This window comes from Aquarana catesbeiana, linkage group LG10 (genome assembly GCF_042186555.1).
Source record: "Aquarana catesbeiana isolate 2022-GZ linkage group LG10, ASM4218655v1, whole genome shotgun sequence".
In the NCBI taxonomy this organism is placed as follows: Eukaryota; Metazoa; Chordata; class Amphibia; order Anura; family Ranidae; genus Aquarana; species Aquarana catesbeiana.
In genome coordinates, this window is record NC_133333.1 from 144,549,151 (window position 1) to 144,828,770 (window position 279,620).

Genomic DNA, 279,620 nt, shown 5'->3' on the forward strand with positions numbered 1-279,620 from the left:
GGCTAAATATGTTTGGCACCTGCTTGAAATAATTAGGGTGTCTGATTAGACTCTTTTATTAAAGAGAAGTATTCACATTGAATTTGCTATTCATGAGAAGCAAACTGTGTGTCATTGATGAACCCCAAAAAATATACTCAAACTATTGTCCTTTTTTAATACACAGGATGAGTCCATCCAGGAGGAATGTGGGGAAAGTGGCAGGCAGGAGGAGACCGGGCCCATGGACAGCCTGGAGGAGGCCGGATTCACCATCATCCTGGAGGAGGCTGGGCCCAGTGTCAGGCAGGAGGTGGCTGCTCCCAGTGAGGTGGCTGCTCCCAGTGAGGTGGCTGGGCCAAGTGAGGTGGCTGGGCCAAGTGAGGTGGCTGGGCCCAGTAGGAGCCTGACCGAATCCCAAGTGCCTCCCCTCCACCTTCCCAAAAAAAGGGCCAGGAAGGGGATGGTCACACAGGACGCATCCCTGCGCCTCATGCAAGAGGCCACCCGTTTTTTAAGGAGCCCCCCCGAAGCGGAAGAATCCTATGGCTGCTACTTAGCCAGCAGGCTTCTTCAGATGAATAGGGAGCAGCGCCTCATTTGTGAGCGCCTATTTGGGGAAACAATCCATAAGGGGCTGCAGGGCACGCTAACACAAAACACCCAACTACATGAGGCAGCCCCCCCTCCTCCTCCTCCTCCTCCTCCTCCTCCTCCTGCCACAACTGAAACACCAGAGCCACAGCCTCAAAAGAAGGCTACAGGGAAGGCTGCAGGGCAGCGTGGAGGAAAGGCTGCAGGGAAGAGAAGAAAATGATGACCTGGGTTCAGTCTGGTCTGACAGAAGACGCAGGCTGTTGTAGGACCACAGTCTGGGGACATCTAGATCATCTGCTGGTGCTGTTGATCTCTGGGATTCTTGGACCAGATTGTGCTCCCTCTTATATGGACTCCTCAAGATCCCAATTTTCTGGTACACCGACTTTTTCCAGCGTTGACTTCCTCTTTATTTTATTTTGACCATGAATAAATGGATATTTTTTGAGTTTAGCAAAAGACTTTATGTGTTTTCTTTGAAATCATTGATTTTACACACAATGTTAAATTAACAAGGGACAACAATCTCATTGAGTTTGAAAAAAAACACACCAAAAATACATTACTAATGTTAATAATGTTCAAGTGGTAAGTCTTGAAAATCCAAAAAATTACGTAACCAAAAACGGTGCTTTGGGTTAACTTTATCTAAAAACTAAAAAATAAACACTATAAAAAAAAAAAATAATAATGGGTTCTTTGTGTTAACTTTACAAACCTAAAAAAAAAAAAAAAAAAAAAAAAAAAAGGGGGAAAAAGTATTATTAGTATGGAAACATTGTTTTAAAAAGGCATACTATATCATTCATGAGATCAAAGAGAAAAAGAATCCAGAAATCAGTTTGGGAGAACTCTGATTATGAACAGCAAAACACCTTCGTTCTTTAGAGCCTTCGTAAAGAAGAAATAAAATGCGCTGCATTGAACGATCACAGATTTTGCAGCGTGATGAATGTGCTACCTACAATACGAACACTAGTTTTACTAGACCGAGTGCTTCCGTTTAGTTTTTGCTTATGAGCATGCGTCGTTTTTTTGTCCGTCGGACTAGCATACAGACGAGCGGACTTCGGGGTCCGTCGTACTTACGACGTAAAGATTTGAAGCATGCTTCAAATCTAAAGTCCGTCGGATTTTAGGCTAAAAAAGTCCGTTGAAAGTCCGGAGAAGCCCACACACGATCGGATTACCAGCCAGCTTTAGTCCGTCAGCGTCCGTTGGACTTTTGTAGACGAAAAGTCCGACCGTGTGTACGCGGCATAAGTGTTAAGGTGGTGGGGTCCACTGCTCTAGACCACTCAGACCTTGATGTATTTGGAAAATATAAATCCTCAGATTGACTTCCTTTCATGTATTTTTTATGTAGACTTTGTGACATTGTACTGTTCTTTTTTATCTTTATTCCTTAAAAAAAAAAAACTCTGCGGGGGAAGTCAAAGATCATCAAGAAGATAAATGTCCACAGTCAACATGGCCTTTGGCATAGTTTATGTTCTCTTTCATTCTAGTAACTGGTTAATCAGTAACACTTCTAATTTATATAGAGGGAACAGATTTGTGAGATATGATCTAGTACAGCTTGACATTTGGATGTTCACAGTTCCAAAAATGGTTTGGAAATTATATTCCACAGTGGCAGTCTTGCTGATCCTTAATGTGTCTGCTGTCTTCAGTGATCAAGGTACAGTATGGTCCAGAGATGTAACTAAAGGTGTGCAGTAGGTGTGGGCAAAAGACAGAGGGCTCATAAAAGAAAAATTATGCTTATTGATGTGGCTGACAGGCGACTCTTGTCGTTATTATATTTCATCCAGACTGACCCTTCTTTGGATAAAATAACATGCTATAGGAGCACAGTATAACAGTATATTAAAATGTAGTATAACTTTTCAGATTTCTTTATTAATTAACACAAATTTTTGTATCTTTTTCTGATATAGCTGTTTTGATAACTATAACTTTTCTGTCTCCCGTCTTTATCGATGTATACTCAGACAGTCTAAAAAAAAAAAACAAATCCATTGGCCGCATTACAACATTACTAAGTGTAAAGGTACAAAAATGCAGTAATCATAAGCCCCCTGAGAGACGTTATTTTATAATCAGTGTGCTCGTCCAGTGGACAATGCTGAGCAGGCCAGCTGTTATAAGACTATTCACAACAAATTTGAGACTGCATAGAATGGTATAAACATTCAAGTTTGGATTACCCTAGTGGGCATGTCTGTTACATCAGATGAAAAGTTTTCCCACCCCATATTCCTGGTAGACAGTAAAACAACCCCAATGGAATTCTACCTCTTATATTAAAAAAAAAAGAAAGGTCTCCAAACAATTTTGCAATTAAATAGGAAAGACACATGTCAGGGGCAGTTTGCCTCTGTTTAGTACAGTCCATATTCTGATGTATGGGAACACCTATATCAGAGATACAGTGCCTTGAAAATGATTTTCACAATTTTTTACAAATAAATATGTGAAAAGTGTGCTATGTATTTGTATTCAGCCCCCCTGAGTAAATACTTTGTAGAGCAACCTTTTACTGCAATTACAGCTGCAAGTCTTTTTGGGGATATCTCTACCAGCTTTGCACATCTATTAGAGTGAAATGTTTGCCCATTCTTCTTTGTAAAATAATCCAAGCTCTATCAGATTGGATGGAGAGCGTCGGTGAACAGCAAAATTTCAAGATTTGCCACAGATTCTCAATTGGATTTAGGTCTGGACTTTGACAGGGCCATTCTAATGCATGAATATGCTTTGATCTAAACCATTCCATTGTAGCTCTGACTGTATGTTTAGGGTTGTTGTCCTGCTGTAAGGTGAACCTCCGCCTCAGTCTCAAGTCTTTTGCAGACTCTAACAGGTTTTCTTTTAAGATTGCCCTGTATTTGGCTCCATCCATCTTCCCATCAACTCTGACCATCTTTCCTGTCCCTGCTGAAGAAAAGCATCCCCACAACATGATGCTGCCACCACCATGTTTCACAGTGGGGGTGGTGTGTTCAGGGTGATGTGCAGTGTTAGATTTCCACCACAGATAGCGATTTTCTTGTAGGCCAAAAAGTTCAATTTTGGTCTCATCTGACCAGCGCACCTTCTTCCACATGTTTGCTGTGTCCCCCACATGGCTTCTCGCAAACTGCAAATAGGACTTCCTATGGCTTTCTTTTAACAATGGCTTTCTTCTTGCCACTCTTCCATAAAGGCCAGATTTGTGGAGTGCACAACTAATAGTTGTCCTGTGGACAGATTCTCCCACCTGAGCTGTGGATCTCTGAAACTCCCCCAGAGTTACCATGGGCCTCTTGGCTGCTTCTCTGATTAATGTTCTCCTTGCCCAGCCTGTCAGTTTAGGTGGACGGCCATGTCTTGGTAAGTTTGCAGTTGTGCCGTACTCTTTCAATTTTCAGATGATGGATTTGGACAGTGCTCTGTGAGATGTTCAAAGCTTGGGATATTTTTTTATGACCTAACCCTGCTTAAAGCTTCTCCACAACTTTATCCCTGACCTGTCTGGTGTGTTCCTTGGCCTTCGTGATGCTGTTTGTTCACTAAAGTTCTCTAACAAACCTCTGAGGGCTTCACAGAACAGCTGTATTTATACTGAGATTAAATTACACACAGGTGGACTCTATTTACTATATAGGTGACTTCTGAAGGCAATTGGTTCCACTAGATTTTAGTTAGGGGTATCAGAGTAAAGGGGGCTGAATACAAATGCATGACACACTTTTCATATATTTATTTGTAAAAAATGTTGAAAACCATTTATCATTTTCCTTCCACTTCACAATTGTGTCACTTTGTGTTTGTGTCTATCACATAAAATCCCAATAAAACACATTTATGTTTTTGGTTGTAACATGACAAAATGTGGAAAATTTCAAGGGGTATGAATATTTTTTCAAGGCACTGTACATATAGCACTTAGTTTATTGACAGAAAGCTTCCATTAAATTTACTACTTGTGGCTAGGCTATGGATATTCATGTTTTTACAAATCCTTAAAGCGTATTTCTTTAAATTTAAATCTCCTCTTGTGCACTGAACCACATCAGCCCCGGCACTGCAAAACTTTAACTGACAATTGCGCGGTCGTACGACAATGTACCCATACAAAATTGATGTCCTTTTTTTCCCCACAAATAGAGCTTTCTTTTGGTGGTATTTGATCACCTCTGCAAAAAAAAAAAAAAAAAAAAAAAAAACATTTTTTTTTTTTTAACTTTCTATAATACAAATCCAAAAATAAATATATATATAAATATATATATATATATATATATATATATATATATATATATACATATATACACACACATACATACATACATACACACACTCATTTTTTTTCACCAGTTTAGGCCAATATATATTCTTCTACATATTTTTGGTAAAAAAAATTGCAATAGGCGTATATTGATTGGTTTGTGCAAAAGTTATCGCGTCTAAAAACTACGGGATCGATTTAGGGACTTTTATATTTTTTATTGTTTTTATTGGTAATGCCGGCGATCTGCGATTTTTCGTGGGACTGCGACATTGCAGCGGACAAAGCTGACCCCAAATTACACTTTTTGGGGACCAGTGACATTATTACATTGATCAGTGCTATAAAAATGTACTGATCAATGTAAAAATGACACTGGCAGGGAAGAGGTTAACACTAGGGGGCGATCAAGGGGTTAAATGTGTTTCCTCAGCGTGTTCTAACTGTAGGGGGATGGGCTTACTGAAACATGACAGAGATCACTGCTCCCGATCACTGGGAGCAGTAGATCCCTGTCATGTCACTAGGCAGAACAGGGAAATGCCTGTTTTACATAGGCAGTTCCCCGTTCTGTCTCTCCTCAACGTGATTGAGGGCCGCCGGTGGACATCGAGTACGAGGGACCCGCAGGCACGCTCCCACAGCACGCAGCGGGCACATTCGCACCCGATATCCTGCGTTTACGGACTGACGCACAAGTATGTCAGTTTGCGCAGGAGAACCATTCTGCCGACGTCGGCGTGAGTCAGATATCGGCGTGAGCCAGTCGGCAAGTGGTTAAACTATTTGTTAGTGTTAAATACCTTAACTAAATCTCCTGACCTACCAATCCTAGGAAAACTCTGAAAGCATTAATATATGCAGCGCCAAAACAACTAAAGTGCATCATTTACCACATACCAAAATTTTAATATCATTTAATATCTACTCTAACAGATCCTTTAAGTCGCAGGTCACTAAGAGAGGAGCCGACATTGTGGAGACCACCAGTACCTTGGCCCTCTGTGGCTGAGAGCCATTTTTCTGTCCCAACCTCTGGTCATCTCTGCATGGCCCAGAGTGGCTTGGAGCTCTCCTGCCAGCAAACCCAAAGCAATGTCCACTATACCTATGTTCCCGCTCCCACGGGATCCTGGGATCTGTGATGACAGCCGGGAATAACCCTACTGGATTTCCCCTCTGTGCCTGCCTGGTCAGGGGTACCCACCCAACTCTGTCTGGCCCCGGGGCACAGAGACTTCGGGATAGTAAACTTTTACATAGCACTCCCTTTGATCGGGGGTTACTAGGGTGCTCTATTGTTATGATGCATTTATTTTTATTTTTCATACACTTTTTCCTGTGCTTTGTTTAGTTTTACCTGATGGTTGATGTACATTTCTCATTTGTTTATACAACATACCTACAACCCGCACTGTGCATCTCAGAAAGCCCAGTGTCAGCCCCTCTCCCAACTAGGCAGCAAAGATTTCCCTGTACTTTCTTTTAGGATGCTGGGAAATCCTGCACCAGTCCCAATTAGGCCGACCGATTGCTAGTTCCCTCCTCCCCATCTTTCTTCTTTTCCTTCCCTCTATTGCTCGGCCCTTTCCTACACTGCTCTCCACCTACCCTCGGCCCCTCTAAATTTACCCTTACTTCTCTCCTCTTCCCCCCATCAACTCCCCCTGAATACTCCTGAAAAAAGGAGGATCTTACTGTCAGGCATTAAAAGGTCCGAAGCCCACATCAACTATATTCAAGAGACGCACATTTGGAAACATAAAACCCCATCCCTCTGCAATCGCTACTTCCCACCAGCATACCACTGTTGTAATCCAACAGCGAAATCTAAGGGGGTCTTTATCCTAATCTTTAAATCTGTCCCCTGGACACTACTAGATGCCCAAGAGGGTGGGGAAAGCAAGCACATTTTCTGAAAGGCCTCATCAAGAACACTAAGGTTACCCTAGCCTCAGTCTAGTCCTAATTTCTCCCAAGACTGCTTTGTTAAAAACGATTTTAGAACAACTGACCTCCTTCATTCAAGACATACTCATCATGGGTGGAGACAAGAACTTCCCTTTTGACCCGATCTTGGACATCTCCTCCAGTACTTCTTCTGTCCCCCATTATTACTGTAAACTTATCTCGGGATTGCTTCATGAAGCCCAACTGATCAATATTTGGCAGACCCAATACCCGGGGCTACACATTTTACTCTCCACCACATACCCAATCCTGGTTCAAGCAGCCCACAAACCCTATATTAGGGGTGTTCTCAAAACCTTGTACTCCTCCCTTTATAATTTACACTCTACTCTGTCCTCTGACATGACTCCTTCTCACTTATCCAAACTTGAGGAGTACATATCTATCAACTAAAATCACTGCGCCAAAGATGTATCTATATTATCAGTGATACCCCTGCTGCAAAACCATAAATATACCTGTGTTTTAAACTTAAGTGTTAAAACAAAATGTAAAAGTGTATGGGCGCTAGGTTTCAATAATTGGTTTCAATAATTATCACCTTTGCAAATTTGTCATAACATTTTTTAATCACCAATATATAAATACCTAAAAAAGAAGCATGTATTCTACACCAAAATGTAAACACTAATATGTCCATATAAAAGTCCAACAATTGTGCCAAATGACAACAGTGTTAATGGTGAAATATCCAGAAACTTCAAACTGTGCTCCATTTTTATTCATGCAAAAGGTAGTGCTATGCAAAGCCATGCTCTCCTGTGCTTCCACACCTTCCACCTTGGCACACTGACACCCCCCAGCTGCTTTGGCCCTATGGGGGTCAGTCTGCGGTTTTGTTATAAGCAATACCCTGCTTCGTGTCTTCATGTGACCACTCTTATATGGAGGGTCGCATTATTTGGTAAGCCGTGCGTATGATCAATGACACCTAAGAGACTTTACAAGTGTTTGATGGTGACAGCCTGAGGAGCTTATCCTATTTTCTCATCATGGTTTGTGGGACTCTTTTATTCTGTCCTAGTGTATTTTCTGCTGTATATGCCTCCATATGAATTCCTGGATTTAAGCACTTTGATTTATGATTTTGTAAATTACCACAATATCATGGTTTATGTAAAGCATTTTGATTACACATATTGCTGGTAACAATAGACATTGGGAAAAAGGCCTATAGCCACACCACCCTGACTGTGCCCAATCTTGTCTGATTGTGGAAGCTAAGCAGAGTTGGTTAATATATGGATGGGAGAAATCTTGGTGATTCATAGGATTATTTTTCAATACTATTCATTTTTATCATTTTAATTTTGGGTTTGTGTGAGCTGCACTTGTTATATACCGATACCTTCCTATTGTTTAGCAAATGTGATGGGTGGTTAGTACAGGCACAGGGAGCAGTAAGGGGTTTGGTATACATGGTCACCATGCAGTCTCTTTTTGCAATTAAATTTTTTAGGGCACTTCAGAAATTCAGGCTTCATTTCATTTCTGTAGAAATACTGTTTATGAGTGGAGGCATCTGACAGTGCCTGCTATCTAGCACAAGAGCTAACTTAAAGTGGTAGTAAAGGCAGTATTTTTATTTTTTATAATAAAGCTTACCTGTAGGTTAAATGAATAACTCCTAAATGTGCACCGTTTAGGAGATATTCTTGGGAGCAGCAGCTGGTGATGTCACCTGTGCATGAGCTTTGAAAGGATCGGCCATTCCTTCAGAGCCCTGTTCCGCTGCCATGACTCCTGTGTGCATGCGCAAGCGTGACGTAATTGCGGCTGGGCCATTCAAGCGGCCGCAGCCTGCAAACCGGGAAGGAAGACCGGGTGAAGATGGAAGTCTCTGCAGCGGTGATAGGGTTTCATTTCAAGGTAAGTCTTTCATAATGTGCTAGTAGGCAATGCCTACTAGCACATTATGCCTTTACTGTACCTTGCAGGGTTTTTGCTTTTGTTTGTTTTTTTTAAAGCCTTTACTACTGCTTTAACTCAATGGGACCAACTCAAATGATGCTTTAAAAAATAATTCAAATGATACCTAGTTACATTTTACTCCTCTACCAGGTTTCCTTGCTAGTTGGGAAGTAAGCAGGATCCCTGGAGAACAGCTGTCAAAAAATACAGGGAACACTGGAAAGGGAACTTTCCAGGTCATCGGCTTATGCCACTGAGCACATTGCCAAAACTGGGTATAATGGCTAATATGACAAAGTGAAGTGAGGTATCATCTGGCACCATTGCTTCTGTTTTGCAAATTTATGATTTTCTTGGTAGGGAAATGTTAGTACTTGTAAAAAGATTTATTATGCAAAGTACAAAAAAAAAACAAAAAAAACAACCACACATTTGGCAAGCACTGTTATATATATAGCTGGCCTAAGAGAAGCATGTATAATGGAGCTCAAACAGCATTAGAAAATGTTGATGTGTCACAAAAAATCATGCATTCACACAGAATTTCTGTGTACCTTTCATCCACTGCATGTCAGCCGCATAATACAGAAATGTTGTGGTGGGTGTGATTTTCATGCATACCAAGATACATTACATTCACATTAAGTAAAGTAAAAAGGTACAGCTGAGCTGATTAATATGGACTATTGTCATTCTTCCAAATGTAGTAGCTTGAGAAAATGAAAACTGCTGCATCTCTAATTGTCTTCTCCAATAAAGATCAGCTTTGGCAAATAAATCTTAATTTCATAAATAAATGCCAGATCAATATTTATCACTCAGTTGACTATCAGTTTGCAATAATAGGTAGCATAATCCAATCAAAATTGTTCTGCGGGCCAAGTGTAGAATGCATACAAGCTGCAGTTAATCTTACTGTTAAAAGCAGGGCTAATGACGGAAGGGTGATGCCCCCAAAGAATAATGGCAGGAAGATGTATGCCACTGGGGCACTAAACTTGCTATGATAGTCATGTTATGGTGAAAGCATATGGGTTGACGGGAGTGTTGTTGGACACTATTCTCTTTCTTACACTTTTCTTTTTTTCTAACTTTTCCTTTTTCCTTCCCCCCTCCTTTTTTTCTAACTTTTCACTTTTACTTTTATTTCATCTTCCATAATACTTGGAAGTGCAGTCTCTGTAGATCTGAGGAGGACATGCAAGTAAAATAAAAAAACAGCATTTTTAGCTGGCACATGATTGGATGATAAAATCAGCAGAGCTTCCCCTCATTTCAGATCTTCCCCTCAGATCTACAGAGAGTGCACTTGTAGAGCAGAGTTAATTTGCCTTTAGTAAAGAAACCCCAAATGTTTCTCATTTTTTTTATGATGCCATCTAGATATACCTCCACAATTTTGTGTCGTTTTTCAGGTTTGTATGCTGAAACATTTCAATACAGATTATGGAAACAAAATTGGGTATAGTTTGTCTATTTCCTACAAGATAAATGAACAGTCTCTCCTCATTTAATAAATCAGCCCTACTGTCTCCACCCTTATGCCGTGTACACACGATCAGTTTTCTTGTCGGAAAAAGATATGATGGCTTTTCTGATGGGATTCCGCTCAAGTCTGCCTTACATACACACGGTCACGCAAAAGTTCGCTGAAATTACGACCGTCAAGAACGCGGTGACGTGCAACACTACGACGAGCCGAGAAAATGAAGTTCAATGCTGCCGAGCATGCATCAAATTGTTTCCGAGCATGCGTAGGGATTTTCAGATAGGAACTTTTCCCGACCGAAAAATTGAGAGCATGCTCTCAATCTTTTGCTGGCTGGAATTCCGCCAGCAAAAGACTGATGGAGCATACACACAGTCGCATTTTCCGACTAAAAAATCTCATCAGTCTTTTGCGGGATGAAATTCTGACCATGTGTACGCGGCATTAGGGGTTGGTTTACTAAAGGCAAATCCACTTTGCAACACAAGTGCACTGTGGAAGTGCAGTCACTTTAGATCTGAGGGGACGATATGAAATGAGGTGAAGCTCTGCTGATGTTATCATCCAATCATGTGCAAGCAAAAATCCTGTTTATTTTCCTTGCATGTCCCCCTCAGATCTACAGCGACTGCACTTGTAGTGCAAAGTGGATTTGCCTTTAGTAAATAACCCCCCCCCCCCATGTTTTAATTTTATTATCCCCTCGCTGAGGTGTATGTGCCAAAAAACGACCATGTTTTTCAGGAGCAGTGATTTTAATAATGCTTAAAGTGAAACAATAAAAATGAAATATTCCTTTAAATGTTGTGCCTGGGGGTCCACTTACTCTGCCTGTAAAGTAGCGCATCTTTCCGATGTTTATTACAGTACCACAGCAAAATTACATTTCTAAAGGAAAAAATGTCATTCAAAATTGCTTGCGGCTGTAATGTATTGTCGACTCCCGGCAAAATAGATAAAAAACCGATGGAAAAACCGCCAGTGCACTGTATTATGGAGCGTTCCCTGGCCCTCGAATTCCCTGGTCACGAATGCCCCATAATATTCGCTGTTCGGCGAACAGACAAACACCCGATGTTCAACTTGAACTTACGTTCGAGTCGAACATCGAGCTCATCCCTAGTCTTGGGCTCCAACAGGTTAAATGGGTTCCTCATGCATGTTGTTTATTGAGAGATAACCAGGAAAGATCCATAGTGTAATTCCATTTTATTTAAAAATATATTTTAAAAGCAAATTGAACACTTATAAACACCTCTTGAGTACAAGCATGTAAGGCTTCATGTACACGGGACGTTTCTCAACCTCTCCCCATGAACGCTGGAATATCACAGCTTGTAATCCACGTTTAAAAACGTGTGTTTAGCAGCGTTTGTTAGCCACGTTTGCGTTCAAAAGCATTTACTAAAGATAACCTCAGGAGACCCTCCCAAATGATTAGAAAGCAAATATTTATTAACAATTTTAAAACATGTATTTATTAACTATTTCAGCCATTCTGTGAGAGAACAGTGTGAGTAGCAGCTGAGAAAGCAGTTTGCTTGTAGCTAGCTGTTATTTTTTGGTTGGTTTGTTAATATAGATCCCATGATGAGCATGTGTGAAGAAATGCTCCTGATGTTGCTTTTGCTGAGGCTCCAAAGACATAGAAAATTGCATGAGAGGACCAGAGTTCATCGCTATTGGACACATCCATTGATGGCTCAACGCACATTTCTAATATGTATGTTCAGCTGCATAATTACCCAGAGAAATCTTTTAATTTTACACGCATGTCAATTGCCACCTTTGACGTTCTCTTGGAGAAGGTTAGACCCCGTCTAGTTTGCATGGACCCCAACATGAGGAAAAGCGTGCCACAAGAGGAACATCTGTTGGTGACTCAACTTCAGCGTGAAGTAATGCAAGTCATGTATTGTACAGCATAATTGGCTGATGAGGGGAATATCACATGGTATATCATGCTTGCAGGCAGTGATAATTGAGTTTTTGGTGTGTTTTTTGCATTTTCCAGGCTCAAAAGTAATAAATAAAATGTGCCCAAACGCAGGTAGCCGGAATAAGCCGCGCTTAGCCCTTGAAAAGCCTCTAAACACAGCTTCTGAACGCATTTTTTGAGGTTCCAAAAAGCCTCTAAATTCAACTGCCTAGAAACGACTATAAACGAACCTGTGTACATGTACAGATAACCTAGAGGAGAGTTCAGGAGCAGTTGAAAAAAATGGCCAACTGCTCCTAAACGTCCGTTTACCAGCAGCAGTGTACATGAGGCCTAAGGCACCGCTTTGGAACTCATGATCCGTGGTTTTGCACTCCAAATACCGGACGTGATATGACCGGAAGTTCCCGCCTGCCTTATGCATTTCGGTACGCCCAGTAAGAAGCTAGCTAAGTGAGGCACTTACTCCAAATCCATTCCTCCAAACCAGCAGTGCTTTGTGCACAGTATGCAGTTTTTACATTTCTTTGCATCATTTACAATGTGGCATGCACAGGTAAATTATCTTTCCTATGGCACATAATGTGTGTTTTTTAAATCTTCACAATTTTCTTGAGAAGTTAAAAAAAAAAAAACACACAAAATTGATCAAACTCATGAGAAAATATACACAATTCAAATCACAATTAGGTTGTAATTGCTAAAAGCACAAAACATCCTGGAAATTACATGAAATCATGCTGTGAGACTTTTTTGTAAAGCTCCCCAATGCATGTTTTCCAATCCAATTCACAGAATGAAACATGGGACATGATACAAGTGGTTAGCACTTGCCCTGCCCACTTGCAGTGTTACTCCCTCTGTGCCAAAACTAGTAAGTGTCAGGTTCCTGTGGAAGTGAGCCCTTGTAAAAGGTCAATTTGGGGTTCCACATGGCGTGGAGTTTAGGCCCCAGCCTGCTTATTCACCAGGGCCCCTGATGGTGAGGATGGACTTGAGGCAGACTGGAACCAGGTCACATCCCCAAGGTAGGCCCAGCTGAAGATGTGAACATTCGTGTGTGCAGAGTACAGATGGCAGGAGACTGAAGGGGAACCAGAAAACTAGCCGAGGTCAGGGCATGCAGCAGACAAGTAAAAAAGGTAGATGAGGCCGGGGTCCATACATGGGAAGTCATACACAGAATAGAAGTATAATGTGCAAAAGCCAGAGCACAGAGAAACTAGACAGCTGCTCAGGCAACACAAGCTGCATTGAGCATGTCTATATATAGAGGGCAGGATAGGAGGAGTACCAGGAAGTGATAGAAGAGAAAAGGATCCACAGTAGAGCAGGTGACGTCCATAGGTGAACACAGAAGCCAGCAGCACATGTGATTAGAACTGCAAGTCCAGTAGAACCACTGTAGCCAGTAGATAAGAATTTCACAAGCAGGAAACTGCAGGCTAAACCATGACAGTAAGGTATAGCTACAGCTCTGCTGGCTTTATTGAGATCTTGTGCCAGCAATGGAGCAGCTTCTCTTTGGGGAAAGTGGCAGTTGAATACTAGTGAGTCTAGTGAGGCAAAGTGTTGACAGTAGTGGAATCAACGGTGTGATGTTGTCCTTAGGGTGTTATTGACATGTACTGTATGTGGTTTCACCTTGAAATCTGGTTAAGGCCTCTTTCACATGAACGATCCGTTCAGGTCCGCCTGTCAGTTTTTTAGGCGGACCTGAACGGACCCTCCATGGACCTCTATGGAGCGTCGGATGTCAGTGGTGACATGTCCGCTGACATCCGACCCGCTCCGATCCGAAAAAGTGTAACGAAGGAAAAACCTACTTTTCCATCCGTTATCGGATCGGGTGACGACGGACTCTATGGTCCGTCATCATGCGATCCCCCATAGGGGAGAGCGGCGCTCTGACAGGTTCGTCACTGCACAGTGTGCAGCAACGGACCTGTCATCTGCCTGCTCAGAGGGGATCGACGGAGCGATCCCCCGCTGAACAGAGCGGGCTCCGTACACGGACACGTCCATGTGAAAGAGCCCTAACATGTTCTAGCAATTGCTTCCAAGGACCAGAGCTGAATAATAGCACCTTGAAGAAATATCTGAGAAGGAACTAAGCAGGACTGTAGTTATCATAAAGGTAGCTGTGGGTCTAGGTCCAAAGAGTTTGAGGGGAGCAGGGCCAACCCTAAAAGTCTATACATTTTTCCTTTTCTTGTTACTTCTGTCCACATTTGGAACATTATTGCTAAATTCAGAAAGAACAGTACCAACACCAGGGAGAGTGGTGCAGGTGATGTTGTGAAGAGTCAGAAGATTCTCGATAGTTCTAAAAACATGAAACCACACCTCCTTACTCATTCGAAACATACCTTGTACTGTATATAGAGAAGACAACATGCTTCCTCCAATACTCTATTCTGAGAGTTGTTTTCAGACATGTGCAGTTGGTTTAGTTCTGAATTGAAATTCTGACAAATTTTCGTTTTGCAATAGTACAGAATTTAAATGAATTCGGAATAACGAAAAAAAAATTTGAACAAAATTTGAATAGTTTTCGAATCAATTTTGAATAGTTTTCAAATTTGAAAAGTTTTAGTTTTCCAATTTCCAAACCGAATAAAATAGAATAGAAAATAAAGGAATAGAAAAGATAAAATAGAATAGAATAGAATTTAACAGAAAATAAAATATAATAGTAAAACAGAACAAAATAGAAAATAAAAGAACAGAATAGAATATAAACAAATATGATGGAATAGAATAAAATAAAAAAAAATAGAATAAAATATAAAGAACATAACCATCTTCTGAAATTCGAATTTCAAATAGAATACATTTGAATACAAATTCAAAAAGAAAAAAGTAGAATAGAAAAAAGAATAGACTATATTAGAATAGAAAAGGATAGAATTTAAAAAACAATAGAATAGAATAGAAAAAAATATAACCCAAAATTCAAATATAATCAATTTGAGTTTGAATAGAATAGAAAATAATAGATTAGAATAGAATAGAAAATAACAGAATAGTATAGTAAAAATAGGATAGAATAGAAAGAATATAACCATCTTCCGAAATTCAAATTTAGAATAGAAAACATTTGAATTTGAATAGCATAGAATAGAATAGGATAGGATAGAAAAGAATAGAAAATATAAGAATAGAATATAAAAGAATAGAATAGAAAAAGAATAGAAGTAAAAAAAATTGAATAGAATAGAAATTATATAACCCTTTCCCAAAATTCAAATAGCATCAATTCAAATTTGAATAGAAGAGAAAATATATTAGCATAGGAAGATTATTATATTCATTTTATTCTATTATACTCTATTCTGTTATTTTTTCAATACTATTCTGTTATTTTCTATTCAATTTTTTTCTGTTCAAATTTGAATTGATTCTGTTTGAATTTTGGGAAATGGTTATATTATTTCTATTCTATTCTATTGTTTTTTTAAATATATTCTTTTCTATTCTATTATTTTCTATTCAAATTTCAGAAGATGGTTATATTCTAGTTTATTCTATTCTTTTTTGTTCTATTCTATTCTATACTTATATTTTCTATTCTATTCTTTATTTTCTGTTATATTCTTTTCTATTCTATTCTATTTTTTTCTATTCTTTTCCTTTATTTTCTATTCTATTTTATTCTCTTTGGGAATTCGAAAACAGTTCAAACTCAAAAACTATTCAAATTTGAAAACTATGCGAATTTGAATTTGAAAACCATTCAAATTCAAAAACTATTTGAATTTTCAAAGTTGAATTTGAATACAAAGAAATAAGAAAACAAATTCCAAAAATGGATTACACTAATTTAACTAAACTAATTTATGTAAATAACGAATCAAAACTAAGCTAAACATAACAATTTTTTTTGTTGTGCACATGTCTAGTGTTTTTCTGTTAAAATAATCTCATGACACAAGGGATGGACACAAGGACTTGCTTAAAAGGGTGTCATCTTTCAGCTGTGCTTTGGACAGTATGATGAATAAATACAGTACTAGAACAAAGTAATGGTGCATACTTTTAGAAAGATATTTACTGGTGACATAGATGTGATACAATATTTCAGCTCATATTTATTCACAAAATAAAACAACAACTGAGGACAAGTATAGGTTGTCAACATTTTTATGAGGTGGCACACTGCCTCTTGCCTGTGTAATTCATTTGTGTATGGTGACATGCCCCAAAGCTTTCCAGTCAAAAATAGGCATTTATTTATTACAGTTGTAAGCATCTGCTGCCCACAACTGTCTGTATTTGTAATTAGTTTTTTCTGATTAATTATCACAGAGTTAATTAGTTACAGACAGGTAGTTCCTGTGCCTGCTAACTGGATCAGAAACCCAGATTAGAGGACTGTGAAGTTATATAAATGGGAGTTTCAAGGAAGTGTACACAGAGAACTAAGCCACGTGACTGTACCCACACAGGAGCTGCTGTTGTTACTGTATTTCACTCAGACCAGAAATAAAGACTATTGGGTAAGTATACCTATGTTCTAATAGTTTAACTGCAGCTGTACAGTCCCAGATAGCTATGTCTCTACTACTGTATGTGCACAGTGTTCACCTTCCAATATATAAGGTGAATCTGTTTATTGTATTAGAGTTTATATGCAGCTGCTGTTATTTTAGTTAGTGTTACTAAGCCCAGGACCCTGCATTCACTATATCTGGTCTCCCTAGTCCCGCCCATACCAGACATCACACTCTCGATTTGACAGGTGAAGTCTCTCATCGGGGCTGCACAGTGCACATCCAGCTGACTTTCTAGCCAATCCCTGGATGTGCTGGATGTGCATACTGCTGCAGGTCCTACTGAGACAGAACTTAGCTTGTAATCAATAGCATTATGCAGGACAAATCCTATGGCAGGACAGCGGGACAAAGGTGTCAATGTATGACTGTTGGGAGGTATGTTACAGCCCTCTCAGACCACCGTCCAGAGCACTGTGCATTACAGGCCTCCTCAGAGTAGCTAAATCTATATCTGTGAGTTTGTTCAAACCTTAATACCATAAATAATAACATATTAAAATTTTATACTCCAGCAGTATACAATACATTTGGAAATTGTAGAGCAATGCTTAAATAATGCATTACAATTCAACTAAATCCATTAGATTTTAGTCGACTAAAATTATTTTAGTCAACTAAAATGTACTGCAGATTTAGCCGACTAAATACAACAAAAACTAAAACAATTGCAGGCGACTAAAGTGGAACTAAAATTAACATGGCAATTTAGTCAAAAGACTAAGACTAAAATCAATATTTGCTGCCAAAATAACAATGGTAAAACCTATATTCCAAAAGGCTGTAGCTGCTTATAAACTGTTAGCTGGAATTCAGCTTCAGTTTGTTTGTGTTTTTAAATCTTCTAGTAACACTCCCCTCAGATTAGCAATGCTGCTGTCCAAAGGTGCCCCCTGTATTCATTGATCCAGAGTGGGGGCACTCTAATACAGGAGGTGTGATACTGGCCAGATCAGGTGAAAACAAAGGAAAAAAAGCCTAAAAAAGATAACTGCAAATCAGGGATAAGAAACAGAGATCATTAGTAAAAATCAGCACACACTAATCACATTACACATTGTTAGGCACACATTTAACCCCTTGATCGCCCTATATGTTGAGCCCTTCCCAGCCAGTGTTATTAGTACAGTGACAGTGTATAGTGTTAGTATTGTTAGCACTGATCACTGTATTAGTGTCATGTGATGATGTCAGTGGCAGTTAGTTAGTTCCCACTCAATGTCAGTTAGTGTCAGATTGTCCGCCGCACTAACACAGTCCCATTATAATTTGCTGACCACCGCCATTAGTAGTATACAAAAACAAAATAATAAAAATTCCAGTGTATATATACACCAGTTTGTTGACGCTATAACTTTCACGCAAACCATCTGTCTTTGCAGATGACATCAAGGTATGCAGTGGAATAACGTCCTTACAGGATGTCTCCAATTTACAAGCCAAGCTCAATGCACTGTCTAATTGGGAAACTAAGTGGCAAATGAGGTTTAATGTTGATAAATGTAAATTTATGCACTTGGGGGCTAAGAATTTGCATGCATCATACATACTAGGGGTAGTACAACTGGGGGAATTCGTAGTGGAGAAGGATCTGGGGGTTTTGATAGATAATAAGCTTAATAATAGCATGCAATGCCAAGCTGCGGTTTCCAAAGCGAACAAAGTGCTTTCTTGTATTAAGAGAGGTATGGACTCCAGAGAGAGAGATATCATTTTGCCCCTGTACAAATCATTAGTAAGACCTCATCTGGATAATGCACTTCAGTTTTGGGCACCAGTTCTCAAAAAGGATATCGGGGGAACTGGAGAAAGTGCAGAGAAGGGCAACCAAACTGATATGAGGCACGGAGGAGCTCAGCTATGAGGAAAGATTAGAGGAACTGAATCTATTCCTTCTTGAGAAGAGGAGATTAAGGGGGGATATGAGCAACATGTACAGATAAAGAAAGCTCTCTTGATATACATTTTGTTTGGGTACAGCACTGCATGACTGTGCAATTAACAGTTAAAATAGCACAGTGCTAAATAGCAAAAAATTGCCTGGTCATAAACGGTGTAAAACCTTCCAGAGCTGAGGTGGTTAAAGCGGCTACAGTATATTGTATCAGACATTGAAGCAAAGGATAGCTGATCAGACAAAAAAAAAAAAAAAAAAGGATTTTGACAGGTACACAGCGGTTAGTATAGGTGTTATGAATTATTTTCTTCTTTTTTAACTCCAGTGACTATTTGAAGGAATTCTGATCTTACTTTAAACTTGTGGTAACCCAGTGAAACATTTCCTAGCAAAAATGTTTTTCTTTTTTTGTAGTGTTTGCAGACTCTCTCTTTATTTATTTTTTTCTCTATAATGTTCGGCACATTTATGCCCTGTACACACGACCGGTTTTGCCGTCAGAATAAACTCTAAAGGTTTTTCCGACGGAATTCCGCTCAAGCTGTCTTGCATACACACGGTCACACCAAATTCCGACCGTCAAGGACGCGGTGACGTACAACACGTACGACAGGCCAACACGTATAACGTCTCGTACTTGCTTCAGAGCATGCAACATTTTTGGTACGTAGGAACAGCATACAGACGAGCGGTTTTCCCGATAGGAATTTGTTCCGTCGTAAAAATACAGAACATGTTCTCTAAGTCCGCCTGAATTTTCGACGTAAAAAGTCAGATGGGGCATACACACGGTTGGAATATATGATGAACAGCTCCCATCAGACTTTCTGTCAGAAATTCCGCTCGTGTGTATGCGGCATTACTGACTGCTGCATTCACAGACGTGTAGTCTTTAATAAACACCTCTGTTTAGATGCCAGAATTTTTCTGTGATGCTCTTGAAATGACATATTTCAAAGATAACAAAATAGAACGAGATAATCTGTCTACAAAATCAACCTCCAGAGGGATTCTCAAACATGAAAACAATCTAATTACACTAAACACTATCAACCTGGGAGCCCTGTGTATTTTGTTGATAACAGCTCAAGGAACAGACCTGTTCCAGCCAATATCCAGACAAGTCCCTGAAGACTACTTTGTAGTTAGGTCCGCCATTTACAACTGCCCAAAGCTTTACATTGCCATAGATATTTTATGGCAATACAAAATGTATGGAAACAATACAAAACAATTTTACACATACAGATTTTGCTTAAGTAAAAGTAAGTGGATATGGTGTTATTTTAGAATTATTTACCTTAAAAAGACACAGTAATTATGGCAACTCAAATCAAAGTAACCTACGGTATACCCACATATCCACACTGCCCATACAGTATACCTGCTCTGTTTCCGCCATGGGTATGGGGGAACATGTGACTGCCTACTTGTGAAAGGGCTCAGACCTGTACCAGAACACTGCCATGTAGTGGGGAGTTACATTATCTTACACCAGAGCTTACCCAGGGTGAGCTTCTGCAGTAGGGAAGCAGAGTAGGGAGGTGGAAAAGAAGTGTGCATAGATAAATACACTATATTACCAAAAGTATTGGGACGCTAGTCTTTACACGCACATGAACTTTAATGGCATCCCAGTCTTAGTCCGTAGGGTTCAATATTGAGTTGGCCCACCCTTTGCAGCTATAACAGCTTCAACTTTTCTGGGATGGCTGTCCCCAAGGTTTAGGAGTGTGTCTATGGGAATGTTTGACCATTCTTCCAAAAACGCATTTGTGAGGTTAGGCACTGATGTGAACGAGAAAGTCTGGGTCACAGTCTCTGCTCGAATTCATCCCAAAGGTGTTCTATCAGGTTGATATCAAGACTCTGTGCAGGAAAGCCAAAGTTCCTCCACCCCAAACTTGCTCATCCATGTTTTTATGGAACTTGCTTTGTGCACCGGTCCAAATGGAGGGGGGGTATGGTGTGGGGTTGTTTTTCAGGGGTTGGGCCTGGCCCTTTAGTTCCAGTTAAGGGAACTCTTAAGACATCAGCATACCAAGACATTTTGGACAATTTCATGCTCCCAACTTTGTTGGAACAGTTTGGGGATGGCCCCTTCCTGTTCCAACATAACCAGTTAAATCTTTATTTTTATGCTTTTTGCTGTTCAGTATAGCCAAAAAAATGCCAGCACCCTCAGTCGGTCGGGTCACCTGTATAACCCCCCGTGGGTCGGTCGGCCTCGTACTTACCCCATCTATGGCACGGGCAGCACTTGCCTCCAGGCGATGGGCTGCGACTTCTCCTCTGTCTCCTTACGGCGGCCGTGCATCTCCTCCCTCTTCCGCCTTCCTCCTAGGCCAATAGGATCGCTTCTCCTTTTGCCAATCAGGAAACGGGCCTCAAGACCTGCTTCCTGATTGGCAGGGAGGAGAATCAGTGTGACAATAGCAAATGTTAATTCGCTATTGTCATACAACTGAGTGGGCCCAGGGTGCAGTGCTCTGCGCCCCGAGCCCACCCTTTTTTGAAGTCTATTAGAGCCTCAGGCTCTAATCACATGCTTCAAAAAAACCAAAAAACATTGAAATCTATGCGTCCGGTGCCCCGCATGTAGATTAGGGTCCAAGCGCATGGATAGGGGGGCCGCACCCGTGCACCCTGCATTATGGGCCGCCACTGGCCAGCATACAAGCCCTGATGAAAAAAGGAGTGGTGAGCCCTCCAAACATGTTGGATATATCCTTAGACCTGTTATGATAAATAACTTTTTGCTGGACTTGATACAACACTGACAGTTTCATGCTTTTATACAATATTTAGAAATAAACTCCTCAACAACCTTAATGATCATTGCAAGATGGAATGGCTCTTTGCCAAGGCACACCTGATCAGCCATAAATACAAGACCCCAGATGCATCCCACTTCCTAACTGAAACCATTCACTTTCTATGTGTTAATCTCATTCAGACATGAGCTCCTACCCACTCTGCACTCCTATACACACTTCCCTCATCACCAGTAAGTCTACACTTTGCTTAGAAACTTCTATATTCCTATATGGTGCTATATCACCCCTTTGATCTACTACACGTTCTTACTGTAAAATCTTACTGGTTTGCCAAAATAGACTGATTGGTACTTCCTGTTTTTGCTGTTCTTATATGAGCATTCAATTTGCTACTGGTATACACAGTTTTCTATATCTGTACCATGCAAAATCCTTCAACAAAAATTGTAATAAAAAATAAATAAACTGACAAACTTTTAGCTCTCCTAGTATACGCAAAACGAAAAATTAGGAAATTTTTGTTAGGCTTTAAGATCTTTCACACTAAAAATTCCAATATTATTATTATTATTATTATACAGGATTTATATAGCGCCAACAGTTTGCGCAGCGTTTTACAACTTGAGGACAGACAGTACACTTACAATACAAATCAATACGGGGGGGATCAGAGGGCCCTGCTTGTTAGAGCTTACAATCTATAAGGAATATAAACATATCTTACTTTTCCCATCAGTGGTTGAGCAATGCTGCTATTTATTGGAATTGGGACATGCTGCTTAATCTGATTTACTGTAGCTGCAGGAGAAATGTGATATTACAACCTGATCATATATGATCATCTGCCATAAAGGCCAGAATTTAGTTCATTGGTCAGAAGAAAGTAACAAAGAAACTATTTGTTGTGATCTTACTCGTATTTACCAACATTGGGACATTTCTGTGTTCAGTGCTGTAACACGGAGAGGTCAGAATCAGTGAACACATTAATGTAGCATGGAAAACTGCTTTAATGCTTATTGGATTAGAATGAGAAAAGTGCATTGAAACATTATCTATGCTGCTGCTAGGGTAATGAGGCTGTTCATACTGTCACAGTGGGAGTGAGAGTTTTCCAGGATACTTCCGGTCTCTCTGGTTACCCGTGGGTTTGTTAATGACTGTACTTGTGTCCTTAACGATGAACATTAATGTAATCCCTGTTTGATAAGACTGTACAACATAATAATCAGCAGTTTCTTTTCAAGTTTCCATTGACATCTAGTGAACATAATTAGTATTACATGAATAATAAAAGCAAGAAATAATGATTGGAAAGCATTCTAGTTCAGAATTTGCATTCAGCTCTCAGCTTTTCTTAGACCCCATTGTATTTCAGTATGTGCCTTTGCTAGCTTGGGAAACTGTTTGGCTCAGGTGCAAGCTTTTATGTAATAACACAGATCGAAGAGTAATCACATTTCATATCAAATATATGTATAGATATATCTATATCTCTCTCTATCTCTCTCTCTCTATCTCTCTCTCTCTCTCTCTCTCTCTCTCTACATCTCTCCCTATCTCTCTCTCTCTATTTCTCTCTCTCTCTCTCTCTCTCTCTCTCTCTCTCTCTCTCTATCTCTCTCTCTCTATATCTCTCTATATCTCTCTCTCTATATCTCTCTATATCCCTCTATATCTCTCTATATAGATATATTTCCTGCCATAATAAAAGCTGATTTGCTGATTTCTCTGGTTGCTCAATGAGGTCTCAATGATAAGCAAAATGTAGTACCCTATACCAATCAGTTACATCTCTTTCAATTATCTGACTTCAGTAGCCCTAAATCTGACTTTACTTTGCTCTAAAGCCTCGTACACACGATCGGATTTTCTGACAGGAATTGTAGGATGACAGGCTGTTGGCGGAAAATCCGACCGTTTGTACGCTCCATCAGACAATTGTTGACCAACTTTCCTGCGGACAAATGGATGGCAGGTTTATAAATTTTCCGCAGACAAATGTCTGTTGTCGGATTTTCCGAGCGTTCGTCGGACAAATGTCCAAAGTACAAACATGCATGCTCAGAAGCAAGGACGAGCCAGAAGTGGTCGGTCTTGTAAACTAGCATTCGTAATAGGGAATTAACATACATGACATGGAAAATGATGAAATCTCGAAATGCAGCGCACATTCTCTTTCTTTAATGGGATAATAATGAAGCTGCTTTTCTGGTGATACTGAAGGAGTTCTGCCAAACGTATTTTAATAGGCTTTTATTTTCTAGTGATATCAAGAATAATATTATGCTTGTTTTTATTCCGTATTTTTTTTTTTTAATTGTTTATTTAACAGGTTTTACATATAATACAAAATAACATGTAATTATCACATCAATTACAAGTGATGTAAATATACACTGTCATTGAAATATATATAGAGTTGGGGTGAAATGTAATTACATAGATAGTGAGAAAGCCATCTAGGTAAAAATGTGATTTTCATGTGTACGGTTTGGTTTTAATGGTTTTATACTCTCGATACCTATATGGGGTACAGAAGCAGTACAGAGGCACGAAAAGGAAAGGTGCCATAGTCAACATTTAGTGAAGGCAGTAAAAACCTAAAGATAAATTGTCTGTACAAGTCTGCTATCTCTCAATTAGAACTGTATGTGTCAGAGCTATATTCAGATTTGTCCCATGTCTGCCATATTTGTGAAAATTGTGGGATTGAATCATCAACTACGGCGGATAGGTGTTCCATTCTCCGTATATCCGTTAAGATGGAGAGGGTTTGCAAGAGAGTAGGAGAAGAGGTAGAGAGCCAGAGCTTAGGAATAGTTTTTAGCTGCTAATAATATGAAGGACATCAGTTTTCTTTTAGATTTGTGGATACCTGAGACGGGTAGACCCAGTATGTAGTGCATAGGGTTTAGGGGGATGGGGACCCCCAATAGCTTCTCCAGAACCATTTGAATTTGAGCACAGAATTGGGGGACTAAAGGACATTCCCAGAAAATATGATAGTGTGAGCCCACAGCTTTATTACATCTCCAACACATTTTTGAGGTTGTCGGGTTGTATGCGTGTAGGTGTTCTGGAGTACCAGAAAAGTATAATTTTATACGCAGATTCTTTATGCGCAACACAGCGGGAAATTCTGGAGGTGGATTCCCAGATTCTCTCCTAATCTAATCCTAATCTAATTCTCTCCTAATCTAATCCTAATCTAATCATGTTGGAGTAACTGAGACCATTTCTTCATGTAGTGGTGACTATCTACCTTCAAGGGATTGGCTTTGTGTAGAATTCTATATATGGTGGAAATAAATTGGTGCTCATAGGGACCTTTGGCACATAACATTTCGAAGTCTGATGGCTTGAGGGTGGGAGATTTGGTGGCGAAGAAATGTCTAAATTGTAAATAGGAATAGAAAAGTGTTTTAGGAATCTGGTATTGCTTTTGTAGGTCAGCGAAGGATAATAGGTGACTCGTAGCTGGATTAACAAGATGCCTCAGCTGAAAAATCCCGGCTCCAGTCCAATGTAGCATACGATCATAGGACATGCTATCAGGGATGACTGGGTTGAAGAGAACATTTATAAGAGGTGAGCATGGAGAAGATAATGAATATTGATCAGAGCATCTTTTCCAAATTGCTAGGGTGAAAAGCATTGGAGCCAGGCATAAACCTCTCAGCTGGGGCATGTGCTTGTCACTAGACGGCCAGATCATGTAACATGGATGGACCGGTGAGGTAACGCTCATTTCAATCTCGGCCCATTTGTTTGGAGCTTTCCTGTGAGTCCAGGAAGTGAGGACCCTTAAGTGAGAGGCGTAATAATATTTAATAAAATCAGGGGCTCCTAAGCCTCCTCTATTTTTACGTGCCATGACCACTGATCCCGCCACACGATGGGAAGCATTGTTCCATATAAAACAGAGACTTCTCCTTTGGAGAGCTTTCAGTTGTGACATAGGTATTGCCATGGGAGCGTCTGGAATAGATACAACAGTTTAGGGAGTATCGTCATTTTGAGAATGTTTACACATCCCAAAAGGGAGAGGGGAAGAGCGGTCCATTGTGTCAAAAGACGATTGATCTCTTTGAATGGGGGGTGGGGGGATTATCCCTATATAATGTAGAATATGATGCTGTAATCTGTACTCCTAAATATTTCAGTGAGGAAGCGCACCAATGGTAATTATAATTTTGTTGAAGTATAGTTAATTGAGGGGGAGTGATATTAATGGGGAGGGCTTCGGTCTTGGTAGCATTGATTTTGTAACCTGAGATAGCACTAAAGGCCGTTAGATGTGTGTGGATGTGTGAGCTTCAGGAGGACGTCATCTGCAAAGAGGGATAGTTTGTATTCTCTTTGTCGCAAATATACTCCAGTAACGTTAGGGCTGTCGTGTATGGCAGCAGCCAGGGGTTCTAGGCTGAGAACAAACAGTAAGGGTGATAGGGGGCAAGTAAGGAGTACTTGTAGTAAGGAGGGGTTTGGGTTCTTGTAGTAAGGAGGGGTTTGGGTTCTTGGAGGACTGGGCCGACTTCTCAGTCGGTAACCGGTACTATAGAAGGGACGGACTGCACCTAAATGAGGAGGGTGCAGATCTGCTGGGAATGAAGATGGCCAAAAAGTTAGAGGGGTTTTTAAACTAGGCAATGGGGGGGAGGCTCCAGAGGCAGAGATAGCCAGCGCGGAAGATATTCCAGAGGGTAGTATTGGGGGCATTATTGGTAGGTTAACCAAAGCACAAAAACACAAGGTGAGTATAGTAGCAAGTCCTAGTTGCAATCTCGAAACACCCAATACGAGGACAATATGCAAACGGACTAAACTATGTGGCATGTTCACCAATGCCAGGAGCATGGCGGACAAGATGGGTGAACTAGAGATACTGTTGTACGAGGAGGATTTGGATTTTGTGGGAATTTCAGAGACCTGGTTCAACAGCTCTCATGATTGGCTGGCAAACATTGAAGGGTATACCCTATACCGCAAGGATAGAGAGGGTAAAAAAGGGGGAGGGGTATGCCTATATATCAAGAATAATGCACAAGTGAATGTGAGAGATGACATCACTGAGGGAGCTAGAGAGGAGATGAAATCCTTATGGGTAGAGCTCCAAAGGGATGAAGCTAAGGGGAAAATAATACTGGGAGTATGCTATAGGCCCCTTAACCTGAGGGAGGAACTGGAGACAGATCTCCTATCAGAATTTGGATTAGCAGCAAGGATGGGAAGTGTTATCATAATGGGGGATTTTAATTATCCAGACAGACTGGGCGGAGGGAACTGCGCATTCATTTAAGGCTCGCCAGTTCCTTAATGTCTTGCAGGACAATTTTATGGGTCAGATTGTAGACGCACCAACTGGAAATAAAACATTACTGGATCTACTGATTACCAACAATACAGACCTGATCACGGATGTGGAAATACGGGGCAATTTAGGTAACAGCGATCACAAGTCAATTAGTTTAAGTATACATCACACAAATAGGAAACATAAGGGGAATACAAAGACACTGAGTTTCAAAAGAGCCAACTTCCCTAAACTACAAACCTTGCTAAAAGGCATAAATTGGGATAAAATTTTAGGAACAAAGAATACGGAGGAGAGATGGGTTTGCTTTAAGAGCATATTAAATAAGGGCATTAGCCAATGTATCCCATTGGGTAATAAATTTAAAAGAGCGAACAAAAGTCCTGGATGGCTTAACTCCAATGTAAAAATGCATATAAAAGCAAAGGAGAAGGCCTTCAAAAAATACAAGGTTGAGGGATCATCCTCAGCATTCAGACTTTATAAAGAATGCAACAAGAAATGTAAGGGTGCAATTAGGACAGCTAAGATAGAACATGAAAGACACATAGCGGAGGAGAGCAAAAAAAAATTACAAGAAATTCTTTAAGTATGTAAACAGTAAAAAAGGGAGGACAGACCACATTGGCCCCATAAAGAAAGAGGAAGAACATCTGGTTACAAAGGATGGGGAGATGGCGAAGGTATTGAATTTATTCTTCTCCTCAGTCTTCACGAGTGAATCGGGGGGCTTCAGTAACCAAAACTGCAGCGTTTATCCTCATGACACAACACAGGAAGCACCTCCATGGTTAACAGAGGACAGAAATAAAATTAGACTTGAGAAACATTAATAAATCACCGGGACCAGATGGCTTGCATCCGAGAGTACTTAGGGAACTCAGTCAAGTGATTGCCAGACCGTTGTTCCTAATTTTTACAGATAGTCTACTGACTGGAATGGTACCAGCTGATTGGAGAAAAGCCAATGTAGCACCAATATTTAAAAAGGGCCCAAAATACATCCCTGGGAATTACAGACCAGTTAGCCTAACATCAATAGTATGTAAACTCTTGGAGGGGATGATAAGGGACTATATACAAGATTTTAGTAATAAGAACAGTATCATTAGCAGTAATCAGCATGGATTCATGAAGAATCGTTCTTGCCAAACCAATCTATTAACCTTCTATGAGGAGGTGAGTTGCCATCTAGATAAAGGAAGGCCCGTAGACGTGGTGAATCTGGATTTTTCAAAAGCATTTGACACAGTTCCCCATAAATATTTACTGTACAAAATAAGGTCCGTTGGCATGGACCATAGGGTGAGTGCATGGATTGAAAACTGGCTACAAGGGCGAGTTCAGAGGGTGGTGATAAATGGGGAGTACTCAGAATGGTCAGGGGTGGGTAGTGGGGTTCCCCAGGGTTCTGTGCTGGGACCAATCGATCTGGAGGATGGGATAAACAATTCAATCTCTGTATTTGCAGACGATACTAAGCTAAGCAGGGCAATAACTTCTCCGCAGGATGTGGAAACCTTGCAAAAAGACCTGAACAAATTAATGGGGTGGGAGACTACATGGCAAATGAGGTTCAATGTAGAAAAATGTAAAATAATGCATTTGGGTGGCAAAAATATGAATGCAATCTATACACTGGGGGGAGAACCTCTGGGGGAATCTAGGATGGAAAAGAACCTGAGGGTCCTAGTAGATGATAGGCTCAGCAATGGCATGCAATGCCAAGCTGCTGCTAACAAAGCAAACAGAATATTGGCATGCATTAAAAAGGGGATCAACTCCAGAGATAAAACGATAATTCTCCCACTCTACAAGGCTCTGGTCCGGCCGCACCTGGAGTATGCTGTCCAGTTCTGGGCACCAGTCCTCAGGAAGGATGTACTGGAAATGGAGCGAGTACAAAGAAGGGCAACAAAGCTAATAAAGGGTCTGGAGGATCTTAGTTATGAGGAAAGGTTGTGAGCACTGAACTTATTCTCTCTGGAGAAGAGGCGCTTGAGAGGGGATATGATTTCAATATACAAATACTGTATTGGTGACCCCAAAATAGGGAAAAAAACTTTTTTGCAGAAGAGAGTTTAACAAGACTCGTGGCCACTCATTAAAATTAGAAGAAAAGAGGTTTAACCTTAAACTACGTAGAGGGTTCTTTACTGTAAGAGCGGCAAGGATGTGGAATTCCCTTCCACAGGCGGTGGTCTCAGCGGGGAGCATTGATAGCTTTAAGAAACTATTAGATAAGCACCTGAATGACCGCAACATACAGGGATATATAATGTAATACTGACACACACACACATAGGTTGGACTTGATGGACTTGTGTCTTTTTTCAAACTCACCTACTATGTAACTATGTAAGGGGGCACTCCTGTCTGGTACCATTACTGAGGGTGAATGAAGGGGATAAATGAGATGATAGTTGTACCTGGGAGGTGGTATGGGAATAAAGGGCTCGGAGAGCTTGTATAAAAGGTCCAGAGAAGCCGTATTTCACCAGAATAGCGAACATATAGGGCCAACTGAGGCGATCAAATGCTTTCTGAGCATCTAGACTTAATATCAGGGCCTGGATATTTGTTCTAGTTAGTAGATCAATAAGGTCTATTGTGCGCCTAGTGTTATCTCCTGCATGTCTTGTGGGGACGAAACCTACCTGATCTTTATGTATTAGTGATGGTAATATTTTCGAGAGTCTGTTTGCTAATGTTTTTGTAAAGATTTTATAATCCGAATTTAATAGGGCAATGGGGCGATAATTATCAGGAATAGACGGGTCTTTGCCTGGTTTGGGAATAACTATGATATGTGCATGCAAAAACTGGGAATGGGGCAAAGTACCTTTGAGTAGGGAGGAAAATAAATTTAACATGTGTAGAGCTAAAGTTGGGAAAAAGGTTTTGTAGTACGAATAGGGAAGTCCATCAGGGCTTGGGGCTTTGTGTGAGGGGAGTAGTCTAATCACATCTGCTAATTCCTCAGCAGTAATTGGTGAATTGAGTGAAGATTGCTGCTCTGGATATATTTGTGGAAGTTGTAATGATGATACAAAGGTGTCAAGCTTCTCTTGTGTAAACTGGGTCAATGGGTCTGAGCATAGACAGTTATAAAGTTTGTTATAGAAGTCTCCAAAGACCTTTGACATGGTCTGGGGGGGAGTAAGTAGGTGTGCCGTCGGGTTGTACTATATGGTCAGGGATAGATAGGGATGGGCGTGGGTTTAACTTGTTAACTAGCATTCTATGTGGCTTATCTGCATATTCATAAAACTTCTGTCTTGACCATAAGTGGAGCTATCGTGGGAGATGAAGTAAATGCATCTCCGCTGAACGTAGTTGGATCAGAAGTTCCGATCTTTGTTGGGTTGATTCCCGCTTCTTGCGTGAAGCAGCAGAAATGCATTCGCCTCTAAAGAAGGCCTTGTGGGCCTCCTATAGGGTAGAAGAGCTCAAGACAGAACCTTCATTTAGCTGAAAATATTCTATAAGTTTCGATTGGAGTTGGTTTTTAGTAGCAATCTTTTGCAGAAGGGACTCGTTAAGTCTCCAGTGGCATGTCTTAGGTAGTACAGAGTGTATAGCTAAATCTAGTGTTATGGGGGCATGGTCAGACCATGTAATGGGGCCTATTTCAGAAGCAACTAAATGGGGTAATAGAGGTGCGGTAAGCAGAAAAAAAGATCTAAGCGAGAGTACATTTTGTGTGGAGGGGAGTAGAAGGTATATTGCCTATGTGTGGGATGTTTCACTCTCCATACATCAAATAAGTTATACGAGCATGTTAATTTACAAAATGAGATGGACAGTTTGTGGGCTTGAAGTGGTGGGGTGTTTTGGAAGAGTGCGTGTCTGTCTTTGCTGGGGGACATGCAGAAGTTAAAATCACCTCCAACTATTGTAAAAGGTTGTGGGGAGGTATGTAATCTCTCGAAAACCTTTGTGAGGAATCCGATCTGCCTCGAATTAGGGGCATAGACACTGACTTATGTGAGGGGTATATGTGAAAAGAACACAAAGCGCTGTGATGGTTATTTAAGATAAAAACCAAACCTCCAAAAATAAAATAAAATAAAATAAAATAAGTGAGGCTGCTATCAATAAAGAGTGCTCAAAATCTCTACAAATAAATAAATATAAAAAAGATTGAAGCGCTTCACTGCGTGACTAGTGGATTTAAAATAAAATAAATATGTGTGTATCCCACACAAAAATACCCAGCTAGTGTGCGATGAAAATGCAGCTATAATATGTAACCACACGTGTTAAAACTAATAAATACCTATGTCAAAATAGAGTTGTGTTATAAATATATATAAATACAGTGAAATATAAAACCAAGATAATTAGCCATCAAACCATAAATAAATAAATATTAATTGTTTCCAAGTGATTAAAATGAAATAGACACACTAATAATGTAGTATAAATATGGAGAGAGACAAGACAGCCCATTCAAATGGAGGATAAATGTAGTCCCAGTATTAGAGGTTCTTAAATTGCTTAATTGGAGTGCTTGCTTGTTAATCCTGGACGATAGTATCATTCAACTCCAGCCTCATAAGATGTGGTTTTCAGCATCGAATATCATATGTAAAGCAAATAAAAGAAAAAAAACTTCATTGCACAATGCTCTGAAAAAATAGTACACCAGCAAACATGCTATGAGATCCACTCACGTGCGCTCAGTATTAGGAAAGACATATGCAGATATGATTAGCAGTCAGCCGCCGAGGACGAGAGCCAGGTGTTTTTTGGTGAACACAGTTCAAGAGGATATCCTGACCGTGGGGGTCCAATATTGAGGCAATAATTTTTAATGGACAAGAGCGTTTGATGAAAATGGCTACTTCTGCCTTCCCTGAGGGGTCGGAGGCCATAAAAGCAATAGGGAACATTTTGGAGGCAAACTTGTAGGAACCCCCCGGACGGAAATGCGTCTCCTGAACCATGACCACGTCAGCCCCTGAGGCCTTGAATTCCTTCAAAGCCAGCCAACGCTTGTGAATGGAATTCAAGCCCTTTACATTACATGAAAAGATTTTTAAGGCCATGTGGTAGTCCTGAATTGAACAGCAAGCATTATCTTAACATGGCATAAGAGTATAACCAACCATATTGTAAATGATGATGTGTAAGCATTTCTCATACATTAAGAAGACAGTGACTGTATATTTGTTAACATGGTAATGGAACCACAGCAATAACAAATACAAAAACAGGTCAAAAAAAGACCTGATAAAAAAAAGAAAAAAAAAAAGAAAAAGAAGCAGAAAAAATTAAAACAAACGCTTTGAAAGCCTAAAGGAAAAAAGTCCTTCAGGGAACCAAGGTGGAAAACCTTGGACATGTAGAGGGACATGACGGTCATCTAGGTCATCCTTTAGGAAATGACTGGCCTCGGACAGTTAACAATGTTTAAAACCTAACACCACTGACTGGAACTACAATGGGAACTGAAAGGAGAACAGAAGCCTTCCAAAATGGAAAAACATGTGTGAAAAAATAGACAAAAATTAGAAAAAAAAAATTAGAAACTGGGCTTACTGAGCACATCAGAAGAGGGAAGGGGTAAAGGGAGGAACACTCCCCACAGATACCTGAAGAAATCAGCCAAGATCCTGGGTATCTGGAAGCCAAAAACAAAGGTGCAAATCAGGAAGACCCTGAGGCCTCAGGTGGGAGGTCTGGGCAGATTGGAGCGTTGCGGTTTAGAGAAAGCCTTCTGTTGTCTCTGAAGTACTGGGGTCCAGATTGCTGCGGGGGCCTGAAGGGGCTTGGAGGCCAGAGCAGGCGGAGGGAGTTGGAGCTCTTCATCTGGAACAGGTGGCAGACCCAAATTTCGAGTAAAGGCCTCGCATTCATGAAGATCTCTGATGGAGTATTGTGTGCCATCTTTGGATGCCGAGAGCCGAAATGGAAAACCCCATCTGTAGGGGATATGATGCAGTTGGAGATGAGCCGTGACTGGGTGAAGATTGCATCTTTTTGCCAGGGTGATGGGGGAGAGATCACTGAAGATCTGGATTTTGGAGCCCTTGAAGCCAATGCGATTTTTGTTGCGTGTAGCTGCCGTTAAAGCTTCCTTACTGTCATAATAGTGAAAACGAACTATTATGTCCCTCGGATTGGATCCAGGAGGAGGTTTGGGAGTCAAGGATCTATGGGTCCTATCTAGGAGCCAATCAACATCGGGTATGTGCGGGGCCAGCGTGACAAAAAGATTAAGTAGATATGCCCGTAGCTCTTTTTCATTGACTGTTTCATGGACTCCACGGATCTGCACATTCGAACGACGTTCTCTATTCTCCAAATCTTCTTGTTGAAGTTGTATTTGGGAAACTGTGTGTTTAAGAAATGCATTTTCTTCCTCCAGTGCATGCATATATTGTACAGTCTCGTCAAATTTAGTTTCCAAGGTGGCAGTGCACTCTCTAAGCTGATCAATCTCCCCCTGAGCTCCTGAGCAATCCTCCCAACCTCTTTAGCTATATTGCTTGTCAAATCCTGTAGAAGTGTCTGCAGTTTCAGGTCCAAGACTGCTACTGTGACTGCTTTGGTGGGATTCGTCTGCTGGGAGGTATTTCCCATGTGAAAGATACCCAGAGCGGAGGCTAATAGATCAGCCGCACATCAGTCGGTTCTGTGGGTGTATTTGAGGCTGGGGATTGCAGCCTATATAGGAATCGCTCCATGTTTTGTGAAGACCTGGATGTCGTTGGTGGTATAAATCCTTGATATATGTTCTTCTGAAATCCTACTTTGCCCATGTAGTGCCTGGAGGTGTCCGGAGGCAGTTAATAATGATCCCTTGGTTATAAAAGTTTTTGAAGCGGTGCAGGATCCCTTAGAGAAGGAGCGGGGACCGGAGAGAGTCTATAACATGTCCTCCATTGGTGCTAGTCGCACCTGTGCCCCCCTATTTTTCGCTTTAGGGGCTCAGTTTGGTTAACTAAAGTCTTGGGGGGTGCCCCTTTAAGAGCCTGCTGAAGGTACATAAAGAGGTAAGCTGCAAGGATAGCAGGCAGACAACTGGGTGAGGAGGATGAGACTGACTCCAGAGGTCTCAGGACGGCTGTGGGTCATTGGTGTAGCAGGCTGGATGTCAGGGGACCTCAGGCAGGCCTTCGTTTGTGTTGATTCCCTCTGCCTCTTCAGGAAAACTGCCACAGCTGGAGGAGGATGGTCGGCTATTCAACCCGCGGATCGCGGAAATTTAGGCCAGGGAATGCTGGAGGATCCACAGAATTATAGGCCGCAAGATGGCAGCGGGCCTCAGGCCTGTATAATCGGCCAGCAGGGACACTCAGGCAGGCCTCCGTGGGTTTATAGTCCGATGGCTACCTCTGTGGATGCAGGCCCAGGGGTGTCTGGATGCTCCGCCGCTAATCCCGCCGCCCGCGGTACTCCAGACTGGGGATGATGTAGGCCTTGCGGGCCGCAAGATGGCGGTGACTCCCTGTGTTGTTGAAACCGGCCGCGGGTCGGACGGGAGGACAGACTGCTGGCTGGCCGCTTCACCTCAGGCTGTGGTCAGGAAAGGGAATGTCTGTGAGTCTGTGAGACAGCGGAGGAGGCTTCGTAGGCCTCAAGATGGCGGCGAGCCCGGGCCATGAGGAGTGGGCCAGGGGAAGGCGCGATCAGCCGGCCGGGTCTCTCAATACTGGCTGGAGATGAAAACAGGAGCCGCCCGGGGGTCCCTAGGGCAAAGTTGGTAGGTCACCCGGGACGTTTGCAGCTAGGATGGCAGTGGATTTCGGGTTTGTGGAGCTCTGTGTCCACACGTCCTCCCCGGTTCGTTGCTAGACACGCCCCCCCATTCCATATTTTTTAAGATCAAAGATACAACTATGTTGGTGTCCCTTGTTAATTTTACATTGTATTATTTTTTAAATGTAACTGCCTATTCCCAAGCTGTCATTTGAAGTAAAACACATAGCCAAGTATTATTCTCCACAATTTTTTTATTGTGCATTAAAAAAAGAAAACAAATAAAATTAGACATGCTATCTGCCAATAGAACTTAACCAAAAAGTGCATTCTATGCATCCAAAAATATAGAATATACCAAATCAAATTGTTATTCAACAAAAAAATAAAATAAAAGCCTCATTCATGTGTCCTGCTTCTTAATATAGAAGGTCAACAATGCCAAAGAAGGGATCCGTCATCCGGAGATTATTCCGAAAATCATCCGGATTATTCTCCTGGAGTTCCCGCAGCAAAGGCATTATGACATAATTGGTCACGATTAATAAAGCAACCAATTTTTGGTCAAAGAAATCCCCCTCCTCCTGTTCCTGGACTGGACGGGGGTCAAAGCAATAACTCTGAGGCCAATAATAAATAACACGTTATCTCCTCCGATTCCGCAACATGGCTGGTTAAAGAACGGTCGTTCAGAAACGAACTGAAAGGCACGAAATGAAAACGCGGAATGAAAAGCGCAAAATGAAAAGCGCAAAATGAAAATCGCAATCAACACTCACCAAACTTCTACTAACACGAAATTAGCAGAAGTAGTCCAAAGGGTGGCGTGTGACAATTGAACTTCCTCTTTATCGGCTTGTCTAGTACGTCACTATGTCTGGGTTTGTTTGCAGACAATTGTGTGCCGTTTGTATGCAAGACAAGTTTTTGGTCAATGCCCTTTGGACAAAAGTCCGAGGCTTTGTCTGCGTAAAATTTGATTGTGTGTACGAGGCTTTAAAGTGGAACTACACTGCATCTGACTATCAGAAACCAAATAGATATTTACTTAATCTTTAATATTCAAAGAAAACTCATCCATCTATCCATGTCTCCATGCTTTATTTTGCTGAGAAATCACATTGAAAAACACCTGACTGTCCATCTTAAATAAGGGCAGATGATTCATGTAGCATTTACTTCCTGAAATCCATCTGCCCTTAGCTCAGGCGTGCAGACAGGAAGGTGTGTTTAGCTAAGAAAATCCCTCCTCCCCTCATGAAGACTCATGGAATGATTGACATAATTTACCCAGGCTTGGAAACCAGGAGATAATTGAAGAGATATAAAAAAAGGTTTAAAAAAGTAAATATGATATACTTTCCTATCTATTTGCTAATGCTAGCAGCATAGGGATCAAAATAGTCAATGTCGATTGAGAGAGTGAAGTTCTGCTTTAACCACTTCAATACAGTGCACTTTCACCCCCTTCCTGCCCAGGCCAATTTTCAGCTTTTCAAAATGTAACATTTTGAATGACAATTGTGCGGTCATGCATCGCTGTACCCATATTACATTTTGATCATTTTTTTCCACACAAATAGAGCTTTCTTTTGGTGGTATTTGATCACCTCTGCAGTTTTTATTTTTTGTGCTGTAAACAAAAAAAAAAGAGCGACAGCTTTGAAAAAAAAACACAATGGGGGTCATTTACTAAGACGAATGCACCTTAACCACTTGAGCCCCGGACCATTATGCTGCCTAAGGACCAGAGGTCTTTTTCCAATTTGGCACTGCGTCGCTTTAACTGCTAATTGCGCGGTCATGCAATGCTGTACCCAAACGAAATTTGCGTCCTTTTCTTCCCACAAATAGAGCTTTCTTTTGATGGTATTTGATCACCTCTGCAGTTTTTATTTTTTGCGCTATAAACGGAAAAAGACCGAAAATTTTAAAAAAAAATTATATTTTCTACTTTTTGTTATAAAAAAAATCCAATAAACTCAATTTTAGTCATACATTTAGGCCAAAATGTATTCGGCCACATGTCTTTGGTAAAAAAAATGTCAATAAGCGTATATTTATTGGTTTGCGCAAAAGTTATAGCGTCTACAAACTAGGGTACATTTTCTGGAATTTACACAGCTTTTAGTTTATGACTGCCTATGTCATTTCTTGAGGTGCTAAAATGGCAGGGCAGTACAAAACCCTCCCAAATGACCCCATTTTGGAAAGTAGACACCCCAAGGAAATTGCTGATAGGCATGTTGAACCCATTGAATATTTATTTTTTTTGTCCCAAGTGATTGAATAATGACAAAAAAAAAAAAATATTTACAAAAAGTTGTCACTAAATGATATATTGCTCACACAGGCCATGGGCCTATGTGGAATTGCACCCCAAAATATATTCAGCTACTTCTCCTGAGTACGGGGATACCACATGTGTGGGACTTTTTGGGAGCCTAGCCGCGTATGGGACCCCGAAAACCAATCACCGACTTCAGGATTTCTAAGGGTGTAACTTTTTGATTTCACTCTTCACTGCCTATCACAGTTTCGGAGGCCATGGAATGCCCAGGTGGCACAACCCCCCCCCAAATGACCCCATTTTGGAAAGTAGACACCCCAAGCTATTTGCTGAGAGGCATATTGAGTCCATGGAATATTTTATATTTTGACACAAGTTGCGGGAAAGTGACACTTTTTTTTTTTTTTTTTTTTTTTTTTGCACAAAGTTGTCACTAAATGATATATTGCTCACACAGGCCATGGGCCTATGTGGAATTGCACCCCAAAATACATTTAGCTGCTTCTCCTGAGTATAGGGATACCACATGTGTGGGACTTTTTGGGAGCCTAGCCGCGTACGGGGCCCCGAAAACCAATCACCGCCTTCAGCGTTTTTAAGGGCGTGAATTTTTGATTTTACTCTTCACTGCCTAACACCGTTTCGGAGGCCATGGAATGCCCAGGTGGCACAAAACCCCCCCAAATGACCCCACTTTGGAAAGTAGACACCCCAAGCTATTTGCTGAGAGGCATGGTGAGTATTTTGCAGCTCTCATTTGTTTTTGAAAATGAAGAAAGACAAGAAAAAACTTTTTTTTTTTTTCTTTTTTCAAATTTCAAAACTTTGTGACAAAAAGTGAGGTCTGCAAAATACTCACTATACCTCTCAGCAAATAGCTTGGGGTGTCTACTTTCCAAAATGGGGTCATTTGGGGGGGTTTTGTGCCACCTGGGCATTCCATGGCCTCCGAAACTGTGATAGGCAGTGAAGAGTGAAATCAAAAATTCACGCCCTTAGAAAGCCTGAAGGCGGTGCTTGGTTTTCGGGGTCCCGTACACGGCTAGGCTCCCAAAAAGTCTCACACATGTGGTATCCCCGTACTCAGGAGAAGCAGCAGAATGTATTTTGGGGTGTAATTTCACATATTCCCATGGCATGTTTGAGCAATATATCATTTAGTGACAACTTTGTGCAAAAAAAAAAAAAAAAAAAAAAAAATTTGTCTCTTTCCCGCAACTTGTGTCGCAATATAAAATATTCCATGGACTCGACATGCCTCTCAGCAAATAGCTTGGGGTGTCTACTTTCCAAAATGGGGTCATTTGGGGGGGGTTTGAACTGTCCTGGCATTTTATGCACAACATTTAGAAGCTTATGTCACACATCACCCACTCTTCTAACCACTTGAAGACAAAGCCCTTTCTGACACTTATTTTTTACATGAAAAAGTTTTTTTTTTTTGCAAGAAAATTACTTTGAACCCCCAAACATTATATATTTTTTTAAAGCAAATGCCCTACAGATTAAAATGGTGGGTGTTTCATTTTTTTTTTTCACACAGTAATTGCGCAGCGATTTTTCAAACGCATTTTTTGGGGAAAAAACACACTTTTTTAAATTTTAATGCACTAAAACACACTATATTGCCCAAATGTTTGATGAAATAAAAAAGATGATCTTAGACCGAGTACATGGATACCAAACATGACATGCTTTACAATTGCGCACAAACGTGCAGTGGCAACAAAATAAATACATTTTTAAAAGCCTTTAAAAGCCTTTACAGGTTACCACTTTAGATTTGCAGAGGAGGTCTACTGCAAAAATTACTGCCCTCGATCTGACCTTCGCGGCGATACCTCACATGCATGGTGCAATTGCTGTTTACGTTTGACGACAGACCGCCGCTTGCGTTCGCCTTAGCGCAAGAGCAGGGGGCGACAGGGGTGCTTTTTTTTTTTTTTTTTCTTTATTATTTTTTTGCTTTTTTATCTTATTTTTAAACTGTTCCTTTCATTTTTTTTTTTTTTAAATCATTTTTATTGTTATCTCGGGGAATGTAAATATCCCCTATGATAGCAATAGGTAGTGACAGGTACTCTTTTTTGAAAAAATTGGGGTCTATTAGACCCTAGATCTCTCCTCTGCCTTCAAAGCATCTGACCACACCAAGATCGGTGTGATAAAATGCTTCCCCAATTTCCCAATGGCGCTATTTACATCCGGCGAAATCTAAGTCATAAAATGCTCGTAGCTTCCGGTTTCTTAGGCCATAGAGATGTTTGGAGCCACTCTTGTCTCTGATCAGCTCTATGGTCAGCTGGCTGAATCACCGGCTGCATTCTCAGGTTCCCTGTTGAGACAGGAGAGCCAGAGAAAAACACAGAAGACGGTGGGGGGGGGGCATTCCCTCCCACGGCTTGTAAAGGCAGTCTAGAGGCTAATTAGCCGCTAGGATTGCTTTTACATGAAAGCCGACCGCTGGCTGAAAAGAATGATACCAAGATGATACCTAAACCTGCAGGCATCATTCTGGTATAACCACTCAAAGTTGTGAATGGCGTACCTGAAGACAAAAAAATGGTTAACAATAAAGCACAGTAAACAGTAAAGTATAAATAATTACATACCTGAAAAACAAACATGATAAAACATAATAACAATAACAATAAAACACTGCAGAATAGAATACAGTAAAAAAAGAGCAGAACAATAGAGAGAGAGAATAGAGAGAGAGAACAATAAAACGACAACTATTTTTTTTTATTTTATATATATATATTTTTTTTTTTTACACTTTTTTTGTAACTAACTTTTATAACGGTAACCGGTTCCAGGTTCGGGTCTCTCAAAATTCGATGGCATCTTGGGAGACCCTGTGAAAGTGTGCCTAGTCTGTGCAATGCTGTACCCTACGCTAATACTCAACTAGTGTATGGAAGCGTTCAAAACATTCACCAATGCAAAGACCAGGATTGTCAGGACAGGAGGGACAATAATAGCGGGTGTCACGCCTATATCCGCGTTTGCTGCAGACACAACATCTTTTTGGGGGGGTTCGTTGGGTAGGGGTACTCGGGAGCACATAAAAATGCCTCTCATGCAGCCGACTGCATTTGGTTGGGGATGTGAATGGGGGAAGTACGGGTGCTGCAGAAGCGGTGGGTTCCCAATTAGGATTGGCGAATGCAGCAGGAAGGGCACTATGGGCACGACGGGCCTGTGTTTGTCTTCTTGGTGGCAGCAGGACACTACTTGTGCTTGCCACCTCACCAGCTTGAACTGCACTTATGGGACTCGCCACGTCACCAAGTGTTACTGCAGCGCTGGTTTGACTACGACCGGGGTATACTAGGCCGCTGGTGCTTGCCAGTTCAATAAAAAGCTTCCAAAAAAACTGTTAGCGATCGCAGGGATCAGGTCTGACTCTGCGAACGCTGCAGTTATGCGTTTAGTGTTTTGTAAGTGTCAGTGATCGATCGATACTGCACTTGGGTGGGCTGGACTGGGCCGGGCGGAGGGGCAAAACGCAGGTGCTAGCAGGTATCTGGGCTGATCCCGCTAACACTGCGTTTTTGGGAACCCTAAACTGCTGGGGACGCTAGTATAGATCTGATCGGATCAGATATTGATCCGTTCAGATACTATACCACTAAAGGAGGCGTATGCTGCGTGCGTGGGTGTTAGTGGTACTGGCGCTAACCTGACGCTGCCTGGGGCCGGTGCTTGCTAGTTCACCAAAATGCTACCAAAAAAACTGTTAGCGATCGCAGGGATCAGGCCTGACTCTGCGAACGCTGCAGTTATGCGTTTAGTGCCTTGTAAGTGACAGTGATCGATCGATACTGCACTTGGGTGGGCTGGGCTGGGCCGGGCGGAGGGGCACAACGCAGGTGCTAGCAGGTATCTGGGCTGATCCCGCTAACACTGCGTTTTTGGGAACCCTAAACTGCTGGGAACGCTAGTTTAGATCTGATCGGATCAGATATTGATCCGATCAGATACTACACCACTAAGGGAGGTGTACGGTGCGTGCGTGGGTGTTAGCGCTACTGGCGCTAACCTGACGCTGCCTGGTGCTTGCTTGCCAGTTCACCAAAATGCTACCAAAAAAACTGTTAGCGATCGTAGGGATCAGGCCTGACTCTGCGAACGCTGCAGTTATGCGTTTAGTGTTTTGTAAGTGACAGTGATCGATCGATACTGCACTTGGGTGGGCTGGGCGGAGGGGCAAAACGCAGGTGCTAGCGGGTATCTGGGCTGATCCCGCTAACACTGTGTTTTTGGGAACCCTAAACTGCTGGGGACGCCAGTATAGATCTGATCGGATCAGATATTGATCCGATCAGATACTATACCACTAAGGGAGGCGCATGCTGCGTGCGTGGGTGTTAGCGGTACTGGCGCTAATCTGACGCTGCCTGGGGCGACGCATATCACCGCCGGGCGATCAGGGGGCTAAACCTTTATTCGGTAATAAACGGCGGGTGCCCTGACACTATAAAAAATAAACGAACTAACCTGCGTCACCCGTAACGGTTATACGGTGATCAGTGGTGAAAGGGTTAACTAGGGGGCAATCAAGGGGTTAAAACATTTATTAGGTAGTATATGGGGGTCCCTGTCACTATAAAACGCTGACGGCGAACCTAAATATTTACCTCACTAACTAGCGTCACCAGTGACACTAATACAGCGATCAGAAAAATGATCGCTTAGCGACACTGGCGATGGGGGGTGATCAAGGGGTTAAAACTTTATTAGGGGGGGTTAGGGGGGTATCCTAGACCTAAAGGGGGGTAATACTCACTGTCCCAACACTGTAACTGTCACAAACTGACACTATGCAGTAATCAGAAAAAAAAAAAACCTGCTGGTGTCAGTTTGTGACAGGGGGGGGGGGGGTGATTGGGGGGGGATCGGGGGGCGATCGGGGGGGGGATCAGGGTGTTTTGTATGCCTGGCATGTTCTACTGTGTGTGTGTGTGTTGTGCACTCACATTGATGTCTTCTCCCCTCGGCGCTGGAACGGAAACTACCGAGCCGAGGGGAGATGACATCATTTCCTTTGCTGCTGTTTAGCATACAGCAGCAAAGGAGTGTTCCCATTGGCCGGCGGCGATCGCGAGGGGGGGGCCACGAACGGATGGCCTCCCCCTCATCTCGGATCGCCGGGGAACAGAACGGGACCGCTTCGGGCACCGGGGGGGGGTCCGATCGGACCCCCCACCCGCGAGAGGCAAATCACGTACATGTACGTGATTTTGCCTGCCCGTGCCGCCTTGCCGACGTAAATCGGCGTTAGGCGGTCCTTAAGTGGTTAATTGGTACGCTGGATAGATCCTTAATCCAGAGTGTGAAGCAGGGCACACACAGGAGTACCTGCACGCGAGAATGTTTCCAGCGCGATAGGATCGCGCTGTTTCTCTGCGAGGTACATCTCGCACTCGCTGCAATAGGAAAAATACATCTTCCTATTAAAGCAGCGCGAGGGAAACCGGCATGGGTTCCCCCTTTGGGTGCATGCCAGGCCCTTCGGTCTGGTATGGATATTAAGGGGAACCCCCTACGCCGAAAAAACAGCGCGGGGAGTCCCCCCAAATCCATACCAGACCCTTATCCGAGCACGCAGCCCGGCCGGTCAGAAAAAGGGGGTGGGGATGAGCGAACGCCCCCCTCCTGAACCGTGCCAGGCCGCATGCCCTCAACATGGGGGATGGGTGCTTTGGGGAAGGGGGGTCGCGCTGCGGCCCCCCCCACTCAAAAGCACCTTGTCCCCATGTTGATGAGGACAAGGGCCTCTTCCTGACAACCCTGGCCGTTGGTTGTCGGAGTCTGCGGGCGGGGGGCTTATCAGAATCCGGGAGCCCCCTTTAATAAGGGGGCCCCCAGATCCCAGGCCCTCCACCCTATGTGAATGAGTATGGGGTACATGGTACCACTACCCATTCACCTAGGGAAAAAGTGTCAATAAAAAAAAAACACTGCACAGGTTTTTAAAGTAATTTATTAGACAGCTCCGGGGGGGTCGTCTTCCGACTTCGGGGTCTTCTTCCGACTTCGGGGGTCTCTCCGGTTCTTCTCCACTGTCTCCGGCCTTTTCTCCCGTTGTTCAACCTGTTCTCCGCGCTCTCCGGGTCTTCTGCTGGGCTCCTCAGCCCTTCTGCTGGGCTTCTGCCTTCTTCCCTCTTTTCTTCCGATGTTGACACAACGCTCTCTCCGGCTGGAATGCTCTCTGAGCGCTCCGCTCTGACTTATATAGGCAGGGACCCAGCCCCCTTGTGCCGTCACAGTCCCTGGGCATGCTGGGACTGTGACGTTTTAGGGAGTGTGGTCAACATCACCCGGTGACCACACGCCCTAAAACATCACAGTCCCAGCATGCCCATGGACTGTGACGGCATAAGGGGGCAGGGTCTCAGCCTATATAAGTCAGAGCGGAGAGCTCAGAGAGCATTCCAGCTGGAGAGACCGTTGTGTCAACATCGGAAAAAAAGAAGAGGGAAAAAAGTAGGGTAGTGTTAAAAAATACAGTAGACAGTTTTTGATGAGTCTTTTATTATGCAGCTCCGGGGGTCTCCTCCGAATTCTCCACTCTCTTCTTCGCGCTCTCCGATTCTTCTACCGTTGTCCTGTGCCTTCTGCCGGGTTCTTCTGCTCTTTTGCTAGCTCTTGCCCGTCGTCTTCTCCCCTCTTCTCTTCTTCCGATGTTGACTCGTCGCTGTCTCCTGCTGTAATGCCATGTGCGCCGTGCCCAAAGACTTATATAGGCATGGGGCGGGGTCACTGAGTGATGTCATCCAGTGACACTGCCCCCTTATAACATTACAGCCCGGGGCATAATAGGTCTGTGACGTCACAAGGGGGTGTGGCATTCTGATGACGTAATACGGTTGCTACGCCCCCATCGATATTTAAGAAATGCAGGACATCAGCGCCGACAGATCAGCGGGACGCAGCATCGGAGGAAGGTCGTCGGCGGGAGCGGAGAAAGAAGAACACCGGACAAGCAGGAAGAAGCAGGGAGAGAAGGAGAAGAGTGGAGGATGAAGATGCGGGAGAAGATGGAGGAAGAAGCGGAGAAGAAGATTTGTAATAAAAGACTCGTCAAAAACTGTCTACTGTATTTTTTAACACTACACTACTTTTTTTTTTTACAGGTGAATGGGTAGGGGTACAATGTACCCCATACTCATTCACATAGGGGGGGGCCAGGATCTGGGGGCCCCCTTGTTAAAGGGGGCTTCCAGATTCCGATAAGCCCCCCGCCCGCAGACCCTGACAACCACCAGGCAAGGGTTGTCGGGAAGAGGCCCTTGTCCCCATCAACATGGGGGCAAGGTGCTTTGGGGTGGGGGGCGCAGAGCCACCACTGCCCCAAAGCATCCATTCCCCCATGTTGAGGGCATGCGGCCTGGTATGGTTCAGGAGGCGGGGTGCTCGCTCGTCCCCTCCCTTTCCTGACCTGCTGGGCCGAGTGCTCCGGTAAGGGTCTGGTATGGATTTTGGGGGGAACCCCATGCCATTTTTTTTTTTTAATTTTGGCATGGGGGTCCCCTCCGAATCCATACTAGACCCTAGGGCCTGGTATGGACCTGGGGGGGGACCCCACGCTGTTTTTTTCATGATTTTTTTTTTTACATTGAGCGGGAAGTCAGCTGATGACTCATAGGTTGTAAAGGACGCAGCGGCCAGTTTCCCGGCCCCTTTCTTAGCAACCAGTTATATACAGCATAAAAAAAAAGAAATAAAAAAAAATGCAAATCACTGTAAAAACGCGGTACTTGCGTTTTGGATGCAGGTCCATTGAAATTTATTACAAACAAAACGCTGCATTTTGCGGGAAAAAAAGTCCCCGACCCTTTCCAAAAACATAGAGGCACAAAAATGCATTGATGTGAACATGTTCCATAGAAACCCATGTTAAAAAATTCCCATGCATTTCTGCAAAATGCATAAAAAAACGCATTAGTGTGAATAGAGCCTAAGGCCCTTTTCACACGGGGGGGGGGGTCTGCGGTAAAGCGTCGCTATTTTTAGCGCCACTTTACTGTCATTTTATCGGCGTTCTTCGGCTGCTAGCGGGGCGGTTTTAACCCCCCACGGGGCAGTTTTAACCCCTCTGCTAGTGGCCGAAAAGGGGTTAAATCCGCACGCAAACATTTTGCCGGCGGTAGCGCAGCTCTGCCCCATTGATTTTAATGGGGAGGAGCAGTGAGTTCACCGCTCCAAAGAAGCTGCTGGCAGGACTTTTTGTGGTGCCCTGCTAGCACACCTCTCCAGTGTGAAAGCTTGCACTGGAGTGAATGGAGCCACTTCTTTAGGGCGTTTTTCAGGTGCTATTTTTAGTGCCGTAGCGCCTAAAAATGCCCCATTGTGAAAGGGGCCTAAAAAAAGTCCCGCTAGCAGCATCTTTTGAGCGGTGTATAAACCGCTCCTGCCCATTGAAATCAATGGGACAGCGCGGCTATAACGCCGGCAAAACGCCGCTGCGGTGGCTTTTTGCGGGCGGATTTAACCCCTTTTCGGCTGCTAGCGGGGGTTAAAACCGCTAGCGGCTGAATACCTCCGGTAAAGCAGTGCAAAAAATAGCGCAGTTTTAAAGCTGCCACCCGCACCACCTCAGTGTGAAAGGGACCTAAGGCTCCCCTCACACGGACGGACCTTTCAGGTCTGCCTCGGGCCTGAACGGACACTCCATAGACTTCTATGGAGGGTCGGATGTCAGTGGTGACATGTCCGCTGACATCCGACCCACTCCAATCCTAAAAAGTGTTACAATGAGTACCGTTCATATGTGGGCGACTTCAAGTCGCAGCAACTTCAAAGTAGTCCCTGCACTACTTTGGTCCCACTTTGATGCGACTTGAGGTCCATAGACCTCAAAAATACACAGGCATTGCTTCAAGTTTTGGCAAAAAGTTGCGGGAAACTCATGGCAAAAAACACGCAACTTTGGGCTTTCAATAGTGGAAACCGAGCCTTAATGCCGTGTCATGCGACTAATTCAAAACATCTGAGAAAAAGTCGCACTGAAGTTGGAACAAAGTAGTGCAAGAACTTTTTTTGGAGTTGCACCAATTAGAACGGGGGAACATTGAAATACATGTGTTTTGACTTGTCTTGCGACTTCACATGTGTCAAGTCGCACAACATCTCACAGTAGTGGAAAGAGAGCCTAAGGCCACTTGGGACTGAAAAGTTGCATCACAAGTTGTACCCCATGATTTACGAGTACTGTTCATAAGTTGTGCGACTTGCTTACGCACATGCCGTATACACAGCGGGCACACATATTTATTACAGAAATCCATATTTGGCATGGAAATTAACCACTTGCTTACTGGGCACTTAAACCCCCCTGCTGTCCTGACCAATTTTCAGCGCTGATCCATTTTGAATGACAATTGCGCGGTCATACTTAGCCAAATGTTTCTTGTTTTTTTTAAGTTCCCACAAATAGAGCATTCTTTTGGTGGTATTTGATCACCTGTGTGTTTTTTTTCTTTTGTTCAAACAAAAGAAAAGACAGATTTTTAAATTAATTTTGTATATTTTTGGATATTTTGATAATAAATTTTGCAAACAGGTAATTTTTCTCCTTCATTGATGTACGCTGATGAAGCGGCACTGCTTGGGACCACTGGTGGAAATTGATAGGTGGCACTGGAAGGTGGTACTGGTGGGCACAGATGAGGCAGAATTGCCTCTTCGGGACCAATGTCCCTTGCACCTAAGCCTGTGATCAGCTTTTACTTTTATTCTCATGCTGTCAGCGTGAGTAGAAAAAATAAACAGATCGGCCCTAACTTCGATCTGTGATCACCCGAGTCTCAGTGACTCAGTGCGAGCGCAGCAGGGAGCATATGGGGAGCCCATCCTATGACGGCCTCCCAGAAATTCAGCTCCACGCTGTGGTCATTGTTTGGCTATAGCACAGACACCAAGTGGTTAATAGAAAAACAGATGCAGATTTCTAGGACTGGCCAAAAATAATGTTTAGAGCAGGGGTCTTCAAACTGCAGCCCTCCAGGTGTTCAGGAACTACAAATCCCGTCATGTCTGTGAATGTCAGAGTTTTACAATGCCTCATGGGATGTGTAGTTCTGCAACAGCTGGAGGGCCGTAGTTTGAGGATCCCTGGTTTAGAGTCAAAGGCAACTGATGACTTTCTATTAAAGGTCTAAATGGGCCATTAACATGCATCACAATTGAACTTAGGAATGTGTCTTTGCAAAGTTAAACTCATTAAAATCCTTTCTTATTTTTGCTTGGGGATAGACTGCAGAGGGATTATAAGTTTTGGGGGGATGTCTACACCCCTGAGAGGGTGAAGACACCTCCCAAGTTTTGCCAATTTCGCATTCAAAATTATTCACTTCCGTCACATAGCCAAACAGGAAGTGAGGGTAAAACCCTACCAATGTATGTCCTCGGGGACACACAGGTCAATCTAAATAGTTTCCCCATTCGGGAAATTGCACTCTAGCATTTTGCCATGTACATCCCAAATTATTATGTATCTTGGGGTTTATTTACTAAGAGGTAAATCCACTTTGCACTATAAGAGCAGTTGCTGGAGATCCAAGGGGGACATGCAAGGAAAAGAAAAAAAACAGCATCTTTACCTCTACATGATTGGATGATAAAATCACCAATGCTACCCCTCTGATTTTCATCAACTACACTTGTATTGCAGAAAGGATTTGCCTTTAATAAACCCCAAAATACCTAATAATTTGGGGTGTACACAACAAAGTGCTAGAGTGCAATTTGCATAATGGGAGCACTAGTTAGATTGACCTGTGTGTCCCCAAGGAAAATTATTAGGGTTTTACTCTCACTTCCTGTTTGGCTATGTGACAGGAAGTGAAGCCAATTTTAAGAAAAGGGACACAAAGCCCAACCTTAAAAAAAAAAAAAAAAAATCTTGATTTCCCCCAAATGTCCACAATTAGAATAGGATTGTCTTCAGCTTGATTTTAGTTCAGTGCTCTAAATCAGTGCTTCTCAACCCTGTCCTCACGTATCCCCCAACAGGCCATTTTTGCAGGTTTTCCTTCATCTTGCACAGGTGCTTTAAATCAAAGTCAATGGCTTTGTATTTTGGACAGCTATTTTAGATAAGAAAATTTACTAAACATGTTCGGGGGGGGGGGTCTTGAGGACTGAGGCTGAAAACCACTGCTCAAAAAGAAAATTGAATACTTACCACTCTGAAATTTTACTTTCCTGGTCACTATCCATGGCAGCATACACACAATCCATGCACGTGCTACCATGAAGGCACCAGGAAAGTAACTTAAAACAAAAAAAAGGATTTTTGCAAGACATGCCAATCAGCCTAGTTAAGCTGCAGCTGGGAAATCCGTTGCATGAAAAGAACACACATAAAACATACAGAATTTGAAACTATTTTATTGGTCCAAAATAAAAAAAAAAATAAAAAAAACACAGGACTTGGAAAAGAAGCAAGGAAAGCAAAATACACACATGTATGTTAATTTGAGACACTAACAGAATAGGTTTGAGGTTTGACCCTTTTGCAGTGTAAATTAACAGGAGTAAAAAGGAGTGCACCCACAAATGGACATCTATTAAGGATTAAAACAACATTAGGCACAACATCTTGGGAAAGAATTTTAAAAATAATGCAGCACAGACAGTTAAATCAAAGTGAACAATGTAAAAACAACAAAAATTGCCAACATAAAGACTTCATGGTAAAATAACCACCACCCAGAAAAAAAAAAAGCAAACCAAAGTAACAAATAAATTGCATAAAAACACATCTGTTTTGCAACAACATAACACACAAAATACAAATAGAAAATACATGTGTTAGAAACTCAATAAGGACACCCAAATGTACGCTTTTTTTTTTTTTCAATTCCACTTTAGAAAACTCTCGAGAGACTATTCAGCTTGACGCTCATTCACTGTCTCCAACAAGGTCTTACATCATCATGGAAGAGACTTAATTTTTAATCAACATTCTCCATTTTTTAAATTTCCAGATGCCTTCGGCATCCACACCCTTCTTTTTATCCAACATGAAAAAAAAGTATAGCTTGCTTAGCCATAATCCTATACATTGTTTACTGTCTAAGGAAACATTTTTATATACATACAAGTTGCGTGCATCCCAGAACACTTCTTTTAATGCACATAGCACTAACCACAATACTCTGTTTATCTTTTTCCAGTTTCCCCAAGCCATACATCATAATTTTCCACTCACTCACCTTCACTCCTGTTATTTCTTTCACCAGATCTTGACTCTTATTGATCACATCTTTCGCTACACCACACCCCCCAGAACACATGCTTACTGTCTTCTACACCCCCACAATTAATTCTCGGACAAATATCAGACACACATGAATCCCTCCTTTTCATAAATAGCCTCGTAGCTAGACAGTCATGCAAACTCATCCATACTATCTGTCTCTGCACATTTGTCACCCCATATATACTCATTTTCTTCCATACTTCCCCAGCCACTGACGCATTAACTCCCCTAAGGTTACACACATACTCCTTCTCTATCAACCACTTTCTCACCTTCACTCATCCCTCTCCCCTTCTCCTAAATTTGCCAACTTAAACTCTACCCTAAACTTTTCCAATACCCAGTAGTCGTGTGCCACCACGTAAGCCACCGGTATCCTTGAATCCCTTCCCAACCACCCCCATCTCCTAAACAACCACCCACCTGAAAAAGCTATCATCCTAGCACACACTCCACCATTCCTCAAAACTTTCAGCACACAGAACCAATAATGCATTAACAAAAACACTCTCACATTCGGAAAGCTCAACCCACCATTACATTCACGTCTACACACATATTCTCTTAACTCTTTCCATTTTCGACCCCCATAAAAAGGTAAACAATAACTTATTAATTTTCCTCAATCTTATCTCCCCAGGGGGGAAGATATTACTTGCATACAAAATTAAAGGTAAGATTACTGCCTTGACTACTAAAACTTTCCCATAAATCGACAATTTTCTTAGACACCAAAACCTCAACTTCTTGGCTATCTTTTCTCCCACTTCATTCCAGCACACTTCCCCTTTCATTCCATAGTCAAACACAATACTCAAAATCCTCACTCCACCCTCAACCTTCCCAATCTGATCATCCACACATTTCACTTGTCTTCCATACACACCCAAACTACACTTATTCCAATTCACACTCACTCCCACACATACAAAAAATTGACAAAAGTAACTTCACCCTTCTTACGCCCACCACCGACTGACACACTGCCACCACGTCATCCATATAACCTAAACATTTCACAATTTTCCCCCCACTCCCAGGCACCAAAAAGCCCCTCACCACCTTATCCCTCTGTATCATCCTTAACAGTGGATCAATAAAACAAATAAAGAGAATAGGGGACAGGGGGCACCCCTGTCTCACCCCAGATTTAACCAAAAAAGCCCGCCCCAAACTCCCATTAACCAGAACCCGACTACTGATCCCCCAATACAACCCTTTTATTACATTAATGAGCAGCTGTTGTATACCCATCCTCTTCAAAACCTCCCACAAAAACCCATGATTTGCTTTATCGTATGCCTTCTCAAGGTCAAATGATGTCAGGATAATCGAACTATTCCCATCTTTACAAAAATTAATGATATCCCTAACTAAAATTAAATTCTCCAAGATCATTCGACCCGGCACTGCACAGGCCTGCATCTCGCTAACCATCCTACTAATGACCTTAGATAATCTCCTCGCCACCAACTTTGCAAAGACCTTGTAGTCTGAATTTAGTAAGGAGATAGGTCTCCAATTTCGAATATCCATCTTATCCCCCTTCTTATAAATTAATACCACTGCCCCCTCTCTCATAGATTCTGATATAATGCCTTCCCTCATCATGTAACTAAATATCTCAACCACATCCTGCTTAATAATATCCTAAAACCATTTAAAAAACTCACTTGGTAAGCCATCCCCTCCCGGAGTTTTATTCGCCCCCATGCTAGCCACAGCTTCCCACACCTCCTCCTCATTCACTGCTTTCTGCAAAAAAAACTTATCCTCATCTAAATTATCCTCTACCATATCAAACATTCTAGTATCTGACTCATCAACACACACTCCCTCATACAATCGTTCATAAAATTTTGTCACGCATTCCAGCACATTCTCTCCCTTACATTCCCTACCTTCTTCATCATACACACCCTCAAACACTCCTTTTTCCTTACAAACCTTCTTGAAAAAAAATCTAGAACATTTTTCGTCCTGCTCCAGGTGTTTAACTCTTGCTTGAAAAATAATTTGTTTTCCGCTTTCAGTTAATACCTCTTTAATCCTCTTCCTAACATGGTCTATTTCATCGGCCATGTCATAGCCCATATTTCTAAATGAATATAATGTAGCCAACCTGACTTGTAACCGAGAATATCTCCTTTTGTCACTGCTACTTTTATCCCTACTCTTTTTTTGAAAAAAGAATTTAATTTTCCTTTTGACCCTATCCCACCACCCCAAAATATTACTAAAATCTTTTTTTCCTATTAACCCATCTACTATATACCTTACTAAAATGGGCTTTGACATGCTCATCCTGCAACAATAAACTATTTAACCTCCATACCCCTAAACCAAACTTAATACTATCTCCCATACTCAAATCAACATACACTGCCACATGGTCTGAAAAAATTACTGGCCTCTGTTTAACATTAGCACATTTGAACGCATCAGAAAACAAACATAAATCAATTCTGGATTTGGTGCGCCCACACTCCGAAAAAAAAGTGAAATATGGATCCACCAAACCCAGAACAATATGAGCATCATTGAGATGCAAGTCCTGAATTACCCCATTCAGCATAGTGCTACCTACATCTAACTTAGTCTCCGCTACTCATATCCGATCTTTTCACAAATCGGATCGTATTAAAATCACCCATGATCACACTAGGTCTCCTTCCCACTGCATGTAACTTCAAAACTTCAAAAAATTCAAGACGTTTCTGGCTATTCACAGGAGCATATAAATTAAAAAGCCTAAACTTCTGGTTAAACAAAATTAAATCTCCCATAATTAATCTTCCTGGCACTAACACAACATGAGACATAATGCGAATATTCCTATTTGTAATGATAATGCCTACCCCAGCATTCCTATTTTCCCCAACTGCCGACCATATGTAATCCACCACCCACTCCGGAGGCTTGGGCGGTCGATTAAAAAAAACACTCCTGTAGACAGATGATGTCTCCTCCATTGACCTTCAAGTCCTCAAAAACAGCACACTGTCTAGCAGGAGACCCAAAACCCCTCACATTGAGGGACACCAGCTTGATGCTCATTCACATGAAGATGTGCATCATTCACCCCTAGACCTATCACTTAAGCCAGAAAACTGACATACATTCCTCAGGGCCATAACGCTTTTATCATCCAGAAACTCCTGACTAGGCGACAATGTGGCTGGCTGAAAAATTTCTGGAGTCCCTGGACTTAGTGCTGGTGATTCTACCTCCACTCCAACATCCCCTAGGACCTCAAAGGGGTTAGGTGTTTCAATCCCAGCTGTCTCTACTTTCAATTTCTTAGCCCTTCTCTTCTTAGGGCTCCCCAAAGCGTCCACCTTGGTCTTGGCACCCAGTGTCCATCTTTTCCACCTCCTCTTCTTGGGCTTCCTGAACTTCCGGCTCCCACTGTAAGGCTGCTGCCAACTCCTCCATAGCCTCCTCCACTGCCCTCTCCACCTCTGCTCCACTCCCTGCTGTTAATGGCTCCACACTAGTGGGTGGCACTTCTACTCTTTCCTCCACTCTCTCCTCCACACCCAGGTGCCCACTTTCTTCCTCTTCCACCACCTCCTCCTCCTGTCTTTCAGGAGAGTCAGACAGCACCTGTGTGGACACTGGTCGTCCACTCTCAGCGGTGCGCCTGACAGCTTCAGCATAAGAGACATAGGCCCTTCTTACTTTTGGACAATTCTTCACTGTATGATCACGCTGTCCACATATATCACAGGCCCGCTTAATCAAGCAAGCCCCAGCCTCATGTCCCTCCTCCCCACAGTTCCGGCAGTGCATCTCCGCATTACAGTCATCTCTGGTATGCCCAAACTTATGACATCTTCTGCAGTATGTCGGTTGATCAGGGTAGTAGAGAAACCCTCTATTTCCTGCGATTGAAAAATTAGCTGGTAGATGCCGCACTCCACCAATCCCTTCAGAATCCACCTTCAGCTTGACAAAAAACTTTAATTTGCCATTAAAGATCCCCAGACGATTAGTCAGCCTGAAGCCTCCCTTCACTGCAGAGCAGTATCTCTTCAAAAAGGCCACTACCAAGGCAATGTCCGTGAAGGGGTTAAACAGGTGAACAACCAATGGTTTCTCCTCCATAGCATACAAGGGTTCCACTATGAAAGGCCTTATAGACTCATGGTTAGCTTTCTCCAATTCCTTACACTTCTCAATAACTCCCATGCAAAAATTGCTATGCACAAAAGAAACATCATAGTATCTTGGTGCTGCATGGTCCTGGATACAATAGATGTGACGTGGTTCCACTGCAACTGTTTTCTCCAGCAAATCCTGAACAAGGAACTCCAAACTCACTTTATGCAGATGACCAGGCATAACCTGAAACCGCAGGGTGTTCTGAATCCCCTTTCTCTCCATTGAGCTCAGCAAAGAAAAATTCAGACCATCACACAATCTTGGCTCTTTTCAGGGCAAAGCAAAGATTACTATCTGCAAGCTTTATATAACATAGGTTTGTGTGCTAATGAGGTAATTGCAAACACATGGACAGTCCATTAAACACACAAAATGCAAGTTCACCCAATGTAGAGAGAACTTCAAAGTGGGTACACCTGTTAAGGATGTCCTTAAATTACTAACCCAAAAAACACACTCTGAGCATGCCCAGAAACATCCAAGTGCTGTTCGCACACAAAAAGCACCACCAAAAAAAAAAACAAAGTCCCTGAGCATGCCCAGAACAACCCAAATGCAGCTAGCACAAAATAAGCCACCCCACTGTCCAAAATTAAGCACATCATCCAGCATGCACCAAAATTACAGATGGGACAAAACACCCCCCAGTCCAGGGGGGCAACTAAAGAGCCTAACATGTGCAAAAGTTATACAACAAATACCATTGCAGTCTAAGGGAACTGACTTGGCAATTTTACTAGTCCCCACTTGGCTGGCTTATCTTCTAGTTATTGACCTTAAAAAGAGTATGGGGCCCAGGTCCCACCCTAAGGGACATATATCAATGTCACCAATTGGACAACCCCAAAAATAAAACAAGGAGAAATGCCTTTAAATATGCCAAATTGCTTGAGGGCCAGTTCACACCAATGCAGTCCAGTGCACATTTTATGCATCAAAAATGCATGGAAATTTGGTTATATGGTGCGCAATGGCATAGTTCACACCAGTGCTTGCCGTTCCAGTGTGTTCCAGTTCCAGAAAAAAAGTAGAACATGCTGCATTTTTTCTGCACTGGACTGTACTGGAAAGCTGTAAAACGCATCAAAAACGCACTGGAACGCACTTGTCCTTATTTAAGGTTAAGAAAAAAGAGAGGGGAAAAAAGCACTGGACTGCATCAAAAACGCACCAAAAACGCACAAAAAACGCACTGGAACGCATCAAAAACGTGCATGCAGAAAAGCACCTGGAACGCGTCCGGACTGCGTTTCTATGGTGTGAACTGGCCCTAAGGGCCCTAAAGGCAAGATCACACCATAGAAAAGCAGTCCGGATGCGTTCCAGGTGCTTTTCTGCATGCACGTTTTTTATGCGTTCCTGTGCGTTTTTGGTGCATTTTTGATGCAGTCCAGTGCTTTCCTCCCCCCTCTTTTTTCTTAACCTTAAATAAGGACAAGTGTGTTGCAGTGCATTTTTGGTGCATTTTACAGCGTTCCAGTACAGTCCAGTGCATAAAAAATGCAGAATGTTCTACTTTTTTTTGGGAACTGGAAACGCACTGGAACTGCAAGCCCTGGTGTGAACTATGCCATTGAAAACCATATAACCTACTTTCCGTGCGTTTTTGATGCAGAAAAAAAATGCACTGGACTGCATGTGGTGTGAACTGGCCCTTAAGGAATAAAAGTTATTTAAAACTACTCGCGGCTATAATGAAATGTCGGTCCGGCAATTAGGGATGAGCCGAACACCCCCCCTGTTCGTTTCGCACCAGAACTTACGAACAGGCAAAAAATTTGTCCGAACACGCAAACACTGTTAAAGTCTATGGGACACGAACATGAATAATCAAAAGTGCTAATTTTAAAGGCTTATATGCAAGTTATTGTCATAAAAAGTGTTTGGGGACCCGGGTCCTCCCCCAGGGGACATGGATCAATGCAAAAAAAAGTTTTAAAAACGGACGTTTTTTCGGGAGCAGTGATTTTAATAATGCTTAAAGTGAAACAATAAAAGTGTAATATTCCTTTAAATTTCATACCTGGGGGGTGTCTATAGTATTCCTGTAAAGGGGCACATGTTTCCCATGTTTAGAACAGTCTGACAGCAAAATGACATTTCAAAGGAAAAAAAGTCATTTAAAACTACTCGTGGCTATTAATGAATTGCCGGTCCGACAATACACATAAAAGTTCATTGATAGAAACAGCATGGGATTTCCCCACAGGGGGACCCCGAACCAAAATTTAAAAAAAAATGTGTGGGGGTCCCACTAAATTCCATACCAGGCCCTTCAGGTCTGGTATGGATATTAAGGGGAACCCCGGCCAAAATAAAAAAAAATGGTGTGGGGTCCCCCTTAAAAGCTATACCAGACCCTTCAGGTCTGGTGTGGATTTTAAGGGGAAACCCGCGTGCCAAATTAAAAAAAAATGGCGTGGGGTCCCCCCAAAAATCCATACCAGACCCTTATCCGAGCACACAACCTGGCAGGCCGCAGGAAAAGAGGGGGGATGAGAGAGTACCCCCCCTCCTGAACCGTACCAGGCGCCACATGCCCTCAACATTGGGAGGGTGCTTTGGGGTAGCCCCCCAAAACACCTTGTCCCCATGTTGATGAGGACAAGGGCCTCATCCCCACTACCCTTGGCTGGTGGTTGTGGGGGTCTGCGGACAGGGGGCTTATCGGAATCTGGAAGCCCCCTTTAACAAGGGGACCCCCAGATCCCGGCCTTCCCCCCTGTGTGAAATGGTAAGGGGGTACAAAAGTACCCCTACCATTTCACAAAAAAACTGTCAAAAATGTTAAAAATGACAAGAGACAGTTTTTGACAATTCCTTTATTTAAATGCTTCTTCTTTCTTCTATCTTCTTTCTTCTATCTTCTATCTTCCTTTGGTTTCTTCCTCCATCTTCTTCTTCTTCTTCTGGTTCTTCTGGTTCTTCCTCCGGTGTTCTCGTCCGGTATCTTCCTGCGCGACGTGGGTGTCTTCTTTCCTTCTTCTCCGGGCCGCTCCGCATCCATGATGACATGGAGGGAGGCTCCTGCTGTGTGACGCTTCTCCTCTTCTGACGGTTCCTAAATAACGGGGGCGGAGCCACCCGGGGACCCCGCCCCCCTCTGATGCACGGGGACTTGACGGGGACTTCCCTGTGGCATTCCCCGTGATGTCAGAAGGGGCGGAGTTAAGTAACTGGTGACCCCGCCCCCTCTGACGTCACAGGGAATGCCACAGGGAAGTCCCGTCAAGTTCCCCGGCCCCACCAACTGGTATTTAAGAACCGTCAGAAGAGGAGAAGCGTCACACAGCGGGAGCCTCCCTCCATGCCATCATGGATGTAGAGCGGCCCGAGGAGAAGAAGGGAAAAAGAAACCGACGCCGCGGAGGAAGATGCCGGATGAGAACACCGGAGGAAGAACCAGAAGAACCATAAGAAGAAGATGAGGAAGAAACCGAAGGAAGATAGAAGAAAGAAGAAGCATTTAAATAAAGGAATTGTCAAAAACTGTCTCTTGTCAAGGGTTGTGGGGATGAGGCCCTTGTCCTCATCAACATGGGGACAAGGTGTTTTGGGGGGCTACCCCAAAGCACCCTCCCAATGTTGAGGGCATGTGGCCTGGTACGGTTCAGGAAGGGGGGGCGCTCTCTTGTCCCCTCTTTTCCTGCTGCCTGCCAGGTTGCGTGCTCGGATAAGGGTCTGGTATAGATTTTAAGGGGGACCCCACGCCATTTTTTTTTATTTTGGCCGGGGTTCCCATTAATATCCATACCAGACCTGAAGGGTCTGGTATGGAATTTAGGGGGACCCCCGACGTCTTTTATGTGTATTGTCGGACTGGCAATTCATTAATAGCCATGAGTAGTTTTAACCACCTCAATACAGGGCACTTAAACCCCCTTCCTGCCCAGACCAATTTTCAGCTTTCGGTGCTCTCACACTTTGAATGACCATTACTCAGTCATGCAACACTGTACCCAAATGAAATTTGTGTACTTTTTTTCACACAAATAGAGCTTTCTTTTGGTGGTATTTAATCACTAATGGTTTTTTTATTTTTTGTGCTATAAATAAAAAAAGACCGTAAATTGGTGAAAAATTGCCTTTTTCTTTGTTTTTGTCATAAAATTTAGCAAATTAGTAATTTTTCTTCATAAATTTTGGCCAAAATTTATACTGCTATATATCTTTGGTAAAAAATAACCCAAATTAATGTATATTATTTGGTCTTTGTGAAAGTTATAGACAGGGCCGGATTTGTCACAAGGCCACCGAGGCCAGGCCTCGGGGCGGCAGTGGTGCAGGGGCGGCACCGCTTCTGCGGCGACTTCGCGGCCGCCCCCCTTTCGGGCAGCCCATTAAAGCCTATTAGGGGCACTGGCACCAATGCTCGTAGAAAAGATGGCCGCGAGCCGACCACGCAACTGCGCATGCGCCGTTCCGAAGCCGGCCGGGCTCGGGAAAGCTCGTACGCGCTCGGCCGTGCGGCGCATGCGCAGTAGTGTGATTGCGCAGCCCGGCGCCATTTTTGAAAAAATCGTAGGTAGTAATGTCAGCGGTGCGGCGGCGGGGGAGAGAGATGACATCTCTCATTGCCCGCACCGCTGTTCCTCCATCTGATGGCAGGCAGCATGGCAAATGACATCCCCAGCTGGTGGCAGGCAGCGTGGCAAGTGACATCCCCATCTGGTGGCAGGCAGCGTGGCAAGTGACATCCCCATCTGGTGGCAGGCAAAGTGGCAAGTGACATCCCCGTCTGGTGGCAGGCAGAGTGGCAAGTGACATCCCCATCTGGTGGCAGGCAGCGTGGCAAGTGACACCCCCATCTGGTGGCAGGCAGCGTGGCAAGTGACCTCCCCATCTGGTGGCAGGCAGCGTGGCAAGTGACTTCCCCATCTGGTGGCAGGCAACGTGGCAAGTGACTTCCCCATCTGGTGGCAGGCAGCGTGGCAAGTGACATCCCCATCTGGTGGCAGGCATAGTCGCAAGTGACATCTCCATCTGGGGGCAGGCATAGTGGCAAGTGACATCCCCATCTGGTGGCAGGCATAGTGGCAAGTGACATCCCCATCTGGTGGCAGGCAGCGTGGCAAGTGACATCCCCATCTGGTGGCAGGCAGCATGGCAAGTGACATCCCCATCTGGTGGCAGGCATAGTGGCAAGTGACCTCCCCTATCTGGTGGCAGGCAGCGTGGCAAGTGACATCCACAGCTGGTGGCAGGCAGCATGGCAAGTGACATCCCCATCTGGTGGCAGGCATAGTGGCAAGTGACCTCCCCTATCTGGTGGCAGGCAGCGTGGCAAGTGACATCCCCAACTGGTGGCAGGCAGCGTGGAAAGTGACATCCCCATCTGGTGGCAGGCATAGTGGCAAGTGACATCCCCATCTGGTGGCAGGCATAGTAGCAAGTGACATCCCCATCTGGTGGCAGGCAGCGTGGCAAGTGACATCTCCATCTGGTGGCAGGCAGCGTGGCAAGTGACAAGAGATGGTGGCAAGTGACACGCTCAGGGCCCCCAATGATTCTGCATTATGGTGAGTTGAACTATTTTATTTTATATTACAATGTAATGATAGAAATAATGTTTTTCAATCATCCTGACACCATACCAACCATGGTGCCAAGGATGATTGAAGCACTAACACCAGCCATTGCCCTGAAAAATTGCCCACGAAAAATCCTTACCCCTTGCGCGCTTACCCTGAAGTATTTTCAGTCTGTACAATTAAAGCCAGTTATTTTCAGTGTTCTCATGTGTGGAGATATGTTTTTAATTGATCTATTGTAGCAGTCATTGATAAAGGACGTGAATGGTGGAGTGTGTGTGTGTGTGTGTGTGTGTGTGTGTGTGGGGGGCGGCATTGAAGGACTCGGCCTTGGGGCGGCAAAGGGAGTAAATCCGGGCCTGGTTATAGAGTCTACAAACTATGGTGCCAATCACTGAAAATTGAAAACATCTGATCAGGCCTTCAGTACATCAGGTGAATCTCATTTCTTGAGGTACTAACAAGTCAGAAAAGTACAAATACCCCCCAAATGACCCCTTTTTAGAAAGTAGACATTCCAAGGTATTAAGTAAGTAGCATGGTGAGTTTTTTTAAGTTGTAATTTTTTTCCCAAAATTCTTTGCAAAAGGAAGATTTTTTTTTTTTCAAAATGTTCATTAACTGGTTATTTCTCTCACAGAGCATATGCATACAACAAATTACACCCCAAAATACATTCTGCTACTCTTACCGAGTATGGGGATACCACATGTGTGGAACTTTTACACAGCCTGGCCACATACAAAGGCCCAACATTGAAGTCGCACCATCAGGCGATCTACGAGCATAAATTGCACATCTCATTTCTCAACCACCTATTACACTTTTGAAGGCCCTGGAGCACCAGGACAAAGGAATTGCCCACAAAATGACCCCATTTTGGAAAGCAAACACCCCAATATATAATCTATGAGGCATAATGAGTCTTTTGAACGGTTATTTTTTTTCCAGATGTTTTTGGAAAATGTGGAAAAAAAATGAAAACGCATTTTTTTTACACAAAGTTGTCCATTTATAAGATATTTCCAACACATAGCAAATACATAGCAAAAATGACACCCCAAAATACATTCTGCTACTCCTCCTGAGTATGGCGATACCACATGTGTGGGACTTTTACACAGCCTGGCCACATACAAAGGCCCAACATTGAAGTCGCACCATCAGGCGATCTACGAGCATAAATTGCACATCTCATTTCTCAACCACCTATTACACTTTTGAAGGCCCTGGAGCACCAGGACAAAAGAAATTGCCCACAAAATGACCCCATTTTGGAAAGCAAACACCCCAATGTATAATCTATGAGGCATAATGAGTCTTTTGAACGGTTATTTTTTTTCCAGATGTTTTTGGAAAATGTGGAAAAAAAAATGAAAACGCATTTTTTTTACACAAAGTTGTCCATTTATAAGATATTTCCAACACATAGCAAATACATAGCAAAAATGACACCCCAAAATACATTCTGGTATTCCTCCTGAGTATGGCGATACCACATGTGTGGGACTTTTACACAGCCTGGCCACATACAAAGGCCCAACATTGAAGTAGCACCATCAGGTGATCTACGAGCATAAATTGCACATCTCATTTCTCAACCACCTATTACACGTTTGAAGGCCCTGGAGCACCAGGACAAAGGAATTGCCCACAAAATGACCCCATTTTGGAAAGCAAACACCCCATCGTATAATCTATCAGGCATAGTGAGTCTTTTGAACAGTTATTTTTTTTCCAGATGTTTTTGGAAAATGTGGAAAAAAAATGAAAACGCATTTTTTTTACACAAAGTTGTCCATTTATAAGATATTTCCAACACATAGCAAATACATAGCAAAAATAACACCCCAAAATACATTCTGCTACTCCTCCTGAGTATGGCGATACCACATGTGTGGGACTTTTACACAGCCTGGCCACATACAAAGGCCCAAAATTGAAGTAGCACCATCAGGCGATCTACGAGCATAAATTGCACATCTCATTTCTCAACCACCTATTACACTTTTGAAGGCCCTGGAGCACCAGGACAATGGAATTGTCCACAAAATGACCCCATTTTGGAAAGCAAACACCCCAACGTATAATCTATGAGGCATAATGAGTCTTTTGAACGGTTATTTTTTTTCCAGAAGTTTTTGGAAAATGTGGAAAAAAAATAAAAACGCTTTTTTTTTTAGACAAAGTTGTCCATTTATAAGATATTTCCAACACATAGCAAAAATGACACCCCAAAATACATTCTGCTACTCCCCCTGAGTATGGGGATACCACATGTGTGAGACTTTTACACAGCTTGGCCACATACAGAGGCCCAACATCCAAGTAGCACCATCAGGCATTCTAGGAGCATACATTACATAGATAATTTCCTGGCAACCTATCATTTTTGAAGGCCCTTCATATTTCTAACACATAGCATGTACATACCAAGAATTACAATCCAAAATAAATTCTATTGTGGAAAGGATAAAAAAAAAAGTATTACCTGTGCTTTTAGTAGTGTCCACAGAAGAGAGCACTGGTCCAGGCAGCAGTCAGGGATGTGCTTAGCGACAGCAATAATAACTATCCAGGCAGCAGGCAGGAATATTGTCTATAGTCGGCACAGCACAGTCCTTAGGAATTGTCCAGGCAGAGACAGCCAGCACAGCCATAATATTGGTCCTGGTACACTGTTACCTGCAGACACTCATTATTGTACCGCTCTCCAGCCCTTCATAAACATACTGCCTCTTGCTACAGCGAATTATTTGCATAGTCCAGGTAGCAGGCAGAGGTGTGGTCCGTTCATGCGGCAGGCAAAGGCATGATGGCAGTAAGTCAGCAGAAGGCTGAGGGCTGCAATCGGGTAAGACCTGTGCACAGGGGCACAGGGACAGAGGCTTCGACCCACCCAAATCTCTATGAAGCCTCCAGACTCCAGACCCTAATCCGGAAATTACAAAACCGGGAGAAAACAAAAAAAATTGTTATCTCCATCCGGAAAAACTATTCTGGAGCCCCTCACATATGTGAGACCCCTGTGTACTATAGTAGCAGGGCAACAGATCAGACCAAGCGGTAGGCAAAAGCATAGTCCATAAAACAGGCCAGGGTCAGTTAAAGTGCAAGCAGTCCAAGCAGTAGGCAGAAGCGTAGTCACAAAACAGGCCAGGGTCAGTTCACGAGCAAGCAGCCCAAACGGTGGGCAGAGGCATAGTCAAAACAGGCCAGGGTCAGTTCATGTGGAAGCAGTCCAAACGGTAGGCAGAGGCATAGTCAAAAAGCAGGCCAGGGTCAGTTCACATTGAAGGCAGTGGCATGGTTATTTGGGGAAGCATGGAAAATGATCAGCGAAAATGGGGAAAATATGGGCTAATAACTTAGGGATGTATGATACAGTTCGAAGCATTCACCAATGCAAAGGCCAGGTTGGGAGGGACACTGGGGACAATGGAAGCTGGTATCTTTTCAAAAACCTCTTCTGCTGCACACATGACATCTTTTTTGCCGTCTTCGGCCTGCTTCCGATGGTGGAATGTTGTACGGGAAGTGGCGTTCATGAAGTCGGCTAACAGCATCAGAACGAAGTACTTCTGGGAGGGGTCTTTGTTGATAGATGAGGGACGTGACTACTACTTCTATGAATTTTAGGAAGGGGGCGGGGCTTTCTGTGGATTTTGTGTAGATTATGTAGGAATTGTAAATGGCCAAATGGATTAGATATATTGCTACCTTCTTGTACCAGAATCGGGACCTCCTTATTGACAAATAGGGCTGAATCATTTGGTCATTGAAATCCACCCCCCCATGTAGAGATTATAGTCTTGGACACATGTTGGTTTTTCAATGGGACCTCGTCTTTGCTGAACTACAACTGTAGTGTCATCATGAATGGTGGACATCATGTGCACGTTCCTGTTATCCTTCCACCTCAAGGCCAGCACTTCATTACATCTCAGTGTTGCTCTTTCCCCCCTTTTCAGCCTTTTGTTCACTACGGATTGTGGGAAGCCCTTCCTATTTTTTCTTGAAGTTCCGCAGGCCAGGGTTTTTTCAATATATAGGTGTCTGAAAAGGGGCAGGCTGGTATAAAAGTTGTCCAGGTATATATGATAGCCTTTTTTCAGAAGTGGGTAAGCCAGGTCCCATACGATTTTTCCAGTTGTGCCCATGTAGGCCGGGCACTCAGGGGGCTGGAGCTGGGAATCTCTTCCCTCATATATGCGGAACGCATATAGATATCCCGTGGCTCTCTCACACAGCTTGTAAAATTTGACTCCATATTTGGCCTTTTTGCTAGGAATATATTGTTTTATTCCTAGCCGGGCTGAAAATGGTACCAGGGACTCATCCACACATATATTCTTCTCGGGGACATAAAGTTCTGCAAATCGTTGGGAAAATAAATTTATTAGTGGGCGAATCTTGTATAGCTTATCGGAATTTGGATGATTGCGGGGAGGGCACTGGGTGTTGTCGTTAAAATGAAAGAATCTCATAATCATCTCATATCGGGACCTGGACATAGCGGCAGAATACATGGGCATATGGTGGATGGGGTGGGTGGACCAATAGGTATGTCCTTCATTTTTTTTTGTAAGCCCCATATTTAGGGTGAGGCCCAAAAACAATTTGAACTCTTCCAAATTCAAATCTCTCCACTCAAACGGACGGGCATAAGATGATTGGGGGTTGCTGGCAATATACTGCTGGGCATACAAATTTGTCTGGTCCACAATGAACTGCAGCAAAGTGTCGGGCAAAAACAGGTGAAAAAAATTGATCTCTGTAAAATTTTGAGTGTTGGCCTGCACACCTGGCTGTGCTGTGAAAGGGGGAATATTTGGTGATCCCGAGTTGGAAGGCAGCCATGTTGGTTTGGCAAGACCATCTGGCATATAGGTAGCGGCCCTGGCTCTTGGGGGATGTGACACTCCAGTAGTTGGGGGAATTGAATTTCCTGTGCTGGAACTCAGGTGTGATGTGGCAGCACAGGTACTGGGCATTTGTGCGCGGGGCCTATCTCTGGTGGCAGCATTGGTACTGGGCCTTTGTTCCTGGGGCCTATTGCTGGCGGCAGCACTGGTACTGGGCCTTTCTTCCTGGGGCCTATTTATGGTGGCAGAGCTGGTACTGGGCCTGGGAATATATTCCTGGTTGCTGGCGGCTTCCTGGTTTCCAGAGTGTCGTGCCCTTTTAGAAGGGACCCATTCTTCATCCGAATCATTGCTACTCTCGATCGGTTCAAATGCTGAATTTGATTCGGAATCAGAATTGGACTCTGATGAGAACTCCCCGGTGCTCTCATCAGTCATAGAGAGGATCTGGAATGCCTCCTCACTAGTATATCCTCTTTTGGACATGGCTGTGTGGCGGGTAGCTGTGCGACGGGTGACAGATGGGTGGCAGGTGACGGTCACTGATGGGCTGTGCGATGGGTGGCAGGTGACGTTCACTGAGAGGTGATGGGCGACGGTCACTGATGGGTGACAGGTGCACCGCTGATGGTCACTGATGGGTGACAGGGCACAGTCACTGATGGGTGACGGGTGAGAGGGCACGGTCACTGATGAGTGACAGGCCATGGACGGTGACAGGTGATAGTCACAGATTGTTGACAGGCGACGGTCACTGACAGGCGATAGTCACTGACAGGCGACGGTCACTGATGGGTGACGGGTGCACCGCTGATGGTCACTGATGGGTGACAGGGCACGGTCACTGATGGGTGACGGTGGCACCGCTGATGGTCACTGATGGGTGACAGGGCAGGTCACTGGTGGGTGACGGGTGACAGGGCAGGTCACTGATGGGTGACGGGTGACAGGGCAGGTCACTGATGGGTGACGGTGACAGAGCACGGTCACTGGTGGGTGACGGGTGACAGGGCAGGTCACTGATGGGTGACGGTGGCACCGCTGATGGTCACTAATGGGTGACAGGGCAGGTCACTGATGGATGACGGTGGCACCGCTGATGGTCACTGATGGGTGACAGGGCAGGTCACTGGTGGGTGACGGGTGACAGGGCAGGTCACTGATGGGTGACGGGTGACAGGGCAGGTCACTGATGGGCGACGATTGCACCGCTGATGGTCACTGATGGCAGTCTCTATGTGACAGGTGCACTTTTTATGGGGTGACTGTTGGGTGACAGATGACAATTGGGGGGGGCGATGGGACAGAAGTGGTGTTGGTGCAGACACTACAATACAAAGATCTGTAACTCACTGCTCCTGGCTCTTCTCTCCTCACACTGGAAACGGTGTGTGAGGAGAGAAGGGCTAGTAACAGCTATTGACAGCTCTTTGTTTACAGTTAGTGATCGGCTGTGAATTGATCACAGCCGATCACATGGTACACAGCCCTGGCCAATGGCTGTAAACTATGGTCGGTGACGAGCAGTGTTCCCGGGGAACACGCTGCCACCGACGTGATCGCGGGGACTTCATCACGGCCGATCACGTGGTAAACAGCCATGCCCATCATCTATTCGGTCGTTCGCTGAATTGCGAACGATATGGGCCGTTCGCGCCAAATTCGAGTGGTGTGTCACGGCCCATAATTCACTGCGGCATCCCAGTGCATTGCTGGCTGATGATTGGCCAAGCATGCACTATGACTTGCATGCTTGGCCAATCACAGCACCATCTGTACAGAGAGCTGTAATTGGCCAAAGCCAGGGTGGCTTTGGCCAATTATGGCTCAGGGGGTTTAGTACACGCCCCACACTATATAAGGCCGCCTGCATGTCGGCCCTGTGTAGTGTGTTCCGGCGTTGAGAGACAGAGACAGAGAGACAGTGTCATTTGATTTAAGTTAGATAGACTAGGCAGGACAGTCAGTCAGTTAGCTGCACTAACATGTGTGAGAGAATAGTCCTCCATGCCGGGCCACAGAGAGTTATCTGCCAAACTTATCCGCATCTCTCTGTTAGCGATCGCCGAGGGCCCAGTCACACCTGTTTGCACTGGACGTATCCTCACCGTTCCTATAGGAGCTCGTTTTGGGATCTCGTTTCATCTGTCTATCCCAGTTTGGGTTCTGGTAAGCAGAATCTCCTGAAGGTTTGCTGCTGCTTTGCATCCGGTGTTTTTTCCATGTATGGTGGACAGTCTTTGGCTAGATTTATTCCGCTCACATTGTTCTCTTATCTGGTAAGCAGTTTGCACATGTGATTTGTTACACCTAGAGGGATTTTTGTCATTTTCCTGGGTGACTATTACAGGCCTAATTTTTCCTCTATATCTGGTAAGCAGTTCTGGATGTCATTCACGTTTTTTATTTTTATTCACTCCGGTACCTATATTTTGCATGTTTTCCTGACACTCATATAATCACCCCCAGTTGTTGTCACCTGCACTGGATTTTTTATGATCACGTATGATTCTTTATGATCATGTATGATTTTTTGAGCTATGATTGAGTGTTGCACATTTTTGCTTTGAAGTGTTGTACGTATCAGTATTACGCTATGTTTGCTTCATATATTTTTGGCTAAACCTCTGTGGACTGTACACACGGGACGAGTGTGTTTATCCTGCCTCACCGGGACTGATCATCTCAAGGCCCAGGCTGGGTTTAAGCCACTTGCCCCAATTTGGCTTACTTCTGGTAAGCACACTACCTCACTAAAGCGTTCCCGTTTTATGCCTGATTCACCACATATCTCTTCTGGATGAAATCCACGTCACTTATTTATGACAAGACTTAATTTTGTTTTATACAAGGGACTATTTAATGCACGTGGGACTTCTTAATATTGATGTCTATTATGTTGTTCGTTTATAGCGCGGTTTCTCTGTTATAAATTTTGTTTTGGTGTGCCTTACTTGTAACCGCAGCTTGCCACATATACATTTTTCCAAGCGCAGTTTTTTTATCTCTTAAATCTATTGTGTATATATATGCATCCCAGGTGTTGTGTGTATATATGTGTATATATATATATATATATATATATATATATATATATATACTGTATTCAGTTTAGCTAGATCTGTTCTTGTTATTCTCTTCCTACTGACAGGCAGGCAGGTGTTGTTACAGTATTTACAGCTACCTGAAGATAATTGCTGGTGTTCTTCTGATCCTATTAGTACCACAGTCAGGCAGCTACAGTATTTACAGTTAGTGTAGTGCGTCCTCTGCACAGTGTTCAGCTAAAGCTACCTGTAGAAGATTGATGGTGTTTTTCTGATCCTATCACTACCGCAGGCAGCTACATTATTTACAAGTTAGTGTAGTGCGACCTCTGCACAGTGTTCAGCTAAAGCTACAAGTTAGTGTAGTGCGACCTCTGCACAGTGTTCAGCTAAAGCTACCTGTAGAAGATTGGTGGTGTTTTCTGATCCTATCACTACCGCAGGCAGCTACATTATTTACAAGTTAGTGTAGTGCGACCTCTGCACAGTCTTCAGCTAAAGCTACAAGTTAGTGTAGTGCGACCTCTGCACAGTGTTCAGCTAAAGCTACCTGTAGAAGATTGGTGGTGTTTTTCTGATCCTATCACTACCACAGGCAGCTATATTATTTACACGTTAGTGTAGTGCGACCTATGCACAGTGTTTAGCTAAACCTACCTGTAGAAGGTTGGTGGTGTTTTCCTGATCCTATCACTACCGCAGGCAGCTGCATTATTTACAAGTTAGTGTGGTGTGTCCTCTGCACAGTGTTCAGCTAAAGCTACCTGTAGAAGGTTGGTGGTGTTTTCCTGATCCTATCACTACCGCAGGCAGCTACATTATTTAAACGTTAGTGTAGTGCATCCTCTGCACAGTGTTCAACTAACGCTACGAGTTAGTGTAGTGCGACCTCTGCACAGTGTTCAGCTAAAGCTACAAGTTAGTGTAGTGCGACTCTGCGCAGTGTTCAGCTAAAGCTACAAGTTAGTGTAGTGCAACCTCTGCACAGTGTTCAGCTAAAGCTACAAGTTAGAGTAATGCGACCTCTGCACAGTGTTCAGCTAAAGCTACCTGTAGAAGATTGGTGGTGTTTTTCTGATCCTATCACTACCGCAGGCAGTTACATTATTTACAAGTTAGTGTAGTGTGTCCTCTGCACAGTGTTCAGCTAAAGCTACAAATTAGTGTAGTGCGACCTCTGCACAGTGTTCAGCTACAGCTACAAGTTAGTGTAGTGCGACCTCTGCACAGTGTTCAGCTAAAGCTACAAGTTAGTGTAGTGCGACCTCTGCATAGTGTTCAGCTAAAGCTACAAGTTAGTGTAGTGCAACCTCTGCACAGTGTTCAGCTAAAGCTACCCGTAGAAGGTTGGTGGGGTTTTTCTGATCCTATCACTACCGCAGGCAGCTACATTATTTAAATGTTAGCGTAATGCGTCCTCTGCACAGTGTTCAGCTAAAGCTACCTGTAGAAGGTTGGTGGGGTTTTGCTGATCCTATCACTACCACAGGCAGCTACATTATTTAAACGTTAGTGTAGTGCGTCCTCTGCACAGTGTTCCGCTAAAGCTAAATGTAGAAGGCTGGTGGTGTTTTCCTGATCCTATCACTACCGCAGGCAGCTACATTATTTAAACGTTAGTGTAGTGCGTCCTCTGCACAGTGTTCAGCTAAAGCTACGAGTTAGTGTAGTGTGACCTCTGCACAGTGTTCAGCTAAAGCTACATGTTAGTGTAGTGCGACCTCTGCACAGTGTTCAGCTAAAGCTACCTGTAGAAGATTGGTGGTGTTCTCATACTAATAATACTACAGGCAGGCAGTTGATTTTGCTAGCTGCAGTATCAGTGTATATATATATATATATATATATATATATATATATATATATATATATATACATATATACATATATATATTATATATATATATATATACATATATGTATATATATATATACATATATATATACATATATATATATATATATATGTGTATATATATATATATATATATATATATATATGTATATATATATGTATATGTACAACAAGGAGAGGCAGGCAGTCACAAGCCAAAAAAAGAGGGCAAGCAGGCTCTGTGTCTAGAGGCAACAGTGCTGGTCGTGGACACGGCGCATCCTTATCAGCACGTGGCCGTGGGACACACTTGCCCTTTTTTTCGGCAGCTGGCCGTGTTGAGCCGCAACATGCGGAAGACTTGGTCGAGTGGATGACCAAGCCGTCCTCCTCATCCTCTCTCACCCATGCTCAGGGTACTTTGTCTGGCAAAGCAGCTGCCAACCCGGCCTCTTCCCTCGGCTCAATGGAATCAGTCACTCCTTCCCTAGCCCCACCATGTTCTTCTGAGGAGTCCCCCAAACTGTTTGACTACAGTGTTGTGTACATGCTCCAGGAGAATTCCCAGGGTTTTGAAGGCTCCGATGATGGTACTCAGCTAGAGGAAGGCAGTAACGTGAGCCCAGACAGAGGGGGTGCCCAAGAAGGACAGCAATCTGGCAGTCATGTCGCCCCTGCTGCAGCATACTGCCAGGTTTGCTCCAGTGATGAGGAGGGAGGGGATGATGAGGTCACTGACTCCACGTGGGTGCCTGATAGGAGAGAGGAGGAGGAGGAGGCACATCACCAACGAGGCAGGATGCCCTCCAGGGGCCAGCTTAAGGGCAGCACACTGACTGCATCACACCGCAAAGCTCCGCATGTGCAGGGCACTGCTGTCTCTGTGCAGTATTCCAAAAGTTCTTTAGTGTGGGCCTTTTTTGAGATGAGTGCATCAGATCGCACCGCTGCTATTTGCAACACATGTCCCAAGCGTATCTCACGTGGCCAAAACATCTCCCGAATGGGCACCACATGCTTGACCAGACATATGTTGACCTGCCATGCAGTTCATTGGCAAGCGTACCTAAAAGACCCACACCAAAGAACAAAGAGGACCTCTCCTTGCTCCTCATCAGCTGAGATCTCCAACCCCACTATACCTACAGTCCTTTCTGAGACCTGCACTGAGAGAAATGAAGGTATAGAATTAGGTGTGTCACAGCCAAGTACTTGGGGGCAATCTGCTATCGGTACACCAGCGTCAGATTGTACCAGGCAAATTTCCCTACCCCAGCTGCTGCACCGCAGAAAGAAGTTCGCTCCCAGCCATCCACATGCCCAGCGGTTGAATGCTAGCTTGGCAAAATTGCTAGCACTTCAACTGCTACCTTTTCAGTTGGTAGACTCTGCCCCCTTCCGTGAGTTTGTGGAATGTGCGGTTCCTCAGTGGCAGGTACCCAAACGCCACTTTTTCTCACGGAAGGCGATTCTGGCTCTCTACCGGCATGTGGAAGGCAATGTCCATGCCTCGCTGGACAGGGCGGTCAGCGGTAAGGTGCATATTACCGCTGACTCATGGTCCAGCAGGCACGGACAGGGACATTACCTAAGTTTCACGGCGCATTGGGGGACTCTGCTGGCAGCTGGGAAGGATGCAGGACAAGGTGCAGTAGTGTTGAAGGTTGTTCTGCCACCACGCCTCCAAAATGCTACTACTAGTGATTCTGACATACCTCTCTCCTCCACCCCCTCCTCTTCTTCTTCCTCCATGGCCTCTTCCTGTGTTTTTCCTCGGAACCAGCGGTGCTCCGTAGGCGTTCAAGGGGCTACGCCGCTATTACTAGTAAAAAAAATAAATAAATAATTTTTTTTTTTTAAATGCCATAAATCTATCCCGTATTTTGTAGACACTATAACTTTTGCGCAAACCAATCAATATACGCTTATTGCGATTTTTTTTACCAAAAAATATGTAGAAGAATACGTATCGGCTGAAACTGAGGAAAAAATTAGTTTTTTAAAAAAAAATTGGGATATTTATTATAGCAAAAAGTAAAAAATATTGTGTTTTTTTCAAAATTGTCACTCTTCTTTTGTTTATAGCGCAAAAAATAAAAACCGCAGAGGTGATCAAATACCACCAAAAGAAAGCTCTATTTGTGGGGAAAAAAAGGACGTACATTTTTTTTGGGTACAACGTCGCACGACCTCGCAATTGTCATTTAAAGTGCGACAGCGCTGAAAACTAAAAATTGGCCTGGGAAGGAAGGGGGTGAAAATGCCCTGTATTGAACCGGTTAAGGGATCATTTACAGTCCCAAGAAACCCATGAACTTGTACGTGGCTGGGAGGAGGTGGCTGTGGATCATGTCGTCCTTAGTGACCCAGAGGACTCCGGACCAAATTCCTCAGCAAGCCTATGCTGCATGGCCTCCCTGATCCTGCAAAGCCTGCAGAAGGATCCTCGTATTTGTGGTATCAAGGAGAGGGATCAATACTAGCTGGCAATCCTCCTTGATTCACGTTACAAGGGTAAGGTTGCGGATCTTATCTTGCCATCGCAGAGAGAGCAGAGGATGAAACATCTTCGGGAGGCCTTGCAGAAAGGTCTGTGCAACGCGTTCCCAGAGACTGGGAGGTTACAAACTCTTATTCCTGGACAACGTGTTGCTGAGGCTTCGGTCAGTCAAAGAAGGAGCGGTGGAGGTGGAGAAGGTGGCCATCTGACCGATGCGTTCAGACAATTTTTTAGTCCGCAGCCCCAAGGTATGATCGGTTCCAGCAACCATCGCCAGCGTCTGTTTTACATGGTGCAGGAATACCTGGGGCAAGATCTGACTTGGACACATTTCCCACCGAAAATCCTCGGGGTTACTGGGTCTTGAGGATGGATCACTGGCCACAGATTGCACAGTATGCAATTGAGCTACTGGCCTGTCCTGCATCCAGCATTCTTTCGGAACGCACATTCAGTGCTGCTGGAAGTTTTGTAACCGATCACAGGGTGCGCCTGTCCACCAACTCGGTCGATTGACTGACCTTCATAAAAATGAATCAGTCTTGGATCACCACCAGCTACCAAGCACCTGATGCTGATGTAACCGAATAATTTTTTTTGAAATGTCAGATCCCTTCAAGCTGAGTGACTATCCTGTTATGCTGAGTGACTATCCTCTTCCTCTTCAATGATCATGCTGATAGCTAAGAATATTTTTGGCTCTGTGCTAAGGCCCAATTTTTCTGCCCCTGTTTAACAGGGGCATGTAATTACAATTTTTGATGCAATATTTTGCAAGGAGGGTTCATTGCTACACTCCAACTAGAGTATCTGTGAAGGGTTGCAGTGTTGTGGCACCAGCACCAGTGTCTAAGGCCCAATTTTTCAGACCCTGTTTAGCAGGGGCATGTAATTACAATGTTTGATGCAATATTTTACAGGAGGGCTCATTCCTGCACTCCAACTAGAGTATCTGTGAGGGGTTGCAGTGTTGTGGCACCAGTGTCTAAGGCCCAATTTTTCTGACCCTGTTCAATAGGGACATGTAATTACAATTCTTGATCTAATATTTCACAGCAGGGCCCGTTTCTGCGCCCACCAAGAGTAACTCTGAGGACTTACGGTGTTGTGGCAACACCACCACCACCAAAGGCCCAATTTTTCTGCCCCTGTTCAACAGGTGCATGTAATTAAAATTCTTGATCTAATGTTTCACATTGTTTCGCAGTTTCTGCGTCCACCAAGAGTAACTGTGAGGGCTTTCAATGTTGTGGCAACACCAACACCTAAGGCCCCAATTTCTGCAGAGTATATAGGGCAGGCCCCTACTTTCAAACATCCAACTTACAAACGACTCCTACTTGCAAACGGAAGGAGACAACAGGAAGTGAGATGAAATCTACCCCTAGGAAGGGAAATTCTCTCCTGTAAGAGTTAATATGGGAAAAAGTGTCTCCTTTCCACTGATGCTTTATCACCAATCCTTGTTTCACTAAAAACCCCAAATTGTCAAAAAACATTTGTCATTGGGACAGAAAGTGAGGTAAAGTCTTCTGAAGAGGTGCACAGACAGCAAAACAAATGTCACAGGGGTGATAACCCTTCCCCATGTTTTCCAAAAAGCTTAAAAATAGATTTTTTTGGCTGGAGCTACACTTTAAAAATGTACCAGTTCAAAATTACAAACAGATTCTACTTAACAACAAATCTACAGTCCCTGTCTTGTTTGCACCGCCTGTATACTGCTGTTCAGAGGGCCTGGGGCCCCATGTCTTTTCTTTTTTTAATTTGGGTGCGGGGTTCCCCTTAATATCCATACAAGACCCAAAGGGTCTGGTAATGGACTGGGGAGGGGGGGGGGTACCCATGCCATTTGTCTCACGATTTTCATCCATATTACCGGGACTGGACATTACATTAAAGCCATAAGCAGTTTTAAATTAATTTTATTCCTTTAAAAATGTCATTTTGTGCAGGGACTGTTCTAAGCACGGGAAACACGTGCCACTTTACACTTTACAGGCATACTATAGACACCCCCCAGGTATGATATTTAAATGAATAGTTCACTTTGTTTTCACTTTAAGCATCATTAAAATCACTGCTCCCGAAAAAATGTCCGTTTTTAAAACTTTTTTTGAATTGATACATGTCCCCTGGGGCAGCACCCGGGTCCCCAAACCCTTTTTAGGACAATACCATGCAAATTAGCCTTTCAAATTAGCACTTTTGATTTTGAACGTTCGAGTCCCATAGACTTCAATGGGGTTCTAAAGTTTGCGCAAATTTTCGGTCCGTTCGCAGGTTCTGGTGAGAACCGAACCGGGGGGTGTTCGGCTCATCCCTAATGTTTGCTAACAAAAATCACAATAAGCGTATATTGATTGGTTTGCGCAAAAGTCAGTGTCTACAAAATAGGTTATTGATTTATGGCATTTTTATTATTTTTTTTTTTTTTTAATTACTGTGTAAATGTCACTGGCAGGGAAGGGGTTAACACTAGGGGGCAATCAAGGGGTTAAATGTGTTCTCTGATTGTGTGTTCTAACTGTGGGGGGATGGGACTGACTAGGGTAGGAGACCGATCGGTGCTTCTATATACTAGGAACACACAATCTGTCTCCTCTCCCCTGACAGGACGTGGATCTGTGCGCCGAGCACACGCATCAGCTCCTTGGTGATGTGGGACGCACGCACCCCTATGCCAGCGGGAAGCCAAGGACGTCATATGACGCCCGCTCAGAGGGACAGAGTGTTCCTGCGGATGTCATATGACAATGGCCTGGTATGGAAGTGGTTAAGCTTTGCATTTCGTGGTGTCTCATTGACAAAGCCTATATGCAGGTTGCACACCAGATGTATGTGTCTGTCTGAATCCTCTAGAGCAGGGGTCTCCAGACTATGGCCCTCAAGGTGTTCAGAAACTACAATTCCCATCATGCCTGATCACGTCTGTGAGTGTCAGAGTTTTACAATGCCTCATTGGACCTGTAGTTTCGCAACAGCTGGAGGGCCGCAGTTTGAAGATCCCTGCTGTAGAGGATTGTTATACAAGATGTGTAAAAGTGGAATTTTTATTTATTTCAGGTACTTATATAGAGCTGTCAATTGACATAGCACTTTATATATATATATATATATATATATATATATATATATATATATATATATATTGTACAATAATATCAGTCCCTGCTGTCAAGGAGCTTACAATCTATGGTACCTAACTCACATTTATACATACACAATAGGCAGAAGCGTCCGGTCTATAAGGGGCGCAGGGGTGCCGCCCCCCTAGTTTGCATGCGGGGATGCATGCGGGGCACCGGACTCATAGGTTTCTATGTGTTTTTTTAGAGGTCGAAGCTCTAATTGGCTTGAAAATGGTTGGGCTCGGGCACACCCACTTGTGGCACTAGCAAATCAATATTCGCTATTGTCTTCCGGCTTCTCCTCCCAGCCAATGAGGTCAAGAGGCAGATCGGGTTGGCCGGAAGGAGAAGCCAAGGAAACCCATGCAGACACCCAGAGAACATGCAAACTTCTGGCAGGTAGTCAGGGCCGCTGATAGGGCAGTACAACCAGCCCTGTTGTACGGGGCCCGGTCCTATCCGCTGCATAGAGGGGCTCGGCCAGCATTACAGCTCATTGCTGCATTAAATAAAAAATAAAAATAATCGAGCTTGGTAAACTTCTCCCCCGCTCCTACTTGTTTTATGGAGCGGAGTTATACTATTTTCCTGGGCCCCATCAGGTCAACAGAGGGGCCCAGGTGCGCACAGAGGAGGGACTATTTCTTCATTTTCGGGAGTGGATGTATACCCAGCCCGACCGCTACTCAATTAGTCCTGGTCGGCGGAGTGATACTATGATTCTCCGTCCTCAGGTGCTGAGGTGCGAGGAGGCTGTCAAGGAACAGGAAGGAGAGCGTGGCTGCAATGGACACAGTGAGTGAAGAATAAAGCATAGAATTCTCACTGTGTCCTTAGAATAGAACTCACAACACAGCAGGTTATCATTAGCATTACAATAGTCTTCATAGGCAGCACAGTAAGTAGGGGCTCTATCATGGCTCTGTTTCTCAAGGCTGCTGACTTTGTTATGGCTTTGCTGTGTTACAGTCTGTTATATACAGTACAGCCATAAGTTAACAAAGTCAGCAAACAGCCATGATAGAGCCCTTGCTTACTGTGCTGCCTGTGATGATGATTGTAATGCTACTTTACACTTCAGTTGGGGGAGCAGTAAACGTGCAGTGGAGCTGCATTTTACCCCCCCCCTCCCCCCAAAAAAAAAAAAAAAAAAAAAAAACACTTTCTGTCCAGCGACCTACTAGCACGTTGCTGGATTGGAAGGGTGATATCACTGCAGTAATGATCAGATATAATTTTTTAGCCCCAGTGATTCTGGACAAAGTAAAAGTAATCCTAGTGCCTAAGCCCCTGGATTATTTTTACTGGCAGTGGAAGGGGGTCCCCGCGCTACCTTCAAGATGCAACCAGTAGCATTCAGTTCCCGGGACACAGTGAGGGATGGATGTCATCCCTCCCACTGTGTGACGCCAGTGGGAGGAAACAAGCAATTGAAAAAGCATATGATCAAATCAATATTAGTTTGATCACATGCTTTTGGAGGACAGATATATGGTCTAAAAGACCCCAGATCTCTCCATAAAGAGGACCTGTCATGGCCCTGCTATCACGAGGGATGTTATTCATCCCTTGTGAAAGCAAGAAAAAAATGAAAGATACAATGTAATTTTTTTAACAAAATAAAATTAAAAAGAAATGTAAACTGTTCCAGCTTCTTTGTGCTTATGTGCAATTGCGAACGCACATATTGGCCTTGCACGCATGTATAAACAGCAACAAACCTGCCTTTTGTTTTGAGCCGGGGTTAGGGGTGGGGACAGGGGTGGGGTCAGGGTGTGGTCAAAGGGGGGCCCGTCAGGTAGGCTGTACGGGGCCCCATAATTTCTAACAGCAGCCCTGCAGGTAAAGCCATGGTTGGAAATCAAAGTGATGACCCTAGTGCTGCTAGGCGGAAGTGCTAACCACTGTGGAATACTAAAAAAACAGACAGTGCATCACACAAATCCTCAAATTTTTATTAAAATCTTTATCATGTGCTCACAGTGGAACTTGGTATAAGTGTCTGTATCATAAAATCTTTTCAGGTGGAAGCTTGCTTAAAGCAATAGGCACAGATATCCATGACCACTTATTTATAATTGAATATATTAGAAATGAACATTAAATACAGGCTCTTCTGTGATACATGTCTAGTGGTACCCCCTAGGGGCTTCTAAGTGATGTAGCCCACTTGTCACCCTGCCCTCCCTGGCGTTCACTCCTCAGTCACTCTCAGGCGGAAAACAGTTCATGTGCTTGTTTTTGTTATTTTTATTAGGGAATTTAACTTGGATGGGGTAAGGGAAATATGGGATGCCCAGTGAAGCTTATATCAGTCAATTGGTAGATTGTATATCAATCAATTGGCGGATTGTATATCAATAAATTGGCGGATTGTCTATCAATCAATTGGCAGATTGTATACCAGTCAGTTGGCAGATTGTATATCAATTAATTGGAACAACTATATACACTTCTCTGTACAAGTTACCACTTCGTTTTCCTCCAGCACTTTCCTTGCTTGCAGACTATTCCTCTTCCTACCTCCTGCACATCTCTTCACTCCCAGGAGCAGATAGCACATGTTAAAGTTAGGCCTAACACTGGCTCAGCCAGGCCTTAGAAATTGCCTTTTGCAGGCAGGGACTGCTGGCCCCTATGGTGTAGCAAGAAATGAAAAATCTATAGTGCTAGCTGTCCTACTGGTGGACTACTGCTCCCAGTCAGCCCTCTCCAGGCCCTGCCAGCCCTCCTTGCTGCAGCTGCCCGACTCCACTGCCCATGCCATTGCAGTCCTTACTACTGGCTTTGCACCCATCTCTGACTGCATGCTCTCAGTCCTCTCAGGCGTCCCCCCCAGTCCTCCTGACTGCACGTCATTTATCAGCCCTTCTGGCTGCAACCAGCGGTTCCCTCCTGAAGACTTGCCCGGCAACACTAGCTCCTGCTGTCCTCCCTTGCTCCTCCTGTGCCTCCTATTCAGAGCCTCCACAATTTCACGGAGGGCTCCATCTAGCACCCAAGCCCAGGCCCAAGGTCAAACCCCCACCCCACCCGACTGGGGAGCTCCCTTAAAGGCCCCCGATAGCCTAGTACTCCATCTCCAGTTCTTCCATCCCAGCTGGGCTGACTCTAGGTATTTAAGGAGGCCTGCCCCCTACCAATCCAGGTTGGGGATTGGTCTGGGCTTCTTAGAACACCCCAGGCAGCTCCACCTCCTAGGAGATCCTTCTAGAATCCTCCCAAAGAAAGAGGGAGGTCTCAGTGACACTGCCTGTGAGTCACCATCTGCTAAACTCTGAGCCACTCCCAGCCCACATTAACCAAAACGAACAGGCCTAAATTTACCTACTCTCACAAAAAGAATCCTAATCTAGCACCTACCTATGTAGAGTGTGCTACACATGCATACTAGGGTTTCTAATGAGAAAAGCACTACCTTTTAGGCTGGCCATACATTATACAATTTTCTTGTATGCTGGCTGTAAGGGTACATATGAAATTGTATTTAATATTTCAATTTTACCCATCTAATTGATAACTTTTTTATTTATTTTTCCCATAAATACAGAAAATATATATAAAAACTCAATATAGTCCCTTTAATGATGTCATCTGCTCCAGGATCCAGAAATACGCAGGTCAGATTTAAAGGGGTTGTAAACCCTCGTGAAAAAATACCTGGCAGTGACCGGCCCCCTATCCCCCCATTTTACTTACCTGAGCCCCGTATTTCCCTTGGCGAGGACGCACTGTCCCTCTCTCCATGGGGTCCCAGCTCTTGATTGGATAGATTGATAAAATAAACAAAGAAATCACCGCACTATCATAAGAAACCCCAAAAAATGCAGCAGTTCAACCGTGAAATATTCACAACAAACAATAAAAAGCAAAAAAACTGCGCTATATGATAAATTGTGGAAAGAACAATATATGTAATAAACACATATATATTAAATCAATAATCTCAGATCAGTGATGCAAAGACAACAAAGTTCATTGGTGTAAGGAAAAACAAGAAGAGTCCCCTAGCAGTTCTCCATGAGATTCCAGTGAGAAATGGAGAGCAAAAACACCCTACGCAGTGAACCTCCACCACCAAACATATGCGCTTACCAGATGGAAAGCACAAATACGCACATCTCAGGACAACATCCGGATAGGGCTGCTAAGCCGTGGAAACAATCGTCTGGATACCACTATAGATGGTGAGCCTGTATGCTGGAACCCGGTGTACTGTCTGCGATCTCCCTCCGTGTGGCGTGGCTCCAACCAACCAACAACCCGAGTTAGAAACATAAGGATGGAAGAAGGGCAGCCATAGTGTAAATCCAATAAGGAGATTTATTTGAAAATAGTAAAACACTTACAAAATATCAGTGGTAAAAGGAGAAATCGCTGGCAAGCGAGCGCCCGTTCGTAATGAGTTGCGATGACGTCAGAGCGTCACCCTCCCGACGTACGTTTCGTCTGTCACTGACGTCGTCTGGGGAACGGGTGACGCTCTGACACATCGCACTATAAAACAAAGGAAGAACACGCCCCATTGTGACATCTCGGAGGCGTCAGGCGTAAACAGCCAATCTGCTGAAGAGATAGGACCCGGAAGTAAACAGACCATGGGAAATTCTCCCACGGCCAATTGCTCACTACACAGGTATAAACAACGATATGTAAATTAACTGAAGCTGCAAAACCCATGCCGTTAAACCCTGAGGAGTTAAAAGGGAATTAAAAGAACGAATAGATTGCACAGATATTACATACGTAGGTAGAAACTCCCAACAGTATGCGCTCTTGCCAATCTAATTACCATAAAAACGAATTAAATCCATCTAATAAAAGAGGTAACTATAGAACACATTAAGTTATGGCATAGCACCATCTTGTGGGGGGAAAAAGATACCACCCTCAAAAGTGTATCCCTGGGCAGTGTTTTGAATCAAAATTATAATAGGACATATTAGAGTAAAAATCAAAAAGAAAAACCAAAAAGAAAAATTACACAAAAAAACATATATAGATAGATTAGATTACGGCTTGACGCCATTTAATAGAGAAATTTTTTTTTTTTTTTAATTTTTAAAAATGTTTTTTTTTTAATTTATTAAATTTAAAAATCTCTTTAATCTAATAAGAAGGATTGTATCCATCACAAATAAGGTTTTATGGAAATAGGTAAAGTCTGAAGTTGGCTATATCTACATTTAATATATGGGCCTAAAACGTCCGATGACATACTTCCAACATACAGAAGACAGCCATATACCACTAATTAAATGGGTGAGGGGCTACTCTCCATCACAGTAATACAGTGAAATTACTTAAAAAGATAGATGCATAATATGTATATTGACAATCAGTAATGATAACATACACTTCCCACAAAACTTACGGGGGGTATACATATGCAATATTATGTTACACATATACATCGTCTCAACCATAAAGCCGAAGGGGGAGTAGCTAACTGTGAAAAGATAGGTACACAATATGTATCTTGGTAATAGGTAATAACGATATATGCTTCCTGTAAACTTTAAATATGAAGCATACATACATCATCGTGAACCCAAAAAAACAACAAAAAGGGAACATATAAACTAGAAGGGATGCATGCACATAAGATTATTATAAATAAACATGCGCATAGATCCAGGCCCATCATGTCCCCGAGAAGTCACAACAGTTTCACAGAGGCATACAAATTGGTAACGACCTACAAAATGTACTCATAATATAAAAAAAAAAAAAAAAGGAAAAAACTGCTTCGTGAAATACAACTCCGAGATCATCCGCCAAGTATATTTGAACATATAAAGTAATAACCACCAGTAAAGAAAAAGGAAAAGGGGAAAAAACATGTATTGTAAAGGCCAGCATTTCTAAGCGTTATCAATAAATGCATTTAAATCCACCTCTACGTTCAGCCCAAATGGTGTATAACTCTTAATTTTATAAATCCAAGCCATTTCAAGGCGTGAAATACCTCGAACCAGAGAGCCTCCCCTCCACGGGCAGGTGAACTTGTCTATCCCCAGGAATACAGTTTTATCTGGATTTTTGTTATGCACTTCTAGGTAGTGCCTAGACACCGGATGCTTCAGGAAGCTGTTAATGATGTTTGTCACATGCTCATTAAGTCTAACCGAAAGGGGTCGTTTAGTCCTGCCCACATACTGTAGCCTGCAAGGGCACTGGAGCAGGTACACGACCCCCTTGGTAGAGCATGTGATAAAGGGCTTGATCTCGAACTCGACCTGAGTACTCTTGGATCTAAAAAGGTGGGTTCTCCTATGAGTACAACCATTCAGTGAGCAAATTCGACATTTTCTACACTGATAAAAACCAGTAAGGCTGTCAAAAAACCCTTTCTTAAAAATGGGGGGATCTATGATATTATTGGCAATAGTATTCCTAAGAGAGGGAACCCCCCTAAAAACAACCTGGGGTTTGGCCGGAAGAATATTATTGAGAGTAGGGTCACTAGTAAGAATATGCCAATGTTTTTTGATCAATTGGTTAATCCTCCTATGCTGGATGGAATATGTTGTAATGGAAAAGAGTGGAAGGCGCCCTGTTGGTGTTGGGTGCCTTCTCCTTAAGCAATTCACCTTAAGCAATTCTCCTTAAGGAATTCCTATCAATACGTGATACCTCTTCAAGGGTATTTCTTAGGAGTGTATCCGAGTAGCCCTTCTCCAGAAAACGCTTGGTCAAGAAGTCCGCCTGTAGGAGAAACTCACCTCTATCTGAATAGTTACGTCTCAAGCGGATATATTGACTTTTTGGTACCGACCTAATCCAGGCCTCATGATGGCAGCTGTTGGTAGGGATATAAGAATTACGGTCGGTACTCTTAAAATAAGTGGCAGTGGAAAATTGACCCTCTCTGATCCGAATGGTCAGATCCAAAAAGTGAATCTCATGTTGACTGGCTTCATAATTCAAAAAAATGCCCCTGTTATTGGTATTAAGTCCTCCAAGAAAAGAGTCCAGGTCGGACTTATCTCCATCCCAAAGGAGGAGGATGTCGTCTATATATCTAGCCCACAGAACTACCTGAGGCTTCTGTTGGGCATAGACGACATCCTCGTCCCAAAAGGCCATAAAGAGGTTCGCCAAACTGGGGGCATATTTGGCCCCCATGGTGACTCCTCTATCTTGTTTATAGAATTGGCCTCCAAACCAAAAATAGTTTTGGGATGCGGCAAATTGAAGCAATTCCATTATTATTATTATTATTGTCTCCACGGCTTAGCAGCCCTATCCGGATGTTGTCCCAAGATGTGCGTATTTGTGCTTTCCATCTGGTAAGCGCATATGATTAGTGGTGGAGGTTCACTGCGTAGGGTGTTTTTTCTCTCCATTTCTCACTGGAATCTCACGGAGAACTGCCAGGGGACTCTTCTTGTTTTTCCTTACACCAATGAACTTTGTTGTCTTTGCATCACTTATCTGAGATTATTGATTTAATATATGTGTGCATAGACAAGTGTAGCGCTATAGATTTTAAGAAGCTTAATGATGTAACCTATATAAATTTATGAAAATGAAAAAAACGTCTATGTCGATCAACAATGAGTTCAAAGTGTGACAAATTAACAAGTAAAGTCTCTGATGTTCCTCGAGTGTTTCTTAGACTGCAAAAGACTGATGTTAGTCCAAAAGGTATATAATTCCTTATTCACCACCTGGATAACGCATGCAAAGATGTATGTGTGATGGACCCTCCACATAGAGAAAAGTGAAGGCTTACCAGAAGGATTGAACTCATAGGAACGTACGTTCAATGAGTCAATCTAGCTTGTATCCCCAACAGGCAATCAAAAAGAAGGACCTCTCAACTGGATGGCGACAAAACTCCAAACATATCCAGACTCCTGACGGAACTATCTTTAAAATGGATGGCAAACCTTCCCGTAGATCATCTCAGAGGGATAGCCCATATGAAAATAAAGGAAGGGGGGCCACATAGCATAATACCGTTTTGTAAAGCAAATTTATTAAAATAAGTAAACAACTTACATTTCAGTAGTAAAAAAAGCGCTTCAAGTAAAATTATGGCAGGCAGTGATACAAGCTAGATTGACTCATTGAACGTACGTTCCTATGAGTTCAATCCTTCTGGTAAGCCTTCACTTTTCTCTATGTGGAGGGTCCATCACACATACATCTTTGCATGCGTTATCCACGTGGTGAATAAGGAATTATATACCTTTTGGACTAACATCAGTCTTTTGCAGTCTAAGAAACACCCGAGGAACATCAGAGACTTTACTTGTTAATTTGTCACACTTTGAATTTATTGTTGATCGACATAGACGTTTTTTTCATTTTCATAAATTTATATAAGTTACATCATTAAGCTTCTTAAAATCTATAGCGCTACACTTGTCTATGCACTTAAATTTTGACAAAATCCTTGTTTGTTGTGTGAGCTCCTGTCCTGTTGGGTAAGCGCAGGGTTAAACTTTTCTCTTCTTTATTTAATATATGTGTGTTTATTACATATATTGTTCTTTCCACAATTTATCATATAGCGCAGTTTTTTTTGCTTTTTATGGATAGATTGATAGCAGCGCAGCCATTGGCTCCCACTGCTGTCAATCAAATCCAATGAGGCGGGGGCCAGGGGGCATGGCCGAGTCTGGCATTCGTGTCTATGGATGAAAATGCTGGTCTCTGGAGCGCGCCCGCAAGTTAAACCCACCCGGGAGAGCGCTTCTCCTAAGGGGTTATCTGATGCGGGGAGGAGCTGCAAGAGCCGCTGGGGGACCCCAGAAAAGGATGATCGGGGCCACACTGTGCAAAACGAGCTGCACAGTGGAGGTAAGTATGATATGTTTGTTATTTTAAAAAAAAATTAAAAACGAGCCTTTACAATCACTTTAACTTTACTCTAATGCAGTTCATTTATGCAGGCCATACACGGTTGAATTTCAAACTAATTTTCTTTTCAAAATCAGAATGTTCGTTTTTTTTGTGATCCGATGATGCCATCATTGATTTTCGAAATTCAGCCGACCAAGCCTTCAATTTCACTGCATGTTGCTACAGAAAAGAATTTTCGTGGCCGGGAATCTTCTTTTCTCTCCATAAATTTTCTTTTCTTATTACATTTCTCGCACGATTCTCCCATCATTGATTAGAAAATCATTAGTTTTTCTAAAAATTTCCAACACGTCCGATTCCTAAAATTTGATTGCCGCACGAAAATTGGCCGTTGTTGCAGCCCACTAATGGTGCGAAATTCATACGAAAATTCTTTCATACGATTTTCTAAAGAAAATTCTTACGAAATTTGAACCGTGTATGGCTCGTTGTTATCAGTTGTTTCTGCACTATTCATGTTTCTATTGCTCTCTGCACTGCCCAGCAAATAGACCTGAATGAACTGCATACAAGACATTCAAGTAAATGTAGGAATTGTTCTATGTGTTGTACTTGCAAAGAAATATAGTATAACACCTTTGTTTGTCTTTATATAATTTTTTTTAGATGTTTCAGATGTCTGTCCCACAAGAAAGAACAATCTTATTGGTCAAACCTGCCAGAAAGCTTGTATACAAGATCAAGAGTGTACTAAGAAAAGACCGAAATGTTTGTGTGATGGAGACTGCGGAATGAGCTGTATCAAGAGTAAGTCCATATTAAATATTTTGGGAGTCTTTTACAAATGAAATGCTTTATTTTTAATAATAAAAATTAGATCATCAGGATGAAGAAGATGAAGCTGAGCAATTATGTATGTATGCTGGCAATTATATTATTTTCAATGATACAGACAGGGATTAGTCTAAGACCCCATACATGCTATTAGATTTTCTGCAGATTGTTGTCTTCAGATTTACCAGAACCATATAATATGAGGTCAAACCTTTAGCCTCGGTTCACACCAGAGGCGGCATGACTTGCAGGTCGCCTCACCGAGGCAACCTGCACACGACTGCCCGGGCGACTTGCAAAACGACTTCTGTATAGAAGTCTATGCAAGTCGCCCCAAGTCGCCCCCAAAGTCATACAGGAACCTTTTTCTAAGTCGGAGCGACTTGCGTCGCTCCAATTAGAACGGTTCCATTGTACTGAACGGGACGCTACTTGTCAGGCGACCTAGGTCGCCTGACAAGTCGTCCCAGTGTGAACTGAGGCTAAGAGTTTCAATTTGTGTGCAATCAGGCAGGCCCTTGCACTACATGGTTTTGGTAAATCTGAAGACAAAAATCTGCAGAAAATCTAATAGTGTGTATGGGGCTTTAGGCTGGCCAAAGATAGAGCAAATTTCTTTCCTGCAACCACGGGGAATCCCTCCTGCAGAGCCATTGTGTATAACAGCCGATAGCAATTATCCTATGTAAAATCTGACAGGCTGGTTGTACCCAAGTTGATTGATCTATCAACTTGGGTACAACTAGCCTGACCATACATGGTTCAAATCTCGCCCAGTTCCTGCTGAAACGGCCAAATTTCAAACCTTCTATGGCCGGCTTAAATTACATATTCTATTTTATTGGGTTTGGATAGACTCTTAACACTTTTCAAGGATGCACTACCTTCCAGGTCACCTAGGGAAGATTTTTCAATACCACTGATACAAGATTAGCTGAATAATTTGGCCTAAGCTCTTCAGATGGCCATGTGTATGGCCTAGGCTAAGTGTTTTGACTAAGCTTGTTTCAGGACTATGGAGAAATCTGCAGCAATTTAACTCTTTCAATAGACCAGGAACCAAACTTATGATCGAAAATTGTTTGCATCAAACCAAGCAAGCTACCACTTGCAATTTTGATTGACCACCTTAATTAACGCCATTAAAAAATAGATCAAAACCGCACCTTGTTGCATTTGTACTTTTTTGATTAAAATCAATAAAAATATTGAATAAGAAAAAAGTAGATCAAAGCCGCAGGGAATTTACAATTTAGTTGAAGGTTATTGGATTTTTACACTGGGTTTGAGCTAGGCAGGTTTGATCCCATTTCCTTGCTGTAGATGAAAACCATCATTTCCATTTTTGTCAAAATTTTGATTTCAGCTTGATTGAAAATGACAAAAATTTGCCACTTGTATGGACAACCCACAGTCCGTTTACATGTAAGAACCCCAGCTGGGGTTGCTGCAATTAGCTGAGAGAGGCAGCCTCATTGAAGCTAATGGGAAGCTGACGATTTCTTCAGCTAATCTCACCTACTTCTCATGTAATCGCTCATGCAGGGATCACATGCAACTGAACAGCCCTGGACACAGGCCGTCTGCATCCAGGCTTCCAGGGCTGATCACTTGAATGCAATCACTGCAAAATAAATGACATGGAAATTGGCTAAATTAGCTGCGGGAGTCTACAGCCTCCCATTGCTTTCAATGGGGCTACCTCTCTCAGTTATTCGAGGTAATCCCCCGCTGGGGTTTTTGCATTTAATCGGACTGTGGATGAATTCTTAAGTGTGAATGCACCCTTAACCAAGATTTACTGTAGCAGCAAGCTAAGGTTCTGTCATATGAATAGGTAGCAGCAGCTAGTCATGGTATTGGTGGGTCCATTACAGTTACTTTGACTTTATTTGGTAAAGAGGGCACGGTCATAAGGGACTAACAATGGCATAAACTGTTTGCAAAGTATCAGCAAAAATATATGCAAATCTGCAAAGGAATCAGCACAGAGCAGATCTATTTGAACCTAATGCAAAGTATTTTACCCAGTTTGATTAGGAAGTATGGTCAATCCCTGACCATAAATAATGTAAATTTTAAAATGAAGTACAAATGAGGTTTTCAAAATATTAACCCACGCTTTTAAGAAGCTTTACTAATATTTACTTTAACCTAAACATTGGGGTTGATTTACCAAAGGCAAATAGACTGTGTACTTTGCAAAGTGCAGTTGTACTCTGCAAGAGTAGTTACTCCAGAGCTTAGTAAATGAGCAGAAGCTCTGCTGACTTCCATTATACAGTCATATGCAAGCAAAAAAGCTGTTTCTTTTTATTTTACTTTCCTTGCACGTGATTGGGTATTCTTTGCAAAGTGAAGATTTACCTCAGTTACTAATCTCTGGAGCTACTGCCCTTGTAGAGTGCAACTGCACTTTGCAAAGTGCACAGTCTATTTGCCTTTAGTAAATCAAACCCATTGCGTCTAATAACCCTCAAACTGAGTATAAATTTTCTTTTGACACTTTTTTTCTAGAAAAATCTCTTGGATAATCTTTTCAGATCACATCACAATAACAAACGTATTGACCCTTGACTGCATTCTACACTATTTCAACTTGGCAAAATGACATTCCATAATACTTCCATTTACATCTTTATAATTTTGCCTCACATCAGACAGTGGCTGGGTCACTAAAGCTAGCTGATTACTGAGAACTGTTCACCCTACTGTCTAATGTCCATACATCATAATTATACTAATACAGCCAAGCTGCAGAATATGAAATATCATATCACATCATCTAGAAACACATAAATAAAATATCAAGTGACTGAAAAAAAGCATTTAATGCGCCATGGGAAATGTGCTGTAAAATTACAGTTCAGTGGTATGTTTATCACAGAGAAACATTGGTTTGACTCCGTGGCACACATGTTACAGAGAAGGGCATTGTGGTAATCCAGATGCTCTGTCTGCTAGATGACTTTTATCACCAAAGGGAAGGTGACCAGATGGTGCTGCCTCCTCTCATATCATCATTCACATCTGACTTATTAAAGGTGCACAGTGTGCTCAAATGATTTTATACTGCACAGAATTCACAGAAAACATTAAACGTATTTGCATTTTACCTCCATCCTTCCGTTACAGTGGACATTGCTGGCCCTATTTTATAAGAAGGTGCAAAGCACGCTAAGAAGCAGCTTTATTGCGTGTATCTACAAGCTTTTAGTTGAATCACACACCCTTCGTCAAGTGTTAGATGAACTGTGCAACTGAAAGCTTATGGTTATATGAAATAAACCTAAGAGCAAGAAAAGAAGCTGAGTGCAGTAGCTTTGGATAGACTATACATTTTTTTAGTTCATGGGGACACTGCTAACAGTGAGGCGAACTTAGGTTATTAAAGGTACAAATTTTCAGGATAACTTAAAGCTGTATTAAACCCAAAACCAAAACTGTAATACAGTCCCTTGAAAAAGTATTTATACCCCTTAAAGTGTTCCACATTATTTCATGTTACAACCAAAAACATAAATGTATTTAATTGGGATTTTATGTGATAGACCAACACAGTGGCACATAATTGTAAAGTGCAAGGAACATGATAAATGGTTTTCAACATTAAATATCTGAAAAGTGTGGCGTGCATTTGTATTCAGCCCCCCTGAGTCAATACTTTGTAGGACTACCTTTTGCTGCAATTACAGCTGCAAGTCTTTTAGGTCTGCAGTTGTGCCATACACCTTCCATTTTCAGATGATGGATTGAACAGTGCTCCGTGAAATGTGAAAAGCTTGGGATATTTTTTTATAACCTAACCCTGCTTTAAACTTCTCCACAACTTTATCCCATACCTGGCTGGTGTGTTCCTTGGCATTTATGATGCTGTTTGTTCACTAAGGTTCTCTAACAAATCTTTGAGGGCTTCACAGAACAGCTGTATTTATACTGAGATTAAATTACACACAAGTGGACTCTATTTACTAACTAGGTGACTTCTGAAGGCAATTGGTTCCACAAGATTTTAGTTAGGGGTATCAGAGTAAAGGGGCAGAATACAAATGCACGCCACACTTTTCAGATATTTATTTGTAAAAAAAATTAAAACCATTTATCATTTTCCTTCCACTTCACAATTATGTGCCACTTTGTGCATGTGCCACTTTGTGTCTATGTAACATGACAAAAATGTGGAAAATTTCAAGGGGTATACTTTTTTAAGGCACTGTATATTGCAGTTTACCAATCATTGCTTCCCCTCTGATTTCACCTGGTGATCTGGCCAGTAACACGGTATTAGTGAGACACAACTCAGAAGGAATTAAAATAGTAGGCACAGCAGACAGAAGCATTGTCAGACTGAGGGGGAGGGTTGTGTTAAATGTATTAGCAGATTTAGAAAGACTAACAAATTGAAGCCAGAGTCCAGCTCACACTTTACAAGCAGTTACAGCAAACATTTTTTTTTTCCTTTTCGGATTAAGGTTTTGCATGAATAAATAAAAGCTGATCATTTAAACACCCCTGCCAGTGTTAAGTGATTGTCTCATCCATGTAAACTGATAAATTCTGCTGGAGAGTTTGTGTTGTGAAAAAAAAAAACAGATTTGCTGGCTGGATTACCAGATGTAAATAGAACAAAGAAAGCCTAAAAAAGGAAACTAATACAACCATCACATCTAAGAATTGGTAAGCTGCAATATAATACATCTTTGCATTTGGGTTTAATACTAATTAAACCTTTCTATCCTTTACAGCCAAGGGAGCTGCCATCTTAGCCTCTTCTTCATCTGCATTTGCCATCTGATAGCTTGACAATTCGGTCAACAGCAAAAGCACCTGTGACAGTTATCATTCATGGCATACCTGAAGTGTAACTATTTTTGGAAACACTAGAATAATGAGAGCCACAATCTGATCTCTGGTCTTCCAAATACTTTTATTCAAGCATCAACAGTATAGCTGCAATCATGGTGTCTCAGTTCAGAGAAAGGACCACTACCTTAACCTGTTTCACCATGAATGGCTTGATCATGATCAAACCATTTGTAGTGAAAAATGTTCAGGAGGCGGCCGTTTCTCTGGTTGGAGACACCAGAGAAACGTTGATGCTTGAATAAAAGTATTTGAAAGAGTGAAGATTGGGGTGCAGCTCTCATTCATATATTATATACAGTAGAAGGGCACATGCGCGATGCGGGACGGACGTGCCTGAACACAGCCCCACCAGACCCAGACTGCCAAGCTCAATTCCCAGGGCCATCAACCTCCGAATCCTCCAGAAAAACACAGGCACCCCTGTGGGACACTCTTGTGCATGCAGTCGGGCAAGAAGACTCGCTCATCAACTATCTTCTCAACACAAGGAAATCTCTATCAAAGATGTCCCAAAATGGCGCCAGCACTTTGGCGGCCTCATGCAGCCCCACACCTGAACACACTCCCACACAAAGAGACTGAGTACAACCCTCCGCTTTCTAAGGCTGATTTAGATGCTAGCCTGACTACAATATATGAAAAGCTAGTTGACAAAATACAGCTGGAACTACACAAATCTACTAATGCTCTCTCCCAGGAGATTGCAGCTATAGGAGGCCGCACTGACATTCTAGAGACCAAGCATGATGAACTTGCTTTAGCACATAATGACCTAAGGAAAGATTGTGAAATGCTGGCAGACAACTTCTCATGCAGGCTCAGGTTGAAGATTTAGACAATCTTAATCGCCGAAATAATATAAGGATATGTGGGATCCCTGAGTCTGTTACAGATCTCACTCCAGCCATATGTAAACTCTTCCATAACCTTTTGACTGATAAACCTCTCTCTGCCTTCACATTTGACAGGATCCATAGGGCTTTTCACTCAAAACCTACTCCTGATAAACCTCCTCGTGATGTGGTTATGTGCATTAAAGATTTTCTCATCAAAGAGGATATCATGCATGCATCCAGGAATCCACCCAACATAGAATTAGACGGCAACAGGATTCAAATATACCCTGACATCTCTCCTGCTACACTAGACAGGAGATGCAGAATAAAGGAGGTTACTTCTATACGGCAGACAGCAAAAATGAAATACCGCTGGGGCTTCCCATTCAAGCTCTCTGTGATCCACAACATACACAGTATAAAATATAATAGAAGGAAAAGATCTTCTGGTTAAGCTGGGCCTGCTGGAGCCAGAACCTCCAAATAGACCTCCCATCACTCCCAGATCATCACCCATTTGGTCCACACCTTCTTCACATTGCAACCAGAGAGACCAAAGAAGATGGCGTCAATCCTTTCAAGATCAAGCAGCATAATGTTTTTAGTTCTATTTGACATTTCGCCAATTTTTTCTAGTTTTTAGATTTGTTTTGTTTGATTGAATTTTTTTAGCCAGATTGCCTGAATTGTTCTTCATAGGCAGACTCTTTGCGCTTTTATAAGGCAAGTCTGCTTTATTATTCTTCTACCTGTGACTGAAATGGCAGAAATAATAAGGACACCATGACTCTTCATCACTATACCACATACCTTGGCACAGGAACGTACTATGACCCCTTATTTCGATATTCAGCCCTGATAAACGCATTTGTTGCTACACTGAAATATTTGGGTCATCCTGCAGTTAATCTTTGGGGACTGGTACTGTTTTAAAGTTATAGATAACTTCACTAACATTTTTGTAGCTCTCATTGAGCACCTGTAAAGTTTCCTATATACGGAACCTCCTAAGGAAAACACCACTTTTTTGGGGGGGTTCCAAAAATATTAATTTTCTACGTGGTTATCAACCTATCTATAAGTTTAAAACACCTTAGCTCTTTGTGTTGATTTTAGATCTGTTATACTAACATGCACAATTTTTCTTCAATATCTTTATTTAGCTTGGCACATACGTCGTCGCTGGTTTGTCCCCCTACTTACTCTCAGAGCCTGGTACCACCCCTTCACAACAGGGATAGCGTTCTAGGCTCAGATGGTGGGTTTAGGACATTTTTGTCTGCTTGTTTGTTATAAGTGGTAAAGTCACATGTTGTCACTTGACCCTCTTATTTTTCATTTTTATTATTTTGCCATTTTGGCTTATACTATATGCAATTTACTCATTGGAAAACCAAAGCCATCAACAAATTTCCTCAGATCTATATGGATTGCTATAACTTTAAAATACTACAATTTATTGGTACAATGCTGTCTACTGGTACGATATATTTTACGCATATGCATTTTGGTTTCTTGTCATGGTGGAACTGTCTGTAAACTCATCCTATACTATACTAATCATTCTAGTCAGGATTTATATATTCTTAGTCTAACCCAGAGTACATTTTCTGACTCTAGTTGGTATTTTACATTGACTAATGGGTCTCAGGATTTTTTCTCACAATGTTCAAGGATTTAACTCCCCGCATAAATGAAAAAAACACATTATAAGAGATTGGGAGCAGACATAATCTTATTACAAGAAACCCATTTTTCAACTTCAAACCACCCACAATATTTCAACAAAACTTACAGCCAGTTCCACTATACTACATTTTCTAACAAATCCCATGGTGTAGCAATCTTTATTCGTAACTTTATAATTTTCTATATACAAAAGATATATAAAGATGCTGACAGCCGCTTCATAATTTTAAAAGGTACTTTCAAAACGGTCGATCACTGACAATCGCCTCATTATACACCCCGAACGATTCACAATCCACTTTTTTAACTAGATTCTTTGAAATTCTAGATTGCCACAACCACACACACATAATATTGGGGGATAAATAGAGTGATCTCTTCTTCAAAAGCTTTTTTCTAAATCAATCAATCGCTCGCTTAACAAATTTCAATTGATAGATTCTTGGAGAGCTCATAATACTGGGGTGAAGGCATACACCCACTACTCTTATCCACACAATTGTTACGTCCGCTTGGACTACATATTTAGCATCCCAATATTACTAGCCAACTCCTCCAAAGCCCACATCCACAATTGCTCATGGTCTGACCACCATATTATCTCCTTTGACACCTCACATATAGGTTTAGCCCCTACCCCATTTAGTTGGCGCTTAAATGACTCACTGTTAATAGACCCCTCCACTATTCAACAGATTTCTTTGAATATTGAAGAATACTTCTCCCATAATACAACAGATGATATACTTCCCTCCTCTCTCTGGTCGGCCCATGAAGCTGTATTGAGGGGACACTTAATTACCATAGCACCTACCAAAAACAAAGCCAGACTTTCAGAAATTAAATGCCTTGCCAAAGACCTGGATAACCTATACAATAAAATTAATCAATTAATCAATTAATCAATCTCTCTCCCAAGACCTTACTCATCAAATCCAAATTAAGCACCAAGCTTTAGACTCAACCTTATCAGCTGACACGGAAAAATCCCTTAGGTATTTCCAAAGCTAAATTTGTGCTACATAGCAACTCCACCTCTGCAATGTTTGCGAGGAAACTAAACCAAGAACATAAACCACCCCATGTTTACAAATTACGGGACCAGAGGGGTAATTTGGTCACTCACCCACACAATGTTCTTGATATATTTTCAACTTTTTATAAAAAAACTCCTCTCAGGACCACACACCCACCCTTCATCACCCTCACTTAACTGGTTGGACGGTCTGCAACTCCCTACACTATCCAGCCAACAAATTGCTTCCCTCAATGAACCTTGTACGGATCTCAAAATAAATAACATTATCAAATCTCTGAAAACATCCACTGCCCTAGGCTCTGATGGTTTTACTACCAACCTATTATAAGAAATTTGCACCCTTATTAGTACCCAAACTAACCAAATTATTCAACCATACCTTACAAGGTTGAAGCATACCCGATGATATGCTATTAGCTAATTTATCCCTACTTCCAAAACCACATAAGGACCATACCCTCCCAGAAATTTTTTGCCCCATTTCGGTCCTTAATAATTATTTAAAAATCTTTGGTAGAATGCTGGCAGATAGACTAGCGAGGGTTGTCACATCCTTGATTCGTACAGACCAAACCGGCTTTATCCCAGGCAGACAAATAGTAGACAATATTAGGTTGGTCTCAAATATCATTCAAGATGCCAATCTTCACTCACCCTTAGTTTGCCTGGGGCGTGTCCAAGATGGCCACCTGAATGGCTGCATATTCGGGAGCTCTGCTGGCACCGAGAATAATCCTATTCCTCCTGGACGTTACAGCAGGTGAAGGAGAGGAGATCGCACTTGGATGAGACACCGCTCATCCAGGGCATCCGCAGGTAAGGGGGAAAAGCTCCGTTTCCCACAGAGAGAGGAGGTACGGACCCCGCCCCCCCACACTTGTGGAGCGCCGGCCACATGGCAGCTAAACATGGCGTCACAGACTGAGCCGCCGGAGCCTTGGGAGCCACGGGAGTCCGATGCCTCCCCTCATCTCAGCTATGTGGCTGACATTATGTCAGCAATTGCTTTGTGTCGACCCACACTCACGTCTAAAATAGAGGCAGTGCAGCTGGACATGGGGATGATGAGGCAGGATGGGGATAAGATTAGGTCCCGGGTTACAGAGACTGAGCAGAGGACAGGTCTCATAGAGGACACAGTTACAGAACACTCCTCTGCAATCCGCAATCTGCAAACCAAGATGAAGGCTCTGGAGTATAAGGCAGATGACGCAGAAAATCGCAACAGGAGGTACAACCTCCGTATAGTGGGACTGGCGGAGGGAGCGGAAGGCACTAATCCTGCGGTGTTTGTGGAGCAATTACTGCACAATCTGCTGCCGAATGCGCAATTCTCTCCCTATTTTACAGTCGAGAGAGCACACCGAGTTCTGCCTAAACCGAATATCCCGGGGGCACCACCGCGCACCTTCATCTTACGGCTCCTGAACTTCCGGGACAGGGATGAGGTACTTCGAGCTGCCAGGGTGCAGGGTGAAGTTCGGTATCAGAATGGCAAGTTATTAATATTTCCTGATTATTCTATTGAGACACAAAAGCTAAGGAAGTCCTTTGACCTGTAGTGTCCTGTTTCCCGCCCGTCTGAGGGTCCAAGATGGCGAGTTGGTTCGTTTTTTCACCTCTCCACATGAGGCCTCGGCCTGGATCGATACATTGCCACCACACCACTGATCGGTGTGGAGATGAGGTGTTCTGCCTCCAACTCATTTTACCTGAAATTTGCCCTTCTTACGTAGCTGCTACAGCTGCTTTGATCCTGCAACAAGTTCATGTAACGTTCAAAGTTTGTGCACCTGCTGTTTGTTTATCTTTGTACTATTCAGATCAGTTCTCCACATGGAAGAATATAGTTCTGGGTCTTGTTGAATCTGTGACCCTCTTTTGTTTGGATATCCTGACTCAGACTTTTTCAGGATCCTGTCCAGGAACGATATAATAATGCATAAATACAATCCCTCTAATAATTTTTTTTTTTTTTTTAACTGTTCTGACTTATGCATACCTACATGCTGATAGAGTGCCAGCATATCTCAAGCACCGAAGTTGTTTCTTTGGTGGGCCAATACATCTGGTTCACGTCCCTCTAGGGTTGTCCTACTGACTGGGTGTTTGGATTTCATGCTCTCCATGATTGGGATGGGGGTGCGGGGAGGGGGGTGGGTCTGGTTGTTCTCTGTGGACAGAGAGGGTTTGGGAAAGTTTTGTTGTTTTGTTTTTGTTATTTTTTTTTCCATATGGTTAATGTGGTGCTTGATACTCTCTTATCTGTTTTGTGCTGTGGAAGAAGGTTATGTTTGCTGCAGCAATGGGTGATTAAAAAAAAAAATTGGGGTGCGTGGGATGCCCGGGGTCTTCTGTGGGCCGTGGGCTGCTCATGCATGTCCGAGACTACTACTGATCTTTAACTATGCTTATCAATGTCTCAGTGTAAAATAATTTCATGGAATGTCCAAGGCCTTAACTCTGCGGTAAAAAGGTCCCTGGTCTTTAAGTTTTTGCAGCGGCACAAGCCGCATGTCTGTATATTGCAGGAAACACACCTCCAGGGCTCCAAGATTAATGGACTCCGGAGGCCGTGGGTTGGTGAACATTTTCATGCAACCTACTCCAGCTATGCCCGGGGAGTCAGCATTCTTGTCCGGAAGACCCTTCCTTTTCGAGTACTGGAGGTGCGTACAGAACCAGATGGGAGGTATGTTATGTTGCATGTTAGCATTTATGACAAAAAATGGTTTTGGTCGGACTGTACCTGCCTCCACCCGCCTCAATTGCTATATTGACTGATATTATGACCATTGCTTTGAAATATGACACTCTGGCAGTATTTCTGATGGGGGATTATAACATGGTCCCTTGTCCAGCCCTGGATAGACTACATGGGATGCCACTGGATACATCTGCTCTGACGCAATGGGCTTCCACATTTGTCTTAACGGACGTGTGGCGACATTTACATCCAGATGTGAGAGAGTACACATGCCATTCTGCCACGTTTAAATCTCTCTCATGGATAGATTTGGCCTTTGCCTCTTCCGATGGCCTTTGTTGGGTCACCAAGGCATTCACACTCTCACGGGGAGTATCTGATCATGACCCAATTATTATGACTCTCTCCTTGTCTCCCTACAACTAGGCTATGGCGTCTCTCCAGGTTTTGGGCAATGGATGACCGGTTGCAAGAACCTATTACAGAATCTGTGTGTAACTACTGGACAACGAATGGGGGAGATGTGTCTCCTATGATACAGTGGGACTCCTTTAAGGCATGGGTCCGAGGAGCATACATATCTCGCATTGCAACATTGCAGAAGGAGGGGTCTCAATCATTGGAGTTTTTGGAGACTGAGGTGGAGGGCTTGGAGGCGAACTATGTTTCCTCTCCATATCCGGATAGATATCGGGTGTGGCAGAGGACCTTGAGGCAACTTTCTCTTCTCCATGTAGAGAACACAAAAAAGGCCCTCTTCTAGTCCCAACAAAAGGTGTTTGAGCATGGCGGTAAGAATGGTAGGTTGTTGGCATGGTTGGCTAAAAGCCAAAACCCCACGACTCACATTGTTGGTATCAGGGATGCGGATGGTCAGTTGCTGGTAGCCCCGGACCTTATCAATCAGCGGTTTAAACATTATCTCCAAGGGCTGTATGAGACTAGGGTGGCATACTCTACTGCTGAACTGTCCCCCTTCCTGGACCTAGTTAGGCTTCCAACATTGGGGGAGGAGGGTAGAGAACATCTGGAGGCTGATATTACCTTGGAGGAGATACAGGTGGTCATTGGGAGCCTGCAGGCTGGAAAAACCCCGGGTTCCGACTGGCTACCTGCCGAGTTTTATTCTAATTTTTTTAGAAATTGTAGCTCCAATGCTAAAAAAACTTTTTTCTGACCTGTCAACTCTGGGTATCCTCCCAGAATCTATGGAAGAGGCGGTCATAGTGTTAATTCCCAAACCCGGAAAGGACAACCGTGACTGTGCCTCATATAGGCCCATTTCATTACTAAATGTGGATGCGAAAATCCTGGCAAAAGTGCTGGCTTTTCGTCTATCTACTGTTATTGAAGAACTGATACATGTAGACCAAACAGGATTTATGCCGGGTAAGGGAACAGACATCAACCTGAGACGCCTTTTCTTGAATCTCACGATACCACCCTCAGTTTGCCTACTTAGCCTTGACATACACAAGGCCTTTGACAGCGTAAATTGGTCTTATCTCAATTACCTACTCCCTAGATTTGGAATTTCAGACAAATTTATACATGGATTTAACGCCCTTTACCATTCCCCCCAAACAAGAATCAAAATTCCAGGCAATAACTCTGAATTTTTCCCATTGAGCAGAGGCACCAGACAGGGTTGCCTGCTATCCCCTTTGGTTTTCGCGTTAGCGATTGAGCCCCTTGCACAAGCAATAAGAAACAATATTAATATTAAAGGATACACTAAAGGCCATAGAGAATTCAAATTGAGCTTATATGCAGATGATGCACTCTTATTTTTAACAGACCTACTCATCTCTCTACCTAACCTTTTGGCAGAACTAAACAATTTCCATAAGCTCTCTGGTCTGGGTATAAACATAAACAAATGCTCGGCACTTCCCATTAACTTCTCCCCAGTTATGATTTCCATATTGTGTGAGAAATTCTCATTAATATGGTGCTCTCATTCATTCAGATATCTAGGCATCCATATCACTTCCTCTTTTAACTTACTATACAAATCCAACTACCCTCCACTCTTCACTCATATAAGCACACTACTGAAATTATGGTCCTCGTACCATATTTCCTTTCTTGGTAGAATCTGCGCTTTTAAAATGACAATCCTCCCTAAACATCTCTACTACTTCCGAGCTCTCCCTATTAACATCCCCAAAACCAGACTGGAAGCACTACAAAGGGAAATCAATACCTTTATTTGGTCAGATAAAAAAAATAGATTTAGCTATTCCCTAATGCATAGACCTCAATCCAAGGGTGGTCTTCCTAACATATGGCTATACTTCCTTACTGCCAGATTTACACAGCTGGCACAATGGTTTGCCCCTATCAATAACATACCATGGATCTCCTTTGAGTCTGACTCAATTTCCCCTCTATACCTTCAGGGTCTTCTATGGTCTGGTATTAATTCTTACTGCAAAATACTCAATCAAAATATAATAGTTGCTCATTCCTTTCAACTGTGGCTCAGACATAAAGATACCCTTAAACTTTCCTTAGCAGTCCCACCCTTGGCCTCATTCCTGGGGGATTCTAGATTTACATGCATACAAAGATCACAGTCCTTTCATACTATGGCTAAGCAACAACCTGACCTCTCTTAGATCTATAGTTTGTGATAAAAAGTTTCCCACCTTCAAATATCTCCAATATCCTTGCTCGGAGCACTCCCGTTATATTCGAATTAAAACACCTTTTGCAGACCATTATGCATTATCACTACAATCTCCAAACACACTATTTGAACACATTTGTATAGCCTCCCCAAGGGATAGAGGTTTGATTTCTCAAATATATCGTTATCTCAATAGACTTTCCTTACCAGAGAAATCCGGACCTATGCTACATTGGGAAGCTGAATTTGATTACTCTATCATGATACAGACATGGGAAAAAATGTTAGATAATCTCCGTAAAAGCAACCGTGCTATCTCATTTAGAGAAACTCCAATAAAACTACTGACTAGATGGTATTTGACGCCTACAAAGATCCACAACTTCTACCCTACAGCCTCCCCTAATTTCTTTAGAGGATGCTCTAAGCTAGGAACCTTTATACACATATTCTGGAGCTGCACATTTCTAAAACCGATATGGCAAGCTGCAGCTAGCAGAATTAAAGATGCTTTAGGTAAAACAATCAAACTTCCACCCCGAGTATGCCTTTTATATGCCTCTATACCAAATATTCCTACATCATGCAACAGACTAATACACTCACTGTTTAGTTCCATCCAATGAATGATTGCATATAACGGGAGATCAAACACTCTCCTATGGCTGCTGGTTCTGTCTAGGATGGAAACGATAAAACTTACTGAAAGAATTCAACACCCCCCTCAAGATTATATGTGCATTTTTAACAAAAAATTGACCTATTGGGACTTGCCTTAATCACTCAAGTTTCTCCAACTTCAGATCTACTATTGTAGTATTAATTTCTCAAGTCTACATAGTACTTCTTTTTATATATCACTGTAAACATCATTTGAGAATGCTCATTAATATGATTTAGTCTATAGTACTCTATTTCAGCAATTATTCATAACACGCTTTTAATGTGAATTATTGCACAACATTGTATTATTGATCGTTATCATTCACTCTGTACCATTTTTCTAGGATGGATCTTCCAATAAAAAACTTTTGTAAACAAAAAATGATATACAGTAGTCAGCTAGGACAGGCTTCTTTTAGCCTGCACCCTGTTTATCCATAGACAGGTGAGGGGAGCAGGTTTGGAGTGGTGCTATGGGTCTGAGATGTTTCAACTATTTTGGGAAATAGTTAAATCAATGAGTTTAGTTTCACTTAAAGTTACCCAATAAAGGGTATCATTTGAACTCCAAACTTTCTTCCTTAATCAGTGGCTAACATGGTACAATATTATACATATATATATATATATATATATATATATATATATATATACAGTGGGGACGGAAAGTATTCAGACCCCCTTACATTTTTCACTCTTTGTTATATTGCAGCCATTTGCTAAAATCATTTAAGTTCATTTTTTTCCTCATTAATGTACACGTAGCACCCCATATTGACAGAAAAACACAGAATTGTTGACATTTTTGCAGATTTATTAAAAAAGAAAAACTGAAATATCAGACCCTTTGCTCAGTATTTAGTAGAAGCACCCTTTTGATCTAATACAGCCATGAGTCTTTTTGGGAAAGATGCAACACGTTTTTCACACCTGGATTTGGGGATCCTCTGCCATTCCTCCTTGCAGATCCTCTCCAGTTCTGTCAGGTTGGATGGTAAACGTTGGTGGACAGCCATTTTTAGGTCTCTCCAGAGATGCTCAATTGGGTTTAAGTCAGGGCTCTGGCTGGGCCATTCAAGAATTCAAGAACAGTCACAGAGTTGTTGTGAAGCCACTCCTTCGTTATTTTAGCTGTGCGCTTAAGGTCATTGTCTTGTTGGAAGGTAAACCTTCGGCCCAGTCTGAGGTCCTGAGCACTCTGGAGAAGGTTTTCGTCCAGGATATCCCTGTACTTGGCCACATTCATCTTTCCCTCTATTGCAACCAGTCATCCTGTCCCTGCAGCTGAAAAACACCCCCATAGCATGATGCTGCCACCACCATGCTTCACTGTTGGGACTGTATTGGACAGGTGATGAGCAGTGCCTGGTTTTCTCCACACATACCGCTTAGAATTGAGGCCAAAAAGTTCTATCTTGGTCTCATCAGACCAAAGAATCTTATTTCTCAACATCTTGGAGTCCTTCAGGTGTTTTTTAGCAAACTCCATGCAGGCTTTCATGTGTCTTGCACTGAGGAGAGGCGTCCGTCGGGCCACTCTGCCATAAAGCCCCGACTGGTAGAGGGCTGCAGTGATGGTTGACTGTCTACAACTTTCTCCCATCTTCCGACTATATCTCTGGAGCTCAGCCACAGTGATCTTTGGGTTCTTCTTTACCTCTCTCACCAATGCTCTTCTCCCCCGATAGCTCAGTTTGACCAGACTGCCAGCTCTAGGAAGGGTTCTGGTCGTCCCAAACGTCTTCCATTTAAGGATTATGGAGGCCACTGTGCTCTTAGAAACCTTAAGTGCAGCAAAAAAATTTTTGTAACCTTGGCCAGATCTGTGCCTTTCCACAATTCTGTCTCTGAGCTCTTCAGGCAGTTCCTTTGACCTCATGATTCTCATTTGCTCTGATATGCACTGTGAGCTGTAAGGTCTTATATAGACAGGTGTGTGGCTTTCCTAATCAAGTTCAATCAGTATAATCAAATACAGCTGGACTCAAATGAAGGTGTAGAACCATCTCAAGGAAGATCAGAAGAAATGGACAGCACCTGAGTTAAATATATGAGTGTCACAGCAAAGGGTCTGAATACTTAGGACCATGTGATATTTCAGTTTTTCTTTTTTAGTAAATCTGCAAAAATGACAACAATTATGTGTCAGACAACTCTTTATACATGTCTGAGTTGAATTGGACTGTTCATATAGAGGGAATGAAGGCTCCTTAAACCTCCTTTAGGGAAAGGGAGCCTTTACTGCAGGAAGCATGGCATTACTGTGGGTGTGAACCTAAAAGGGAAGTTAAGTGGACCTAAGGTAAATGTGTGGAGCCTGAAAAGGGAAAAGGAAACACAGAGGAGATTCAGCTTTTACAAGAGTTGCCCACCCTCCCGCCCCTTGGGATATTTTGTCACAGCTTTATTGGCGGTTTTGACCCTGCTAGCAATTGATGTTATGTTATAGGCTATGTCCTCAAGTTAAATTCTGGGATCTGCCTAATGCCTGTCTGGCACTGATGGTAAGGACAGGCCTCTTAGACTATGTGTGTTTATGTTTTATGGGTGCTCACAGTATAACTTTAATTGGCATTGTTGTTTGGTACATTTGGATAGTTGTTACATTTGGGAAGTTCAGTAAAGCTGTGGCTATGCCCTATTTCCAACCTAATCAGCTTCTGTGTCTTTTTGGGGGACAAGGTATTGGTTTATTGGTCATAAATGAGCCTATGCTACTCAGAAGTTAAGAGCTGTGACCTGCTCAGATGTAGCACCCCATAGCAACCAATCAAAATTAATTGTTTTGCATACTTCCCAACTGTCCCTGATTTGGAGGGACTGTCCCTGATTTGAAGCAATGTCCCTCTGTCCCTCATTCCTCCTCATTTGTCCCTCATTTCGGTCTGATCTATATACATGTATATAAAATGCACTTTTTATCTATCAAAAAGTCCTTTCATCTGATTTCTAAATTGCTGCATTTGTAAATTCCAAAAGCCAATATGAAGGAATAGTAATGTTAAAAAAAGCACTTGTGGGTTTAACCAATCTTTTTTTTTTTGCACAATTCTCCTTTAAGGGGGCATGGCAAGGGGTGTGTCCTATGCCTGCATACTTTTGCTGATAGGTGTCCCTCATTCCCATCTCAAAAAGTTGGGAGGTATGGTATTGCATTCTTTTTAAGAGCTTAAAGTACAACTTTTTTTTAGTTTTGGAGTGGAGAGGGATTAGAACACCTGTCAGTTTGTATTGCTGTCTGTGCTCCCATTAAGGAGAGTCACCCTCTCTATCTGTCCTGTTTACTGTTATTATTGAAAGTGAAATTAAAAGAAAATCCCAAATTTTGGGTTGTCCCCAGAAAAGTAATAGAGGGAACATCTTCCATAGGGGACACTAGCTCTAGTGACCTGGGGGTCCCCAAGAAATTCCCTAATTTGCAGGGATTTCCTCTCACTTCCTGTTTCGCTATGGGACAGGGAGTGAAGGGAAATCTCTGCAATGAAACAAAGATGGTGAAAAAAAACTTGACAGGGGTTATATTCTTCCCTTACTCTATCCAAAATGAAAAAAAAGTTTTGCCCATTGTTGGAAGGCAACATGTTTTATTTCATAATACAAGAGGTGTTTGAAATATGAACTATGGCTATACCAAGCCTCTTGGGGGCTGCCTGGAATGTAACAAGTTGCACATCAAAGCTTTGTAGCATATCAGAATCTTCATCTGAAAGAAGAAGTCAGGCCCCCTATCAAGGCTGAACAACAGCTTGGCTCCTGACCGACTGGTGTGATAACGCTCTGCAAGCAAGCTTCAAAGAGGGCCATGGCTGCCAGGATGATTGATGAAGGTGGGTTACAAAGATCAAAGGATCAACAGGCACTGAAGATGACCCAGTGCACATAGACATGATACATGGACATTGCTGCCCCTAGAGGACAATACAGCAGGACTGACAGTAATATAATATATTGAGGAGGACTGCTCCGTAATTACTTTGATTTGTCAAAAGTCTAGATGGGCTGGTAATGGGGTTGGGTCTGGACAGCGTATGATTGAAGTTTAAAAAGGGCTGACCGAGACATAGAGCTCTCTCTGTTACCATCTTGAGCCCAGCTGATGAGATCATGTCTAGGGGACAGCCTTGCGATAAGTAGCTTTGATTTTTTTTGTTACATGCTCTATAGTATTTTCATATTAGCATTTTCCTATTTTCTTTGGAAATAAATAAGACGTGATTTTATTAAGCAGTGTGTTTATTTTCATAGCTAACCTCATATTATTGTGCTATCAACAGTAACATTATCAGAGTTTTAATAGACTAGCTACCTATAGGAATAGACAAATTAATACATATATGGAATAAATAGAGGGAATCCGTAACCACCCATGGATAATATTTTATTTTAGAAGTTATTTCTTCCATAGTTCTACTTTAACTCTTAAATGGTTGTTTCTTATTACTGCACTTTGCACACAGACTGCACACTTTGCAATTCATTTGGTTCTTCAGTAATATTGTTGTGTTTATGTTAAAGCTCACAACAGCTGCCCCTGGCCTGTGACCATTGAGAACGCTAATACAAGTCTGAATCAGAACACAAAAAACTTTGGTGATCATATGACAATACGCTGTAATCCGGGATTCAAAATAACCAATGGACAGGAGATGGCACACAGCCGTTGTCAAGGAGATAAGAAGTGGAGTGTGACAGCACCCTGTGAAGGTAACAGCAACATGACATGATTCATTTTTATTTTAGTGCTATAATCCCTTTGCATTTTTAAACACATTATCTGTGGGAATGCCAGAGGATGGACGTGGGAACAGCTGTTTTCCTGCTTATCTATCGCCATCTATTCTAAATCATCACTATTTAACAATTCTAAATACGAATGCCTTGGCAAATAATTTTTTTTAAATGTATTATATTGAATACAGTAACGGTTTCCTATAAACAGATATATAGCGCTACCCCCCGAAAGGGCCACTGGCTGACTATGGTCAAAGGCACAGTTACTGTACACTGTACAATTCCAGCACAGATGATGATGATGTCAGAGTTCTCCCCCACTAATGCAGAGGATGCCAGCACACACAGAGCACAGTTCAGGCACACTGACACAAAGAGCAGCCTAGGGGTGTCTTTTTGTGGTTTTATTGTAAAACAACTAGCAGAAACAAGAGGACACTCTTCTCTATGTTGCAAACTTCAGGAACAGTTCTTTAGCTCAGCTCAGAGTACAATCTTCCCATAAGAGACTAGTAGAGTCCAGAGGTATGTACTCCTCAGGAGGAGAACTACTTGACCCAGCTTTAAAGGACAGTCCTCCCATTGCGAAACTAGAGGAGACTAACGTATGTACCTCTCAGGACAGGAATTACTTAGATCAACTTAGTGTAAAGTCTTTCCACTAAACTAAAGGGGACTAATCAGTGTGTACCTCAGAGGAAAAGAGCAACGAGGCCCAGCAATCCCAATAGTACACAGTCACTTAGACCTTGCAGAAAAACAGTACCAGAGTAGCTGTGCCCATTCAGCTTATTCCAGATGCCTACCTCTATGGAGACTGGATCCTTAGGTGAAGTTTCAGGGTGCCGATACCCTTTCAGATGTAGGCCCACAGCCAGGACGTTGATAAACAGTAACTTGAAACAGCAGAACGGCTGGAGGTGAGAGGTAACTACCTCCCACCTGAACAGGTAGAATCCCTTGGACAGGAGGACACTGCTGTTTTACAGCTCAGACTATTTATGTGATTCTCAGCCACCTTCTGGGTACACCACCTCAGGGACTGACTGCAGCACAATATGTATTCATGCTTCCCATTTGCCTTGTTCCACTTGTTCAAGAACTTTCTAGAAGAAGAAGATCCAGCACCCCTGGAAGGGTTGAATGCAGTGGTGGCTGGTGCTCTATTTTTTGGGGGGGGCCGGAAAACAAACTACCCGACCCCCCGTTTGGTCGGTCAATCAGTCAGTCGGTCAAATAGGGGTATTATTATATCCCTATATACAATGTGCTCACATGTACTCCACATTCACTGAGCTGCTGCTGCAAAGAGAGAGACGAGGCAGGAGCTGGCACATTATTATTGTCATCTCTGTGCACCGCTGATGACAGGTGGCATCATTAGCTGGTAGTAACCCCAGCACAGAGGAGCATTTCAGCAGTGCAGCGTTCAAGGCAACATATGCAGACATTCAGAAACTATGATGATGTGTTGCAGCACTTTCTTGTTAACATCTTCCAACAGTGTAAGGCTTGCATTTCTTGACCAAAAAAAAAACCTAGGCAGCCACAATGTGCTTCCATGTCTCTCCCTTGTTGAGTACATTCCACAGACGATCCAGTGCCCGAACAAACAGAATACTCTATGATCCTACCCCTGCACCACATGTTGATGGGAACAAGGGCCTCGTCCCCACAATGTTGGCCATTGGTTGTTGGGGTCTGCGGGCAGTGGACTTATCAGAATCTGGAAGCCCTCTTTAACAAGACTGCTATCTTTTTGCTGTGACAGCTGTTATATAGGCAAGGGCGGGGCCACCCGCTGACATAACTGGATGACCCCCCCTCTTATGGCATCAAAGGGGGCAGGGTCACTCAGTTATGTCAACAGGTGGCCCCGCCCTTGCCTATATTACAGCTGTCACAGCCAAGAGACAGTAGTCATTGAAGCGTGATTGAAGATGGATGCCCATTGCGGGACACTTTTTCTTTCTTTTTTAATAAAGGAATTGTCAAAAACTGTGTTTTTTGGTTTTTACTTTTTTGACACTTTTTTTGGTGAATGGGTAGGGGTACAATGTATCCCATACCCACTCACATATGGGGGGGCAGGATCTGGGGGCCCCCTTGTTAAAGGGGGCTTCCAGATTCTGATAAGCCCCCCGTCCGCAGACCCCCACAACCACCGAACAAGGGTTGTGGGAATGAGGCCCTTGTTCTCATCAACATGGGGACAGGGTGCTTTGGGGGGGACCCAAATCTCGCAGTGCATTATGGGGCATTCCGCGGCTCTCGAATTTCCCGCGATTGCCCCATAATGGCAAACACCCAATGTTTGAGTCAAATTATATCACTGTCCATTCAATCTGTAATGAAATGAAATATATTTCAACATTGCTGGCATAAAAGAAGAATTTCATTCCAATACTTTTACTTACCTTTGTATTACCACTGTCCTCTCATGCATGCATTTTCTCTTGCCATCCCCTTCCTTTAATGCAAACATTTCAAGCTTTCAAACTTTTCAAGATCTAGTTTTGGCTAGTTCAGGAGATTGTTTTAAAAAGAGCTGGATGCATTCCTAAAGGCACATAAAGATAACTGGATATTAACATTTATAGGTAATAACACCAGAAATTGTTGACGCAGTGAATATCCAAGTGCTTTTATTGGGATCAGGAAGGAACTTTGGATTTTGGCCCCCCTTTTTTTTTTTTTTTTTTTTTTTTATTGGTTGAACAAAATGGATTTTATTGTGTCTTTATGTAATTGGCAATTTTCATTTCCACTGTTCTTGTATCCAGCAAAGTTCTTCCATATAATTTGTTAGATTACTGTAAAAAGTAAATATACTGCTTAATGATGCATTTTTAAGAGCAAGAGTGTAAGGTTTTGTATATATTATATTTCCAAGATACTTAATTGTGATAAAGGGGGCCAAGCACACATAGTACAGACCCTACTGGAAAATCTGTAAGTTGTCATGCTTACCCCTAACAGACCCTATAGCTAGCTTCTGTGTTCTTCACCTATAGCCGCCCCCTTTCCCATAAGGCAAGCATGCCTACTGGAACCTGGTTGCCCCCAGGCACGAACTGAGTAAACAGGTACTTGCAGTTGACAGACAGGCAGAGTGTTTCAATGACAGTTCAGGTACAAGACAGGCAAGGTTCAGAATAGTCAGGGTCAATCAGTAGCCGAAAGGCAGGCAGAATTCAGAGAGTAGTCGATATCTGATCTGAGGTTGTCAACGAGGGAATCCAAACAGCAGAGCAGGACAGACAAAGAGAGCTTGGAGCACGTGTTATAAATGCAATATCACAAGCATTAGACTGCAGGCTTGACTGACTTCTGCATACAAATATGCCCTTTTCTGGGTTCTACCATGGAATATATATATATTCCATGGTATATATATATATATATATATATATATATATATATATATATATATAGACTCAAACAAAGCCAAGGGGCAGAGAATGGATGACAGGGGCATCAGCTGAGTAAGTTGAAACTATACAATAATCAGGAGCAAATGGCATTGGCAGGTGGTCTGAGCAGACAGCAAGCATCACTTGGACTTTCCAAACTTCTACCTAAGAGCCATGGTTTAAGACATTTGAGTTCCCTGCAGCCTGCAACAATTTTTTTTTTCTCCACAAAGTATTAGCATTATAGAAGTCTGTTGAGAAATCACAGGGACTCACTGGCCACATCACATTCCCCTAACTATAACAATGCCCAAATAGTTTATTTGCATGAAATAAACCTTTAGCTTGAGTTTCTTGTTAGTATTTGGTCTTAAGTTTGTGTGAGAGGGATTAATGGCTTCTAGGAATATGGAGCCTTCTTTATTAGGATGTCTTTGATATTAGGTAATTTTTGTCAGACAGTCACTAAACTTTAATTCTAAAACTGATATGCCCCGTACACAGGGTCGGATTTTCCGACGGAAAATGTGTGATAGGACCTTGTTGTCAGAAATTCCGACCGTGTGTAGGCTCCATCACGCATTTTCCAGCGGATTTTCCGACACACAAAGTTTGAGTCAAAATCTGTTGTCGGAATTTATGATCGTGTGTACACAAATCCCACACACAAAGTGCCACGCATGCTCAGAATAAATAAAGAGATGAAAGCTATTGGCTACTGCCCCGTTTATAGTCCCGACGTATGTGTTTTATGTCACAGAATGATCGGATTTTCCGACAATTTTGTGTGACCGTGTGTATGCAAGACAAGTTTGAGCCAACATCCGTCGGAAAAAATCCTAGGATTTTGTTGTCGGAATATCCAATCAATGTCCGACCGTGTGTACGGGGCATTAGTGCTGGTTCAAACTAGAACATGGTGTGAAAATGTCATGTTTTATGCATGTTTCCCACCCTGCATGTTAACACGCTGTTGTTAATGGCACCACTAATGCATCTTGCAAATGCAACCCATTTTCGTCCACCAAACCCTATGGTACCTCAGTAACATGCAGTTTGGTGTGACCTGATCTGAAAAAGTAGTGTTTGCACCACTTTTTCTGTGTTCAGAAATGGGGCAGCCCATTACATTTAATGGGCTGTCAAAACCGAAACGTGTGAGTCCACACGTGTTCCAGTGTGAACCAGCCCTCAAAAATGAACTTCAGGAAAAATCTATAATTCAATACCCACATGGAATATCAGTCCACTTTCTGAGCTCCAAATACCCTTGCAAATTCAGAAATTATGAAATGATCACTGTGCTACACAGCATGTGCAGAAAATAGAGTGGTGGGTCTCAGCAGGTCCTCTCACTACAGGCTGCCTGCAGAAAAATACAGGGGGCAGATACGAGACCAGTCACCCTGAAAAAGGAGAGAGAAGCAATGATCAGTCTTAATTACAGAAAACTCTTGCATAGAGGCAAAGTCCAAGAGTTGTTTAATGCTGGAATATTGCAAATACCCGGGAGAAATATGTAATGGAATCCAAAGTTCAAGTAAGAACAGACATTCTTTTTGTATTTCAACAACATTTGTTTAGCTTAAATTTTAGCTTTAAATAATTGCTCAGCTATGTTTCCTGGTGGCAGCCAACAATGCATATTTTCACACAATCACAGGTAAAATGATCCTCATTAATTTTTTTCAATGTACTGGAACAGTTTGCTGCTTTTCTCTCATCGTAGTATTAATTATATCCTTGAATAGCAAAATGTGTATATATATAGATATATATATAGATATCTATATATATATCTATATATAGATATATATCTATATATAGATATATATCTATATATAGATATATATCTATATATATATATGTATATATAGATATATCTATATATACATATATATATAGATATATATATAGATGTATAATTTATGTATGGTCGAAGCCCTTCAGTCGAGATGGATATAAACCACATAAACACGCCACAAGACTCACAACATAACGTAGACCTGAAGTGTGCACTGGTCTGCTGGCCAGTATACCAAAAAAGGGGGCATACCCAAGATAAGTAATAAATGCTTGTGGAAAGAAATGTGCTGAGAAATCCCCTGAAAAGGGGAATGGGAGGGAGGGTATCGCGCACAGGAACCGACAAAGACCACAGATGAGTGGGCTGCTTAAATACCCCCCCGGACTCCTCCCATAAACTCAGACCACCATACTGGCCTTCTTATTTATGGTCGAAGCCCTTCAGCTGAGATGGATATGAACCAGATAAACACGCCACAAGACTCACAACATAACATAGACCTGAAGTGTGCCCTGGTCTGCTGACCGGTATACCAAAAAAGGGGGCAAAAACATTCAGGTAGGGATGAAAGCTCTTTATTGGTCTAGTGTTATTTACTGAGCAAGTTTGGTAAATGCATGCGACATTTCTATCTGAGGGGTCGGAATGTACTAGCTCCACCTGCCTAACTTCTTGATGATGTGGTCTGGAACCCAGTGCTGAGATGCGGCTGAGGCTGCTTCAATTCGGAAGGAATTTTCAGAGTACCAGCTGGGGTCGGGGCCTAGGTTATGCAGGAGGATCCTGACATGCTTGATGAACTGGCTGCCACTCAAGGGGTTGGTCAGAAAAGGTAGCAGGGGGCTAGAGTTCGACTGGCTGAGTAGGAGGGACAGTAGGCGGTCCAGTATCGCTACTGGGCACCAGATGTTGTTGGTTTGGAATAGTTGGATTTCGACCCGGGACGGATTTCTGGGTTTTGGATACTGCGAGGTGGAGAATGAAGTGATCTTGGAAGCGAGCCAGGTGACATCTACACAGTACCTGGCCGGTAGGGCCTTTACAGGTATACTCGCTAGGCTGCAAAAAGCCATAGAAGGCCAGGTAGATGGCAGCTTGAATGACCAAGCTGGGATTAAACCCAAATGGGGAATGAGAGAGGATAGTCGACATGTCTCTGAAGATGGTACTAGTGATGGGCAAGCATTTGGAGTTGGCGACGGGCTGCTTAATGTCTGCTTACGTTGCCCCGGGGCAAAATGCCAGAAACTTGCAGAAGGCATTCCAAGTGGTGCGGTAGGCCTTTAGTGTGTTGCGGGATAAAGACTGATTGATGAGCTGGGTCGTACTGCGAAGGTGCGGCATTAATCCAATGTCAGCTGAGACCAAGGTGGGATAGGAGATGATGTTGGGTTGGCTCTGGGTTTCTACTGAAAGAATGAAATGAAGTTAAAACGGGACACTGCGTCTGCTGCGACGTTGCACTTGCCCAGAATGTTCATGCAGTGAACATTGAATTGATGCTGCAGAGATAATTGCACCAGCCTGCATAGGAAGGACATAATGGGGAGCGACTTGGACCTGCCCTTGTTAATGATATCGGCCGTGGCCTGGTTTACTCTGGTTTCAACTTGGTGGCAAAGTAAAATGACTCTTTCCATTTAATGCCGTGCCAACGCTAGAGGGATGGCTCGATGGGCAGAAGCTTAAATGCATCTGATATGTCAGCTTTAGACAGCCATGTGCCCGTGCCTATATTAACAATGGTCTAAATCACCAGATCGACTGAAGCATATTTCAGGGAGAATTCCTCTGAAGGAATTAATAAATTAAAATTGAGATGCAGACAAGTCGTACACCAACTGAAGTTTATTCGAGAACTTGCCCATGACAAGCCCAATAGGGCTAACTCTCCAGATGGTGCGAAAGGGCCAATGATGAAGCCTCGATTCAGTTCCGCCTGTAGTAGATTGTCTATAGCTAGATCGTCGAAGGCCACTGACCGGAGATTCCTGCACTCGTGAGTCGAGTGGGCTAGTGTGATGAGGCCAGTAGGAAATCCTGCTGCGAATCCTTGTATGAGGAAAGCAGCCAGTGAGGTAGTGGGGTGTGAGGCGAGGTAAAACCTTAGCCATTGGACGTCCACTTGATCTAGTTAGGATGAATTGTGCTGCTTGGCATGCGTTTTTTGGATGTGCCCTGTGACACGTGGTACAAATATGGAGCAGCCAGCATTGGCTGTAGTTGCACGAGCTGAAATTAAAGTTATTGCAGATCGATGCTCCCCCTACTGACAGAATAGGGCGTCCCAACTTGTCCACCTGGAGCTACTGAGCGGGGGCCCTGACCAGTACCGGAGGTGGAGGGGAAATTGAGAGGGCGTCTGACTGCTGCGTTGGAGCACCAGGTAGGTGCGGGTGGAGGACTGGCAGATAGCGCAGAGTGTGGAGCGTAGGACTGGCAGAGTGGTGGCAGAACAACTCTGTGTTGATGATGCTCCACTTCTTGCCAGTTTGGAACTGCGTGAGCTTTGCTGCCGCTCTGGCCGAGAATGAACGGTGTTAAGGAGAAATGACAGACAGACAATGGTGAGTGGCTTGATTATATGCCGTCAGAGATGATGAGTGGCTGGATTGTGCCACTTGAAATATGCTTGCAATGACTGCAAGAGAAAACCTTATCAGAAAGGCGAACCATGAATGAAATTGAATAAAATTAAATGAAACAGTTGATCTGAAGCAATGTGAGTGGATGTGTCATGGTTGCGACTGGATTTGAACAGGAAAGTAGAGTAAGTCGTACTGTAGGATGTCCGAAAATTACGTGAAATATCATGCAATGATCTGAAACTAAAGCAAATTGTTGTGTCACTGAAGCGACCAGTATCGAACCGAACTGTAGAGCATATGACATGACACAAAACAAAATTAGATAACCGAAAAGAACCGACATGAATCGGGTGCCGCACCTAAAAGAGAAAGTGACAGACAGTATACAAAATAAGACAACTGAAATGATTGCAACGGCAGTGATACGAATCTGTGCAATTGCGACTGACAACAAACTAGACTGTGGCGTATGGAATGAAATGTAACGAAAAAATGAAATGACCGAATGAAGTTGACAGGAATCGGAGTGCTGCTGAAGCAACTGGATTTGGATCCGAGTGTGGGGTATATGAAATTAAATTAATGAAACGATTAACTTGATAATGATATGAATCGTGAGCTGCCATTGCGACTTGACAATGAACTGGACTGTAGAATAGGAAACTAAATGAAATGAAATGGTCGAAATGAAGCCGGCACGAATCAGAGCCGCTGGATTCGGATCGGCGTGTGGGGTACACGATTTGAAATGAAGAAATGATTGACATGACAGTGATATAAATCGAAAATGAAATTGATGAAATGATTGACATGACAGTAATACGAATTGGCGCCGCCTTTGCGACTGACAACGAAGCAGACTGTAATGAATGAAATGAAATGACCAAAATTAAGCTGACACGAATCGATGAGATGCTGAAGTGACTGGATTCGGATCGGAGTGCAGGGTATACAAAATGAAATGAAATGATTGCCATGACAGAGACACGAATCGGTGTGCCACATTGCGACTGACAGCGAACCGGACTGTGGAGCATGGAATGAAATTAGATAAAATGATTGAAAACAAGCCGACACACATCGGTGTGTCACTAATGTGACTGGATTTGGATCGGAGTGCAGGATATACAAATGAAATGAAATGATTGCCATGCCAGAGACAGAAATTGGTGAGCCGTAATAGTGATTGACAACAAACCTGACTGTGGAGCATGGAATGAAATGAGATGAGATGAGATGAAATATCTGAAGATAAGCCGGCACGAATTGATGTGTCACTAATGCAACTGGATTCGGATTGGAGTGCAGGGTATACGAAATGAAATGAAATGATTGCCATGACAGAGACAGAAATCGGTGAGCTACAATAGCGACTGACAGCGCACCGGACTGTGGAGCATGGAATGAAATGAGATGAAATGACCAAAAATAAGCCGACACGAATCTGTGTGTCACTGATGGGACTGGATTCAGGAAGGAGTGCAGGGTATACGAAATGAAATGAAATGATTGCGATGACAGAGACACGAATCAATGTGCCCCATTGCTACTGACAGCGAACCGGACTGGGGAGCATGGAATGAAATGAAATGATATGGCTGAAAACAAGCCGATACGAATCTGTGAGTGGCTGATGCGACTGGATTCGGAATGGACTAGGGGGTATACGAACTAAAATAACTGAAATGATAGACAGTGTTTGAGATGAAATTAATTAATTTCGTAGCCTGCAACAATGAAAGAGCAAAAGAATGTACGAATGAAACTGATATGAATCCGCACAGGGTTTGTACTCAACGAACTGAGCAACGAGTTTGTGGTTTGCACAAGGCTAAAATAAGACTGCGCTCAAAGACTTAACGAATGACTCGTAAGCTCCGCTGCGGGGCTTCAATGAAACGGGAAACCTAACAACAAATGCACGTGAAATGAAGTAATTAAATATGAATCCTACCTGCGACAGTTGAGCAAGACTCGATCTATGAAAAACCACTAACGGAGAACCGAAAGATCACAGATGAGTGGTCTGCATAAATGCTCCCCAGACTCCTCCCATAAACTCAGCCCACCATACTGGCCTATATATATATATATATACACACACACACACACACACACACACACACATACACTATATTGTGAAGAGTATAGGAATGCCTGTCTTTACACACACATAAACTTTAATTGCATCTCAGTCTTAGTCCATAGGGTTTAATATTGAGTTGGTCCATCCTTTGCAGCTATAACAGCTTCAACTCTTCTGGGAAGGCTGTCTACAAGGTTTAGGAGTGTGTCTATGGGAATGTTTGACTATTCTTCCAGAAGCGCATTTGTGAGGTCAGGCACTGTGTTGGATGAGAAAGCCTGGCTCGCAGTCTCCGCTCTAATTGATCCCAAAGGTGTTATATCAGGTTGAGGTCAGGACTCTGTGCAGACCAGTGAAGTTCCTCCACCCCAAACACGCTTGTCCGTGTCTTTATGGGCCTTGTTTTGTGCACTGGTCCAAATCATTTGGTGGAAGGGGGAATATGGTGTGGGGTTGTTTTTCAGGGGTTGGGCTTGGCCCCTTAGTTCCAGTGAAGGGAACTCTTAAGACGTCAGCATACCAAGACATTTTGGACAACTTCATGCGCCCAACTTTATGGGAACAAAACAAGGTCCATAAAGACTCAGATGAGCGTGTTTGGGGTGGAAGAACTTCACTGGACTGCACAGAGTCCTGACCTCAACCCGATAGAACACCTCTGGGATGAATTAGAGCGGAGACTGCAAGCCAGGCCTTCTCATCCAACATCAGTGCCTGACCTCACAAATGCACTTCTCGAAGAATCGTCAAACATTCCCATAGACACACTCCTAAACCTTGTGGACAGCCTTCCCAGAAGAGCTGAAGCTGTTATAGCTGCAAAGGGTGGGCCAACTCAATATTGAACCCTACGAACTAAGACTGATTGATAATGTAAGTCACGTGTTTTCCTTTGTTTACACTAATTAAAATGAAATGCTTTATTTCCCATGTACTGTATATCTGTATATCACTATGCAGTACGTTGCTATACATCATGCTGTTGTATTGATGTTGTTGATTAGACATTAAAAAAAAAAATCAATTTGTTTTTTTATGTAGCAATATCTCTTTGTGGTGACCCTCCCGTAATTGAGGATGGCTCCTTTGTGAAGTATGGAAATCCTGTGACAGGGATAAGAGTCCAGTATATATGCAGTCCAGGGTAAGTTTGGATTTTTAGTTGGTTTGATTATTAAAGGTCTGTACGTATGAATATACTTTTGTTAGACCCTGTGTATACTATTGTGTATGCGGCTTTTCATTACACTAAAAATTTTACATAGTAATACACAGGGCTTTTTTTTCTCAGAGAATGGGTGCAGGAACTCCTCCCTTCCGAGTCATCCCTTGACTCCGCCCCCTACCCACCTCCGAGCACCATTCCTTTGCTCCTCAACTTACCCACCTCCCAGTACCACCCCTTTTAGAGAATAGAGAACCAAGTATTGTTTTGTGGTGCTAAGTATTTTGTATGGAATTTGTTAATGATAAAAAGAAAGGCAGTAAAATAGTAATCTAGCAACAATGGATACCCCAGCGACAATAGATCCACCCCAGCAGCAATTGACTCCCAACAGCCAGCATCAATAGACCCTCCAACAGCCAGCAACATTAGACTCCTACCTCAACAGTAGATCCCTCCTAGCAATGATTGACTCCGTGCAACATAATAGCCACCTTGAGCAACAATAGATCCCTCACCAGCAACAATAGACTCCTCATCAGCAACAATAGACCTCCGCAGCAACAATAGACCCCCTGCAAAAATAGATTCCCTCCAGAAACTATAGATTCCCCAGCAGGCAGCATCAATAGACCTTCCTTCAACAGTAGATCCCTCCCAGCAATGACATACCCCCAACAACATAAGATACACCCCAGCCACATAGATCCCCCTTCCTCTGCAAAAACAGATCCTCTCAGCATCAATAGACCCTCCAGCACACCCCAGCACCCCTTGCCATTACATACATTCAGTTCTGGAGGTGCCGGAACTGCGTTCTTCCGCGTTCCTGCTAAAAAAAAAGCCCTGGTAATCCAGATCAGTGGACTTGAAATTATTGACAGGTCTCAAGTGCGGTTCCTGACACTTCACAATCACATTTTTGTGTGTGTTAAGGTGCATTACATCAAGTTAGATCAGTGTTTCTCAACCTTTTTTCATTCTAGGCACCGTTTGAAATTCTGCACAATCTTGAGATACCCCATTCTTAAATTTCGAATGGTTTTACATAATGCAGCAATATCCCCACACGTAGAACACCCAATGTTAGAGGTGATTTATTCTTCTAAATCAAATAAACCTTTGCACACTGGTATCGCAATCAAATTTTCTCTTCTCCCTCGGTTTCTCTTCCTCACTCGGCTAATGTGACCCAAGTGCTGATGGAGAGGGGCAAGGAAAGGGCAAAGAAAGATGCTGTGCAGGTGCCCGACTTCCCCCTTATCAACCGGTGATGTCAGTAGTTAGGATGCTGGCGTCTGGAAGGTTGCAATGGTGCACTTGAAAACCCATGGCTCTGGGAAACTAAAAGGCACGCTTCATCCACCCACTGGCTTGTACACAATTTTTGGGCAATATTTAGGCATTTTGCCTGCTAAAGAAACCTGAAGGCGCCCTGACTGAAAGAGGCTGAGTTAGACAACCCATTCAAAATGAATAAGTTATACCACACCTCCACTCCTGAAAATGTTGGACTTGGTGTGTTATTTGTAATGTACTCTAATTGACATTGAAGAGAAAACAAGAGTAAAAAAGAAAAAAAATCACCAGTGTCAATGGCAATAATAATAGCCCCCATCATTGGCGTCAGTGGCAATAATAATAGCCTTCATCACTGGTGTCAGTGGCAATAATATTAGCCCCCCAGCATTGATGTCAGTGGCCGCAATAATAACCATCAGCCCTGGTGTCCAAGGATGCAATAACTCCCTGCATTGATGTCAGCAATAATAACCTCCAAAAATGATGTCAATGGTTTCAATAATAACCCTCATCCCCGGGGTCAGTGGCCGCAATGATAACCTCCAACATTGGTGTCATTGCTCACAATAATGACCTCCAGCATTGGTGTCATAAACCACAATAATAAACCCAACGGTCCTAATATAGAAAATATGTTAGGAAAGAAAACCTTTCCTATACAAATAAATAATCACATTTTCTCCCTATACAGCTTCAGGCTTGAAGGTCAGGATGTAACAGAGTGCCTTGAAAACAACACATGGACAAATCCTGCTCCTCTATGCCAAAGTATGTTCCGCACGTTTTGTTTCCCTAAATGAATGAAATATATAATTATATGTAAAAGTCTAAAACATTTTACTGCATTCTGCACCCTAGTATACTGTATTCACTACAACATAAGAACACTGTGGGGGTTATTTACTAAAGCTGAAGAGTGCAAAATCTGGTGCAGTTCTGGATAGAAACCAATCAGCGTCCAGGTTTTATTGCCAAAGCTTAATTGAACAAGCTGAGGTTAGAAGCTGATTGACTACCATGCACAGCTGCATCAGATTTTGAGTGTACCAGTTTTAGCAAATCGCCCCCTGTGTACTACATTTTTTGTCCTGAACCTTTGCTTGCATTTTGTTATTGCAAGTTTGGCCTTTGTTGGCAGGTGCTCTGCTTTATTTCTAGCTTCTGTCTCCAAAACAAAGTTTTTTTTGTGTACTATGTGACCTTTTCACACTGTTATTAACTAATGTAGTAAAGATCACCAGTGCCAAGCAGGACAAAGGAGGACCTGTGATGTCACTGGAAGGCAGCTAAAAATGAGGTATGTGTATAGGTAATTTCTATAAAAAAATACATGCAGAGGGAGAGCTAGGGGCAAGAAAGGAGGGGATGTAAGTTGCAGATAGGTGGTAATGCCTTCTAGTAGGAATGCAGGACTTTTTTTTTTTTTAAAGCCATTTATATAAAAAACAAAAACAAAGAGAGGGCACTGTGGACTTTAATTGGTGCATATGGACAAAAAATTTAAAAAATATTTTTACAATCTTTATTTACATAAGATTAATGGATAAAAACATGCATATAAAAAGGGTGTACAATAAAATCCTTGTTCAGTATGGTGGACTCCTTTGTAGACTCTAAATATGTACAAGGGGTCCTAATTCACCTTGATGTTTTCCTTTACGCATTTCGTGGGATAATCAGCTTTTTCAGGAGGGCTCCAAGGGGTAATTGTCTAGATCAGTGATGGCGAACCTTGGCACCCCAGATGTTTTGGAACTGCATTTCCCATGATGCTCAACTACATTGCAGAGTGCATGAACATCGTGGAAAATGTAGTTCCAAAAACATCTGGGGTTCCAAGGTTCGCCATCACTAGTATAGATCATCTTAAATCTAAACAAAACAATGTGAGCAAAACATCACTTCAGTACATATGTACGCATACAAAGAGCATATGCATGCAAGTGTACATACAAATACACTCAACATTACAAAGCATTGTGCTTATTTACTCCCTGGAGTCAAGCTTTTACTCTACCAAGATGCCAACCAGGAAAATGCATCCCTTCCTGGAACCCCCGGTTTGTCAAGAGTAGGGGCCCCAAATGGGACCAGCCAGGGGGAAGGTATGTGACAGGAGATCGAACTCATAAATGTATATATCTATATACATTATATGTATGTATATATAACATATGGAGATCTATACCAATGTAGTAAGTACCTGCTTAGTTAAAAATAAATGTGCAGTGCCTGCATCTTATATATAATAAAGATTATAAAAATAACTTTAAATTGTTTGTCTTTATGCACCAATTAAAGTCCACAGTGTCCTACCTTTTGGGTCTTTTTTTGATATACAGTATGTAATAAGGATATAATGTTGTTTTACATTGCTTCCTCTATAGATTTGATTATCTTATTTTTTTAAGTATCTTTCCTAAAAATTGTCTTTCCTATCCGACCAGATTCAAACTATTGCCAACTATAATTTTTGCAGTGACATTTTGAATCTGATTTCTTGTTAAGTTATACAGACTATTATGAAACACACTTTGATGCTTGAGAACCGTTTTTATAAGCCTGACTAGGAGCCTGTTATGAAAGCACTTCAAGATCAGACTGCAGCCAGGGAGCTTTTCAAGTCCTGACTAAACTCATGATTGTTAATGAGCTAAGGTTTGGCCCAAACCAACTGGAAACTCCCACATGACAACATGCTGCCATTCCAATTAACTGTGTCCTGCAGAAACATGTAACAAAGGTGCAGGGATGCTGAGGACACCATTGAGCTAATATGCCCACATGACCATATTTGATCACTTACATTGTCCAAACATGGCCATCTGGCTGTAATAGGTCAATGATGTCACTAACATCCCCAGACTCAGTTTGGCCTGAGCCTTAGCTCATCCCTACTCATGATGACAAATTAGGCTCAATCTACAAAGCTAACACATAACAACAGATTTACGCTTTTTTTTTTAACGCAACACTTTTTTAGCTGGTTTCAATGATATTTGAAAATTAGAGTCACATGTCTAAAATAAAGTTCAGAACCCTTGTTCAAATCCTTTGTGAAATGAACATATTTGGTCTCATAGCTACGTGTAAATGGATCACCATTGTGAAAATATTGAGTTCTGAAAACTGTATGTGGTAAATACTAATGATAACATTGAGGATGCTAAGCTTCCTATATTTCTTTTTATATTTCTCTGATGTTGAAACAAAGTATAATTAAGGGAATAGTCAATTATGCACATACAAGCTAATACGTGTGCATTGTCATTTTAGGGTGACTGAGGCACCTGCACGGTGTAGTATTTACACTGCACTACCTGGTGGCCTGGGACATGCTGGGGACAAGTGTTAGGAGATATCCCCACTCCACTAGAGATTCATCTGACATAATTATTCCTGACCTCTGTTCTACATGTGATACTTACTCTTGAACTCTGCACTCTGTACGTCTTTTACTCCTTATCTCTGAACTGTGTGACTCACTTATTTCTAAGACCTGCTCTCTGTGCATCACTTACCCGTTTCTTTTGAATTCTGAACACCTATTATTCCTGACCCCTGCACTCTATGTATTACTTACTCTTGATCTCTGACCTCTGCAAGTCACTTAATCCTGACCTCTACCCTCTGCATATCACTTACTCCTGACCTCTGTACACTATGTGTCACTTAGTCCTGACCCCTGCACTTTGTCACTTATTCCTGACCATTGCACACTATGCATCACTTACTCCTGACCTCTGCTCTCTTGTGTTACCTACTCCAGACCTCTGCACTCTGTGCGTTAAGCACTCCTGACATCTGCACCCCATACATAAAGGCAAAAGAAAGAAAATATTATCAACACTATACATTTCAGTACAGGTGATTGCTGTATACATAGCAGAATACAATATTTGTTTCTGTAGAGGTTTTCCAACTGTCTGTTTCCCCAAGGCCACCAGTCATACAAAATATTAGAATTAGAATCTGGAATATTAACAAATGGGTTTGGGGACATACCATAACATTTATTTATTAATATTACTGCTGCCCCTGGGTGCATAACATTTAATTATTGTACTTTAAATGAGTTTTTGACAAGTCCAGAAAATGTATAGATAGTATACAGCAATGAAAGTGGTGAAAATACATTTTTATATAGGATATGCTACATATATGGACCATGAGTTCTCTTGATAATCGTGATAAAATTTAAACTAATGTTATGGGTTTACCTGGTGATAACTACCTGGCAGAATGTTTATAGTGTAGCGCTACCACATAGGGCTGCTGCCATTTAAGTGGTTCTTCCCCAACAAGTAAAGAGGTTGTCTGTCCACACAAGCAACAGTCCATTTACACTGGCTCCAATAAATATAGTCTAGGGGATGTCTTTTGGTATTTTAGTGCTTGAAGAACTTCAACAGGAAAGGGGAAGTTGGGCATGGGATACTCCAAAACATTCAGTAGTTAGTAAAGAGAGGACAGTCTTTTCCTCTGAGCTAGGAATCTTTTTCTAGCTAGTGTTGGACAGTAGGGATGGGCGAACGGTTTGGCCTGAGCATAAGTTTGGGCCGAACTTTGTTTGAATGTTCTGTGAACACCGAACAATATGCAGTGTTCGGGGAAATTTTGGAACACCGTTAATGTATGGGACATTAACATGAAAAATCAAAAGTGTTCATTTTAAAGGCTTATATGCAAGTTATTGTCGTAAAAAGTGTTTGGGGACCTGCCCCAGGGGACATGTATCAATTAAATTTTTTTTTTTTTTGAATGGAAGTTTTTTCGGGAGCAGTGATTTTTGTAATGCTTAAAGCGAAACAATAAAAATGACATTTTCCTTTAAATATTGTGCCTGGGGGGTGTCTATAGTATGCCTGTAAAGTGGCGCATTTTTCCCGTGTTTAGAACAGTACCAAAGCATTTCTAAAGGAAAATTTGTCATTTAAAACTGATCGCAGCTGTAATAAATTGTCGGGTCTCTGCAATATAGATAAAAATCATTGAAAAAAAGAGCATGGGATTCCCCCCAGTCCATTACCAGGCCCTTTGGGTCTGGTATGAATATTAAGGGGAACCCCGAACCAAAATTTGAAAAAAAAATTGCATGGGGGTCATCCTAAAATCCATACCAGGCCCTTCGGGTCTGATATGAAAATGAAGGGGAACCCTGTGCCAAATTTAAAAAAAATGGCGTAGGGGTCCCCCTCAAAATCCATACCAGACCCTTATCCAAGCACGCAACCTGGCAGGCTGCAGAAAAAGAGAGGGGGATGCGAGAACGTCCCCCCCCTCCTGAACCGTACCAGGACACATGCCCTCAACATGGGGAGGGTGCTTTGGGGTAGCGCATTTTTCACCTAAAATAATTTTGGGTAAAATACAGGAGGTAAGAGTATATATGTATGTTAGTGAAGGAGATTACAAAGTATATGGTGGAGAATGCACATTATATAGGAGAATCGTGTAGCGTGTCGATCGAGTGATTAATGTTCGGCCATTTATTAAGCAAAGCTTAGGCAGCAAACAATTTCAATGAAAGATGGCTATGTACAGCAAAAAAAATAGCTTAAAAAAGCTACTTACCACTCTAACAGGGTCCCCCCTAATGGTTCCCCAAAAACAAAACAGCAGCACTTGTACTTGCTGTAAGCAGTCAGCCTAGTCATCCAGCTGAATGAGCGAGTGAGAGCTCTGAGTATTATTCAGCTTGAATATATAAAGGCCTTTAGTCTGGCTACCAGTTAAAGTATAGACCAAGCAATGGAGGTTCTATTCTAACCAGTGCCGGGACAAGGTCAAACAGCGCCAAGGGCGAACATGTCGAGCTGCGCCCCCCCATCACCAATTATCTTACACATACCTGATCAATATAACTACATATAGAGTGCAGAGGTCAGGATTGGATAAACTACAAAGTACAAGGATCAGGAGCAAAGATAATGTACAGTGTGCAGGAGTCAGGAGAGGAAAACATACAGAGTGCAGAGTTAAGGTGTATGTACAGTAATATACAATGTGCAGGAGTCAAGAGCAGTAAACTGCAGAGTGCAGAGACCAGGAGTATATACAGTGCCTTGCAAAAGTATTCACCCCTTTGGCATTTTTCGTGTTTTGTTGCCACACAACCTGGAATTAACATGGTTTGTTTGATGATTTGCATCATTTAATTTACAGAACATGCCCACAATTTTGAAGATTTTTTTTTATTTTTTATTGTGAAGCCAACAACAAATAGGACAAAATAACAGAAAAAGTCAATGTGCATAACTATTCACCCCTGTAAAGTCAATACTTTGTAGAGCCACCTTTTGCGGCTATCACAGCTCCAAGTCGCTTTGGATACGTCTCTATGAGCTTGCCACATCTTACCACTGGGATTTTCGCCCATTCCTCCTTGCAAAACTGCTCCAGCTCCTTTAAGTTGGATGGTTTGCGCTTGTGAACAGCACTCTTTAAGTCTGATCACAGATTTTCTATTGGATTGAGGTCTGGGCTTTGACTAGGCCATTCCAACACATTTACATGTTTCCCCTTAAACCACTAAAGTGTTGCTTTAGCAGTGTGTTTGGGATCATTGTCCTGCTGGAAGGTGAACCTCTGTCCTAGCCTCAAATCACACACAGAGTGGCACAGGTTTTGCTCAAGAATATCCCTGTATTTAGCACCATCCATCTTTCCCTCAACTCTGACTAGTTTCCCAGTCCCGAACGCTGAAAAACATCCCCACAGCATGATGCTGCCATCACCATGTTTCACTGTGGGGATGGTGTTCTTTGGGTAATGTGATGTGTTGGGTTTGTGCCAGACATAGCATTTTCTTTGATGGCTAAAAAGTTAAATTTTAGTCTCATCAGACCAGAGCACCTTTCTCTATACATTTTGGGAGTCTCCCACATGCCTTTTCGCAAACTCAAAATGTGCCATTTTGTTTTTGCTGAAAGTAATGACTTTCTTCTGGCCACTCTGCCATAAAGCCCAACTCTATGGAGCGTACGGCTTATTGTTGTCCTATGTACAGATACTCCAGTCTCTGGTGTGGAACTCTGCAGCTCCTCCAGGGTTACCTTAGGTCTCTGTGCTGCCTCTCTGATTAATGCCCTCCTTGCCCAGTCCGTGAGTTTTGGTGTGCGGCCATCTCTTTGCAGGTTTTCTGTTGTGCCATGTTCTTTCCATTTGGTTATGATAGATTTGATGGTGCTCCTAGGGTTCACCAAAGATTTGGATATTTTTTTTTATAACCTAACCCTGACTTGTACTTCTCAACAACATTGTCCCTTACTTGTTTGGAGAGTTCCTTGGTCTTCATGGCAGTGTTTGGTTAGTGGTGCCTGTTGCTTAGGTGTTGCATCCTCTGGGGCCTTTCAAAAAGGTGTGTATATGTAATGACAGATCACGTGACACTTAGATTGCACACAGGTGGACATCATTTCACTAATTATGTGACTTCTGAAAGTAATTGGTTACACAAGAGCTTTTTATGGGCTTTATGACAAAGGGGGTGAATATATACGCACATGCCAATTATCATTTTTTTATTTCTGAAAAATAGTTTTATGTATATATTTTACTAATTTTACTTCACCAACTTAGACTATTGTGTTCTGATCCATCACATATAATTCAGATTAAAAAAACATTCAACTAAAGGCTGTAATGTAACAACGTAGGTAAAAAGCCAAGCGGGGTGAATACTTTTGCAAGGCACTGTACACCCTAGTGCATAGCAGTACCCCTATAAATTATATCAAATTTAGTGTATGTGTCATTATCAAATATGACCAAGTGAATTATATATCACATGAATATGGAACCAAAATACCAATGCTGCAAACAAAATTGTGAGGGGGCGAATCCCAGACTCCCAGTGCTGTAAGTAGAATACAAAAACATATAATGCGAACAACTCATAAATATTCAATTGCATATCACATGTATGGGGGACCAAAATCCCTGTGCTGCAAAAACATTTTGTGAGGGAGTTAAGACCACACTCCTGGTGCTGTAAATAAAAAAATTAAATCCTATAACATATAATGTGAATAACTCCCAAATAATATTCAAATAACTCTAGTCAAATTCTTATGGTTCATTTGCACACAATTTGGTGTTGGAGTTACTAACAAACTCCCAGTGCTGCAGATCAAACACACCATGCAAAGTACTATAAAGTGCACTATAAACAAACAGTCCACTAGAGAGCAAGTGCTCTTGTGCACATTGCTGGATCGAGATGAGGCTCAAGCAAGTGGCTGACAGATTCCTCCATCCACACAAGTGGGGTGGATGTGGGAATTCCCCCTTACTGGGACATTGTATTCTGACAGCAGGGACTCTTCCCTATCACATAGTTGCCAACATTGTAAAAAAAAAAAATGTGGGACACGTTTGTGGCTGTAGGCGGAGCTGTACAATAATTAGGGGGCGGGGCATTCGTTTGTAGGCATGGTTTAGGAAAAATACACAAGCACGCCGCGGCAAAAACTGGGCGTGGTTTATTCGACATAGTGGGCATGGCTTAAATGGGCGTGGCTCAAGAGGGTGTGGTTATAGTCTGAGATGAACGAGGGATGGAGAGGGAAAGGGGGAGAGGGGGAGAGGGGGAGAGGGGGAAAGGGGGAGAGGGGGAGAGGGAAATGACGGGACAGCAGCCCCAGATCCTACACAATAAAAATATGTGTATTCTAGAAAGTTTAACAATCAGCAGATAAAGATACTCCAAACACCTGGTGTTAGCACTTCAATCATCCCGGCACCATGGTTGTTATGGTGTCAGGATGATTGAAGTGCATTATTTCTATTATTACATTGTAATATAAAATGAAATCATTCAACTCACCATAATGCAGAATCAGTGGGATCCCTGAGCGTGTCACTAGCCACGTCGCCTGCCACCAGCCGCCCGTCCTTGCGTCAGATGTCCCAGTAGAGTCCGTCCTTGCATCAGGTGTCCCAGCAGAGTCCGTCCTTGCATCAGGTGCCCCCAGCGGAGCCCCCCTTACATCAGATGTCCCCAGCGGAGCCCCCCCTCACACCAGGAGTCCCCGGCGGAGCCCCCCCTCACACCAGGAGTCCCCGGTGGAGCCCCCCCTCACATCAAGTGTCCCGGCAGAGCTCCCCCTCACATCAGGAGTCCCCTGCGGAGCTCCCCCTCACATCAGGTGTCCCCGGCAGAGCCCCCCCTCACATCAGGAGTCCCCGGCGGAGCCCCCCCTCACACCAGGAGTCCCCGGCGGAGCCCCCCCTCACACCAGGAGTCCCCGGCGGAGCCCCCCCTCACACCAGGAGTCCCCGACGGAGCCCCCCCTCACACCAGGAGTCCCCGGCGGAGCCCCCCCTCACACCAGGAGTCCCCGGCGGAGCCCCCCCTCACACCAGGAGTCCCCGGCGGAGCCCCCCCTCACACCAGGAGTCCCCGGCGGAGCCCCCTCACACCAGGAGTCCCCGGCGGAGCCCCCCTCACATCAGGTGTCCCCGGCGGAGCTCCCCCTCACATCAGGAGTCCCTGGCAGAGCCCCCCTCACATCAGGAGTCCCTGGCAGAGCCCCCCTCACATCAGGAGTCCCCAGCTTAGCCCCCCTCACATCAGGTGTCCCTGGCAGAGCCCCCCCCTCACATCAGGTGTCCCCAGTGGAGCCCCCCTCACATCAGGTGTCCCCGGCAGAGCCTCCCCTCACATCAGGAGTCCCCAGTGGAGCCCCCCCTCACATCAGGTGTCTCCATTGGAGCCCCCCTCACATTAGGTGTCCCCAGCGGAGCCCCCCCACATCAGGTGTCCCCGGCGGAGCCCCCCTTGCATCAGGTGTCCCCAGTGGAGCCCCCCTCACATTAAGTGTCCCCAGTGGAGCCCCCCCACATCAGGTGTCCCCGGCGGAGCCCCCCTTGCATCAGGTGTCCCCAGTGGAGCCCCCCTTACATTAGATTCCCACAGCGGTGCTCCCCCCCACCTCAGAGGTGTCCTAGTGTGGCGGCCGCATGGCTAGAACCCCCGCCCCTTTCCATATCAGACTGGCAGCGGAGCGGTCCCCAGTGGAGCCCCCCCTCACATCAGGTGTCTCCATTGGAGCCCCCCTCACATTAGGTGTCCCCAGTGGAGCCCCCCCACATCAGGTGTCCCCGGCGGAGCCCCCCTTGCATCAGGTGTCCCCAGTGGAGCCCCCCTCACATTAAGTGTCCCCAGTGGAGCCCCCCCACATCAGGTGTCCCCGGCGGAGCCCCCCTTGCATCAGGTGTCCCCAGTGGAGCCCCCCTTACATTAGATTCCCACAGCGGTGCTCCCCCCCACCTCAGAGGTGTCCTAGTGTGGCGGCCGCATGGCTAGAACCCCCGCCCCTTTCCATATCAGACTGGCAGCGGGGCGGGGGGTAGGCGGGGCGAGGCGGGGCGGAGGGTGGGCGGCGACGCAGGAGCTCCGTCTAGCCCCCCCCAGCCGTCTTCCTGAACTTCTTTAAAATGGCGGCCGGCGGAGACAATGTCTCCACCGGCCGCGGACGTCTAGCGGCGGCGACGGCGAAATCGTGAAGAACCGGATTTCTCGTGACATTTACCGGGGACACCACAAATTCGGGAATGGCGTCTAAGTCCCGGGAATGTCCCGGTAAATCCTGGACAGTTGGCAACTATGCTATCAGAATACACTGATCAGCACTGCAGCCGTTTGGCTGCAAACAGCTAAATTGAACAAGGATTTCCAGCAGAAGCGGATTTAACAACTGGTTTCTGCCTAACAGAGAGGATTACACACCGATCAAAATTCAGCCCCCCCCCCCCCCACTGAACCAGATGAATTCTGATGAGTGTACCCAGTTTCACCTTGTCCTTTGCTGCTCCCTGCAGTGCTGTTACACGTTCCCTGCAGTGACAGTGGTCACACTCCAGCCTCCACTTTGAACCATACAGGGTTAATCTTCCTGTAGATGTGATGATGTCTATGGAGGGGGAGAGCACTAGAGCAGGCTGAAGCATAGAATCAGGTAGGTAAAAAAAGACTATACCCCCTATCCTCCCCCACACTACAAGAGTGGACTTTCTTGGAGATGGGCTGGGATAAGCCACCCCATCCTTTGATGTGTAATGCCTATATTCTTGAATAGATTAAGAATTAGTTTGACATTTCAGGTGCTACATATCTGTAATCCACATACACATTATATCTTATTAAAAATCATTCTTTTTAGAAGATATAATGTGTATGTGGATTACATCGATGTAGCACCTGAAATGTCACACTAATTCCTAGCCTGTTCAAGAATTTTACTTTTACTTTCAATAAACCTGCAGTGAAAAGTACAGAGCATGTTTATATCACAGTGTGGAATACAGGGCAGTCTGGACTCACAGTAGAAGAGGATCCAGTCTGTCATCTGTGATTTTCTCATCTTCACTCTGCTCTGGAGGAGAGCTCTGCTGTATACTGGGCAGGACCCAAAGATCGATTCTGCAGTGTGAGCTTCTCTTCCTGCCCCGCCCACATGTAGTACCATCACTGGGACTATACCAGCTCCAATCTGGGAGGGGGGGGCTCACAGGAACTCAAGAAGGGAGCCTGGAAAGGGGTGTATTTGTGGCCGCAGAGCAGCAAGCAGGGGCACATAATCATTGATTTAGGCAGGCAACAGGGGCATACAAGTGTTACAGCTAGATTTTATGGACAGATTCTTCTTCTCACAACCTAGCGCGCCCCCCCCTCACTGTGCCCAGGGCAGAAGCCCCGCCCTCCCACCCCTGATTCTAACCCAAGCTCTATGAATTCTTTGGGCTCCAGGACCCACAATAGAACTTATTAAGATTCTGAGAAAACAAAAGGCTTGTTTTCTTCATACCAGCCATCATAGGTGTTCACAGCCTATTGGATTAGGGTGTGCACCCCAAAGCTCAAACACACATGACTTTCTCGGCAGCCTCAGCTGCATGGAACAGTGAATGAATGGGAAGTGCTCTGTGCTGAGCTGCTTCCTGTTCATTAAGTGCCGGTTCACACTGGTACGATGCGAGAACACTGCGAATCCACTGCGTGTTCCCGCATCGTATGTCAGTTCACACTGCCATATGCGAATCGCTGGGGAGTGTCAATGCATTGTTAACGACACCCCCAGTTCAGCTTGCATATCGCACTGCGAACTGACAGTTCGGACATGAATCGGATATAAACACACATGCGATCCGATTCTGGTCCGAACAGAAAAAAGGGTCCTGTGCGTGTTTGCACCGAATGCGGTGCGATATCAGCCATACTATCTCTATGTCTGATATCGCACCACACAGACATCGCATGTAATGTGAACGGCAGTGCGCTGCGAATTACATGCGATGTCTGTGCGATGTTTGGCATCGCACCAGTGTGAACCGGCACTAACAAACGGTTTACTGTGCTTCAGTTATGGTTGAACACAGTGAGTGAGTGTTTTCATTGTGTTCATTTAGAAAAGGAAGGGGCCTGTAAATATGTAACTATGTAACTAAATGACATATTCATTAGCGCCTTCCTCCACTCTTCATCCTGAAACATAGCCTAAAGCAGCCAGGGGGGAGAGAAGAGGAGAGGAGGAAAGCCAGCAGCACTGTGGTGGAGGGGCTTAACACAGAGGGAAGCCCAGGCAGTAGGGGGAATCGGCACCATACAGAGTGATTAGGGTGTGCTCAGGCACACCTGGCACACCCCCTGCGCACGCTTATGTCAGCCATAAACCCTATAGCTTATTTCTATGTGTATGTGAGAAACCTAAGTGACACATAAAGGCCATCCACAATCCATGCATATACCGTATATATGAGTTGTTTTACCTTGCAAAGAATTTGTAATACTGCACATCCAGTTCTGAGATTTACACAGCTCTGCTAAGCAGGACAGGAGACTTGTTTTTCTCTGTTGCAGTTAAAGTGTTACTAAACCCACAACAGTAAAATCAGTCCATATATGCATTAAAGCCTGCTTGTTATACTCACTGTGAAAGCTAAGGGGTAATCCTCTGCATTGTATAAAAAGGCTGTTTGATCCTGTCTTCTCTGATTCTCCCCTTCTTCCACATTCCCCAATCCATCTCCTGGTAGTATACAGCCTTGCTGGCACTCTGCACATGCTCAGTTTAGTGTGTAATGCTAGAGAGTTTTGTTTTTTTCTTGGGAGAGTACATGTGATTGGCACAGGGCCAATCGGCACTGTCCAGACAAAGGGTCAGGGGTCCTGCAGCCTCATAGGACAGTCAGCGGAGAATGAAAATTCCTCCAACACGCTTTAACCAGACACTTGTAGAAGTCACAAGACTGCTATATACTGCTGATGAGGTTTTTAGCAGTTTATATTTACTAAAAGAATTGCATTTCCATGTATTGCGTACTGTGGGAGATCAGATATAGTGAATGCAAGGTCCTGGGTTTAGTAACACTTACAGGTCTTGTCCATTCCTTAGCCAGTGACTGGACATTAAAGATAGAAACAGCAGACTGATTAACTCACCTCTATGTCAATCTGCTGAATGCTTCTTGTTAGCTCATTAACGATAAAGCCCAATTGACTGGCTCATTGTGGTGCTTCACTTTCTGTGTGTCTGAGCTCTGCTTTAAAGTAAAAAGGCATACTCACACTGCTTGTCTTAAAAAGAATGAATTTATCCCTTAGCACCACCTCCAAGCAGCCCTATAAGTTATGTCCAGGAGGTATCATGTGACCAATGATCTGGAGCCCATCTGAATGCCTCTTAATCAGCAGCATTGACAAAGAGCTATTGGTGGCACCCTGGTCAGTGTTCTGGGAGCGCACAGTGCGCATGCTCTCAGCACAAAACCTCATGCCACCATTAATGCAAGTGTATGGTGGCTGGACATTAAAGCCCACCTTTCTTTCAGCTGCAAAAAATGTGTCATGTGGTCAGAAATATGATGAGGATATAATAATGTTTACAGAGCTACATTTATTTGCATTTTTTTACACCTGTCTGGAGTTCAGCATTAAAACGTTTTGAAAATTAACAAAACATTTTAATTAGTCGCCTCCCAACCTGTTATACCCTTAATTATGCATATTTTGTACATGCAAGGTCTACAAAAAATGTATGTACATTTTTACTAAAAATCAATACTGTGGACATGTAGGCTTGCATCGTTTGTCTGCCAGTATGATCTGCCTGTAACTGAGTTTAATTTATTTTTTGCAGAAATATATTGCCCTCCACCTCCAGAAATCAATGAAGGCATTCTTGTGGCAGTGAAGAAAAAAGAGTATGAAATCTCTGAAGTAGTATATTATATGTGCAAAAGAAACTTTATTATAGATGGATCATATAATATAACCTGTTTGGCCAATGGGCAGTGGTCTGAAGGCCCTGCCTGCAGAGGTAAGTTATACAAATTTGTGGACTGCCGCTAATATAATCAAATGCTCTGTTGTATGCAATGCAGGCTGAATATCTAGTGCAGAAATCGCTAGTCCTATGCCTTAAATGTTATGTGGATTTCAGCACTTTTCCATGTTGTAATATACAGTACTTAAGATCATGAAACCAAATAAAGACTAATATATTTTCATTAAACTGTACATTTTACATTATAAGATGGGTTTTCGATATGTAATACCTAATATACTTAAATGTAGGGATGAGCCGAACAACCCCCCAGTTCACACCAGAACTTGCAAACATACAAAAAAATTGTGCGAACACCGTTAAAGTCTATGGGACACGAACGTGAAAAATCAAAAGTGCTAATTTTAAAGGCTTATATGCAAGTTATTGCCATAAAAAGTGTTTGGGGACCTGGGTCCTGCCCCAGGGGACATGGATCAATGCCAAAAAAAGTTTTTAAAACAGTAGTTTTTTCAGGAGCAGTGATTTTAAGAATGCTTAAGAAACAATAAAAATGAAATATTCCTTTAAATATCATGCCTGGGGGTCCCCTTAGTCTGCCTGTAAAGTAGTGTATTTTTCCCATGTTTAGAAAAGTACCACAGCAAAATGACATTTCTAAGGCCCCTTTCACACTGGCGCGGTTTGCAGGCGTTATTGCGCTAAAAATAGCGCCTGCAAACCGCCCCTAAACAGCCTCCGCTGTTTGTTCAGTGTGAAAGCCCGAGGTGCGCTGGCAGGAGAAGAAAAAATCTCCTGCGAGCCGCATTTTTGGAGCGGTGAAGGAGCGGTGTATTCACCGCTCCTAAACCGCTCCTGCCCATTGAAATCAATGGGACAGCGCGGCTATACCGCGGTAATACCGCGGCTATAGCCGCGCTATACGAGGGGTTTTAACCCTTTTTCGGCCGCCAGCGGGGGGTTAAAACCACACCGCTAGCGGCTGAATACCGCGGTAAAACAGCGCTAAAAATAGCGCTGTTTTACCGCCGACGCCCCCTACCGCCCCAGTGTTAAAGGGGCCTTAAGGAAAAATGTCATTTAGAATTGCTCACGACTGTAATGTATTGCCAGATCCCGGCAATATACACAAACAAAAAAAAAAAAAAAAAAAAACAGCATGGGTTTCCCTCCCCAGTCCATGTCAGGCCCTTCGGGTCTGGTATGGATCTTAAGGTCAACTCCACTCCAACATTTTTTTTTTAAATGGCATGGGCCCCCCCCCCCCCCCCCAAATCCATACCAGACCCAAAGGGCCTGGTATGGACAGGGGGAACCCATGCCGTTTTTTTCTTAATTCTGCCATAGGGCTCCCCTTAACCACTTCAATAAACTATATTATATATTGTACACTGCACTATATACCCTGCACTGTATTATATATACTATACGGACTGCACTCTATACTCTGAACTGCAGTATATATACTATATGGACTTCACTATATAAAATTGGGCCTTAGGTATTGGTGGTGGCAGAACACGGTAACCCCTCACAGTTACTCTTGTTGGGTGCAGGAATGGTCCCTGCTGTTAAATATTATTTCAGAGGCTGCTTGCTCTCTTTTAGTGGCCTGTGAGCGTCTGCCTCTCCTTGGAGGCCTTCCGGACATGATGGGTATCTTTTATTTTAACACTGCACTACACTGTATTATATACTGTGTACACCACCTGAAGTGTATTTGAAACTGTACACACTGTATTGAATACTGTGTACACCATCTGCACTGTATTAGAAACTGTACCCTGCTGAATGAACTGTATATATAGGCTATGCTGAATGCAGAGTGTGTATATATATATTTATGGTTGGAGCCCTATGTCCGATATGTACATAGATAACACTTATAGTAAAGATAAGACTTACCATCGGAAATAGACCTGAAAGTGTGGACTTACCATATGAAATGGACCTGAAAGTGTGCCTTGGTCTAATGGCCAGTATGCCAAAATAAGGGGGCATACCCTGGTTTAAGAAATGATTATTCTGTAAGAGAAATGAATGAAATGAATATTTTGAGAAATGCTGTGAAATGGGGATGGGAGGGTGGGTATCGCGCACAGGAAACCGACAAGCACCACAGGTGAGCGGGCTGCTTAAGTACCCCCCGGGCTCCTCCCATAAATTCAGGCCACCATACTGGCCTTCCTACTTATGGTTGGAGCCCTATGTCCGATATGTACATAGATAACACTTATAGTAAAGATAAGACTTACCATCGGAAATAGACCTGAAAGTGTGGACTTACCATATGAAATGGACCTGAAAGTGTGCCTTGGTCTAATGGCCAGTATGCCAAAATAAGGGGGCAAAAACATTCAGGTAGGGTTATAATTTTATTGGTTTTCAGTTATTTATTGAGCCAATTTGGAGAATGCCTGTGCCATCTCTGTTTGTGGATTGGGGATATACCGGGCGAAGCAGGCTGATTTCCACCTGCCTAGTCTTTTGATGATGTGGTCTGGCACCCCGTGGCGGGACGCCGCGGAGGCTGCTCCGATGCGGAAAGAGTGTCCGGAATACTGACTAGGGTTAAGGTGAAGATTGCGGAGAAGTATTCTTATGTGATTCACAAACTGAGAAGCGTTTAAGGGTTTGACTGGGAATTGTAGAAGGGGACTGCTGTCTGGTTGCTCAGGCAGGAGTGACAGGAGTCGGTTGAGTACAGCGACTGGACACCAGCTGTTGTTGGTTCTGTAGAGGTGAATGTTCACTCCCGAGCCCGTTTGCTGGGTTTTAGAGACCTCGAGGTGCAGGATGAAGTGGTCTTGGTATCGAAGCAAGTGTCGTCTGCACAGTACTTGGTCTGTGGGTTTGTTAGAGGTGAATTCGCCAGGCCGCAAGAACCCATAGTAAGCTAAATATATGGCTGCTTGTAAGACCGTGCTGGGGAGCAGACCGAATGGCGAAGTAGCCAGAATAGTTGACATGTCCCTAAAGATGGGCCCCGTAATGGGCAAGCGCTTAGTGCTGATGACTGGTTGTTGTTTCTGAATTCCTCTTAGAATGGCTCGTATAGCGTGAGATGAGAACAGTGAAGATTTCGTGGGGTCTTCAAGCGCCATGAAATGTTGAATGCCGGCTAGGTATAGCCGGATGGTGTTGTAGGATAAGGCCAGCTGCGTGTGGCAGTGTGCAGTGAAGGCCAGTACCTGTTTGATATCTGTTGGTCCTTTGCGGCAGGACGTGAGGAATTTATTAAAGGCCTTCCAAGCTGTCTGGTAGGCTTTGAGTGTGTTGTGGGAGAGGGAATGATTTATGAGTTGCGTAGCTCCGTGTAGATGTTGAACTAGTCCAGGGTCAGTTGTGACCAGACAGGGATAGGGGCCGACATTGGATCGGCATCGGGAACCTGTTTGAAAAAGGAGGGATAATTGAAACGTGACAGTGCGTCAGCTGCTGAGTTGTATCTGCCGGGAATAAATGCACAGTGTATATTGAACTGATGCTGTAAAGACAGTTGTACCAACCTGCGCAGGAAGGACATGACTGCTAGGGACTTGGACCTGCCTCTGTTGATGATGTCTGCCGTGGCCTGGTTGTCGGTGGTGAAGACTACGGTTTGTCCTGTCCAGTGGTGGCCCCAGAGTTGTGCGGCTGCCACTATGGGATAAAGCTCAAAGAGGGCAGATGTTTGGGAAAAGCCGGGTATCAACAGTATCTGTTGAGGCCAGGGTCCTGAAAACCAATGATGGCCAAAAATTGCCGCGAAACCTGTGGAGGCTGCAGCGTCCGTCACCACCTGGGGTGAATGGACCGAAACCATAGGTATAAATAGAGATATGCCATTCCAGGCGGACAAGAATTCCTCCCACATAGATAGGTCCGCTATAGCTGCGGAGTCTAATTTCAAAATCTGATCAGGGTCTTGAGTTTCTGACAGAAATCTAAGCAGGCGTGATACAAATGTGCGGCCTTGTGGGATAATTCGCATAGCGAAGTTGAGCATACCCAGGAGAGACTGCAACTGTTTTTTGGTACAGCCCTTGGTGTGTGTAAACTCGTGAAGGACTGCCCTAATGCGTGTTAGTTTGTCGGGGGGGAGACTGGCTTGCATTGCACAGGTATCCAAGCTGACCCCGAGAAAGGTGATGATGTTTGCTGGGCCATCGACTTTGTGCTCGGCGATAGGAACATTGAGGTTTCCAAAAATTACTCTAAGTTTGTCGAGATCTCCTGGGGGCTTGCTGGGCGGTTCTATCAGTAGGAAGTCATCCAGATAATGGATGACTTCATGGCATTGACCCTTGTGTAATAGTATCCAAACGAGGGACTGAGCGAACGTGTCGAAGAGCCACGGGCTACTCTTCGAACCGAAGGTGAGTTTCGTAGCAAAATAATATGCTTCCTTCCATTTGATGCCATGCCAGCACCAAAGGGATGGGTGGATGGGCAGGAGCTTGAAAGCATCCGAGATGTCGGCTTTGGAGAGCCAGGCACCTGTGCCTGCTTTGATGATCGCTTGTATTGCCATGTCAACGGAGGAATATTTTAGGGAAAACTCTTCGGAGGGGATCAGGGAATTGAGACTGGGTATGTGGGAAGAATGAGGCGCAGACAGGTCGTACACCAAACGCAATTTATTTGAGAACTTGCCCTTGACAAGCCCAATAGGGCTGACTCTCCATGTGCTGAAAAGGGGGCAAGTGAAAGGGCCTATCACGTAGTCCCGATCTACCTCTGCCTGTAAGAGCTGATCTATGGCTTGTTCGTCAATGGCTGCCGAACGAAGATTGGCACATTCGTGAGTACTGTGGGGTAGTGAAATGAGGCCGGTATGAAAGCCTGCTGTGAAGCCTTGGATAAGGTAGGTGGCCAGGGAAGGGGTGGGATGTGAAGTGAGATACAGTCCTAACCATAAGAGGTTGATCCGGCTTAGTCATGCCCTCTTGTGTTGCTTGACTTCACACAAATTCCTAGGGTGTGCTCTTTGGCATAAGGTGCAGATGTGAAGTAGACGGCACTGGCTGAAGTTGCAGGACCCATAGTTGAAGTTGTTACAGATGGCTGCCCCTCCCATGGTTCGGACTGGGCGTCCGAGTTTGTCCACCTGAGGCGTTGGTTCAGGGATCGACTGGCCCTGTACTGTACCTGAGGTAGAAGGGAACTCGAAGGGCCGTCTGATCGCCGTATTGGCGCACCAGGTGGTAGTGTGGGTGGAAGACTGGCAAATCGCACACAGAGGTGAGCGTAAGCCGGCAAAGTGGCGGCAGAAGAGCTCTGTGTCCATGAGACTCCAATCTGTCGTAGTCTGGAATTGTATGAATCTGGCGGCGGCCTTGGCTGAAAAGGAACGATGATAATCGTAAAAGGCAAAACCTCCATACTTGTGGCCCAAGTCTACCACGGTATGGAGATACAAGTCCAGCTCTTCCCGCCTGCTAGGGGTGGCTGAGCACAGGACATCTCTGAGCATGCCAAAGGCCAGGGTAAATTCTGGGACTGATAGCTTGCGGTTCAATCTGGGGTCTTTGGCTTTAAGGACCACCGATATGTCGCCCCAGGAGTAGGCCTTATTTTCTGCCAAATCATGCACGGAAATAAGGAGAGAGGCCAGGTTGACGTCCTTGCCGTCCAAAATGTCCTTCCTGATACTGGTTGGGACCAGATGGGAGGGGTAGACAATGGGGCTCGAGCCTGAGGTACCTGCAGGAAGAGGTGTCAAGGTTTGAGTTGCAGTTGGCTCGGGGACAGCCGTGGCCGGTCGGGTCTCCAGAAGTGCAACCCTGGTTTGGACGTCTGCAACTGAGGTGGATAGAGATGACACCATCGTGTGTAATTGCGAGATGGCCGATGATATGGACTGGAGGGATGCCTGTTGGGTACTGGGTCCTGCTGCTGGTGGGGGAAAGAGGAGTTTGAAGAGCTCGCCTTTCCTCGCTGTGGCGGGGAAGGGGACACCTCTGCGTCTGAGCTCTGCCGTCAGTTTGGGGATAGTCCATCCCCTGAGGGATTGCACGCTGCCGCTTTCTGAGACCGGAGAAGGTGACAGAGGGGCCGTGAAGTCTTCGCTGCCGGCCTGGGACATGGTTGCTCTGGTGAGGATCTCTCGAGCTTTATTTCCTGGTTGACTGTAACCTATTGGGGGTGACATGAATTTCAAGTTTTTTCTTTAATGCGCTGAGTCATACTTACCCGACTTATTCTCCCATTCCTTTTTTTTTTTTTTTTTAATTACCTGGGGGGATATCGTCCAACCTGGTGCAGGGTGGACCTACTGAACTTTGACTGACCTGAGGAAAATGAAAAGGTGATAATTCATGAAGGGATTGCTAATTAACTTGAAGCAACGATTTGTATGGTGCTTGCAATCTTGTGACAATGAAATGATTCGAAATGTTTGCCTTGATTATGAAATGAATGAACTCCATGACAGAGGTCCGGCCTGGTCGTGTCATGATTTATTCGACCGTGAACCGGGCTCTGGAGCATGTATTGAAATGAGGCAACTGAAAACATTGGTGCTCCCGGGACGAATCGGTGCCTGTTTGATGCATCTGGATTCGAATCGGAGCGCAGTATGAAATTAAATGAGAGAAATGATTATTTTGACCGAGGCTCGAATTGGTTGTGCCGTGTTTGCGACTGGCAACCAACCGAGCTCTGGTATAGGTATGAAATGCGATCGTAACCAGCGATGCATTCCGTGACGAATCGGTGCACCTCAGATGCGACTGGTTTCGAAACGGTGATGCGTTGTGGGAGTGAAATGGTAGTAATTGCATGACAGAGATATGGATCAATCCCCCGATGTCTGCGACTAGCTATGATCCGGACTCTGGAGCATGTATCAGAAATGAGGCCGAGCCCTGGGGCACGCCGTAATGAATCGGTGCATCGAAGATGCGACTGGATTCGAAACGGAGCTCGGTAAGTGAGGATGTAACATATCGTTTACCATGACGGAGGCTCGAATCGGTCGTGCTGTTGTAGCGACTGACTGCGAATCGGACTCCGGAGCATGTACTGAAATGTGGCCAATCCTGGGCACGCCGAGACGAATCGGTGCATTTCCATGCGACTGAATTCATGTCGGAACGTGATACGTGGAAATGAAATGATAACCATGACAGAGGTACGAATGACTGATAAAACGTAACTCTGGAGCATGTATAGAAATGAGGCCAATCCTGGGGCACGCCGAGACGAATCGGTGCATTTTCATGTGACTGAATTCATGTCGGAACGTGATACGTGGAAATGAAATGATAACCATGACAGAGGTACGAATGACTGATAAAACGTAACTCTGGAGCATGTATAGAAATGAGGCCAATCCTAGGGCACGCCGAGACGAATCGGTGCATTTTCATGCGACTGAATTCATGTCGGAACGTGATACATGGAAATGAAATGATAACCATGACAGAGGTACAATTGACTGACAATAACGTAACTCTGGAGCATGTATAGAAATGAGGCCGTAATAACTGGGGCACACCGGAACGAATCGGCGCATCTTTTGGTGCGACTGGATTCAAATCGGAGCGCGGTAGGTGACTGAAATGAGAAATGATTTGAAATGTCAGAAATGAGTTTCGAAATGTTTCAGAAATGAGAAATGATTGGTATCGAACTTGATTTGATAAAATGCAAATTGCGACTGGCTATGGCTGTCTACCGATACCGACATGCTAGAAATGAAGCGACGTCTGCGTCGCAGTGCTGTCGAAATGGTAACATATCGAAAGTACGAGCGATATACATTGCAGTTTGTGAAATGCGAGTGAAACGAAAATTTGAAATCACGGTTTAGTGACATGATATGAAAAACGAAAAGTCCGACGGGACCTTACCTGCGACAGCCAAGCCAGACGCGTGGTACAAACTACGAACGAAAAACGCGGACTTCGAAAGTTTTGAGTACGAAATATCGAATACGGGAACTTGCGAGGCAAGAACTTGCGGACGCTGGTATATCGAATAGTCGGCCTAGTGACGTATATCGCGCACAGGAAACCGACAAGCACCACAGGTGAGCGGGCTGCTTAAGTACCCCCCGGGCTCCTCCCATAAATTCAGGCCACCATACTGGCCTTCCTACATATCTATATATATATATATCTATATATATAGATATATATATATATATATATATCTATATATATAGATATATATTTATATATATAGTCTAGTAGTATATATTTCAAATACACTGCCTGTACTGACTGAGTATAGAATTTACACTGTATATATAGGCTACGCTGAATGCAGAGTATTATATATATATATTTATATATACACACACACACTAGTAGACTGTACAAATACACTCCCACTAACTAACTTGCCTCATCTAGCTCAGTCTCTCTATCTCCGTCCACTATAACACACTATACGGGTGCTGTGTAAGCAGCCTTATATAGTGTGGGGCATGGACTTAGTCCCCCTGAGCCATGATTGGCCAAAGGCATCCTGCCTTTGGCTAATTATTGCTCTCTCTGAGGAGTGTGCTGTGATTGGCCAAAGCATGCAGGTCAGGTGTATGCTTTGGCCAATCATCATACAGCAATGCACTGTGGTCTTGCAGTGCATTATGGGGCGCTTGAATTTGCTGCCCCATAAAATTTGCTGTTCGGCTAACGGCGAACACCCAATGTTTGAGTCGACCTTACTTTCAACTCAAACTCGAAGCTCATCCCTACTTGAATGTAAAGAGCCTAAATGGGGACCTCTGAACTAGTCTACGTCTATCCTCTAACAACCCTGATTTGCTGAAATCCAGGCAGATATAAAAAAGCGAAAACAAATGTAAATGTATATTTATTACAAACCCTTAATGCATTTTTAAAAGCACACTTGTTTATTGTAAAACGTTGTTTCTCACAACAGGAAAAAAAAAATCAGCGTTAAAAACTCACCTAGGCTGATTTTTTCAAACCAGTTTAGCAGTGTTTGGTGTTTAGGCATTTATTTATTTAATTGCCCATAATTTTAGTATACTGTATTCTGGCTATTGAAATGAATAAACGCTAAAGTGATAAATGCACCTGCTCTTGGATGCACTGGCAGTGTTTTTTTTTTCCTGCCTATAAACTCTCCTGCCACTAAAAGCCTATGGGGTTGATTTACTAAAGGCAAATAGACTGTGCACTTTGCAAGTACAGTTGTTCCAGAGCTTAGTAAATGAGGTAAGGCTTTGATTTGCAAAGAGTACCCAATCATGTGCAAGGAAAATAAAAAACAGATTTTTTTCTTGCACATGAATGGATGATGGAAGTCTGCAGGGTTGCTGGTCATTTACTAAGCTATAGAGCAACTGCACTTTGCAAAATGCACACAGTCTATTTGCCTTTAGTAAGTCAACCCTATGTGTCCATGCACACATAGGGGTTGATTTACTATAGGGAAAAAGACTGTGCACTTTGCAAAGTGCAGTTGCTCCAAAGCTTAGTAAATGAGCAGATACTCTGCTGACTTCTATCATCCAATCATGTACAAGCAAAAATGCTGTTTTTTTGTTTTTTTCCTTGCATGTGATTGGGTATTCTTTGCAAAGCTCTGGAGCAACAGCACTTGCAGAGGGCAACCACCCTCTGCAAAGTGCACACTCTATTTGCCTTTAGTAAATCAACCCCATAAGCTTTTAGTGGCAGGAGAGTTTACTGACTGGGAATGGACAGTACTATGGCCCAATCAGGTACAAACAAATGCACTGGCAAGGACCTCTTACAGGAGAGCGGAGCAGAGGTAGGCCCTGATAAGTCTGTTTCTGCTCCTTCCTTGACCAATTACAGGCGGAAGATGACGGGGGGGGGGGGACTGTTTTACTTAAACTGGAGCTCCAGGCTTCTTCAGAAAAAAATTAAGAGGTTGGCAATGTAATACTGTACAAATAGTGTAGCTGCTGACTTTTAATATTAGGACACTTACCTGTCCATGAATCCAGCGGTGTCTTCACCCGAGCTGATTTTTTATTCGGCTCTCAGGTGCTGTCGCCACCATCTCAGTTAAGGGAAACTGGCAGTGAAGCCTTGCAGCTGGTTTCCTACTTCACATGCGCAAAGCGTTCTGTGCTTTGTGAATGGCCTGGAGGCAGGGGAAGGTGGAGGTGGGCTGAACATCCTGCTGAGTTTGCCGCAGCAAAGTCACGCGGAAGTGAGAGTGGGTACCTGTCAAAATTAGGTACCCCCATCACTGAAAGGTGCCAAATGTGGCAGCGGGTGGGGGGAGGAGCCAAAAAAGCAGAACTTCCCCTTTTGGGTGGAGCTCCGCTTTAACTGCAGAAGACAAGAGTCAGGTCCTCAGCTTGGCTGTGCTTTCCATCAGGGCTTTGTAAATATAAGGTCTTGATGGACAGGTATACAAATCATTTGTTGGCTAAAACAGCTCCCATGTATATATTTTAATAGTGTATATATTTGTTTGCCTGTTTTCATAATCTAGGGCTCCATTTGGGTTAAAAAATAATGTAATGTATCTTATATTATTGCTACCAGAGATGTCTAACTATCTAGAGTGTTATCTACATTTTTTCTTTCTTTTCATTTTTTGCATTGATAATCATGAACCATACACTGAAAATACTGCAAATGTTACTTAAAGAGTGTACCGCTAACTGTGATGTTTGATCATTGCTATTCGCACAGCTAGGTGTAAAGTGCCAGTGCAGCGAAGCCGGGTCATCTACAAAGGGAGAAAGGTGTGGGTCACGGAGATTGAAGAAGGCCTAGTGCATCATGCCGAGACTGTTACATTTTTCTGCCGAAACACTACACAAGCCTGCAGCTATACAGCCTCCTCCAAGTGTTATGATAGTGTTCTTTCCCCTCCCAACTGCTATGAGGGTAAGCTATGTGTGAACTTATTTCATTGCTAGCATGCAGAGGTATTTCTTAAATGAATGCAATCAGCAACTCCAGCAAAATGTACAAAATTCCATATAAACTAGTTTGAATTTACCTTTCACCTTTTATCAGGTAAGAGCAATCAGAGCAGTAAAATTGGGATTTCTTGTAGAATGTAAAGCAGCTCCAGATTGTCAGGAATAAAATATTGGCCAATTACAATGATCTTAGCAGATTTCATTGCAGATATATAACTGCCAATGTTCAGTAGATACTGCAATAGACTATGGCAGCAACTGCTTCAAACAGACTGCTAAGCAGAAGGGTCTGCCTGGAAAAACCACAAGATCAGGTCCAGTGGGAAAAAATATAATAGCTGCATCTCTGTGACTTCTGTAAACTTGCAATGGCTTTGGCTAGTATATCCCCAAGGAGGGAAGGCTCACTATATTAAAGCTAAGTGCCGGGAATGCCTAAGATGTTACCATAAACTCTTTGCAGACTACTAGGAAAAGCAGTGAGCCAATCACAGAGGGCAACATATCTAGAGATGTTCTCTTCATCTGTGCAGAGCAGTGTTGCCATGGTTGGAAAGATGTGACGTTTGCATTTTTTCTGCAGTTTTACAGAATCTTAGCTAGCTGCAGATTAACCAGGAAGGGCAGTTTTTAAGGGAATGCTATACAATGATTAAGGGTCAGTTTTATTTAAATTTTTAAAGTCATGGGTGTTCAAACAGATGGTTTAGATATATAGATATATATTTTATTGGGTGTAATTTAAGCTTCTATAATAAAGCTCTGTAAACAGCAGACTTTTCCTACAAGATATTTAGGTATCCTTCACAAGGGCACTCACACCCGCACTGCTTGAATGAGGTGTTTATTTTTCAGAGAGTGTGCGTTCAGTGATGCGCCCCTGCTCCTGCACGCCTGTTAAATTTTGAGGTGCCACTGTGTCTGAGCAGCCACTGTGTCTGCACTCACTTCCATAGACTGCCTGCACATAGCTTGACATGGATGCAGAGGAAAAAACAAATGATTCAATTGCGCATTATCGGTGTCAGAATCTGTGTAAATAAGGCCATAAGGTTAGCCTAATAAACACGTGAAAAGGATCCCCATCTGATGGTTGGAATAGTAAATACTATTAATATCTTAGCTGATTGAAATATTATTTTTTGAATTTGGAAGCTTCTACTATATAACCCAATACACATTCCCTGTAATCACATACATTTATATAATGGCCTGCAAAACTAAAAAATATAAATGTTTGTTCATAGTTAAGCCTAAGAACTTTGTCCATACCTCACATGCATGTTGGTTTGTTTTTTGGGGATTAGTTGCACATATTAAATTCATTCTGCAAATGGTTTGAGCCAGTTAATTGAATAGGGTGATTCGCTAAAGGCAAATAGGTTGTTCATTTTGCAAAGGAAGTTGCACTTTGCAAGTTAATTGCCCCAGAGCTAAGTGAATGAGGTGATCTGCTGACTTTCCTCATCCAATCGTGCAAGCAAAATTGCTGGGTTTTTTTCATTTTATTTTCCTTGCTTGTGATTCTTTGCAAAGTGAAACTTGACCACATTCACTAAGCTCTGGGGGAAAAAAAGCCTTGCACAGTGCAACTTCCCTTGCCTTTAGCAAATCAACCCCAATTTATTTTTTCTAAAGGAGCAACTAGAAGTCCCAAAATCTAAAATAAGCCAAATATTGTTTTACACATCAGGTGAAACTACAAACCCTATTGAATAAAGCTTTATAGACATCTTCATTTTAAGGGCAAAGTGATAGTTACTCGTGATAGAACACCACCCCCTACTAATACATGTGCTGTGATTTCCTGCTGCTCTGTTCTCCTGGCTGTAGAGACCTTAAAAATACCTTGTACTTATACCTATCAGCCATAGCATTACGACTATCCACCAAAACCTGTTGAGGCATAGCCTTCACTAGGCCTCTGAAGGTATGCTGTGGTATCTGGCACCAAACCATGAGTAGCAGATCATTTAAGTCCTATCTGTTGCGAGGTGGGGCCTCCATGAACTAGACTCGCTTTTTCCAGCACATCCTACAGATGCTTAATTGGATTGAGACCTAGAGCATTTGGAGGACAAGTCAACACTGCAAACTTCTTGTTCTGTTCCTCAAACTGTTCTTGAATTCATCAGACCAGGCTACCTACTTACAGTGCTCCGGTAGTCCAGTTCTGATAGTCACACGCCCACTGTAGGTACTGGTGGCTGTGGACATGGGTCAGGATGAACACACTGACCAGTCTGCAGTTACGCAGCCTCATGCACAACAAACTGTGATACACTGTGATTTGTCTATTGGAACCAGCATTAACTTTTTCAGAAATTTGAGCTAGAGTATCTCTTCTATTGGATCAGACTACATGGGCAAGCCAGTAATACTGTAACAATTTAGAATAAGATTCTTTATCTATAAATGGTAATCTGCAAACCAGTATTAAACAATGACATAGTAAACAGTAATTGCAATAGAGATTAGTGCTCCTGAGACTTTTCTGCAGCCCCCTAATCCATGTGTCTGGCCCCTAATCTACATGCAGGGTGCTGGACACATGGATTCCAATGGGTTTTTTTTTTTGTTTTTTTTTAGAAGCATATGATTAGAGCCAGAGGTTCTAATTGGCTTCAAAAGGGTGGGCTGAGGGCGCAGAGCACTGCATTTGAGCCCACCCAGTTGTGTGACATTAGCGAATTAATATTCACTAATGTCTTCCTGTTTCCCCTCCCAGCCAATCAGGGTCCTGAGTCCTGATTAGCTGGGAGTCCTAAGACCTGATTGGCCGTGAGTCCTAACTCCTGATTGGATGGGAATAGAAGCAACCACCAAAACTCGAAATGAGACACAGGGGGGGGGAGCCGCCACCTGGATGGGGTAAGTGCAGGGGCTGGCAGGGGGGTGGGGGGTGGTGGTATGGTTATGCGGTTGGCTGGCGGGCCCCAAGAAAATTGAGTACCACCCACCACTGATTCCTAGTAAAGTCTGCAGGCAGTGGTAAGGGCTTACTAATGTCCAGTCAAATATCCAGTCCCTATGTTCTTAGTCTCTACTAGCAGCAACAGGTCAATGGCAGCAATACCCTCTCACCAGTCCCAGCAATACAGCTGCAATGGTCTTGCTGTTCAGACGTCCTCGGGATCTGCCTAAAGTGGCCATTGTCATCCCCTCACTGCAAGAGGAAGTCACTCACTGCCAGCTTCTTTCTCCTCCTTATCACCATCCCTCTCTGGAAACTGTAGTCCAATGGTCCAAAGGCTTCCACAGTATGGGTCGCCTTCTGAACTTCATGTTCCACATGCAGCTAGTACACAAGTCTCTTGAACTTCTTTGACTTGCCAGCTTCCCCTGGTGGGTAGAGGTGAGGTGGGATCAATTGGTTAAGCATGACAGTCTCAGGAGAGTACACAGAGAGCAACTACAAAACAGTGTCCTTATTTTGCTCTCTCTCATTATAGCCAGGCACCAGAAGAATGCTGTTTATGAGAAGCACAAGCAGCTGTTTGTGTTCTGAACTGTTGAAATAGTGATTCTCAGCTAGACTTTCTGAGGGGTGTGGCATGAGAAGATATAGCCTGACGCAGTTTTTCATTTATAAATTTGGCTGTCCTCTATGTGCAGTGTACCATCTTTAGCTATTAGATGCTCCACAGCTGGGATGAGCTTCTTGGATGCCGGCACCTAGAAGTAAGAGTCACTGGATGGGTCTAGGCTGGTGCTTTTACCACTTGCTGACTTCAATATGTATATATACATTGCGATTTGCAAGTGGTTTACCAGGATTGTGGCTGAAGATATCAGCCATAACCCCAGTATTGTTTTTTACAGCCAGTGGCTGGCTTTCTCATGAAAGTGGTCCGAGCAGGTCATGAGCTGCTGGAAAGCTTTCAGATGCGGCGAAAGGGGACGTCCCCCCTCCCACCACTTGCTGGTGTTTCTCGGGCTTACCTATTCAGCCGATTCACTCTGAAACGATACGATGGTACCTCTGGCTGGCCACACAGGTGATCAAAGACTAGATCTCCTTTGATCGACTCTATGGCCTTGGAGGACCAGAGCGACGGCCCAGCCTGGAAGTAAACAAGGATCAAAAAATGAAAGGACATCGTAAAAACAAAAACGAAATAAAAAATTTAAAGCACCCCATCCCTCCGTGCTCACTTGCAGAAGCCAACGCAAATGTAAGTTGCACACGCATATATAAACGGTATTCGCACCACACATATGAGGTATCGATATGATTTTTAAATCCTATCGTTTGTTGCCATTCCACGAGCGTGCGAAATTTTAAAGCATGACAGGTATTTACTCGGTGTAACACCATCTTTTTTTACAAAAAAAATGTAGGTAAATAGTGTGTATTGTTTTTTTTTAAATGTATTAAAGTGTATTTTTTCCCCCAAAATTGTGTTGACAAAACTGCTCCGCAAATACCGTGTGACATAAAAAATTGCAACAATCACTATTTTAATCCCTAAGGTCTCTGTTAGAAGTAATTTTCTAGCAAAAAATTCTGTTATAGAGTCTTCTCAAATCCATGCTTTGCATGATACATGTTACCCTGTGTGTACCGCAGAGACATTGCTTTAAAATAGCCCATGTCTGTGTAGCTTTCATAATTTGTTTTGTATTATCCTGCAGTGTATGTATGTTTTTGCCATCCTGAACCTGTTTTGTATTATGGAATTCTAAGCTTGCACCTGTTTAGTATACTGCAAGTTACGGTTAGTCCCTGTCTGATTATTTGGCTGATTACCTATCTTCCTAGATTATCTCTTAAAGCAAATATCTACATTCATGTACAGCCATTTAAATACAAAGTTTTTGCTGATGAAATTGTGATTGCCACGTAACTGAAATCTCCCATGGAGTTCAACCCTAATACATTGAAGCATTAATTTTAATGTTCAAATATCAAAAGTTGGAAGGAAAACATTCCAGGTTAGAAAGAGGTTCTCTTTGCTGGAGTTTCCATGACAACCTCTGTTTTTTTTTTTTTTGCAGTTTTTTGCTGCTCATTGCTGGAATTATACTGATTCTTCCTTGCTGCCATTTGACATGAGTTGCATTACACCTGTTCAATAAACTGGTCTCAGAATGAGCAATGAGGGCCACTGGTCAGTCTGGGGTGTAGTAGCAGGTCACATCCACAAGTTTCACTAAAAATCAAACGAAACCTGAAAGGATGTTCTTTGTCATTTAGAAGGATCCGTATAACTAAAGTGTGTTTTTTTGGGGGGTTTTTCTTGTGGTTTTTTTTGGTCTCTGTTAATTACAAACATCTAAACGGATCTACTCTGTCACCTTTTTAATGAGACTATTTGTATGGGTGGCAGAAGCAGATGCTCAGCAGGCCGCTTAGCTCTTTGTCAAGTGCCTCCTAAATGTTGGGGCCAAAGAAGTGAACTGAGCCATAGGGCTCAGTTTACAAATACAGGTTAGGGAAGGGGGCTGTTTAGGTGGTGCTTGCTTATGTGTATCATTCCTCCTTCCATTGGTCCTTGTCCCCAGCCAGTAGAGTGGCGGTCCCAGAATGCTGGCCTGACAACAGGACCATCATCATCTACAGTGAATTGAAAAAGTATTCACACATTTTGTCATGCTACAAACAAAAACGTAAATGTATTTTATTGGGATTTTATGTGATAGACCAACACAAAGTGGCACATAATTATGAAGTTGAAGGAAAACGATAAATGGTTCTCAAAATTTTTTACAAATAAATATCTGAAAAGTGTGGCATGCATTTGTATTCAGCCCCCCTGAGTCAATACTTTGTAGAACCATCTTTCACTGCAATTGCAGCTGCAAGTCTTTTTGGGTATGTCTCTACCAGCTTTGCACATCTAGAAAGTGAAAATTTTGCCCATTTTTCTTTGCGAAAAAGCTCAAGCTTTGTCAGATTGGATGGAGAGTTTCCGTGAACAGAAATTTTCAAGTCTTTCCACAGATTCTCAATTGTATTTAGATATCAAACAGCTCACGCTTTAAAATTGCACACACCCATGGAACGGCGGCAAACTACATAAATTGTATTATGCATAGGCAATGCGTTAAAAGCCTTTACAGGTTACCACTTTAGATTTACACAGGAGGTCTGGTGCTAGAATTATTGCTCTCAATCTGACATTTGCAGTGGTATCGCATATGTGTGGTGCGATCGCTGTTTACGTGTGATGCAGGAACGACACATGTGTAGCACCCTCTACCAGTAGGTAGGTGCTAGTGAGGGTTATAGTATTAGGGTTTGTTCAGCACAGGCAAATTTAGGCAGGCCTATGCTGCATGCTAGGCCTGTCTGTTTTGATCTGAGGGCTGGGAGTGGTCAGAGTAGCAGTGGGTGTGATCACCTGTACTCCAGTTCTGAGGCGCCTCCCCTGCTTCCAGGAACAATGTTCTGGAGTGGCAGGCAGCACATGTGAGAGCCCTGACCAATCCCTATCTGGTGTTGGCAGGGGGCGGGCCTCCTATATAAGCTGAGGTCACATGCTACCGGGGAGGAGAAGTCGACTGGGTGAAGTGAGGAATGGACTGCTAGACAGCCGGAGGAGGACACCCCCATCTGGGGGGGGGGTGTACCGATTGCAGGAGGAGGCCTGGGGAGAGCTGTGAAGGAACTGTAATGTCTCTGTCACCACACGGTCGGTGGCAGTGAACTCCTGGAGCAGAGGGGCAGGAGAAGCTGTCGGAACGCATGGTCCGGAGAAGTTCCTCATCAAGGACTCAGGGCTGGAAGGTCGGTGGGTGTTACCACAGTGGATGGCTGGAGGTGCCAGGGAATCTGTTAGGGGACTCTGCTTCTACACGGTCATTAACAGAGTCTTTATCATGCACACGGTGGATGGTGAAGTGTCCTGGATCAGAGAAGAGACTGTGGGGATGTGTGTCAAATCAGTGTGGCTGGAGGGCGCATGGTTTGCAAGTTGGGCTGGCTAGGAGCAGTAGTCCATTTCCTAGAAGATAGACTTTTAACCTACTAGGCCTCCGGGGAGAGGTTCTGCAGGCCTCAGGCCTAGTAGCAGCGAGTCACCAAAGCCAGTAGAGGGGCTTATTCAGAGTGAGTTCATACTACCCAATAGAAGAGGATGTGTCATACTTCAATTAGCAACTACAAGTTTATGCACGAGGAATCAAGTCTGTACAGGAGGAAGCAAGTTTGGGCAGGAGGTGAAGAGATCTAAGACCATTGCTTTTACATGGTCAAAAGTGATGTTTTTGTCCTTCACATGGTGACGGATGGAGAACTCTTAGGAACAGTAGTCTGCATGGAGATGCAGAGGGAGTAACAGTCTGCAGGGAGATGCAGAAGAAGTAACAGTCTGCATGGAGCTGCAGGAGAAGATTTATACTTAGTCAAAAATGCACATCCAATCTTCAGGCTCTAACTTTGTTCAAAGTATATTGAATTCTTTAAACATGATGGCAATGATTAATTGCATGGGCATCCCATATCCCAATCCCTACCCAAGTTGTACCCCCCAATAAAACAACAAAAACAAAGCTTGCAAAAGACTGTTCATTGTCTCTGGAAAGGATGCATGAAGTCTGGCAGTGGGGTGATTTGGCGGATTGTTTGTCAGTAGTGCTAACACCATGGCTACACATGCGTTTGCCTTTGCGTGCAAGCACAGAGGGACAGGGGCACTTTCAATTTTTTTATTATAATTTTTTTTTACTCTGTACCTTTAATTTCTTTTTTTTTATCACTTTTATTGTTATCACAAGGAATGTAAATATCCCTTGTGATAACAAAAGGCAGTGTCAGGTCCTCTTTACTGAGACATCTGGGGACATATTGTCCCCTTAAAAGCTTCGGGGCATACCAAGATTGGTATGATCTGATGTTTTTTTACAAACCACTAATGGTTTGTTTACAACTGACAAAATCGTAAGTGGCAAAATACTCATCCCTTCCAATTTCTTAGACCATAGAGATGATCGGGCCATTTCGGCCCCCAATCAGCTCTATGATTAGCCAGCCGAACCACCAGCTGCAATCCTGGGACTGGAGAGCCCAGGAAGGCAGCGGAAGGTGGTCGGAGAGAGGGTTACCCCTTTCCACCACTTGTAAAAGCAATCCAGAAGCTATTTAGCTGCTAGGACTGCTTTTACAAAAAGAGGTCCACAGGCTATGAAAAAAACAATAACGGGATGATGCCTATCATCCTGGTATAACCACTTAAAGTCGGGCGATGTACCATCACGTTGCCTGGTGTTTAGGGGTTAAAGTGTCTTTGTACCTCAACCCTGAATCTAGGGAGGTCCTAATTAAAGGTGCAGAACTGGAGGCTAACACTGGCCAGTGTATTTTGATCATTGGGGCTCAAAGTTCTTGTGTTGTAGCATTTGGGTTTAAAGGGATCCCACAGTACAGGGTGTAAATACCTTGTCCCTTTAAGAAGTGGATAAAGAAGTTGAGGCCAGCAGCTTCCTACCCCCAAGCAGTGGCAGGATCTCCTTACCTCTTGTTTGTTTAACAACTGCTTAATTATGAATTTACCATCACTTTTTGTCCCACTGCCAATAGTCATTATTTAATCTCTTAAGAAGGAAACATAAACTTATAACAAAAACCAAAAAGGACACTGCGCTAAAGGTTTCAAAAACCCAAGAAGCAAAAACTCTTTAAGAGTTCAATGTGGAAAAGCTGCTAGGACCCAATATAGGATACACTATATAGAAAACATGTAATTTATTAGTGCTGCTCTATTCCTCACATAAACCCATACAATATAACAAAACAAAAAGCAAAAGTAAAATGACATCCGTGTATGCCCAGTGCTAAAAAATGTGCTCCTCATGTATACTGATGATCCACAGTAAACATGCAGTTAACCATTTGCACGTATGAATAGTGCAATTTGATCTCCCAAAATTTCTTCTACCATGCAACACCTCGTGTCCTCAACCCTATCACACTCTGAGGGTTACTAGATGGTGTATGACCCTCACAAGAGAAGTCAAATAGCGCATGTTGAAAAGATGGTGAGTTGGCACCCTGCAGCTTACATCACCACTTTTTCTCCAATAGCACAACAGCATGAAAGGAAAAACAAAATACTCCCAATAGTGTGAAATCCAAGTGCAAAGGTTTCATCAAAATGATTTAAAGCACTTACACACATAAGCTGTATACAGTGCCCGAAAAATAATTCCAAGTCCCAAAGCATGCATGCCCGGTGATGTCACATGACATCATATTTGACGAAACGCATTGAAAACAAAAACAAAAATTTGTCAGGGGTTCTAACCCTTCCCCATTTAGGGTACATGGACACAACTATAATGAATTATTGATCATCTACACAGGATCCTGTTGGCAGAAAGATCCTACTTAAATAATGCAAGTAGAGGTCCATAAAGTGCTTTTATTCACAAGTGTATAGATGTGTAAATGCCTGCAAACCAGGAAGTAACTGAAGAAATGTAAAAAAAAAGTTTAAAACAAGTAAATATGATATACTTTCCTCTCTATTTACTAATGCTAGCAGATAAGGATTAAAAATAGCCAGTGTTGACTGAGAGAGTGAAGTTCCGCTTTAACCACAAGGAGCTTAGTGTAACAGGTTTAGTCATAAATTAGAACACTATCAGAAAGGGGTTAAAATGTTACTGAATACTATAAAAAAAGGAAAAACAAATGTTTAGTGGCAACGTGTACAATTTACCTCATTCATTCCCCTTAACTTGAAAGACAAGTGTACTTTTAATTAAGAAACTCCTCAGCTACGAGGCACCCCTAAGCCATAGGAGGCGAATTTAGGCCTGTAGGTATATATGTACTTGACAAAGCCACAAGGAGCCTTGTAACTATAAAATGATTATTAGTTTTAGGTCAGCTGAAAGATGCACATCTCCACGAGACAAATACTTTCTATGGTGACCTGAATATTTTCAAATACATTTTTTTTCTTTTCTTCAGAGCCAACCTGGGTACAGCACAATATTTTCCCCTGGAAGATCGTGTCAGAAATTGCATCATGCCAAGACCCATAACTACTTTCTACGAATTGGAGAAGAGATTCCTAAGAGTGCCTCAGCTTTTTTCATCAGATGGAGATTGGAGAAGATGACATCCTCCTGACACTCTGTGCACAGAATTACCTCTGGCCACCTCTGGATACTTTAGTGTAAATAGTGCTATTAACAGGAGAGCCATTAATTGTGAGCTCTTTAAACAATCATTCCACCCAGGTGTTTTAGGGGTTGCCCAGATCAAGGCAATTTTACTCATACATTCTGGAACTGCAAATACCTGAAACCTATTTGGCAGCAAACAACCACCAAAATTGAGTAATTAACGGGTAAAACAATCTCTTTAACACCTCAGATGTGCCCATTATTTACATCTATACCAGATGTTCCCATCCATAGCACTAGATTGATTCATACCCTTTTCAGCTCTATCCATTGGACAATAGCATTTAATTGGCACTCTACGTCTATACCCTGGCCACAGGTATTAAATAGAATGGAACAGATTAAACTCTCAGAGCGTATCCACCATACACTTTTTGATACTATGCATATTTTTAAGAAAAAGTGGACCCTTTGGGACATATCGTTTCACGAATACTTTTCAACATACCAATCATTTAATTTTTCCGAATGAACCAATGACAACCTACAGTATAAGATGGAATCTTATATATTGTTTTTCTTGCTGAAAGAGTACTATTTTGATACAGAACAATTTTACATGAAATATACATTACACTTTTTTTTTTCTATTGAACAGTTATTGCTTAATTTGTACTTGAATCTACCCATATAGTATTAAGGAATTTAAAAGAGTCATTTTTTTATAGCGTTGAGCAGTATGGAAAAGGGTTTGAAATTCTGTTGGATTTTTATTTCTGACTGTGTCCCCACTGTGGAGAGTCAACCAGAAAGACATAAAGGGAAATCTCCCAAAGAGGGACACAGACTGCAACAAAAGCCAGAGAAGGATTCTATTCTTTTTCCACTCTTTCAAAATATAACAAAAAGTTTTTACTGGAGTAGGGCTTTAATGCTCTACACAGATATACAATAAACCAACACAATATTGCAGATCTGTATTCATTAATACATCATTAAAATATAACTAAACCCAAGAACAGCTTATAGCTCATATATGTGGTGGTTGCCTTAGGTTCATTTTTATATTTTTTTCAATAAAATTTTTAGTAAATAAAAAAAAAAAAATCCCATTGATCTTGCCAGACATGCTGAGCCATTGTCACTTCCTTTGAGCTGCACAAAAAATATCTTCCTTCATAGCTATCCAGTGTAATCTACCAATTGCCCTGCCCCCCCTCCTTCCCCCATGTAATGGAGATGAAGAGCTACGGACATGTTTGTAGTCCATATCAAGCAAGCAGCCCAGAGTGACAACTATGGCTCCTTCCATAGGTACAGCAGAGGGGTGACGTAGCCACCCAGGGACTGAAATGTGTTATTTGCAGGATCACCAGGTAGAAAAAAAGAAAAAGAAGCCTCAAAAAATAAAACAAAAGCAGCCACCACACCAATGATGAATTGATGGAGAGTTGACTAATCACTGTTCTGCTTGGCCTTTTACTCTCTTTTTACAGAGTGGATATGGAAAAAAGTAAGTACGAAAATGAAACTGTAGCAAAGAAAATTCAGGTCTCCCCTACTGTACAAAACCAAACTCAGAGGGAGGCTTGGCATCCCTAACATTTTCTACTATTATAAAGTTGCTAAGATCGCCCCCATAGTTCACCTGCATTGGGGATAAGATGTGCCTTTTTAGACTTTGATAGATGTGCTGGATATAGATCCTATCCCCTTCTTTTCACTCATCTGGATCCCCCTTTCTCTGTCCCAAACCTTTCAATCTAGTACTAATCCTTATCAATCTGGGACTCCATGAAATATTTGGTAGGTCTGATATCACCCCATCTCCCTTTATAGCAGATCCTTAATTGCCCTCTGTCCTCCCCACAGGCTAGAAAATCTTCAGAGTTACCATTGGTGGAACACACGTGGCTTCAAATTCCCTGCTACATACATGTAGAGTTTGTACATTCCAACAACTTAAAAACTCTCAAGGTGTCCCACCCCACAATGGTGCAATTTAAAGGGGACGCACATGTACGCCCATTTGCCCAGCCGTGCCATTGTGCAGACGTACATCATCTTGCGCTGGTTGGCATGTGGTTAAATAGTTTTGCGCTATGATCATACACTTAACTCATACATCTTTATGGCAACAAAACAAACAATTGCCCACCCTTAAATTTAAAGAACTCCTTTATCAATGAGAAACTAAAAGCCATCCTAATCAACACAACCATGGCTTGATTACTTTCTGTCCTTACAGACTTACTGCACACCTACTAGACTTGTAGAACAGACCTACTGTAAATAACTGGCGTATTACGATGGCCTCTGGGGTACCATTCGCCAACCCCCTCCTTACCTACCGTACAAACAAATGGCAACCACCCCAACCTATAAGTAACCTTTGGAGCAAGGAGCACATGGAAGGCTAACACATATCAAGAAACAAACAGAAATTCCCAGCTCACTTACCAGCCAGCCTGCAACAAACCAAATGGACCTTGTCTAACAGTTCACATTAAAGACAAGGAGTTTGGTTTGCACATATTTGCAAATATATGCATAAGCTTATGCCACATCAGGGCACTCCATTGTACTGCAATCCCAACTCTGTACGTTTTAAGAGTCTCCAAAGTTGGAGCACATATATAGCAATGGATAAATTAAGGGCCGATATGCCTGGAGGGAGCACACCCCTCCTCTTCTTGACTCCCTTTCTGCTTCTACAGTATATGTCCCCTCTCTCCCTTTCTTCTTACTTTTTTGTAGGCCTTACCATTTTTCCCAGCACTCTCCTCTGTTCTCTTCTTCACAAAACAGAATGGAAACCTGACCTCCCTTCATCTATTCTGTTCCTAAAGTTATTGTACCCATGGCTTTCTCTTAATGAGATGACACTGCCAATGTAGACAATTAAACCTTATTTGCTTTGGCACTACAAGGCCTCCTGTGTCATTACCTCATACAGATGATTCTGACCATAAGCTCTGTAAGTGGCAAGGCCTGCAACTGTAAAACGAATGACTCGCAAGCCATCTGTTAAGATCTGAGTCTCTAATGTGTCTCTTTCCACATGAATAGCTCTGTTTTATGTTTTTATGTCTAGGTGACTGTGAGGTCTAATCTGTCAATAAGAAGTTATCTTAGTGAAAAATTCAGGTCTCCTTTGTCAGACAAGGTTTTGCTGTGGAGCATAGCTGTGTGATTCTTAGGACTGGATTAACAGAAATACATATCATTTGGCAGTATAATTGCCACCTTTTCTGGGAAAACATACTGGCTTTATGGTCTCTTTCCTACAAGTAAAATTAGCAACAATTCTCTTTTTTGCCAGCCAGATACAATAGCGGCCAGGTGGTAACAATATTTGGCAGGTAAAACAGTTCTCCTTATACAGTATCTCACAAAAAAGTAGTGAGTGTACAGCTTGTATAACAGTGTAAATTTGCTGTCCTATTTAAATAACTCAACACACAGCCATTAATGTCTAAACCACTGGCAACAAAAGTGAGTTCACCCCTAAGTGAAAATGTCCAAATTGGGCCCAAAGTATCAATATTTTGTGTGGCCACCATTATTTTCCAGCACTGCCTTAACCTTCTTGGGCATGGAGCTCACCAGAGCTTCACAGGTTACCACTGGAGTCCTCTTCCACTCCTCCGTGATGACATCACGGAGCTGGTGGATGTTAGAGACTTTGCGCTTCTCCACCTTCCGTTTGAGGATGCCCCACAGATGCTCAATAGGGTTTAGGTCTGGAGACATGCTTGACATGCTTTAGCAAGGCAGTGGTAATCTTGGAGGTGTATTTGGGGTCGTTATCATGTTGGAATACTTCCCTGCGGCCCAGTCTCCAAAGAGAGGGGATCATGCTCTGCTTCAGTATGTCACAGTACATGTTGGCATTCATGGTTCCCTCAATGAACTGTAGTTCCCTAGTGCTGGCAGCACTCATGCTGCCCCAGACCATGACACTCCCACCACCATGCTTGACTGTAGGCAAGACACACTTGTCTTTGTACTCCTCACCTGGTTGCCGCCACACACGCTTGACACCATCTAAACTGAATAAGTTTATCTTAGTCTCATCAGACCGCAGGACATAGTTCCAGTAATCCATGTCCTTAGTCTGCTTGTCTTCAGCAAACTGTTTGCGGGCTTTCTTGTGCATCATCTTTAGAAGAAGCTTCCTTCTGGGAAGACAGCCATGCAGACCAATTTGATGCAGTGTGCGGTGTATGGCCTGAGCACTGACAGGCTGACCCCCCCACCCCTTCAACCTTTCCAACAATGCTGGCAGCACTCATACAATTATTTCCCAAAGACAACCTCTGGATATGACACTGAGCACATGCACTCAACTTCTTTGGTCAACCATGGTGAGGCCTGTTCTGAGTGGAACCTGTCCTGTTAAACTGCTTTATGGTCTTCACAACCATGCTGCAGCTCAATTTCAAGGTCTTGGTCATCTTCTTTTAGCCTAGGCCATCTTTATGTAAAACAACAATTCTTTTTTTCAGATCCTCAGAGAGTTCTTTGCCATGAGGTGCCATGTTGAACTTCAAGTGACTAGTATGAGAGAGTAACACTTGTAACACTAACCTTGTAACACTAACAAGTCACATGACATGGGGAGGGAAAATGGCTAATTGGGCCCAATTTGGACATTTTCACTTAGGGGTGTACTAACTTTTGTTGCCAGCGTTTTAAACATTAATGGCTGTGTGTTGAGTTATTTTGAGGGGACAGACAATTTACACTGTTATACCAGCTGTACACTCACTACTTTACATTGTAGCAAAGTGTCATTTCTTCAGTGTTGTCACATGAAAAAATATAATAAAACATTTGCAAAAATGTGAGGGGTGTACTCACTTTTGTGAGATATTGTATGTATTTCATCTATTTCATCTGTTTATTTTGTTGTTTGCCTGGAGTTCAGCTACAAATATTTTCAAGTTCATGAAATGTCCATATTTTTACATGTACTGTGCACCATTTCAATAGTTATGTTATAAATTCTTCTACATGGAACTTGTGTCTTCTTTTAGTCTGTAGGACTGCTCTAAGGTATTGTTTTTCTCTGTTCAAAGATGATCAGTGTTTGTATAATATATTTATTTGTGTTGAATAAAATTTTTACAAATGAAACTTTGTTTAAACATAAGTTGTCATTATTTTGAAATAGTATTGGCATCACTGTGACACAGAGAGTTTTGACATTATGTATTTACTATCATATTTATAGTGTATCTACATCCAAAACTTTTTTAGAACACCTATCAGGTGTTAGAGAGATTTCCCCTCACTTCTTGTCCCCGTGACAAACTTTTTCTCAGTCAGAAAGTTAAGTAATCTCTCCAACCAAACCTCTGACATCACTAAAACCGATCAGGGTGTAGGCAGGTGGAGTCTATTTTCCCCACTGCAGATGGCGCTCATCCATAGCGGCAATGCAGATTGAGGAAGAAGTCAAGAGGAGCCTTGTTCCTTTATGATCTCTTTGGTCACAGAGAGACAGCACTCGAATGGATGCTGGCTTCCCATGTGACCTTGGTGGCCATCTTGGGTCAAGCAAAGTTTATTTAAGACCCTGGCTCGTGGGTTTGGCACACATTTTGCTTGTGGATAGAGTAGGGAAATGTTACCTCTCTGTCAGATACAGTGCTTAGCACTTTTAGATGAATGGGGAAAGTGCAGGGACAAGCCATCCTTCCTGAAAGCCTCCCCACTTAGGTACGGACTGGCTAGGCCACTTTCCTCCCCCCAGGACAGACGAAGTTGGCACACCTGAGACCTACGGCTACTACTGATTGCTATACATTCTGTGAGTGAGGCCAGTCAGGTTGTCTTCCTGCCAGGCGAGTTGTACATTGCTTTACTTCAATTTCAATATAGTTCTGTTTTCTTTTCTGTTTACTGTGGCCGCACCATGCTGCACCCCTCCACAAAGGATTCTAATTCTTCTCTACTATATTCAAAACTAAAAAACAAATATATACAGTATATATACTTTAATGCAAGGGTGTCCAACCTTTTGATGGAAGAAGAGGAATTGTCTTGGGCCACACATAAAATACGCTAACAATAAGGATAGCTGATGAGCAGAAGAAGTCAGGCAGATCACTAGTTAAAGGGGTTGTAAAGGCTCAAGTTTTTTCACCTTAATGCATCCTATGCAGTAGCCTCCCTGGCAGTATGATTATGTCAGATTTTTGCGTCTCAAAGAGGTTCAATTATTTTGCATAGAAATTTGGCATTTTATATTGTAGGCCTGTAATTCTTAGCAATAACACACTTAAATCTGTCCAAACAAGAGTCTAGTAGACATCCCGGGGATGATAAAGTTTGAAACACAAAATCATAAATTATAATATAATAAATAAATATAAATAATTATAAAAAATAATAATATAATAATAATAATAAAATGAATTTCCCCACAATTCACTATCGCTCAATTCTGCAAGTGTTCTAATTTACTATCGCTGTTTTCTAGTTGGTCTAAAACCACTTTTGATATAAAGGGACACTTTTTGGTTGCTATGGACAATCTTCAGTTTCCAGGCAGAAAGAACAGTATATATCATATAAAACTGCGTGTAGGGCACTGGACAAAGCATTAGGGACAAAAGGGATGTGAAATAATTTCATACAGTAATGTAATCTGTAAGATTACAGTGTACTGTATGTATTATGATTTTTAAATTTTTTGAATTTGCTGTCGGGCTCCGACCCCGTGCGTCGCGACTCTCGCAGGGAACGGAGCCCGGCACACAGAGGCTTCGGGCGAAGGACAGAGACCACAGACACAGCGGGGGGACATCGCAGGATCCTGGGGACAAGGTAAGTACACTGCACCAGGATCCTGCAATGCAATCCCGAGTGTGGCTCGGGGTTACCGCTAATAGTACTGAAATTTAACCGCGAGCCACACCCGGGAAAACCGCCAGGGAGGTTAAGGTGAAAAAACACCTCGCAGTCACCGTCCCTTAGCCCCCCGTTTTACTTACCTGAGCCCCGAATTTCCATCGGCGCATCCCCGCCGTCCCTCTCTCCACGGGTTCCTGACTCTTCATTGGATAGATTGACAGCAGCGGGAGCCAATGGTTGCGCTGCTATCAATCAAATCCAATGACGCGGGTGCCAGGGGGCAGGGTCGGGTCCTGCATTTGGCCTCTATGGACGTCGAATGCTGGACTCTGGAGCCTGCCCGCAAGCTAACCCCCTCGGGAGAGCGCTTCTCCAAGAGGGTTATCTAATGCGGGGAAGAGCCGCAAGAGCCGCAGAGGGACCCCAGAAATGAATGTTCGGGGCTACTCTGTGCAAAACGAGCTGCACAGTGGAGGTAAGTATGACATGTTTGTTATTTTTAAAAAATACAAAATGATCCTTTAGTATCATTTTAATGATCACTGATATATAGATGTACCTAAGTAATAAAATGCTATTTTTTTTGTAATATTTTTTATTATAAAAGTATAAGAAGGCAACATAAAACTAGTATGATATTTGACACTGTTTTTGATAACCAAACGCATAGGGGAGGGCTGGCCGCTTTAGTCCAGTCAAATGGCCCACTGAACTACCGAATCAGCTCATCATCACCAGTGCCCATCAATTTTGCCTCACCAGTGCCCATCAATGTAACCTCACCAGTGTCCATCAATGCAGCCTCACCAATGTCCATCAATGCAGGCTCACCAGTGTCCATTAATGCAGCCTCCTCAGTGTTCATCAATGCAGCCTCACCAGTGTCCATCAATTCAGGCTCACCAGTGTCCATCAATGCAGCCTCACCAGTGTCCATCAATGCAGCCTCCTCAGTATCCATCAATGCAGCCTCACCAGTGCCCATCAGCTCAGCCTCATCAGTGCCCATTAATGCAGTCTGTTCAGTGCATGGGAATTAGAGAGAGGAGAGCCGCTGGATTGCACAGAGCTGAGATCTCCCACTTACCCAGCGCGGCCACTGTCATATGAAGTCCCGCCTTCTGGACCGGCTCCTATGATAGACATCATCAGTGTGCTGTCTATCATAGAAGCCAGTCCAGGAGGTGGGAGTTTGTATGACAGCGGCCTCCAGGTAAGCAGGAGATCACCAGCTCCATGTAATCTGGCAGCGCTCGCACCCCCCCTCCCCTCCGAGGCAGCCCAATGGGCCCAGGCGGACCCATGGTAGGGTTGCCCCTGGGCGCCCTCCCACTGCCCCAGCTTGCGGTGCACCCACCCCGGATCGGCCCAGCAAAGCGGGGACAAAACTGGGAACAGACTTAATCCAGGGACCGTGTCCTCAGTCCTGGGACTGTCTCCAGAAACCAGGGACATCTGGTCACCCTAGACTAGTGGCCAGCAGGCCCCAAAGGCTATGGCCAGCAGGCCCAACAGGCCAGCGGCCAGCAGCACCTACAGGCCAGCGGCCAGCAGGACCCACAGGTCAGTGGCCAGCAGAACCTACAGGCCAGCGGCCAGCAGGCCCCGCAGGTCAGTGGCCAGCAGGACCCACAGTCAGTGGCCAGCAGGACCCACAGGCCAGTGGCCAGCAGGACCCACAAGTTAATGGCCACAGACCTGTGGGTCCTGCTGGATCTACAGGCCATGGCCAGCTCCCAGCGGGATCCACAGTGTTGAGGGCTATTTTGAGGTTACTGGGTGGGCACTGGCCTGGGGCAGGGTAAATAGGGTGTATGGGGGAGGGGGTAGATGGGATGTGGGGTTCTGCTGCGGGTGTCAAGGTCTCTCACCCCAGGCCAGCAGCTCACCTAACATCAACCTACAGGGCGAAACATCTTTGGTAACACCCTGTAGGTTGGCGAAACACGACAACGTATTTCTGGTGGCACTGACGTAATTTCCTGCTCCTTGGAACTCCTTGCCTGTTTTTATCAACTATTTTGTAAGTACCCATTTGCATATGGAATAAATCCCTTTTCAAACTGTACTTTTCACTATTAGTTCCATTTTTGTTTATCCTTTTTTGGTGCCTGGTGATTCTGCTGAGAAATTCCAACAAGAAATCCTTTGATCTGATGTGCACAACACCACTCCTGAGCTTCTCTGGATACCATCGCATAAACCTGAAGTGACCCCCAGACTGCAAAGCTGGGGGGTCATCGCCTTTTGGTGAGTGGGGACACATGTGGGGGTGGCGTTTCTGCACCTGAAAAGCCCTGAAGCGTCTGTGGTCCATTCCTACTTGCCGCTGGCCTGTGGGTCCTGCTGGGAGCTGACCATGACCTGTAGGTCCTGCTGGCCGCTGGCCTGTAGGTTCAGCTGGCCACTGACCTGTTGGTCCTGCTGGTCACTGACCTGTAGTTCCTGCTGGGAGCTGACCATGGCCTGTGGGTCCTGCTGGATCTACAGGCCATGGCCAGCTCCCAGCGGGATCCACAGTGTTGAGGGCTATTTTGAGGTTACTAGGTGGGCACTGGCCTGGGGCAGGGTAAATAGGGTGTATGGGGGAGGGGGTAGATGGGATGTGGGGTTCTGCTGTGGGTGTCAAGGTCTCTCACCTCAGCGATGGCAAAATGCCAGTGCACCATGCCAGTGCCAGCTCAGTAGGTTCTTGCATGGCCTCCTCCGGTCCTGGGGTGTGATGCTCCTGTCCTGGGGTCAAGTAAACTTGCAGCTCAAGCCAGTCACATGGTTCCTGACTCCCTGTCGCGCCCTGCTGCCTCTGCCTGCCTCCAAGATCTGGAAGTTGTAGTTTCCTGGCTGTGTTGCGCTGCTCTCAGTTCTCCACCCACCGGAAGCTGGACTACAACTCCCAGAATGCCACAACGTGTGGCCAGCCGCCGCAGCAGTTCCCCTGGCCTGACTTCCTCAGAGAAAAAATAATTGTCAGTGGGCACCGGGGGGCTGTTGGCTGGTTTGCATAAAAGTTGTGATGGCCTAGGGGGAAATTGCCACCCTGCCCCCCGGCCCAGCCCGCCCCTCCAGCCCGCCCCTGCTAATGCATCAATATCTGGTGCGATAGATCTAGTATAAATTCTCAATTAATTCTCAAGGTGCTCATCAGATATTTTGGTTCTAAAGTTGCCCTTCATGTGCTTCATCCTTGAAAAAAGTTGCACACATACAGTATATAGGATGGGATATTTTTCTGTGGGAACATAAAACTTACAAAAGTCCAGTAAAGAGACACTGACACATTTTTCTTCAGCCTCATCTGTTTGCTAAGTTTAAACAAAAAATCCCCCAAAATTTACATTTTTACATAAGTTTACAATTTTGTGTTGGGTCGCATTCAAAGCCATTGTGGGTCGTAGGTTGGACAATCCTGCTTTAAAGTATATTAAGTATATTATATAAGCTTTTATTTGTTAGTCAAGTCTATCTAAATCTTGTTAGTGCATCTAACACTACCCTCTCCCCATATTGGCAATGCTACTGTCCAAAGGTGTCTCCATCCCCTCCATCCAGAGTGGAGACATCAAAGACAGGAAGTGTGTTACTGGCTGGATCACCAGGTGAAAAAAAGGAATGAAGGCGTAAAATAAAAAATGCAGCCACCATATCTAAGAATTGGTTAGCTGAAAGATATTACATTTTTGGTTTTGGATTTAACACTGCTTTAAACATTTCTATCAAGGAAGAGGCAGATAAAGCTGTGGGAACAGACAGTGTGTGTTACCTTCCACTGGGGGCAGGCAAATAGCCTATAAACCCCCCAAATTAACAGCATCACCTTTTTGGAGCAACAGTAGTGCAAAACAGCCCCATGGCTTTGGTATCAGGCTGCTGTTCTGGGAACATAGCAGCACAAAGGACACATCCAAGTATTAGTAAGTAATGTCACCTGTGCAGACTTTTTTTTTTTACATTTTGGCTTTAAACATTGGCTTTAACAGTTCCAGTTCTGCCTGTGCCTGTGCAGTACCACAGACATGAATTGATGAATGAATCCGCACTGGATTGCTTAAGTCTCTGTGCTATGTACCAGTGATGACCCACTCTCTAACTGGACCCAAGTGACACCGACACACTTGGAAACAGTTTTAATGGGCTATATTAACTGACAAAGCTCTGTAAAAGGAGTTGGATTAGCCAAACGTTTCAAAGACAATACAGATTTGGTATCACAGGAACATTCAGAGTGCTCTAATAGTATTTGTTCCCCTTCAGCCAGAACACACTAGGCCAAAGTTAGGGAACAACACAGACACAACTGTAACCACAGTATTAACCTGTGCACTGTACAATACCAACAGGGTGAGATATAATTGACAACACCAACAGAAAAATTAACAGCAGTGCAACCTAACTTTGGTAAATATGCCCTGTCTAATTATTGACCAGTGGGTAACTGGTATGTGACACTTTTTCTGGTCGGTGCTACATCAAGAAAATTTCCTTAAAGGGATCGCTCTTGAAGGGTGAACCCAGTGATAGTCATTGTGCCCATTTGCTGTTCACATGATGTGCAGACTGTGGATGTTTTGTACACATATACACACCCTCTTTTATATTATCTTTATATGAGATCACATTTATTTTACAACTTTTTCATAAGTACTACATTATATACAGTATATTTTTTTGATTTTTGAGGAGCACTTATCCCATTTTCGTTCCTGATATTAGTTTGCTGTTTTTACCGGAATAGTCTGGTTGCTGTCATCTCCAAGAGGGTCATCTCCTTAAAGTGATTGCTCATAAGGATTCAGTTGTCTTGGAATGATGCTGTTGAGCCCAGTTTGCTGCCTATAATCTGTGCAGCATTGCTTTCTGGAGAGTGCATTTGGATTAGTGGTGAGATATGTTTATGAACCTCTGTTGAAAAGTCTACAGTAGAGGTTGCTAGGGGTTCCTTGAGCAATGGTCAATTTCTGCCTCTCAGGTAAGTTCTCAAGGACACCATTGATCTTTTTAGTTATCTGTACAGGGGTAATTCTTCCCAATAACCACAAGTGTAAGAAGCATTCTTCTCATTGACCATCACACTAATGTATGATGAGTAGGGATGAGCTTCGTGTTCGAGTCGAACCCATGTTCGACTCGAACATCGTCTGTTCGACCAGGGTGGCTTTGGCCAATTATGGCTCAGGGGGTTTAGAACACGCCCCACACTATATAAGGCCGCCTGCACGGCGGCCCTGTGTAGTGTGTTCCGGCGTGCTGAGAGATAGAAAGAGAGAGAGACAGTGTCATTTCATTTGAGTTAGATAGATTAGGCAGGACATTGTGTATATATATGCATCCCAGGTGTTGTATATATATATATATATATATATATACATATATATACATATATATATATACACTGTATTCAGTTTAGCTAGATCCATTCCTGTTATCTTCCTACTGACAGGCAGGCTTGTCTTGTTACAGTATTTACAGCTACCTGAAGAAAATTGCTGGTGTTCTTTTGATCCTGTTAGTACCACAGTCAGGCAGCTAGACTATTTACAGTTAGTGTAGTGCGTCCTCGTCACAGTGTTCAGCTAAAGCTACAAGTTAGTTTAGTGTGGCCTCTGCACAGTGTTCAGCTAAAGCTACAAGTTAGTGTAATGCGTCCTCCTCACAGTGTTCAGCTAAAGCTACAGGTTAGTTTAGTGTGACCTCTGCACAGTGTTCAGCTAAAGCTACAAGTTAGTGTAGTGCGTCCTCCTCACAGTGTTCAACTAAAGCTACAAGTTAGTGTAGTGCATTCTCCTCACAGTGTTCAGCTAAAACTACAAGTTAATGTAGTGCGACCTCTGCACAGTGTTCAACTAAAGCTACAAGTTATTTTAGTGCGACCTCTGCACAGTGTTCAGCTAAAGCTACAAGTTAGTGTAGTGCATCCTCCTCACAGTGTTCAGCTAAAGCTACAAGTTAGTGTAGTGCGTCCTCCTCACAGTGTTCAGCTAAAGCTACAGGTTAGTTTAGTGTGACCTCTGCACAGTGTTCAGCTAAAGCTATAAGTTAGTGTAGTGCGTCCTCTGAACAGTGTTCATCTAAAGCTACAAGTTAGTGTAGTGCGTCCTCCTCACAGTGTTCAGCTAAAGCTACAAGTTAGTGTAGTGCGTCCTCCTCACAGTGTTCAGCTAAAGCTACAGGTTAGTTTAGTGTGACCTCTGCACAGTGTTCAGCTAAAGCTACAAGTTAGTGTAGAGCGTCCTCCTCACAGTGTTCAGCTAAAGCTACAAGTTAGTGTAGTGCGTCCTCTTCACAGTGTTCAGCTAAAACTACAAGTTAGTGTAGTGCGACCTCTGCACAGTGTTCAGCTAAAGCTACAAGTTATTTTAGTGCGACCTCTGCACAGTGTTCAGCTAAAGCTACAAGTTAGTGTAGTGCGTGCTCTGAACAGTGTTCAGCTAAAGCTACAAGTTAGTGTAGTGCGTCCTCTGAACAGTGTTCATCTAAAGCTACAAGTTAGTGTAGTGTGTCCTCCTCACAGTGTTCAGCTAAAGCTACAAGTTAGTGTAGTGCAACCTCTGCACAGTGTTCAGCTAAAGCTACAAGTTAGTGTAGTGCGACCTTTGCACAGTGTTCAGCAAAAGCTACCTGTAGAAGGTTGGTGGTGTTTTCCTGATCCTATCACTACCGCAGGCAGCTAAAGTATTTACACTTTAGTGTGGTGCGACCTCTGCACAGTGTTCAGCTAAAGCTACCTGTAGAAGGTTGGTGGTGTTTTCCTGATCCTATCACTACCGCAGGCAGCTAAAGTATTTACATGTTAGTGTAGTGCAACCTCTGCACAGTGTTCAGCTAAAGCTACCTGTAGAAGGTTGGTGGTGTTTTCCTGATCCTATCACTACCGCAGGCAGCTAAAGTATTTACACGATAGTGTAGTGCGACCTCTGCACTGTTCAGCTAAAGCTACCTGTAGAAGGTTGGTGGTGTTTTCCTGATCCTATCACTACCGCAGGCAGCTAAAGTATTTACACGTTAGTGTAGTGCGACCTCTGCACAGTGTTTAGCTAAAGCTACCTGTAGAAGGTTGGTGGTGCTTTCCTGATCCTATCACTACCGCAGGCAGCTAAATTATTTACACGTTAGTGTAGTGCGACCTCTGCACAGTGTTCAGCTAAAGCTACCTGTAGAAGGTTGGTGGTGTTCTCATACTGTAGGCAGGCAGTTGATTTTGCTAGCTGCAGTATCAGTATATATATATATATATATATATATATATATATATATATATATATATATATACGACTGGTGCGACTATGGCACCAGGACAGGGTTAGGGGAGCTTGTTTTTTTTCCCCACGCCAGTGGGCAATGATCAGGGATGCATACACTGTCCTGTCACCATTTGAGGAGGCCACGAGGATGGTGAGCAGTGACAGTGCATGCATCAGTGACACTGTCCCCCTTGTCCACCTGTTGGAGCACACGCTGCGTGGAATAATGGACAGGGCACTTGAGGCAAAACAGAGGCAGGAAGAGGAGGACTTCTGTGCCCACCAAGATTAACTGTGAGGACTTACATTGTTGTGGCACCAGCACCAACACCACCACCAAAGGCCCAATTTTTCAGCCCCTGTTCAACAGGGGCATGTAATTACAATTCTTGATCTAATATTTCACAGCAGGGCCCGTTCCAGTGCCCACTAAAAGTAACTGTGAGGACTTACAGTGTTGTGGCACCAGCACCACCACCACAATCACCAAAGGCCCAATTTTTCTGGCCCTGTTCAACAGGGGCATGCAATTACAATTCTTGATCTAATATTTCACAGCAGGGCCCTGTTAGGGCTTACAGTGTTGAGGCCACAACAACACCTAAGGCCCAAATTTCTGCTGAGTATATAGGGCAGGCCCCTACTTTCAAACATCCAACTTACAAAGGACTCCTACTTGCAAACGGAAGGAGACAACAGGAAGTGAGATGAAATCTACCCCATAGGAAGGGAAATTCTCTCCTGTAAGAGATAATATGGGAAAAACCTTTCCACTGATGCTTTATCACCAATCCTTGTTTCACTAAAAACCCCAAATTTTCAAAAAACATTTGTCATTGGGACAAAAAGTGAGGTGAAATCTATGTTTTCCAAAAAGCTTAAAAACAGATTTTTTGGCTGGAGCTACACTTTAAAAATGTACCAGTTCAAAATTACAAACAGATTCTACTTAACAACAAACCTACAGTCCCTGTCTTGTTTGCACCACCTGTATACTGCTGTTCAGAGTATAAAGGGCCTGGGGGCCCCACGCCTCTCCTTTTTTTAATTTGGGTGCAGGGTTCCCCTTAATATCCATACAGGACCCAAAGGGCCTGGTAATGGACTGGAGGGTACCCATGCCGTTTTTTCTCACTGATTTTCATCCATATTGCCAGGACCCGACATTACATTAAAGCCGCAAGCAGTTTTAAATGACTTTTTTTCCTTTAAAAATTTCATTTTGTGCAGGGACTGTTCTAAGCACGGGAAACACACGCCACTTTACAGGCATACTATAGACACCCCCCAGGTACAATATTTAAAGGAATATTTCACTTTTTTTTTTACTTTAAACATCATTAAAATCACTGTCCCGATAAAACGGCCGTTTTTAAAAGTTTTTTTTGCATTGATACATGTCCCCTGGGGCAGGACCCGGGTCCCCAAACCCTTTTTAGGACAATACCATGCAAATTAGCCTTTAAAATTAGCACTTTTGATTTGGAACGTTCGAGTCCCATAGACGTCAATGGGGTTCTAACATTCGTGCGAATTTTCAGTCCGTTCGCAGGTTCTGGTGCGAACCGAACCGGGGGGTGTTCGGCTCATCACTAATGATGAGTAGGGATGAGCTACATTTTCGAATCGAGCGCATGTTCGACTCGAACATTGCCTGTTCGGTCGTTCGCCGAATTCCGAACGATATGAGCCGTTCGCGCCAAATTCAAGTGGAGCATCATGGCCCATAATTCACTGCGGCATCGCAGTGCATTGCTGGCTGATGACTGGCCAAGCATGCACTATGACACGCGTGCTTGGCCAATCACAGCGCCGTCTGTACAGAGAGCTGTAATTGGCCAAAGCCAGGGTGGCTTTGGCCAATTATGGCTCAGGGGGTTTAGTACACGCCCCACACTATATAAGGCTGCCTGTGTGGCGGCCCTGTGTAGTGTGTCCCGGCGTTGAGAGAGAGATAGATAGACAGAGAGACAGTGTCATTTGATTTAAGTTACATAGAGTAGGCAGGCGAGTCATTTAGCTGCACTTACAGAGTATTGTGTATATATATATATACATCCTAGGTGTTGTATATATATATATATGTATATATATATATATATATATATATATATATGTATATATTTATACACTGTATTCAGTTTAGCTAGATCCGTTCCTGTTATTCTCTTCCTACTACTGACAGGCAGGCAGGTGTTTTTACAGTATTTACAGCTACCTGAAGAAAATTGCTGATGTTCTTCTGTTCCTATTAGTCTTATTAGCTACAGTATTTACAGTTAGTGTAGTGCGTCCTCTGCACAGTGTGCACCTAAAGCTACCTGAAGAAAATGAGTGTTCTTCTGATCCTATTAGTACAGTACCGCAGGCAGCTGTAGTATTTACAAGTTAGTGTACTGTGTCCTCTGCACAGTGTGCACCTAAAGCTACCTGAAGAAAATTTGTGGTGTTCTTCTGATCCTATTAGTACAGTATTGCAGGCAGCTGCAGTATTTACAAGTTAGTGTAGTGTGTCCTATGCACAGTGTGCACCTAAAGCTACCTAAACAAAATTAGTGGTGTTCTTCTGATCCTATTAGTACAGTACCGCAGGCAGCTCGGTATTTACAGTTAGTGTACTGTGTCCTCTGCACAGTGTGCACCTAAAGCTACCTGAAGAAAATTAGTGGTGTTCTTCTGATCCTATTAATACCACAGGCAGGCAGCTACAGCATTTACAGTTAGTGTAGTGTGTCCTCTGCAACATGAAGAAGACTTGGTAGAGTGGATGACCAAGCCGTCCTCGTCCTCTCTCACCCAGGCTCAGGGTACTTTGTCTAGCAAAGCAGCTGCCAATGCGGCCTCTTCCCTCGGCTCAATGGCATCAGTTACTCTTCCCTAGCCCCACCATGTCCTCCTGAGGAGTCCCCCGAACTGATTGACCACAGTATTGGGTACATGCTCCAGGAGGATGCCCAGCGTTTTGAAGGCTCTGATGATGGTACCCAGCTAGAGGAAGGCACCAACGTGAGCCCAGAGAGAGGGGGTGCCCAAGAAGAACAGCAATCTGGCAGTCATGTTCCCCCAACTGCAGCATACTGCCAGCTTTGCTCCAGTAATGAGGAGGGAGGGGGTGATGAGGTCACTGACTCCACGTGGGTGCCTGATAGGAGAGAGGAGGAGGAGGAGGCACATCACCAACGAGGCAGGATGCCCTCCAGGGGCCAGCTTAAGGGCAGCACACCGACTGCATCACACCGCAGAGCTCCGCATGTGCAGGGCGCTGCTGTCTCTGCGCATTATTCCAAAAGTTCTTTGGTATGGGCCTTTTTTTGAGACGAGTGCATCAGATCCCACCGCTGCTATTTGCAACATATGTCTCAAGCGTATCTCTCGTGGCCAAAACATCTCCTGCTTGGGCACCACATGCTTGACCAGACATATGTTGACCTGCCATGCAGTTCGTTGGCAAGCGTACCTAAAAGACCCACACCAAAGAACAAAGAGGACCTCTCCTTGCTCCTCATCAGCTGGGATCTCCAACCCCACTATACCTTCAGTCCTCTATGAGACCTGCACTGAGAGGAATGAAGGTGTATAATTAGGTGTGTCACAGCCAAGTACTTGGGGGCAATCTGCTATCGGTACACCGACATCGGATTGTACCAGGCAAATTTCCCTGCCCCAGCTGCTGCACCGCCGAAAGAAGTTCCCAGCCATCCACATGCCCAGCGGTTGAATGCTAGCTTGGCTAAATTGCTAGCACTTCAACTGCTGCCTTTTCAGTTGGTAGACTCTGCTCTCTACCAGCATGGGAAGGCAATGTCTTGGCCTCGCTGGACAGGGCGGTCAGCGGTAAGGTGCATATTACCACTGACTCATGGTCCAGCAGGCATGGACAGGGACGTTACCTATCTTTCACCGCGCACTGGGTGACTCTTCTGGCAGCTGGGAAGGATGCAGGAGAGGGTGCAGTAGTGTTGGAGGTTGTTCTGCCACCACGCCTCCAAAATACTAATAGTGGTGATTCTGTCACACCTCTCTCCTCCACCCCCTCCTCTTCTTCTTCCTCCATGGCCTCTTCCTGTGCTGATTTGACTTCGGAACCAGTGGTGCTCCGTAGGCATTCAAGGGGCTACGCAAGCACGCAGGCCAAAAGATGCCATGCGGTGCTTGAACTGGTGTGCTTGGGGGACAGGAGCCACACTGGGGCAGAGATTCTGTCAGCTCTGCAGGGGCAGGTTTAGAGGTGGTTGACGCCACGCCAGCTTAAGGCAGGTATGGTGGTTTGCGACAATGGCATCAACCTCCTCTCTGCCCTCCGACAGGGACAACTGACCCATGTGCCCTGTTTGGCTCACGTCCTTAACTTGGTAGTGCAGCGGTTCTTGGGCAGGTACCCGGGCTTACAGGATGTCCTGAGGCAGTCCAGGAAAGTCTGTGTGCATTTCCGCAGGTCATATAATGCCAGTGCTCGGCTGGCTGACCTCCAAAAGGAATTTAACCTGCCCAAGAACCGCCTAATCTGTGACATGCCCACCAGGTGGAACTCAACGTTGGCCATGCTGCAGCGGCTGCACACGCAGCAGAGGGCCATCAATGAGTACTTGTGTAACTATGGCACCAGGACAGGGTCAGGGGAGCTTGGTTTCTTTTCCACATGCCAGTGGGCCATGACCAGGGATGCGTGCACTGTCCTGTCACCATTTGAGGAGGCCACGAGGATGGTGAGCAATGACAGTGCATGCATCAGTGACACTGTCCCCCTTGTTGGAGCACACGCTACGTGGAATAGTGTACAGGGCACTTGAGGCAGAACAGAGACAGGAAGAGGAGGACTTCCTTAACTCTCAAGGCCCCCTTTATCCAGACAGTGTTCCTGCGAGCCCGCCGATCACACAGGAAAAAGACGAGGAGGAGGAGGAAGAGGAGGATTGTGTCAGCATGGAGGTGGAGCCTGGCACTCAGCATCAGCAGCAGTCTTTAAGGGATCATTTACAGTCCGAAGAAACCCATGGACTTGTACGTGGCTGGGAGGAGGTGGCTGCGGATCATGTCGTCCTTAGTGACCCAGAGGACTCCGGACCGAATGCCTCAGCAAACCTACGCTGCATGGCCTCCCTGATCCTGCAAAGCCTGCGGAAGGATCCTCATATTCATGGTATCAAGGAGAGGGATCAATACTGGCTGGAAACCCTCCTTGATCCATGTTACAAGGGTAAGGTTGCGGACCTTATCTTGCCATTGCAGAGGGAGCAGAGGATGAAACATCTTTGGGAGGCCTTGCAGAAAGGTCTGTGTAACACGTTTCCAGAGATTGGGAGGTTACAAACTCCTGTTCCTGGACAACGTGTTGTTGAGGCTTTGGTCAGTCAAAGAAGGAGAAGGTGGCCGTCTGACCGATGCGTTCAGACAATTTTTTAGTCCGCAGCCCCAAGGTATGATCGGTTCCAGCAACCATCGCCAGCGTCTGTTTTACATGGTGCAGGAATACCTAGGGGCAAGATCTGACTTGGACACCTTTCCCACTGAAAATCCTCTGGGTTACTGGGTCTTGAGGATGGATCACTGGCCAGAGCTTGCACAGTATGCAGTTGAGCTACTGGCCTGTCCTGCATCCAGCGTTCTTTCGGAACGCACATTCAGTGCTGCTGAAGATTTTGTAACCAATCACAGGGTGCGCCTGTCCACCGACTCGTTTGATCGACTGACCTTCATAAAAATGAATCAGTCTTGGATCACCACCAGCTACCAAGCACCTGATGCTGATGTAACCGAATAATTTTTTTTGAAATGTCAGATCCCTTCAAGACTGCCTATGCTGATGCTGAGTGGCTATCCTGTTATGCTGAGTGACTATCCTCTTCCTCCTCAATGATCATGCTGATAGCTTGTAAGAATATTTTTGGTTCTGGGCGCCGCCACCAGTGCCTAAGGCCCAGTTTTTCAGCCCCTGTTTGACAGGGGCGTGTAATTACAATTTTTGATGCAATATTTTGCAAGGAGGGTTCGTTGCTGCACTCAACTAGAGTATTTGTGAGGGGTTGCAGTGTTGTGGCACCAGCACCAGTGCCTAAGGCCCAGTTTTTCAGCCCCTGTTTAACAGGGGCGTGTAATTACAATTTTTGATGCAATATTTTGCAGGAGGGCTCATTCCTGCGTTCCAACTAGAGTATCTGTGAGGGGTTGTAGTGTTGTGGCACCAGTGCCTAAGGCCCAATTTTTCTGCCCCCTGTTCAACAGGGACATGTAATTACAATTCTTGATCTAATATTTCACAGCAGAGCCCCTTTCTGCGCCCACCAAGAGTAACTGTGAGGACTTACAGTGTTGTGGCACCAGCACCACCACCACCAAAGGCCCAATTTTTCTTCCCCTGTTCAACAGGTGCATGCAATTACAATTCTTGATTTAATATTTCACAGCAGGGCCCGTTTCTGCGCCCACCAAGAGTAACTGTGAGGACTTACATTGTTGTGGCACCAGCACCACTACCACCAAAGGTCCAATTTTTCTGACCCTGTTTAACAGGGGCATGTAATTACAATTATTGATGTAATATATATTACATCTAGCGGGAGGTCAGGAGCCCCCTTCGGTTACGCCTCACAGCGTTCCCTTCACAACATCCTACTGCCCCGTGGTTGCGCTGCAGGCTCTGGCTGGGCTGCGTGCCGTTCACCCGGCCTTGGTCGGTGTGTCGGCCGTAGCCTTGTCTTTGCCGCACTGCACTCTGGGGCTTGTAGTCGGGCTCTCGGCTCCCTGCGCATGCGCCTAGGCATCCGCATCGTGTTGGTGACGTCACACGCCAACACGATGGAGGACAGATAAAGCCAGCTAACTGGCAGTTCAGTGGCCAGAGCCAGTAGGGTGAGACTCGTCTCAGACAGTATTCATGACTGGTAAGTCTCTGCCATACACTGTGTAATGTCCCTGTTTCATCTACATAACTACTGCTTGGTTTCACTTGACCCTCCCTTATTTATACTCAGTTAACTTTACAAACAATGCTTATCCCTTATTTCTATACTACTTGGTGAGACAATGTCCTTTTTAGAAGTTATCTATCTCTGACAATTCCCTCATACCCATTTATTTAGTTAATTCCCATTTTATCAATTAGTTGAACATTTAGCAATTCATATTCTTTTCTTCATTTCATCCCCTTTTTTCAATAGTCAACACAATGTAATCCTGCAATCACCATCAGCAGGACTACTGAAGTCTTCCCTCCACCATATGCTTTGTTAATTTATTATGAAAGTAAGTACTAATTTATGTCCCTTCATTTTCCTGGCTATATATCATTTCTAGCCAGGATTCTTTCTTTACCTTTAGTTACATATTTATATTTATTTCCCATATATGATCTTTAATACATATATGTATATTTTTCTTTACCCCTCGTTTTACCCTTCTGTCCTCTGTGACTGCATCTAGATGGCCTCATTTGGGGTTTTGTGCTAGTTGTTGGTTATGCGGTGATTACTCTGTGCAAAGGTTGCTGCGGGGTAAGCGCTTTTTTTGTGCTATGTCCAATATACATTGTGCTCTTCTTCTGTTCTTTGACCGTTGCATTTTGAAAGTAATATAATATATGTACAATTTGTTTGTTTATATGATTACTTTTTATCTTTATACCTGTAGAGTTTATGTTGATATCAATTTTCAGTCTGCGCATCCCTTGAGGAAGCATTTCAGCGAAACATTTGTCTCACTGATTTTCATCCATATTGCCGGGACCGGACATTACATTAAAGCTGTAAGCAGTTTTAAATTACTTTTATTACTTTAAAATTTGATATTGTGCAGGGACTGTTCTAAGCACGGGAAACACGCGCAACTTTACAGGCATACTATAGACACCCCCCAGGTACGATATTTAAAGGAATATTTCACTTTTTTTTCACTTTAAGCATCATTAAAATCACTGCTCCCGAAATAAAGGCCGTTTTTAAAAATTTTTTTAGCATTGATACATGTCCCCTGGGGCAGGACCCGGGTCCCCAAACCCTTTTTTGGACAATACCATGCAAATTAGCCTTTAAAATTAGCACTTTTGATTTTGAACGTTCGAGTCCCAAGGACTTCAATGGAGTTCTAACATTCATGCAAATTTTCGGTCCGTTCGCAGGTTCTGGTGCGAACCGAACCGGGGAGGTGTTCGGCTCATCCCTAATGATGAGTTGTAGATTTTTATTTTTTAGCAGGGGTTCCCCAAGACCAGAGAATTATTTCAGGGTTCCTCTGTGTTGAAAAGGTTGGGAAAGGCTGATTTAATGTGTATATTTGGAAATCATATCATAGTTTTATTTCCAAGAGCTGCACTTTTTAATTCAGATACTCATCAATGATAATGATAGTATGTATTTTTAGGGGGAACCCCACATTTTTTATTTTTTTACTTTTGTGCAGGGGTCCCCCTTGACATCTATTTCAGACCCTCATATAGGATAATGGCCTGGTATAGATTAAGGGTTCAGACAAGTGGTTACTGCCCTCAACTGTAACTGGTTACTGCAGCAAGGAGCATTAGAAAGGCAACGCATATAAAAAAAACAAAAACAAAAAAAAACAAAGACATTTCCAAGCTCAACTTACCAACCAACCTGTGACCAACCAAATTGACCTGTCCAACAGTATGCATTAGAAACAGGGGTTTAGTTGCACATATTTGCAAACACATGCGTAAGCTACAGAGCCCTGGCAAGGCACCCCATTTTCTGTGGACCTAAACTCTAATTTCTGTGAGTCTCTAACAATGGAAGCACATGCATTTAGATGGACAGGTGTAAATGCGTGCTAACTAAACCCCTGTTTTTAACGCATACTGTTGGACAGGTCAGTTTGGTTGGTCACAGGCCGGTCAGTAAGTTGAGCTTGGAAATTTCTTAATTTTTTTTTTTTTTATAGATGAAGGGTTGCCCAGCTGATTTGTTTACAAACTGAAATAAGCAGCTGGGAGCTGTAATTTACCAGCAACTTAAACTGCATTTTTTTCTTTGTAAATGTCTGTTTTACTGTAGAGAGTTTTAAACATCACATGTGCCACTTCACAGACAGTGTCAGGACATCCCTCAGGCATGTTATTTAATGGTATTTTGCATTTTTAATATCGCCCTTTAAGCATTATTAAAAGTGTTGCTCCCCGCCAAATTAAATTTTAATTTTTTTTTTCTTTGCTTTGGTACATGTTTTTCAGGGCAGTGCCCAGCACATATGCCATTTGTTTGAAAATCTCTTGCCTATTAGTCTAGTAAATAACCATTACAGTTTTTTTAACATTCAGCTACAAATTGACCTTAACTGGGTTTGGATTCGGCAACCAAACTTCAGTAATAATTGCCGAACCTGCTTTAAACCAAACACCGGTATGTTTGACTCATCCCTACTCCTGGAAAACAATCTTCAGCCTCATGAGCCTACAAAGGCTAAGTTCAACTTTTCAAGTAGAATTTCATTTTTCATAATAAATCTTTTATAATATCTTTTCTGCCTGTCATGTACCTGGTGATGGTTATAGTCAGGTTCAGACTGGAGTTAGCAACAGTAAGCATATAAGCAGAAGGATCAGGCAGGGATATGGTCAAAGAGCAAGCCAGGGATTGGTTCAGGCAGAGTTCAAGCGCGGTCAGACGAATAGTAGAACGGCAACAGGAGATCAAGTACAGGAACAGGTAACAGGTAGCAGAACGTTGTAGACCATAAGGCAAGGTCCTAGTGCAGCAGAGGTGTTTATATAGCCCATATAACGCCAGTCTAGTGGCGGGCGTGCACGCGCATTTGCGCATGTGCCATTGCACGAGTGCGGTTCTGGCTAACAGGAGCTTGCTGTTCGCTCATATTCATGTGCCTATGCAGATTGGTTATTTCCTGACAATAGGCTTGGCTAATAGGCATTCTCCACCTGTGTATAACTATGTGCCTGAGTATATTTTGTCTTTTCTGACACTGCCCTAGTCATCCCAATGTGCTTATCCCTGACTTACCTATTCCTTGGTAACCTTGAATCTGCACCAGAGGCGGCTGGTGCTAAACATTTTGGGGATGCCATCCACCCCCCTGGACAGACAGGAAAGCGACGATCGCCGCAAGCAACCCCCCACGCGGGAGACAAACGGTGGACAGGAAGGCGGCGATCACACCAATGCCCCTCCCCCCCAAGCCCACCATTTTTTGAAGCCAGTTAGAGCCTCAGGCTCTAATTGTGTGCTTCAAAACAGTGCTTAGGACCCAATGATTAAAATATAATCATTAAGGTCATAGTGAGAAGGTAGCAAAAGAATCATGCTTTTCTCTACCTGGCAGAAAACCTCTCGGTGAAAATGAGCAAGGCTTATACCGATGACCTTGCAGGTTTCTCTACAAACTATACAGAGTAGAGGCTTGACAGGCAACCCAGAATCACGTCTTACTTCAGAAATACGAAATGTCAGCAAAGATCAATCTCATTATAAAGGAAGCAAGACCTCTGGAGAAAGTCACCGGCATTACAGCAGTTGTTCCTGGGCACCCTAACTGTGTGCCATTACAGCAAAGCATTGTCTGTTGGAATGAACAGGCAACTGATGGGATTACTGCTGTAAATCAGAAAACCCATCTATAGCCTGCTCAGCAATATACTTAAATGTTTATGTGATGTGTGTACAAGTCAGAGGAGCAATAACAAGGTAACAGCAGTATTTTAAGGGATTTCCATTCACCACAGCATAGATATATTAGAACTTTGAAGTCCAATTAAAGGAATAAAAACAACAAAGGTATTTTAATGCATATGTAGCGGTACAACGTGAGGACTGCTGATTGACTCTATATCCCACTGGCTACCCCGACTCTGCAGATCCTCTCTTACCTCTGACACCTTGGGTTCCATCCTGCAATGTGGCGTTAGCAATACGAAACTCACACAATATTACTCAACCACTCAGAAAGGTTTACTGAGATAAGTAATGGAACACAATAAAGAGTATGAATAAACACAGTTATGCTTGACAATAGTTAACACTTTATGCATATATACAGAACATATAACCTTTCAATCACCTTAAGTGGTATATGTGAACAGATTCACAGAGGGATAGGTACCCAATATCTTCAAAACACATATTAAATACCTTCCCACTGAGGCCTCAACACACAGACCAAAATGCAGTCTATAAACTTTACATTCAATGACACAGTGTAAAATTAAGCATCTACGCAAATGGCTCCCCCTAGGCAATAGGCAGTAATTCAGAGAACAACTAGTGAGTAGAGCAGCAATGCTTAGTAAAAGAAGAACATGGTGAAGGTTCTTTAACTCTCGATATCTTCAGCTAGCCTGATGGTTAAACTACATTATGATGTTGTAATTTGTAATCCACAGAGACAAAGGGAAAGAAATAACTGTAGAACAAAAGGTGTGCTGATGATTGCTTAACTGAAGAAATATCACAACTTGTAGATTCCTCTTTACAGGTGAGTGGAATACAGTACTGACCTTACAGCACAGGGAAGAAACAAGGCACCAAAGACCAGCTGTATGATGCCTGTAAAAAAGTAGATTCACCTCCATGGAACTACAAGTCTCACCAGCAGGGATAAGCCAAACATCCCTCAGTTCGGTTCGCATCCAGAACATGCGAACAGGCAAAAAATTTGTTCGAACATGTGAACACCGTTAAAGTCTATGGGACACAAACATGAATAATCAAAAGTGCTAATTTTAAAGGCTTATATGCAAGTTATTGTCATAAAAAGTGTTTGGGGACCCGGGTCCTGCCCCAGGGGACATGTATCAATGCAAAAAAAAGTTTTAAAAATGGACGTTTTTTCAGGAGCAGTGATTTTAATAATGCTTAAAGTAAAAAATAAAAGTGTAATATTCCTTTAAATTTCATACCTGGGAGGTGTCTATAGTATGCCTTTAAAGTGGCACATGTTTCCCGTGTTTAGAACAGTCTGAGAGCAAAATTGCATTTCTAAAGGAAAAAAAGTCATTTAAAACTACTCGCGGCTATAATGAATTGTCGGTCCCGGCAATACACATAAAAGTCATTGAAAAATACGGCATGGGATTCCCCCACAGGTAAACCCCGAACCAAAATTAAAAAAAAAAATGCGTGGGGGTCCCCCCAAATTCCATACCAGGCCCTCAGGTCTGGTATGGATATTAAGGGGAACCCCGCGGCAAAATGTAAAAAAAAATGATGTGGGGGTTCCCCTTAATATCCATACCAGACCTGAAGGTCCTTGTAATGGACTGTGGGGGAATCCCATGCCGTTTTTTTCAATGACTTTTATGTGTATTGCAGAGACCCGGCAATTCATTAATAGCCGCGAGTACTTTTAAATTACTTTTTTTTTCCTTTAGAAATGTAATTTTGCTCTCGGACTGTTGTAAACACGGGAAACATGCGCCACTTTACAGGCATACTATAGACACCCCCCATGTATGAAATTTAAAGGAATATTTCACTTTTATTGTTTCACTTTAAGCATTATTAAAAACACTGCTCCCGAAAAAACGGCCAATTTTAAAACTTTTTTTTGCATTGATACATGTCCCCTGGGGCAGGACCCAGGTCCCCAAACACTTATTATGACAGTAACTTACATATTAACCTTTAAAATTAGCACTTTTGATTTCTCCCATAGACTTTTAAAGGGTGTTGCGTGGCTTTCGAATTTGCCGGGAGCACCCCAATTTGCTCACTATTCAGCGAACGGGCGAACAGCCAATGTTCGAGTCGAACTCATGCTCGACCCGAACATAAAGCCCATCCCTACTCACCAGCAGTCTTTAGAAAGAGCTCACTCAGCAATACTGTAACCTCTACTGAAATGGGCAGGTGCCCTCTTACCACAATGGACTCCAAAGCTGTGAGGCTCTGTCCGAAATCCCCTCCTGGTGTCTCCGTCTGATGAAAATGGCAAATGCTGCAACTCCCGGTGGACTGGAATGCAGGTGGTTTCCAGTTGCTCTGAAGCACAGGCCGGTCTGCTTGCTTGGATAGCAGGGCTGTCCTCCAAATCCCCTCAGAGGCGGCTGATCTGACTCTCCGCTGTATAGGCCGCAGTCTCTCACTCCTGGTCACACACAGACCTCCTGCTGGCAGGTGTTGAATGGCATCCAGAGAGGCTGAAAGCAGGCTTCGCCTATCCTTTTATCACTCCTCCCAGCAGGCAGTTCTGTGCACTTTGCATTGTCTGTCCTGTAGTTCAGAGCTGATTCAGCTAGCAAAGTCACTTCCTCCTCCAAACTACATCTCCCACAATAATTTGCTGCAATCCTTCTCAAGGAGTAAAGAAAATCCTAAGAAAGTCCAGCAGCCACTAGAGGGAGCCAAACTCATTTGCAAACAACAACAAACTTTTCAACTATAATGTCTATAGTAGCAAACCCTTGGCTACACATAGACAATGGGTATTTTCTAGGTTTGATAACTACGTTTTATAGGCTGTTATATGGTAATGTGTTATTTGTTGGTAAATCAGTTTTTGATATCTTAAAACTGGTTATTTTGGATTGCCAGCCTTGGCACCAAAGGTTTTTGCACAGAAATGTTCAGCCTGAGTCTTTTTACTTATTCATTTTTGCTAGTGTTAAACTCTTATGCCCTGTACACACGATCGCACATTCCGACAACAAAATCCATGTTTTTTTTCCGACGGATGTTGGCTCAAACTTGTCTTGCATACACACGGTCACACAATGTTGTCGGAAATTCCGAACGTCAAGAACGCGGTGACATACAACACGTACAACGGGACTAGAAAGAGGAAGTCCAATAGCCAGTGCGCCACCCTTTGGGCTCCTTCTGCTAATCTCGTGTTAGTAGAAGTTTGGTGACAGATGATTCGTGCTTTTTTACGATTGTTACTGCTCTTCAGTTTGTGCTTGTGGGTTCGTATTTATATTAAGTATTTGATTTGCAGTGCATTCTTGTCCGCTCGTTTCTGATTTTTAGCTCTGGCCTTTCTGTTTTTCAGTACTTTCTATTAGTTCGTTCTGACCAGCCGACCATTTTGAAGCCATGAGGACCCTCACCCCGGACCAGAGGGTTTATAACTACCGTCTGGCCAGAGCCAGAAGAGTGGTGGAGAACGCTTTCGGGATAATGGCCAGCCGGTTCCACCTATTCCTTACGCCAATCAACATGGCGGAATATAAACTTAACCATATAATCCTTGCATGCTGCATTCTACATAACTTTTTAGGAGAAATTCAATGAACTATGTGTGCCTCAGTTGGGCATGAGGCCGGACTTCAACAAGAAACCCTGACGGCGCTTGAAGCTGGCCGTCCTAGCTTGCCCCCCAAAGCGCCCGCGAAGTAAGACAAAAGTATGTTGAGTACTTTGCGGGTAGGGGGGCCATTGATATGCCAGAAATTGTTTAAGAAACATTTTATCGAAAATTTTTTTACTTATAATGAAAGAAGATTTCCTTAGATTTACTGCATGGGTTTCTTTTAGCTGTCTCCTAGGTTCTCCAATGGGTTTTTATTTTTGGACAATCTCTTCTTCACTGAACTACTACACACACACACCTTGTTTTTGTTGTTAATGTATGTAATGCATTACTGAGAAAAATATTCATCATTTTCAGCACCATGAATGAATTTTGGTGAGTCACGTAAATGGCCTGATTGGGGCAAATTATAAAGCACTGTGGGAGTTATTTACTAAAGGAAAATCCACTTTGCACTCCAAGTGCACTGCAAAAGTGCACATGAAACTGCACTGAAAGTGCACTTGTAGTGCAAAGTGGATTTGCCTTTAGTAAATAACCCCCATTTCAGTGTAAACACCAACTTAGTCCAAAAAATTATATTGAGCATTGAAAGAAGAAGCCACACATTGTTGAGTGCAAAACTTTTTACTCTGTGCACATTCACATGTGCGTTAAAAAAGTTTTGGAAACAACCAACATATTTTAGTAAGAACATTTTTTTTAAGGACAGTACAAATAGCCTTTTCTGTGTTAAAACAGGCATGTTTTAAACCATAAAACAATACACAACTCAGGAACTTACAAAGTTCAACTTTAAAAAAGTGAAGGGAATATCAGACATTAATATGTCCAAACTGTGTTGATATTGCCTTCATCAGATGGGGTGATGTCACCCCTGTGGAAGCCAAATTTTGAAGATGCACACAAATGGACAGTCTAAATGAGGATTTCTCTCCTGATCCCATCCCTAATGTCAACATGTGCTAGCTCCCATCATGGGGGATCAATGGACATGTTTCGAGGGTACAACCCCTCTCAGCTACCATAGTTGCGAGGAAGGGGTTGCACCCCCAAAACGCGTACCTTGATATCCCATGATGGCAGATAGCACATGTTGACACACTGCGTGCATCTTCAAAATTTGGTTTTCAACATTTTGTAGAAAAGTTAGAAAAAGAGAAACAATTTTAGAAATGTTGGTGTGTTTTCGATTCTGCCTAAATCATCAATGATATTTTTGAGTCTTTTTTCCACATTATTGATGTCTTCTTTGATCTTCTGTAAATGCCGATTGCACACCATGATCTTCCTGATGAGGACTTGTGCACTTGTGAAATGAGATTCTTCTTCCACAACATCCACATCACCTAAAAAAACAAACAAAAAAACACAGCATGTATTATAAATATGCAGGCATACATCTATTGCCTGAAGCTGTGGTCTCAGACACTCACTATTTCGCCCACTTCATAAACCTCTCCTTCCTCCACATCCTCAGGTTGTGGTTTTGGGATTTCCCCTTCTTTAGGAGGTTGGGGGTCCCTGGTGACCTCTAACGTCCTGAGTCTTTTCTCCCCTATGTGAATAAAATAAATACTTAGCACACAGATATTTGATGCAAGAAATAGGAATATGAAACTTTGCTTGGAAGTGTCGTACAACTGTCTTTTTTGGCAGAGTTCCAAGCTAAACACATGATTTTTTCACTTTCTTAAAGCTGGAATACTTACCTTTTTGGGTAAAGTTTCACACATGGAGACACCACTAGTACCCAGTGGAGCACCTGTGTGGGACACCCTAAAAAGTTTGTTCTGGTGTCCTACACTAGTGCTCCTGCGTAAACAGCTGCTGAGAGTCCTCTCCTTACACTGAATCAAGTTTACATTTCATTCTAGTTAAAAGCCCATCTAGACAACAATGTACTAAACTTCTTTTAAGACAAACAGGCATGACCAAATGTAGTTAACCTGCATGTGCCAAAAACATCGTCTTAGTGGGCGAACGAACAATGTTTACTACGAACGATTACTGTGCCCACGACCCTGAAACTTGCTATTTTATACTGTACAATAGTAAAGAAAAGCACATGGAGCAGCATGAACATAATAATAAGAAGAATAGGAACACACGACAAAATACTTACTTTTTTTGCAGCACTCTCTTGATTCTTCTGTACTGATCCTGCTCCCTCAATTTCAGGTCTGAGCATCGTTTCCTCAGTTGATACCCCAAAATTCTTCTGCAGACTTTTCACAACTTTAGGCATGATCTTGGCCTTTCTCACATTTGGGTTTGGGTAAGGTCCATGCTTCCCATCATAGCTGGCCCTCTCGAAGATGTCCACCATCTCCACCATCTCTATAAAGTCCATATTGGAGGCCTTAAATATCCTCCGGGATCGGGACGTTTGTGGCTCCGGGCTTTCCCCATCGTTGCTGCTGCTGCTGTCTGCATACACTTGTTGTCTCTCAGCCATGTGCTATCCCACTGCGCCGAAAGACAAGGGGCGGGGAATAGACTAGAAAGAACGTCAGGGCGGGTGGAGTTTCACACATGCGCAGTGTATATAAAGCATAACACACGTGCGTCATACGTATGATCTGTGAGAGGAGGAAGGTGCATTGGAAGCGCCGATCGTTTGAATGAAGGTGCAATTTTAACTTGGTGCATCAGTGGCCTATACTGCTTATAGATTGAGGCCTATATTGGGACAAGATTAGGAGAGTTTAGCCTGACATTATGGTTTGTCTTGTGTTGTGTCTTGCAGAAAAAAAGGATCTATTGAATGATCAGGACTTTATCCCCATATTCATTGATATGTACAGGGAGCTGCCCTGTCTTTGGCAGTTAAACCACCCCTTTTATAACAATAAAACAAAGAGGAAGGCAGCACTGGATCAATTGCTAGAATTTGTGAAGCCAGTGATCCCCATGGCAGACGTCCCCTATTTGAAGGCCCTAATTGGTGGAATGAGGAACACATATAATAGGGAGCGCGAAAAGGTCCAGGATTCCCAGAGATCTGGAGTTGCAGCAGATGACATTTATGTACCCAGGCTGTAGTACTATGACAGACTGCATTTTCTGGCAGGCCAGACTGAACCCAGGCCAGCACTCTCCAATTTTCCTTCAAGGCTTCCTTCCACCTCCGCTGAGGCTTCCGACGTCCAACCTGGGCCTTCCAGCCAGGAAAATGTAGAGAAGCCCAGCTTGAGCCAAGTATAGCATTGTTCAACATATTTCTAGTCAAATCATTAATGATGTTAACTAGATGTTATTATTGATCAGTAGGGATGAGCCGAACACCCCCCGCACCAGAACTTGCAAACGGACCAAAACTTTGCACGAACGTTAGAACCCCATTGAAGTCTATGGGACTCAAACATTCGAAATCAAAGGTGCTAATTTTAAAGGCTAACTTGCATGGTATTGTCCTAAAAAGGGTTTGGGGACCCAGGTCCTGCCCCAGGGGACATGTATCAATGCAAAAAAAAGTTTTAAAAACGGACGTTTTTTCGGGAGCAGTGATTTTAATAATACTTAAAGCGAAACAATAAAAGTGTAATATTCCTTTAAATTTCGTACCTGGGGGGTGTCTATAGTATGCCTGTAAATGGGCGCATGTTTCCCGTGTTTAGAACAGTCTGACAGCAAAATGACATTTCAAATGAAAAAAAGTCATTTAAAACTACTTGCGGCTATTAATGAATTGCCGGTCCGACAAAACACATAAAAGTTCATTGATAAAAACTACATGGGATTTCCCCACAGGGGAACCCCTCACCAAACTTTTTTTTAAAAATGGCGTGGGGGTCCCCCTCAAAATTCATACCAGACCCTTCAGGTCTGGTATGGATTTTAAGGGGAACCCCCGCACCAAAATTTTTTAAAAAATGGAGTGGGGTCCCCCAAAAAATCCATAGCAGACCCTTATCCGAGAACGCAACCTGGCAGGCCGCAGGAAAAGAGGGGGGGACGAGAGAGCGCCCCCCCCGAACTGTACCAGGCCACATGCCCTCAACATTGGGAGGCACCCCAAAGCACCTTGTCCCCATGTTGATGGGGACAAGGGCCTCATCCCCACAACCCTTGCCCGGTGGTTAACAAGGGGACCCCCAGATCCCACCCAGGGATGCCCAGATCCCGCCCCCTGTGTGAAATGGTAATGGGGTACAAAAGTACCCCTACCATTTCACAAAAAAAGTGTCAAAAATGTTAAAAATGACAAGAGACAGTTTTTCACAATTCCTTTATTTAAAGTCTTCTTCTTTCCGTCTTCTTTCTTCTATCTTCTTTCTTCTATCTTCCTTCGGTTTCTTCCTCCATCTGCTACTTCCTCCGATCTTCTGCTTCTTGCTCCGGTGTTCTGGTCCGGCATCTTCCTCCGTGGCGTCTTCTTCCCTTCTTTGTTCTCGGGCCGCTCCGCATCCATGATGGGAGGCTCCTGCTGTGTGATGCTTCTCATCTTCTGACACTTCTTAAATAACAGAGGGCGGGGCGGAAGATGCTGGACGAGAACACCGGAACAAGAAGCAGAGGATTGGAGGAAGAGGAAGATGGAGGAAGAAACCGAAGGAAGATAGAAGAAAGACGATAGAAGAAAGAAGATGGGAAGAAGAAGACTTTAAATAAAGGAATTGTCAAAAACTGTCTCTTGTCATTTTTAACATTTTTGACACTTTTTTTGTGAAATGGTAGGGGTACTTTTGTACCCCATTGCCATTTCACACAGGGGGCGGGATCTGGGGGTCCCCTTGTTAAAGGGGGCTTCCAGATTCTGATAAGCCCCCCCGCCCGCAGACCCCCACAACCACCAGCCAAGGGTTGTGGGGATGAGCCCCTTGTCCTCATCAACATGGGGACAAGGTGCTTTGGGGGGCTACCCCAAAGCACCCTCCCAATGTTGAGGGCATGTGGCCTGGTATGGTTCAGCAAGGGGGGCCGCTCTCTTGTCCCCCCTCTTTTCCTGCGGCCTGCCAGGTTGCGTGCTTGGATAAGGGTCTGGTATGGATTTTTGGGGGGACCCCACAACATTTTTTTATTTTCGTGCGGGGTTCCCCTTAAGATCCATACCAGACCTGAAGGGTCTGGTATGGATTTTGAGGGGGACCCCCACGCCATTGTTTTTTTTAATTTTGGTGCGGGGTTCCCCTTAATATCCATACCAGACCTGAAGGGCCTGGTATGGAATTTAGGGGAACCCCACGCCATTTTTTAAAAAATTTTGGTTCGGGGTTCCCCTGTGGGGAAATCCCATGCAGTTTTTATCAATGAACTTTTATATGTATTGTCGGACCGGCAATTCATTAATAGCCGAGAGTAGTTTTAAATGACTTTTTTTCCTTTGAAATGTAATTTTGCTGTCAGACTGTTCTAAACACGGGAAACATGTACCCCTTTACAGGCATACTATAGACACACCCCAGGTACGAAATTTAAAGGAATATTACACTTTTATTGTTTCACTTTAAGCATTATTAAAATCACTGCTCCCGAAAAAACGGCCGTTTTTAAAACTTTTTTTTGCATTGATACATGTCCCCTGGAGCAGGACCCAGGTCCCCAAACACTTTTTATGACAATACCATGCATATAAGCCTTTAAAATTAGCACTTTTGATTTCTCCTATAGACTTTTAAAGGGTGTTCCGCGGCTTTCGAATTTGCCGCGAACACCCCAAATTGTTCGCTGTTCGGCGAACTGGCGAACAGCCGATGTTCGAGTCAAACTCACAAACTCGAAGCTCATCCCTATTGATCAGTAATTTCTGATTTTCCAAAGGGTTTTACATATCAATAGACATTAGTGGTCACAAATGATTGGGACAAGAATGAAAAATGCTGGGGTCAGAATGATAGTCTTTTCTATTTATTAACATTCAATTTGCAACAGTCATGAGCTGAAAATTGTGTGTGATTTATGAACCAAAAACTAAAACTATGTCCCTTTTTCATACACAGGAAAGCCTCAGCCAGGCCGTGGAAAGTGGCAGCTAGGAGGTGGCTGGGTCCAGTAGCCTGCCCGAATCCAAGGTCCCTCCCCTCCGCCTTCCACAAAAAACTTCCAGGAAGAGAAGTAAACTGGAGGAGGCAGCACTTGGCCTATTTCTGAAGGCTATTGCAGCCCTCAGAAACACCCCCAGTCTTCAAGAGGACTATGCCTACATGGCAGCCTGCAAAATGCTGGAAATGGAGGAGGGCCAGCGCCTCTTCTGTGAGGAAGTGATCTTACAAGCCCTAAATAAGGGGTTGAGGGGAAAACTCACAAGCCAAAGCCATGTTTGTAAGTTCAACCACGGTCCTCCTCCTCCTCCACCCCCTGCCACAACTCCAACACCAGAGCCACAGCCTGGACGGAAGTGTGGAAGGAAGACAAGAGAGTGATGGCCTGGGTTCAGTCTGGTCTGGCAAAAGACGCAGGCTGTTGTAAGACCGCAGCCTGGGGACAGATATGTCATCTGCTGCTGTTCCTGATCTCTTGTAGTCCTGGACTAGATTGTGCTCACTATTATAAGGACTCTTAAGGCCACCAATTTTGACTGTAAAATAATTGTGTGCCCTGGGTTACAAAGGCTTCGCAAATTTCACCAGTTTCTCCAGCGTTGTCTTCCTCTTTATTTTGTTATGACCCAGAATAAATGGCTATTTATTTTTCACAAATACTTGCCTATGTGTTTTACTTCAAAAAGGACAGTTTGTTTGTGCGTAGGCAGGTACATTTCAAAAATACTTTGTTAAATTAACAAGGGACACCAACACAAACCAACCTCCTCGAGGTTAAAAAATAAAAGCTAATAATGGTGTTGTGGTAACTTGACACAAAACGAAAGAAAAAATTATGGAGATCACTATAAAAAATTTTTTTTAAAAAAATAGGAGAACTGGATAAAAAAATATATATAACCAAAAATTCTAAACATTATTATGGAGATCTGATGAAAAAAAAAAAAAAAACAATATTCATGAGATCACGAGAAATAATAAAGAAATCAGTTTGTGAGAACTCTATGTGAATATGAGCAGCAAAACAACTTTGCAGCGTGACAAATGTGCTACAGTATCTCCATTACGAACGCTAATTTTACCAGACCGAGTGCTTCCGTCTCGTACTTGATTCTGATTCTGACTTGATTCTGAGCATGCGTGGAACTTTGTGCATCGGAATTGTGTACACACGATCGGAATTTACGAGAACGGATTTTGTTGTAGGAAAATTTAAGATCCAGATCTCAAATTTTGTGTGACAGAAATTCAGATGGAAAATGTCCGATGGAGCCTACACACGGTCGGAAAAACTCCCATCGAACATTTTCCGTCGGAAAATCCGGCCGTGTGTACGGGGCATTATTGTACTTGAAAAATTGATTTACCATGTAAAAATAAAGCCTAGTATACACAATGAGATTATGATCGTCCGTTTTTTTTTGTGTTTTTTTTTGGATGCTAACCTCCATATCGAAATGAATAGGTTACTAAAATATGAAAATTCTCATACGACAGAATATAAATTTAGAAGTGATGGAATTTATTTGTATTGTATTTTTGGATGAAAACTGTACTGATTAAACGAAAATGATCTGGTATCATATGAGAAAAATTTTCATGTTTGTCCCTTCGGAAAATTTCAGACGACAGCTGTGTATTAACAATCAGATTATCGTACAATTGCTTTGAAAGCGGTATTTTTTACAAGATATTCTGATCGCGTGTATGGGGCTTTAGTGTAGCACAGACAAACACTAACTAACTAAGTAAAACAGTAACAGTCACTTAACCTCTCTGGCGGTATGATTATGTCTAATTTTTTAATGTCAAAGCGGCATGATAAAGTTTGAAACACGAAATCATAAATTATAATAACTATAAATAATTCTAAAAATAATAATATAATAATAATAAAAATGTTTTTTCAATAATGTAATTAAATCAAAAACACTGAAATATGTCCAAACAAGGGCGCAATATTTCAAGTCACTGTAGATACTAGATACTGCATATTGGTTTAGTAAACATCCCGGGTGTGAAAAATTTTAAAACATGGGACTGCACAAAGTCTGACGTCACAATTAGGACAATGGAAAGCAGTGATAGTAAATTAGAGTCACTTGCAGAATTGAGAGATAGTGATTCGTGGGAAAATTCGTCATCAGACACTGAAAGTGACGACAGCGACGATTCTGCGACTGAGCTCAGTGGTGCGTGATCCGTACCGCAGTCAATTTCGCACATCACTGAGCTCAGTCGCAGAATCGACGCAAGTGATTCTAATTTACTATCGCAGCTTTCTAGCTGGTCTAAAACCGCTTTTGGCATAGAGCAGGGGTCTTAAACTGATGGCCCTCCAGCTGTTGCAAAACTACAAGTCCCATGAAGCATTGCAAGGCTGACTGCTACAAGCATGACTCCCACAGGCAGAGGCATGATGGGACTTGAAGTCTTGTAACAGCTGGAGGGCTGCCAGTTTGAGACCCCTGGCATAGAGGGACGCTTTTTAGATGCCATGGACGTTCTCAAGTTTCCAGGCAGAAAGAATGGCAGAAAGAATGGTAAAAGTGCAGGCAGTGCACTGGACAAAGCACTAGGGACAAAACTGAGGTGAAATGATTTGATACAGTAATGTAATCTACAGATTACAACATAGTGATTACAACATATTGTATGTGTTATGTTTTTTGTACTTTTTGATGTCCAGCGAGAGGACATCGCAGGATCCTAGGGACAATGTAAGTAAACTGTACCAGGATACTGCAGTGTAATCCCAAGTGTGGCTCAGGGTTACCACTTTTGGTACTGAAAATAACCCAGAGCCACACTCAGTATTACCGCTTGGGAGGTTAATGAACCCTAATCTTAACATAGTTCCTAAACTAAGCTGAACCCTAAGTCTAACTCTTTAATGCATCCTAAAGGAACAATCATTTACAGTGCCAGAATCTTGATGCAGGACTGGTAACGTTTATCTTCTTTGTCTTTTAGGGGGGTATAGTATTACTGTTTATGGGTTCATTTAGTGTTACATATTAGATTCATTTAGGTCCAAAAGCAAAAATGAAATATTTTGCAGCATAGCAGTCCTTATATGTGGTGGCTGGATTTTTTAAGCTCTTTTTTCATTTATTTTAGCCATCTTAGGATGGCTACTCTCACTCTTCCACTGTATCTATGGAGGAGAAATGGAGTCACTCTTGGAGAGCAGAATTGTGGAGAGGATTTTTAAGCAAATACAGAATAAAAGAGGGGGAACGATTAGTTACCCATCATATGGGAATGAGACAGAATGAGGGATAAAGCTTTAACCACTTCCGCCCCGGAAGATTTCACCCCCTTCCTGACCAGAGCACTTTTTACAATTTGGCACTGTGTTGCTTTAACAGACAATTGCACGGTCATACAATGCTGTACCCAAACAAAATTTGCATGCTTTTTTTCCTCACGAGTAGAGCTTTCTTTTGGTGGTATTTGATCACCTCTGCGGTTTTCTTTTTTTGCGCTATAAACAAAAAAAGAGTGACAATTTAGAAAAAAAACAATATTTTTTACTTTTTGCTATAATAAATATCCCCTAAATATTTTTTAAAAAACAAATTTCTTCTTCAGTTTAGGCCAATATGTATTCTTCTACATATTTTATCTTATCTCTGTTACCATCTATTGATGATAGATCCCTTAAGAGGGATTCGGAGAAATGTAATGATAATAGACGCAAGCTTGCGCCTCGCACTTTTAATAATTGGCTACAGGCCTTTTGTATATATGCAAGTGTGATGGGAGAGCGATATCCGGAACTTTGTTGCGGAATGTTTCATAATATCGAAATCATCTTGGAGGCTTATAAAAAAATTTTGGGTTTATCTTGGTTTTCATATGACAAATCTTTTCGTCAGAAGCTGGCTGTTGTTGGAGGGAGGAGCCGGATGTGGGTGTCAGGCTGGTTCCGAGGCTAAGCCCGTGAAGCCGGTCATGTCCCTCCCCATGATGCGAGTCTAGGCCTCAGCTCCATCGGCCTCGCGTCTCCCCTACGTCCCCCCCACGGATCAGTACTGGCATCTTAGGCCCCCCCGCACCTCCACTGTACCTCGAATCAAAATAATTTGGATTCCCCCGCGATTTAGAAAGCTTGACAACGATACAAACAACATCACTAGAAATGCACTAAACATATGGGATCAATTACATAGAAAGGAAAAATGGGAATACAATTTACCATTAATACCACTAACAAACACAGAATATTTTATCCCCGGAATGGAAGTATGGTTCGGGAAATGGATAACACTAGCTAATGCACAACTGAAAGACATCACGGAGCAAGGAAAAATTTACACTTACCATGACTTAAAAGGTAAACGGGAGTGGGGATCGATAGATGAATGGCAGTATAACCAACTAAAACACTTTACAGAATCCTTGCCCCAGCCAATAAGAACTGAGGCAAATTTGCTCCCCTTAGAGAAAATCTGTGTTGACAAGGGAAAGAAGAGGGTGATTTCAAGGATATATAGAGCACTGATGGAGAGGACAGGGCCGGAGATACCATCGTATATTGAAAAATGGGAAAATGAACTTGGAACATCCCTGAAAAAAGAGGAGATCAGACAAATATTGCGTCGGGTTTATGTTACCACAGTAAATAATAGTATGATAGAAATAAACTACAAATGTTTAGCTAGATGGCACATTACCCCCGATAAAGTACATAAATATCAAGATGAAAAGTCGCAATATTGCTGGGGTGGGTGCAAAGAAACGGGGACGACGTCCCACATATGGTGGCAATGCCCGGAAATTTAAAAATATTGGGACGAGATAAGGCAAATAATCAGGGAAATAACTAACATAATGCTCCCAGACGATCTGTGGGGCTGCCTTTTTCACGGGATAAATATGCCAACCAAACAATATCTGAGAACCTTACTGCCGCCACTTTTGAATGCAGCCAAAAGTCTTATACCTAGACATTGGAAGGAACCAAAAAGACCCACAATAAGGAACTGGTGCAACAAAGTAAATGAGGTTTCTATCTAAGGTTTAGTGATGGAGAAGGTTTGGAAGCTTACGAGGAAAAATGGCAGGAATGGGTTACGAGGAAAAATGGCAGGAATGAGATACGCCGAAGTCATGGAAGCATAGGGACAACAGTAGAGAGGAAATAAAAGAAAAACATTGGTAATTAATAAGAGGAATATAGAGGAGAAACCGAGAGAGAGGACCTGAAATGTGACTGGTAGGGGGTCGGTGGGGGTTGGACAGACAGGAAGGGGTGTTGTTCTGCGGGAATAAATGTATCCTATATATACTATAGAATCTTTAAATATATAAGTAAACGGGGGAAAGGGGAGTATGCATAAGAAAAAAAAAAAAAGCTACTATGGTGTGATTCGAGCGGGGACTAGAATGAACTGGAAAGGTGAATTAAGTACCCCAAAAGAACTGAAGTAGAAAAAAAAAAAAAAAGAAAAAAGAAGCTGGCTGTTTATAAATCTTTGAAGTGGGGCATTAAAGATGTTATGGCTCAATTTATTGTTGCCCCAGAAGCCATTTCCAAGACCTCCTTCTGTTCAGTCTGGGAATTTTCGCAAGGGTATTTGTTTCAGTTTTAATGAAGGCAATGCAAATGGCCACAGACTTGTAGATATAAGCATGAGTGTGCTTCTTGTACAGGTGCTCACCTGGCTTCCAGATGCTTTAAAAAGATGGCTTTGGATACGCACCCTCCTAATAAAGATAATTTTCGTAAAGGCGTAACGCCAGTGAAATTAATAGAAATGTTGCCATTTCTCCACATTTGGCCTTGGTGTCAGGCAGCGGAATTGTTTTTTAATGGTTTTTGTTTCATATTACCCTCATTTTCTGGCCTAGGTTGTTTGATTGTTGAAAAATTGCCCTCACTGGGAGAGTTGCGGGTCCGTTCTTATTTCCCCCATTCAAAAATTTTAGGATATCTCCTTTGGGTATTATTCCAAAAAAGGAACCCCACAGCTTTCGACTAATTCATCATTTGTTGTTTCCAGCTGGAGGTTCTTTGAACGACGATATTGATCCTGCTGTTTTACCGGTGACTTATAGTTCATTCGATGATGAGATCACTAATGTGCGTGCCATTGGTAGGTTCACTTTATTGTCTAAAGCCAACGTCAAATCGGCATTCCGCCTGTTACCGATACACCCGCCTGCTTTTAATTCGCTGGGATTTTATTTCGATGGGTGTTTTTTTTTGGTCGCTGTCTCCCGATGGGATGTTCTGTTTCTTGTTATTTTGAGGTCTTTTCCTCCTTTTTGGAATGGACGGTTTCACATGTCACTGGTTCTGAGAATTTGATCCATTACTTCGATGACTTTCTATTTATAGGTCCTGCCTCTTCGACTGAGTGTTTGTATTTGTTTATGGTATTTCGGATGATTTGTAGGAAGTTCAGTGTGCCTTTGGCTGATGAAAAATCAGTTTGGCCAACAGCCTCTCTCAAATTCCTAGCTATCACAATTGATACTGATAAGATGGAATTCCGTTTATCTTCCGAAAAAGTGAGCCGCTTACCTTTTTTAAAAGTTAAGCTGCGCACATTGCAATCCTTATTGGGATTGTTGGCTTTCGTGACTCGGGTTATAGCGGTTGGTAGGGTTTTTACTAAGTGGTTATACAAGGCCCTGGTTGGTTTGAAGAATCCTCGCCATTTTGTTAGGATTGCGCTAGAGCACGAAATGCATCGAAATTGAGGCTTGAACACGCTTGATACAGGAGCTCTCTATTTCCATTTTCAGCTGAGACGCACGCCGCGCTCTCTGCATCACATACCGAGTGACGGACCGGCCCCTGCCTCATCCTCCAGCTGCGCTGCTATTTGCTGTACCTTACATACATGCATGTAAGTGCTTTTTATTAAAGACAGTATTACACTATATTGCTTCTCTGTGGCTCGTTTTTGGGGTGCCAAACATCACAGATTTAATAAAAAGGAGCCGTGGATATGCACTTCAGAGAGCAACAGCTTGAAGAATTTACTATTTACCATCCATGATTGAATTGAAGTCCGATAAATTTCTGGAAACAGTTGATTGGAGCTGCATGTGGCTTGGAAGGTCCTAGCTAAAAGAGGATGGATCCCCTCTATTATATGCCTGGCGGTCACTTTGTAGCCAAAGATATCTGGTGAGCACATTTATATGTCACTTCGGGTGAAGCACTTTGGTTCCTTCAAGATTTAAGCACACTGCACTTTAGGAGGCACGGTGTTGGAGAAATACTATATACAGTGGGGACGGAAAGTATTCAGACCCCCTTAAATTTTTCACTCTTTTTTATATTACAGCCATTTGCTAAAATCATTTAAGTACATTTTTTTCCTCATTAATGTACACACAGCACCTCATATTGACAGAAAAACACAGAATTGTTGACATTTTTGCAGATTTATTAAAAAAGAAAAACTGAAATATCACATGGTCCTAAGTATTCAGACCCTTTGCTCAGTATTTAGTAGAAGCACCCTTTTGATCTAATACAGCCGTGAGTCTTTTTGGGAAAGATGTTTTTCATACCTGGATTTGGGAATCATCTGCCATTCCTCCTTGCAGATCCTCTCCAGTTCTGTCAGGTTGGATGGTAAACGTTGGTGGACAGCCATTTTTAGGTCTCTCCAGAGATGCTCAATTGTGTTTAAGTCAGGGCTCTGGCTGGGCCATTCAAGAACAGTCACGGAGTTGTTGTGAAGCCACTCCTTCATTATTTTAGCTGTGTGCTTAGGGTCATTGTCTTGTTGGAAGGTAAACCTTCAGCCCAGTCTGAGGTCCTGAGCACTCTGGAGAAGGTTTTCGTCCAGGATATCCCTGTACTTGGCCGTATTCATCTTTCCCTTGATTGCAACCATCCTGTCCCTACAACTGAAAAACACCCCCACAGCATGATGCTGCCACGACCATGGTTCACTGTTGAGACTGTATTGGACAGGTGATGAGCAGTGCCTGGTTTTCTCCACACATACCGTTTAGAATTAAGGCCAAAAAGTTCTATCTTGGTCTCATCAGACCAAAGAATTTTATTTCTCACCATCTTGGAGTCCTTGAGGTGTTTTTTAGCAAACTCCATGCGGGCTTTCATGTGTCTTGCACTGAGGAGAGGCTTCCGTCGGGCCACTCTGCCATAAAGCCCCGACTGGTGGAGGGCTGCAGTGATGGTAGACTTTCTACAACTTTCTTCCATCTCCCGTCTGCATCTCTGGAGCTCAGTCACAGTGATCTTTGGGTTCTTCTTTACCTCTCTCACCAAGGCTCTTCTCCCCCAAAAGCTCAGTTTGGCTGGACGGCCAGCTCTAGGAAGGGTTCTGGTCATCCCAAACGTCTTCCATTTAAAGATTATAGAGGCCACTGTGCTCTTAAGGAACCTTAAGTGGAGCAGAAATGTTTTTGTAACTTTGGCCAGATCTGTGCCTTGCCACAATTCTGTCTCTAAGCTCTTTAGGCAGTTCCTTTGACCTCATGATTCTCATTTGCTCTGACATGCACTGTGAGCTGTAAGGTCTTACAGTATATAGACAGGTGTGTGGCATTCCTAATCAAGTCCAATCAGTATAATCAAACACAGCTGGACTCAAATAAAGGTGTAGAACCATCTCAAGGATCATTAGAAGAAATGGACAGCACCTGAGTTAAACATATGAGTGTCACAGCAAAGGGTCTGAATACTTAGGACTGTGTGATATTTCAGTATTTCTTTTTTAATACATCTGCAAAAATGTCAACAATTCTGCGTTTTTCTGTCAATATGGGGTGCTGTGTGTACATTAATGAGGAAAAAAATTAACTAACTATCATTAAAATGATTTTAGCAAATGGCTGCAATATAACAAAGAGTGAAAAATTTAAGGGGGTCTAAATACTTTCCGTCCCCACTGTAGAAGATTTCAACCAATATATTGTCTTATTTACATGTATATTTGTGCTGGAGTGTTCTGACACTTTGGTGTATTTGTTGTCACCTAATATTATACTCACGTCATGTTGGGTGATTTGTAGGTTTTTTGCACCCAATTTTTCACTACTGTATTTCAAGTTAAAGCTTGGCCACTTGCATATTACATCGCATTCATTCAGAATTGGAGCAGTTACCGAGTCTTGGTTTGACTGCCCCTGCAATAAAGAGTCTGGGTGGTTGGAAGTCTAATTGTTTTAAGACTTATATTAGACCAGGGGTATGCAATCTTTTGAGCACGAAAAATGTTTTCAATGAAATTGAGCGTGCCGATTCTATAACAAAAAAAAGTCAACTTCACACACTCAATCACGAAAAGGATTTTTATAAAGTAAATGCAGCCCCAATCTTCACACCTCAGATCACTGTCCCCCCTGCAAATCAGTTTCACCAATGTACCCCCTGCACATCTATTCCACCAATGTAACCCCTGCTCATCTGCCCCACCACTGCCCCACCACTGTAACCCCCTGTACATTTGTTCCACAACTGTACCACCCTGCTCATCTGCCCCACCAATTTACCCCCTTTCTCATCTGCCCCACCACTGTAACCCCCTGCACATCTGCCCCACCACTGTAACCCCCTGCACATCTGCCCCACCACTGAACCCCCCTGCTCATGTGCCCCAGCACTGTACCTTGCTCTTCTGTCCCACCACTGTGACCCCCCTGCACATCTGTCCCATCAATGTACCCCCTTTTCTCATCTGCCCCACCACTGTATCTCCCTGCACATCTGCTCCACCGCCATATCCCCATGTTCTTCTGTTTCACTACTGAATCACCTTCTCATCTGACTTAACACTGAACCCATCTGCTCATCTGTCCCACCACTGTAACCCACTTTCTTATCTGCCCCATCAATGTACCTCCTGCACATCTGTCTCACCTCTGTAACCCCCTGCTCTACTGCCCCACCTCTGTTCCACCTGCTCTACTGCCCCACCTCTGTTCCACCTTCTCTACCGCCCCACCTCTGTTCCCCCTGCTTTACTGTCCCACCTCTGTAACCCCCTGCTCATCTGTCCCACCAATACACCTCCTTTCACATCTGCCCCACTGTTCTACCCCCCTGCTTTTCTGTCTCATCACACCTCCCTGCTCATCACTGAACTCCCCTGCTCATCTCCCCCAAGACTATACACCACCCCCTGCTGAACCCCCTTCTCATCTTCCACCACTGTACCTCCCTGCACATCTGCCCCACCACTGCACTGTACCCTCCTGCTCATCTGTCCCACTAATGAACCCCTTTTGCTCATTTTTCCCACCGCAGTACCCTCCTGCTCATCTGCTCTACCGCTGTACCCTCCTGCTCATCTGCTCCACCGCTGTACCCTCCTGCTCATCTGCTCCACCGCTGTACCCTCTTCTCATCTATGATATGTAGAGTAGTGAAAGAAAGCAGAGATGAGACATCTACCTGTCCTGGCACACTCACCCTGCCGATCCAACTCTCACATCCAGCCCACGTTCTTATATGTTTTATTTTTTATTTTATTTATTTCAGGTACTTATATAGCGCCGTCAATTTACGCAGCGCTCTACATATACATTATACATTCACATCAGTCCCTACACCCTCAAGGAGCTTACAATCTAAGGTCCCTAATTCGCATTCATACATACTAGGGCCAATTTAGACAGGATCCAATTAACCTACCAGCATGTCTTTGGAGTGTGGGAGGAAACCGGAGTACCCAGAGGAAACCCATGCAGACACAGGGAGAACATGCAAACTCCAGGCAGGTAGTGTCGTGGTGGGGATTCGAACCAGCGACCCTTCTTACTGCTAGGCAAGAGTGCTACCCACTACACCACTGTGCCGCCCATATATATTATGTATGTAATGTATGTGATGTCATCTTTAAATCTTTTCAACAGATGTGCATTGATTTTGAACTACCACGCTCATACCTGTTCTTTTATTACCAACTCCGTCACGCTATTCATGCTCAGTTTGGCTCTTTAGAAAACCCTATCACCTTACCTCCATTAGAGAAAATACTAAGGCACCCTGACCCTACTAAACTTATCTCCACATATTATGCTGCCCTTACGACTGACTGTAGCCCTAGCAACTATGTTTCAAAAAATGTGGAACAGAGTGGGACTTTAACTGTGCCTCAGAGGAGTGTAGACAAATAGAATACAATACTATAATTATAGAAAAATAAACAAATTTTATTGCCTAAAAATCAAGTTTAAGATACATTACAGTTTTCATGATTTGATTTGAATTCAGGGTGTGCAGGTCCCCAACGGTATACAAAGATACGGCCTACGTGTTTCGCGGACAGTTCCGCTTCGTCAGGGCCTTGAAAGTGGCACAATGGAAGGTCATATGAATTCTACAGATAAAACATTAATTAGCACTACATAAATTACATGATTACAAATGTGAAAATGATAAGTAATGTACAGACATCTTGATATATTGGGCTTTACATGAAATTGCATCAATACCATGTCATGGTAATTTATTTATTTATTCTTTTTAAATGAAATCTATATATTATATTGTAGAACATTGGACATGTGAATACAGCTACATTTTATACTTGTTGGTGTGCAACGATGCTTCTCACACATGGAATTTAAGCGGAGAAGGTCAATTCGATGATATTAGCTGTTTAAATATGTAACATTCAGATATTTTCCAAATATAAAAACGCATAGTGTTTCATTAGCATGCATCCCCTCTCACCAGAAGACCATAATTTGAGGATGTCGGCTCGGTGGGACATTTGAGGCCTGGGAGCCCGTGGGAATGCTCCACCCCACCTCCACGGAGGAAAATGTATATGTATAGATGATGGAATGTAATGAGCCATGTCAAAGTGGCCTAAAGAGACTGAAAACAGGGGTGAGGGAAGAGATAGAGGAGAGATAAAAGGAAAGGGAGAATGGTGAAGGAAAAAAAGGGAGAGAGGACACTATACCATTTTCAGTTAAAAAAACCTTTTGGGTGTGAAGAATATCTGCTCCGTACATCACTATAGCGCATAAGGGTCCACAGGGCATATTGAGGGAAGTAGTTGGTAAATACATGGAGGTGTTGAATATTGGCAGTGACTGAAGATCTGGAACATATTGGAGTTTTAAGACAGACTACCGCTAAGTATGCATCTTTTTCAGAGTGGCTCTTTTTTTCACTGTTGAAACTCTTAATGACAGGGTCACTTTACAGTATTAGGCCTATACTGTTATATTTTAATAAAACAAAAGTGACATACAGTGCAAGTAAAAAGTATTTAACACCTTGAAGGGTTTCTTATACTATTGTCAACATTAAGGAGGACTTTTTTGCTTAAAAGAGAACCTCCTTCTGTAACAAAAATGGGGAGAGATCGGAAACCTTTTTCTGATAGGTGCTTGCTCCCACTTTTGCAATTCTCACCTAGGTGAGAATTATATCAGCGTGGCCTGCCCCCCAGTCACCCATCCCAGGAGGTTGTGGGACCAGTCTGAGAGTACTGCAAAATCTCAACCATGAGCAGTGGGAAGCCAGCTGTGAGGCTTCAGGAAGTCACAGCCGACAACAACATCCAAGATGGTAGAGTATCAGTGAAGACTGCGCTGGACTCCTAGGCTAGTAAGTACTTATTTGTTAAAAGTCAGCAGCTACAGTATTTGTAGTAAATAGAATTTCATGTCAAAGTGAGAAGAGACTTCTGTCATGATTTCAACTAATCAAAATTAAACAAAAAAAGATAACTAACTGCAAAAGTACACAATCATTTAAGTCAGTACTTTGGCAGCAATACCAGCTTTGAGGTGGTGTGCATAGGTTTTTATTAGATTTTCACATCTGGACAGAGCAATTTTCCCTCACATATTTTTTCAAAACTGCTCCAGCTACAGTGCCTTGCAAAAGTGTTCACCCCTTGGCATTTTTCGTGCTTTGTTGCCTCACAACCTGGAATTAATATGGATTGTTTGATAATTTGCATCATTTAATTTACAGAACATGCCCACAACTAGGACAAAATAACAGAAAAAGTCAATGTGCATAACTATTCACCCCCTAAAGTCAATACTTTGTAGAGCCACCTTTTGCGGCTATCACAGCTCCAAGTGACTTTGAATAAGTCTCTATGAGCTTACCACATCTTAACACTGGGATTTTTGCCTATTCCTCCTTGCAAAACTGCTCCAGCTCCTTCAAGTTGGATGGTTTGCGCTTGCGAAAAGCAATCTTTAAGTCTGACCACAGATTTTCTATTGGATTGAGGTCTGGGCTTTGACTAGGCCATTCCAACACATTTACATGTTTCCACCTAAACCACTCAAGTGTTGCTTTAGCAGTGTGTTTGGGGTCATTGTCCTGCTGGAAGGTGATCCTCTGTCCTAGCCTCAAATCACACACAGAGTGGTACAGGTTTTGTTCAAGAATATCCCTGTATTTAGCACCATCCATCTTTCCCTCAACTCTGACCAGTTTCCCAGTCCCGACTGCTGAAAAACATCCCCACAGCATGATGCTGCCACCACCATGTTTCACTGTGGGGATGGTGTTCTTTGGGTGATGTTTTGGGTTTGCGCCAGACATAGTGTTTTCTTTGATGGCCAAAAAGTTCAATTTTAGTCTCATCAGACCAGAGCACCTTCCTCCATACATTTTGGGAGTCTCCCACATGCCTTTTCGCAAACTCAAAACGTGCCATTTTGTTTTTTGCTCAAAGTAATGGCTTTCTTCTGGCCACTCTTCCATAAAGCCCAACTCTATGGAGCATATGGCTTATTGTCATCCTATGTATAGATACTCCAGTCTCTGCCGTGGAACTCTGCAGCTCCTCCAGGGTTACCTTAGGTAACAAACAAAACACGACAACACATTATACACATTGAATCTGAAATATATTAGTATAACACAATCCCATCACATTGCATAGCAAAAAAGGAAAAAAGAAACAAAGATTATAGTAATTACCAAAGAGAATATTTTATATTTTTTCTAGGCCATCCCACGTATCCATTCAAATGTCAAGCCTCACCCCATATACTACGGGCAATTGCGTCCCTAGGGGGGGCCAGAGGGGGCCATGACCCCCCCAACATTATGCTGTGCCCCACCATGTGACCACCCCCTGCCATAAAAATTTTTTTTTTTTTTTTTACAAAAAATCAATGTCTAAGAGGGAGAGAGTCCCCAGTCAGCTCCTGCGGGTGATTCCTCCCCCTCCCTCTGCTTGCTGACACTGCATAATGCGAGCGCTCACACAACCATGGCCGCCCGATCTGCTCCTTCCCCTGCATCCTCATTGGCAGGGAGAAGAGCGAGTTGCAGGAAGGACTCCACCAGGACTCTCAGTTACTGAAAAAACAGACTGATTTCTCCCATCCTTAGGACAGGAGAACCAGCCTGTAAATTCCAAGAGATGCCAGACCAGAGCAGTCAATAGCAGGGGCAGGACAGCAAGAGGAGGCTGGGAAACCCCGCAGTGGCAGAACACCAGGGCCCGGAGGCAAGATAACCTTTGCAACCCTGATAGTTCTCCCACTGCTTTGGATCCTTATATTTTCTTGGTATGCTTGTGACAGATATATCTTGTTTTCTGCCACCCTGAGGGACCCCAATACAGTAGGAAGGGAGCTCACTGCAGAACATGTGAAAGGGCCGTTGTGGGGTCGTAGTAAAGGGCCCCGGTATATATTTATATATCTATATATATCTATATATATATCTATCTATATATATACACATTTTATAGTTGCCCCCCTACTTTTGTCCCTGTCCCCCCATGTGCCCCCCTAAATATGAAAGCTGGATACGCCACTGACTACGGGAACAGGAGGAAGCAAACATTAGTCCCCTCTATCACCAATAGCCCCAGGTATTCCCTATAGGGAACACCCATGCTATGAATCATTACCCCCATCTATATTAGATGCCGTGTACGATTTGTCCAACCACTTTGCCCAGACTTTATCTTACTTACTAGGGCAACTCTTATTCCTATAGGTGTCTCTATACAATTGAAGATTATTATTTACCAATTGTTTCTGTTTGAAAACTGGTAAAGGAACAGAGGTGATAGAGTTTAATAAATCCACCACCTCCATCCAAAAATTAGCTATACGTGGGCAAGTCCAAAAGATGTGGTGAAATTCCCGCACCTCCAGCACTTAGAAGAGCAACCAGGGTTTATCTTTTGAAGTCTATAGGGCGTGATATATGCTCTGTGTACCAGTTTAAATTGGATCATACGGTCCCTCAAGGAAACCAGAGATCTAAGAGGCAAATCCCACACACAACTCCAATCCTCCATACCCAGATCTGGTATATCTCTCATCCACCTAGCTCGAAGACCCTCTAGTGGCAAAATAGAAATTAAAATAAGATGAGAGTACAGTCTCCAGGTAGGCTTATCCAGACACTCAGACCTAAGTACTACTTCCAAAGTGGATCGTATCATCATTAAACTCTCCTGTGGAAACTGTGCTTGAAAAGTGTGTAAAAGCTGGTAGTATCTAAATAGGTGGATTAAAAGTTGAGGTAAGTGTGGAGAAAGTAGATAGTTTCTGATAGTTTCTGATCAGTAACCGATTGCACAAGTAATTTAATATAATATTTAGTCCATGCAAAAGGCTCTTGTGTTTTAAAAAAATTGAGGGAGAGTAGGGTTAAACCATAAAGAGGCATTTGAAAACAATGCTAGTTTCCCTTGCGGAATTTCCTGTATTTTGCTGCTTTTATTCTAACCTCTTCCAGGGTCTGCTGCAGAGAAACATCCTCACAATATAATGTTGCTGCCATCATGCTTCATGGTGGGGATACACATTTACCATGATGTGTAGTTTTTAGCAAAGCCTAACAAAATGTTTGTCTTATCAGACTATAGAATATTCTTCCAGCTACCTTCAAAGCCACCGTTTTGGCCTTTTGGCAAACTATAGATGAGACGGAATGCAGTGGTGGCTGGTGGTATATTTTTTTTGGGGGGGTGGCAAACAATGCACCCACAGGGGTTGGGCTTGGCCCCTTAGTTCAAGTGAAGGGAACTTTTAAGGCATCAGCATGCCAGGACATTTTGCTCATGCTCCCAACTTTGTTGGAACAGTTTGAGGATGGCCTCTTCCTGTTCCAACATGACTGCGCACCAGTGCACACACAAGGTTCATAAAGACATGAAGGAGTAAGTTTGGGGTGGGGGAACTTGACTGGCCTGTACAGACCTCAACCCGATAGAACACCTTTGTGAGGAATTAGAGCGGAGACTGACCTCACAAATGCGCTTCTGGAAGAATGGTTAAACATTCCCATAGACACCCTCCTAAACCTTGTGGACAGCCTTCCCAGAAAAGTTGAAGCTATTATAGCTGCAAAGGGTGGGCCAGCTCAATATTGAACCCTACGGACTAAGACCGGGATGCCATTAAATTTGATGTGCGTGTAAAGGCAGGCGTCCCAATAAATTTGGTAATATAGTGTATTTCTGTTGATAAGAAAAACATTTAAAAGATTAATTTAAAAAAAAATTAAATCCACCATGTTCCAATGTACTAGTAAATCAAACATTTCTATTGGGGTGAATACTTTTTTAAGACATTGGTAATCAGAGTGAAGTCTGTGTATATAGTCCTTTGATAGAAACCAATGACAATAGAAATATGGCACCAGGTACTGTTAACATATTTTTAAATGTTAAAGCTTTGGTGTGGATTCTGTATCTTGACTCAGTTTCTCTATTTAGTGAATCACTAATCTGGTGCAAGCATGCAGCCAGTACCAAGTTCCAAGTCAGTGACCCACTTCCTCTGAGCCCAGGCTGCATGGACATACTCCCTGTGGGTGTTTCATCATGCCAGCCTTGGATCACATTATTACTGCACTGAATGGCACTCATACTTCATTACTAGGAATGATCTAATTGACTAAATATGGCCACATGCCATATTTGGACAATGTCATTGAACCAAATATGGCATATGTCATATTAGGTCAATGATGTCGCCAACATCGCTGTCCCTTTGTTACATGGGGTCTCATGACAGAGAATTCTATGGCCGCAGCTGATTGGGACAATGCCCTACTGTCGTGACATTTTCTTGGGTTTGGGCTAAACCAACTTTGGCCTGAATCCTCCTTATGCATTACATTTGTGACGTTCAGTACAGGAGTAGGGACTGTTGGAAGAACAACATGTAATGTAAAGTACTGTGAACTATATATATGCATCGCACCTATCTATCCAGCAGGTGGCACTGCAGTGTTATAGTGTGTTATTCTATGGTAATGTATTCACAGGATGTACAATCTGTCTATGCTCAGTGTACTTGTATATTCCTGCTTCCTGTTCATGTTTCTCCATGCTGTAAGACATGTAATATATTTCTCCATGAAAGTAAAGCCGTATTACTGCATCCAAGAAGCTTCCAGCACTTATTGCAATACTCTGCACAATAGGTTATGTGTCCCAGGCACCCAAGCATTGGAGAGGATACCCCAGCGCACCCAGCGTACCCAGCAGAGCATCCAGCAGGCATCCAGGCACTGGAAATAATTCTACAGTGAATCAGAGAGTACTATATACAAGCTGATGATGAAAGATGGCAAGTGGTTCAGATGTGAAGTTTGCAATTGCAAAGCTAAACAATGCCAAATACCAGCTGTGGAAGGTTAAGCTAGAAATGCTTTTGAACAAGGATGACTTGTGGCAAGTACTGAATAAGAAGGGAATATCCACAAATACAAAGCCAGACTAGTTGCCATGGGTCACTCCCAGAAATTCAGTGAAGATTATGATGAAGCATTCGCTCCCATCGTAAAACACCTAGACGTTAAAACTGCTTTCCTGTATGGAGACATTAAGGAAGACCTCCACATGGAGCAACCAGGGTTTGAGTAAGGAGACAACCTTGTGTGCAAACTTCAGAAGAACATCTACAGTCTTAAGCAATCTGCAAGGATGTGGAATGAGAAAGTGGATGAAGATCCCTGTCTCTACTCCAAGAATCAGGAAGACAGATGGATATACATCTTTATCTATGTTGATGACATTATAACTTGTTTTCAACAAGAAGGGGATTTTAATCAGATTCACAATCTGAAAGAACATTTTGAAATCAAAGAACTTGGGAACATTAGTTACTATCTGAGAATAAAAATAGAGAGAGAAGAAGATGAAAGTTATCTCAGAAATCTTGGAACAATTCCATATTCAAGATGCAAAGGAAGTGAAAACTTCTATGGAACCAGGCTATCAAAAGAGCAATGAAACAAAAAACTTGCTACCCAACAATGATATGCATCGCACAGCAATCGGTAAGCTGCTATATGTTGCCACTGTGACAAAACCAGACATTGCCACAGAAGTGGGCATACTATGCAGGAAAGTTTCAGCCCCCTGTCAGCGTGACTGGAATGCAGTGAAAAGAGTGATGCAGTACCTCAAAGGAACAATTCAGATAAAGTTACGGTTACCAGCAACATCAAATCCAAAACTGGTCACATATGTGGAATCTGATTGGGCCGGGGACTGCACAGACCGCAAATACACAAGTGGATTCATCTTCCAGTATGGGGAAGGAACCCTAAGTTGATTAGTCGAAAGCAAGCAACTGTCGCTCTATCTTCAACTGAAGCAGAGTACATTGCAGCGGCACACGAGTGTCAAGAAGCGATATGGATTTGTCAACTTTTTGTGGACATTGGGATAGACATGTCAAAACCAATTCCCATTTTTGCAAACAACCAGGGATGTATAAAGCTTACGCAATCAGAAAGGACCAAACACATTGATGTCAAGTATCACCTACTGAGGGACAATCAAGAGCAAGGTGTTATTGATATTCAATATTGCCCGTCAGAGGAGATGACTGCTGATGCACTCACCAAGCCTTTATTTAAGGATCATCAAGAAGCTGAATATAAGAAGCTGAATATAATTTGACAAAGCACATGCTGTTGAGAAGGCTTGCTGGAAGAACAACGACATATGCAATGTAAAGTACTGTGAACTATAACTATATATATATGCATTATACCTATCTATCCAACAGGTGGCGCTGCAGTGTTATAGTGTGATATATGGTAATGTTTTCACAGGATGTACGTTCTGTCTATACTCAGTGTACTTGTATATTCCTGCTTCCTGTTCATGTTTCTCCATGCTGTAAGACATGTAATATATTTCTCCATGAAAGTAAAGCCGTATTACTGCATCCAAGAAGCTTCCAACGCTTATTGTAATACTCTGCAGAAAAAGGACCACCACCGCTGCTTCCAGAGGAGCAGAGGGAGGACCAGATCAGACATAAGATCCTTGGAAAGAAGTATATATACATAAAAACTGGAGATGTGCTTTAAACTGAAAAGTCAGGCTCATAGCCAAAGTTAGGGAAAACATAAATCTTTTAAAAGTAAGTGTACACAGTTATAATAATTTAAGGCTGAATATTCACATTATTGTATAACCCAACTCTAGTCTTGACTGTTTCTCTTTAATGTTATACCTGAAAATCTCTAACAAGGAAGCATGGCCTGCAGCACACCTAGAGACAAAAGGATCCTTGCAAAGAATCCAATAGTAAAGTGATTTTGTAAGGTGCAGGATAGGAAATATGGAAATTAGATTTGAAGTTAAGTTTTTCTTTCATGATGTAACTGCTAACGCTGCATAAAACAATGAATACTTTATTCTGCTGTTGATCAGAATGGAGCTCACAGCTCAAAAGTCAAGGAAAGTCATCTTTTCATCTACGGATATGGCAGACTTACCTTGCTTTTTCTAAGCTTTTACTGTACATGGTGAACTAGGTTGTAAAGAGACACGGTAATCAAGTTCAACATTTTGCAAACTGTAAAAGCTACTGTGTAACTATGACTGTTTTACCAATAATTTATTTCCTGACTTGGGATGAGCTGGGTTTGCTTTGAGAAAACTAACAACCAAAAGTATTGTAAAAAAGTGCACTGTTCCGAAAAATGTACTTTGGGGGGGGTACTAAACCTGCCTGTGAAGTGTTGCATATCTACCATTTAAACCATGTATACAAAGTAGTACAGCATCTTCATCAAGAAGGATGAGGGTCTTGTATGTAATCTGGTGGGGGGAAAGCATGCACAAAAAAATGCCAATATAACATTAAAAGTCCCTAGTGAGTGTCATTCCATATACAGTGGGGACGGAAAGTATTCAAACCCCCTTAAATTGTTCACTCTTTTTTATATTGCAGCCATTTGCTAAAATAATTTAAGTTCATTGTTTTCCTCATTAATGTACACACAGCACCCCATATTGACAGAAAAACACAGAATTGTTGACATTTTTGCAGATTTAAAAAAAAAGAAAAACTGAAATATCACATGGTCCTAAGTATTCAGACCCTTTGCTGTGACACTCATATATTTAACTCAGGTGCTGTCCATTTCTTCTGATCTTCCTTGAGATGGTTCTACACCTTCATTTGAGTCCAGCTGTGTTTGATTATACTGATTGGACTTGATTAGGAAAGCCACACACCTGTCTATATAAGACCTTACAGCTCACAGTGCATGTCAGAGCAAATGAGAATCATGAGGTCAATGGAACTACCTGAAGAGCTCAGAGACAGAATTGTGGCAAGGCACAGATCTGGTCAAGGTTACAAAAAAATTCTGCTGCACTTAAGGTTACTAAGAGCACAGTGGCCTCCATAATCCTTAAATGGAAGATGTTTGGGATGACCAGAACCCTTCCTAGAGCTGGCGATCCGCCCAAACTGAGCTATCAGGGGAGAAAAGCCTTGGTGAGAGAGGTAAAGAAGAACCCAAAGATCACTGTGGCTGAGCTCCAAAGATGCAGTTGGGAGATGGGAGAAAGTTGTAGAAAGTCAATCATCACTGCAGCCCTCCATCAGTCGGGGCTTTATGGCAGAGTGGCCCGACGGAAGCCTCTCCTCAGTGCAAGACACTTGAAAGCCTGCATGGAGTTTGCTAAAAAACACCTGAAGGACTCCAAGATGGTGAGAAATAAGATTCTCTGGTCTGATGAGACCAAGATAGAACTTTTTGGCCTTAATTCTAAACGGTATGTGTGGAGAAAACCAGGCACTGCTCATCACCTGTCCAATACAGTCCCAACAGTGAAGCATGGTGGTGGCAGCATCATGCTGTGGGGGTGTTTTATAGCTGCAGGGACAGGATGACTGGTTGCAATCGAGGGAAAGATGAATGCCTCCAAGTACAGGGATATCCAGGACAAAAACCTTCTCCAGAGTGCTCAGGACCTAAGACTGGGCCGAAGGTTTACCTTCCAACAAGACAATGACCCTAAGCACACAGCTAAAATAACGAAGGAGTGGCTTCACAACAACTCCGTGACTGTTCTTGAATGGCCCAGCCAGAGCCCTGACTTAAACCCAATTGAGTATCTCTGGAGAGACCTAAAAATGGCTGTCCACCAACGTTTACCATTCAACCTGACAGAACTGGAGAGGAATGGAAGAGGATCCCCAAATCCAGGTGTGAAAAACGTGTTGCATCTTTCCCAAAGACACTCATGGCTGTATTAGATCAAAAGGGTGCTTCTACTAAATACTGAGCAAAGGGTCTGAATACTTAGGACCATGTGATATTTCAGTTTTTCTTTTTTAATAAATCTGCAAAAATGTCAACAATTCTGTGTTTTTCTGTCAATATGGGGTGCTGTGTGTACATTAATGAGGAAAAAAAATGAACTTAAATGATTTTAGCAAATGGCTGCAATATAACAAAGAGTGAAAAATTTAAGGGGGTCTGAATACTTTCCACAGAAACAGCCAGGGAATAAAAAAGAGGAGGCCAGAGGGCCGCTTACTAGATCTGTTGGATCTGGTAATCTCTATTTATGGAGATCGTATAGGCACTCACAGGAGGGTTCGCTCCAGCAGGGACAGCATGTTCACACACACATCCAATCTCCGGATCCTCTCCTCCGACAGTTCCAAGTGCTGCGGTCTGCTCCGTGGGACCCTTATCAGGATAGGTTCACTTATGAAGCATATTTATAAAAGGAAGTCCGCCTATCTGACAGACATGGTGGGAGTGTATACACATTAATTTTTTAGCATACATGCTATATGTTTTTATTTAGTTCCTATGTGGATTTTATTATATACATTAATCTTTTTTGGTGTAGTTATGGCTCATATGTGCGCATAATTCTATGTGTGCACATGTGTGCCTTTCTTTTATATATGCCATTCACACACATACATACAGGAATACCCCACTTTTGTATACCTTGAGTATCTGGAACCTCATACGGATACACAGGCAGTTGTGTGTGTTTTGGAATTGATCTGATTCTATTAGCAATCATTAAATTCACTATGTAGGATTTGGTGCAATATATTTTTTAATATTTTTGATGTGGCTTTTTACATATATGAATTTTATATATAGGTATTTCTATCTGTAAAAGGTATGCTGATGTATACAGGGTATGCTTCATGATTGTGATAATGTTTTAGTATACAGTTATGTAAGAAACCGGCAAGTATTTGTCTTATATACATCGGTGACACATTGGTATTTGCTTTACAATTGTGCTTCCGGTGTCTCTCTCTTGCTGATGTGTATTTAAAGCGTGGTGTGTGACATCTAGCCTTAGCCTCCTTCCCAGTCGATGCCTAATACGGAGAGACGCGTCAGGTGGAGCTGTAGGACCTGACGTCACCACGCACCAGCTGGCTGGCTTGAGCCGTGGCTGTGAGTCTTGTTTGAATATACCGTTAATCGTTTTTATGAGGATGTCACTTTGCTCATCAAATGGAATAAAGGAAACTTTTGATCTTAGCAATATTGCACCATGAAGATTTCTTTCTTCCTTTTATAAATATGCTTCATGAGGGAACCTATCCTGATAAGGGTCCCACGGAGCATACCGCAGCACTTGGAACTGTCGGAGTAGAGGATCCAGAGATTGGATGTGTGTGTGAACATGCTGTCCCTGCTGGAGCGATCCCTCCTGTGTGTGCCTATACGATCTCCATAATTAGAGATCCAACAGATCTGGTAAGCGGCCCTTTCATTTTATTACCTGGCTGTTTCTGTGGAAATATATGGTGATCAATCAATGGTGAGCAATCGCTTTCCTTTGAAGGGTTCCATTCTACGGATGTATATGGAATGACATTCACTATGGACTTTTAATTGTTATATTGGCATCTTTTTTCACATATATGGTTGTATATATATATATATATATATATATATATATATATATATATATATATATATAAATATTTTTTTTTTTTGGTTGCGCATTTAACTTTTTATACATGTTTATGAGCTGAATATTCAGGTTTTTTTAGTTGCAGCACCTTACATTGTTTGTTCACTACATATATATTTTTATATATATTTATATTTGTACAATATTTGGGGGGATAGCGCAGATTTTCCACTTTATACAATATGGTGGGGGGCCCATTGCATTATTCATAAAATATAGAAGGTGTGACAGACCTAGCCGGGAAAGAGACTTTTGGAGGGAACTGTATGCTAGCCTCTTGCCGATCGATCGGGGGCCCTTGCATTTGGGGGAACGGTGCTCTTTGTGAGCTGTATGTCTGGGGACCCTGGATTTGCCATATTGGAATAGTAGCTGATTCATAATGCTGGGACAGATACTGTTAGGAGATGCTGATGTAAATTCCAACACCTGTCTGTCTATTGTCTGTTAAAATGTGTATTGTAAATAAGTCTACTATGGGATCTAAGAGTCATTAGATCCCCATTGTTATTTGTGTTAATTAACTCTGCTATTGTGTGAAGAAGAGTCTATGTTGATTGTAATAATGTTGATTGGATTTTCTGAACTACAAGACGGCCAGTCTGGCCTAAGGGTCATGTCTGAGTAATCTAGTCTGTCTAAAGGGATTAGTTAATTAGCTCATGTTAATTAGGTTAATTAGGTTACAGCTGTATTGTTAGAGTAATATGAGCAGGAGGTCTGCACCTACACTTTGAGTGTATAAAAGCCTGTATTTTGTCAATAAAGATAGATTCCTGTTTGAACTTACATACAGCCTGCCTGGTGTTTGTTCTGAGCTATCACAACTGGACTAGAACGGCACAGAGCTGTGGTTCTAATCCCGGACCATTGGATGACCGAACCATCAGACGTTGCAATCTGATTCTATAGCTGCAGAGGAGTGTCGGGAGAGTGGAACCGAGGGAGCAAAGGGGCTCGTTACAGAAGGCTTGCAGGGAAAAGTGAATTCATTTTTTTTCAATATGTCACTATATTTCACTTTTGCTATACAAACTAAAATCTCTGGGCTTCCCCAAAATCAATACTAGACCCTTTGGATCTGATAAAGATTTAAAGAGGGGAACACTACCCAAAAAACAAACAAAAAAATGACACAGGCCCCTCATGTTCTCTCTCATATCTTACATTTACTGTGAAGCTTCCCTTGTGCTGTTTGCTGCTGTTTTAGTTTAAATCTGCCCCCCTGTAGTAGTTCCTGTGGCTCCAATAACCCCCATAACACTTGAAGGATGCAGTGTTGGCCCTGTCCAGAGGCCATTGATATGTAATTTACAACTTTAAGATGTATGTAACCTTTAGCACAGCATCCAGACAGATAATGTTTCTGGGTATATAATGTACAAGGTATGTTACAAAATCCTGATCACAGAGTACCCTGCATGGCATGCCATACATACTCTTGATAACCAAACTCTATATGCTTTGTTGTCCCCCAGCAAATTTCTCATCCTCCCCAAGCAAAAATCGGTCTTGACTCAAGGAACCATCTATTGCTCACCTCTGCACACCTCTTTGCTTACATTTAACCCCCCCCCCCCATCCACAGCTCCTTATCCCCTTGTCCACAACTCACCACTACCTCTGTCAAGTGACCCAGGTTTCCAAAAAGTAAACTGGGCATTTGGATAGGTTTTTTTTTTTTTTTATCATACCAGTGGTTAGTTAGAGTGGGGTGGAAGAAAGGCTGCTAATATCCTGGAATTGGGCTTTAAATAACTACATGGGCTAGTTATAAGCTAATTCTAGGAAAAGCTACACCGCTTGCCGACCGCCACATGTACATATATGTCACCAGAAAGGCACGGCTGCGAAAATGGGCATACCTGTACGTCCTTTTGAATTTGCCGCCATGTGATCGCGGGTCCCACGGACTCGATGTCCGCAGGGATACCCGCGATCGTCTCACAGAGCTGAAGAACGGGGAAATGCTAATGTAAACAAGCATTTCCCCGTTCTGCCTAGTGACACTGTCACTGATCACCTCTCCCTGTAATTGGGAGTGGTGATCAGTGTAGTGTCACACGTAGCCCCTCCCCCCCACGGTTAGAACACATCCCTAGGACACACTTAACCCCTGCAGCACCACCTCCTGGTTAACCCCTTCACTGCCAGTCACAATTACACAGTAATTGATAGCTGTATAAATGTGAATGGTCCCAAAATAGCGCCAAAAGTGTCACGATAAAAATTGCTGATCGAGGCCATTACTAGTAAAAAAAAATTATTAATAAAAATGCCATAAAACTATCCCCTATTTTGTAGACGCTATAACATTTGCCAAACCAATCAATAAATGCTTATTGCAATTTTTTTTACTTAAAATATGTAGAAGAATATATATCGACCTAAACTGAGGAAAAAAAATGTTTTTTTATATTTTTGGGGGGGATATTTATTATAGCAAAAAGTAAAAAATATTGCTTTTTTTTCAAAATGTCACTCTTTTTTTGTATATAGCACAAAAAATAAAAACCGCAGAGGTGATCAGTTAAAGTTAAAGTGACGCAGTGCCGAATCACAAAAAGTGCTCTAGTCTTTGGCCAGCCAAATGGTCTGGGGCTAAAGTGGTTAAATGTATATTAAAACTATAAAATGTAGGTACAAGTAGAGGTGGAAAATAGAAAGTTTATTGGAATTATTACTGCATTTCCTGTCACTGAAGTCTTTTCAATCCAAATAATGAATCACATAAACAGAGAGACCTCCGTTCCGTCTGTTAATATTCACTAGATTCCTGTAAACACAGTGTTTTTCATTAGAATCTGTTACTACATTCTGGCAATCAATATTTGAATAGCTGCTCTGTGCTTTGACCTGTGTATTTCACAAGAAGAGTAAATGATCAGACACCTACAAATCTGCCAGCTGCATACTGAGCAGAGTGTGAATGTAAAATGGCTACAGACTATATTTCACTCTCTGGGAAAATAAACCTTTGGCTTGTTCACAATAGATGTGTTGTCAAGCATTTTTATATTTTTTTTCTGTAGAGGCAAAATATTTGGGCAGGAGAAATCCATTGTTTTCTTCTTTTTTTTTTTGTTTTAGTCCCAAAGCATTGCATTGTAGTGTGTTGGATAGAATCAATGAACAAGGGGGAAAGCGTCTCTAAGTACAGACTGTATAAATCTTTTATTAAAAATAGGGATGCCAAATGTACACTCACGTAACAATGTAGATAATAGGCTCATCAGAAGGATATAAGTCTGGGACGCTGTGCAGGATTAGCCACCTAGGAGCCGTGGCAAGGTCCGCTGCGATACTGCAGAGTGTATAGAGAAGCCTGCCAGACACTTCCAAAATGGCGCTGGAGCACACGTGTGGCCCACAGCAATAGCAGAATTATGGCACCTGAGTCGGAGTGATGCGTTTCAGAGCATGCGCCGTGACGTCTATGGGAAGGCACGCTTTTTTATTAGACTAAAGATACAGAGATGGATATATGGATACTGGACTGGCCCGTGTGGGACTACATGGCTCAGCAAAGTAAATTTATGTAGCAATACATTAAAATACACATAGATTAATATAAAAACATTATTAATAATGAAAAACACAATAATAGGATATAAATTGATCTCGTATAACGATATTGTTCATAAAAGATGGATAAAAAATAATAATTAAATATATAAAAGTTATACACTAACTTTAGTTAACTTTAGTTGATTCCTCTGCAAACTTTTACCTATAGGTAAGTATCTCCCAAACCTGTACAGTTTAGGAGACATTTAGGGGACTGCTGCATCAGCTTTGTTTTAAAGTATTTCATAATGAGCTAGTATGTGATGCATACTAGCTCATTATGCCTTTGTCTTGCAGGTCTTTTTTTGGGGGGAATTTTTTTCTGAGGTTTACAACCTCTTTAATTATTAAATGTTACCAAAACAATAAATGTGAGATATATAGAGCAAGGTATTCAGTAGGCATTTAGAGGATCGTGGCAACCTCCAACTCTTCCTTAAGACCACCAGGCAAAGGGCATTGAGGTTATATATCCAGAAGTTCTCCCTCTGGCAAAGTCTGTGAAAGCGCCCTGCCTCGTGGAGTGGGCATACCCTCAATCACCCATACCTGTAGGCACTCAGTGGATTTGTGATGAAATTCTAAGAAATGGCCGGGCATACTGTGCTTATCTTTACCTTCTTCTATTAGGTGACGGTGCTTGCCAAATCTTTTCCTCAATGGTCTGATAGTGCGACCAACATAAAAAAAGCCCACAAGGACAGATGAGACAATATACCAGAAACTTTGACGAGCAATTGTAAAAGTTATTGATCTTAAACATTCACCTTTTGCCGTAAACTCCTGTTGTCCATGTTGGACAAAAGGGCAAGTTTTGCAGAGGGTTTTCCGGTATTCGCACATGTCTGTGAGGGGGAGTAAGCAAAATTGATTGTCATGCTTGTCAGGAACAGATGGTTTAAATTTGCTCATGTTTTATGTTTGAGATTAGGAGCCTTTGTGCATGTTACTTTAGGTTTATTTAGAATAATGGGCTGTAAATAGGGGCCTTGTTGCAAGATGCACTAATGTATGGCTAAAATGCATTCCATCTTGAGATGTTGGTTGTGATGTCAGGTAGTAAACCTAACTAGTTGATTATCTTCTTTTTTGACACATTTAGGGGGGTTTATTTTAGATAGAAGATGCTCAATCAACTAGTGGTTCTGGATATCCTTTATCCTAAAATGTATTTTTCAGAAAAACATTTTGTGAGACGTAGTCTGGGTCTCAAGTACAGTTCTGCTTTAGACGACAGAACTAGCTTTTTGGTATGTTCTTAATCCACTGTGGAAAATGACAACTGGTAGGTTTTGTGTAATTTCTAGTATGGCTCTTATTATTCTCATGGCCCATTACCAAATCCAAAAGGTCAAATTGTTATGATCTTGAACAGAGGTGAACGATAACCCCAAGGAATTGTTGTTACAATGGGATAAAAAAAACAAGGGAAGTAGAACCATCCCAAATAATAATAATGTCATCAATATACTGTAGCGACCGTAAAAAAAAAAAAAAAAATTATTAACTGTAAAGGGATTATTCTGCCAAATGTTTAGTGATTCCCTGTACCCTATTGTCAGATTGGTGTAAGAGGGTGTAAAGTTAGGGCCCATTGCAGTACCTTTAATTTGTAAGTAGTAATCTTCATCAAACATGAAGTTGTTGTGAATGCAACAAAAGGATGTGGCTTCAAGGATGAAGTCAACGTTGAATAATGGGTGTCTGAAAAAAGAAAGTATTGGAGGACTAATATACCAACTTTATTTGGAATTGATGTAAATAAAGAGTTTACATGTAAAGCTAGCCAAAAATAGCTATCTTCCCAAATATAAGAAGCAAAGAGTTTTAATAAATGCGTTCCATCATGGATGTAAGACGGTAAATTTTGAGCAAGGGGTTGCAAGAACAGGTTTATGCATTGGGAAAAGCCACTGGTGGCACTGTTCATGGAAGCAACTATTGGCCTGTGTTAATTTTATATGAATTTTAGGCACATAATAAAAATAAGGAGCCTGGTAGAACTTCTTATGTAGAAAAGAGGCCTCTTATCTTTTATCTATAATGCCTCCCTCTAAAACTTTAGTGACCAGAAAGTCTGCCTCCACTTTTGAATTCAGGTAGTTGATTTTTAAGAAGTTTTTTTTTATATGTGCATGAATCAGAAAGTAGCCTAAGTGCTTTTGAGATATAGTCAAACCTGTCCTTAAGAACAATACTGCCCCCTTTATCTGCCGATTTTATGATGGTATTGGGGTTATTGGTAAATGACCTTAGAGCACTCTTTTCCAGTTGCCCATTCATCATCTCTAAAGAATGATTCTATGTTTGGGCCTTTGGCATATGAAGGGTAAAAGGTGGATCTGGGCTTAAAGGAAGTATGTAGAACTGGAGGGGAGGTGATAAGATGCTGTGTGAAGGGAATAAGGGGATCGGGATCTACATTTTCAGTATACAGTTGTTCCACCATATCTAGAGTTCCCTGGTCTGGCTCAGAGTGATCAAATGAGCCTGCAGACTGCGTATATGAGCAAATGACTGCAGTATTCTTATTAGATTGTATGTGGTGAAATCTTTTTAAAGTAAGATGTCTAATGAACCCGTTAAGGTCTTTGAAAAGTAAGAAGGGGTTTTGTTCAATGGTTGGGGCAAAATGAGTCCTCAACTAAAAAGGGTTATTTATTCAGGGTGAGAAGGTGTAAGGAGGATAAATTAAATATTTTCAGGTTCCACTGTTTGTCTTTTGAGATCACAACTAGACTTACCCTGTCCCCAAATTAGACTGTCAATAAATTAGAGGATTTTTTGACAGTTATTGTGAGTGTTTTTGGTATACTTCTTGATGTTTGTCTATCTTTTGTTTCTGAGAATTGTTAGGTTTGTTATGATGGTGGGGATTACTATTAGTATGGGTATTAGGACAAGGTTTGTTAGATGTTTTATTATTCTTGTGTTGCCTACAGTTATTGTCCTGAGCATTATTACTAGGTTTAGTATGCAACTGCTGAGAAGTGAAATTAGAGGTACCTTTGTGAAGTCCAGAATGCCCTTGGTGGGGCATCTCTCTCCTAGGTTTTCGGGAGGGGTATGAAGAAGTAAAAGAAGGACTGAGAGACATGAGAGTAGTGATGGAACTATTATGCCACGTACACGCGGTCGGATTTTCCGACGGGAAATGTTGGATGTGAGCTTGTTGGCTGAAAGGCCGACTGTGTGCATGCTCCATCGAACATTTGTTGTTGGATTTTCCACCAACAAATGTTGGCTAGCATGTCACCACATTCCCACATTCGTAATTGTTGGCCAACCTTTGTGTGACCGTGTGTATGCAAGACAAGTTGGAGCCAACAACCTTCGAACAAAAATCCATGGTTTTGTTGTCGGAAAGTCAGATCGTGTGTATGTGGCATTAGTCTTTTTCCAAGAAAAAATTCTCTGGTTGTTATAATCATCTAAATCTCAGTGAAATTGGCTCAATTTAGTTTTGATGAGAAAGTCTTCTTTCTTTTTTGTATTCTGTGTGTGTTGAACCATGCATGAGGTATAGAAACACCATTGTCTATGATGTCTTGTGAAAGTATTTGTACCTTGTGGGTCAATAGTTCAAACTTATTGTGTCTTTGTTTTATGAGAGTCTTGACCCAATATCGTGTACAAAATTCAGAGGTACCGGCCCAATGCTTTTGGTGTTCAGAATCTAGAAAGGAACAGGTTTTAAGCACTCTAATGCCGCGTACACACGAGCGGACTTTACGGCATACTTGGTCCGGCGGACCAGAGTCTTGCGGACAATCCGACCGTATGTAGGCTCCGGCGGACTTTTTCCCAAAAGCCCGCCAGACCTAGATTTGAAACATGTTTTAAATCTTTCCGTCGGACTGGCGGAAAGTCCGCTCGTCTGTGTGCTGTCCGATGGAAAGCCTGCTCATCTGTATGCTGGTCCAACGGACCAGATACGATGCAAGGGCAGGTTATTGCATTTCGCGTTTGCTGCAATAGGAAAAACAAATTTTCCTATTGCGGCGAGCGCGGGGCATACCAGGCCCTTAGGTCTGGTATGGATTATAAAGGGAACCCCCTACGCCGAAAAAACGGCATGGGGTCCCCCCTAAAATCCATACCAGACCCCGATCTGAGCACTCAGCCCAGCCAGTCAGGAATGGGGGTGGGGACGAGCGAGCACCCCTCCCTGAACCGAACCAGGCCGCATGCCCTCAACATGGGGGGTGGGTGCTTTGGGGGAGGGGGCACCCTGCAGGGCCCCCCCACCTCAAAGCACCTTGTCCCCGTGTTGATGAGGACAAGGGCCTCTTCCCGACAACCCTGGCCGTTGGTTGTTGGGGTCTGCAGGCGGGGGGCTTATCGGAATCAGGGAGCCCCCTATAATAAGAGGGCCCCCAGATCACGGCCCCCCACCCTATGTGAATGAGTATGGGGTACATGGTACCCCTACCCATTCACCTAGGAAAAAAGCATCAATAATAAAACACACTACACAGGTTTTTAAAATAATTTATTAAACAGCTCCGGGGGGGTCTTCCTCCGGCTTCGGGGGTCTTCTTCCGGCTTCGGGGTTCCCTCCGGTTCCTCTTCTCCTGGTGCTGGTTGGTTCTTCTCCGCTCCCTCCGGTCTCTTCTCCCGATGTTCCAGTTCTTCGGCCGGCTCCTCCGCTGTCTTCAGGCCGCTCTTTTGCCAGCGGAGGTCCGGACTTCTGGGCTTCTTGTCTTCTTCCCTCTTCTCTTCTCCAGATGTTGACACAACGATCTCTCCGGCTGGACTGCTCTCTGAGCGCTCCGTTGTGACTTATATAGGCGGAGACCCCGCCCCCTTATGATGTCACAGTCCCTGGGCATGCTGGGACTGTGATGTTTTAGGGGGCGTGGTCACCGGGTGATGTTGAAATTTTGATGGCTTTCGTTATTTAAGATCAATTTATATCCTATTATTGTTTTTTTAATTGTTAATGGACTCAAAAAGTGTTTTATATTTATTTATGTTTTGTTATTATATTTTATTAATTAATTTAATGTACATTAATGCTACATTAATGCTACATTAATTTACTTTGCTGAGCCATGCAGTCTCAACCGGCTCGGTAATGAAATATAGAGGCTCTACATCTCTGTATCTTTAGCCCGATGAAAAAGCGCACTTGCTCAAAGACGTCACGGCACGTGTTTTGAAACGTGTCACTCTGACTCCGGTGACATCATCCTGCTGAAGTTGCGGGCCATGTGTGCGCTCCAGCGACATCTTGGAAGTGTCTGGATAGCTTCCCTATACACTCTGCAACCTGGCAGCTCCTCAGTGGCTAATCTTGCATAGCGTCCCGGACTTTTATCGTTCTGATGAGCCTATTATCTAACTTGATATGCAAGTCTGTTATTTTTCATAAAAGATTTATACATGTAGCACCCTCTACTTAGGTAGGTGCTAGAGGTTAGGATTTTTTGTTAGTGCAGGTACATTTAGGCAGGCTTAGCTGGAAGCTAGGCCTGTTTGTTTTGATCTGTGTGGGCTGGGAGTGGCTCAGAGTAGCAGCTGTGACTCACAGACAGCATCACTCCAAGGTTACCTCCCTCTTGCTTCTAGAGGATTCTAGAAGAAGAGCAGGGGAAAAGAGGTGGAGCTGTTTGGGGTGTCTCAGGGAGCCCTGACCAATCCCCAACTAGGATTGGCAGAGGGCAGGCCTCCTTGAAATACCCAGGGTCAGCTCAGCTGGGGAGAAGTTGTCAGGTGGAAGAACTGAGGATGGAGTTCTAGGCTGTCGGGGCCTGGGTGGGAGCTCCCCAGTCTGGGGACATTGGGCCTGGGACTCCGGTGCAGGATGGAGTCCTTCAAGAACTCGTGAGGGATCCAAACAGGAGGCCCAGAGAGGAGTCAGAGAGGATGGCAAGTGCTGGTACTGCCGGGCATGTCTTCAGGAGGGAGCCACCGGTTGCAGCCAGGAGGGCTGGTGAGTGACATTGGCAGTCGGGAGGACTGGAGAGTCATGCCAGAGAGAACTGAGAGGAAACATTCAGAGCTGGGTGTGGAGCCAGTGAGGATTGCAATGCCACAGGCAGTGAAGTCGGGCAGCTGCGGCCAGGAGTTCTGGCAGGGCCTGGGTAGGACTAGTCTACCTAGGACAGCTGGCAGTAAATGACTTCCTATTTCTATTTCTGCTACATTAAAGGGATCCATGGTACCTGCCTGCAAATGGCGGTTATTGGGGCTTGGCTGAGTCAGTGTCAGGTCTAAACATGTGCTAGCTGTGCCTGAGAAGTAAGAGATATGCTGGGGAGAGAGAGAGAGAGCAACAGTCTGCAAGCAAGTGATGTGCTGGAGGAGACTGGAGTAACCAAAATGTATAAATAGTCATCTTAACTGATTGCTGTACAATCAGTTAATTGTTCATTCCACTGGGCATCCCATAAATTCCCTTACCCATTCAATTTAAATCCCTCAATAAAATACAGGACAAACATATGGACTGTTCATTGTCTCCAAGGTATTGGGAAGTGAATGCCGAGCTGGGCAGGGTGACAGGTGGGCCACATCACTTAGCAGCCCCTACGGGGGTACTGCTACATTTAGGGGCTCGTTCTGGGACCACCTGTTTATGGGTAACCTGTCAGAGGTTGCCCCTAGCAACTGCGGTTGAACGAGCCGGGGAACTGTGTTTGTTCCACCAGTATTGAGGAATGGAACCCTGGGAAGGACTTGTGTGCTTTACCTGCTGTTCAGAATGGTAAAAATAAGTGCCGTTGCAACCAGCAGGAGTCATTACCAGTTATTACTGCCTGCTTACCCAGCTGCCTCAACCAGAGCAGGGGTGGGCACTTATACTAATTCTGCAATTCAGTAACTTTTCACCATGTTCCGTCATCCATAGCAACCATTGCAGGCGATCGCGCCCATTGATCATAAATATGTTCAGCGAGCTGTAACTGCTGCACATCTCTCACTGGATTAGAAATATGCCCAGCGCTCTGTAAATGCTGGGCATTCTGAACTTTTGCTTCAAACTCCTGCATTATTCAGTAAAGTGTGCCTGGAAGTGTCTACTGTTGCCCGGGGTAATCGGGGAAAACCTGCGGGTGCCCGCGGGTGGGACTGTGCCGAGATAATGCCCTTCGGTGAGGCATTGGCTACAAACTTTATTGTTGCTACCAGCAACCACTGGAAAAGTCAGAGGTCATCAGTTCCCAGTTGCTGGGGCAAAGTCGTGTCGAGTGACATGCCTGGACAAGTTCTGCTAGCATCAGCAAGCCTGCTAACTTCAGTTCGTCTAACAAGTCGTTATAGCTGCGTGCCCTGGAAGGGGTCTGACTATCAGTTTGGCAGACGCCAACCTGTCTGAAAGTGAGGGGGCGGTGCCACACCCTGGAGGAAACCCAGCGTTCCTTGCTAGCAGCAGACACCACGAGTCAGGAGGGTGGACGTCTACTCCCAACCCTGACTTGGTTGCCTGAAAAGCAGTATCGGGCACTGGCATACACCGGTGTCCGGTTGGAGACTTGCGGGCGATTCACCCTCGGGGTGATCAACAGGACGAAGCGGTTGTGTCTGCTGTGCCTGGAGTGCTGGATCCGACCGCGATAGTCACTGCCTGGGCCCAGTGCGGCCATTGTGACGAACTGCTAACCCGGTTGGGGCCCATCCAGCACGAGCCACAATAATATACTGTGCATCTGCTATCAGAAATCTGTTGCCTGCAGTCGCGGATGTCCGGGAAGGCCGGTGAGGGCCTGGAGTCACCCTGTAAAGACAGAATGGAGTTGCGGCCTGGTGACTCCCCTGTGAAGAAAAGGACATCAGAGGAGAGGAGTCTGTCTTGACCTGTGGCCTGGCCAAGGATCTGGTCGCCGTGAGTACTGCCCAGCAGGAGCCAGTTAAAGTCCCTGAAGAGCAAGCTCTAAGCCCCTTGCTGCCCTAGTCCAGGAGGAGCCAGTGTTAGAGGAAGATGTGCCTTTAGGTGAGCTGGACAGGAAAAGCAAGGTCCGGGTCATTTATTTGGGTTCCACCAGACTACAGGCCGAATTTGGATCCTTTGAGAGGCTGGCAGAGTGATCATCCCCAAGTGAAAGCTCAGAAGAGGAGTGGGAAACAGGAGGATCTCAAACCCTGGAGGCCCAGTCTGAGAGTGGGGGTGGGCCAGAGTCAGTGGTGAGGTCTGGAAAGGCTGCAGGAACCCTTACCAGTAGCAGGCAGCTTTTCTTACACAGGCCTTCTACCACCCAGACCAGAGCACCCATCTATCATCAGTGGGTCATGAGGGCCCAAGACGCCTGTGTTCTGCCGGGGAAAGGAAACCCTAGAGAATTGCCAAGGTTTTCCCAATTCCAGCGAGAAGTGCAGAGGAGGTTATGTTCCTCCCCAGATCATGGACATTGTTGAAAACTCCAGAGGAAAGTGGCAGGATGACCTGATCTGGGACTTTTTGCATTTCCCTAAACCACTGTGGGTGCCAGAGAGTGAGGTCTGGGCCTTCAGGGTGAATGGAGGCTACGGAAATCCATTTATAAAGACCAGGTACTCATTGACAGGGCAGGCTGGCCCACACAGAGTTATTCAGTTTCCATCCATGACGAGGGAGGGAACCAGAAGAGGTTGCCCGATCCTCACTTTTATGCGAAAGGACTGTGAGGAGCCACAGTGTGTGTAAAAGTGATCCACATGGACTGCTGGGAAATAGCAGAAACCAGCCTGCCACCCTGTGTGCCTGATGAAAGAACTTTTCCCATTGCAAGGACATCTGGGTGAGGTTTGTTCCCTACATTTACTCTTTTAAGGAGCCTGTTTGTCCGGGGAGGGAACTATCCACCCTGTACATATGTGTTTTTTTTCCTTCCCTATTGTTTCTGTTAGCAGGTTAAAACCCACTCCTGACAGAACAAGACAGAAATAAAATGTGTGTATGCTGTATTGAATTTGTTTCTTGATATTTCTGTTGGCAGGATACTAATCCCCTCCCAACAGAAATCATGTACAGATAGTGTAGGACGGTGTTATTTTGTCTTCTCTTGGATCTTCTGGTATGGGACAGCTGTCCAACCCTCTGCCTGGAGACAAGAATTTCCTGCGGGCAGACTATCTTTCTCAAGGGGAAGATGCTCTGGCTCAAATGTATATATGTATGTGCTATTGTTAGCTGCAGGGACCTGTAGTTAGACATGCCCTATCTGCTCTGTACAGATATAAATACCTACCAGAAGTTTACATATATTTTTGTACATAATTTATTTGTACAGTTCCCCATCCAAGTCGTTTCCCTTTCCCCCTTCCATTTCATTGTATAGGAATGGGATGCCCTTTCTCTTGGGCCCAGGGGCCATTTTTGTAAATTTCCCAGCTGAGGGAGCAGCTGGAGTTTGGTGGGGGAGGGGGGGGGTGAATGTAGCACCCTCTACTTAGGTAGGTGCTAAAGGTTAGGATTGCAAGTGCAGGTACATTTAGGCAGGCATAGTTGGAATCTAGGTCTGTTTGTTTTGATCTGTGTGGGCTGGGAGTGGCTCAGAGTAGCAGCTGTGACTTACAGACAGCATTACTCCACGGTTACCTCCCTCTTGCTTCTAGAGGATTCTAGAAGAAGAGGAGGGGAAAAGACGGTCATTAGCAAAATCTTCATCAGTCATCAGTCCTGGATCAGAGAAGAGACTGAGGATCTATGTCAAATCGATGTGGCCTGAGGGCACAGGATTTGCAAGTTGGGCTGGCTGGGGAGCAGTAGTCCACAATCTAAAGACATGCTCTTTAACTACTAGGCCTCCGGGGAGAGGTATTGCAGGCCTCAGGCCTAGTAGCAGCAAGCAATCAGAGCCTGATTAGGAGCTTATTCAGAGTGGGTCCTTATTTCACAAAAGAAGAAGATGTGACATGACTTTAACTCAGTAACATTAAGTTTGTGCAGGAGGAACAAGTCTGTGCAGAAGGAGAAGTAGTTCTAATGCCGTGCACACACGGGCGGAATTTTCTACCGGACTGGTCTGACAGACTTTGCAGCAGACTTTCGACAGACTTTTGACGGACTTCCGATGGACTTTCTAACGAACGGACTTGCCTACACACAATCACACGGATTCGTACGTCATGACGTACACCGGACTAAAATAAGAAAGTTGATAGCCAGTAGCCAATAGCTGCCCTAGCGTCAGTTTTTGTCCGTCGGACTAGCAAACAGACGAGCGGATTTCTGGATCCGGCGGAGTTACGACGTAAAGATTTGAAGCCTGTTCCAAATCTAAAGTCCGTCAGATTTGCGACTGGAAAAGTCTGCTAAAGGTTCGGTGAAACCCACACACGATCGGATTGTTTGCCAGATTTGGTCCGTCGGCGTCTGTCAGACCAGTCCGGTCAAAAAGTCCAACCGTGTGTACGCCCCATCAGACCATCGTTTTTACACGGTCAAAGGTGATGTCTTCATCCCTCACACGGTGATGGATGGGGAATTCTCATGCCGTGTACACACGGGTGGTATTTTCCACTGGATTGGTCCAACGGAACAAATCCGTCTGACAATCCGACCGTGTGTGGGCTTCATCGGACCTGCAGCAGACTTTTTCAAAAATCAGACGGACTTTAGATTTGGAACATGTTTCAAATCTTTCCGACGGACTCAAGTCCGGTCGAAAAATCCGTTCGTCTGTATGCTGGTCCGACGGACGAAAACTGACGCTCGGGCAGCTATTGGCTACTGGCTATTAACTTCCTTATTTTAGTCCCATCGTACGTCATCACGTACAAATCCGTCGGGCTTTGGTGTGATCGTGTGTAGGCAAGTCCGTTGGTTTGAAAGTCCGTCGGAAGTCCGTTGAAAGTCCGTCAGAAAGACTGCCGGACCTTTGATGACGAAAAGTCCCCCCTTGTATACACGGCATAAGGAGGAATAGTCTGCGGAGGTTAAGCAGAGGAGGAGCAACAGTCTGCATGGAGATGCAGGAGATTCATACTCAGTTTTAATGCACATCCAATCTTCTGGCTCTAACTATATGCTGTTGTGCTTAAATCTTAAAATATGATGGCAATTGTACATTCTATAGGCATCCCATATCCCTATTTCCTATCCAAGTTGTACCTCCCCATAAAACAACAAAAACAAAACCAGCAAAAGACTGTTCATTGTCTCTGGAAGTGATGTATGAAGTCTGGCAGTGGGGTGAATTGGTGGATTGTTTGTTACTAGCGGCAACTACATCGCTACACAGTTCTGCCCATTACTGTTGCCCAAATTGAGTTCCCATTCTGTGCCAACGAAAAGTTACACAATAATAACTCCAGCATTGGTGTCAGTTTATGCAATAATAACCTCGAGCATTGATGCTATTTTCCTCAATAACCCTCAGCATTGGTGTCAGTTTTCTTAATAATAACCCCAGCATTGGTGGTAAACTCCTATATAATAACCTCCAGCACTGGTGCCAGTTCAAGCAATAATAACGTCTAGCATTGGTGTGAGCTTAGGAAATAATAATCATCCTAAGCACTGGTGCCAGTTTCCTAAATAATAACCATCAGCTATAGTATCAGTTTACTGTATTGGTTCCAGTTTCCACAATAATAATTCCTCAGCATTGGTGCCATTTTATGCAGTAACTTCCAGCATTGGTGCCAGTTTATGCAATACCCCAGCATTGGTGCCAGTTTACACAATACTAACCCCCAGCATTGGTGTTGGTTATTTTATCACTGAGGAAGGGTGCTGTGATGTGTTTAGAAAGCTGTGTACTGCATCCTCTCACCAACAGTGTTCAGCCTGTATTGCATAAGGAAGCACAGATACTTTAAATAAAGTATTTAAGGAAAGCAGAAAGATTTAATTATAAAGTTCATTAGCATATTTATGATGGAAGAAAGGAAAGATCGGGGAAGACAAAATATGAACAGACAAACAAACATTAGCTTTGCAGCTTTGAGAGTTATTATTATTTTTTTTAAATGCTAAAAATACCATAAAATATCCACAAGGTGGCAGAATATCCATGATAAAAATTTTTATGTTCTGCCTACTGATGCCTTGTACAGTATAGTATACTTGTAAAACCGAGCATGAAATGGACATGATCCATTACTATACACCTATTAAAGCATGTTTCCATAAATAACCTCCATGTGCGTCTTAAAAACACTGGATCATTTTGCGGAAACAACACTAGGCAATTTATGTAAATTGGCTAATCGGAATTCTCATTAAAATACCATTTCACAGGTATCTTATTATGAATAAATGTACAGCCATCACAATATATTTATGGCGGTTGGAGCATTATAAGTACATCTGCTATTAGATGCTAGATCTCTCTGTTACAAATTGTTTTAATTTAAAGCTGCTTCTGCAATATATAGTCATATTGACGATTTTCATTAGTCAGTTTTCTACCCTAATTTTCTTTCTTTGCCTAAAAAATTATTTTGCACAACAAATGATTACTGAGAACGTACATTTATGTAAAAAAAGGGCACTTTAAAAAACAGTTTTTAATTTTTGTAGCATATGTGAACAGGCAAACATTAAAGCGTTTGTTATCCTAAAACAAAATAAAAAATGGATCCTGTTCCCTTAAAGCATGTTATACAGCACAATGCTTGTATCACCTGAAATACCTGGCTGATCCTGCCAGTTTCTGCCCTCCCCTTTGTAAACTGACCATGGTATATCATGGCTGCTGAGCCCTGACACCATGTTCAGTTTACGTGCCTTCATCATCCGCAGCTCTCCTCTCCTCCTCTCCCCCTCCTTCCCTGCCTGTCAGCTAGTGACAGTGCCCACCCCTCCGCTCCTGCTGATGGAAATTTCCATACAATCCTCTGTGTTTGATAAAGTAAGGTGCTCAGTGTGTGTGCTTTATAAATAAAATGCCGTTCTATACCTTATTTTATAAAGCCGCTCACATGACTGGCCGCCTCTCTCCTCCTTTCCTTTTCCCCTCCCGACTGACATCAGTGAGGGATTCTGGGCCCCTCCCCCTGCAGCTGTCAGATCAAGAGAGGAGAGGGGCAGCCGGTCACGTGAGCGGCAAGCGGCGTTATAAAATACGGTATAGAACGGCATTTTATTTATAAAACACACACTGAGCACCTTACTTTATCAAACCGAGAAGATTGTGTGAAGAGAGCAGAGTGGCTTAACAACCACTTTAACTCCTTGTCTACCAAGATAGCTTTACAAACATCCAGGTATTCATGGGGTTAATGCAAACTCCCAGCTGCAATGCTATAATAAAAGGTACAACTACTCATGCAATAGGTCTTTTTCAGACTGGTGGTCCAGGGGAGGTAAAAAAATAGAGCTGCGGGTTTCCATTCCCCGGCCACCAATCCGAACTGTAAACCTGGATGGAGCTGTTCGCATGCTGCGGTTACAGCATTTTTAACTTGGGCTGCAAACCTTGACAAGCTGCACCACTTGTTAAACCTGCCCATTGAGTTCAATTGGGCCGTCCTACAACCCCGTGCAATGCACACAATAGCACCACCATAGTTAGGCATTATAACGTTAAATGGAGTTTAACATTATAAAGTTAAAGGGTAAGTTCACTTTTGTACACTTTTTTTTTCTAAATTCCAGCTCCCCGTGTACCAATATAGCATTCATGTACCGTATTTATCGGCGTATAACACGCAATTTTTACCCCATAAAATCAGGGGAAAATTGTGGGTGCGTGTTATACGCCGATCCCCCGCCGATCGTGAGCCTTTTGGCGGCTCTCGACGGCTTTCGGCCATTCTCAGTGGCTTTCGGCCATTCTTGAAAGCCAAGTGCGTATGAAAACCACCGAGAATGGCCGAGAGCCGCCGAGAATGGCGGCGCCATTTTCACAGATGCAAACGACACAGGGCAAGGCTACAGATGGACACTGACAAGGCTGCAATCGGCTGCAATCGGGGACAAGACTACAGATGGACACTGACAAGGCTGCAATGGGGGACAATGCTGCAATGGGGGACAAGGCTGCAATGGGGACAAGGCTGCAATGGGGGACAAGGCTGCAATGGGGGACAATGCTGCAATGGGGGACAAGGCTGCAATGGGGACAAGGCTGCAATGGGGGACAATGCTGCAATGGGGGACAATGCTGCAATGGGGACAAGGCTACAGATGGACACTGACAAGGCTGCAGATGGACACTGATGAGGCTGCATTGATGGGCATTTAAATGTAAGTTTTTTTCCTTAAACTTCCCTCCTAAAAGTTTTTTTCCTTAACATTCCCTCCTAAACTTGGGGTGCGTGTTATACGCCGATAAATACAGTACTTTTTTTGCAAAAATATCAAAGCTTTCTATTAAATCTACAGTCACTTTTCTTGTCAAAATCCATTTTTCCAGACGTTTCCATTAGGTCATGACACAGGAAGGAGTTGACCAGCTGACCTCATTAGCACACACCCTGCATCATCCACCCACCCATTCCCAGGTGCACGTTTTTTTAAATGAAATGCAATCAATCAGTGATCAATCTGCTCACTAAATACACAATCAGATTGCATAGTCTATGGCCATCTTCATACAAACACATGGGCGGGAGTGGACAGAAACACTCAGCTGTCAAGCCCCATTTGTACAAATGAATGTAAGAGATGACATCACTAAGGGAGCTAGGGAGGAGATGAAATCCTTATGGATTGAGCTCCAAATGGATGACGCTAAGGGGAAAATATTACTGGGAGTATTGTATAGGCCCCCTAACTTGAGGGAGGAGGGGGAGATGGATGTCATATGTATTATCATAATTGGGGATTTTAATTATCCAGACATAGACTGGGCAAAGGGAACCACGCATTCGTCTATAGCTCGCCAGTTCCTAAATGTCTTGCAGGACAATTTCATGGTTCAGATGGTAGATGCACCAATTAGAAATAAAGCGTTACTGGATCTACTGATTACCAACAATACAGACCTGATCACAGATGTGAAAATATGGGGCAATTTAGGAAACAGGTATCACAGGTCAATTGGCTTCCGTATAAATCACACAAATAGGAAACATAAGGCGAATACAAAGACACTGAATTTCAAAAGAGCCAACTTCCCTAAACTACGAATCTTGTTAGAAGGCATGAATTGGGAACAAAGAACACAGAGGAGAGATGGGTTTGCTTTAAGAGCATATTAAATAAGGGCATTAGCCAATGCATTCCATTGGGTAATAAATTTAAAAGAGCGAACAAAAGTCCTGGATGGCTTAACTTAATGTAAAAATGCATATAAAAGCAAAGGAGAAGGCATTCAAAATATACATGGTTGAGGGGTCATCATCAGCATTCAGACTTTATAAAGAATGCAACAAGAAATGTAAGGGTGCAATTAGGGCGGCTAAGATAGAACACGAAAGACACATAGCGGAGGAGAGCAAAAAAAATCCCAAGAAATTCTTTAAGTAAGTAAACAGTAAATAAGGGAGGACAAGGGGCGTGGCCTGCTATGGAGCCGGATGGCAGCTTGATCCAGGAGCTCCTGACAACACGAGGATTCAGCGGCACATAGCGACTCGCATTTACACCCGCTTTTCTAGGCGATCCCACCCCAGGACACCCTGTGACAATGCCCAGGAAAAGACCAGAGGAAGCCGCAGCGTTTGACGGACTTCTTCATACAGAAGCAGCATGAAGATAGGCAAGATGGCGGGCAGCTGGCATCCACACCAACGGCCCGAGCTCAATACAAAGCTAAAGCAGGGGCATTGACACAAAATATTTGCTCCCCTGATAGCTCTCGGTCCTACCCTCCCTTCCCAGCATTTGGCAGCCCAGCTAAAGCAAAATTCCGACTGAATGGAGCCGGATGCAGTCCAGCACCCAGTCCTATCATGGACTCAGGGGATGACACGAGGGAGCTGCCTGATTCCATTGAATCCTTCCCTACCAAACATCAGCCTGTGATGGACACTCAAAGATATGCTCCTCTCCCTCAGAAGCTCCTTACAGGCCAATATGATGAAATGCATGCACAAATTTAACACTGAAATCCAGGCTGTAGAATCTAGAGTGGAGCACATAGAACACAAAATGGGAGAATATGCATCCACCATCAATGAATTGGTGGTTTACCCAGAAGAGAGAGAGGGTTATGCTGAGTGGATAAAGGCTAAATTAGCAGATATCGAAGACAGGTCCAGAAGAAATAACATGAAAATAAGGGGGATCCCTGAATCTGTCCAGCAGTCTGACCTGCGCTCCTTTGCATCCTCCCTATTTAAATCTCTCATCCCTGACCTTACCGACATGGATGTCACCATAGACAGACCGTTTACCCAAACCAGGATACTTACCTGAACAAGTGCCCAGGGATGTGATACTCAATCTCCACTTTTACCATGCTAAAGAGCAACTTATGATGGTGATGCGCAAAAGGGACCAAATCCCTACACAATACAAAAATTTGCAATTTTACGCCGACTTGTCCCAATACACATTGCAAAAGAGGAAAAATGTAAATACTATCACTAAGACACTCAGAAACCATAAGACTGTTTACAGATGGGGGTACCCCACTAAACTCACTATCATAAAAGAGGGACGTACACACATTGTTGAATCCCTGGAGAAAGGAATTTCTCTACTGGAGGAGTGGAAGATCCTCCCTGAACAGGCATATGGCCGTACCTCTGCAAGACCTGCAAAGCAGGTGGATCCTGATTGGAGAAAAGTCACAGATAAAAATGCTAAATCACATACATAAACCCAGTTGGAATAAAATGGGCAACCTTGAATCCCTGGGAGGTTACCGAGGAGAGCCTACGGGCTTAAACTCACTTAATTTTGAGCAGCATAGTGCTGCATACGGGTATTTTTCTTACCTACTACTGTTAAGGGGAAAACCCTTACACATGTTGTTATTTCATCAGTTATATGGTTACTCTAACCTTTTATTTCTATGTTTCTATGTTTTGTTTCTACTTTTTTCATCTACTATCACAGTCAACAACTACAGAAATTTTGCAATGAATGACCAACTTCGTATTGCAGATCCCTCTGGAAGGATCTCCACCTGGATGCAAACACAATTCTGCATAGGTCTGCAACTCTCCACAGGTAGTGAGTACGCTATAAACCAGGGATATGCAACAAGCGGACCTCCAGCTGTTGCAGAACTACAAGTCTCATGAGGCATTGCAAGACTCTGACAGCCACAGGCATGACACCCAGAGGCAGAGGCATGATGGGACTTGTAGTTTTGTAACAGCTGGAGGTCCGCTAATTGCATATCCCTGCTATAAACCTTTATTCCTTGCCAACTACATGCTACTTGCCTTATTCAGTTTGGCCACAAGAGAGAGCCCACAACCTAAAAATGAAATTAATTCATACACATAATACAAGCACATTACCTTCTCCAAGAGAGGAATTGCATTTCTTTCCATAAACTCCAAAGGCCTTAATCCCCCAATGAAGAGAAAATCCCTGTGGAAGGAAGCATTCTCCCATAACTGCGATATCCCGTGTGCACAGGAAACGCATTTTTACAGGCTTTCTCCACCCACCTGCTCTCACAAGCAATTCCCCCACGTATTCACCGCCAATGCAGAAACAAAACAAAAGGAGTCCTAAATGCCATTAGGGACTCTGTGGCAGTCACCTTACACGAAGAAGTCAAAGACTCTCAAGGCCGCTTCTTAATTCTAGTGTGTGATCTTAACTCGATCACTTATACAATTGTTAATGTATACTCGCCTAAACAGCACCAACTGCGCTTCTTCCATAAGCTAATGAGGAAGGTACGCTGTCATCAAAAAGGACTCCTAGTGCTATGTGGTGATTTCAACACAACTCCAGACCCTTCTATAGGCTCCTCTTCTGGTGTGAGGCGTACAGGCCCCTCTCTTCTAACACCTATTCATCAACAGGAGTTATTTGACGCATGGAGATGCCTATATGCAGGGGAAAGGGACTTTACTTTTTTCTCCTCCCCCCACAGGTAATATTCACGGATTGACTTATTCCTAGTGGATCAACGGACGCTGGCCAATGTGACCTCTGCTTCTAAAGATAACATCACCTGGTTAAACCATGCTTCCATTACGTTGTCTATAGAGGACTCTGCGGCTAACACCGCAACACCAATGTGGAGGGTTAACTCGTATCTTCTGCAATGCAGAATCTAGACACCATTTAGAAATGCACTTGAAAGAGTTTTTTTCAACTAATGAATCCTCAGTGAAGGATCATTTTGTTTTATGGAACGCTCATAAAGCATGTAAGAGGGATACTCATACAATTGGGAGCAAGGGCCAAGAGGTAGCAGCAAAAGCGTGTAAAAGAGCTTACAAATTAAATTTTTAAAATAGAAACAAACAAAAACCTCCACAACTGTCCCAAAAATTAACTCAATTAAGATATCACCTCAGAGTCCTCCTACTGAAGAACTTTAAAAAAACATCCAGAAAACTGAAAATGTCATACTATGCCACAGGAAACGGGGAAATTATTAGGACAAAAATTGAAAGGTCATAGATATAAAACCAAGATACCATACTTAACCACTTGCCGACCAGCCGTCGTCATTCTACGGCGGCAGGTCGGCACGATCCCATGAACCATCATAGCTGTTCTTCGGTCCCTTTAAGTGGGATAGCAGGGGTGCCGATGCTCGTGACTGGCGGTCGCCATGACCACCGGCCACGAGAGATCACTGGCACAAGAGACAGAACAGGGACATGTATGTGTAAACACACACATCCCAGTTCTTTGAGGAGAGAGAGATCGTGGGTTCTTATGAGCTGGGAACCATGATCTCTCATCTTCTATAGTCAGTCCCATCCCCCACAGTTAGAACACACACATAGGGAATGCAGTTAACCCCTTGATCGCCCCCTAGTGTTAACCCCTTCACTGTCAGTGCCAGTAATCAGTGCATTTTTATAGCACTGATCGCTGTATAATTGTCAATCGACACAAAAATGTGTCAAAAGTGTCCGATGTGTCCGCTATAATGTCGCAGTCTCGATAAAAATCACAGATCGCCGCCATTACTAGTATAAAAAATAATAAAAATGCCATAAATCTATCCCCTATTTTGTAGACACTATAACTTTTGCGAAACCAATCAATATACTCTTATTGCAATTTTTTTTACCAAAAATATATAGAAGAATACATATCGGCCTAAACTGAGGAAAAAATGTTTTTTTTGTTTTTTAAAAGCTAGGATATTTATTACAGCAAAAAGTAAAAAATATTGTGTTTTTTTCAAACTTGTCACTCTTTTGTTTATAGCGCAAGAATAAAAAAACGCAGAGGTGATCAAACACCACCAAAAGAAAGCTCTATTTGTGGGGGAAAAAAAAATATAAAAATTTAATTTGAGTACAGTGTTGCATGACCTCGCAATTGTCATTCAAAATGCGACAGCGCTGAAAATTGAAAATTGGCCTGGCAGGAAGGGGGTGAAAATGCCCTGTATTGAAGTGGTTAATCCATCGGCGATCTATAAGGTAATTCAATCCCTCCCAGAAAATAAATCTCCAGGTCCAGACGGATTCAATGGAGAATACTATAAGACCTTTAAAAACCTACTCACTCCCTATCTGGAACGTACTTTCAATGCCGCTGCTGCCTCTTCCTCCTTCCCACCTGAAATGCTGAAAGCACTCATTGTGACTCTGCCGAAGCCAGGGAAGGATCCAACTTCACCCCCAAATTTTAGACCCATCTTCCTCTTAAATATTGATGTGAAATTAAATGCTAAACTTACTGCTACACGTTTGATTGACATCCTCCCCCTTCTTATCCATCCAGACCAGATTGGTTTCACCAAAGGCAGACTGACCTCTGATGCCACACGCAGATTAACAAACATTATTCACCTAGCAGGGCTTCACGAAAGGCCTTCTCTGCTGTTGGCATTGGACACAGAGAAGGCCTTTGATCGAATCCACTGGCAATACCTCATTCAAGTGCTGAAAGGGTTTGGATTTTCCGGCACTATCTTGTCGGCGATTCTGGCCCTCTATTCAAAACCATCTGCTCAGCTATACACATCGAGAGTGTTATCTAAACCCTTCAACATCTCCAATGGGACCCGACAGGGATGCACCCTTTCCCCCCTGATATTCAACTTGTTAATGGAGCCTTTAGCCACTTATATCCACAAGCACCCTGACATTAAGGGGTTCCCAATACAAAACTCTACTCATACCATGAGCCTTTTTGCAGATGACATCATCATAGCACTCACAGAGGTGGAAACTTATCTGCCTTCGGTGCACTCCGCATTAGAACTATTCAGTCAGGTTTCATACTGTAAGGTCAATGAGAGCAAATCATATATATTTGGGCTGGGTATTAACCTACTACCTTTACAAAGAAAACTCAGGGCACAATTTCCATACACCTGGAGAGAACTTGGGATAAAGTACCTGGGTATAACCTTGAGAGCTTCCACTGAACACTTAGTTAAGTCCAACTACATTCCATTCCTCAGTATATTAAGTAAAAACTCCAAGATATTACTAAGGTGGAACTGTCATCGTCTGGATGGCTGGCAGCCTTTAAAATGGTAATCTTGCCACAGCTACTTTATTTGTTCAGAACCCTGTCTATACCGGTCCTGAATTCCTTCTTCTCCAATGCCCAATCTCTACTAAATAAGTATCTGTGGCAAGGTAAAAGAGCAAGATTGCATTCAAGAAACTGGTAGCGTCAAGGAAAGCGGGAGGAGTTGGACAGATACTATTAAAAGATTACCACACTGCCGTAATTCTGGCACAGGTAAAGTCTTGGTTCCCCCAATCACAGTCATCTGATGCCAGGTGGCTGGAATTGGGGAAATCCCAGATTCAGGGTCTTGATTTATATGACCTGCTATTGACCAGAAGATTCCATACATATAGAAACTCTGATCTCTCACCCACAATAGTGGACACACTACAAGCATGGAAAACCCTCACATCCATGCGCTCAGAGACACGGCAACTAAACCCCCGCCACTTACCATATCTAGTATATCCATGCTCATTCCGGACCTGCGCATATCACACTGGGTGACTAAAGGCATAACAGTAGTAGAGGACCTTATGGTAGGCCCCACACTAAAAACATTTAGAAACGTACAATTAGAATAAGGCATCTAAGACCATGACCAATATAGATATCTACAAATCACTCATTTCTTCTGTACTAATCCACATACCACTTCTACCGTGGAGAGTGGTTCTGTATCTCACCAATCCCCTTACTAAAATTAAAGGTATCTCATTATTCTACAATATGCTACATAACAAAAACGAGTTTACAAAATTCATAGCCATTAAAGCGTGGGAACAAGATATAAGTATGTCTTATACCAAAGACCAATGGCAAAAAGCTCTACACACTACATACGCAGCTACCAAGAGTGTCAACCTATAGGAACTCACCCACATTCAAGTTCAATACTCCTACGTTGGTATCTGACACCCTTTCAAATATTCAAATTCAGCTCTCAAGCTTCCCCACCTTGCTGGAGGAACTGTGAATACATTGTATCATATCATGTGGACATGCCCAGTCATACATGCTTTTTAGTCCAAAATATTCGGACTGGTTATGCAACTCATAGGGATACGGGTTCCTCTTTCTGCTGGGATGGCTATTCTGTCCTTGGGAATAGAATCCATTCCCGCAGCATCAAGAGTCATAGTAATGCATTGTCTCCTTAGTGCTAGATTGTTAATTATGAGACACTGGAAGGACCTAAGACCACCCTCGATTACAGAGGTAGTAGAAACAACAAACATCCACGCTACATATGAACTTATGTTTGCGTCAACACGAGGTAACTACCAAGCTATGTGCTTCAGATGGAAACAATGGGTAGAATGGTATAACATGAGTAGCAAAGGTAACAGCAAGCAATAATATACTGACCAAACTCCACCTAAGATCTTAAGATCAGGAGACTGTGTATTTCTATAATTTTCTATAATTTTCTTTTTCTCTTCTAATTCTTTTAGTTTAACTGAGTTAATAGTATGACTATGTTCTCATTTCATACTCTGTTCTAAGTTTTTATAGGTGAAACCATAAATCTTAAAACATTCTTAAAACATACTTGAAACATCCAGCTGATACAAGATATGCTTTCGTATTCTATACAACCTGTAAATGATATTGGATAACGTTTATTTTACGAATGCTCCACACTGATGTTAAATGTATGTCTTGATACTCAATAAGAATTATTGGAACTAAAAAAGGGAGGGCAGACCATATTGTCCCCATAAAGAATGAGGAAGGACGTCTGGTTACAAAGGATGGGGAGATGGCGAAGGTATTGAATTTATTCTTCTCCTCGGTCTTCACGAGGGAATCGGGGGGCTTCAGTAACCAAAACTGCAGTGTTTATCCTTATGACACATCACAGGAACCACCTCCATGGTTAACAGAGGACAGAATTAAAATTAGACTTGAGAAACTTAACATTAATAAATCACCGGGACCAGATGGCTTGCATCCGAGGGTACTTAAGTCAGTCAAGTAATTGCCAGACCAATGTTCCTAATTTTTACTGACAGTCTACTGACTGGAATGGTAGCAGGTGATTGGAGAAAAGCCAATGTAGCACCAATATTTAAAAAGGGCCCAAAATACATCCCTGGGAATTACAGATCAGTTAGCCTAACATCAATAGTATGCAAGCTCTTGGAGGGGATGATAAGGGACTATATACAAGATTTTAGTAATGAGAACGGTATCATTAGCAGTAATCAGCATGGATTCATGAAGAATCATTCTTGTTAAACCAGTCTATTGACCTTCTTTGAGGAGGGGAGTTGCCATCTAGATAAAGGAAGGCCCGTAGACGTGGTGTATCTGGATTTTGCAAAAGCATTTGACACAGTTCCCCATAAACGTTTACTGTACAAAATAAGGTCTGTTGGCATGGACCATAGGGTGAGTCCATGGATTGAAAACTGGCTACAAGGGCGAGTTCAGAGGGTGTTGATAAACCCCCTCAGAACTGGCTACAGAGGGCGGTGATAAACCCCCTCTGAATGGTCGGAGGTGGATAGTGGGGTCCCCTAGGGTTCTGTGCTGGGACCAATCCTATTTATTTTGTTCATAAACTACCTGGAGGATGGGGTAAACTGTTCAATCTTCAAATTTTTCTGCAGGATGTGGAAACCTTGTAAAAAGATCTGAACAAATTAATGGGGTGGGCAACTACATGGCAAATGAGGCTCAATGTAGAAAAATTTTTAAATAATGCATTTGAGTGGCAAAAATATGAATGCAATCTATACACTGGGGGAAAACCTCTGGGGGAATCTAGGATGGAAAAGGACCAGGGGGTCCTAGTAGATGATAGGCTCAGTAATGGCATGCAATACCAAGCTGCTGCCAACAAAACAAACAGAATATTGGCATGCATTAAAAAGTGGATCAACTCCAGAGATAAAATGATATTTCTCCCGCTCTACAAGGCTCCGGTCCGGCCGCACCTAGAGTATGCTGTCCAGTTCTGGGCACCAGTCCTCAGGAAGGATTTACTGGAAATGCAGCAAGTACAAACAAGGGCAACTAAGCTAAAAAAGGGTCTGGAGGATATTAGTTATGAGGAAAGGTTGCAAGCACTGAACTTATTCTCTCTGGAAAAGAGACGCTTGAGAGGGAATATGATTTCAATTCATAAATACCGTACTGGTGACCCAACAATAGGGATAAAACTTTTTCGCGGAAGGGAGCTTCACAAGACACGTGGCCACTCATTAAAATTAGAAGAAAAGAGGTTTAACCTTAAACTACGTAGAGGGTTCTTTACTGTAAGAGCGGTAAGGATGTGAAATTCCCTTCCACAGGCGGTGGTCTCAGCGGGGAGCATTGATAGCTTCAAGAAACTATTAGATAAGCACCTGAACGACCGCAACATACAGGGAAATACAATGTAATACTGACATATAATCACACACATAGAATGGACTTGATGGACTTGTGTCTTTTTTCAACCTCACCTACTATGTAACTATGTAACAAGTCTGCATAGTGGGAACTCGCATTCCCACATGTGTTTTTTTTTTTCTTGCGAAGGGGTGAGGCGTTTTGGAGCATTATCACTCATCACACATAGGGCAGCTCATCCACCTGAATGGGCTGCCCTACACACAGTAATCGCCCCAAAGAAGCTTCAGAACTTTTTTTAGAATGGATCTTGGTGCGTTTTTTAATGCGATTTTTGATGCAGTGCATTCCTGAAATGCAAGGAAAAGCACAGATGTGAATGGAGCCTCATAGTTCTTGTATTAACACACCAATTTCACTTTCAGGCCCCATTCACATCTAGCATAGTGGGAGCGCACATTTTGTGTCTCGTTTTTCCTGTGACACGCATAGGGCAGCCTGTTGATTTAAATTGGCTGCACTACATGTGGTTAATGGGACATTTAGGTATTTTGTGGGTTGTGTGTTTTTTACTGTGTGTATTGCAGCATTTGCCCCTCGTTTTTTCACATGGCAAAATGTGTGTTTGCTGCTGTGTTTGGTGTGCCGTTAACAATTAATGGCACTGAAAGCGCAACTAGTAATTTTAGGTGTATAAAGATGGCCATACACTATACAATCTGATTGTATATTGTGTATTTAGTGAGAAGGGTGATCAATGATTGATTGCATTTCATTTAAAAAACGTGCACCTGGGAATGGGAGGGTGGATGATGCAGGGTGTGTGCTAATGAGGTCAGCTGGTCAACTCCTACCTGTGTCATGACCTAAAGTCTGATCAGGAAGAAGACATTACTAATAGAAACATCTGGAAAAATGGATTTAGACAAGAAAAGTAAGTGACTCTAGGTTTATGGAAAGCAAGAAAAAGTACATGAATGCTATATTGGTGCATAGGGGAGCTGGAATTTAGAAAAAAAAGTGTACAAAGGTGAACTTACCCTTTAAAGGAAGTGTTATATTGCCTCCTCACTGCCTTTCAAATGTCCTCCAAAGCTCAGTAACTGGAAGGAGAAAGCCTGAGATTGGTACAGCTGGGATTTCTGCAGATCTTGACCTGGAATGAGGAACAAGGGAAGGACCAATCAGCTCCTCGGGCTCTCTCCTTCCAGTTCTTGCAGCTCTCCACATGGACATCTGTCAGCGTGCCTCTCTGAGCCTCCCAGCTGTACTGATCAGCTCCTCAGGCTCTTCCTTCCAGTTCTTGTAGCTGTCCACATGGACATCTGTTAGTATGCCTCTCTGAGCCTCGCAGCTGTACTAATCAGCTCCTCAGGCTCTCTCCTTCCAGTTCTTGCAGCTGTCCACATGGACATCTGTCAGTGTGCCTCTCTGAGCCTCCCAGCTGTACTAATCAGCTCCTCAGGCTCTCTCCTTCCAGTTCTTGTAGCTGTCCACATGGACATCTGTTAGTGTGCCTCTCTGAGCCTTGCAGCTGTACTAATCAGCTCCTCAGGCTCTCTCCTTCCAGTTCTTGCAGCTGTCCACATGGACATCTGTCAGCGTGCCTCTCTGAGCCTCCCAGCTGTACTGATTAGCTCCTCAGGCTCTCTCCTTCCCATTCTTGCAGCTGTCCACATGGACATCTGTCAGCGTGCCTCTCTGAGCCTCCCAGCTGTACCAATCAGCTCCTCAGGCTCTCTCCTTCCAGTTCTTGCAGCTCTCCACATGGACATGTGTCAACGTGCCTCTCTGAGCCTTCCGAGCTGTACTGATCAGCTCCTCAGTCTCTCTCCTTCCAGTTCTTGCAGCTCTCCACACAGACATCTGTCAGCGTGTCTCTCTGAGCCTGTCAGCTTTCTGTGTGGGGAAGATGACAGGCTCTGAGAGGTTTGCCGACAGTGGAGGCGTCGAGGGCTGAATGTTGCCCTGTGGCCTCAATTTGCCCAAGACTGTTTCAACACTTGAGAGTGGCAAGTAGATGGTACTATTTTAGTTTTACTTCTAATAAATAAAAAAATACCCCTGATCCCCACATAGTGATGTCATTCTGATATAGAGAAAGATTAAGGGTTTAATGTGTAGCCTCAAAGGGTGACACTGTGGATACACAAGTAATAGTGTGCCAACATCCCAACAATGGATGTATAGAGACTAGAAACTAGAAAATTGGACTTTACAGGCACACGGGTAGACCATATAAAAATAATTAGGGTTTTTTTTATTTGTAGAAAACTATTAAAAAATAATTTTTACACATAGATATATATAAAATTCATGAAACTGGTATTATATGACCCACACATAGCTTCTGACGTCACTTCCAAAATAAACAGTTGCAATAATACACCCAATGGTAGAATGATTGAAGTTCCAATAGTAGTAATCAAAAGGGGATGTAGACGGAATAGTTTAAGTCAGAATGTGAATCCAAATACAAGATATTTGCTCTACATGTTGCGCATAGGGATACGCTTCTTCAGGAGCACAAAGATAGATAAAGTACCTAGTGTAAACAAAATTGACGCCGGACTGTTAGGAAGGTAAATAGGAAACCAACCGATCCAGGATGTAGGGTCATATAGTCATCAGCCATGGAGGTATTATAATTGTAGTTTGCTGGTAAGCAAGGGGATATATAAATATAAATATATCCAGGGATAGATGGCCAACACACAGCTAGGGAGACACAAGTGCTGATAATGTAAATCAGAATATGTGTATTAAAGTTACAGAGCTTGTTCAAACATTGTAGAAAGTCAAGCTTAAGGCTCAAAAAGGCTGGTACCTTAAAGTTCGAACCGCGCTGTTTGATGTGTATATCTCCTGGTATCCCATTAGCAAATGGGATAAGCTAATTAGCATTTGCTAATTTTCTAGGTAAAAGACACTTCCTGTTGCTTCCAATAATTTTTAGCTTCTTTGGATAATGATCCCGTAGACTGAAATCCCAATGTCCTATAAATAAAACTAAGCATGTAAGTGTAATTCATTTTGGTTTGTGTTTACTGATGGTTATTAGCCGCTAGCCGACCAGCCGCCGAAGTTATACTGCAGCAGGTTGGCATGGCTGCGCAAATCTCCATAGCTATACGCTCTTTAACCAGTTGCCGACCGCCGCACGATGATGTACGTCGGCAGAATGGCACGGGCAGGCAAAAGGACTTACAGGTACGTCCTTGCCTGCCTGCGGGTGGGGGGTCCGATCGGACCCCCCTCGGTGCCTACGGCAGTCGGCAAATCTTCCCCGGCGATCAGAGGTGAGGGGGAGGCCATCCATTCGTGGCCCCCCCCTCGCGATCGCTCCCAGCCAATGGGATCATTTCCCTGCCTCTGTATTGTACACAGAGGCAGAGGAAATGATGTCATCTCTCCTCGGCTCGGCATTTTCCGTTCCAGCGCCGAGGAGAGAAGACTGTAATGTGAGTGCACCAACACAACACATACAGTAGAACATGCCAGGCATACATTACACCCCCGATCCCCCCCCATCACCTCCTGATCACCCCCCAATCACCCCTCCCCCCCCCCCCCGTCACACTGACACCAAGCAGTTTTTTTTTTCTGATTACTGCATTGGTGTCAGTTTGTGACAGTTATGCCCCGTACACATGGTCGGATTTTCCAATGAAAAATGTCCGATTGGAGCATGTTGTCAGAAATTCCGACCGTGTGTGGGCTCCATCGGACATTTTCCATCGGATTTTCCGACACACAAAGTTTGAGAGCAGGCTATAAAATTTTCCGACAACAAAATCCGATCGCGTCAATTCCGACTGTGTGTGGCCTGTTCCGACGCACAAAGTGCCACGCATGCTCAGAAGAAATTCCGAGACGGAACAGCTCGGTCTGGTAAACTTAGCGTTCGCGATGGATACAACACTTTTGTCATGGTGCAATGTTAAAAATGGTTTAATACAGCGCACTCTCTTCTTTATAATGTGAGAAGAATGAAGTAGTTTTGCTGCTCATATTCACACAGACTTCTCACAAACTTCTTTCTTTATTATTTATCGGGATTCCCTCAATATATTTTGATTTGTCACATCTGACAAAAATATTATTATTTTTTTAAAGGCAACACTGGAGAAACAGCAGAAATTAACGAAGCCTTGGACCCCTAGGGCAGACATCAATTCTTTAACATCAAAATTGGTGGCCTAAGGAGTCCTTATGTAAGGGAGTGCAGTCTGGTCCAGAAGTCCCAGAGATCCGGAAAGCAGCAGATGACATCTGTGTCCCCAGGCTGTGGTACCACAAGAGGCTGCATCTTTTGCCAGACCAGACTGGACCCAGGGTCATCACTTTCTGGTCTTCTTTCCATGCTTCCTTCCCAGCTGTGGCTCTGCTAATGGAGATGTGGCAGGAGGAGGAGTAGGACCTGGAGGAGGACTAGTAGGACCTGGAGGAGGAGGAGAAGTAGAAGGACCTGGAGGAGGAGGAGGAGGACCATGTTTGAGGTCACAAATGTGGGTAGCAGATGTTATTTGGCCCCTCAACCACTTATTGAGAGCTTCCAACATTAATGACTCACACATGAGTTGTTGGCCCTCCTCCATCTGCTGCATTTTACAGGCAATTATGCCAGCAAAGTCCTCCTCCACAGTGTGGGGGGCTGTAAGGGCCTCTGTAGCCTTCCAAAGAGACCTATGGCAACCTCCTCTAGGGTATTCCTCTTCCTGCCACTTTCTCTTTGCGGGTGTAGGGGAGGGACCTGCATATCAGGCAGCCTGCTCGGGCCGGCCACCTCCTGGCTGAGACTTCCCTGTGTATGAAAAAGGGACATGGTTTTAGTTTCTGCATCATCAATCCCAAACATAAATTAGTACTCCAAACTAACATCTAGTTAACATCATTGATTGGACAACCTGAATTATTTAGAGGAATGTTATACCTGGCTCAAGCTGGGCTCCTCCACATGTTGCTGCCTGGAAGGCCCAGGTTGGGTGTCAGAAGCCTCAGCTGGGGGGGAAGGAAGTGTGGAAGGAAGACTGGAGAGTGATGACCTGGGTTCAGTCTGGCCTGCCAGAAAATGCAGCCTGTCATAGTACCACATCCTGGGGACATAGATGTCATCTGCTGCTCCGGATCTATGCGAATCCTGGACCTTCTTGTGCTCCCTTAGATAAGTGCTCCTCAGGCCACCAATTAGGATCTTCAAATAGGTGGTTCTGCCGTGGGGATCACCTGCTTCACAATTTCCAGCAATTGATCCAGTGCTGCCTTCCTCTTTGTTTGGTTCTTATAATGTGGGTGGTTTATCTGCCACAGACAAGGCAGCTCCCTGAACATGTCAATGAAGATTGCCATAAAGTCGGTATCGTTCAAGATATCCATTTTCACTGCAAGACACAACACAAGACAAACCCTAATGTCAGGCAAAACTCTCCTAATCTAGTTACAATATAGGCCTCAATCTAGAAGCAGTATAGGCCCAAGTTTGGCTCTTATCTTCGTTATCACAAACGGCGCCTCCGGTACTCCTTCCTCCGCTCACAGATCGTACGTACTACGCACGCGTGTTACGCTTTATACACACTGCGCATGCGTGCAACTCTGCCCGCCCCTGACATTTTTTCTAGTCTATTCCCCACCCCTTTTCGTTCAGCGCAGTGGGTGAAGAGCACATGGCGGAGTCAGAGCAGGTGCGTGCTATTTATAGCAACGAGGAGGAGGAAAGCCCGATCCAGAGGGAGTCGATTTAAGGCCTCAAATATGTCCTTTGGGGAGATGTTGGAGATGGTCGACATCCTGAAGAAGGCCGACTATGATGGAAAGTATGGACCTTACCCCAACCCCAATATCAGAAAGGCCAAGATCATGGCGAAAGTGGTCAAAAGTCTGCACCGGAATTTCGGGGTACAGCGATCGAAAGATCAGCTCAGGAGCGGTGGTCGGACCTGAAATTAAGAGAGCCCGAGCAGTACAGAAAGATCCGGAGAGTGCTGCAAAAAAGTAAGTAGTTGTGCTGTGTTCCTATTCTTTTTGTCTTTATTATGTTCGTGCTGCTCCATGCGCTTTTCTCAAGTGTTGTACAGTTTAAAATGGCAACTTTCATGTTCATGGGCCCATTATTCATTCGTATCAAACATTTTTCTTTTGGCCTATAAAACACCATTGTTTAGGCCATATGCATTTGCCCACATTTTTTAGGGCCTACTTGTATGAAAAATATTTGGTTGTGTAGATGGGTTTGTGACTAGAATGAAATGCAAACTAGATTCTGTGTAAGGAGAGGACACTCAGCAGCTGTTTTCACATCTGGACACTGGAGCACTAGTGTGGTACACCAGAACACCCTTTTTATTAGGGGGCCCACACAGGTGCTCCAGTGTATACTATAGGGGGGTCTCCATCTGTGAAGTTTGTACAAGACAGGTAAAGTCTTGAAGCTTGACAACGGACAATAAAAATGCTACATCTTAGAACTCTGCCAAAATAGACAATTGTACCCCACTTCCAAGCAAAGTTTCATCTTTATATTTCGGCCATCAAATATCTTTGTGTTAATTATACCATTTTTGTTTTACATAGGGGAGAAAAGACTCGGAGGACACCCCTCATCCGAGGAGACCACAGACCCCCCACCTCAGGAAGAAGGGGAAATACCCCCAACCCAAGAAGAGCAGGAGGAGGATGAAGACGTGGTGGAAATTGACACCACAACAGGTGAGTGTCTGCGACCACAGACTCAGGTAAGAGATGGATGCCGGCATATTTATAATACCTGTTTTTTTTTGTTTTTCTCTCTTTTTAGGTGATCGTGATGTTGTGGACCCGGGGCATTTCACCTCTGAAAGTGCACAGATCCTGATTGGGGAGATCATGGGGTGTAATTTAGCTTTGGAAAACATCAAGAAAAACATCAATGATGTTATTCAAAAAAATAATAACATCATTGATGTTTTGGGGAGAGATTAAAACCCCTCCAAATCCCTTTTTTTTTTGTATGCTACAATGTTAAAAATGTTTTAGCGATTTTTAGAAAAGCCAAATTTTGAGGATGCACACAGTGTGCCAACATGTGCTATCTGCCATCATGGGAGATCAATGGACGCATTTTGGGGGTGCAACCCCTTCCTCAATGATAAACTAGCTGAGAAGAAGGGGTTGCTCCCCAAAACACGTCCCTTGATCCCCCATGATGGCAGCTAGCACATGTAGACATTCGTAAATTGGTGTGCATCTTCAAAATTTGGCTTTTCCTGGGGTGACTTCACCCCATTTGAACGCAATATCAAACACAGTTCCTAAATACTCATGTCTGATATTGCCTTCAAGTTTTACCATATGTGAACTTTGTAAGTTCAAGATTTGTGTCTTTCTTGTTGGTTTTACACATGCCTGTTTTTTCTTAAATGGACATTTCTATTTTTGATAATGCCACCCCAAAAATTGTTATACAACAAACAGGTTGGTTTGTTTTAAAAACCTTTTCTAAATGCACATGTGATTGTGCAGGTATTAAAAAGATTGTTATTCAAGAATGTGTTTATTATTGTCTCAACGCTACAACACTTTTGTGGTGATGTAATTGCTGCTTTCTGTGACAATGGGTGTTATTTCCTAAGGGCAAATCCACTTTGCACTACAAGTGCAGTTTCAGTGCATTTTCAAGAGCACTTGTAGTGCAAAGTGTATTTGCCTTTAGTAAATAACAACCAACAGTGCTTTGTATAAGGTTACACAATCATGCCATTTTCACGACTCACCACATTTCGGTCAGGGTCAGCTAAAGCAAACACAAGCAGTAAATGTCACCAAAGATTTGCTTAATTTTTTTTTATTTGATCAAGGTTTCACAAATTGTCTGGCATATTGATGGCCCCCCTACCCGCAAAGAACTCAAGGTATTTAAGCTGGACATCACGGGCACTCAGGGAGGGCAAGCCAGGACGGCCACTTTCAAGCACCGTCAGGGTTGTTTCATTTATAATTCCGGCCTCAGGCCCAACAGAGCCAGCATAGTTGGCAGAATGTTGCCGTAAAAAGTTATGTAGAACACAGCACTCCAGGATTATATAATTCAGTTTATACTCCGCCATATGGATGGGTGTAAGGAATAGGCGGAACCGGCTGGCCATGATTCCAAATGTGTTCTCCACCACTCTTCTGGCTCTGGCCAGCCGGTAATTAAAAACCCTCTGTTCCGGGGTGAGGGTCCTCATTGGGAATGGCCGCATAAGATGGTCCCCCATCGCAAATGCTTCATCCGCAACAAAGACGAATGGGAGTCCTTCCACATTCTCTTCTGGAGGTGGCAAGTCCAAGCTGCCATTCTGGAGAAAAAAAACTCCGTCTGGGCGATGACTCCACCATCGGACATCTGGCCATTCTTCCCCACGTCCACATACAGGAACTCGTAATTAGCCGACACCACCACCACATCACAATACTACTGAACCCCTTGTAATTATAATAGTACGACCCCAAGTTGGGTGGTGGGACAATGTGGACGTGTTTCCCATCAATTGCCCCTCCACAGTTAGGAAAGTCCAACCGCTGGGCAAAGTGGGAGGCCACAGTCTGCCATTCCTGTGGCGTGGAAGGAAACTGTTGAGGAAAACAAAAAAAATTTGTATTTTTGCACAAACATGGAAAGCAGATTAGACACAAACATTCTTGGCCAACATCCAGATAACATTTATTAAGGGGAATTGTACAACACCAAAGTATAAGGTACACCTATCATATTCCCCCTCCCCCCCTCTCATGGGCCATTTCTAACATTATAGGGGGGGGGATCTTGGACAGGTAACCCTCTCCACTTTATTGAGAGATGAATGCCTAAATAATGGGTATTACTTGGAACAGCCCCTCATTAGTTACACTATTGGCAGACCACTGGACAGGTAAGAAGTGTCATAATATAAAGATATAAATACACACTGTACACATTTGAGCACATTTGGACATTCTGCTATTACCTAGCAAGATAATAATAGGATACAAAAACTTTAAACACTACCATTTGAAAGTATTCAGGCAGGCCCTTGCACTACATACTTTGGGGAATTCATCCATACATCTGACCACAAAAGAGGTGGGTATAGTGTGTATTGGTTTGGCAAAGTCAGCAGATAGATGATTGAGGATAGATAGAGAATTGGGATCAGCTGACTTAGCGGTTGGGGGGAGGGAGGGTTATAAATGATTTGGGGACACCACAAAAAAAGCCTCTGGCGCTCTGCCTGAATTTAATGCACAAATCAGATTTCTAAACATTTTAGGGTGTATTTAGGGTAAAGCACTACTATGGAGCTGATAAAATACATTGTTAAGTGACTACATGATGTGAATATAGGGCAGGAGACCATGCTGGGGAGGTAAGTGAAGGCAAATATGTATGAAGGAGAAAAAATTAAAAATAAAATTCCAGCATGCATGAGGACAAAGAGGACATTCACAGCATATTACAATCATGGTAATTAGGGAATGAGGAAAGAAATACAATATATTATCAAACATTAAATACAATAAAATGTGATATTAAAGGATAAAAATCTTACCTTAATATACTCCTTCTGCAGGACCTGGATGATGGCAGAACAGGTCTCTGGGATAATGATACCCAGAGCCTGGGCGGAGATGCCTGTCGAGAACTTCAAGTCCTGCAGGCTTCTCCCCGTCGCCAAGTACCGCAGGGTAGCGACGAGCCTCTGCTCCGGAGTGATGGCTTGCCTCATGCAGGTGTCCTGCCTGCTGATATAGGGGGTCAGCAAAGCCAACAAACGGTGAAATACGGGGTCTGTCATCCTGAGAAAGTTCCTGAAATCATCAGGATTATTCTCACGGATCTCACGGAGCAAAGGCATATGAGAGAACTGGTCACGCTGAAGCAACCAATTCTTGGTCCATGAACTCCTCCCCACCCTGTTCATGGACTGGACTTGTGTCAAGGTCAGGACCCCAACACCAAGCCCCCGCACAGCATGAACTCTATGAGGAGTACGTATACGCAACATGGCTAGAAAACAGTCGGCTGCTCAGAACGAAGTAACAGAATGCACTGAAGAACAGCAAGGCCTGTGAAGAGCGACCTGAAAAACAGCAATGAACGAACAAGAACACAATGACTAATCCAAGTCACGCGTAGCTTGCTTGCACGCACTGAAGAGCAGATACAAACCCACAAGCACAAACTGAACCGCAGAAAACGATCTGAAAGCCACGAGTCTGAAAAAGCGTGAATCGTCTCTCACCAAACTTTTACTAACACGAGATTAGCAAAAGGAGCCAAAGGGTGCCGCGCTTGGTTCTGAAATGGCCTTTTCTAGTCTCGTCGTACGTGGTTGACGTCACCACGTTCTTGGCGATCGGAAATTCCGACAACTTTGTGCGACCGTGTGTACGCAAAACAAGTTTGAGCCAACATCCGTCGGAAAAAATCCTAGGATTTTGTTGTCGGAACGTCCGATCAATGTCCGACCGTGTGTACGGGGCATTAGTGTGGTGGGGCAGTTAGTGTTAGCCCCCTTTAGGTCTAGGATACCCCCCTAACCCCCCCAATAAAATTTTAACCCCTTGATCACCCCTCGTCGCCAGTGTCGCTAAGCGATCATTTTTCTGATCGCTGTATTAGTGTCACTGGTGACGCTAGTTAGGGAGGTAAATATTTAGGTTCGCCGTCAGCATTTTATAGCGACAGGGACCCCCATATACTATCTAATAAATGTTTTAACCCCTTGATTGCCCCCTAGTTAACCCTTTCACCACTGATCCCCGTATAACCGTTATGGGTGACGCTGGTTAGTTAGTTTATTTTTTATAGTGTCAGGGAACCCGCCGTTTATTACTGAATAAAGGTTTAGCCCCCTGATCGCCCGGCGGTGATATGCGTCGCCCCAGGCAGCGTCAGATTAGCGCCAGTACCGCTAACACCCACGCACGCAGCATACACCTCCCTTAGTGGTATAGTATCTGAAAGGATCAATATCTGATCCGATCAGATCTACACTAGCGTCCCCAGCAGTTTAGGGTTCCCAAAAACGCAGTGTTAGCGGGATCAGCCCAGATACCTGCTAGCACCTGCGTTTTGCCCCTCAGCCCAGCCCAGCCCACCCAAGTGCAGTATCGATCGATCACTGTCACTTACAAAACACTAAATGCATAACTGCAGCGTTCGCAGAGTCAGGCCTGATCCCTGTGATCGCTAACAGTTTTTTTGGTAGCGTTTTGGTGAACTGGCAAGCACCAGCCCCAGGCAGCGTCAGGTTAGTGCCAGTACCGCTAACACCCACGCACGCACCGTACACCTCCCTTAGTGGAGTAGTATCTGAACGGATCAATATCTGATCCGATCAGATCTATACTAGCGTCCCCAGCAGTTTAGGGTTCCCAAAAACGCAGTGTTAGCGGGATCAGCGCAGATACCTGCTAGCACCTGTGTTTTGCCCCTCCGCCCAGCCCAGCCCAGCCCACCCAAGTGCAGTATCGATTGATCACTGTCACTTAAAAAACACTAAACGCATAACTGCAGCGTTCGCAGAGTCAGGCCTGATCCGCTGACAGTTTTTTTGGTAGCGTTTTGGTGAACTGGCAAGAACCAGCAGCCTAGTACACCCCGGTCGTAGTCAAACCAGCACTGCAGTAACACTTGGTGACGTGGCGAGACCCATAAGTGCAGTTCAAGCTGGTGAGGTGGCAAGCACAAGTAGTGTCCCACTGCCACCAAGAAGACAAACACAGGCCCGTTGTGCCCATAATGCCCTTCCTGCTGCATTCGCCAATCCTAATTGGGAACCCACCACTTCTGCAGCGCCCGTACTTCCCCCATTCACATCCCCAACCAAATGCAGTCGGCTGCATGAGAGGCATTTTCTTTATGTCCTCCCGAGTACCCCTACCCAACGAACCCCCCCAAAAAAGATGTCGTGTCTGCAGCAAGCGCAGATATAGGCGTGACACCCACTATTATTGTCCCTCCTGTCCTGACAATCCTGGTCTTTGCATTGGTGAATGTTTTGAACACTATCATGCACTAGTTGAGTATTAGCGTAGGGTACAGCATTGCACAAACTAGGCACACTTTCACAGGGTCTCCCAAAATGCCATCGCATTTTGAGAGACCCGAACCTGGAACCGGTTACAGTTATAAAAGTTAGTTACAAAAAAAAGTGTAAAAAAAAAAAAACATATATAAAATAAAAAAAAAAAAAAGTTGTCGTTTTAATGTTCTCTCTCTCTCTATTCTCTCTCTATTGTTCTGTTCTTTTTTACTGTATTCTATTCTGCAATGTTTTATTGTTATTATGTTTTATCATGTTTGCTTTTCAGGTATGCAATTTTTTATACTTTACCGTTTACTGTGTTTTATTGTTAACCATTTTTTTGTCTTCAGGTACGCCATTCACGACTTTGAGTGGTTATACCAGAATGATGCCTGCAGGTTTAGGTATCATCTTGGTATCATTCTTTTCAGCCAGCGGTCGGCTTTTATGTAAAAGCAATCCTAGCGGCTAATTAGCCTCTAGACTGCTTTTACAAGCAGTGGGAGGGAATGCCCTCTCCACCGTCTTCCGTGTTTTTCTCTGGCTCTCCTGTCTCAACAGGGAACCTGAGAATGCAGCCGGTGATTCAGCCAGCTGACCATAGAGCTGATCAGAGACCAGAGTGGCTCCAAACATCTCTATGGCCTAAGAAACTGGAAGCTACGAGCATTTCATGACTTAGATTTCGCCGGATGTAAACAGCGCCATTGGGAAATTGGGAAAGCATTTTATCACACCGATCTTGGTGTGGTCAGATGCTTTGAGGGCAGAGGAGAAATCTAGGGTCTAATAGACCCCAATTTTTTCAAAAAAGAGTACCTGTCACTACCTATTGCTATCATAGGGGATATTTACATTCCCTGAGATAACAATAAAAATGATTAAAAAAAAAAAAAAAATTAAAGGAACAGTTTAAAAATAAGATAAAAAAGCAAAAAAATAATAAAGAAAAAAAAAAAAAAAAAAAAAAGCACCCCTGTCCCCCCCTGCTCTCGCGCTAAGGCGAACGCAAGCATTGGTTTGGCGTCAAATGTAAACAGCAATTGCACCATACATGTGAGGTATCACCGCGAAGGTCAGATCGAGGGCAGTAATTTTAGCAGTAGACCTCCTCTGTAAATCTAAAGTGGTAACCTGTAAAAGCTTTTAAAGGCTTTTAAAAATGTATTTATTTTGTTGCCACTGCACGTTTGTGCGCAATTTTAAAGCCTGTCATGTTTGGTATCCATGTACTCGGCCTAAGATCATCTTTTTTATTTCATCAAACATTTGGGCAATATAGTGTGTTTTAGAGCATTAAAATTTAAAAAAGTGTGTTTTTTCCCCCAAAAAATGCGTTTGAAAAATCGCTGCGCAAATACTGTGTGAAAAAAAAATGAAACACTCACCATTTTAATCTGTAGGGCATTTGCTTTAAAAAAATATATAATGTTTGGGGGTTCAAAGTAATTTTCTTGCAAAAAAAAAAATTTTTTTCATGTAAACAAAAAGTGTCAGAAAGGGCTTTGTCTTCAAGTGGTTAGAAGAGTGGGTGATGTGTGACATAAGCTTCTAAATGTTGTGCATAAAATGCCAGGACAGTTCAAAACCCCCCCAAATGACCCCATTTTGGAAAGTAGACACCCCAAGCTATTTGCTGAGAGGCATGTCGAGTCCATGGAATATTTTATATTGTGACACAAGTTGCGGGAAAGAGACAAATTTTTTTTTTTTTGCACAAAGTTGTCACTAAATGATATATTGCTCAAACATGCCATGGGAATATGTGAAATTACACCCCAAAATACATTCTGTTGCTTCTCCTGAGTACGGGGATACCACATGTGTGAGACTTTTTGGGAGCCTAGCCGCGTAGGGGACCCTGAAAACCAAGCACCGCCTTCAGGCTTTCTAAGGGCGTAAATTTTTGATTTCACTCTTCACTGACTATCACAGTTTCGGAGGCAATGGAATGCCCAGGTGGCACAAACCCCCCCCCCCCCCCAAATGACCCTATTTTAGAAAGTAGACACCCCAAGCTATTTGCTGAGAGGTATAGAGAGTATTTTGCAAACCTCACTTTTTGTCACAAAGTTTTGAAAATTGAAAAAAAAAAAAAAAAAAGGTTTTTCTTGTCTTTCTTCATTTTGAAAAACAAATGAGAGCTGCAAAATACTCACCATGCCTCTCAGCAAATAGCTTGGGGTGTCTACTTTCCAAAATGGGGTCATTTGGGGGGGGGGGGTTGTGCCACCTGGGCATTCCATGGCCTCCGAAACTGTGATAGGCAGTGAAGAGTGAAATCTACACCCTTAGAAATCCTGAAGGCAGAGATTGGTTTTCGGGGCCCCGTACACGGCTAGGGTCCCAAAAAGTCCCACACATGTGGTATCCCCATACTCAGGAGAAGCAGCTAAATGTATTTTGGGGTGCAATTCCACATATGCCCATGGCCTGTGTGAGCAATATATCATTTAGTGACAACTTTGTGCAAAAAAAAAAAAATTGTCACTTTCCCGCAACTTGTATCAAAATATAAAATATTCCATGGGCTCAACATGCCTCTCAGCAAATAGCTTGGGGTGTCTACTTTTCAAAATTGGGTCATTTCGGGGGGGTTGTGCCATCTGGACATTTTATGGCCTTCAAAACTGTGATAGGTAGTGAGGAGTGAAATCAAAAATTTACGCCCTTAGAAATCCTGAAGGCGGTGATTCGTTTTCGGGGCCCCGTACGCGGCTAGGCTCCCAAAAAGTCCCACACATGTGGTATCCCCGTACTCAGGAGAAGCAGCTGAATGTATTTTGGGGTGCAATTCCACATATGCCCATGGCCTGTGTGAACAATATATCATTTAGTGACAACTTTTTGTAATTTTTTATTTGTCATTATTCAATCACTTGGGACAAAAAAAATAATATTCAATGGGCTCAACATGCCTCTCGGCAATTTCCTTGGGGTGTCTACTTTCCAAAATGGGGTCATTTGGGGGGGGTTTGTACTGCCCTGCCATTTTAGCACCTCAAGAAATGACATAGGCAGTCATAAACTAAAAGCTGTGTAAATTCCAGAAAATGTACCCTAGCTTGTAGACGCTATAACTTTTGCGCAAACCAATAAATATACAATTATTGACATTTTTTTTACCAAAGACATGTGGCCAAATACATTTTGGCCTAAATGTATGACTAAAATTGAGTTTATTGGATTTTTTTTATAACAAAATGTAGAAAATATCATTTTATTTCAAAATTTTCGGTCTTTTTCCATTTATAGCGCAAAAAATAAAAATGGCAGAGGTGATCAAATACCATCAAAAGAAAGCTCTATTTGTGGGTAGAAAAGGACGCAAATTTCATTTGGGTACAGCATTGCATGACCGCGCAATTAGCAATTAAAGCGACGCAGTGCCAAATTGTAAAAAGTGCTCTGGTCAGGAAGGGGGTAAATCCTTCCGGGGCTGAAGTGGTTAAGACGTTATAGCAGGCACGTGCAGCGTGTTTCCGGGGCAAATGCGCGTGCCCGGTGGGCGCGATGTCCCCTGGGCACCCGCGATCAATCCTGACAGAACAAGAGCGGGAATCTTTTTGTGTAAACAAACAAATCCCAGGTTTTGTCAGGGGAGTAGACAGATCGTGTGTTCCTACAAAGTAGGAACAACGATCTGTCTCCCCCCCAGTCAGTCCCATCCCCCCACAGTTAGAAAAACACCTAGGGAACACAGTTAACAACTTGATCGCCCCCTAGTGTTAACCCCTTCCCTGCCAGTGATATTTATACAGTAATCAGTGGCTATTTTTAACTCTGATCGCTGTATAAATGTCAATGGTCCCAAAAAAGTGTCAAAAGTGTCCGATCTGTCTGCCGTAATGTCACAGTCCCAATAAAAAGTGCAGATCGCCGCCATTACTAGTAAAAAAAAAAAAAAATAATAAAAATGACATAAATATATCCCCTATTTTGTAGACACTATAACTTTTGCGCAAACCAATCAATATACACTTATTTTTTTTATTTGATTTTTTTTTTACCAAAAATATGTAGAATACATATTGGCCTAAACTGATGAAGAAACAGTTTTTTACACTTTTTTTGGATATTTATTATAGCAAGAAGTACAAAATATTGTTCTTTTTTTTTTTATTAATTGTCACTCTTTTTTTATTTATAGCGCAAAAAATAAAAACCACTTTACTGATTAAATACCACCAAAGGAAAGCTCTATTTGTGGGGAAAAAAGAGCATTAATTTTGTTTGGGTACAACGTCGCCCGACCGCGCAATTGTCAATTAAAGTGATGCAGTGCCGTATTGCAAAAAATGGCCTGGTCAGGAAGGGGGCAAATCCTTCTGGGGCTAAAGTGGTTAAAAACAAGACCAATTGCTTGGAAAAAAATAAAAGACCTAACTTTTTTTTATAAACTCTTATTATATACATTATTTGATAAATAAATACATTGTACACAGGCCTAAAAAAAAAAAAGTAGCTTTTAGCTAACATTTCAACCCAATTTCTTAACCACTTGACCTCCGGAAAGTTTTACCCCATGACCAGAGCATTTTTTTGCTATTAGCATTGCACTACTGTAACTGGCAATTGCGTGGTGATGCAACTTTATACACAAATTACATTTTTATAATTTTTTTCACAGAAATAGAGCTTTCTTTTGGTGGTATTTGATCACCACTGTTATTTTTTATTATATACATGGAAGAATACCAAAAATTTTGCTAAAAAAAATATTTTCTACTTTCTGCTATAAAACATATCCAATAAAAAAATGGATTTCTTCATAAATTTAGCCCAAAATGTATTCATTTCTTTGGTAAAAAAAAAATCTCAATAAAGCGTATAAATGGTTTCTAAATTTTTTTACAAATAAATATCTAAAAAGTGTGGCTTGCATTTGTATTCAATATTTTGTAGAACCACCTTTCCCTGCAATTACAGCTGCAAGTCTTTTTGTGGATGTCTCTGCCAACTTTGCACATCTAGAGAGTGACATTTTTGCCCATTCTTCTTTGCAAAACAGTTCAAGCTCTGTCAGCTTGGATGGAGAACATCTGTGAACAGAAATTTTCAAGTCTTGCCACAGATTTTCAATTGGATTTAGATCTGGACTTTGGGCCATTCTAACACATGAATATGCTTTGATCTAAACCATTCCATTGTAGCTCTGGCTGTATGTTTAGGGTCATAGTCCTGCTTGAAGGTGAACCTCCACCCCAGTCTCAAGTCTTTTGAAGACTCTAACAGGCTCCATCCATCTTTCCATCAACTCTGACCAGCTTTCCTGTCCCTGCTGAAGAAAAGCCTCACCAAAAGATGATGCTGCCACCACCATGTTTTATTTTGGGGATGGTGTGTTCAGGGTGATTTGTACAGTTAGTTTACCGCTACACATAGCGTTTTTCTTTTAGACTAAAAAGTTCAATTTTAGTCTAATTTGACCAGAGCACCTTCTTCCACATGTTTGCTGTGTCCCCCACATGGCTTCTCGCAAACTGCAAACAGGACTTCTTATGGCTTCCTTTCAACAGTGGCTTTCTTCTTGACACTCTTCCATAAAGGCCAGATTTGTGGAGTGCACGACTAATAGTTCTGTGGACAGATTCTCCCACCTGAGCTGTGGATTTCTGCAGCTCCTCCAGAGTTACTATGGGCCTCTTGGCTGCTCTTGGCTGCTTCTCTGATTAATGCTCTCCTTGCCCGGCCTGTCAGTTTAGGTGGATGGCCATGTCTTGGTAGGTTTGCAGGAATGCCATACTCTGTACATTTTCGAATGATGGATTGAATAGTGCTCCATAAGAGGTTCAAAGCTTGGGATCTTTTTTTAACCTAACCCTGCTTTAAATGTCTCCACAACTTTATCCCTGACTTGTCTGGTGTGTTCCTTGGCCTCCATGTTTATTTACTAAGGTTCTCTAACAAACCTCTGAGGACTTCACAGAACAGCTGTATTTATACTGAGATTACATTACACACAGGTGGACTCTATTTACTACTTAGGTGACTTCTGAAGGCAATTGTTTCCACTAGATTTTTAGTTAGGGGTGTCAGAGTAAAGGGGGCATGCCACACTTTTCAGAGATTTATTTGTAAAAAATGTTGAAAACCATTTATCATTTACCTTCCATTTCACAATTATGTGCCACTTTGTGTTGGTCTATCACATAAAATCCCAATAAAACACATTAACGTTTTTGGTTGTAGCATGACAAAATGTGGAAAATTTCAAGAGGTATGAATACTTTTCTGAGGCATTGTATCTGGAAGGGTCACTAACTGACATTGCTAGTGACACTAATACAGTGATCAGCGATAATACTGTTCACTGACACTGTTCTAATGACACTGGCTGAGAAAGGGTTAATATCTAGGAGCAACCAAAAGATTAACTGTGTGCCTAACAATGTGTAATGTGCACTGCTATTACTTTACTATCTGGTGGTTTTGAGATGGCCAGACCCCTAATCAGTATACGGAGAACTGTGCGTTTGTAAACACAAGGCTCTGTGCTGTGATTAGACACAGCTGATCATCAGGTCTCAGCCATAAATCATTGGCCGGGACCTGCTGTCAAAAAGTGATTGTACACAACGTGGGTCAGCAGGGGGTGCGCACATGCATGCCCAGAAACACTTGGAGACTTGCCAGTACATTGTGCTGCTCGCCTGCAGTAAAACTACTGTGGGTGGGTGACAAGTAAAGTGTTACTAAACCAATAACAGTAAAATCAGTCTGTTTATGCAGTAAATTATGCTTGTTATACTTACTGTGGAACCTAAGGGGTTAATCCTATGCATTGTGTAAAAATGTTGTTAGATCCTGCCTTCTCTGTTCCTCCCCTTCGTTCACAGTCCCCAATACATCTCCTAACAGAACAGAGTCTAGGGGACAAGCTGCACATGCTCAGTTTGGTGTGTATTGCTAGAGAGTTTTTTTTCTTGGGAAGGTGCATGTGATGAGCACAGGGCCAATCAGCACTGTCCAGACAGAGGGTCAGGGGTCCGGCAGCATTATAGGGCAGCCAGAGTAGAATGAAAACTCCTCCTACAAGCTTTAACCAGACACTGATAGAAGTCACAAGACTGTTTATACTGCTGATGAGATAAGGTATTTAGCAGTTTATATTTACTGAAAGTATTGCATTTCCATGTTCTGTAAACTGTGGGAAACCAGATTTAGTGAATGCAGGGTCCTGGGTTTAGTAACACTTTCAATACCTGATAGCACAGTGGGTTAATTAAGGACAAAAAAGAGATTTGTCAAGGTGATTTAGGATGCTGCGACTAAACTGATGATGGCAGCATCTGTTCAGAATGCTCAGCTACTATATAAAGGCTGCACATTAGACAAGAACGCTATAATTGGCCTAGTTAGTTAGCACCACCTCTTTTTAACCTCTTAATGCTGACAGAACACATATATGTGGCCTCACTGGACTGTGCTTCTTGCCATGGGGCCTCATGTATGCATATCTGTCCTTGTGCTGCACAGAGACCAGGGTCTACCCAAGAGGCCCAGGTCACGTACTAACGATCAGGACCCGGAACTCTCGATTCCCAGTCACCTGATCACTGTGGTAGCTTCTGATTGGCTACCACAGTAATCAGTGACTGTTAAGCCCACCCCTGTGTTTTTCTTTCTCTGTGAATTAAGAGGAAAAATACATTGTATCTTTCTCTCTCCTTGCAGTGAGAGAGAAAAAGCGTGCGTTAAAAAATAAATAAATAATAATAATTTAAAGAAAAAATAAAGAAAAAATACCTAGATCAAGGTTTGATCTAAGCCAGTGCCAGAGTTAGTGTTAAGAGTCAAGTTAGGGTCACAGGTCAAGGTCAGGGTCCGTCTATTTTGGGTAGGATTTTTTTATTTATTTGCTGAACTAGCATCAGTGTCAGTTAGTGTCAGTGTGTTTTAGGTAGGACAAAAAAAAGCAAAAAGCACACTATTGTTTCTGGGCCATACTATGGGTACAAACAACAAAAAACATGCACATACGTGGTTTCAGTGTAATCGTTAGGAGCAATAGAATTTATTTTGGGTTGTTCTTTGGTGGTAGGTTATGGTAGTAACAATAAATATACAACTAAATGAAAAAAAAAAAAAGATATCCATTACCATTTTCTACCAAATGAAAGGGTTAACAAACACAGAATTAATCAGAGATTTTTTTAATGAGTTTGTGACATTGTAAAACACTGACAGTGACTCAAATATTTTGGCGATTTTTTGTTTTATCTTTCTAGTGTCGTACCCTGATACGGTAATGAGTGATTTACTTACAGTGAACTGAAGGGTTTTTTCACTTACTAGGTACAAAACGTTTTAAAGATGAATTATGACAAATACATGGATAGTCAAATAATACTGAAAGTAGTCAGAAGTCTCTGCCAGATGCGGTGCTAAACAACACATCTGACACAGCCTTAAAATGACACTAAACAATATCCCTATTCTAGAAAAATAATCCTCTCACATCCACTACCTTATTGCCCTTTAACCTATTTTTCATAAAATCATTTCTTACTATGCTTTTGTTATGGGAAAATTTCTGATTGGGACTCTAAAAACAAAAGTTAATACTGCAATTGCAGGAACAGATTCACAGGAATCTGTGTTTAAAATGTCCGTTCATGACAAAATGTATTATTACATTTTATTTTATACATAGATAAGAAAGGGGTGGTATGAGATGTTATTAAAAACTAACAAATAGAAGAGAACAATTGCAAAAGTAAAACCTTGAGAGGGGAGGGGGGAGTATTGGCAGAGAGAGCTTCTAGCAGAAGATGTGTCTGTGTGTTAGGTGAAGGTTACAGAACACATTTCAACAGCGTCAACAAAACTGAGTCTCTTGTGCTTAAATGAACAATACAGTGAAAGTCCATGTAATTTCCCTCCTTTTGTTTATTTGACACCATTCCTCTCCACATTACATTCAGTCGATTGCTGGTAACTCCTGCTACACTGGCGCAGAGAGACGGTGTCCTGTTCAGTTCTCCCCTAGTTTTTCTCAGAATTATGGGTTCATCAGGGCTGGTGGACCATTTGTTGGTACAGAGGGTAGTCACACAGAGGCATAGCCTGATGAGGAAGTAAATAACAAATATGAGAAATAGGAACATCACAATGTAAGCGCCTAGTTTCTGTAACCATGTTGCTATGCCATATAAAAAGTCACCAAAATCTCCTAATCCCTTAAAGGGTGTCCATCCATCTTTAGCAATATCTCTGGCCTTATTCTGTAGTTCTCTTATCTTAGCAAGATGCCCTTTAATAATGTCCTCATTATCAGAAATGTAAATACAACAGTCAGTGTGAAATACCTTACACAACACACCTTGAGCTGCAGTGAGATCATTTAGCGTTAATCTGTGCTCTAATAATAATCTCATCTACAATTGTAGTGTAATTATTTATTCTTTTCATTGCTTCAATTCCCCATTCTGTCAAGGAAGGGAACATTGACCATGTCATGTCACCTTCAGTGAACAGCTCTCTTTTGAACACTAAAGGGTATTCTGGACTTTGATCTGATCGCACTGTATCTTTGCGAACAGCCAAAGCAGATGCTAACTTCCCAATATAACATGTACCTGTAACATTAGTAGGAAGCCAGGCGTAAGCTTTTTCTCCACATATATAATATGTCTAGGGTCCCCGTTGAGCTTACTATAAGACAATGTAGGCAACAGTCACTTGAGTACTTTTCCAATGCTTTAATGGGAGATAACTGGAAGAAGTAGCAGGAAAGAGGTAGAAGAAAAGTTGCAGGGAAGTTCAAATATCTTTTCTTGGTGTAGCACTCAGGAATTGCAATCTCAGGGATGAACATTTTTTCCTTTTTGGATTAAATCTTTGTCCGCCCGGATAGGTCTCTCTCACTAACCTAGCAGCCGGTACGCAGCACGAACAAAAAGTCTCTGCCACAGACTTGAGTGAAACAAAACTGTACGATCCTCTGCCACAGGATGTAGTAGTATTCGATGAACAGCAAACACAGTACCAGAACCTTTAAGCCGACCCGGCAGTACTTGTGCGGTAGAGTAGTTTAGGATACGTCCTCCAGTCGAGTCACCAGGCCCTTCTTAAGACCAGCCTTGCATGGTCCCTTACAAGATGGGTCCTCCCCTGGATCTTCCCGATTGTCCGGCTTCTTCCACTTGGACAGACAGCACAGGACCATCCCAGCGATAGCAGGCCCCAGACAGGCTTCTGGGTCTACCCGCCCGGCTGCAGCAATGCAACCCTCCAAGCCAGAGGGCTACGAGGTAGAACTCACTGACACATACCTCTAGGCCAGGAGGGCCACGAGGCAAAAGACTCCCCAAAACATGGCGTCTGTCCCATAAATACTCTCTCCCAGAATGCAACTCGGAGGACCACCTCCGCCGAGTTATCTCCGGGACAGAAGAGCACTCTTCAGCTTGTTGCCTTTCTAACACCGACCTATGGTGACAACGACACCCACAGGCACAATGTGAAACTACACGCAACACAGCCAAACTGGAACAGAGGCTAAATCTGACAATAAACTGAATCTGAACTATGTACAGAACAGATGACCCACTAAATTTACCTATAAGCGGTGGATTGAAAAATCTACCAGCGCTACATACCCCCCCCCACTACAACAGACATTGTCCTTAATGTCTGTCAAAACATAACTCTCAAGCCTGAGAGTAGATATTTGAACTTAAAACTTGGATGAGAAAGAAGAAAAGATAGTATAGAAATGTTACAGTTTCAACATTTATACAACATATTCACATCAGCAAAAGAAATCACATTAGACATGTCACAAAACCCACTATCTACCTAGCTGAAAAGCCTAAAAGCTTGATAGGAGATCTAGTTGTTCCTGAAAGAAACAAAGTTAGACATACACAAACATAAAAAGTACAGTAACATCACTAAACAATTCAGGAGCAAAGCCTCATTCCAACAAAAGAATGACACTCTCTTCCCACATTATTTTCCTTTTTAATGGAAATGAACTAAAATAACTTGAACAGTTCATCCCTATCTCTGGGTAAATTATATCCTTTTGATAAAGGAAATCCAGCTAGCAAAAAGTCTTTGGATTTGAAAGCGCTGAGATGAATAAAATCTCTTGACCATGGAGATCTCTAAACATTGGCACTATCTGGCTATATACCCCAAAGTTCTTTTTTTTTTTCTACGAAGAATAGAAGACAACAGTCCCTTTGCATAATCACCAATAAAACCGGGGATCTGGTAATGTCAGTTTCTTCCCTAGTTTATCCACTGTGGTGATAAAATAAACAATGTCATCTTTTCCAGGCCTGCAAATGACCACCTTGTCAGCATAGATGTGCCGACCATAGTTCCAATGCAGCAAACATCCATTAAAGCGTTCATCCATGGTAACAGAATACCCAGCTCTCCGGAAAGGTTTTGGCACAAATAGTCCCAAACAGCTTCACGGTACCATTGTTCCCGGTTGGCCTCAATTTCCTGCATAATTTCCTGAGTAACGTAGGGAAATTCCAGACCATATTCTGTGGCAACACGTTTGGTGAGCACTCTCTGTAAACGGGCAAGTCTAGGCAAAGTTCTATTTTTCCCCAAACCAGGAGGCACACAAGAATTTGGTGATTTACGTACCATGGATCCGATGGATGTCGGCTCAAACTCAAGCAAACTAGCAACTTTAGACAATGTCTCTTTGGCAGTACTGTGCGGCTCCACACAAGGTGATGTCTTCCCAGAATCCAGGGCTGTCAATTCTGAGAAAGTAAGGGCAGAAGCAACATCTTCACCCTGGGCCCACAATAGTTCCTGTGACATTGTCTCATACAAATCATCATCACCGGAGAGATTTGACATAGAATCTATCTCCGAGTCTCTCAATTCTTCCGCTGGCAAATATTTACAAAGAGTCCCAGATATGTTCCCCTTTGATCTCTCACCCGTTCCTGACGTGGACTTCTCCGGATCCATATATTTCTCCGGCTCCGGTTCAGGTAGTCTCTGGGGTAGGCCTCGACCACGGCCGCGGGAAGCCTTCACATATCCCACCTTCCTTTGGACAGGTGCAACGAGGATAGGTGTGGATAGGACCACCTCCGCCGAGTTATCTCCAGGACAGAAGAGCACTCATACACTTCAGCTTGTTGCCTTTCCAACACTGACCTATGGTGACAACGACACTCACAGGCACAATGTGAAACTACATGCAACACAGCCAAACTGGAACAGAGGCTAAATCTGACAATAAACTGAATCTGAACTACGTACAGAACAGATGACCCACTAAATTTACCTATAAGCAGTAGATTGAAAAATCTACCAGCGCTACATATGGATAGTATACCTGCTCCTAAAAAAACTAGATGCAATAACACGGAATCTCAGGTAACCGATATTTCCACATATTGGGAACTGTGAGCAATTTGTACTATAAAGGGTTCTATTTAGTTCTGGATCTGGAATATAATAATATTGACCATAGTTTCCTCCATAAACTGTAATCTTTGCTCCAGTGCAATCTGAATTGTCCAACTGTGTACATTTAGTGTTAAATGGGCATGTAATGTTTGGACAAATCTGTGGAGTGTCTATGTGTTTTGATACCATTAAAGTTGCTGATCTGTGCTCATTAGCTGTGGAGACTATGTACAGTATGAGCCATTTATTCTGGTCCTGTTTAGATCAGTGAAGTAGAGAGGCATTGCTATCATGGGTATTGTTCCTGTTTGGGGATGTAAGTTACTAATGTTGCTATGGGTTGCACACAGTTTTAACATTTGGATGAAAGGGTTATTTTTCCATGTTTCAGTTCTCACTAACAACAAAAGAAAAGAAACATGATTTTTTCTTCAAAGGATATCATCACTTCAGGATTTTTTTGCAGTGGCTAGCGTGAATCCAGTTGGGCTTTCCTGCCAACTTGACAGTGGAACCAGTTGTCAAAAGCACCAAATGTGGTCCGTTAAATTTTGGTTCTAGTGGCTTTCTGATGTGTCGCTTTACCACCACTCAGTCACCAGAGTCTGTGAATACCTGAAACAGAATCTGGGTCAGGGATAGTTTTGTAAACACCTTCATGTATTTTATTCAATGTTCTTTGCAAAATCTAAACATATTCTAACAGACTAGAGTGAGAAGCCTGCAACTGTTGGGGAAAATATAGCCCTGTTTTGGGTGGCCCTCCAAATAAAATCTCATAGGAGGACAGCCCATGTGGTTGTTTAGGGGTAGTTGGTACAGAATATAGGGCTAATGGCAAAGCTTCCACCCATCCTTTTCCTGTATCTGCTTTAATTTTTGCACATCTGTTTTTCAAAATTCCATTAAGTCTCTCAACTTTACCACTACTTTGTGGATGATAAGGTGTATGGATGCTTGCTGTATGTGAAGGGCTTCCATTACCTCATTCATTACTTCCCCAGTAAAATGGGTTTCTCTGTCGCTCTCAATAGTTTCAGGAACTCCATATCTACAAACTATTTCAGTCAAAATTTTCTTTGCTGTTGTTTTTGTATTTGCTTTAGCAAAACTTAGGCCAACCTGAAAACATGTCAACGCACACTAGAGCGCACTCGTAGGTGCCTATTCTGGACATCTGAATGTAGTCCATTTCAATTCTTTGGAAAGGGAAATCTGGCTTAGGAGAATACTTTTGGGGAACATGGACAGGCCTCCCTCCATTGTACATAGCACAAGTGAGACATGAAGCACAAACCCTGGCTGCAAGTGCACTAAATCCAGGTGCTATCCAGTGGCGGTGCGTCCATAAGGGCGCATAGGCTCCATCCCCTCTATGACCAATGGATAGAGTCATGCATATTCAAGCACCCGGCCCCTTTTGGAGCACCAGAATTACAGTGGTGGGGGTGTTTTTGAAGCACCTGATTAGAGCCATAGGCTCTAATAGGCGTCAAGAAAAGTGACCTGCGAGCGCCATGCTTGGCGCTCGCAGTTCACCCAGGCGTGTTAGAACAGCAAAATAATATTCGCTTTCCTAACACTGAACACCTAACACTCTCCGCCAATCAAGTGCTCGGGTCTGTTACCCGTCATCTGATTGGCTGAAATGACAGGCGCTGCGATTGGACGCCTGATAGGAGAGGACAGGAGGAGAGGACAAGAAAAGACGCATGGAGGACACCGCTCGCCGCCATCACCCGCTGCCCCGCCGAGACAGGGTAAGTGCCGGGCAGACTGCGAGTGAGCGGGAGGTCACAGTAGCGGCATTTGATAGCACAGTGGCAGCATTCGATGGGCACAGTGGCACCATTCGGTGGGCACAGTGGCAGCATTTGATGGGCACAGTGGGAGCATTTGATGGGCACAGTGGGAGCATTTGGTGGCACAGTGGCAGCATTTGATGGACACAGTGAAAACATTTTATGGGCACAGTGGGAGCGTTTGATAGCACAGTGGCAGCATTTGATGGGCACAGTGGCTGCATTGATAGCACAGTGGCATTTGATGGGCACAGTGGCATTTGACGGGGACAGTGGCTGCATTTTATGGCACAGTGGCAGCATTTGATGGGTACAGTGGCAGCATTTGATGGCACAATGGCAGCGTTTGATGGACACATTGGCTGCATTTGATGGGCACAGTGGCGACATTTGATGGGCACTGTGGCTGCAATTGATGGGCACAGTGGCTGTGTTTGATGGCACATTAGCTGCAATTGATGGGCACAGTGGCTGCAATTGATGGGCACCGTGGCTGCGTTTGATGGGCACAGTGGGAGCATTTGATGGCACAGTGGCAGCATTTGATGGGCACAGTGGGAGCATTTGATGGCAAAGTGGCAGCATTTGATGGGCACAGTAGGAGCATTTAATGGCACAGTGGCAGCATTTGATGGGCACAGTGGGAGCATTTGATGGCACAGTGGCAGCATGTGATAGCACAGTGGCATTTGATGGGTACAGTGGCCGCATTTGATGGGAACAGTGGCTGCATTTGATGGCACAGTGGCAGCATTTGAAGGGCACAGTGGCAGCATTTGATGGCACAGTGGCAGCATTTGATGGGCACAGTGGCTGCATTTGATGGGCACAGTGGCGACATTTGATGGGCACGGTGGCTGCAATTGATGGGCACAGTGGCTGCGTTTGATGGCACAGTGGCTGCAATTGATGGGCACAATGGCTGCAATTGATGGGCACTGTGGCTGCGTTTGATGGCACAGTGGCTGCGTTTTACAGGCACAGTGAGGCTCCAATTAATGTTTTTTTCAGAATTTTTCAGTTTGTTTGCACCCCCCAAAAAATTTTGAGCATTTGATAGCACAGTGGTAGCATAGCATTTGATGGGCACAGTGGCAGCATTTGATGGGCACAGTGGCAGCATTCGATGGGCACAGTGGCAGCATTCGATGAGCACAGTGGCAGCATTTGATGGGCACAGTGGGAGCATTTGATGGCACAGTGGCAGCATTTCATGGCACAGTGGCAGCATTTGATGGGCACAGTGGGAGCATTTGATGGGCACAGTGGCTGCAATGGATGGGCACAGTGGCTGCAATGGATGGGCACAGTGAGGCTCCAATTAATGTTTTTTTTTTCAGAATTTTTCAGTTTGTTTGCGCCTCCCCAAAAATTTTGAGCACCAGCCACCACTGGTGCCATTCAATAGCAGTCAGTAAGTGCCACCATCGCGCCCTTAGCCTGACGCCATGTGCCAGTTGTGCTAAAAGTGGGTACAAACTCCTGGGTACACACCACCTGTTCTCAGCTCTCCACAGGCCCTGCTCATTTTGGGTAGTATTACATTTGATCCACTTATCCTTCTCTTCTTCAGAGGCCCGGTTCTGCAACTGAATTAAAGTTTCTATATCCCACTGCTCTTAATGAGGGGAACCTGTCCCCACTACCTGGGTGATCCCTACAGTGGGTGTGACTCCATAAGGGCAGCATCCTTTGCTCCTTTGGTCCTCTAAAGCCTTTCCTCTGGCTGTCATGTCCTTTCCCTTTGCATGTCCTTTTACCTTCAAGATGGCAACTTCTGCTGGTTTCTGAAAGGCCTCAAATAGCCGCTCTATGAGTTTTGCATGTCTCACTGGCTTCCCTGCACTAGTCAGAAAGTTCCGTGCTTTCCAAATAGGCCCAAAATTGTGAGCTATTCCAAATGCATATCTGTGTAAACGTTTCCCCTTTGATTATCTAGGAGTTGACAAGATTTGACTACAGCACACAACTCTGCTTCCTGTGCTGACATCTGGGGTGTCAATGCTTCTTGGTGTAAAATAGTGTCTGTAGTGGTTACAGCAAACCCTGTGTGTTGCTGAACATCATCAGTGTAAAATGTGGAACCATCTACGAATAAGTGTGTGTGTCACAATCTGATAAAGGCTCATCTTTTGCTGGTGTGACAGAGGCCCTTTCGACCTCCATCAGAGCCATACAATCATGATAAAAACTCTCAGGTTCTACATCCGTAGAAAAGATTAGTAAGATTGGTAGGAACTGTGTCTGAAACGAACACCTTCTCATGTTTCTCTATAATGCCCCGTACACACGGTCGGATTTTCCGACGGAAAATGTGCGATCGGAGCGAGTTGTCGGAAGTTCCGACCGTGTGTGGGCTCCATCGGACATTTTCCATCAGATTTTCCGACACACAAAGTTTGAGAGCAGGGTATAAAATTTTCCGACAACAAAATCCGTGTGTACACAAATCCGACGCACAAAGTGCCACGCATGCTCAGAATAAATTAAAAGACGAAAGCTATTGGCTACTGACCCGTTTATAGTCCCGACGTGCGTGTTTTACGTCACCACGTTCAGAACGATCGGATTTTCCGACAACTTTGTCCGACCGTGTGTATGCAAGACAAGTTTGAGCCAACATCCGTCAGAATAAATCCATGGATTTTGTTGTCGGAATGTCCGATCACAGTGTAGCACCCTCTACCTTAGGTAGGATGAGCTAGGGGTAGTGGTTTTGTTTTTACAGTCAGTGCAGGTAAATTTGGGTAGGCCTAGCAGTGAGCTAGGCATGTTTGTTTTTGATCTGGGGGCTGGGAGTGGTTTTGAGAGAAGCAGTAGGTGACTGACATGCACTTCATCTCTCTGGCACCTCCTCTGTTTCTGGAAGGTTCTGGAAAAGGGGCAGGGCAGAGGGTTGCAGTGGCATGGAGTGTATCTCGGAGCCCTGACAAATCCCCAACTAGGATTGGCATGGGGCAGGCCTCCTATATATACTCATGGTCAGCCTGCTGTGGGAGGAGTTGTTGGGTGGAATAACTAGTGATGGAGTGTTGTCTGCCGCGGCCCCGTGGGAGCCCTCCCTTCTGGGGAGTGACTCTGGGTCTGCAGCTCGGGAGCTAGGAAGGAACCCCTTCATACAAAGCTATCTCGGGGTGTCCTGAACAGGAGCAGGACGAAGGCAGTGGGGAGCATTGCCGGGAGAGTCACTAGGAGGGTTCCATTCCGGGGTCGGTGAGTGATAGGCAGAGTGTGGAGATCTGGAAGAGACATGCCAGGATTGGATGTGAAGCCAGAGGGAGAGACTGTGATGTCGCTGGGGTTTGAGTCAAGTTGCTGCAGCCAGGAGGGTTTGCAGGACTTGCACAGGACTTACTGAGACCAGTAGTCCACCAAGACTCAGTTAGCACAAAATACTTATTTTTATCGCTATTGGTTGCTACACCAAAGGGGCCTGCAGACCCCTGCCAGCAAATGGCAGCTGTTGAACAGCTGGGACTTATTCAGAGTGAGGCCTGACCATATGCTAACTGTGACAGGATTGTAGGATTGCACAATAAAGTGGAGCTGACTCGACTGATGTGCTGGAGGAGTACGGAGCTTTAGAGACTGCCAATATAGATCCAAAATCGTTTGTTCAAATTACAAAATCAATCATTTGGGCGTCCCATGTCCCTTTTCCCCAATGCAAGTTAAATCCTTTAAATAAAAACAACAAAAACCAGCTAAAGGACCGTTCATTGACTGGTGATGTGTGTATGGAAGTGAATGCCTGGCCAGCAGGGTGACGTGTAGAACTACCACACTCAGCGAGCCCACGGGGGCACTGCTACAACAGTAACAACAAAGTTAGCAAAGATAAGCTACAATACTGCCAAGAGAAAGTGATCTTCCTGGGTCACTGCATTTCACATGGAATCCAGATTTTCGGGCTTACTGTTTCTCTTATACAAATGTTCTTTGTATCAGAACAAATAAGCAAATCGCCTATGTGCTGAAGCAAAACTGTGTTTGGGTGTGAGGGGGACCAGTGGCCCAATATTTTCTTTAACGCAATATTATATTTAGGGAAGCTACTCACACATCCTTGGGGCAATCTTGTCCATGCTAACTTTGGGGCATCATGGATAAATGAAAAAAGGTGCCAGCAATCTGGGTGTAGGGGCACTGAAAAAAAAGCATTTGCAAGATCAATCACAGCAGGTGCTGGAGGCAGGTATTCCACTTAGTAAAGTGCGGGGGTTAGGCATGATTGGAGTATCTGCCTCAATTATACTGTTAATGGCTCTCAAATCATGCACCATGTGGTATGTTACTTGACCACCCTTCTTGTCTGGCTTGTTTGCAATTGGGAACAGGGGTCTATTGGCTTGGGACTTAATTGGTATAACAACCCGTGCTGGTTTCAGTTGAGTAATCTGATCTTTTATCCCCTCAGTCTGAGCAATACTCAGTGGGTACTGTTTAATCTGTGGTTTAATGTTTATCATAACTGGTGTGCAGTCCAGCAGAACATAATATTTGCTGATGGCCCATAAATCAGCGGGAATCACTTCCAATTCTTGTGGAAATGGTGGAGTGGAGTCTTGAATTAAAAATACTCCACAGGCAGAATTTAAGACTTCTGACAGACTACTGACCACTTGGGCTCCTGTAGACGTGTAATCTATGTTTGCTAAAATTGGGATCAAAATGTCAGCTCCCAAAAGATTGGTAGGAACTGTGTCTGAAACTAACACTTTAGTGACAATTTCTAGCCTGATTTTAAGTGGCTTGGACTCAACCAAATCAGTAGAGGTCCCGGTTAGGCCAACACCAGAGATAACATTTTCAGATAATAATCCTGGAGGTAAGTCCTCTACAGTTGTGCTCATAAGTTTACATACTCTGGCAGAATTTATGATTTCTTGGCCATTTTTCAGAGACTATGAATGATAACTAGGGTTGTCCCGATACCACTTTTTCAGGACCGAGTACAAGTACCGATACTTTTTTTCAAGTACTCGCGGATACCGAATACCGATACTTTTTTTTTATGTCACGTGACAGTGTTTTTTTTATTTTTTTTTTAACAGTGCTTTTTTTTTTTTTTTTTTTTTTTTGGGGGGGGGGGGGGGTGAACGGTGTATGTGTGTGTGTGTGTTTTGTTTTTTTTTTTTAATTTACAATTTTTATTTTTTACAACAATTTTTTTTTTATTCTTTATTGCAATATGTGTTTTTTTTGTTTTTGTTTTTTTTTTAATCAGCCCTGTTGGGGGGCTTTGGTGAGATATCAGGGGTCTTAACAGACCTCTGATATCTCCCCCTTGAGACAGAGAAAGAGACAGAGGATAGAGATTCCCCAGTCCCTTTCTCTGCAGCCTCAGCTGCACTGAGAATGAATGGAGAGAAGACAGCGGCTCCTCTCCATTCATAAACTGACACATAGTAATCAGAAGAGATTACAATGTTTCAGTTATGTGAATGGACAGAGTCAGCTGACTCTGTCTATTCACAAAGGAAGGAGGAGGAGGACGGCGGAACGGAGGGGGAGAACGGAGGGGGACAGAGAAGGAGGGGGGAACGGAGGGGACAGCGGAGAGGCACAGGGAAGGAAAGAGGAACGGAGGGGGACAGCGGAGAGGCACAGAGGAGGAAAGAGGAACGGAGGGGGACAGCGGAGAGGCACAGAGGAGGAAAGAGGAACGGAGGGGGACAGCGGAGAGACACAGGGAAGGAAAGAGGAACGGAGGGGACAGCGGAGAGGCACAGAGGAGGAAAGAGGAACGGAGGGGACAGCAGAGAGGCACAGAGGAGGAAAGAGGAACGGAGGGGACAGTGGAGGGGGACAGAAAAGGAGAGAAGAACGGAGGGGGACAGCGGAGAGGCACAGAGGAAAGGAGGGAGCATGGAGGATAATGCAGTGACAGTCAGCGGTGAGCGATCACCGCTGTGTCACTAAAGCAGCTGAAAGCCACTGGGGGAGAAGCTTGTATCTCCCCCATGCGCCGATCACAGCTGACTTTTAGGTATCAGGGAAGCATCGGGAGCATTTGCCCGAGTACAAGTACTTGGGCAAATGCTCGGTATCGGTGCCGATACCGATACTAGTATCGGTATCGGGACAACCCTAATGATAACACAAAAACTTTTCTTTCACTCACGGTTAGTGTTTGGCCATTTATTATCAATTAACTGTGTTTACTCTTTTTAAATCATATTGGCAACAGAAACTACCCAAATGATCAAAAGTTTACATACCCCAGTTCTTAATACCGTGTATTGCCCCCTTTAACATCAATGACAGCTTGAAGTCTTTTGTGCTATTTGTGGATGAGGCTCTGTATCTTCTCAGATGGTAAAGCTGCCCATTCCTCTGGGCAAAAAGTCTCCAGTTCCTGTAAATTCTTTGGCTGCCTTGCATGAACTGCACGTTTGAGATCTCCCCAGAGTGGCTCAATGATATTGAGGTCAGGAGACTGAGATGGCCACTCCAGAACCTTCACTTTATTCTTCTGTAGCCAATGACAGGCCGACTTGGCCTTGTGTTTTGGATCGTTGTCATGTTGGAATGTCCAAGTACGTCCCATGAGCAGCTTCCTGGCTGATGAATGCAAATGTTCCTCCAGTATTTTCTGACAACATATTGCATTCATCTTCCCATCAATTTTGACCAAATTTCCTGTGCCTCTGTAGCTCACACTAACAATGAGCTTCGAGTTTAAGTCTAACCCATGTTCGACTCGAACATCGCATGTTCGACCGTTCGTCGAATTGTGAACGATATGGGCCGTTCGTGCCAAATTTGAGTGGCGCGTCACAGCCCATAATTCACTGCGGCATCGCAGTGCATTGCTGGCTGATGATTGGCCAAGCATGCACTATGACCCGCATGCTTGGCCAATCACAGCACCATCTGTACAGAGAGCCGTAATTGGCCAAAGCCAGGGTGGCTTTGGCCAATTATGGCTCAGGGGGTTTAGTACATGCCCCACACTATATAAGGCCTGCACATCGGCCAGTTCAGTTTAGCTAGATCCGTTCCTTTTACAGTATTTACAGCAACCTGAAGAAAATTGCTGGTGTTCTTCTGATACATTTGTCCTACTAGCTACAGTATTTACAGTTAGTGTAGTGCGTCCTCTGCACAGTGTGCACCTAAAGCTACCTGAAGAAAATTGGTGGTGTTCTTCTGATCCTATTAGTACCACAGGCAGCTGCAGTATTTACAGTTATTGTAGTGCGTCCTCTGCACAGTGTGCACCTAAAGCTACCTGAAGACAATTGCTGTTGTTCTGATCCTATTAATACTACAGGCAGGCAGCTGTAGTATTTACAGTTAGTGTACTGTGTCCTCTGCACAGTGTGCACCTAAAGCTACCTGAAGAAAAATGGTGGTGTTCTAAACCTATTAATACCACAGGCAGGCAGCTACAGTATTTACAGTTAGTGTACTGTGTCTTCTGCACAGTGTGCACCTAAAGCTACCTGAAGAAAATTGGTGGTGTTCTTCTGATCCTATTAGTACCGCAGGCAGCTGCAGGATTTACAGTTAGTGTAGTGCGTCCTCTGCACAGTGTGCACCTAAAGCAACCTGAAGAAAATTGGTGGTGTTCTTCTGATCCTATTAGTACTGCAGGCAGCTGCAGTATTTACAGTTAGCGTAGTGCGTCCTCTGCACAGTGTGCACCTAAAGCTACCTGAAGAAAATTGGTGGTGTTCTTCTGATCCTATTAGTACCGCAGGCAGTTGCAGTATTTACAGTTAATGTAGTGCGTCCTCTGCACAGTGTGCACCTAAAGCTACCTGAAGACAATTGCTGTTGTTCTGATCCTATTAATACCACAGGCAGGCAGCTGCAGTATTTACAGTTAGTGTACTGTGTCCTCTGCACAGTGTGCACCTAAAGCTACCTGAAAAAAATTGGTGGTGTTCTTCTGATCCTATTAGTACCACAGGCAGGCAGCTGCAGTATTTACAGTTAGTGAACTGTGTCCTCTGCACAGTGTGCACCTAAAGATACCTGAAGACAATTGCTGTTGTTCTGATCCTATTAATACCACAGGCAGGCAGCTGCAGTATTTACAGTTATTGTACTGAGTCTTCTGCACAGTGTGCACCTAAAGCTACCTGAAGAAAGTTGGTGGTGTTCTTCTGATCCTATTAGTACCACAGGCAGGCAGCTGCAGTATTTACAGTTAGTGTACTGTGTCCTCTGCACAGTGTGCACCTAAAGCTACCTGAAGACAATTGCTGGTGTTCTCATACTAATAATACTACAGGCAGGCAGTTGATTCTGCTAGCTACAGTATCAGTATATATATACATCCCAGCTTTGTGCAGCTACATCTCAGTGCAGGCCATTAGTATGTCTGGAAGGCCAACAAGGAGAGGTAGACAGTCACAAGCCAATAAAAGAGGGCAAGCAGGCTCTGTGTCTAGAGGCAACAGTGCTGGTCATGGAGATGGTGCATCCTCATCAGCACGTGGCTGTGGGACACGCTTGGCCTTTTTTTCGGCAGCTGGCCCTGTTGAGCCGCAACATGCGGAAGACTTGGTAGAGTGGATGACCAAGCCGTCCTCAACCTCCTCATCCTCTCTCACCCAGGCTCAGGGTACTTTGTCTGGCAAAGCAGCTGCCAACATGGCCCCTTCCCTCGGCTCAATAGCATCAGTCACTCCTTCCCTAGCCCCACCATGTCCTCCTGAGAAGTCCCCTGAACCGTTTGACCACAGTGTTGGGTACATGCTCCAAGAGGATACCCAGCGTTTTGAAGGCTCTGATGATGGTACCCAGCTAGAGGAAGGCAGTAACGTGAGCCAAGACAGAGGCGGTGCCCAAGAAGGACAGCAATCTGGCAGTCATGTTCCCCCAGCTGCAGCATACTGCCAGGTTTGCTCCAGTGATGAGGAGGGGGGAGGGGATGGTGAGGTCACTGACGCCACGTGAGTGCCCGATAGGAGAGAGGAGGAGGAGGCGGCACATCTCCAACGAGGCAGGATGCCCTCCAGGGGCCAGCTTAAGGGCAGCACACCGATTGCATCACACCGCAGAGCTCCGCATGTGCAGGGCGCTGCTGTCTCTGCGCGTTATTCCAAAAGTTCTTTGGTGTGGGCCTTCTTTGAGACGAGTGCATCAGATCCCACCGCTGCTATTTGCAACATATGTTTCAAGCGTATCTCGCGTGGCCAAAACATTTACTGCTTGGGCACCACATGCTTGACCAGACATGTCGACCTGCCATGCAGTTCGTTGGCAAGCGTATCAAAAAAATCCCACACCAAAGAACAAAGCGGACCTCTCCTTGCTGCTCATCAGCTGGGATCTCCAACCCCACTATTCCTTCAGTCCTCTCTGAAACCTTCACTGAGAGGAATGAAGGTGTAGAAATAGGTGTGTCACAGCCAAGTACTTGCGGGCAACCTTCTAACGGTACACCGACGTTAGATTGTACCAGGCAAATTTCCCTTCCCCAGCTGCTGCACCGAAGAAAGAAGTTCGCTCCCAGCCATCCACATGCCCAGCGGTTGAATGCTAGCTTGGCTAAATTGCTAGCACTTCAACTGCTGCCTTTTCAGTTGGTAGACTTTGCCCCCCTTCCATGAGTTTGTGGAATGTGCGTTTCCTCAGTGGCAGGTTCCCAAACACCACTTTTTCTCAAGGAAGGCGATTCCAGCTCTCTACCGGCATGTGGAAGGCAATGTCTTGGCCTCGCTGGACAGGGTGGTCAGCGGTAAGGTGCATATTACCGCTGAATCATGGTCCAGCAGGCATGGACAGGGACATTACCTATCTTTCACCGCACACTGGGTGACTCTTCTGGCAGCTGGGAAGGATGCAGGACAGGGTGCAGTAGTGTTGGAGGTTGTTCCGCCACCACGCCTCCAAAATTCTACTAGTGATGATTCTGCCACACCTCTCTCCTCCACTCCCTCCTCTTCTTCTTCCTCCATGGCCTCTTCCTGTGCTGATTTGTCCTCGGAACCAGCGGTGCTCCGTAGGCATTCAAGGGGCCACGCAAGCATGCAGGCAAAAAGATGCCATGCGGTGCTTGAGCTGGTGTGCTTGGGGGACAGGAGCCACACTGGGGCAGAGATTCTGTCAGCTCTGCAGGGGCAGGTTCAGAGGTGGTTGACGCCACACCAGCTTAAGCCAGGTATAATGGTTTGCGATAATGGCACCAACCTCCTCTCCGCCCTCTGACAGAAACAACTGACCCATGTGCCCTGTTTGGCTCATATCCTTAACTTGGTGGTGCAGCGGTTCTTGGGCAGGTACCCAGGGCTTACAGAATGACCTGAGGCAGGCCAGGAAAGTCTGTGTGCATTTCCGCAGGTCATATAATGCCAGTGCTTGGCTGGCTGACCCCCAAAAGAAATTTAACCTGCCCAAGAACCATCAAAACTGTGACATGCCCACCAGGTGGAACTCAATGTTGGCCATGCTGCAGGGGCTGCACACGCAGCAGAGGGCCATGAATGAGTACCTATGCGACTATGGCACCAGGACAGGGTCAGGGGACCTTGGTTTTTTTCCCCACGCCAGTGGGCTATGATCAAGGATGCATGCACTGTCCTGTCACCATTTGAGGAGGCCACGAGGATGGTGAGCAGTGACAGTGCCTGCATCAATGACACTATCCCTCTTGTCCACCTGTTGGAACACACGCTGCATGGAATAATGGGCAGTGCACTTGAGGCAGAACAGAGTGAGGAAGAGGAGGACTTTCTTAGCTCTCAAGGCCCCCCTTATCCAGACAGTGTTCCTGCGTGCCCGCCGATCACACAGGAAGAGGACAAGGAGGAGGAGGATTGTGTCAGCATGGAGGTGGAGCCTGGCACTCAGCATCAGCAGCAGTCTTCAAGAGTCATTTAGAGTCCGAAGAAACCCATATACTTGTACGTGTCATTTAGAGTCCGAAGAAACCCATATACTTGTACGTGTCTGGGAGGAGGTGGCTGCGGATCATGTTGTCCTTAGTGACCCAGAGGACCAAATGCCTCAGCAAATCTACGCTGCATGGCCTCCCTGATCCTGCAAAGCCTGCGGAAGGATCCTCGTATTCGTGGTATCAAGGGGAGGGATGATTACTGGCTGGTAACCCTCCTTTATCCACATTACAAGGGTAAGGTTGTGGACCTTATCTTGCTGTCACACAGAGGGAGCACAGATTGAAACATTTTCGGGAGGCCTTGCAGAAAGGTTTGTGTAATGCGTTTCCAGAGCCTGGGAGGTTAAAATTTCCTGGTCCTCCTGGACAACGTTTTGCTGAGGCTTCGGTCAGTCAAAGAAGGAGCGGTGGAGAAGGTGGCCGTCTGACCAATGCGTTCAGACAATTTTTTAGTCCGCAGCCCCAAGGCCTGATCGGTTCCAGCAACCATCGCCAGCGTCTGATTCACATGGTGCAGGATTACCTAGGGGCAAGATCAGACTTGGACACCTTTCCCACCAAAAATCCTCTGGGTTACTGGGTCTTGAGGATGGATCACTGGCCAGAGCTTGCACAGTATGCAATTGAGCTACTGGCCTGTCCTGCATCCAGCGTTCTTTAGGAACGCACATTCAGTGCTGCTGGAGGCTTTGTAACCAATCACAGGGTGCGCCTGTCCACCGAATCGGTCAATCAGCTGGCCTTCATAAAAATGAATCAGTCTTGGATCACCAGCTACCAAGCACCTGATGCTGATGTAACCGATTGATTTTTTTTTAATGTGAGATACCTTCCAGACTGCCTATGCTGATGCTGAGTTACTATCCTGTTATGCTGAGTCACAATCCTCTTCCTCCTCAATTTTCATGCTGACAGCTTGTAAGAACATTTTTGGTTCTGGGCACCGCCACCAGTGGCCAAGGCCCAATTTTTCAGCCCCTGTTTAACAGGGGCGTATAACTACAATATTTGATGCAATACTTTTCATCAGGGCTCATTCCTGCGCTCCAACTATAGCATCTGTGAGGGGTTGCCGTGTTGTGGCAATTTTTCTGCCCCTGTTTAACAGGGGCGTGTAATTACAATTTTTGATGCAATACTTTGCAGCAGGGCTCATTCCTGCGCTCCAACTGGAGTATCTGTGAGGGGTTGCGGTGTTGTGGCACCAGCACCAGTGCCCAAGGCCCAAATTTTCAGCCCCTGTTTAACATTGGCGTATAATTACAATTTTTGATGCAATACTTTGCAGCAGGGCTCATTCCTGCACTCCAACTATAGCATCTGTAAGGGGTTGCAGTGTTGTGGCACCAGTGCCTAAGGACCAATTTTTCTGCCCTTGTTCAACAGGGACATGTAATTACAATTCTTGATCTAATATTTCACAGCAGGGCCCATTCTTGCACCCACCAAGAGTAACTGTGAGGGCTTACAGTGTTGTGGCAACACCACCACCACCGGCCCAATTTTTCTACCACTGTTCAACAATGGCATGTAATTACAATTCTTGATCTAATATTTCACAGCAGGGCCCGTTCCTGCGCCCACCAAGAGTAACTGTGAGGGCTTACAGTGTTGTAGCAACACCTAAGGCCCAAATTTCTGCTGAGTATATAGGGCAGGCCCCTACTTTCAAACATCCAACTTACAAACGACTCCTACTTGCAAACGGAAGGAGACAACAGGAAGTGAGATGAAATCTACCCCTAGGAAGGGAAATTCTCTCCTGTAAGAGTTAATATGGGAAAAACGTGTCTCCTCTTCACTGATGCTTTATCACCAATCCTTGTTTCACTAAATACCCCAAATTTAAAAAAAAAAATTGCCATTGGGACAGAAAGTGAGGTGAAATCTTCTGAAGAGGTGCACAGACAGCAAAACAAATGTTACAGGGGTGATAACCCTTCCCTATGTTTTCCAAAAAGCTTAAAAATAGATTTTTTGGCTGGAGCTACACTTTAAAAATGTACCAGTTCAAAATTACAAACAGGTTCTACTTAACAACAAACCTACAGTCCCTGTCTTGTTTGCGCCGCCTGTATACTGCTGTTCAGAGTATATAGGGCCTGGGGGGCCTTTCCTTTTTTAATTTGGGTGCGGGGTTCCCCTTAATATCCATACAAGACCCAAAGGGCCTCGTAATGGATTGGGGGGTGGGGGGTACCCATGCCGTTTGTCTCACTGATTTTCATCAGCATTGCCGGGACCCGACATTACATTAAAGCCGCAAGCAGTTTTAAAAGACTTTTATTCCTTTACAAATGTTATTTTGTGCAGGGACTGTTCTAAGCACGGGAAACACGCGTCACTTTACAGGCATACTATAGACACCCCCTAGGTACGTTATTTAAAGGAATATTTCACTTTTTTTTGTTCACTTTAAGCATCATTAAAATCACTGCTCCCGAAAAAACGGCCGTTTTTAAAACTTTTTTTTGCATTGATACATGTCCCATGGGGCAGGACCCAGGTAACCCAAACCCTTTTTAGAACAATACCATGTATATTAGCCTTTAAAATTAGCACTTTTGATTTCGAACATTCAAGTCCCACAGACTATAATGGGGTTCTAAAGTTCGCGCGAACTTTCGGTCTGTTCACAGGTTCTGGTGTGAACCGAACCAGGGGGTGTTCGGCTCATCCCTAGCTCACACATCCCCAAAACATCAGCGATCCACCTCTGTGTTTCACAGTAGGAATGGTTTACCCTTTTTCATAGGCCTTGTTGACTCCTCCAAATGTAGCATTTCTGGTTGTGGCCAGAAAGCTCAATTTTAGTCTCATCACTCCAAATGACTTTGTGCCAGAAGGTTTGAGGCTTGTCTCTGTGCTGTTTGGCATATTGTAAGTGGGATACTTTGTGGCATTTGCGCAGTATTGGCTTTCTTCTGGCGACTCGACCATGCAGCCCATCTTTCTTCAAGTGCCTCCTTATTGTGCATATTGAAACAGCCACACCACATGTTTTCAGAGAGTCCTGTAATTCACCTGAAGTTATTTGTGGGTTTTTCTTTGCATCCCGAACAATTTTCCTGGCAGTTGTGGCTGAAATTTTAGTTGGTCTACCTGACGGTGGTTTGGTTTCAACAGAGCCCCTCATTTTCCACTTCTTGATTAGAGTTTGAACACTGCTGATTGGCATTCTCAATTCCTTGGATATCTTTTTATATCCCTTTCCTGTTTTATACAGTTCAACTACCTTTTCCCACAGATCCTTTGACAATTCTTTTGCTTTCCCCATGACTCAGAATCCAGAAATGTCAGTGCAGCACTGGATGAAAGATGCAAGGGCCTGTCAGGAGTCCAGAAACCCTTTTATACACATACACTAATTACAAGCAAACAGATCACAGGTGAGGATGGTAACCTTTAATAGCCATTCAAACCCCTTTGTGTCAACCTGTGTGCATGTTATCAGGCCAAAATCACCAGGGTATGTAAACTTTTGATCAGGGTAATTTGGGTAGTTTCTGTTGCCATTATGATTTAAAAAGAGTAAACACAGTCGAGTGATAATAAATGGCTTCAGCCAAACAATAACCATGAGTGAAAGAAATGTTTTTGTGTTATCATTCATATTCTCTGAAAATGGCCAAGAAATCATAAATTCTGCCATGGTATATAAACTTTTGAGTACAACTGTATATTAAAAATGCTTTGGCTTGCACCAGTATCGATTAAACAGGTTAATTCTGTTTCTCCTTCAGGATAGGTGAATTCTTATAAAAATGCTTTTACTCTGGCCTCGGGACCATTGTCTCCCCTATTTAACAAGATTGATACTGGCATGCCATTTTCCTAGGCCTGATACACTGCTTTTGGCAGAGAACTGGAATCAGCATGAGGTGCCTCTAAGCTCCTTTCTAGTCTACGGTCAGGAAGATGGCAGAATTTAGCTGTGTGTCCTTCCCCATTACAATTGTAGCATATAATTGGTCCCCGATTGCGATGATTTCAAATTGCCTTTGCCTCTTCCTCTCTGCTTCCCCATGTAGATAACCTTGGGTTTGCTGTCTTTCTGATTAATCCTGTTTTCTATAGATAACAGGATGGGCAGGAGGTCTTGAATAGACATATTGCCTGCCTCAGGCCTTGCTGTGAACTACTTTTCTTTCAACTAGGGTATTAAACCATCAATAAACCTTTGTTTCACAAGTTGTGTAGATGACTTGCAGTTTCTCCTGCCTTTGCTTCCTCTATTTTAAGGCCTGCTCCCTCAGTCATATCGTTTACCCTCCAATCACCTCCAATAAGCCCCTGCGGCTTCCTCTTTTCCTTGCTTGGCATTCATGAATTCAGCATGTCTGGTTTGTCCATATATTTGGGGCAATTTTTCCTTTTTTTCACAAACCTTCCGTCCACTAACCATCTTATTTGTGACGTCTACACCACATTCGTTAAGTATATACCCATACATACACTGATACACCTAGACACTGCTTTAATAAGAAGCTGATGAATGTCAGTAACAGAAGCCTCATATGCTTCCTGTGCAGCACTAAGTTTGTTTGAAAACCCAATTGGATTCTTTCTAGGATCTCCCAGTCCCTCTAATATGGCTCTCATTTTTTGGGGACTAAAATGTACATGCCATTTAATTTGAGATTTACTGTCAACAGCATTACCTTCAAAAACGAATTGGGTTCTGGGGGGCGTGGCCAACTGCCAAGCAAGATGGACGTGTAATCACACAGCTCCTGCACCGACCGGACTATATCACAGCATCCCTGCTTTTCTGGTAGCCTTCAGAACACACACAGACTACCAGCACACCGGAATTCACTCCCACAGGGTCCGGAATGAACTGCAAAAGAAAAGAATACCGTCAGCCTAGAAAACTGACAGACTTTTTTACAATGCCGAACATCCAAGATGGTGCCCGCGGCCCTGAGCACGGACACACAGCAGCCTATACAGACCTCCCTGACGCCGATGGATTAGAAATAACCCATCACATCCACTCCCCAGATGCCTCACTATCTTCTCCTGCTTCATCAGCTAGAACCAGCTCAGCAAAATCACGGATGCGGCTAGATGCAGAATCGGCAGTGAATGAGGTGAGCCCTGTATCTGATGCCATCCCTGCTCATCCATCCCCCATAGCGGCCTTCCCCACCACAAATCAGCCTGTGTTAGATACTACAATGAAGGAGATGCTCATCTCCCTTCAGAGCTCCCTTCACAATGACATTTCCACTATGTTTAACAAATTCTCCTCCCAAATGCAGTATATGGGGCAAAAAATGCACCTTGTGGAAAGACAAGTAGGAGAAATGACAGAAACTGTCAACGATCTTGTCTATGCACATGACCATATGCTAGAAGAACACCATTGGATGAGTGCCAAAATGGCGGACCTCGAGGACAGGTCACGCTGTAACAATGTAAAGATCAGAGGGATCCCTGAAAACATCTTACCGCAAGATCTTAACACATATGCCAGAAAACTAATTTCCACGCTCCTACCTGATCTCACACCTATGGAAACCATAATAGACCGAATTCATCGCCTCCCCAAACCCCTACACCTCCCGGCTGAAGTCCCACACGACACTCTGATGAGAATACACATTTTTCACGCTAAAGATTTATTTATTTTATTTATTTCAGGTACTTATATAGCGCCGTCAATTTACGCAGCGCTTTACATATATATATATTATACATTCACATCAGTCCCTATACCCTCAAGGAGCTTACAATCTAAGGTCCCTAACTCACATTCATACCTATACTAGGGCCGATTTAGACAGGATCCAATTAACCTACCAGCATGTCTTTGGAGTGTGGGAGGAAACCGGAGTACCCGGAGAAAACCCACGCAGACACAGGGAGAACATGCAAACTCCAGGCAGGTAGTGCCGTGGTCGGGATTCGAACCAGCGACCCTTCTTACTGCTAGGCGAGAGTGCTACCCACTGCGCCACTGTGGGCGGCACAGTGGCGCAGTGGGTAGCACTCTCGCCTAGCAGTAAGAAGGGTCGCTGGTTCGAATCCCGACCACGGCACTACCTGCCTGGAGTTTGCATAAAGATCAACTTCTGTTCAAATCGAGGCATCTCGGGCAGCTCCCTGCCCCGTACGCTAATCTCCAATTGTACGTGGATCTCTCGCAGCATACTCGTCAACTGAGACGACAACTAAACACTATAATCAAACCACTCAACCAGTGGGGTTTTCCTACCAAACTCATAGTCACCAAAAACAGGATCAAACATAACATTTCCACAGTGGAAGAAGGCCTCAAACTGCTCCACTCATGGGGAATCATTCCTGATCCAGTTACACCATCACAACACAATCGCAGGGAAAACGCTCCTCCCTCCTACGGAACCCACCATGCTGGTAAGCACTAACCTCTACCTGATTAATGGGTACACCCATAACCCAATCTACTGCATCTCCGGTCGGATGCCTTGCTTGTTGCAATTTGCTCCACGAACTTTCACCCCAAAAATACACAGCAGTCCTAGTTCACCTTACTGCTGTCAGTTCTTGTTTTTTGTTTACCTTTGTTTATTGCTAAAGCTTAATTTTAACCTCATCTTATAGTTTTCTTACCCCAAGTCTCTCCCCTCCTGAGAGCACACAAAAGTGAGGAACTCGAGAACCTCTTCAGCAAATCAACCTACTCGGAAGAATGTACCAACCAACTGTGAGTAAGAACTTGCACCACACATTATACGACACTTGCCAAGATGCCCAAATTCCTCTTACCTAACGCTAAGGGGCTAAATCATCCAGTAAAAAGAGCTTCTATGTGGCGCACGGCCCAAAAATCTGCCTGTGATATCCTATGTGTGCAAGAAACACACTTCCAAAAATCTGCAGAACCACACTGCACCAACAAATCTTTTACCCACATCTTCCAGGCTTCAGACCCCTCTAAGAAAAATGGGGTTATGATTGCGATCAAAAGCACTATCAACTTTACACTCCACAACAGTATGATTGACCACGATGGAAGATATCTAGCTCTAGATTGCACTCTGGACAACGCTAGATACACTATTGTCACAGTTTATGTGCCTAATACCAAACAAATTAAATTCCTTTCTAAATTGCTACCCAAAATCATCAAATTCTGCCAAGGGAACCTCATTATATGTGGAGATTTCAACATCGTCCCCAATACCTCCCTAGATGCCTCCTCCCGCAAATCCAGACATCCTTCACCGATGGCAAACTTTCTACGACACAATGACTTGTATGATGTATGGAGATGCCACCATACCACCGAGAGGGACTACTCCTTTTCCCAC

General features: G+C 43.4%; 1 protein-coding gene across 1 annotated transcript; it reads left to right on the top strand.

The window, feature by feature from the left end:
• Nucleotides 1-2,106: 2,106 nt before the first annotated feature.
• LOC141110935 (beta-2-glycoprotein 1-like) lies at nucleotides 2,107-155,583 on the top strand. Its single transcript, XM_073602748.1, has 8 exons — nucleotides 2,107-2,257; nucleotides 83,527-83,667; nucleotides 102,642-102,830; nucleotides 113,793-113,895; nucleotides 115,910-115,986; nucleotides 129,360-129,539; nucleotides 140,135-140,332; nucleotides 150,287-155,583. The coding sequence occupies exons 1-8, from the start codon at nucleotides 2,167-2,169 to the stop codon at nucleotides 150,358-150,360; spliced, it is 1,053 nt and encodes a 350-aa protein (XP_073458849.1). The 5' UTR covers nucleotides 2,107-2,166; the 3' UTR covers nucleotides 150,361-155,583.
• Nucleotides 155,584-279,620: the final 124,037 nt, after the last annotated feature.

Excerpts from the sequence above, each read along its gene's own strand:
- LOC141110935 (XM_073602748.1), top strand. The coding sequence starts at position 2,167 with ATGTTCACAGTTCCAAAAATGGTTTGGAAATTATATTCCACAGTGGCA. Across the intron at positions 2,258-83,526 it reads TGCTGTCTTCAGTGATCAAG|ATGTTTCAGATGTCTGTCCC; the intron begins GTACAGTATGGT and ends AATTTTTTTTAG. Across the intron at positions 140,333-150,286 it reads CCCTCCCAACTGCTATGAGG|AGCCAACCTGGGTACAGCAC; the intron begins GTAAGCTATGTG and ends TCTTTTCTTCAG.